General features: G+C 42.8%; 5 protein-coding genes and 1 long non-coding RNA gene across 15 annotated transcripts in view; 2 read left to right on the plus strand and 4 right to left on the minus strand.

Annotated features, from left to right (window-relative positions):
• Positions 1-18030: 18030 nt before the first annotated feature.
• On the minus strand, positions 18031-37789 carry LOC142661443 (galanin peptides-like). Its single transcript, XM_075838835.1, has 6 exons — positions 37637-37789; positions 28183-28263; positions 27810-27864; positions 25323-25412; positions 18332-18406; positions 18031-18184 (listed from the first exon to the last, which is right to left on the minus strand). The coding sequence occupies exons 2-6, from the start codon at positions 28261-28263 to the stop codon at positions 18126-18128; spliced, it is 360 nt and encodes a 119-aa protein (XP_075694950.1). The 5' UTR covers positions 37637-37789; the 3' UTR covers positions 18031-18125.
• Positions 37790-95449: 57660 nt separating this feature from the next.
• On the plus strand, positions 95450-105388 carry LOC142662040 (GTPase KRas-like). The gene is made up of 5 exons (XM_075839862.1): positions 95450-95657; positions 99341-99471; positions 100909-101087; positions 102747-102906; positions 104743-105388. Exons 2-5 carry the CDS (start codon positions 99361-99363, stop codon positions 104851-104853), a joined length of 561 nt encoding a protein of 186 aa, XP_075695977.1. The 5' UTR covers positions 95450-95657; positions 99341-99360; the 3' UTR covers positions 104854-105388.
• Positions 105389-107639: 2251 nt separating this feature from the next.
• On the minus strand, positions 107640-199363 carry KASH5 (KASH domain containing 5). 7 transcript variants are annotated; one of them, XM_075839869.1, is made up of 20 exons: positions 199290-199363; positions 195669-195778; positions 194716-194811; positions 173969-174149; positions 171083-171153; positions 168117-168171; positions 160355-160516; positions 159080-159197; positions 157403-157453; positions 148799-148876; positions 148662-148718; positions 144880-144939; positions 128151-128215; positions 125278-125359; positions 121828-121938; positions 121333-121413; positions 120733-120867; positions 114641-114780; positions 113320-113415; positions 107640-107916 (listed from the first exon to the last, which is right to left on the minus strand). In XM_075839869.1, the coding sequence occupies exons 2-20, from the start codon at positions 195748-195750 to the stop codon at positions 107793-107795; spliced, it is 1845 nt and encodes a 614-aa protein (XP_075695984.1). In that variant the 5' UTR covers positions 195751-195778; positions 199290-199363; the 3' UTR covers positions 107640-107792. The 7 variants fall into 7 exon arrangements, with proteins under 7 accessions (XP_075695984.1, XP_075695983.1, XP_075695979.1 ...); XM_075839868.1 differs by lacking the exon at positions 107640-107916 and adding an exon at positions 107924-108409 and having other exon boundaries at positions 171095-171153; XM_075839864.1 differs by lacking the exon at positions 107640-107916 and adding an exon at positions 107924-108409.
• LOC142662043 (uncharacterized) lies at positions 146591-147409 on the minus strand. The gene is made up of 2 exons (XR_012850864.1): positions 147328-147409; positions 146591-146753 (listed from the first exon to the last, which is right to left on the minus strand). It is a non-coding gene; the product is annotated as an uncharacterized LOC142662043 (long non-coding RNA).
• A 3070-nt stretch (positions 199364-202433) lies between the features above and the next one.
• LOC142662044 (dickkopf-related protein 3-like) lies at positions 202434-229597 on the minus strand. Of its 2 annotated transcripts, XM_075839871.1 has the most exons (6): positions 229298-229597; positions 224845-224913; positions 219618-219722; positions 214869-215016; positions 207966-208122; positions 202434-202926 (listed from the first exon to the last, which is right to left on the minus strand). In XM_075839871.1, the coding sequence occupies exons 1-6, from the start codon at positions 229421-229423 to the stop codon at positions 202554-202556; spliced, it is 978 nt and encodes a 325-aa protein (XP_075695986.1). In that variant the 5' UTR covers positions 229424-229597; the 3' UTR covers positions 202434-202553. The 2 variants fall into 2 exon arrangements, with proteins under 2 accessions (XP_075695986.1, XP_075695987.1); XM_075839872.1 differs by lacking the exon at positions 219618-219722.
• Positions 229598-265450: 35853 nt separating this feature from the next.
• TEAD2 (TEA domain transcription factor 2) overlaps positions 265451-270443 on the plus strand; it is an 84061-nt gene continuing 79068 nt past the window's right edge. For 2 of the 3 annotated variants that reach the window (XM_075839873.1, XM_075839875.1), the window contains exon 1: positions 265451-265794. The gene's annotated coding sequence lies outside the window, so the exon portion shown is untranslated. Of the gene's footprint in view, positions 265795-266042; positions 266249-270443 lie in introns of those variants that run through there. The other variant, XM_075839874.1, reaches the window with a different exon arrangement.

A 270443-nucleotide genomic window follows, 5' to 3' on the forward strand; every position in this document is an offset into this window, starting at 1 on the left:
CGCTGAGAGGCCCCAAGATGGCGCCGTCCTCTCACAGACAGCAAGGAGACACGAGTGCAGACGCCTCTGATGTGGAAGGAGAAAATGCTGATACCTTGCACGCTGAGGAACTACCATTGACGAGACACTTTATCACTCAGGTACTTACCAGAACTCTGGAACCGGCTATAAAAGATATTGCAGAGATAAAGCAAGATATCAAGCAAATTGGCCACAGGGTTGAGACCCTGGAAAATAACCAGGCAGCCATTTTAGAATTTAATGCAGCAACAGTGCAAAGTTTCTCCTCTTGCCAACTTACATTCAATACTATATTTAGATCTCTTGAGGATCAAGAAAATCGTAGCCGCCGAAATAACCTACGTTTTCGTGGTATCCCTGAATCGGTATCACCGACAGAAATTTCGGATGCCATTATGTCCATATCCCGCTCTATCCTGGGGGATACTTTTTCTGACGAGGAAATAATTATTGAAAGAGCACACAGAGCACTACGCCCGAAACCTAAGGTGAACGAGCCGCCTAGAGATATAATTTGCAAATATCTTAACTTCAAAGTGAAAGATAAAATCCTCTTTAAGTCGCGGGAAGCTGCACCACTCTTATTTAAAGGCACAGTGATCTCCATTTACCAAGATTTAGCAGCGGTCACCCTTCAGAAGCGGCGTAAGCTTAAACCACTTACAGATCTCCTACAAGCAAGAAAAATTTTATATCGTTGGAACTTTCCTTTTGGTCTATCCTTCTCGGTGGGGGGCCGCAGGTTTAACATCTCGTCGGTGGGCGATCTTGCTGAAATATACGATCACCTAGAAATTGCTCCTTTGCAAATTGAAGATTGGGACCTTGTTACGGATCTCGCTTCTCTCCCTCCGGTCACTCAGACCACTCCATGGAAGCAGAATCCTGCGTTCAAAGCGCCGAGGCATAGGAAACGAGCAGGTCGTATGACTCCGAGGAGATTGGTGGAAGATAATGACTGATCTATGCGTTTATGCGTCCTTTCGTTCGATTTTCCCTGAGCTAGCTAAATATGCAAAGTTTATTTTCTTCACTTACCATGATGTAATGCATATCTGCTATGACCTAGTCTGTTCATTATTTCTCTACTTATAGTAGTTATCTTATGCAACTGTACTCATATTGCCATTGTAGAATCCGCAAATTGTGGGTTTGGAATCTATTATGGCTATTACCCCACACTATATTTTAATGTTTTACACTCCATTGTTATTTACAGACGCTGCTGATATATATCCTGTCACGTTCATAGACATGGATGCACCTTCTGTAAAACCACTGGTTGAATTAGGGTTTACTCTAATGCTACTGTTTCTGTTGTTAACTGTCAGGTTGCCTAGACAGGGTTATCTCTCACTGCTGGTACATGTATATTTCTACTACATTCGAATCTATAGTAATGCTGTATCATGGCGTCCTTAAAGATAGTTTCATATAATGTCAGAGGTTTTAACTCCCCCTCTAAGAGATGTCAGATTTTTTCATCTCTCAAAAAGGCATCTTGTGATGTCATAATGCTACAGGAAACTCACTATAAGAACAACCATTTCCCTAATTTCTCCTTCTCGCATTTTCCTGTCTGGCATCATTGCGGAATTCCACACTCAGCCTCTAGAGGAGTGAGTATAGGCTTCCGACGTAATTATCCCTTTAATTATTCGTCTCATCTCCAAGATATAGAGGGAAGATATTTATTTTTGAAAGGTACCGTGGGAGATCAAACGTTCACATTTGCGAATCTTTATGCTCCAAATACGGGTCAAATTGCATGGCTGTTGTCTACGTTTGCTCTCTTAGATTCATTCTCAGAAGGCTTGGTTCTTATTGGTGGAGATTTCAATTTAACTATTGATCCATTGGTTGATTCCTCCTCCAAGAAGTCAGCTTTATCTTTTAATGCACTATGTAAATTTAAATCTTTACTAATGTCGTATGGTTTAATAGATGTTTGGAGATGTCTAAATCCGACTCAGTTGGATTACACCTATTATTCATCTGTACATTCTTCCTACCACAGGTTAGACTATTTTTTTCTCTCCAAATCCTCACTTAAATATTGCTCCCAAGTAGAGATAGGTTCGCAGTTGCACTCCGATCATGCTCCTATTTTTCTAACTCTAAATTTCCCGAACAGGCGCAAACGCTCATCTACCTGGAGGTTAAATGATTCTATACTAAGCTCATTGACTGTTAAAGAGCTTTTCAAATCTAAATTAGATGATTACTTCCAAATTAATGAAACCCCGGAAGTTTCCCCTGAAATAATCTGGGACGCTCATAAGGCGTTTATCCGTGGCCATTTTATTAGCTACTGTTCCCACCTACAAAAAGAACGAACTAAGTGTGTTGACGAACTTTTAATTAAAATTCAGAAGGTGGAGAGATTGAATAAGGCATCTGTCGCGATACAGCATACACAGGAGTTGACTTCCTTGAGAACTCAGCTATTAAATAAACTGAACTTGTCCTCAGCCAAGTCCTTTATGCATTCTAGACATAAATTTTATGCACATGGAAATAAAGCTTCTAAGTTTATGTCTAAAAAGTTTAAACAAAGACATACTCTTAACTATGTACATATGCTGAAAGACGCGACAGGCGCTTATATCTACTCTTCAAGCTCTATAGCTGAACAATTTCGTTCTTACTACAACAATCTTTACAATCTAACAACAGCTGACACCTCCTCACTTAAGACAGACAGACTCTCGCTCATTTCTAAATTTTTGGAATCCTTATCTTTACCACAGATTTCTCCCTCCCAAAGTGAGGGGCTGATTCAGCCATTCACTATGACGGAACTAGAAATTGCCCTGAGGCAAACTCCCCCAGGTAAATGTCCTGGTCCAGATGGCCTACCTGTTATATATTACTCCTCATTTCGGGATGTATTACTTCCTAGATTGTTGTCATTGGCGAACCTCTCTTTATTGGGACATCCACTTTCCTCTGATATCACTCATGCACATATTACTCTTATTCCTAAAGAGGGTAAAGATCCATCCTTTTGCTCCAATTATAGGCCCATCTCTCTTCTCAATGCAGACCTAAAACTTATTGCTAAATTATTGTCAAACAGACTTAAACATATTCTTCCTGATATTATTTCTCCCGATCAGGTAGGGTTCGTTAAAAATAGAGAGGGTAAAGATAATTCTCTTAGAGTCCTGCACGTTTTACATTATTCACGCAGACATAAACTTCCTATGGTCCTTCTCAGCACAGACGCCGAGAAGGCATTTGATAGAGTTGACTGGTTATACATGAGGAAGGTTCTGCTGTCCTTTAATTTTCCTATCCCCTTCATAGACGCTATATTTTCAATGTATGCCTCTCCCTCTGCATCTGTCATGGTGAATGGGGTCTTATCTTCCCCCTTTAAGATACGTAATGGTACAAGACAAGGCTGCCCTTTATCTCCGTTATTGTTCTTGACAGTTATGGAGACCCTCATGCAGGCAATAAGATTAGATACTGAAATTCATGGAATACACCTAGGGGGCAGAGTGCATAAGGTAGCGGCATACGCTGACAATATGTTATTGATGATCACAAATCCCGAAACTGCTCTCCGCAGACTCCAATACGTTTTTGATTTATTTAGTAATATGTCCAATTTTAAAATTAACAGAGGGAAATCTCAGGCCTTAGGATTCTCCTTACCAGAGGCTCGGAAGAAACAACTGACAAGGGGTTCTGACTATGACTGGACCTCTCCCTACCTGAAGTTCTTGGGTATTAAGATTGGGCATAATTTGGATAATCTATTTTCCCTAAACTATGCCTCTTTCCTTGCGGCTTTGCCGGACCAACTAAAGAGGTTTGAAGTCCCTTTTATCTCGTGGTTTGGTAGGAAGAATGTTTTAATGTCATTTATTCTCCCTAAGCTTACGTACCTTATGCAAGTTCTGCCGATACCACTTAATAAGACATTCTTTACGGAGGTTAATAGATTATTTGTTAAATTTATATGGCAGAACAAGAAAGCTAGAATTGCTAGAAACATCTTGTCCAGACCCAAATCAAAGGGGGGTATAGGTCTACCTGATCCTGAAAAATATTACCAGGCCATACATCTATCGAGGATCATAGATTGGATCCACGCCCCGTTATATAAGTTATGGGTGTCAATAGAAAATGATCTTTCCTCCATTCCTCTCCGCACACTAGTATTATATATAGGAGACTCTACAAAGGAGGCCAAGATATATAATCCAATTACAATGGCGACGTTTAGGGTCTGGCGCTCCTTTCTACTATGTTCAGACAATTGTTCAGTCCCTTCCCCTCTACTACAAGTTAAAGATATATTGAGCCTTGCTCAAGGTGCCTTGAAGGACAGTGTTCCTAGTGTGATTGCCTCCTCAGAATGCCCGGTGATACGGCTTTTTGATGACCTTGGTGATATAAAAGATGACTCGTCTCTGTCCTCTTTACTAAGTATCCCCATTCATCACTATCCCTTGCTCTCCTTCATTAGACTTAAGGTCAGGGCTCTAGGGCAAACAATTATCGAAACACGCCCTCTATTTTGGTTTGAAAGGCTTTTGTCACAGACATCACCAGTCCTCAAACCAATTTCCTTACTGTATAAAAGACTCATCTCACCCAACTCATCTACAATCCCGTATTTTGTTAAAATATGGGAAAGAGATCTTAACAGGTCCTTCTCCGAAGTTGAACTTCACAAATTGTTGATAGCTCCTCATAAAATGTCCAGATGTGTCCGTATCCAAGAGAATGGATACAAGATTTTATCCAGGTGGTACAAAACGCCGGATATAACCTCAATATACACACCGACACACTCAGACACTTGTTGGAGATGCAATTCAGAAAGAGGCACTTTTTTACATATCTGGTGGACCTGTACCGTCATTCAAAAATGGTGGAAAGATGTCTTTGCCTATTGTAACAATGTATGTGGCACTAAGGTCACAGCTTCCCCAGACCTTGCTCTGTTATCAATCAACCCCCCTTCTACTACGACCCTACCCTCAAAATTATTTCAGATTCTGCTAATTGCTGCGAGACTACTGATCCCCTCTTACTGGTTATCTGTTGAAACCCCATCGGTTGCACATTGGATAGCGAAAGTAGACCAAATTTACAGAATGGAAGAAATTTCTCATTGGGAAAGCTATTCCAGAGATACTTTCTTGATAATATGGGAACCCTGGAGGAGATACAGAAAATTCTCATAACCAAAGATGATACCTCTAAATACTCCAATGTCTGTGTCTTCTCCAGGTTAACTCTGAGGCAGAAGATTTCCTTTTAGTTTGTTTTTATCTCATCTAAACTGATGATATTGTATAATTGTATTTGACTATCTGCTCATATAAATACTTGCACTTTCTTTGAATACTGCAAAATTGCAGGAACATGCATGTACTATGTAATTTGTTTTATGTTTGTTGTTTTCTTTTTGTTTATTTGTTTTTTCCTTTGACATTTTTACGTTTTACTTTGTAATGCGTTATTCTTTCAATAAAAAATTTAAAAAAAAAAAAAAAAAAAAAAGCCTCATTCCTCAGGTTCTGAGAGCCAGCGGGTGGGTATAATTATGTCCCGGCTCCAGGAAGGGCCCCAAGAGTGGGCCTTCTCCTTGGCTCCTGACGCCCCTGAACTTTCCTCCGTTGATTGTTTCTTTTCTGCTCTCTGACTTATTTATGACGAGACTGACAGGACTGCCTTTGCCGAGAGTCAGCTGGTGACCTTACGTCAGGGTAAGAGACCTGTTGAGGAGTATTGCTCTGACTTTCGGAAGTGGTGCGTAGATTCTCGGTGGAATGACCCTGCCTTAAGGTGCCAGTTTAGGTTGGGTCTGTCGAATGCCCTGAAAGACCTGCTAGTTAGCTATCCCTCTTCTGACTCCCTAGACCAGGTTATGGCTTTAGCGGTACGACTTGACCGACGTCTCAGGGAACGACAACGTGAACGTTTATGTGTTTTTTCTTCCGACTCCCCCATGATGCCTCCCGAAGCTCCGTTGCTTCGTTCCTCCCCGAAAGATTCAGAGATACCTATGCAACTCGGGGCCTCCGTGTCCCCCCAACAACGTAGAGAATTCCGCAGGAAGAATGGTCTCTGCTTCTACTGTGGGGACGACAAGCATCAAGTGAACAACTGTCCTAAGCGTAAGATTGCAGCCAGAGAACTTCCGCGTCTAAGTAATCATCGGGGAGGTCACTTGGGCGCACAGGTATTTCCCGTAAATATGAAACGTACTAAGATCTTGCTTCCCTTTCAGATCTCTTTTGGTGGTAGGTCTGCTACCGGGAGTGCCTTCGTGGATTCAGGGTCCTCTACTAATATCATGTCTGTGGAATTTGCTATGTCCCTTGCTATGCCTCTGATTGATTTGCCTAAACCTGTCCCGGTAGTGGGTATCGACTCCACTCCTCTTGCTAATGGTTATTTTACACAGCATACCCCTGTTTTTGAACTCCTTGTTGGCTCCATGCATTTGGAGCAATGCTCTGTACTGTTGATGCAGGGATTATCGTACGATTTGGTTCTAGGTCTTCCCTGGTTGCAGTTGCATAATCCCACGTTTGACTGGAATACTGGGGAGCTAACCAAATGGGGTAATGAATGTTGTACGTCATGTTTTTCTGTTAATTCTATTTCTCCCCCTAAGGAGGCGAATACGCTACCCGAGTTTGTTCAGGACTTCGCTGATGTTTTCTCTAGGGAGGCCTCCGAAGTGTTACCTCCTCATAGGGAATACGATTGCGCTATCGAATTGGTACCAGGAGCTAAGCTTCCTAAGGGTAGGATATTTAATCTTTCTTGTCCCGAACGTGAAGCTATGAGAGTGTATATCCAGGAATCCCTGGCCAAGGGTTACATTCGTCCCTCTTCTTCTCCGGTAGGTGCTGGCTTCTTCTTCGTGGGGAAGAAGGATGGTGGTCTTAGGCCATGCATTGACTACCGTAGCCTGAATAAGGTCACGGTAAGGAACCAGTATCCCCTTCCTTCGATTCCTGATCTCTTTAATCAGGTTCAGGGGGCCCAATGGTTTTCTAAATTGGATCTACGGGGGGCGTACAACCTTATTCGCATCAAAGAGGGGGATGAGTGGAAGACTGCGTTTAACACGCCCGAAGGCCATTTCAAATACCTCGTCATGCCCTTTGGGTTGTGTAATGCCCCTGCGGTCTTCCAGAATTTCATAAATGAGATTTTGAGAAATTACCTGGGGGTTTTTCTGGTAGTGTACCTTGATGACATACTGGTGTTTTCCAAGGACTGGTCCTCCCACATTGAGCATGCCAGGAAGGTGCTCCAGGTCCTTCGGGAAAACAAACTGTTTGCCAAAACCGAAAAATGTGTGTTTGGGGTACAGGAGATTCCATTTTTGGGTCAAATCCTCACTCCTCATGAATTCCGCATGGACCCCGCCAAGGTTCAGGCTGTGGCGGAATGGGTCCAACCTGCCTCCCTGAAGGCGTTACAGTGTTTTTTGGGGTTCGCTAATTATTACAGGAGATTTATTGCTAACTTCTCGGTGATCGCTAAGCCCATTACGGACCTCACTCGCAAAGGTGCTGATCTCCTCCACTGGCCTCCTGAGGCTGTCCAGGCTTTTGAGGTCCTTAAGAAGTGCTTTATCTCGGCCCCGGTGCTGGTTCAGCCCAACCAAATGGAGCCATTTATCGTGGAAGTTGACGCATCTGAGGTGGGAGTGGGGGCTGTCTTGTCCCAGGGTACCAGGTCCCTCACCCATCTCCGCCCCTGTGCCTACTTCTCCAGGAAGTTTTCGCCAACTGAAAGTAACTATGATATTGGCAACCGCGAACTCTTAGCCATTAAATGGGCATTTGAAGAGTGGCGCCACTTCCTGGAGGGGGCTAGGCACCAGGTAACGGTCCTTACCGACCACAAGAATCTGGTTTTCCTAGAATCTGCCCGGAGGCTAAACCCGAGACAAGCTCGATGGGCGTTATTTTTTACCAGATTCAATTTTTTGGTTACCTATAGGGCTGGGTCTAAAAATATTAAGGCTGATGCACTGTCGCGTAGCTTCATGGCCAGCCCTCCTTCGGAGGAAGATCCTGCTTGTATTTTGCCTCCAGGTATAATCATTTCCTCGATCGATTCTGATTTAGTCTCTGATATTGCTGCTGATCAAGGTGCAGCTCCCGGGAACCTTCCTGAGAACAAGCTGTTTGTTCCCCTGCAATTCCGGCTAAGGGTACTTAGGGAAAATCATGACTCCGCACTATCTGGCCATCCAGGCATCCTGGGTACCAAACACCTCATTACCAGAAATTATTGGTGGCCTGGGTTGCCTAAAGACGTTAAGGCCTACGTCGCCGCTTGTGAGGTTTGTGCTAGGTCCAAGACTCCCAGGTCCCGACCAGCGGGCTTACTGCGTTCGTTGCCCATTCCACAGAGACCTTGGACACATATCTCCATGGATTTTATCACCGATTTGCCTCCATCCCAAGGCAAGTCGGTGGTGTGGGTGGTGGTGGACCGCTTCAGTAAGATGTGCCACTTTGTGCCCCTCAAGAAACTACCCAACGCCAAAACGTTGGCTACGTTGTTTGTCAAACACATCCTGCGTCTCCATGGGGTCCCTGTCAATATTGTTTCGGACAGAGGGGTACAATTTGTTTAATTGTTTTGGAGAGCCTTCTGTATGAAGTTGGGGATTGATCTGTCCTTCTCCTCTGCCTTCCATCCTGAAACCAATGGCCAAACGGAGAGGACTAATCAATCTCTAGAACAATACTTAAGGTGTTTTGTCTCTGACTGTCAATTTGATTGGGTCTCTTTCATTCCCCTCGCCGAATTTTCCCTTAATAACCGGGTCAGTAACTCGTCAGGGGTCTCTCCTTTTTTTTGTAATTTTGGGTTTAATCCACGGTTCTCCTCCGTTTCACCTGGTAGTTCCAACAATCCCGAGGTAGAGGTCGTTCATCGGGAACTGTGCACAGTCTGGGCCCAGGTTCAGAAAAACCTAGAGGTGTCCCAGAGCGTACAAAAAACTCAGGCTGATAAAAAACGTTCTGCTAACCCCCTGTTTATGGTCGGGGATCTGGTGTGGTTGTCGTCTAGGAACTTGCGTCTCAAGGTTCCGTCCAAGAAGTTTGCTCCCCGGTTTATTGGGCCGTATAAGGTCATTGAGGTCCTCAATCCTGTCTCCTTCCGGCTGGAGTTACCCCCGTCTTTTCGGATACACGAAGTGTTTCATGCCTCCCTCCTCAAACGCTGCTCCCCGTCCTTGGCTCCCTCGAGGAGACCTCCTGTTCCTATCCTCGCCCCTGAGGGGGTGGAATTCGAGGTGGCCAGGATTGTGGACAGCAAGATGGTCCAAGGCTCCCTCCAGTACCTGGTCCATTGGAGAGGATACGGGCCCGAGGAGAGGACTTGGGTACCCGCCCGGGATGTTCACGCTGGGGTATTGGTCAGGAGGTTCCACCTGCGTTTCCCCAGTAAGCCAGGTCCACTTAGAAAGGGTCCGGTGGCCCCTCATAAAAGGGGGGGTACTGTAAAGGATCTGCCAGGCACAGCTTCGGGGTTAACTCCCAGAACTAATCAGTCAGCACCTGAGAATACATCCCTGAGACTGACTCCTGCTTTTACCATTCAGGCTGGCAGGCTTAGGAGTGGGAGAACCTATCGTAACCTGGCCAGACTCAGCTAGCTCCCGCCCTCGGTCTATTTAAGCCTGCACTTCCTGTCCCTCGGTGCTTGTGATTCTTTCCTTGTGGTTTCCTGGCCCAGCTACAGCTCCTGCTATTTTTGATCCTGCTCCATACAGACCCTGGCTTACCGACTACTCTTCTGCTTTTCGTTTTGTACCTCGCACACTCCTGGCTTGACTCGGCTCGTTCACCACTCTGGTTGCTCACGGTGCTGCCGTGGGCAACGGCCCCTTTTTCTTGCTTGTGTTCCTTTGTATGTTTGTCGTGTTTGTCGTGCACTTACTGAGCGCAGGGACCGCCGCCCAGTTGTACCCCGTCGCCTAGGGCGGGTCGTTGCAAGTAGGCAGGGACAGAGTGGCGGGTAGATTAGGGCTACCTTGTCCGTCTCCCTACCCCCTGCCACTACATTTATAGTTAGAGCTGAGCTGTTAGGTCACATGTTTGACAGCGGAATGGAGCTAAATCTAAATGTCTGTCTGTTTCCAAGGACACTCAACACAATTTATCTAAAAAATATATAAAATAATATCCACAGAAAAAAAATAAAACAATTTATTTGCAAAGTTTCTGAATTTTATGTGTAGATTAAAACGGTTAGGGGGGGCGTGTCCGGATGCCGAGGAGAGCAGTCACATAAGTCTGAGCTCCTCTCCTAGCCTCAGATAAAGCGGCTCATAACCACCCTTAAAGGTCGGATACCGACACAAAAATATACCTGGAGACTCCTGAAGTAGCCACAAAGCAGCAGGGATGGTGAGAGGAAGATCTAAACCGGCTGCCCCGGTTAAACTCACGTCCTTCTATCCCCCGGCGGGAAACTCACAAAATGGCGCCGGCCACACTCTGCAGGAAAACGCTCCGGTCCTAGGAGCTCCTATCCTCTCCCAGGCAGCACATTGCACAGCAGGCAGTCCAAGTGTGGAAGGAACTTCAAGCACACCAGACAAGCTGTATGCACTGGATTTCAGGTCAGTCTCTCTCCCTCCTAGTCTGCCCAATCTGGGGAAATCTAGGGAAAGCAGCCCGTCTGAGGAATCAGCCATCACCTTATCTAATATGAGGAGTCTATTGTCAGAATTAAGGACATCCATGCAAAACGATTTCCAAACTGCCTTTACCACACTGTCTAAGGACATTAGAGATATTGGTGATCGCACAGCTCATCTTGAAACAAAAATGGATGAATTTTCCTCTGCTTTTAATACTTTAGTGGACGCTCAAAATGAGACAGATGAAGACATGCTAGCAGTAAAATTAAAATTGGCTGACTTGGAAGACCGCTCCAGAAGGAACAACATTCGTTTCCGCGGTATACCGGAATCCATCATGCCAGCGCAACTCAGAGAGTTCCTGATTGATTATTTTTCTGCTTTAATCCCAGAGGCGGATCAAAGAGATTTGATGATTGATAGAGTACACAGATTGCCAAAACCCAAACATCTACCGCAAACAACGCCGAGAGATGTTCTGGCAAGAATCCATTTCTATCAAACAAAAGAGGCCATCTTGAAGTCGGCGTTTAAAAATAACGACATCCCTGAGCGGTTTGTGGGCATCTCGTTGTACGCAGATTTATCACCAACCACGATGAATCGCAGAAGAGAATTTGCGCCTTTCACAAAGCATCTACGTGACCAAGAAATTCCCTATAAATGGGGTTACCCGGTCAAGCTCCTCATCACGAAAAATGGAGCCACCCATGTCCTTCACACACCCAAAGAAGCAGCGTCTCTTCTAGCAAAATGGTTTCCCGACTTTCAGCCTCGAGATCATCAAAGGATGGCGAAAAAGAAACCACCGGTATTATCCCAGGAATGGACACAGGTTGGATCTCCTAAGAATCCCTGAATTCAATCTGATTGAATATAGAGGAGAATGACCCAGCAAGAATTTTGGACTCCCTGTTGAATCCAGAATAAGGAACTCACGGTGTTGTCTGATATCCTTTTTTTTTTTCTTTTTGATAATCTTATTGCTGCAGGTTGTACTGTGCCTTTAAATAACCATGTGGGCTAGGAAGGCACTTATGTTACACGTGTTGTGTCTCTTCCCCCCCCCCATGAGGCCAACTTCCTTTACAAGGAGTTGGCTAGATATATTTGAACATATTTTCATATGTGTTCTCAGGTTTTTATGTTACAAGGTATCACTACTGATTGATAAGAAAAATGCGTTATGTACATATAGTCTTTCTTGTTGGGGAATAACGGAGATGAGTGGTCCTCACTCACATAATATTACTCACGTAGGGGAGATATTTAGAGATCAGGTATGCTACAAGAGTACACAGTATCGATCTTTCTTAGGGTATAATGGTCTTTAAAATATCATCTTTGAATGTGAAGGGCCTTAATAGTCCATTCAAACGCTCTCTCATGTGGAAAGAGTGTAAAATGCTGAAATGTGATGTGTTATGTGCACAAGAGACACACCTCTTGGAGAAAGACATCCACAGGCTTAAAAATGCACAGTTCCCCCATATTTTTTGTACCCCAAACTCAGGCAAGAAAAAGGGGACGTTGATTGCTATCAAAAATTCTGTGGCCTTTCAACTTATACAAGTAACTTATGATAAATGTGATAGGTTTGTAATCATACAGTGCCTCATTAACAATGAGAAATACACCTTGGTCTCATTATACGCTCCTAATAAGCATCAAGGCAGATTTCTCAAACGTCTACTTAAACGAATTGAGAATAATAAATTTGGTTCCCTAATACTATGTGGGGACTTCAATAAAGTACTGATTCCTCAATTAGACAAGAGTAGGAGCAAACCAAAAGAAAAAAACACAGATATCTATAACATTTTATTCAGGGGAAATCTCTATGACACATGGAGAACTTGTAATGCCTCAGAAAGAGATTATACTTTTTTCTCTCACCCCCACAAATGCTATTCTAGAATTGACTTTATTATTGCTGACCAATGGTTACTCCAGCGTGTGATCAACCCTAACATCGGGACAATCACTTGGTCGGACCACGCCCCAGTCTCTATCTCTATTAATGAGCAATATAATCGAGTTCCCACCTCCCCCTGGCGCATAAACAACTCCTTACTAAACAAAGAGGAATACAATGCACAGATAAACAAAGCGTTGACTGACTTTTTCGAAACTAATAAACCGGATGACACGTCCACCTTTAACAACAGGTGTGCACACAAAGCAGTAATCAGAGGTCACCTTATCAAAATTGCGGCAACAGCAAAGAAAATAAGATTAGCTAAAACAGAAGAATTGTTGCTTAAAATTAAGAAATTAGAAGATCTTAATAAAAAGAGAACCACGAGAGGTCTAACAATCGAATTAAAACAATTAAGAACACAACTTCACCAATTGTTATATCACAAGTGTGAATACGCCCTGAGAAGGAGCAGAATGATCTATTACTGGCAGGGTAATAAGGCTGGGAAGATGTTAGCTAACAAATTTAAAAACAAAACATTGAAGGCTAAAATACCCTATATTTTTAAACCATCTGGGGATAAAATCTTAAACCCACAGGGGATAGCTGAAGCCTTTGCTGAATACTATGGTCATTTATACAATTTAAACAAAGATCCTCTCACCAAACAACCTACGCAGCAACTTATAGATGGCTTTCTAGATTCGGTCAATTTACCGTCGATCCCGAGTGATCAAATGACACTCCTTAATGCACAATTCACAGTATCAGAGGTACAAAATGTCATTAAACAACTCAAGATTAATAAATCTCCCGGACCAGACGGTCTAACAAACGAATATTATAAACAGTTCTCTCAGATTATAGCCCCTCACCTAGTATCAATGTTCAATCAGGCCACTATTTCAGGTCGTTTTCCTAAAGAAATGCTACAAGCACTAATAATTACCCTCCCGAAACCAGGTAAATCTCCTGACAGACTCGAAAATTTTAGACCAATTTCTTTGCTAAATTGCGATTTGAAAATATATTCAAAAGTGTTGGCCAACAGGCTGGTCGATATCCTTCCTTCTCTAATCAATATTGATCAAGTAGGATTTATTAAAAATAGACAAACGGTAGATGGAACTAGAAGACTAATCAACATCCTTCACTATGCAGAAACGCATAACACCCCTTCTCTGCTCCTATCATTAGATGCAGAGAAGGCCTTTGATAGGATCCATTGGGGTTATCTAGAGTCGGTTCTGGATAAAATAGGAATAGTGGGCCCGTTTGGGAAAGCCATTTTAGCTCTATACTCCGGTCCTTCCGCCTCCGTATACTCAGCCGGATTTTTATCCTCACGCTTTGACATTACAAATGGAACTAGACAGGGATGTCCCATGTCCCCTTTAATTTTTGCGCTTTTAATGGAACCTCTGGCTGAGAAAATAAGGTCTTCTAGTTCAATTTCTGGAATCACAATAGGGAAAAAGGAACACCGTATAGGTCTGTTCGCGGATGATGTAATAATAATATGCTCTTCCCCAACCACGTCCCTTCCAGAAATAAGTAAAGTTTTATCAGAATTTAGTAATGCGTCTTACTACAAAATAAACACTTCTAAGTCACAAATTCTGAATATGGGGCTTTCCCAGAAAATGGTAGCACAACTTAAAGCATCATTCCCCTTCAAATGGGTGGAAGACGCCCTGCCTTATCTAGGGGTTAATCTAACATTTCCAGTCTCAAAATTGTTTGACCAAAATTATATTCCTCTCCACAAGAAAATCATTGAGGACCTACATAACTATAAACACCACGGTGTTTCTTGGTTAGGTAGAATAGCTGCCATCAAAATGTTAACTCTTCCTAAGATTCTCTACACTTTTAGGAATGTTCCCATATTTGTGACAAACGCTTTCATAAATAAACTGCAATCCATCTTAATGAGATTCGTATGGGGGAAAACCAAATCAAGAGTTAAAGCAGATATTCTTTACAGACCCATGCGTGAGGGGGGATTGGGATGCCCCACTCTATTACAATACTATAGAGCCGCTATATTCGACCAATTAAAATCGTTATGGTCACAGGATGCTTCTAAACATTGGGTTTCCATTGAATCATCTGTATTGGGAAGGCACTCATTAGCAATATCCCTATCTGCATCCTCTTTATTTGGGAACCATATGAGGTCCACACATCCTACAATAAGGGCAATCACGGAGTTATGGCACCACCTAGTTATTAAACATAGCCTGTATTCTACGGATTATGAGAAATCTAGTATTGCACTACTGATGGCTCTCATTCCAGATCTTGACATCTCTACTTGGATGGCTAATGGATTACTCCACATGTCCGATTTATGGGAAAATGACATCCTGATACCCTTCCAAACTCTGGCCCAAATGTACAATATTCAGAAACATGACTTTTATAAATATCTACAAATTAGGCATGCACTGACATCCATACCCAAACCTCTCCCAACATCAGAATCCAAATTAAGCAAATGGTTAGCAAATAACTCATCCTCCAGAGGTAATATCTCCCAATGTTATAACTTTTTACTAAACTCCTTCCCAAATGACTTGCATATATACAAACAAAAGTGGGAACATGATCTTGAGGTCACTATATCTGAAGATCAATGGAACTCGGCCTTCTATGCTGTCTCATCGATCTCCAGATGTACTAATCATATTGAAACAGCCAGAAAACTCTTGTATAGATGGTACCTCACCCCGGAGAAACTTCATAAATTTTACGAAGAATCAAAAGAGTGTTGGAGATGTAGTAATACAGGCACTATGTTGCACATCTGGTGGAAGTGTCCACATATCCTGGAAGTGTGGAGAAAAATGGGTCGTTTTCTGTCAAATATATGTGGTTACCCAATTATCCTAGATGCCCCATTATGCTTGTTGGCAATTGGTGCCGACAAGTATGATCGCACTCACAGAGCAGTTATCCTACACACTATTATAGTGACTAGATTCAAAATAGCAAAATACTGGAAAACCAATAAAATCCCATCCTTGTCAGAAATTATTCAGGGAATAAACAACAACTGCTGGTTTGAATCTATGATCGCCTCTTCCTTAAATAAAAAAAGCTCATTTGACAACATGTGGGATGTTTGGACCTCCAGCCAGTATTGTAATGCGATACACTAGATTTATGGATATTCACACATACAAACCATATATTATTGTGCAAAAATACCATTGAGACTCCCTGATGTATTCCCTTACATATTGTTTTATTGTTCATAATGATTTATTGTACACAAAGCTATGATATTGTACTGATACCTTTGTTATGTTAAGTTATGTAAATTTATTTCTATTTTTACTATGTTAAGTTTTGTAAGTAAGCTTAGTTCCTGCTTACTTGTATGTTCGATTTGAAAAACTCAATAAAAACAAATGTGATAAAAAAAAAAAAAAAAACGGTTAGATCTTGTTAAGAGGAATTGCAATTTAATATGTGACAAGAATGATAGATTTTACATTAGTTCACTATAACAAAATATGTGTACTGATGAATTTTATATTGTTATATTGGTTGGAGTCCAAAACTAAAGACAGATTCATTATTGAGTTCAATGGGAGCTGTATACATCCTTCTTCATCAAACTCCCTCTAGTGGTAGCTCCAGGCAGACCGAATTGTGTCTGTTAAGGATCTGCCAGGCACAGCTTCTGTATCTACGCCCATAGGTAATCAGTCTGCACCTGCTTCTATGTCTGTGAGACTGACTCCATCTTCCACCACTCAGGATGGCATGCTTAGGAGTGGGAGAGCCTATCACAGCCTGGCCAGACGGAGCTAGCTCCCGCTCTCTGTCTATTTATACCTGCCTTTCCTGTTCCTCCTTGCTTGTGATTCTTCTCGCTTGGTTTCCTGGCCCTGCTGCAGCTTCTTGATCTATTTGACCCTGCTTCATATTGACCCTGGCTTACTGTCTACTCTCCTGCTCTGTGTTTGGCACCTCGTACACTCCTGGTTTGACTCGGCTTGTTCACTACTCTCCTGCTCTGCGTTTGGTACCTCGTACACTCCTGGTTTGACTCGGCTCGTTCACCACTCTTGTTGCTCACGGTGTTGCCGTGGGCAACTGCCCCTTTTCCCTTGCTTCTGTGTACCCTTGTCTGTTTGTCTGTCGTGCATTTATTGAGCGTAGGGACCGTCGCCCAGTTGTACTCCGTCGCCTAGGGCGGGTCGTTGCAAGTAGGCAGGGACTGAGTGGCGGGTAGATTAGGGCTCACTTGTCTGTTTCCTTACCCCCTTCATTTGTGTCATTTAGAACTATGGCTTTATGAAGAAAAACAGTTCTCACCCCTATAAAGATATATTATGAAATTAATCAACACCTAAGAATGAAATAGTCTTCATAGCTGAAGTTACACTTGAAATGTAATATCTTAAACCACTATATTGTATGGACTACCAGTGATATTGGTTACATAAATGGTGTAAATGCTAGAACTGTGCCAGCTCTAAAGTTAAAGGAGTTCATCAGGATCAGAAAAACATGGCTAATTTTTCTAAAAACGACACCGCACCTGTCCACAGGTTGTGTGTGGTATTATCACTCAGCCCCATTCACTTCAATGAAGCTGAGCTGCAATAACAGACACAGCCCATGGACAGGTCCGGCTACTTCAGGAAGAAAGCAGACATATTTTTCTAATCCTGAAACCCTTTAATAGCTTTTTTATAGCACATTTGTTCCTGGGCTGCTATATGACACAATGAATTAAACAAATTTAACCCCTTTGTTTTTGGTGTGAGCCTATAAAATTATAAAATAAAGAGAAGGTAGTGTGTACATCTGCACCCACTAAAAAGCCCCTTTAATCCTCGGATCCAGACCTGGATAGTATATCAGCAAAATCTTACATTTTAGCTTTCATGGCCTTTATAATAAGCACTTCCAAAGTGCAATGTAAGCATTCTAAAGGGGAACATTACAGCATATAGAAGTGAAACATAACAATGTGATAAAAATATTCCAGGAGGTTCCCATAGACTGCATTAACAGACGTATCAAAGCTTACTGAATATAATAATTTTTCACCTTTTTTTAATTTACTCATCTTATTTTAATTCACTTTATTCTGTGTCATTCTACAATTCCATGCATTTTACTACTCCCCTATCTTAGCATAAGTTATATTCCTGTCATTCCTGAGCTTCCTGGGTAATAAATATAATGAAAGAACTGCAAAATATGGAGATATACACACATAGATAGATAGAGAGAGAGAGAGAGAGAGAGAGATAGATAGATAGATAGATAGATAGATAGATAGATAGATAGATAGATGTAATAGCTGCTATTATTCTAAAATAACTGAATTGAGTATGAACAGTTGTATATGAGAAATATACAGTTATTACACTTTAAAAACAGCAACAAACTAGGATCAATTTTAAATTTTCTTTATTTTCATTCTTTTCTGATCTAAATTTAAATTACAATCGAAATGTTGTAACAATGATATCTATATGAACATTGAGAGAACAGGAATGTTGTCCGGCATTAAGTCTGCGTAGACTCATCTGAGATGGACAAAGACAAATGGTCCAGTGCTCCGATTTCTGCAACCAAAAGAAAAAGAAGTAATACAATAATATTGAATAATAGGTTATAGACCAGGATTGTACTAAAGCAAAACAATCACTTCATTCAATAAAGATGCAGCAAATGCACGTAATCCAGGGATGACACTTTTATCATTACTGTACCTTTGAGACGTAGATATGCAAGAAACTCAAGGACAGTTTGTTCTGTGCTATCATCAAATGAATGCTGCTGCGTACCTATAGAAATAATACAACATATACTTCAATTCAAGACACAAGGGCTGCTCACATATTATATCTAGGCTCAAATACCAATTCTAGTCAAAATAAAACATATACTAACTAGGAAAAAAAAAAAAAGATAGATAAATAAATAGATATAGGAGATAGATAGAGATAGATAGACATACAGACAGATTAGATAGATAGATAGATAGATAGATAGATAGATAGATAGATAGATAGATAGATAGATAGATAGATAGATAGATAGATAGATAGATAGATAGATAGATAGATAGATAGATAGGAGAAGCAGTATCTAAGAGGACTCTATGAGGAACACTATCTATAGGGGGCTCTATGAGGGGCACTATCTAGAGGGGGCACTATGAGGAGCACTATCTACAAGGGGAACTGTGTGTGTGTGTGTGTGTGTGTGTGTGTGTGTGTGTGTGTGTGTGTGTGTGTGTGTGTGTGTGTGTGTGTGTGTGTGTGTGTGTGTGTGTGTGTGTGGTGCATTACTTTACAGCATTTACCACAATTTTATTCATGGCACAGTGTTTGGTACTATTATACTCAGGAGCAGTGTGTAGCACTATTAAATTCAGGGGCACAGTGTATGATACTATTATATTTAGGAGCACAGTGTATGGTACTATTATATTCAGGGGCACAGTGTAAGGTACTATTATATTCAGGACCACAGCATGTAGCTCTATTATATTCAGGAGCACAGTGTATGATAATATTATGGTTAGGAGCACAGTGTATGGTACTATTAAATTCGGGGGCACAGTGTATGGTACTATTATATTCAGGGGCACAGTGTATGGTACTATTATATTCAGGAGCACAGCATGTAGCACCATTATATTCAGGGGCAAATTATATGATACTATTATCTTTAAGAGCATAAAGTGTGGCAACATGAGAATTTTCTCTTCATTTATAGGTGCGGAAATTTTATAAAAGTGAGGAGCCAAAGACATCTGAGCAGCAAACTCTGCAGAAATGGGTTGTGGCCAGGAGAAGTCATCGTAGAGGTCTGGACCAGATGGAAAAGAAAAGAGAAAAACAAAAACTCCAATCTAAAAAGTCTTCACCAGTGAGTTACTAAATGTAAACGTTTATTCTCTATGTGACTGATCAGTACTGTAGTCACTGTATGATCTGCAGCGAGATGATGGGTGTATTGTTCTTTTTTTGTGAAACAGCAACTCCCAGGATATCCTTATCATTGTTCTGTCTATACTGGGAGCTGTAGTTTTTTGCAGTACAAACTTATATGGCAGGGGTTAAACTGAATTTGCAAATGGTCTCTGTACTGAGCTGTATTTGTGCTTGTACTGTATCTATGTACTGAGCTTGGTTCTGGTGCTGTATATATGTACTGAGGAAGAAACAAGAAATTGGATCCAGCGAGGAGACTGTATGATTCTGTTAAAATGTAGGAATCTTCTTCCAAGTTTTAATGAGATAAAGGATAAAACAAGTGCAGTGAATGTGAAGAAATTTCCCAAGTAAGCAATGACTAAGGACGCAGTCAGCGTCAGAAACGCGTAGGCACCACTACATTTGCTGTTTATCCCTCCATTGCTTACTTGGGAAATTTCTTCACATTCACTGCACTTGTTTTATCCTTTATCTCATTAAAACTTGGAAGAAGATTCCTACATTTTAACAGAATCATACAGTCTCCTCGCTGGATCCAATTTCTTGTTTCTTCCTATGTCTACACGTGTGCCGACATGGGGATCCGTGCTAGAGTGACTCAGCATATCTGCAAGATAGGTGAGCTGGAGGAACCCTCCTACATTTTTTTCTATATGTACTGAGCTTGGTTCTGGAGTTATATACATCACAACAACCAAGCTCAATACATATATACACCAAAGAAAATCTCAGAACATATATACAACGCCAGAACCAAGCTCAGAATATAAATACAGCACCAGAACAGAGCTCGGTACATATATACAGCACCACAACAAAGCTTAGTACATATATAGAGCACCACAACAAAGCTCAGTACATAAATACAATACCAAAACCAAGCTCAGTACATATATACAGCACCAGAACCAAGCTCAGTACATATATACAGCACGATAAGCAAGCTCAGTACATATATACAGCACCACAACAAAGCTCAGTACATAAATACAATACCAAAATAAAGCTCAGTACATATATATAGCATCAGAACTAAGATCAGTAAATAAATACAGCACCAGAACAAAGCTCAGTACATATATACAGCATCAGAACAATCTCACTACATATATACAGCACTAGAACAAAGCTCAATACATAAATACATTATACCAACCAAGCTCAGTAAATAAATACATAATACCAACCGAGCTCAGTACATAAACACAGCACCAGAAGCAAGCTCAGTACATATATACAGCAGCAGAACTAAGCTCAGTACATAAATACAGCACCAGAACCAAGCTGGTGCTGTATTTATGTACTGAGCTTGTTCTGGTGCAGTATTTATGTACTGAGCTTGCTTCTGGTGTTGTATTTATGTACTTAGCTTGGTCCTGGTACCATATCTGTCCATTAGCCGTGAGATTTGTCGTGGCTTACTGCACACGCAGCATTGTCTTCCACCCTTCTGACAGTGTACAGTGTAACTAAATGGGCTGAGCACGCTAAGGATATTGAATGTGCGCACATAGGTCTGTACATAATGGGTGAGTGAAATATAATGTGTGGGTAGGTAGGTATGCACGCTTATGTAATTATATACATAGTGTCGAAATTCACACTAAAACATTCTGGACAGGGAATTTCCTTATTTAGAGTCCACTTTAACCCCTTCGCGCTCAGGTCAGTAATAGTACGTCCTGCTAAGTAGAACGTTCGTGCTCAGGTCAGTACTATTACTGACCTGAGTAAACACGGCGCCATTTAATCCCGGCGCGTGTTTGAGCTGTGATACCTGCTGTTTCCGACAGCAGGCTATCACAGCTTAGTGTGCAGGGACCGATCGCGGTGGTCCCCGCCGATTAACCCCTTAGAAGCCGCGTTCAATAGCGATCGCGGCTTCTTAGGGGTTAAGCTGCCATCGCCGGCCTGCTACACGATAGCGGGCCGCGATGGCTACTATGGCAACCAGAATCCCAACAATGGACTCTGGCTATGCCATAGACGGAAGCCTAGTGGGTCCCGACAAAGTCAGGACCCACTATGCTTGCTGTCAGCGAACAGCTGACAGCTCTAATACACTGCACTACGCATGTAGTGCAGTGTATTAGAATAGCGATCAGAGCCTCCTGCCCTCATGTCCCCTAGTGGGACAAAGTAAAAAAAGTGTGAAAAAGTAAAAAAAAGTTGTGTAAAAATAAGAAAATAAAAGATTTAAAAGTAATAAAAGTAAAAGTCCCCCTTTTTCCCTTATCAGTTCTTTATAATTAATAAAAATATATAAATAAACAAATGAACTATACATAATTGGTATCGCCACGTCCGTAACGTCCTGAACTACAAAACGATGTCGTTATTTATCCCGCGCGGTGAACGCCGTAAGAGAAAATAATAATAAACTGTACCACAATCACAATTGTTTGGTCACTTCACCTCCCAAAAAATGGAATAAAAAGAGATCAAAAAGTCGCATGTACCTAAAAATGGTACTGATCGAAACTACAGTTCGTTACGCAAAAAATAAGTCCTCGCACGACTTTCCTGATGGAAAAATAAAACAGTTATGGCTCTTAGAATAAGGTAACACAAAAAATAAATTATATTTTACAAAATGTATTTTATTGTGCAAACGCCATAAGACATAAAAAAAAACTATAAACATCTGGTATCGCCGTAATCGTATCGCCCCGCAGAATAAAGTGAATATGTCATTTATAGCGCACGGTGAACGCTGTAAAAATTTTTTGATAAAAAACATTAGTAAAATTGCTGTTTTTTTAGTCACCACGCCACCTAAAATTAGAATAAAAACTGATCAAAAAGTCGCATGCACCCCAAGAAAACTACAATGGATTCCTCAAGGTCTCTAGTTTCCAAAAAGGGGTCACTTTTGGGGGGTTTCCACTGTTTTAGCACCACAAGACCTCTTCAAACCGGACATGGTGCCTAATAAATTAAATTTACTCTACTTTGCTCTAAATTCCTGTGAAACGCCAAAGGTACCTTTGGGGCTCTGCAAATGCGACATGGCACCCGAAAACCAATCCAGCAAAATCTGTGCTCCAAAGAACACATAGCGCTCCTTTCCTTCTAATACCTCCCATGGGCCCAAACGGCAGTTTATGGCCACAAATAGGGTATTGCCGCACTCAGGACAAATTTGGCAACAAAATGGGGTATTTTATTCGTTGTGAAAATAAGACATTTTGAGCCAAAACTACATCTTATTGGAAAAAAGTTTTTTTTTTTAAATTCACAGCCCAATTCAAATAAGTTCTGTGAAAAAACTGTGGGGTCTAAATGGTCACAACACCCATAAATAAATTCCTTGAGGGGTTTTGTTTCCAAAATGGGGTCACTTTTGGTGGGTTTCCATTGCTTTGATACCTCTGAGGCTCTGCAAATGCGACATGGCACCCGAAAACCAATCCAGCAAAATCTGGACTCCAACAAACGCATTGCGCTCCTTTCCTTCTGAGGCCTCCCATGGGCCCAAACAGCAGTTTATCACCACAAATGGGGTATTGCCGCACTCAGGACAAATTGGGCAACAAAATGGGGCATTTTGTTCCCTGTGAAAATAAGAAATTCTGATCAAAAATGACATCTTATTGGAAAAATTGTCATTCTTTTAATTTCACAGCCCAATTCAAATACGCGCTGTGAAAAAACTACGGGGTCAAAATGGTAACAATAACCATAAATTAATTCCTTGAGGGGTGCAGTTTCCAAAATGGGGTCAGTTTTGGGGGATTCCTACTGTTTTGGCACCTCAACACCTCTCCAAACCTGGCATGCTGCCTAAAATATATGCTAATAAAAAAGCACCACCAAAATGCACTAGGTGCTTCTTTGCTTCTGGGGCTTGTGTTTTAGTCCACGAGCGCACTAGAGCCACATGTGGGACATTTCTAAAAACTGAAGAATCTGGACAATGCATATTTAGTTGTGTTTCTCTGGTAAAACCTTCTTTGTTACAGAAAAAAAATAGAATAAAATTGAAATTCAGAAATAAAAACGAAATTTGCAAATTTCACCTCCACTTTGCTTTAATTCCTGTGAAATGCCTGAAGGGTTAAAAAAACTTTCTAAATGCTGTTTTGAATACTTTGAGGGGTCTAGTTTTTAAAATGGGGTGCTTTATGGGGGTTTCTAATACATAGGCCCCTCAAAGCCACTTCAGAACTGAACAGGTACCTTAAAAAAAAGGCTTTTGAAATTTTCTTAAAAATATGAGAAATTGCTGTTTATGTTCTAAGCCTTGTAACGTCCAAGAAAAATAAAAGAATGTTCAAAAAATGATGCCAATCTAAAGTAGACATATGGGAAATGTGAACTAGTGACTATTGTGGGTGGTATAACCGTCTGTTTTTCAAGCAGATGCATTTAAATTCTGAAAAATGCAATTTTTTCTAAATTTTCTCTAAATTTTGCAATTTTTCTCAAATAAAGACTGAATATATCGACCAAATTTTACCACGAACATGAAGCCCAAAGTGTCACGAGAAAACAATCTCGGAATCGCTTGGATAGGTTTAAGCATTCCGACGTTATTACCACATAAAGTGAAATATGTCAGATTTGAAAAATGGGCTCTGAGCCTTAAGGCCCAAACTAGGCTGCGTCCTTAAGGGGTTAATATAGGGTGTATTTGGAATACCGTAATTGAATTATTTTATTATTAGAATAATTTTCCATGGCGCGATACAACGCGAAACACCGCAACCCCCCCACCCCCCCCGGCACGTATGTTTTTGACCACAAAACAGGGCACCTGTTGTTAAAAATTTTAATCTCACCCCTTGATAGACAGAAAGATAGATAGATAGATAGATAGATAGATAGATAGATAGATAGATAGATAGATAGATAGATAGATAGATAGATAGATAGATAAACAAATGGATCCAGCAGCACCGGTATAGTGTGGGTGCAAGTCCAAGGGAGCAGACCAAGATCCCAATTGTATACAATGCAAAAAATAGGCAGCTCTCCGTTGTTTTAGGTGAAAAAAAGTGGGTAGCTTGAGAAAGGCTCCAGGAGAAGGAGCTGAACCGTTGCACATGGGACAATAAAGTACCCACTTTTTTTCACCTAAAACAACGAAGTGCTGCCTATTTTTTGCATTAGATAGATAGATAGATAGATAGATAGATAGATAGATAGATAGATAGATAGATAGATAGATAGATAGATAGATAGATAGATAGATAGATAGATAGAGATAGATAGATAGATAGATAGATAGATAGATAGATAGATAGATAGATAGATAGATAGATAGATAGATAGATAGATAGATAGATAGATAGATAGATAGATATTATAAACAGTCATAAAACTTTACTTATAAATCATTGGGAAAATTTTATTTATGATAAATGAATATTATCGTCACAAAGCAGAATACCAATACTTGTTCTGTGTGTGGATTATCCAGTCTACGGCACATAGAGGTGTTTATTCTAGTCCTGGTATAAATTTGCATTAAGGAAGAGGCCACATGCAGCGACTGCGGTACAGCCAGAAACCGGAACAGTGTGCGGTAAAAGTGCATACCATAGAGGTTTTAGTTCGCCACGGTACTGCACTTTGGCCGAACCTAAGCTGTAAAAAAGAGTTTTCATTCCAATACAGAAGGATCTCAAAAGAGTCAGTGTTACTGGGCATGGATGAAAAGCCTGATGACTACTCCTAGGTTACTACCTACAAAGAACCAAATGCCGCTGGTACCTATATCCCTGTCACAGCTCATTCAGTCAGACATGGTTCTTACCAAATATATCTCTTCCAGATTTGAACAATTCATCCACTATCTCCCTTTTTCCGGCCATTTCTCCTTTATCGTTCAGTGTTCGATGAGCATCTGGCCACACAAAAGACGTTTAGTAATTGGAAATGCTTACAATATGGACATCCCTTTCTGTACTGTCTCAGAAGCTTGTACACAGATTCCTAACTAACCATATATTATATACATTTCTTTAGTTTATTATCGGGCAGTATATGGAAATACATAATAATAATAATAATAATAATAATAATAATAATAATAATAATAATAATAATAATAAAGGTGGCAATAGACATTACAACAATTTCAGATCTGCCAAGAATCAAATTTTTTGGGGGCCCATAGACATTGAACCTCATTTATGCAGACAAGAACTGCCGGTGTTTCCTTTAGCAGCCAGTCACTGCTTTTATATTTATATTTCGGTTGTCAGGGATAACACCTATTCTGACGATTTAGATCGATGGCCACCTTAAAGAGAATGTATGAGATTAGAAGAAAGGGTCTGCTTTTTTTCCGAAAGAGCACATTTCTGGTCCAGGATTGTCTGGTATATCAGATAGAATGGGACTAAGCTGGTCATAGCCCAAGGACAAGAAATGTGCTGTTTTGGAAAAAAATCTGAAGCTTTTTTTTAATTTCGATACAAACTTTTAAATCTGCTTAGAGCTTGTGTGCAACCCACCAACTTGGTATTGACAGGAGAAGAGACTGCCCTGCCGCTTACACATTACAAGCGTTCTCTTTTCCAGCTGACAGTGTAATAGCATGCTATTGCGCACACTCAGCTTCCTCTTTGATACAGTAAAGGTATCAATGCGCCTTTCCCTGTAGACCTGACCAAAAACTTCTATATAAATGTGCATGCGTGTCCACCAGCAGAAGCATCCCTCGATGGACATGCATATTGACATACCTAATAAACACCCGGGGATGAGGAAATGCTACATCACAAGAACAAATACAATACATTTTTAATAAGTTCAATTTAAAATTATGAGTTTCATTTTTTACTTCTTCAATGATGGGATAACCCCTTTAAGCGTGCATATTGTTGTTTTTTTTTAGTAAGAAGAGGGAGATATGCAACTGCCAGACACCTCTACCTCTAAATTAAAGGGGTATTGCAATCTAAGGCCTCGTGCACACTTCAGTGTTTTTTTTCAGTGTGCTAGCCGTTTTTCTTACGGCTAGCACACTGACCCATTAATTTCAATGGGGCCATGCACACTTCAGTTTTTTTGACGGCCCCGTTGCTCCGTTCCGATCCAAAGTAGAGCATGTCCTACTTTGGTCAGAGAATCCGTTAACGTGAGGCCCATGCAAGTCAATGGGGCCGTCAAAAAAACTGAAGGCACACGGAAGGCATCCGTGTGCCGTCCGTGTGCCGTCCGTGTGTGACGGAGCCGTTGCCTAGCAACCGCCGGGCGGGCAGAAAAACATTATAAAAATATTACACTAATCGGCAGCCACTTGTCTCTATCAATAACTGATAGAGAAAAGTGGCTGCTGATTAAAAATAAAATAAAAAGGATTTCATACGTACCCGGTCGTTGTCTTGGTGACGAGTCCCTCTTCTTCCTCCAGTCCGACCTTCTTTTGTGACGCGGCAGCCTGTGATTGGCTGCAGAGGCCGCTGCAGCCTGTGATTGGCTGCAGAGGCGGTCACGTGGGATGAAGCGTCATCCCTGGAGGCCGGCCTTCTGACGTCATCCTGACGTGCGTGACCGCCCCTACAGCTTGTGATTGGCTGCAGCGGCGACATGGATTGAACGTCATCGCTGGAGGCCGGACAGGAGGAATGTAAGTATGAACTTTTTTTTATTACATTAAAATTTTATTTTCCGCGCACCGAGCATGGTACTGTCTAGGTTGCTGAAAGAGTTACCGCCGATCAGTGCAGCCCATTAACTCTTTCAGCACCCTGGACAGTACCATGCTCGGCGCACGGAAACGGAAACACGGAGTGCACACGGAAACCACACGGCCGCTAAAACGGGTTCACGGACCCGTCAAAAGCGGCCGTGAAATCGGTGATGTAAGTGTGCACGAGGCCTTAGACTGTTATGACATATCACTAGGATATGCCACAACATTTTGATCAGTAGGGTGCCAATCAATAAGTAATGGCATATGCTAGCCCTATCCCATCGCTTACTATGATAGGAGTACTACTTTAACTCAATATCTGTAAACGATGACATCACTTGATCTAATCTGAGTGCCCAGGAGAGTCTCAGCCCCTGCTGCACATCCTCAATTTATACAAAATGTCTAATATTTTTATCTAAATCCAGAGTATTTCCACATTCATTTATCAGCTCCGATATCCCCTTCAATTACTGAATTGTACTTGTTTTATTTAAGTCCAGTCCCCACATAACTGCTCCTGTTTTTCATAGTATAATTGCTGTGTTATTTTTAGAGTAAAACTAGACAGATCCCAATACATGGCATGATAATACTTACGAGGTCCAAGAAGGTAACCTGCACTGTTCAGAGTCCATCCTCTCTTATCTTTTGGCTAAAACATATTAATTAAATAAAGAAGAAAAAAATAAAAAGGAATATAATAAACAACGAAAAAACGATATATAACAAACAATTTATAGATACCATTAAAACTCGAAACAATACTGAAAGAGGATCTGTCAGGTCTCCTGACATGTCTGTTTTAGTAAATACTTGATTTCTCCATTAAATAACTATTTTGAAGCATCTTTACTTCGAACTCTGCATTGTACCGTTCCTCTATTATTCCTCTTGGAAATTTAGGAATACATTTCCTAAATTTAGAAAGTACTTACTGCTAAGAATTACAACGTAGTTATTGTTTTCTTACCATTATAGCATAGCCGAAACATTCAGCTGCCAGGCCGCAGAGGAGAAAAGAAACACACAGCAGAGCCTGAGAAACACGCATCTAGAAAGTGAAAAGATCATGAGAGATAGGCACTTTCTGATGATTTAGATACATTATTAGCAAGTGTAAACAGTTTACGTCCAATAACTCTAATGTTCACGGCCAACATTTGTTGGACTATCTTTACAGTCAATTACACCATCTAACTGTATGCAACTGTTCACATTATTATCTATAATACTCCCTCACCTTTTGTGGGATACGAGCCACTTTCAAAAATGACATGTTGTACTGAACCACACAGAATATTAATGGAGAAAGAACCTACTAAAATAAGGACCTATTAATCCTGCCTTCCCATCAGGCTCAGCATGAGTCTCTACTACACTTCACTACATTTTCCCATGTCCTCTCTAACTCCTCCTTACTCCCGCTCACCTCAATCATCCCAGTTTGCATCCCATTTTCTCGCCTCCTCTTCAAATACAACCTACTACAACATTTTTACACCACGACCAGGCGACACACAGGCTCCTCCACCGCACACTAATAGATTTTGAACACATGTCTCTCTTCCTCACTCCCATCACATGCTGTATCTGCACTTTACAAACTACTCCTCTCACAATGTTCTTAGCAGCTCCCACCATATTGTAATCTTGTAAGGCTTGGCAGAAAGTTAACGGAGGCAAAGTGGACCTTATATTGAGAAACGTTTGTAATGTTTTATTTCATGAAAATTTCAACTAAACCTTGAATTTTCATATAAAATTAGGACCTAGTGGTATGGCCCTTACTTTAGTGTTCACCGCCAGTTATAAGGTTTTGACCGTGGTACCAGGTTCCAATAATGTTATGACCTCCCTGGTGTCACTTGTGGACGATAGCTAAAATCCAGACAGTCAGTATCAGTTTGATCGGACTTCTAGTCACACACCAAGTCTCTCATGACCATCTGGCATGAATGCGGTCTGCAGGATGTGTGGTTATGGCACCAAGCTTAGGCAGCCCAATACTGGGGATCTGACTTGACTGGGGTCATGACTTTCTAGCATATCTATTGATTTAAAGTGACTGTCCACCTTTTAATAAAATATTCTTTTAGTACAACATTCTGTGCTGATTAATTTCTTAATATATTTTATAGCGGTCAACGTTTCAAATCCCCTGCATAGACATAGATTTTGATTGACAAAATTCAAACTGACCTCAGCCACCACTAGACGGAGCTTACTGCACACTGTTTAACCCCTTTAAGGCACACTTTTTGGGCCTTAAAGACACTTTTAGAGATTTTTTTCTTTATTTTTGCATCGACACATTCTGAGATTCATAACAATTTTATTTTTCCCATTGGCATAGCTATATGGGGACTTGTTTTTTGAAGGATGAGCTTTTATTTTTTTAGTGGCACCATTTTGAATTACTTTTAAGTTATTGATATTGATTAATTGCCACTAAGGAACTTCAGCCTAACATTGTTTGATCCCTAATATAATACATTGCAGAGCCTAATTGTTATATAACCATTTCAGGCTTGGGGGCGTTGTTAGGGATCTTTACCATGGCAATCCATTCTTCACCGGGAGCCCCCTCCCTCAGTCTAAGCACTGAAGATGCTTTGGTCGCGATTAAGGGTTGCATCTAACGGGTTAAACAACCAAAATCAGATTAATCCCTAAGCCATTAGGCACTGTGCCCTGTAAGTGTCTGTCACAAGGGGTTAAGCATTAAACTTAACAATAAAAGGGTATGCAGTAAGCTCATAGGCTCCCCCTAGAGGCAGCTGAAGGCAGTCAGAATTATGTAATTTAATGCAATGGCTGTCCTGGAGATTTTAGATGAAAACCTATTTGAACCTATTTAGATGAAAAATAAAACAAAATGTTTCTTAAAGTTGACATTTTTAAATAAGTCTTGTATATATAACCTTATTCCAAAACACAGAGTTTGCCTACTCTACTTACTGTTCTTCCCTCTACCAATACAGGTGATAATTGTACAGGAGATAAATGTATCTGTGCTCATTCATTACACAATAAGGCTGCAAATAACGTGTCACTGTGACTGTCATATACATTTGTTATTTAGTATCTTCAAGTAAATTGCTTCTATTGAGTAACCAGTCACTTAGAGGTAATATGCTTCATTAAAGCACACTTATATTCTAGTTCACTGTATCTTCTTCAACCCTTGTAATAGATCACTGTAATATGTTACTGCAATGTTATATGTAGAGAAATTAAACATAGGAGATATCCACTTCAGCTCTTCATTATATTTATGATGAGTTCAACATATTTAGAGACATGTTGAATTTAATAAAACGTGAACAACCAGGCATCTAAGGTCAAAACAATCCAAAAAATATAAATATATATCTCCATTGTTTACAATGTAGAGCAGCTCAATGTGGGTGGGATTCCAATGTGATTGACAGCTCTGCTCTGAAACTAAGGGTCATGCTACACAACTACATCATTGCACCTTCGTCCTAATTCTGTAATAGTGTTATTCTACTTTTCATTGATCCAGATTGATGTTTAGCTTTAGTTCTTATTTTCTCTCTCCCTGCCTGTTATTCTTATGCGGATACTATGCGAACTATATGTTTTTGCTGTAAGTGTGTGACGTAGGGTATTTATACCTTTACACTTGCCTACTCTTCACTTTATGGGTTTGAGGGGAGGAAGGGGATGTGTTTTGAACAACGTTTTGTACTGTATTATTACTGATAAAAACTTCAATAAAAACGATTTGATCAAAGGTCATGTTACAGTAACACATGTTCCTGTACATCACAGTCATCTTAATTGTAAAACATTAATGTATGTAGACATCTGTATTTGTCCAGTGGTGTAAGTTACACCTTTAGTTAAACAACCTTAATATTAGTTGAATATATTGGATTTCTCCTAATTTTAGTAATTTAATAATGTAGTAACTTTATACAACAGTCTATTTTGCTATTATAAGAATCTTGAACAGCACATGGATCTTGGTTTGTGACCTGCTTTGCTATATGATTCAGCATATAGCAGGGGAGGTCTTATAGACAATTGTTGACAATATTCAGTACTTAAAGTGGATCTGTCGATAGTTTAGTAATGCCCAATCTCCTAGCTAATCTAATAGGTGCTGTCACACTGATAATGCTAGTGACAATTGTGTCTCAAAAGGTTTATTATTTTAAAAGTTATGAGCTTTTTTTCTAAATATGCAAATGAGCCTATACTTGACAAATGGGCGTCAACAGCAGCGATTCTCCTGGGGTGGAGCTACCTCCAGCCTCTGACACTGTCCTATCAGCATGAAGCTGCTTCAAGCAGTATGGGAGAATCTGACTGGAGGGAAGGGGATCACTTAAAACAGCCATATCTAGGGTTCTGGTGTCATATGAAAAAGGAGATTCTAATCCTTCATATGACACCAGGATTGCAGTTCTAGCTGTAAAACAACCGGAGATATCACCAGTTGAAAACCCAGTAGGGAATAGAAGCTGTATACTATATAATAACACTGTGTTGCTGGGCAGGGAAGGGGGAGAAGCGGAATGCTGATTGGACAGCATCATACAGAAAACATTACACCACCCAGAGTGAAAAGAAAGAGTAACCTCCCATTTGGCAAGAATATAAATTAGTATATTAAGAAAAATGCTCATAACTTTGCAAATAATAAAAGTTTTTGAAAAAAAAAATCACACTGTAGTTATCAGCATCATAGCGCTTATTAGATTAGTTAGGAGATAGGTCCTTAACCCCTACCTGCACGAGAGAAGGGGGGTGGTAGAATCCAGCGCTTGATGGAGTAAAATGGAAACGATTTCCAAGTTTAATAGTCCAATTTGATAAAATCCAATGGTGTGAAGTCCTGGTGTGAAGAAAGCGAGAGGGGGGTATCCTCAGAACCCTACCTGCACGACTCTGTAACTATACGTCATCGCGGGAGGTTACTTCCTGCAGGGAGGTTACTTCTAGTTACTGAGTCGTTCCCGGTGCACACTGTCGGCGACAGTGTGCACCGGGAACCGGGAGATCAGCTGTCAGCGACAGCTGACACTCGACTCTTGCCGGCCAGTGATCCTTTGCCGCTGACTTAGGCAATTAACCCCTTATATGCGGCGATCGGTTTAGATCGCCGCATTTTAGGGGTTTCTAGCACATCGGCGACCCCACAATGAGTTTCCAAAATGGGGTCAATTTTGGGGCGTGTCCACTGTTTTGGTCCCTCCGGGGCATTGCAAACCCGACATGGCGCCGAAAACTATTCCAGAAAAATCTGTGTTCCAGAATCCAAAAGGCGCTCCTTCCGTCCTGAGCCCTGCCGTGGGTCCAAACATCAGTTTATGACCACATATGGGGTATTGCCGTAATCGGGAGAAATTGCTTTACAAATGTTGGGGGGCTTTTTCCTCCTTTATTCCTTGTAAAAATTAAAAAATTCTGTTTTAGCAGAAAAAAAGTAGATATTCATCTTCACAGACTAATTCCACTATATTCTGCAATAAAACTGTGGGGTCAAAATGCTAACTATACCACTAGTAAAATTCCTTGAGGGGTATAGATTCCAAAATGGGGACACTTTTGGGGGGTTATGAATGTTTAGGCACCACAAGACCTCTTCAAACTGGACATAGTGCCTTAAATATATTCCTAAAAAAAGGAAAATCCACTAGGTGCTGCTTTGCTTCTCAGATCGGTGCTTCATTCCATGACCACACTATGGCCACATATGGGATATTTCTAAAAACTGTAGAATCTGGGCATTAAATATTGAGTTGCGTTTCTCTGGTAAAACCTTCTGGGTTACAGAAAAAAATGTGTTACAAATGAATTTCGGCAAAAGAAATGTAATTTGTAAATTTCACCTCTACTTTGCTTTAATTCCTTTGAAACGCCTAAAGGGTTCAAATACTTTCCGTATTCTGCTTTGAGGGTTGCAGTTTTCAAAATCGGGTGATTTATGCGGACTTTCTAATATATAAGGCGCTCAAAGCCACTTCACAACTGAACTGGTCCCTGAAAAAATAGCCTTTTGAAATGTTCTGATAAATGTGAGAAATTGCTGCTAAAGTTCTAAGGCTTGTAACGTCCTAGAAAAATAAAAGAACGTTCAAAAAAACGATGCAAACATAATGTAGACATATGGGAAATGTTAAATAGTAACTATTATGTTTGGTATTACTATCTGTTTTACAAGTAGATACATTAAAATGTAGAAAAATGCTAATTTTTGCAAATTTTCTCTAAAATTTGGAAATTTTCACAAAATAATATTGAATTTATCGTCCAAATGTTTTCACTAACATAAAGTACAATATGCCATGAGAAAACAATCTCAGAATCGCTTGGATAGGTAAAAACATTCTAAAGTTATTACCACATAAAGCAATACATGTCAGATTTGAAAAAATCGTCTGTGTCCACAAGGCCAAAGCAGGCTCAGTTCTAAAGGGGTTAATAAACTAGTGACAGATCCTCTTTAACATGCTAAACGATTTTGTTAAAATGTGTCTCTTGGCTCTTGAAGTTACTGTGCAGAAAGTCTTCCAAGCTTATAGTACCAAAAGCAAGTGGTGCCTAGTGAAAGTGGACAGGCTAGAGGGAGGAAGGGTCAGATAAAAAAAATACTGCAGATAGGTGGCATAGGGCAAAGAACTCTTGCGGGCCAAACAGTCCATATATAACACGGCTGACCATTTATTTGAATAGCTGGCATTTATTACTAGGATCTATTGTACTCTGATTGGCCAAGAAGGACCACATCTCCACATCCACTTTTTTTTTTTTACGAAAGTGCCATTGATGCAGCCACATGGTCTTGTGCATTTTCATATACACCAACTTGTCATGCCCCTAGCAGATACCCGAATTTAAAGGACTTTGTTGCTGTGATTCCCATTTCCTATGGGTTGTATGAGTATGCATAGGGCTTCCCCTCTCCATAAACATAGTAATATTATCACATAGGGTAAGGGGATGAGGAACAATTTAAAAAAAACACACAACAAGATGGCACCAATGACCCAGCTAAAATCTGCTGAGAAGATCTTGTTGTGGTGCTCAACGCCCAACCAACCATTACTATACAAAAACACAAGAACACATATTGGGCTATATAGTCAAGCACTGGAGCTGAAAATTCCATGTGATAATAATGTCATACATTTTTATAAATTACTGTAACTTTCCAGGTTGAGTGCTTGACTATGGGGCCCAATATATGTTCTTGTGTATTAGGATGGACAATACTGATATTTACTTTGGAGCCTCAACTCTAAAGCTTTTTTTTAGGACAGTTAAGATAGATGTAAGTATATATAGACAGTTATCGATACAGAGGCTAGCCAAATTCAGGATAGGCCATACACTTTTACTGGCTGGGAACCCCCTTTAAAAGAACACTCCAGGCAAAACTGATCCACTGTGTTATTCCTAGTGCAGGGTTCTGAGAAGGGGCGGAGCATGACACAGAAATTCTCTCTTTGGCATTCTTTGAATTATGCATCACCCTCTCAGACTCTGCACTAGGAATAATACAGTCATATTATTCAGATACCAAAAAAGGTTGTCACTGCCAGGGACTAGTTCACATACTGTATCTACTTTTGTCCTGCAAAAAGTATGTAATTCTTACGAAGGACCGATAAAGAGGAATATGTTATTAATAAAAGGGTGCCTTGGGATTCAGTGCAATAATAGGACTGTAATGTGCATGAAATGAGGTCTCATTGCACTGAACAGGAGACTGTCTACAAACTCGAAGATCTGAAAATCGAGTCTGACTGAAGGGGTACAGCACACCCTAAAATAGCAAAAAAAAGAAAATTGAATATGCTTACAGTATAAAAACTTTCTGCACCAGTAAAGTGTTCCCCCATCATGTTTTGTTTACCTCAGCCCGGGAATGGGGCAGAATTTAAACAGTAAGTATATTACATTGTGTTATTTTCTTTACATTGACATTGCTAAGAATATTGTATAGTATATTGGGAATGTAGTCCTACAACGTAGCATCTACAGAATCAGGAGGAACTATAACTTTAGGGGATTAAAAAGTGTTAACACAAAAGTGAACACCCTTGATCTTGATAGGGATTGTGACCAAATTGTGCAAATATTTGGGATACATTTTTGCTTCAAATTACAAAGGTCACTATACAAGTAACAACATATTCAACCAGCAAGGCACATATATAGCCACTATCTGGTTTGTGGAGAGGGTAGACCACAACTCAGATGGCTCTGCGCTCCTTCCTCATGGGCGAGTGTAAACCTCTGAAGGTTTTATGTCTTCACAAGCAACTGCAAATTCGGCAAGCAAGGAAGTATTACAGGCCCAACAGCCATGATGCCCTTTAATCCTACAAGTGATGGGAGAGCAGAAAATAACAAGTATTGCCGTGGCAGCATGAACTAGTACCTGAAGGACATCCCATTTTGATTTATGCTCTGGAGGACCCTCTGCTCTGTGTTCATTTTATACCAGTAAAAAAATGTGTGTAAATCTGATCTGATTGACAACAAGTGCCTGTGCTCCTAAGAAAGGCTTTTTAGAAGCCCACACAGGCCCAAATATCTAGCCAGATAATGTGACCCTGCGCGACTGTTCAATCTCTTTATTTAACTGGTGTTTACTTAAAGTGTCAGCGGCCATTACAAGTCCAATAGGAGTTGTCATCCAGCTTTCCCAGATTTCAGAACTACTAATTTACATTGTTATACATAGGAATAGCTGTAGGGGTATATTCCAATACAACCAGGCACATTTGCTATTCAATGTTTTAGACATGCTGGTTGACAACTACAATGGTAGTGGTAATGGAGGCCATGTTGGTTGTCACCCAGATTTACCAGAAAGAAGAAAGAAATGGCTGCACAGAATTCTAATAACATGACAGAAGAGAACAACTAAATTATATTTACCTATGATTGTTTTGTATCTATATTTTGGGTGGAAATGTTTTATCAAGCAGCATAATCAGCTATACAAAACCGTCAATGGAAATGTGTTCATTGACAGGTCTGAAAATAATACTTATAATCATTTCATTCTAATGTCAGAACTTAAAGAGTTATTCCTAGAATGGACATTTAGTGTCTGATCAATGGAGGACCCCACCGTTCTGACCCCTACTGTGTGCTAGAATTGGGTTTCCAACCCGCCCTTTTAGTCCTCACTGTACCCCGAGCAGTGAGGCGGAGCTTTAATGGATCGGTGGTCAAGTTTGCACCTGCCACTCCATTCAATGTCTGAAGGACTGATGGAAACAGCCGAGCGCTGCACTCAGCTGTCTCCGTCAGTCCCATAGACTTTGAATAGAACAGCATCTCGCATGCTCGATTGCCAATCCAATCAAATTCTCCTCACTGCAGTTGTGCGATGAGGAGAAACAGGAATTCAGGACCCCAATTCTAGAGATTGATGGGGGTCCCAGTGAATAGGTGATAATAGACCATTCTGGGAATACCCCTTCAACAATTGTACAGCGATGTCACATACAATAGGCGCTGCTTCTCTCTTCCTGCAGAAGCTGTTTGCCGCATATCCCTTTGGAGGAAGTTCCTTCTCTTGTGCTAACCACTGATTGACTGACATATAGTGCTCCCTCTGTTGAAAAAAGAGGTTCTGCAGCAGTTGCATTGTGTATTATAAAATCCTGTGTCCAAGCTGCTGCACACAATTATAATACAGAACTGAAATACTGCAGACTTTCTTTAAAAAAAAAAGGATAAGGGCATTTATATCAATTAATCAATGGGTACAGGAAACTCACCCTTACTCTTCAAAAAGAGGTTGTGCAGCAGTTGAGGTGTGTATTTTACAGTTCTGTGTCCCGGTTGCTTCAGGACCTCATAACGCACACCTCAGCTGCCGACCTTATTTTTGAGAATGATGAGGGCATTTCATATCAATGAATTAATAGTGGACACATACCTCGTGTATTGCTCTAAAAGAGGCTGTGCAGCAGCTGCAGTGATTATTATAGGGAATAAAGTACCCCTACTATAAATTATAAAGAGCAGCTGAAGTCATCTGAGAGTTCTGCGACCTGTACATCTGTATATATGGACTCATCCCGTAATATTTGTATAATTTACAGTAGGGGGGATATTATCCCATATATACATTGACTTGTCGACAACAGGTGAAAAGATACTACACAAAATATACTGTGAATAAACCTGTGCCGTCCCTCCAGTGGCCCCAAACCTTTGGCTCTCCAGCTGTTGTAAAGCTACAACTCCCAGCATGCCTTGACATCCGGAGGATGGGAGTTGCAGTTCCGCAAAAGCTGGAGAACTGTAGGTTGGAGACCCTTTCTATAATGTAGTTCATTGCTAGTAAAGATGATCAAACAATAGAAAATGTATACATTTCTGATTATGCCGCATATGATATGACATGCAAGAAATGCTGCAAATCTTACCTTTCTCTATAAAATTGTTTTAAGTCGAAATCAAAGGAGAAGAATATTTTCTTTTTGTCTTGTTTTCAAATTTTCGTTATTTATCTTATTTGCCGATGCGGTGGCAAGAATATTGCAAGCTTGATGTTACTCAGCCACCCGTTGACTGTTGGAAAATCCTGGCTACTTAGTGGCTATTTATATACTGAAGGATCATTTTTTATTATTATTGAGGAGGGAGAAAAGGAGGAGATAAAAAGGCAAATACGCAAAAAGGTTTGTGATTAGGTGAATGCTATTATTTTTCAACAGGAAAATTAGTTTGATAGCCGTAATTGCCTATAATTGACTTCCGGCTTATGTCGATAAATTTCATTCAAAGGTGCATTCTCCATAGTTTTGCTTTTCTCCCGCTTGCCCCCAAGGACCCTTGTTTTTATCTGTTTACTCTTTACAACTTAACAGGATTTTTTTTTAGCTAATATCTCGGTCTTATTAAAGTTTGACAGATGTGCTGCCCCTAGTAGGCAGAGTGCTCTTGACTCTTTATGGGTACCCACAAGGAGTAAAATGAATTTTATGTTGGATACCTTTTAGCACAGGTAACATAAAGAAAATAAAGTACAAAAAAAGAAAAATATTTGACTATCTTTTTTAGATAAAATTTACATTATGGAAACTATTACCCCTTTGGCGGTGGCATTCTTGGTCTTCAGTGGTAACCAGTAACCTGCCAGAGCAAGTCAAAGATAGATACATGGATAATAGATAGATAGATAGATAGATAGATAGATAGATAGATAGATAGATAGATAGATAGATAGATAGATAGATAGATAGATAGATAGATAGATAGATAGATAGATAGAAAAAATTACAAAAAAGTTTTGCTTTTTAAATTTTTGGTGATTTGTCTGCTCATAATAAAAATGAAAAACACTGAATTAATTAAGCTAATCTTGAAAATGAAAGCCTTTAAAGTCTAAAGTAAAAATAGTTGTGATATTCAAAGCGGTTTCAAAGATATTATCGTTTAAACAAGTGCATGTCAGAAATGGAAAATTTGACCTGGCACAGGGGCATCAATGACCCTTGGTCATAAAAGGGTTAATACCAAATGTTAATGGCTGCACGTGGGCACATGTGGGCGAGGTTTTCAGCTGCATGCGGCCATTGCTATGTGTGTCCTCACCTTAATATGCAAAACGATACCCATAGGACCCACAGGCAGGGGCGTAGCTAAAGGCTCATGGGCCCCGATGCAAAAATTCTTACTGGGCCCCCTCCCCCTGCAAACTTCTCATGGCCGACGGTCCGCAGCTTTCAGCTGCATCGCTGGGTCTCCTAAGTGACCCAACAATGCAGCACTAGCAGCCGGGGGCATCACTAAGGCTGGGTTCACACACCCTATTTACGGACGTAATTCGGGCGTTTTAGCATTGAATTACGTCCGAAAATGCGGCTCAAAAGCGTTGGCAAACATCTGCCCATTCATTTGAATGGGTCTTACGATGTTCTGTGCTGACGGTCATTTTTTTTTACGCGCCGCTGTCAAAAGGCGGCGCGTAAAAAAGACGCCCACGTCAAAGAAGTGCCTGTCACTTCTTCAGACGTAAATGGAGCCAATTTCCATGGACTCCATAGAAAAACAGCTCCAATTACGTCCGTAATGGACGCAGCGAAAGACGCCTCAACATGCCATTACGGCTGAAATTACGGTGCTGTTTTCTCCTGAAAACAGCCCCGTAATTTCAGCCGTTACGGACGCTGCCGTGTGAACATACCCTCAGGGCTTAAAATGTCAGGGTAAATAGCCCCAATACATATGTGTGTATAGGAGATAGCATATCTATAGCACTACGACCCTATAAACTATGGATAGGATTAGATACATTGGCTCAGCAGACAGTATCACACATGATTGGATTAGATACAGTTGCTCAGAAGGCAGTATCACACATGATAGGATTAGATACAGTGGCCCAGCAGACAGTATCACACATGATAGGATTAGATACAGTGGCTCAGCAGACAGTACCACACATGATAGGATTAGATACAGTGGCTCAGCAGACAGTACCACACATGATAGGATTAGATACAGGGCCCAGCAGACAGTATCACACATGATTGGATTAGATACACAGCTCAGCAGACAGTATCACACATGATAGGATTAGATACAGGACTCCGCTCGCTGACATTGCGTCTTCAGCGCTGGACCCAGGATAGGTAAGATAATAATTTTGCTTCTTTATGTGTTACTGATTATTTTTGTGTGTGTGTTTTTTTACAGGTTCGGTTGTTGGACTTCGGATTCGAGGACTTCAATGACGGCGTTTTTTTTTATTCTCAATAAAATGGTTAATGAGGGTTGTGTTTTTTTATTTCAATAAAATATTTTTTCTATGTGCTTGTATCTTTTTAAACTTTATTATCACCACCTTAGTAATGGCCGCTGGCTCATTGACAACCTCCATTACTAAGGCGAGGCTTAATGTTAGCCGGTGCAGAGGCTACACTAACCCCCATTATTACCCCGGTACCCACCGCCACCAGGAGTACTGGGAAGAGCCGGGTACGAACCAGTACCCGACCATCTGTAGTGACGGGCAGGCACCGGGGTGGCCGTAGGCTGGTAGTATTAGGCTGGGGAAGGCCAAAAACAGTGGCCCTTCCCACCCTTGTAATGCTGCCTGCCGCTGCTGTGTTGTATCGGGCTGGTTATGAAAATTGGGGGGGACCCCACATCGTTCTTTCCAATTATTTTTTATTTTTTTAAATGACGTGGGGTTCCCCCCATTTTTCATAACCAGCCAGATACAATAAAGCAGCAGCAGCCTAGCATCACCAGGGTAGGAAGGGCCACAGTTTTTGGCCTTTCCCCTCCTGATAATACCAGCCTGCGGCCACCCCAGTGGCCGACCATCACTACAGATGGTCAGGTACTGGATCGTACCCGGCTCTTCCCAGCACCCCTGGTGGCGGTGGGTACCGGGGTAATAAAGGGGGTTAGTGTTAGTAAGCCCTGCCTTAGCAATGGATGCTGCCAATCAGCCGGCGGCCATTACTAAGGCGGTAGTAATATAGTTTAAAAAAAAACACAAAGAAATAGAAAAAATATTTTATTGAAATAAAAAAAAAACCCACACAACCCTCATTAACCATTTTATTGATAATAAAAAAAAAAGCTGTCATCGAAGTAGTCCTGGAATCCGACGTAGTCCAACGACCGAACCTGTAAGAAAACACAAAAAACGATTAGTAACACGTGTGTTAGGCTTAGATACAGGGCCCATGTGTGATACTGTCTGTGGGACACGTATGAGAGCTGCTTCCCCTTCATTTCACTACTCGCTCACACTGTGAATTGCCGACACTGATTCACAGTGTGACCGGAATGAAGTGACAGGAATGAAGGGGAGCAGCTCTCGTACGAGTGCTGCGGCCCCTTCAAAACAGCTGATTGGCGGGTCCCGGGAGTCGGACGCCGCCAGTCAGGGCTAAGCTTACCTTCCTCTTCGGCCGCGGCGGGAGTTCTGTCATCTCGATGCTGTGCGCGGCGCATAGCGCTGTGACGTCATGCGCTGCGCACAGCGCTTGACGTCAGGACCTCCGCTGCGATCCGGAACCAGGAAGGTAAGTAAAGTATGTTACTATAGTAACAGGGGCCCGCGGCCCGAGTTACTATAGTAACTTTTTATTGATGTGGTGCGGGGGGCCGTGGGCCCCCCTGGCTTCGGGGCCCGGTCGCAATTGCGACCGCTGCGAACCCTATAGCTACGCCAGTGCCCACAGGTAACTCAGACCTCTTCTCCCAATAACTGTAGGTTCAGGCCTAAAGCCTATAGAATCTGGCATTTAATTGTTCAATCAGATTGACTCAAAAATGTTGTCCTAATTAAATTCCAGTAGCAGGATGTATAGTTTAAATAAATAGAAAGACAATTGAAATTCTAGAAAAGAGGGAGACATCTGTTGTGGAGCTTGTGAGGTGGCCATACTGCTAGAGGAGTCTGAAGAAGATTCAGATAAGTTAAGGCTCATCCTGCCGACTTTGCCAAAATGTAAAATATAATACGAGAATAATATTGCTGTCACAGTATGTGGACCTACTAGGCCGTACCGCCGTAGCGAGGAGGAAGCTGGCCAAGCAACAGAGCACCCAAGAAATACAAAGTCTAACACAAGGGTACCTGAATAGTCCAGTCAGTGGCCGAGGCTCGGATGGAGGTGGGTGCAGCAGGTTACGCCAGACATGGCGGATGACAGCAGGTTGCACCAGATGTGGCAAATAACACTGGACGTGGCAGATGACTCTGGACATGGCAGATGACACTGGACGTGGCAGATGACAGCAGGTGCAGTAGGACACGACTCCAACACTAGCACTACTCGACTCTAACACTAACAGGCTCAGGAACAAGAACACAGCACGGGATACAGAATACAGGTAGCAGAGCACGGAATAAAACAGGAACAGGATAACACTAAGGGACCATTTGCAAGACTGACATGGGAATACTAACAATGCTCAGGCAATGAGCAAAGGGGCAGGGCCCTTCTTATGGTCCAGGGAATCATGGGCTAGTTGATGATGATGATGATTCCCATGCGCGCGTGCCGGCCCTTTAACGCCGGGCACGAGCGTGTGCGCACACCCTGCGGGACACAGGGGACCGGAGCGGAAGTGAGCGCTGGCGTCTCCTGCGAAGGAGATGCGAGCCAGCGCTCACAGATCCATGGCTGCGGCCGCCGGGGGTGAGTAAACCCGACGACCCGCGGCCATGAACGCTACAATTGCTTTAACCAACTTTTTCTTTATTTGTCCAGATGAAATTTTCTTTTTACAGTTCAATAAAACAACTTCTTCTTTTATGGAAAACAAAATAATATTCAAACAAAATATTATGTGCAGATAATAGAAATGAAGATATTAAAATTTATCTTAAATATAGGTTTTATAGAACAGAGCCACTAATATCCTATATCATTTACTTGTACAATAAAGTATTTTTGTTATTTGTATATTTGTTGTTGTTGTATAGTTGAAGATTTTATGGTTATATTTTTTTAATCCTTTACTATCGTTTCAATTCTTTTACATTAAAATATCCACTGTATTTTGTTTTTTCTAATGTCTATAACTATTCTTTAATATGGAGAGTATAATTATATATAGATTGTATATAGATATGTATCTTCTTTCTTCAACCTGGCACTATTTTATGGTAATGTATGTATAAATACAGGGTGGGCTATTTATATGGATACACCTAAATAAAATGGGAATGGTTGGTGATATTAACTTCCTGTTTGTGGCACATTAGTATATGGGAGGGGGGAAACTTTTCAAGCTGGGTGTTGACCATGGTGGCCATTTTGAAGTCGGCCATTTTGTATCCAACTTTAGTTTTTTCAATGGGAAGAGGGTCATGTGACACATCAAACTTATCGAGAATTTCACAAGAAAAACAATGGTGTGCTTGGTTTTAACGTTACTTTATTCTTTCATGAGTTATTTACAAGTTTCTGACCACTTATAAAATGTGTTCAAAGTGCTGCCCATTGTGTTGGATTGTCAATGCAACCCTCTTCTCCCACTCTTCACACACTGATAGCAACACCGTAAAAGAAATGCCTCCCGATCAGACACCCTTAGACTTTTATCTTTGGGGTCATCTGAAGGCAATTGTCTATGCTGTGAAGATACGAGATGTGCAGCAACTGAAACTACGGATACTGGAAGCCTGTGCTAGCATTTCTTCTGCGGTGTTGCTATCAGTGTGTGAAGAGTGGGAGAAGAGGGTTGCATTGACAATCCAAACTTGTAAATAACTCATGAAAGAATAAAGTAACGTTAAAACCAAGCACACCATTGTTTTTCTTGTGAAATTTTCAATAAGTTTGATGTGTCACATGACCCTCTTCCCATTGAAAAAACTAAAATTGGATACAAAATGTCCGACTTCAAAATGGCCGCCATGGTCAACACCCAGCTTGAAAAGTTTCCCCCCTCCCATATACTAATGTGCCACAAACAGGAAGTTAATATCACCAACCATTCCCATTTTATTTAGGTGTATCCATATAAATCACCCACCCTGTAGTTTACTTTCCTGGTATATTTGATCCAATACTGCTATTTGTACTTATCCCTCTCTCCTATTTAGTATATTCACTCTTCGTCGTCTCTCTCTTTCTTCTCCTCTCAACTGTCGTCGTCTCCCGTCCCTCAACTACGCACTACAATTAAATTCTCCCTCGCTCTCCTTACCACTGACGTCAAGACGTACTCACGTTCTTGCGTCAGTCCCCAAACCTCACCACCTCACATCTTTCCTCCGGCTACACACCACTGCACACCATGCAGTATACACTACTATCCTGTCTCTGCACTCGTCACGATCTGAGGCATACTCCACTACTACTTAGGATACAAATATCCTATCTCTACATCCTATTCCCACAGCGGCTCCATTCTCACCCATGTCCCTGATACACAAACCACAAAGGTACATTTGATCAATGTTTCTTGTAATTCTTTACAAGCTGCACTATGTATTATTGGGATAGTCTTAATTAATTGAGTATGCAACTAATTGCGGTAGATGCTTCATCCAAAGATGAGTGTTGTCTGAAATAGACTTTTAAGAGGCTCTGTCACCACATTATAAGTGCCCTATCTCCTAAATAATGAGATCGGAGCTGTGATGCAGGTAACAGCAGGGTTTTTTACTTAGAAAAACTATCTATTTTCACCAAGTTATGACCTATTTTAGCTGTATGCTAATGACTTTCTTAAAGCCCAACTGGGCGTGTTTTTACTTTTGACCAAGTGGGCGTTGTGGAGAGAAGTGTATGACGCTGATCAATCAGTGACCAATCAGCATCATACACTTCTCTCCATTCAATTATTCAGCACATAATGATCCTGCGTTTTTCACTATGTGCAGTCACATAGACACACATTAACGTTATACACAAACGTTACCGAAGTGTCGGGATTGTGAATAGACATCACGACCTGACTGGTAATGATGTCTATGCACTGTCATGACACTTCAGTAACGTTAATGTGTGTGTATGTGACTGCATATAGTGAACAATGCAGGATCACTATGTGCAGTGTAAATGAATGGGGAGAAGTGTATGACACTGATTGGTCAGCGTCATACACTTCTCTCCACAACGCCCACTTGGTCAAAAGTAAAAACACGCCCAGTTGGGCATTAAGAAAGTCATTAGCATAAAGCTAAAATCGCTCAAAACTTTTTTTGCGTGACGATGAAGTGCATTAGGGTGCAAGAAATGTGGGGGATACTGCTGAATGAAGGCATCAGGTTTTGAGGAATAATAGTGAGAAAAGGACAGGAGTCAATTTATGGAATGGAGGATGCTTGCATAATTTTTTTTTTTTTTAGGGCAGGCTTAAACTGTGGATGTTGGGAATTAATCTGAATGTCCAGAGTATTGCATTCCAGAGAACTGTTGCAGCACGAGAAAAGTCTTGGAGACGGGAGTGGGAGGTTTGAATTATGAAGAATGTTAATCTTACACTGTGTTCCAAATTATTATGCACATTGGATTTAAGTGTCATAAATATTAAATTATTAGTTTTTCAATTAAACTCATGGATGGTAGTGTGTCTCAGGGCTCTTTGGATCATTGTAATCAATCTCAGACACATGTGATAATTAGTTTGCCAGGTGTACCCAATCAAAGGAAAACTACTTAAGAAGGACGTTCCACATTATTAAGCAGGCCACAGGTTTCAAGCAATATGGGAAAGAAAAAGGATCTCTCTGCTGCCGAAATGCGTGAAATAGTGCAATACCTTGGACAAGGTATGAAAACATTGGATATTTCAAGAAAACTTAAGCGTTATCATCGTACTGTGAAAAGATTTGTGGCTGATTCAGAGCACAGACGGGTTCGTTCAGATAAAGGCATAATGAGGAAGGTTTCTGCCAGACAAATTAATAGGATTAGGAGAGCAGCTGCTAAAATGCCATTGCAAAGCAGCAAACAGGTATTTGAAGCCACTGGGGCCTCGAACCTCAAGGTGTAGGATCCTCCAGAGGTTTGCAAGTGTGCATAAAGCTATTATTCGGCCACCCCTAAACAATGCTCACAAGCAGAAACGGTTGCAGTGGGCTCAGAAATACATGAAGACTAATTTTCAAACCGTGTTGTTTACTGATGAGTGCTGTGCAACCCTGGATGGTCCAGATGGATGGAGTAGTGGATGGTTGGTGAATGGCCACCATGCCCCAACAAGGCTGCAACGTCAGCAAGGAGTCATGCTTTGGGCTGGAATCATGGGGAGAGAGCTGGTAGACCCCTTTAGGGTCCCTGACGGTGTGAAAATGACCTCTGCAAAGTACGTAGTGTTTATGACTAACCACTTTCTTCCGTGGTACAAAAAGAAGAACCGTGCCTTCCGTAGCAAAATTATCTTCATACATGACAATGCACCATCTCATGCTGCAAAGAATACCTCTGTGTCATTGGCTGCTATGGGCATAAAAGGAGAGAAACTCATGGTGTGGCCCCCATGTTCCCCTGACCTCAACCCTATTGAGAAACTTTGGAGCATCCTAAAGCAAAATATCTATGAGGGTGGGAGGCAGTTCACATCAAAACAGAAGCTCTGGGAGGCTATTCTGACATCCTGCAAAGATATTCAAGCAGAAACTGTCCAAATACTCACAAATTCAATGGATGCAAGAATTGTGAAGGTGATATCAAAGAAGAGGTCCTATGTTCAAATGTAACTTGGCCTGCTAAGTTTTTTTTTTATTGAAAGAGCTTTTGATTTTTGTAAATATGACCTCCTGATGCTGCAAATTCAACAAATTACCATTTTAGTTCCCTTTACAACCTTTAGGGTATGTTCACACGATGAGAGGCATTTACGTGTGAAAAGACAGACTGTTAACAGCTGCCTCGTTTCACACGTAAATGCTCCTCCTCGCATTTTGCGAGCCGTCTGAGACGCTCGTAAATCTTGAGCTGTGCTTCATTGAGTTCAATGAAGAACAGCTCAAATTACATGGCAAATAAGTGCCCTGCACTTCTTTGCCGAGGCAGTCCATTTACGCGTCGTCGTTTGACAGCTGTCAAACGACGCCGCGTAAATTACAGGTCGTCGGCACAATACGTCGGCAAACCCATTCAAAGGAATGGGCAGATGTTTGCCGACGTATTGTAGCCCTATTTTCAGACGTAAAACGAGGCATAATACGCCTCGTTTACGTCTGAAAATAGGTCGTGTGAACCCAGCCTTAAAATGTTTTGATCTCTGTTGTGCATAATAATTTGAAATAGTGCTGTAATGGCAGGAAGGAGGTGAAGGGAACAAGTGAGCCCTAATCTACCCACCGCCCTGTCCCTGCCTACTTGCAACGACCCGCCCTAGGCGACGGGGTACAACTTGGCGGCGGTCCCTACGCTGTCTAAGTGCAAGGGAGTACAAACAGGGAACACGCAAGGGAATACAGTAGCCCACGGAACGCCGCGAGGAAACGGAGCGGTGAATGAGCCAGTCAGGATCAGGAAGTAGTGGAGTATACAAACGGGAGCACGGAGCAGAAGCAAGCCAGGGGCAGAGCAACGCAGGATAAACGGAACTGAAGCAAGGCAGAAGCACGGCAGAAGCAGGCTGGAGCAAGGCAGCAGTGGGGCCAGGAATCCAAGAAGAATAACAAGCAAGGAGGAAGAGAAAACAGCAGGTATAAATGGACAGGGGGCGGAGCTAACTCTGACTGACCAGGCCGCGATAGGCTCTCCCACTCCTGAGCCTGCCACCCTGATTGGTGGGAGCAGGTGTCAGTCTCAGAGGTCTGGCCTCAGGTGTCGACTGATTAATCCTGGGAGTATACCCAGACGTAGTGCCTGGCAGATCCTTTACAAGTGCATTTTGAGTTTTTTACTTCTAAAAAAAAATCTTTTATCATTAGGAGATTTGTTCAATAAAATTTGCATTATACTCCAATGGTTGATGGCTTGAAGATTATACTGACTGTCATTTGCATCGACTATTTAGGAAAATCAGCAAAAAATAACATTTGCATAATCATTTGGAATGCGGTGTATGTTGTTGGCAGAACGTAGAGCGCGAGTAGGCTGGTAGACAGAGATGAGGGATGAGATATAAGGAGGTGCAGCACTGTGGATAGCTTTGTGGGTGAGAATAATAAGTTTAAATTATATTCTAAAGTGAATGGGCAAATAGTACAGTGACTGGCACAGGGTAGAGGCGTTGGTGTAGCGGTTGGTCAGAAAGATGAGCCCGGCTGCTGCATTCAGGATAGATTGGAGAGGGGAGAGTTTAGTCAGGGGAAGACCGATTAGTAATGAGTTACAGCAGTCAAAACTCGAATGAATCAGGGCAACAATAGGAGTTTTGGCTGTTTCCACACTAAGAAAAAGGTGGATTCTTGAGATATTTGCAGGTGACATGAGTTATTCTCAATGGGTGGAGCTAGCAGAGAGCCTCTGATGCTAACCTATCAGTGTGGGGCTGTTTCCTCCAGACATTTCTAAGCCAGCGTCATCCCTTGAGACCTTAGTAGTGTCTGGAGGAAACAGCCTCACGCTGATAGGTCAGCGTCAGAGGCTCTCTGCTAGCTTCGCCTATTCAGAATCGCTGGTGGCCAAACCCACTTGGCTAGTCAGCGGTTCATTTACATATTGTTTAATAAATAAAGAGGGGGCAATATCTCAGCAATGGGGGGACGCAGAAGTAAGGAACAAACACTACTGGACTCACAGACACAGCGGCAATTACGTGAGTCTAATAACTCACTTTGTAGGAGCTAGTGACAGGTCCACTTTAAGTCTAGAGTGTAAAAAAAAGAATAAACTACCCTCTGAGACACAGCTGAGAACTGAGAATATAGAGCTAGAATGTTCTCGGACTTAAGATCCCCATAGACACTTGATTTTAGTTGTTAAAAATCTCAGGTTCAAGCAACTGCCAAGTAAAATTTTGACATGTGGTCCCAAATCCGATTGCTAATGGCTGTAAATAAGGAGACTGGTGGACAAATGTTTGCAAAAAAAAAACGCGAGAACGCTATACAGCAACGCTGTCTAATGGACTAGTCAAAATGGAGAACTTGGAACATTCAGCAAAGGAGTATAATGCAATCCCACTATTAACAGGACTAAGGAAAGCCATCAGAAGATAGAGAAGTAAATGACGGAACATTTAAAGATAATGGACGTGATTTCGTGATAACTAAGAGGGTTAAAGAGTTGAAAATAAAGTGATGTCATCCAAGCATGCTTCCTGTTTTCATTTTTACAAATTTAAGGGTGAAAAAAGGGTGAAAAAAGATTGGTCTATGACGGTCTTTGAGTAAACTGCTGATTTTTGGCAAGCATCTTTGTACCTTCTCTGTCATTGGCCTTTCATAGGAACCCACAGAAGAAACCTAAGTAGAGCCATAGAATGTATTAATTGGGTCTATTCTCCATTAAGAACTTTTATCTTAATGATGCTCCTTCAGTAAGTGGCCATTCCGTTCAATTAAAAGCCTCTTTCAAGCCTGGAAAAAGCAACAAACAGAGATTAAGAACATAATTATCCAGGTAATTTTCCCATAGCTACTAATGATGATTAGCAGAGTAGAGACATCTGTTGAAAAACATGTAAGAACAGCACATCCTACATTATCTCTTATGGAAGATCCTTCGTTACAAGGTACAAAATATAAGTGTACCAGACACAACATACAGCATAGAAGAAGGCACATTCCAGGTACCCAAGTGTACATGTATATTACTAGATCCAGGCTAATATAAACATGACGGAGGATGAAACTTCCCATGGATAGAACTTGGCAACCCCACATTATAACTTAGAAGAAATCATTACTTTAGATCTGACAGTATGTGTATATACATTATCGGTATATCTCTTCTCTCCTCACATGATTGCTATAGAATGGATTGTAGCTTTGCAGTGCAGAAGAGGATGTATTGCTATGTAGCTATATAGACCCTTTATTTACATATATAAAATGACTTTTGTTGGGTGACATTTTATAGTAGACATGGTGGTTGTCACTTCTCTTTCTCTCACATACAAGAAAAGCTACCCAATATAGAAGGGATGTTTGAATATGGCTCTCTGCAACATTGATCCAGGATCATGGAAATACAATGCAGTAAAAAAAAGTATTTGCCCCCATTCAGACATTTCTTATTATTGCATATTTGTCATATTGAATATATTTTGGTTTTTAAGGGGGTTGCCTAGTTTATAAAAACTTTTTAAATACCCTAAAAGTAAGAGGGGGTCCTTTGTTCACAGCCTCCATGAATAAGCCGCAACAGAGTGGCTACAAAGTACATCTTTCTCTCTGGAGGACTGAACACGTCCGTGAATTACAGATGGCCCATTGTGGCGACCATGTAATATAAATTTCCCCTGTGGTGGTGCTGTAGAGGAATTTAACACTTGCTGCCGGGTTTCATTGCAGATTACAGCTGATCACTTGTGGTTTGTATGATAACCTGTGATCAGCTTATTTTCAGCGAACCGTTCTAACAATAAAGGATTGCAGAAAGCAGATAACCCATTAAGAAGAAATTAGTATTGGACAAAGAGTGTTCTTGTACTTGATCATTGACCTATTTTGACCCAGTAGTCCTTGTCTTCTTCTTTACCTCAGTCCTTGTGCCATGTATGACCATCTGTTGTTACATTTTTGTCTGGATTCTGTTATGTTTGTCCTGTCAAACTTGTACCTTATGTCACCACCTGTTGACCACCCACCTGGTGCTATGAAACATCTCCATCTCTATCAACCTCTTGGTCAACAGGGTATTAGGATTTACAACAGAAGTCTAATGAGAAAGAATTACCAATAGATAAAAAGTGTGATCCACAAAGCTTTTTTTTCACCTAAATATTCGTTAGAAGTAAAAACATTACAACAATTGGCTGACATAGCCACATATTGACAGTAGTGGGTATCATACAAATCTGGAAGCTTTTTAAGTCCTAAAACAGTAAGTTTCTCATATCAAGTGAAGTTTATGTCCCCCTTATTGAACTAGTGAAGTTTATGTCCCCTCCTTTCTCAGTGACATTAGGGAGATTTGACAAGCTGTCTTATAGTAAGAATGTCCTTTGTTGCCCATAGCAACCGCACAGCTTTCCTATATTAATGAGCTCAGGTAAAATGAAAGCTGAGCTCTGATTGGTTGCTATGGGCAACAAAGGACATTCTTCCTATAAGACAGCTTGATAAATCTCCCACAGTAATTGCAATTTTCTGTTGCCCTTAACCCCTTAATGACCAGGCCTTTTTGCGCATTAATGACCAAGGATTATTTTTTGCTCTTTCACATTCTAAGAGTCGTAGCTTTTTTTTTTATTCCGTCGACATGGCCGTATAAGGGCTTGTTTTTTGCGGAACGAGTTGTATTTTTCAATTGCACCATTTTTGGGTGCTTATAATGTATTGATTAACTTTTATTCACTTTATTTTAGAAATGAATTGAAAATAAGCAGCTATTCCAACATTGATTTTTGCGTTATAAATTTACGTCGTTCACTATGCGGCATGTTACCTTTATGCTATGGGTCGGTACGATTACGGGGATACCAAATATGTAAAGGTTTTATGTTTTCCTAAGTTTGCAAAATAAAAACTCTTTTAAATCAAAATTACTTGTTTTTGCATTGCTGCCTTCCAAGTGCCGTAAGTTTTTATTTTTCTGTCGATGTAGCCATATGTGGGCTTGTTTTTTGCAGGAAAAAGTGTAATTTTAATCGGTAGTATTTTGGGGTACATGGGACTTAATGATTAACTTTTATTTTATTTTTTATGGGAGAAAAAAGGAATTCTGCTGTTGTTTTTTTGCTGGTTTTTTTGGATGTCGTTCACCCGGCGGTTTAATCACTGTGTTAACTTTTTTTTACACTTTTACTAAATAAAACAACTTTTTGTGCAAAAAAAAGTGGTTTTATTTTATTTTTACTGTAATCTTTTTATTTTTTTCATAAACTTTATTTAACTTTTTTTTTGTCCCTCTAGGAGACTTCACTTTGCTATCTTCTGACTGCAGATATAATGCTTTGGTATATATAGTATACTAAAGCATTATTGCCTGTCAGTGTAAAACTGACAGGCAATCGATTAGGCCATTTCATGGTCTAATAGGCAGTTGCTGAAGGCAGACCTGGGCCTTTCTTAGGCCCCCGGTTGCCATGGAAACCGATCGGCGCCCCGCAATATCATTGCAGGGCTGCCGATGGGGTGACAAAGGGAGCTCCCTCCCTCTGTCAAACACATTAGATGCTGCTGTCGCTATTGACAGTTGCATCTAATGGGTTAAACTGTCCGAATCGGAGAGCGCATCGATTCCAGCAGTTGGGGCAGGCGTCTGTATGTATATAATAGCCGCGCTCCTGCCACCGATCTCGTGGGTACACTGGCAGCACCCACAACATCAGAGCGACGGATATATCCGTCGCTATGCAGGAACTAACACCTGCTTGTGACGCATATATCCGTTGCTCGTTGTTAAGGGGTTAAATTAAAATGGATCGACATTTCTTTGAGATGACACTCCAGTTTATTATAGCTGGTACGAATAAAACCGATGTCATCGAATTCATGAAACAGCACTATTTACTTGCAAACAATCTGGACTGCGTAAACTGCCATCAACCTCTGCGTTGGATCACTTGTTGCCAAGGTTCAGATGGATATTCTTGGAAGTGCATTTACAAGAACTGAGCGTCATCATCGGCATCCATCAGAAAGGGCACTTTCATTGAAAAGTCGCACATCTCTCTGAAAAAGTGGCTACACATTACTTACTTCTGGTGTTTGGAAACCTCTGAAAAACAAGCTACAGAACTGACTGGAATATCCGAACGCACCACATAGAGTCGTAGGCCGCATGGGGCGGATGTGCTGCATGAAAGCACGCAGCGTATACACCCTGTGCGGCGTAGGAAATTCCGGGCAAAAAAACGGACCCAGGAAAACTGCTGCATTAACCAGCCTTGTAGTAGGCCGGCCTCCTGGGATGACCTTTCATCCCAGGAGACCACTGAAGCCTGTGATTGGCTGCAGCGGCGGTCACATAGCATGAAGCGTCATCCCAGGAGGCCGGCCTGGAGAAAGGAACACAGACTTCTAGGTAAGTATAGAAGTTTTTGCTTTTTTAGAGTTGTGTTTTTTGCGGCGGATTCACTGCGAACCTGCCTCAAAAACGCAACAACTGCTATTTGTTGCGGGATTTACCTCCCATTGAATTAAATGGGGAAAACCTGCAGCAAATATGCAGAGATTACGTGAATACAATTGACATGCTGCAGGAATAAAATTCCGCAACGCAGATCCATTTCTGAGGGTTTTTCCGCTTAGTATTTTCGCAGTATGTGGATGACACTTGTTCAATGTCATCCACTTTGCTGCTACTGTATTATGATGCGTTTTTTCCGTCCGCAATTCCGGACGGAAAAAACACAGCAATTCCATTACATGTGGACAAGCCCTTACTGGAATACATGTGAGACTCGTATCAAGAAGAAAAGGGGTGTTCTTCATGATTTGCTTCCTACATATCTTGCAGAATTCATGTGCAGAGATCGGTTCGGCAAAGACGCATTTAACACTCTGATTCTGCATATTGCAGTTTCCTGTTTAGAGATTAAATTAATTATTATCACTAAAATATTGACAGGAGACATAAACTTCACTTGATCCAAGTGTCACGTGAAGTTTATGTCCTAGGGGGATATAATCTGCGCTTGATCCCGTTTCTCTACATGTACATTACAAAAGCTTTTACAGTATGGTTTCTACATAATAGCAGTTCATGGCTGTTATCCCCATGACTATTTTTTTTCCCTACACCAGGACATGTGTCAGCAATTTGTTAACTAAGCTGTCCCTACACAGATATCATTTGTCAGGTGTATACAAGCTCCGGCTAAACTTTGCCCAGGGAAGGAAAAAAAAGTAAAAAACAAAAATGGCAGCTGGTAATGATGAATCATGGGACATAACTAAAATAATAAATAAGAGATTCATACATTTAGGCCTCATGCACACGACCGTAGTGTTTTTCTGGTCCGCAAATTCCAGGACCGTGTTCCGTGAAATGTCATCCGCAGTTCATCCGTATGTAATCCGCAAAATGCGGATGAAAAAAAAAAAGCCTAGGTAAAACAGGATGACGACAGAACTCATTCCCGGTCGTCGCCTAGCAACATTTCCGCAAATCCGCAAACTGCGGATGACACACGGAGGTGTATCCGCAATTTCCACGAGCCCATTGACTTCTATTGGCATGTCCGCATCAAATTTGCGGCCCGTAATAAGACATGTCCTGAGTTTCTGCGGCACGGATTTGCGGACATGCGGAGACCAGTGAAAACACGGATAGTGTGTATGGGCCCATAGAAATGAATGGGTCCGCAATTCTCCCGTGGATTTGCGGGGGAATTGCGGACGCAAAAACACGGTCGTGTGCATGGGGCCTTACACTCCAGAAATTTTAAGCCTACGGCTAATGGGGAAATAAATTTATATATCGACTAAATTTTTTCTTTAACATATGGCATTGGGGTTTAGATTTGTGCACATCTTCCCGGCATATCATGTGTCTAATGGTTGTGGGGCCTCTCAGATTTGCTGATTCACTGGTGATAAGTGTTTTCTTACGTCAGGGTTTTTATAATAACTAATTCAAATTTTCAAAGCCAAGTGATACGATTTTATGTCACATCCGTACCTTTCGTAGGTTTTGCCATTTATTCTAAGGGACATTAGATGCACTTGAAAAATGGAAAGACACAAAGGAAGGCTGCAGCTGTGGTGTCTCAGGTGGAGGAGTACCATTTTTAGTTAATCAGTTTTTGTTTGCTCTAACCATACAATTTTAATATCCAGAATGGCGAGCCAGTTAAAATCTAACTTTTAATATAGACAGACATCAAGTTGCACCTAAATGCCACCAGAACCGAAAATATAAACAAATACTAGGAAAAGACACTGCTCTGTCACAATGGACTGTACAAGCAAAAAACAAGGGTAAAAGTATCTAACCCTCTGGTGTGATAATTGCATTACACAATGCATGCAGGTATATATCGAGCAGAAAAACATTTTCACCCAAAAGTATAAGGTTTGTGAGCCAGAACACTCTCACACATGACCATGGGATTACAGAGCTCGCCCCCTTCGAACCCTTTTACTTAACCTCCCCTTCAATACTGTCCACCCACTTTTCTGCTTCATGGCCCTTCCTCTCTTCCATGCCACTCTCCCATCCCTAGTAAAACACACGAGACAGTGGGTTAGAAAATTTCGGCCACAGCAGCCATTTTACTAACAAATTTACATGAACATAAAACATAGCTTTATAAATAACATTACTAGGAAAGGGAAGTCCTTGGAGCTCCAAAATTTTGGCGCCTAACTGCCCCCTGTATAGCTACTTACCCCCAGCCGTCTCCCTACAGGCTCAGGGGCACCTTTCTACTCCGCAGTTGGCTTGCCAAGTATGTAAAACCACTCCCCGGGACACCACCCAGCAGGAGGCCAAAATACGCCCATATCCATGAGCAATTATGTACTTGTTAGGGACCATACCTCTGATGAATCCCCCACTTAACTTTACCAACTCCAAGGACCCCCCAATCCGCCACATGAGCATACTTAAACCACCTTTAAGTATGCGAGCCCCCACCATCCATCATTGCGCGTTCAATCCCTTCCTGAATACGCAAAGCCCAAAGGTCAATGCCCACCGCATTCAGATGCACTCCGTCACCTAGCCAATATTTTCCTTGGCCATCCTCAAAATCATAGTGCCGGACAAAAAAAAAAACATTTTTCACCACAAAGCTGGAAACCGCCCGGTTAACTTTTACCCGGGCCTTGTTTATACGCTCTACCGAACTCGCATTTCACCATACACTCCGCGGTACAATTTTAGACCAAATCACCTTCACCTTCGGAAAACAGGACCACAGCCGGAGAAGATCATACTTGACATCCCGAATTAGCTCTCTAAACGGACGAGTACCTAAATCGTTACCCCCCACATGAAGGACCAACAAATCAGGAACCCCATCCAACTGAGCATACCGATGAAAATCCGGCAAAACTCGACTCCACACCATGCCGCGCGTGCCCAGCCACCGTATCACCACTGATGACCTTTGGAACCCCAGTTGCCGCCCATCCGGCTGAACATGAGCCCTTAAAGCCCCCCTGTGCACATACAAGTGTCCAAGTATCCACACCAGTGCACGTGAGCCACCTGTAATAGAAGAATAACAAAGATGACACAAGCTGGAAATAGAATTAAGAGACGAGGAATGAGGTAAGACAAGAAAAAATAGAGGGGAAAGGAGAGGGAGGGGGGTGGGGGGAGAGTGAAGGAGGGGGTGGGGGGAGAGGGAAGGGGGGGGGAGAGGGTATGAAGAAGAGAAAAGAGCAAACAACCCCCATCCCGCCACAGCCGTGATCGCAAATCACCTAAACTGGAGACGCACGTAGGACTTATACCTCACAGAATCCCAACGACCTATGCGTTTCACCACCTCAGGCCCCAGACCCCATGACGCAGTTTCCGTAGCTGCCCCAATACGAAAAGAGTGTGGTGAGTAAATAGCCTTGTCCAAACCCAACACCTCCAAACACCTACGGAAAACAACTGTGAACTGGCATTGTGACAAGTAGGAACCATCCTTATGACATAACAGCCCCCCCCCACCACTCCTTTTTAGTGCGGCGTACCGCGCAAAGCATCTCACCGGGCACATCCCTGCCCCCGCCACTGCCCCCAGCACCACCCGTTTACCCTTACCCCCTGATCCGTTTTCGACCGCCTCACCCAAAATTCCACTCTCTCCCAACCTCCTAGTACATCTTCCGATTGCAAACCCCCCGCTCTCTTCTTGCTGGGGGCAACTAGCTCACCCACCCGTAAGGCCCCAAAAAACGCCCACGAAAAAGCCAACTGAAACAATGCTACTTCAAAAACCGAAAAACACACCCTCCCCAATACGTCACCTAACTGCTCCAAAAGCGCGAAAGAAACCGGGCGACGGCCGTCCGGCCGCCCCCCTTTTTTCAAAACCCCTTTAAAGCCTGGACAATCAAGAAATCCTTCGTCAAGTCCGCCAACCCCCTTAGTTTAAAACCAAAGGCCAAAGCTGAAATAAAACGATTCACCTTAGACACCGACCAGCCTTCTACCGATACCTGACCCAAGAAGCCCAATAAAGCTACCACCTGTTCCTCCATAGACCCGACTTCGGGCAAACCTGCTAACCACGACACCCAGTCCTTCCACGCCGCGTCGTACGCCAACAATGTACCAGGCGCTAGAGAGGACTTGATCAAACCTCCTGCTGCTCGTAAACCAAGTCGCAAAGCCGCTCCGGGAAAGCGACCCCTTCCAGATCCGCCTCCGGTGCCAACAGACGAAACCGCTCCCACTGTAGGCGAGAGAGAGAGAATCCGCAATGTCATTATGCACCCCCTGGAACATGAACCGCAACAATCCAAGCATTGAGTGACAAACATCGCAACACCAGACGCCGCAACAACCTAACCACCGGGGGGGAAGACGCCGATACATTAATGATTGCCACCACCACCCCCATGTTATCACAGTGGAACCGCACCTTACTATTTTGAAAACACTCCCCCCAAATTTCCACCGCCACCACTATCGGTAAGAGTTCCAGAAGGACAAGATTACGAACCAGTCCCAAAGATACCCATTCACACGGCCACTGCCCCACGCACCATTGTCCTTTACAATATATACCGAACCCCACGCTACCTGAAGCATCTGTAAACAATTCCCATTGAACATTATCCACCACCGGCGAGATAAGTATTGACTTCCCATTATACAAGTGTAAAAACTCCCTCCACACTGCCAAATCATCCCGATGCTCCCGCGTCAACCGCACAAAATGGTGTGGGGCTCTAACCCCCGCCGTCGCTGACGCCAACCTCCTGCAAAAAACTCTGCCCATGGGCATTATCCGGCAAGCGAAATTAAGTTTCCCTAATAACGACTGCAAATCCCGCAGCTGAATCTTACGAAGCCGGCCAGTCCTGCTCACCTCACCTCACCTCACCTCAGCGCATCCAGCTTATCACTAGGAAGTCGGCATTCCATTGCCACCGAATCCAGGGTAATGCCAAGAAAAACTATACCAGTGCTGGGCCCTACAGTCTTCTCCGGGGATAAAGGAACCCCAAAATGATGAGCGACCCACTGGATTGCCCCCAGCAAATTAGCGCACACCCCCGAACCTGATGGGCCCACACACAGAAAGTCATCCAAATAATGGATGACCGACTCTAACCCCGCCACCTCGCGGATTACCCATTCTAGGTACTAACTGAACGCCTCAAAGTAAGCGCAAGATACAGGGCAACGCATTGGGAGACACCGATCCATATAGTAAGCCTCCTCCCAGTAACACCCTAACAGCCGCTGGCTGTCCGGGTGAACAGGGAGAAGCCGGAAAGCCGCCTCAATGTCGGTCTTAGCCATAAGGGCCCCAGCACCGTACCGTCGCACCCACTCGACCGCTGCGTCAAACGACGTGTATACCACCGAGCACAGCTCAGGGGCAATGCCATCATTGACGGACAACCCTCGCGGATGCGACAAGTGATGGATAAGCCGGAATTTATTTGGCTCTTTCTTTGGAACAACCCCTAGTGGCGATACCACCATGTCCTGTACGGGAAGAGACAAGAATGGACCCGCCATACGCCCTAACCCCACTTCTTTACGCAACTTGTCCGACACCACCTCCGGATAATCCATCGCCGACTTCAAATTCCGTAAAGAAAAGGGGACCGCGTGAGCCGGGGAAGGGATCACAAAACCAAACTGAAAACCACGCAACAACAACTCCCCTTTTTCCCTATCCGGGAACCTATTTAGGTACGGCTCCATCTCTTCCCACCTCACCGGAGTCAGCCCCATGGCCACCACCATTCCCCACTTTGCCTTTACCTTTTTTGAAACATTTTGCGGACCCGTGCGAAGTCCCGCCGCAGGAGGAGCAAGAATGTTTAAACTTACATCCCGCCCCGAACTTGCATTGGCCGTCATTAAATTGCCAGCACAAGCGAAACCGCCCTCCTGTCCCTCCCCCCGATTGTACCGATTGTCCTGAGGGGCCGGCCACCCCCCCCCCTTGAAAGGACTGCCCGAACTTAGCCGGGGCCATCACCTTCAACCAGAGCCCAATGTCTTTATTGTCCCACCGAATGTTGGGACGAACCGCTTTCCTCTGACAAAACTGTTCGTCATACCGCAACCAAGTCTGACCACCATACGACCGATGCGCCTCACCTATAGCATCCATGTACCCGAAAAGGGCGGAACAATTTTCCGGCGCCTTTTCCCCTATAACACTCACCAGAATGGCAAACGCCTGTAACCAGTTCACGATGGGTGTAAGTGGGCTCCTGGCACATCACTACTCTATACCCCATTGTATATCTGCATGGTCTGTCAACTTCTATTCTATTATTTTTTGGGCTACCTTGCCAGTTCTGTCTATCGATTCTGATGGTCTAAAACACAGTTGTTTATTTTTGTTATGTGACTCACCATGGCTGTTTATTTACAATGTACTTCTGTATGGTATAGATGTTATAGTCAGAAGCCCACTAAGTACTTTCTTTACTGTGAGGACTTATATTGTAATCCATTTTTGATGCTATTAACTGTATTTTGTATTTTTATCATGTTTCAATAAAAACTATTTTATTTTGAAAAAGTTTGGGTCATTTAACACTGATTTTCTGCATATGTGTTTAAACTATGACTTTGGTGTTTGACCAAATTATTCTATTGAGGCACTTTTTTGGTGTTACTGATTTTATTTGAATCACTAATGCTTTTATTCTTCTATTTTCTGAGTCATAGGATTTATCCTGCCTGGAGCTTGAACATTGGGATACACTGCAGAGCTCCATGGTACTACAAGGACCAGAACAACTGCACACACCTTCTCTGGATTGTAGATTGTCTATTGCTTGTGGACTGAGCAGACTTTATATACTTTTGTTTTATTTCAAGGTGTTTGGATTTCACCTGATTTTTGCCTGCTCCGGCCTGAAAGATATTCATTGTGGTCATTAGAGCCAGGATTTACCCATATAATGACTGCCTGAAGTCTGGAACCCATGGACATCACCAAACACTGGGTTTTCTCCTTTGTGATGCTTTACCCGACCTTTACTGCAGCGTCTTCAGTTGTTGCTTGTTTGTGGGTCTTTCTGCCTTTACGTTTTGTGTTAAGCAAGTGAAATGCAGCTCGATCGGGTTGAGATCTGGTGATCAACTTGGCCATTGCAGAATATTCCACTTCTTTGCCGCAAGGGCAAAACCCAGGGTTGGGTGAGATTTTTTGGCGTGCCGCATACGTTTTATTCTAATGTTATGAGCTTGTATATTTGTCGTATTTTGTAAGTATGGAATAAACTTGCGTGACAAAAAAAAGTGTTAAAGGGTATTGCACTATTGTCCCCCTTTTATCACACTCGAGATATAGGTTCTTTCTAGACTGGAAGATGTAATTTTATCGGCTGCATACACAGGGAACTACTAGTACAATCGGGAACATCTATACCTACACTAATTCGTGGATTGTCTATCGCTACCCACTGGAACTCTTGTTCACACAAACCACACTTTGGACTTCCTTTGCAGCACTGTTGAGCGGTAAAACTTTCCTTTTTGCTGCAGGTTGATCTTAGTTTCATCTGTCCAAAGAATGCTTTCCAGAACTGGACGGCTTCTTTAGATGTTGTTTGGCAAAGTCTAATCTGGCCTTTCTATTTTTGAGGCTGATTAATGGTTTGCACCTTGTGGTGAACCCTCTGTATTTGCTCTCATGAAGTCTTTTCTTTATGGTAACCCCAGATAATGATACACCTACTTCCAGGAGAGTGTTCTTCACTTGGGTAGATGTTGTGAAGGGGTTTTTCTTTACCATGGAAAGGATTCTGCGATCATCCACCACTGTTGTCTTTCGTGGACGTCCAGGCCTTTTGGGGTTCACGAGATCACCAGTGCGCTCTTTTTTTTCAAGAATGTACCAAACTCTTTATTTGGCCACTCCTAACATTTGTGCTATCTCTCTGATGGATTTGTTAATTTTTTCAGCCTAAGGATGGTCTGTTTCACCCATATTGAATATATAACTGTATATTCAATGTTTTGATAAACAGTTAAAATGCCAAAACTTGCGTCACTGTCCAAATAATTCTGGACCTAACTGTATCTTCCCCCAGTCCCTGTGTCTGTAGCTTCAGAACAAGATATTGTGTGGAACAGTATCAAATGCTTTTGCAAAACCAAATAAATCACATCTGTCGCATGACCAACATCCAGATTTGCACTTACCTCTTCATAGAAACCGAGCATGTTGGTTAGGCACCACCTGTTTTTCATGAATCCATGCTGGTTATCAGTTATTAGACTTTTCTTCGCTATATACACTACCGTTCAAAAGTTTGGGGTCACCCAGACAATTTTGTGTTTTCCATGAAAACTCACACTTATATTTATCAAATGAGTTGCAAAATGACTAGGAAATATAGTCAAGACATTAACAAGGTTAGAAATAATGATTTTTATTTGAAATAATAATTTTCTCCTTCAAACTTTGCTTTCGTCAAAGAATACTCCATTTGCAGCAATTACAGCATTGCAGACCTTTGGCATTCTAGCTGTTAATTTGCTGAGGTAATCGGGAGAAATTTCACCCCATGCTTCCAGAAGCCCCTCCCACAAGTTGGATTGGCTTGATGGGCACTTCTTGCGTACCATACGGTCAAGCTGCTCCCACAACAGCTCTATGGGGTTGAGATCTGGTGACTGCGCTGGCCACTCCATTACAGATAGAATACCAGCTGCCAGCTTCTTCCCTAAATAGTTCTTGCATAATTTGGAGGTGTGCTTTGGGTCATTGTCCTGTTGTAGGATGAAATTGGCTCCAATCAAGCACTGTCCACAGGGTATGGCATGGCGTTGCAAAATGGAGTGATAGCCTTCCTTATTCAAAATCCCTTTTACCTTGTACAAATCTCCCACTTTACCAGCACCAAAGCAACCCCAGACCATCACATTACCTCCACCATGCTTGACAGATGGCGTCAGGCACTCTTCCAGCATCTTTTCAGTTGTTCTGCGTCTCACAAATGTTCTTCTGTGTGATCCAAACACCTCAAACTTCGATTTGTTTGTCCATAACACTTTTCTCCAATCTTCCTCTGTCCAATGTCTGTGTGCTTTTGCCCATATTAATCTTTTCCTTTTATTAGCCAGTCTCAGATATGGCTTTTTCTTTGCCACTCTGCCCTGAAGGCCAGCATCTCGGAGTCGCCTCTTCACTGTAGACGTTGACACTGGCGTTTTGCGGGTACTATTTAATGAAGCTGCCAGTTGAGGAACTGTGAGGCGTCTATTTCACAAACTAGAGACATACATGTCTTGTTGCTCAGTTGTGCAGCGGGGCCTCCCACTTCTCTTTCTACTCTGGTTAGAGCCTGTTTGTGCTGTCCTCTGAAGGGAGTAGTACACACCGTTGTAGGAAATCTTCAGTTTCATGGCAATTTCTCGCATGGAATAGCCTTCATTTCTAAGAACAAGAATAGACTGTCGAGTTTCACATGAAAGCTCTCTTTTTCTAGCCATTTGGAGAGTTTAATCTAACCCACAAATGTAATGCTCCAGATTCTCAACTAGCTCAAAGGAAGGTCAGTTTTATAGCTCCTCTAAACAGCAAAACTGTTTACAGCGGTGCTAACATAATTGCACAAGGGTTTTCAAGTGTTTTCTAATCATCCATTAGCCTTCTAACACAGTTAGCAAACACAATGTACCATTAGAACACTGGAGTGATGGTTGCTGGAAATGGGCCTCTATACACCTATGTAGATATTGCATTAAAAACCAGACGTTTGCAGCTAGAATACTCATTTACCACATTAACAATGCATAGAGTGTATTTCTGATTAATTTAATGTTATCTTCATTGAAAAAAACTGTGCTTTTCTTTCAAAAAATAAGGAAATTTCTAAGTGACACTAAACTTTTGAACGGTAGTGTATATATACATATATATATATATATATATATATATATATATATATATATATGTATATATATATATATATATAAAAACAAAGCAAAAGCAGCACCGTTCTTCCAGTATCGGGTGCACAGGTTCTTGTTCAGACACACGACCAGTGTCCCAAATAGCCAGCAAAATCCAAAACACAAGACAGCACTCCAAGTTCAGTGAAAAATAGGATCACTCTAATCACCACTTGCGACGTTTCAGCCCTACTCCATGGGGCCTTTGCTTGAGAAAGGCCCCATGGAGTAGGGCTGAAACGTCACAAGTGGTGATTAAAGTGATCCTATTTTTCACTGAACTTGGAGTGCTGTCTTGTGTTTTGGATTTTGCTATATATATATACAGTGAAGGAAATAAGTATTTGATCCCTTGCTGATTTTGTAAGTTTGCCCACTGTCAAAGACATGAACAGTCTAGAATTTTTAGGCTAGGTTAATTTTACCAGTGAGAGATAGATTATATATATATATAAAAAAAAAAAGAAAATCACATTGTCAAAATTATATATATTTATTTGCATTGTGCACAGAGAAATAAGTATTTGATCCCCTACCAACCATCAAGAGTTCAGCCTCCTCCAGACCAGTTACACGCTCCAAATCAACTTGCTGCCTGCATTAAAGACAGCTGTCTTAAATGGTCACCTGTATAAAAGACTCCTGTCCACAGACTCAATGAATCAGTCTGACTCTAACCTCTACAACATGGGCAAGACCAAAGAGCTTTCTAAGGATGTCAGGGACAAGATCATAGACCTGCACAAGGCTGGAATGGGCTACAAAACCATAAGTAAGACGCTGGGTGAGAAGGAGACAACTGTTGGTGCAATAGTAAGAAAATGGAAGACATACAAAATGACTGTCAATCGACATCGATCTGGGGCTCCATGCAAAATCTCACCTCGTGGGGTATCCTTGATCCTGAGGAAAGTGAGAGCTCAGCCGAAAACTACACGGGGGAACTTGTTAATGATCTCAAGGCAGCTGGGACCACAGTCACCAAGAAAACCATTGGTAACACATTACGCCGTAATGGATTAAAATCCTGCAGTGCCCGCAAGATCCCCCTGCTCAAGAAGGCACATGTACAGGCCCGTCTGAAGCTTGCAAATGAACATCTGGATGATTCTGAGACTGATTGGGAGGAGGTGCTGTGGTCAGATGAGACTAAAATTGAGCTCGTTGGCATTAACTCAACTCGCCATGTTTGGAGGAAGAGAAATGCTGCCTATGACCCAAAGAACACCGTCCCCACTTTCAAGCATGGAGGTGGAAACATTATGTTTTGGGGGTGTTTCTCTGCTAAGGGCACAGGACTACTTCACCGCATCAATGGATGGAGCCATGTACCGTCAAATCCTGAGTGACAACCTCCTTCCCTCCACAGGACATTAAAAATGGCTCGTGGCTGGGTCTTCCAGCATGAAAATGACCCGAAACATACAGCCTAGGCAACAAAGGAGTGGCCTAGCCAGTCTCCAGACCTTAATCCCATTGAAAACTTATGGAGGGAGCTGAAGATCCGAGTTGCCAAGCGACAGCCTCGAAATCTTAATGATTTACAGATGATCTGCAAAGAGGAGTGGGCCAAAATTCCATCTAACATGTGTGCAAACCTCATCATCAACTACAAAAAAAGTCTGACTGCTGTGCTTGCCAACAAGGGTTTTGCCACCAAGTATTAAGTCTTGTTTGCCAAAGGGATCAAATACTTATTTCTCTGTGCACAATGCAAATAAATATATATAATTTTGACAATGTGATTTTCTTTTTTTTTTTTTATATATAATCTATCTCTCACTGGTAAAATTAACCTAGCCTAAAAATTCTAGACTGTTCATGTCTTTGTAAGTGGGCAAACTTACAAAATCAGCAAGGGATCAAATACTTATTTCCTTCACTGTATATATATATAAAATCTAATTATGTCCTTTGGGTTATCCCATAGTAAAAACATAAGATTACTTTTGCCTATGTTTGATGGAAAACTCAGTTTCACACTTAACTTAGAAATAAAACACTCTTCTCCATAATTTGCAAAACATTGGTGTAGTGCGCATGCGCATGATGGAAGGGACCCGGTGTTATGCCGGAAGTTTGTCAATGTATGGGCAGAAGTGAGTGCGTGGAAGGACTATGCCCTTGCCAGTACTTTCATCCATGACGTGGAATGCGTGCGCCAGTTCTGGATACAGTTAGTCTCTCCTGACGAAGGGTGCGAAACACGCTTCGAGGTGTCTCACTTTAGAGTTTTTCATCATCCATCATGCCAGTAACAGGTAATCTGCCTCTTTCATTTTGCTATTGAGCATTGTGTAGATATGTGTACCCTCCAGTTATTTACTTGGGACGGCTGATTAGTGGAAACATTGTGTTCTAGACATTCTTTCCACTCTTTTCTGCATGCTACCATAGCTTGTAATTTAAGAAGAGTATACATAGCTGTTGCTGGAAATTTTGATAGTCTCTGTAAGGCTGGGTTCACACGACCTATTTTCAGACGTAAACGAGGCGTATTATGCCTCGATTTACGCCTGAAAATACGGCTCCAATACGTCGGCAAACATCTGCCCATGGGGGGGCGGAGCTTGACCGCGAGCAGAGAAGGTGGATTGAGACAGAGCTCCGGCGGCAACCCGGCTAACCTAAGCTTTTAGCAAGGCAAGACACAGCAGAATGGTGCGGACCGGGAAAGACAAGAACAGGGAACACTCAGGCACCCCAAAACCGGGGAAAAATCAAGCAGCCAAATTTGGAGACACGATATGGAAGGAAACACCATGTGAATAGAAGTTCACTCATTTACCGGCATATGCTCTTGCCCTCCTGGACTGTGTATCTCCTCACGCACGTTGTGGACTGAGTGGATGTTGAAAGGAAAAAGTCGCCGGCTATCCAATTTTACAGTGGAGTTTGAAAGTGGTCTGATATACGGATGATTATACAGCTTGGGACTTCTCTTTGGAAGGTCTCTCCGTCCCACTTATGAATAGACTGCTCCTGCATATGGATCACAGAGGCTGACCTGAACATCAGAGGTAAAAACATAAGCCTCCAGATAAAATCTGGGAAAATCATTCGCCCTCAAACAAAGAGGATGGAGTGGGATCTATTACGATCTTGTGTCTAATGAATAGACTGCCTATATCTATCTATCTTCCTTAAAATATAAGGCTGCATGAAATAGGAGGGAAGAGCTTAATAACATACATATCTGCCGTTAAAACAGCTTATGTACCATAGGATTATTCATTCCCTAGGTCTAAATCTCCTACGCATAGGAGTTTACTACACAAAAAAAGAATGCTACCTATTACAAATAGGGATGGTGGCCACCCTGAAATGATAAAATTTATTTTGTCAAAAAACGCAAGTGTGAACACAAGCCAGTGATTGTTCAGATTATTCTTTCTTCTTTTTTGTCCCTATGCCTAGTGAGAACAAATGTAGCATATGAGTTAATTTATCTACATTTTAGGTGTCTTAGATCACTTGTAATCTATCTCTTATGGTCAGGAGATTTTTTTATATAATATTTGTATGTATATATTGATATATCTGAAATTATTCGGAGGTTTAAATAAATTGGATTTTTATATGAATTGTGTATACCTGAGAGTGCCTGCATATATTTCTGGATCTTTTTTCTTTTTCTTTTGGTTTAAAAAATCAAGCAGACCTGGATAGGTTTTTAAAGAAAACGATGGAGCGCTCTCCGGCGCGAAAATCAAAGATGGCGCCGGATGCAGCATGCAGCCATGAGACTACAGAAGATTCTGATGTCGGCAGCACAGGAGAGCAATCGGAGGCTGGGGGTGAGTCCACATATGTCCCTGTGTCGAGGGGATTTATAAAGCGGGTTCTCTTTAAAGCCCTGGGCCCCATAGCACAAGACCTGGCAGAAATAAAAGCCGATCTGAGAAATATTGGAGACAGGGTGGACACGCTAGAAACCGCTCAGGCTGAAGTGACCCGGTTTGGAGCAGCAGTACAAGAGACTTTACATGTTCAGCATGATCACATAAATATGGCTTTATTGCATGCGGAAGACCAGGAGAACCGCAGTCGCCGCAAAAATATCAGGATACGGGGCCTTCCTGAGTCTATTCCACATGAAGCGCTTCCTAAAGTAGCACGGGAGATTTTTGCATCCATTTTGGGAGGAGAGAAAGCAGGGCCTATCCAAATTGAGCGTATTCACAGGGCACTGAGAGCCAAGCCACGCGCTCAGGATCCACCTAGAGATGTAATTTGTGGCCTGCTTAGCTATGTGGACACTGCTGCACTATTAAAACAAGCAAGATCTTCAGACGGAGTTAATTATGAGGGAACCCCTGTCCTTCTTTTTCAAGATTTGGCTGCTTCAACACTCACGAAACGCCGGATACTAAAACCGCTACTGGATAAGCTAAGATCTAACAACATCCCCTTTCGCTGGTTATACCCTTTTGGAATAGCGATACACAAACAGGATAAACATATCGTGATACGGAATCCTGAAGATCTACATGCGGCCTGGGACTTGCTTGGATTCCAGCCTATGGATATTCCTTCATGGCTCCCGTTGGCATATCCGCCGAAGATACCGTCCCTGTTGGAAGCAGACCCCTGGACAAAGGTTTCTGGCTTTCGATCAACGCCAGGGAAGAAAAATATCCATACAACCCAAGGACGAGACCCTATCTGAAGTTGCTGGGATGTAACTATGTTTATGTATTTGCATAATTCTTTGCACTAACATATGGCGTTATGTTAAGGGTTCCTGAGATATATATTTCAGATTTAAATGGTGACAAAGCTATGTTTGCACAGTTAGCAACTAATCACAACCAGTGAACAGGTCCCCACTTTAATGGAGATTAAGCCTTAAAATAAGCACTTGAAGTGTCTTGCCGGTTTTATACCAAAATTTGGAAAAAGCTGCTTAGGTAGGCCTGGGTTGGATGTCTTGAGGTCATTCTCATTTGTTCTAATATGACCCCCCTAGTTTGTACTTATAGGGAGACCCCTCCTTATACTAAGGTGAAGCTACAGGTTGTTGTAGCTGATAATGTTTCACTCTTACCTCGTGTCAGAAGTTTACTCCAATACAGAGTATGGTTAAAAAAGGCTATACTATTTTTATGTTCTTTTGGTTATATCATGTGGTATGCGCAGAGAAGGGAATGGTCACATGTCACATATGGCAGAAATTAAGATTGTATCTCACAACGTGAGGGGTCTGAATGTCCCACAGAAGCGCAGTCAAGTTATTAGAATGTGGAAAAAACAGGCGGCACAGGTAGTCCTAATACAGGAGATGCACTTTAAAAGGTTAAAAATCCCTAACGTCCCCTCAAGAGATTTTAATTTATGGTTCCACTGCCCATATGAGTCTGCGGCTAGGGGAGTTAGCATAGCTATACATAATAGTATCCCATTTTCATTCCTAATGAAAAAAGAAGATGCAGAGGGCAGATATCTGTTTATAAAAGGGAAAATTGGTAACACTGTATATACCTTTGCTAACCTATACGCACCCAATGCTGGGCAGTCTTCCTGGCTCATTCGGGTCTTGAACGTTGTGAGAGATTTTTCTGAGGGGATTTTAGTAATGGGGGGAGATTTGAATATACCGCTCAACCCGATATTAGACACCACAGGGTCACAACATACCTCATACAAAAGGCTGGCACAACTGAATAAGGTTCTTCATTCCCTACACCTAACAGATATCTGGAGATTATTACACCCTCTAGATAAGGATTACTCATATTTTTCACCTACCCACAATACGTATCACAGACTGGACTATATTTTCTTGTCACAGAAATACACATCACTGGTCAGAGCAGCGGACATAGGACATATTTTACTATCAGATCATGCGCCAATTTCAGTGACTCTCAGTTTGACGGGAATCCCTAAGGGGAACTGGTGTTGGAAATTAAACGACACTCTTATTGCAGACAAGAGTAATATTCAGATAGTAGAAAACCATCTATCTCAATACTTTCAACATAACGCATCAGATTCTATCTCTGACCCAATTATATGGGAAGCTCACAAAGCAGTGTTGAGAGGGGAATTAATTTCATTGGGAACACATGTCAAGAAAAAGACAAATGCAATATTAAATGACCTATTCTCCCAGATTGCACTTTTAGAAAGAGTTCATAAGAAAACTGTAGCTATTTCCTCCCTAGAAGAATTAACCAGTCTCAGAGAAAAAGTAAAAGATGTACTTAATGTTAAATCTGCGCATCTCCTTCAAATATCAAAATATAAGCAATATGCCCATGGGGACAGGGGAAACAAGATGATGACGGCATTAATCCGTAAACAACAAGCCAGAACTTTTATACCAGAGATTAAACAGGAGACGGGGGGAGTGGCTACAGACACTGCTCAAATAGCAGAGGCTTTTCATGCCTTTTATCATAACCTATATAATTTACAGCATACATTGGGGACATCAACAACAGACCTTGACAGGACTTCCCTGATTACTAAGTTTCTAGACACTATTGACCTTCCCATAATAGAGGGGGAAGACCTAGATATTCTGACAGATCCATTTACGGAAATGGAATTAGAAAAGATATTGATGTCTATCCCGTCGGGAAAAAGCCCAGGCCCAGATGGGTTCACAGTGGGATACTATAAAAAGTTTAAAGCTACATTATTGCCCCACTTCACCAAATTATGCAATTCCTTACTCAGGGGTGAACACTTTCCAAAACAAGCTCTTGAAGCTCACATCACAATCCTACCTAAAGAGGGGAAAGATCCCACATGTTGCGGCAATTATAGACCCATATCCCTCTTGAATACGGACATAAAGTGGTGGGCCAAGGCGTTAGCAGCTAGATTGGGTGAACTACTACCTAAACTCATAGGACAAGAACAAACTGGCTTTGTTAGAGAACGACAAGGTAAAGACAACACATGTAGAGTATTAAGACTGATTGAATACGCCAAGTCACATGGAGTTCCCCTTGTCCTCATGGGTACAGATGCCGAAAAGGCTTTTGATAGTATTTAGAAGCGACCCTACGGAAATTTGGGATCCCTCAATTGTTTATTCAGGCAATATTTTCCTTATATAAAGAACCTAGTGCTAGAATTAGGGTAAATGGGACTCTTTCCAAGCCTTTTAATATTAATAATGGCACACGTCAGGGTTGTCCATTATCGCCGTCTCTGTTCATTATGGTCATGGAGACCTTGATTCAAAAAATAAGGCAGGACCCACAAATACAAGGCCTTAAGGTCGGAACTTACACACATACTACAGCAGCATTTGCTGACGATTTGTTAATAATGACTTCCAATCCTGAGACTTCGATTCCTCACCTTACGAACCTGTTCACAGAGTTTGGGGAAGTTTCCAATTTTAAAATAAATTTCGGGAAGTCTGAAATATTAAATATTTCTATACCAAATCCGGTCATAGATCTAATTAAAATTAATTCTCTATTTAAATGGCCTGACAGTACTCTGACATACCTGGGCATTCAGATCGCGAAAGACCCAACACGTCTGTATCAGTATAACTACATACCTATGCTCGAGGCTATACAAAAGCAATTAAAAGAACTCAAAGTACCCTTTCTGTCATGGATGGGACGCAATAATTTATTAAAAACCTATATTGTACCTAAACTGTTATATTTGATACAAGCACTACCGATATGGCTACCTAGAAAGTTCTTTGATAGGGTTCGGAAGATGTTCTCTTCATTTTTATGGAATAATGCTAGGCCACGCCTTAAATACAGGCTACTGATACAGAAACCGCGATTTGGGGGCTTAGTTGTACCAGACGTATTCACGTACTACAAAGCTAACCAGTTGAATAGATGGCATTCTTTGATGAATACAACACAGTCCAATATATATGTGGAACTAGAGCGAGAGCTACTAGAGTTATCAGACAGACTTTCGCTATGGGGCCTGAGGCCCTTCTCACCAAATTCCACATGCTCTAGCACCTTAGTGAAGGGCACTATAAGGGTGTGGCAGGAGGTAAATGGGAGGGACCCGCTTTTGTCGGAAAGCATTCCGCTACTACCTATGAGCCTCCTTCCTTACCTGGTAGATAAGAAGAGAATCCCAGTAAGCTCCTTTTGGAAACATATGGATAATATCACAGTGTCCCAATTTTTTGAGTCGGAGTCTCGGGATTGGACAGCTCTATTACTTAGACATACAGGTCTACTTCTTTCTGATTTCATTAAGAGGCAAGATTTTCAGACAGTATGTGATAAATACACAGCTTGTTTTGTTAATTCTCTACATCTGTCCCCACTTGAAAAAGCATTACAGCAACCTACAATTCAAAAAGGTGCTTTAGCTAGATCGTATGATAGGCTATTGTTGGGAGAAAAAGAGGATAAGCTGGAATTAATCACTAAGTGGGAACAGGACCTCCAGGCTAACTTTTCAGTGGAGGAACAACGAATTATACTGAAGCGCTCACAGGGGTTCTCGCAATGCATTAGAATCAGAGAAAATTCTTACAAATTTATCACCAGGTGGTACAAAACCCCAGTATGGTTACACAAAATAAATCCAGATATTCCGGAGGCATGTTGGAGGTGCTCACTGAATAAGGGTTCTTTAGTGCATATATGGTGGGACTGTACCTTGATACAGGGATTTTGGAAAGCGGTTATCTCAGAAATTAACTCGATTTGTTTAACATCAATTCCTGTGTCCCCACAAGTGATACTTCTATGGTTATCGTCTGATTCATTTACGCCCAAGAAACAAGATCTGGCGACTAACTTACTTACTGCAGCTAAATTGTTGATTCCGTTATTGTGGAAATCCACCAAGTCACCCACTATAGAAGATTGGATTAGGAAGGTACAAGAGATACGTAGGTTCGAAGAACTCTTACATTGGGAAAGACAAACGAGGGTGGGTTTTCTACATACCTGGTCACCATGGATGACCTATCTGGATAAACCCAGATCCGTCTAGAGAAGGTACTAAAGAGAGTCATCCCAGGAGAGACATTGACTTCTCCAAGGGCAGGTAGACTGTGATTGTTACTCTTTTCACGTGATCCATAAGAAGCTCCATGATATACCACATGAATGTTTAAAATTATGGTTAATTTATCTTGTTAAGTTTATGTATTAAAGAATTGATTTCATAGTACATTCCTCATGGTTAAAGTCGATTAACATAAACAGTTGAATGATTGTACTATGTTTTTTTATGTAAAACCAAGAATGTGAAAAGCATAATACTTGAATTGTTATATGACTCTGTGACATTCTTAATAAAAACAGTTTGAAAACAAACATCTGCCCATTCATTTGAATGGGTTTGCCGACGTACTGTGCCGACGACCTGTAATTTACGCGTCGTCGTTTGACAGCTGTCAAAAGACGACGCGTAAAATTTCAGCCTCGTCAAAAGAAGTGCAGGACACTTCTTAGGACGTTTTTGGAGCCGTTTTCTCATAGACTCTATTGAAAACAGCTCCAAAAATGGCCGAAAAAACGGCGCGAAAACGCTGTGAAAACGGCGCGAAAAACGTGAGTTGCTCAAAAAACGTCTGAAAATCAGGTGCTGTTTTCCCTTGAAAACAGCTCCGTATTTTCAGACGTTTTTGGCTCAGCGTGTGAACATACCCTTAGGGTATGTGCACACGCTAGCTGTCATTTACGTGTGAAAAGGCAGACTGTTTTCAGGAGAAAACAGCTGCCTCGTTTCACACGTAAATGCTCCTCCTCGCATTTTGCGTGCTGTCTGAGACGCTCGTAAATCTTGAGCTGTGCTTCATTGAGTTCAATGAAGAACAGCTCAAATTACGCGGCAAAGAAGTGTCCTGCACTTCTTTGCCGAGGCAGTCCATTTACGCGTCGTCGTTTGCCAGCTGTCAAACGACAACGCGTAAATGACAGGTCGTCGGCACAATACGTTGGCAAACCCATTCAAATGAATGGGCAGATGTTTGCCGACGTATTGTAGCCCTATTTTCAGACGTAAAACGAGGCATAATACGCCACGTTTACGTCTGAAAATAGGTTGTGTGAACCCAGCCTAAGAGTTCATGGTTTTTAATTGTGTTTTATATTTTTGTATGTAATTGTGGGAAGGGGGTGTCCATATTTATGGAGGAATAAAATTAAGTATTATATTTTGGACTATACAGGACTAAATTGTTTATTTAATTTGAGATATATTTTGGTTTAGCTATCATTTAATTCTGTCTTGTATATGTATTTATGAAGGTATTATAGGTTCTAATTAACGCCCGTAACACTGGTAGCTTTTCTGAAAACATAAAGCATTTCTGAAGACTACCTTGGAGGTCCTGGACTTCAGCTTTTCTCTTAGTTCTCTAAAATAATTTTTAATGACCTTCCATCTCCCACTGACTTTGTCATTGGTACCGACGTGTACCATGATCGCCGGGTCTTCCCCAGCCCCACCCAGCAATCTGTCTATTCGATACACAATATGCCGAACCTGAGCACTCGGCAGACAACACACTGTTTGGCATTCACAGTCGTGGCGACAGATGACCCTACCTGTCTAATAACAGAATCCCCTACCACCAGTATCTGTCTGACCTTTGCTGCACTCCTACTTCCACCCTTCCTACAGCAGTCCTTGTCCTGGTTGCTAGGAGCAACGCTCTGCTGTAGTGACGATGGCCCTGGATTTGCATCCCTAATATCAGCCAAACAGGCATATTTCTAGCTTGTGCCAGTTCAGGACTAGCCTCCCTGGCACATTTTCCCCTACCCCTTCCTCTAAGGCTGGGTTCACACGTGGCGGAATTTCACTTAAATTCCGCTGCGGACACTCCGCAGCGTTAATCCGCAGCGGTGCCGTTTGTCCATTGACTTACACTTTAATTTAGCAGTGTTCGTTTAGACGAGGCGTAAAATTCCGCTGCGGAGCATAGGCTGCGGAGCGGAATTTGGTGTCCGCAGCATGCTCTGTCTGTTGCGGAGCAGTGGCGGACTCATGGCGGAATTTCTCCATTGACTTCAATGGAGAGTCAAAATTCCGCAATGAAGTCCGCAGATCTTATGTGTGCTGCGGAGCGTATTGGTTTTACTACCATGACATTTCTTCATTCTGGCTGGACCTATGTATTTCTAGGTCTACAGCCAGACTGAGGAAGTCAATGGGGCTCCCGTAATGACGGGAGCGTTGCTAGGAGACGTCTGTAAATAGTCACTGTCCAGGGTGCTGAAAGAGTTAAGCGATCGGCAGTAACTGTTTCTGCACCCGGGACAGTGACTACCGATCTCAATATACATGTATCTGTTAAAAAATATATAAGTTCATACTTACCGAGAACTCCCTGCGTCTGTCTCCAGTCCGGCCTCCCAGGATGACGTTTCAGTCTAAGTGACGGCTGCAGCCAATCACAGGCCAAGCACAGGCTGCAGCGGTCACATGGACTGGCGCGTCATCCAGGGAGGTCGGGCTGGATGCCGAAAGAGGGACGCGTCACCAAGACAACGGCCGGTAAGTATGAAAATCGTTTTCTTTCACTAGGGAAAGTGCTGTCCCTTCTCTCTATCCTGCACTGATAGGGAGAAGGGAAGCACTTTTCCCGCAGTACGCAGCAGCTAGTCCGCATCAATGTACTGCACATTTTGTGCAGATCCGCAGCAGAATCTGCAACGCAGATTCTGTGCGGCATTGATGCGGACAGTTGCGGAGGAAATCCGCCACGTGTGGTCATGCCCTAACTCTTACCCAGCTACTAATCTGAGGATCCTGAGCTTGCCCACTTCCACCCACCTCCATCTCACTGGCCCCAGCCAGTGCTTTTCTCAGTGAGCTCTAAACTCCTCTCACGGTTTGCAATGCTTCTAAGGGTATGTTCACACAGAGATTTTTGCAGGCTGAAAATTATGCCTCAAAATTCCATCTGGAATTTTGGGGCAGATTTTGATCTGCCTGCATTCCATTTGCAGCGTTTCTCTACCTCCCATTGATGTCAGAGATGTAAATGCCCGAAGATAGGGTATGTCGCTCCTTGTTTCCGTGAGCTGGTTTTACTGCTCACGGGAAAAAAACACCTCGACCTCCCATTGAGGTTTGGGAGGCAAAAACCGTGTAAAAAAAACTCAGTGTGAACAGGGCCTAAGTGTTACAAGCTGCTTATTTAGATCCAATACCTGGGATTCCAAATACACAACATGCGTGCATCTAGTGCAAAGATATTAACCCTCAAATGACTGTTCAAGGCATGCATACATTGCACAAGCCGCACACCTGGTAGCACTGTCCATGCAGCACATTTTTAAATGGGGATAACAGTATAGCAAAACAAAAACTTTTGTAGAACAGAATACGCAACAATGCTCAAAGAAAATGTATCAAACATTATTTTCCTATGTCCTTTAGTTAAACTATGTTCCCTTGTTTTACTATGCACTTATTTTCAAACTCGCACTTTGCTGCACACTCGCTCCACTCAGGAAAAACCTTTACTCAAAAGATGTGCCAGAAGCTTTCGACTGAAGTCGAATGGTTCCTGCGACCCCCAATCCTTAAAATATTGCAATTGAGCTGCTATAAAATGGCCTGGGGGCATGGGACAGATATAAAAACCTTTAAAAACTGTCTTTGTTCTTTTACTAATTAAAGCAATGTTTGATTTTATTTTTAACAAGTTTTGCATTGGGTTTTATTTAAAAAATAGTTTACTTTTTCGAGATACAGCTTCTGACCTGACGGATTCAGCTTTGATCGCAAGATACAGCTTCTATGTATCCAGGATACATAAAGGCTGTATTTTAAAAAGTAAACTTTTTTTTAATAAAACCCAACGCAAAACTTGTTCAAAATAAAAAAAAAACATAGTTTTTAAAAAACAAAAAAACAAAACCCCCCATTGCATTCAAAGGTTTACATAGCTTTAAAGGGCTGTCCATATGCCTGTACAAATGCCTTACTATGACATATGGATGTCAAAGATTGGGGTCTCTCTTGAATCAGAATGAAAAGCGGATCCCACTCTGGTGGACCTGGAGCATCCACACATTACATCGGCTTCCCCAGCCATAAGAGTCCTTTAAAGGGGTTATTTGGGGACCAAAAAATATAATTAGTAGTGTATTCACTGCAGTATGTGAGTACACTCACTAATATACATTCCGGTCCCCCATCGCACAGATACTGAGATTTTCATAGATTTTATAGCACTGCCGGAGGACCGGAAGTCTGTTTGCACAGTCTTGTTTGATAACGATACGGCTCTCCGTCATGTGACCGGCCCCACTGTACTCTATGCAATCGATGTACTACTTCTTGTACATAGAGTACAGCGGGCCGGTAACATGACCGCTATGCAGCAAAATAAAAAAATAAGTATGATGACGCATACTGGCATGGAATCAAGTGCTGATGAAAAGCCAAGTAATAAGTCAGAGACCTAATATATAAGTATAAAGTCAAGTGCAGAAAACAAATTGTCGGTCTGAGACCTAAGTAAACCACTCATCCGCCCACTCCTAGGAAAACGTACCCAAGTGTAGATGTGAGTAGGAGAGTCTAGCTGGTGTGAAGCGAACCCCAACGCGCGTCGGGGATCCTCGGCGTGCGCTCCAGCGCTGGAAGTGGGGCATGCCTCACTTCCGGTCTCGGCAGGAGACGTGCGCTGTGATCTTTTTGAATTAACAAACACTCAACTCACCTGTGGCTCGTCCTATTTATATCTGTCACCACTCTAGACACTATACACCCCTTGAGGAAGCACATCGCGAAACGCGCATTGTGGTTCGCTTCACACCAGCTAGACTCTCCCACTCACATCTACACATGGGTAAGTTTTCCTAGGAGTGGGCGGATGAGTGGTTTACTCAGGTCTCAGACCGACAATTTGTTTTCTGCACTTGACTTTATACTTATATATTAGGTCTCTGACTTATTACTTGGCTTTTCATCAGCACTTGATTCCATGCCAGTATACTTATATGTACTGTTTGTACACACACCATGGTATGGTCTCTGGTGCATTTTACTATGTTTACCACTTAGACTGTCCATCCATTTCCTTGATCGACCCTATATCATCCCTTATATACTATAGGGAGTCTTTCAGCTGTGCTACTTTGGAACTATATAGAGTCCTCCTTTCCTGTTTTGTACCTTTTTAATATCCCTTGTGTATGTTTCTATATATTTAATAAAGATATTTATTTTTACTCTTTTTACTTATGAAGACCTGCAGCACTTCTGACACGTCTGTTTTAGTAAATAATATGAAATAACAATGCTGGAGCATCTTTTCTTAGAGATGTACACTGTGCCGTTCCTCTGTTATTCCTCCTAGAAAATGTATGAATAAATTGACAACTCTGTGTTACCTTTCCCTTTGTTAAAGGGGCATGTCCCTATACAGTTTAAGGGCGGATTTACACGAGCGTGTGCATTCTGCGCGCGCAAAAAATGCTGCGTTTTGCGCGTGTGGCAGCAGCGTGACAGCTCCGTGTCTCATGTTCATATGGATGCGCGGCTGTGTGCTTTTCGCGCCGCCGCCATCATCATGACACTCCGTTTGGATGTTTGTAAACAGAAAAGCACGTGGTGCTTTTCTGTTTACATTCATTCTTTTACTGCTGTTGCGCGAATAACGCGCGTCCCACGGAAGTGCTTCCGTTGGGCGTGCGTGATTTTCACGCACCCATTGACTTCAATGGGTGCGTGATGCGCGAAAAACGCCTAGATATAGAACATGTCGCAAGTTTTACGCAGCGGCCTAACGCTGCGCAAAACTCACGGACTGTCTGTACTGCCCCATAGACTTGCATAGGTCCGTGCGACCCGCGTAAAAACCACGCGGGCTGTACGGACGCAAATCACGTTCGTGTAAATCCGCCCTAACTCTGTCAACACTGATTGCACAATATCAGACTGTGCAGGGACACACCCTCAACTGGTTACACCCATTGGTCAATTTATTCATACATTTCTAGGAGGAATTACAAAGGAAAAGCACAACGCAGTTCTGAAAAAAGATGTTCTAAAACTGTGATATTATGGGAAATACAAGTATTTACTAAAACGGACATGTCAGGAGAGGGGACGTGTCCTCTTTTTAGCTAGACTCCTGAACAGAAAATCTGCCTAATTACACGTTGATATCCCCCTCACCCATATCCTTGCATAACTGCAGATTTCCGCTAGGAGGACACTAGTTGTGGCCATATTGATTCTCAGGACATTATCCCAGAAACAGAATTTCTCTACAGAGGAGGCTGACTAACAGACAATTATTGTTCATTTTTTTTAAAGTATAAATATTATAAATGGTAGAGCCTAAAGTGATATATGTTAAAAGTTCGATATGAGAGGAAAACATATACAGTTCTACAATAACCTCTTGTAAGCAGTTGGAGTTCAGCGCTTTTTTATTCAAGTTTCCAGGTTATTTAAAAGGTTTACCCATCTTGGACATTTATGGCATATCCACAGGATAGTCCGGTCGATGTGGGTCCCACCTCTGGGACCCGCACCTATCTCTAGAACGGGGCCCCCTAAACCCCGTTCTAGAATACTCAGCTCCGCTGCCTCCCAGACACTTCCTAGTTAGGTAGTTGGGAGTTACAGAAACGACCGAGTGCTCACTGAGCTACGCTATTTCCATAACTCCCATGGAAGAGAACTCGGTAGCAACAGAAACAGCATTGCTCGCCGTGCTAAGCTGTTTCCGTAACTACCATTTACTTCTATGGGAGTTACGGAAACAGTGTAGCTCAGTGAGCTCGGCTGTTTTTGTAACTCCCCACCACCTAACCAAGACCAAGATGTGGCCGGGAGGCAGCGGGAGACGAGTAAGCTGGAACGTTCTAGTGGATATGCCATAAATGTCCAAGATGGAAAAAAAAACTTAACCCCTTAACGCTATGTGATGTAATAGTCCATCACAGGCGTTGTTCTGTTAACGCAAACTATTACGTCAGTGCATTAACGGGGTACTGTGTCGGCAGACGCGTCTGCAGACACAGTTTTAAAGCAGTGATAGCTTAACGCTATCACTGCTTCAAGGCCAGGACTAGAGCTAGTCTCCGTGCGGCTGATTAACCCCTTAGTTGCAGCGCTAAAAACCGAGCGCTGCATCTATGGCGTTTACAAGCAGATCGCAACCCTGCAATGAAATCGCGGGGTACCAATGACTGCTCCGGCAGACCGGAAGCCTAAAAATGGCCTACCGTCTACCAAGGCGTCCGGCCGCAGTAATAAGATGGTGCAGGCTCAGGAGCTGAGTCTGTGACATCAGCCGCCGGTGTCAGCTGTATGTTACAGCTGACACCGTGATGTAACGGAAGGGAACGGAGCTAGCTCCGATCCCTGCTATTAACTTCTTAGATTCCGTGATCAAAAGCGATCGTGGCATCTTAGAAGTTTGTAGCGATCGACATCGACACGATGTTATCGTGACGATGCCGATCTTTGCTATGGCAACCGGATGCCTAATAATGGCCTCCTGGTCTGCCATGTACGATAGCCTATTAGGCTCCGCCCACAGATGGGACCTAATAGGCTTGCTGTCAGTGAAGGACTGACAGCTCTAATGCATTGCACTACGTGCGTAGTGCAATGCATTCAAGTAAAGATCCGAGGTGCAGGCCCTCAAGTCCCCAAGTGGGCCAAAAAAAAATGTTGAATAAAAGTGTAAAAAGAAAAGTTTCAGGTTAATAAAAACAAACACGGCCTTTTTTCCTATAAGCCTTTTATTATTGAAAAAAAAATGAAAACCTTAAAAAAGTACACATATTTGGTATCGTCGCGTCCGTAACGACCCAATCGATAAAACTATAATATTATTTTTCCGGGAAAAAGCAAGGGAGACTTTGATCCAGCGCTGAAGGTTTGTAAAAGGAATCGGAGTTCCAATTTTATTTGAATTAAAAAATGTCAAAATGTCAAAGTGCAAGAAAGGGGTGAATCGAATTGATTATTCGCCTACGCGTTTCAGACACGTCCTGTGTCCTTAATCATGGCATGTGTGAAGGTCAATGTCAACTCCCAGCGTTTATATCCGATATATCCGTTCAAGGCAAATGTCAAAAACACCTGTGATTACCGGAAGTAAAAAACACAAGGTTCAACAAAATATTGTATAGCAAACATTTAGCATAATTATTTCATTATATATTTTTCACCATATTGGCAAATATTCGCTTATCTGGAAAAGCACTACAATATTATATTGAAGTGCATATGCAATTACTGATATTTTGTAAAGCCAATGAATTCAGAGACTGGATGTAAACGAGTCGGGAGACAAATGATAGACTGTGAACATGAAAATGAAAAGAGAAATAGGAAACAAAAAACTTTCAAAATGATTGTAATATGCTTGATAGAAAGCAATGATATTGTCTCTCTATACAAACAGTTTAAAACTAAATGTTCAACTATGTGAGACAACAATATGTGGCAGATTTTTTACGTATTATACTAGGCAGCTCTTCATCATATATACATCATTCGGTGGCGACCAGTTAACACAGTAAGGTATATAATATTTCTCGGACAAACCCAAAAGATGTTTTAAATTTATTAGTTATAATAGTGAAAAAGAGGGTTGCTGAATTATAGTAGAGCCCAACTTCGAATATGAAACAGACACTATTGGATAAATGAGATGTACCGTCTAAATTACACCGCAAAAAAACGAAAAAAAAAAAAACTGCCAGAATCACAATTTTTTTTATCACCACCCCTCACAAAACATGGAATAAAAAGTGATCATAAAGTCGCACGTACCCCCAAAATAGTACCAATAAAAACTACAACCCGTCCCGCAATAAACAAGCCCTCACACAGCTTTTTTGACTGAAAAATAAAAATGTTCTGGCTCTCAGAATATAGCGACACAAAATGTGCAGAGTGTCCAAAAGCAAATAAGATCGGGCACCATTTATCAGTGCGACAATGGCCACATATCTGCGGATTATTATTTATTTACCCCATTATTATACCCTCTTATTATGCCCTGATGTACTCCGCACAGATTACATATGCCCCCACATTATAAACTCAAACACCAGTAAAACACTAAACAACACTATTCCCAAGAAAAATCTGCGTTCCAAAAGCCAAATGGCGATCCTTCTGGGCCTGGCAGTGTGCCCAAACAGCAGTTTATGATCACATATGGGGTATTACTGTACTCTGGAGAACCGCTTAACAATTTATGGGTTCTGTGTCTCCAATGGTACAAGCTGGGCACAACACATTGGGCACTGAAATAGCATATCTGTGGAAAATGGCAATTTTCAAACTCCAATGTCTACTGTGTACTCTTTTTTTGCAAAACCTTTGGGGTCAAAATGCTCACTATCCTTCTGGATGAATTCCTTGAGGGGTGTAGTTTCTTAAATGGGGTCACTTCTCGGGGGTTTTCACTGTACTGGTACCTTAGCGCAATGCAACATGGCGCCAAAAAACTATTTTGTAAAATCTCCACTCCAAAAACTAAATTGCGCTTTTTCCCTTTAGACCCTTGCCGTGTGTTCAAATAGCAGTTTACAACCACATATGGGGTATTTCCCTGCTCAGGAGAAATTGAGTAACAAATTTTGGGGTGTCTTTTCTCCTGTATTTCTTGTGTAAATGAAAAATTATGAGCTAAAACTACATGTTATTGGAAAAAATATATTTTTTCATTTTCCCGGCCCAATTCTAATAAAATCTATAAACACCTGAGGGATCAAAATGCTCACTACACCTCTAATTTAATTATTTGAGGGGTATAGTCTCCAAAATAGGATCACACCTGGGGAATTTCTACTGTACTGGTACTTCAGGGGCTCTGCAAATGTGACATGGCCCACCGGAAACCAATTCAGCAAAATCAGAGCTGCAAATTCCAAATGGCACTCCTTCCCTTCTGAGCCCTGCTGTAGGTCCAAACAGAAGTTTATTACCACATATGGGGTATTGCTCTAATCAGGAGTAATTGCTTTACAAATGTTGGGGTGCTTTTTCTCCTTTATTCGTTATAAAAATGTGAAAATTCTATGTTTTTTCAGAAAAAAAAGTCGATTTTCATCTTCACAGACTAATTCCAATAAATTCAGCAAAAAACCTGTGGGGTCAAAATTCTAACTATACCACTAGCAAATTCCTTGAGGGGTGTAGTTTCCACTGTTTAAGTCCCTCCAGTGCATTGCAAACGCGAAAATGGCACGAAAACCATTCCAGTAAAATCTGCGCTCCAAAATCCAAATGGTGCTCCTTCTCTTCTGAGCCCTGCTGTGGGTCCATACAGCAGTTTATTACCACATATGGGGTATTGCCTTAATCAGGAGATATTGCTTTACAAATGTTGAGGTGCTTTTCATTTTCACAGACTAATCCAAATAAATTTAGCAAACAACCTGTTGGGTCAAAATGCTAACTATACAACCAGATAAATTCCCTGAGGGGTGTAGCTTCCAAAACGGGGTAATTTTTGGGGGGTTTCCACTGTTTTGACCTCTTCAAACCTGACATGGTGCCTAAAATATATTCTAATAAAAAGGAGGCCCCAAAATCCACTAGGTGCTCCTTTGCTTCTGAGGCCTGTGCTTCAGTCCAGTAGCACACTAGGGCCACATGTGGGATATTTCTAAAAACTGTAGAATCTGGGCAATAAATATTGAGATGCATTTCTCTGGTAAAACCTTCTGTGTTACAGAAAAAATGTATTACAATTGAAATTTGGCAAAAAAAAATTAATTTGTAAATTTCACCTCTATTTTGCTTAAATTCCTGTGAAACACCTAAAGGGATAAAACACTTTCTGAATGCTGTTTTGAATACTTTGAGGGGAGTAGTTTTTAAATGGGGTGTTTTATGGGGGTTTATAATACATGGGCCCCTCAAAGCCACTTCAGAACTGAACTCGTCCCTGAAAATATAGCCTTTTGAAATTTCCTTAAAAATGTGAGAAATTGCTGCTAAAGTTCTAAACCTTGTATCGTCCTAGAAAAATAAAAGGACATTCAAAAAACGATGCAAACATAAAGTAGACATATGGGAAATGTTAATTAGTAACTATTTTGTGTTTTATTACTATCTGTTTTACAAGCATATACATTTAAAATTAGAAAAATCATAATTTGTTCACAATTTCTCTACATTTTGGTGTTTTTCACAAATAAGCAATGAATTTATCGACCAATTTTCCTTTAACATAAAGTAGAATGTGTCACGAGAAAACAATCTCCGAATCGCTTGGATAGGTAAAAGCATTCCTAAGTTATTACCACATAAAGCGACACATGTCAGATTTGAAAAAATAGGGCTGGTACTGAAGGCCAAAATAAGCTTGGCCTGAAGGGGTTAAAGGGGTTGTCCAGTCCCTAAATATTGATGGCCTATCCTCAGTATAGGCCATCGATTTTTAGGGACTGAACAACCCCTTTAATTTACCCATTAGACGTCTATGACGGACAGTGTCAAATGCCTTTACAAAGTTAAAAAAAACACTATATCCACAGCGGCCCGTCTGTCTAGGCTTCTGCTCAACTCTTCATAAAAATTAATCAGGTTGGTTTGACAACTTCTGTCCTTAGTAAAACCGTGCTGGCTGTCAATTATGATACTATTTTTTGCCATATAATGCTGTATATAGTCCCTCAATAGCCCCTCAAACATTTTTCCCATGATGGATGTTAAAGGGTAACTTAACCCCTTCAGGACACAAATTTTTCTAAATTTATATGTATCTGCTTGTAAGACAGATGGTAATACCACACAAAATTGTTGCTAATTAACATCACCCATATGTCTACTTTAGATTGGCATTGTTTTTTGAACATCCTTTTATTTTTCTATGACATCACAAGTCTTAGAACTTTAGCAGCAATTTCTCACATTTTCAAGAAAATTTCAAATGGCTATTTTTACAGGGACCACTTCAGTTGTGAAGTGGATTTTAGGGCCTTATATATTAGAAACCCTCGATAAGTCACCCCATTTTAAAAACTTCACCCCTCAAAGTATTCAAAACAGCATTTAGAAAGTTTCTTAACCCTTTAGATGTTTCACAGGAATTAAGGCAAAGTAAATGTGAAATTTTCAAATTTCTTTTTTGTTTTGCAGAAATTCATTTTTAATCTATTTTTTTTGTAACACAGAAAGTTTTACCAGAGAAACGCAACTCAATATCTATTGCCCAGATTCTGCAGTTTTTAGAAATACCCCACATGTGGCCCTAGTGCACTTATTGACTGTAGCACAATCCTCAGAAACAAAGGAACACCTAGAGGATTTTGGGGCCTCCTTTTTTATTAGAAAATATTTTAGGCACCATGTCGGGTCTGAAAGGCTCTTGCGGCGCCAACACAGTGGAAATCCCCCAAAAGTGACCCCATTTCGGAAACTATACCCCTTGAGGAAATTATCTAGGGGTATAGTGAGCATTTTGACCCCGCAGGTTTTTTGGAGAAATTATTGGAAGTAGGCCGTGAAAATGAAAATCTACATTCTTTCAAAGAAAATGTAGGTTTAGCTAATTTTTTCTAATTTCCACAAGGACTAAAAGGAGAAAATGCACCACTACATTTGTAAAGCAATTTCTCCCGAGTAAAACAATACCCCACATGTGGTAATAAACGGCTGTTTGGACACACGGCAGGGCTTAGAAGGGAAAGAGCGCCATTTGGCTTTTGCAGCTCAAATTTAGCAGGAATGGTTTGCGGAGACCACGTCGCATTTGCAAAGCCCCTAAAGGACCAAAACAGTGAAAACACCAAAAAAGTGACTCCATTTAGGAAACTACACCCCTTGAAGAATCCATCTAGGGGTGTAGTGAGCATTTTGAAACCACAGGGGTTTCATAGATTTTATGAGTGAAGATAAAAAAAATCATTTTTTTCCAATAAGACGTAGCTTTAGCTCAAAATTTTTCATTTTCTCAACAAATAAAAAAACATTTGTAAAGCAACTTCTCTGGAGTACGGCAATACCCCATTTGTGGTCATAAACTGGTGTTTGGGCACACGGCAAGGATCAGAAGAGAAGGAGCGCAATTTGGCTTTTGGAGCACAGATTTTGCTGGATTGGTTTCTTGACACCATGTCACTTTTGCAAAGCTCCTAAGGTGTCAGTACAGTGGAAACTCCCCAAAAGTGATTCCATTCACAAAACTACACCCCTTGAGGAATTCATCTAGGGGTGTAGTGAGCATTTTGACCCCACAGGTGTTTCATAGATTTTATTAGAATTGGGCAGTGAAAATAAAAAAAAATCCTTTTTCTTCAATAAGACGTAGTTTTAGCTGAAAATGTTTCATTTTCTCAACAAATAAATGAAAAAAAGCACCACAACACTTGTAAAGCAACTTCTCCTGTGTACGGCAATACCACATATGTGGACATAAACGGCTGTTTGGGCACAGAGTAGGGCTCAGAAGGGAAGGAGCGCCATTTGGCTTTTGGAGTACAGATTTTGCTGGATTGGTTTCTGGGCGCTATGTCGCATTTGTAAAGTCCCTGTGGGACCAAAACAGTGGATCCCCCCCAGAAGTGACCCCATTTTGGAAACTACACCCCTCAAGGTATTCACTTAGGGGTGTAGTGAGCATATTAACACCACATGTGATTGGCAGAAATTGGTGTGCACTCGATGTTGCAAAGTGAAAATGGGATTTTTTCTATAGATATGCCAATATGTGGCGCCCAGCTTGTGCCACTGGAGACACACACCCCAAAAATTGTTAAAAGGGTTCTCCCGGGTAAGGCGATGCCATATATGTGGAAGTAAACTGCTGTTTGGGCACACTGTAGGGTTCAGAAGGGAGGTAGCGCCATTTGACTTTTGGAGCGTGGATTTTGCTTGTAGTAGTTTTGTATTGAGTCTTACTGGTGTTTCCGTTTATAATGTGTGGGTACATGTAAGCCGGGCGGAGTATATAAGGGGCATAGTCAGGTGGTATAATAATGGGGTAAACAAAAACAATAAAATAATCCATAGATGTGTGTTACGCTGTGACACAATCCTTTCTGCACAGGCCGGTGTTGCACTGATAAACTGTGTCCTTTCTTATCCCCCTTTTGGTCCACACTCCGCACCTTTGCAGTTTGAGGAATATGAGATATGTTTGGGCTCTCCCCTTCCTGGTTCCCTAATTTTAGGGGCCTTGATAATTCGCCACTTGAAACAGAAGAAATGTTCCCCTCGGGCCGGCACAACTGCATATTTTTATTTCCTGGCTTATTGGAGCCTTAACTAATTTTATTTTTTCATAGACGCAGTGGTATGAGGGCTGTTTTTTTTGCGGGACGAGCTGTAGTTTTTATTGGTACCATTTTGGGGTACATGCAACTTTTTGATCACATGTTAACCTTTTTTTTTGGGAGGCAAGGTGACCAAAAAACAGCAATTCTGACATTATTTTTTTAATTCTTTTTATACAGCGTTCACCACGCGTTATAAATTACATGTTAGCTTTATTCTACGGGTCAGTCCGATTCCGGTGATACCTAATTTATAGAACTTTTTTATGTTTTACAACTTTTTGCACAATAAAATAACTTTTGTAAAGAGAAGTGAGAGCCATAACGGTTTTAATTTTTTCGTTGACGGAGCTGTATGAGGGCTTATTTTTAGCGAGACGAGTTATAGTTTTTATAGGTACCATTTTTGGGTACATGCGACTTTTTGATCACTTTTTATTTCAATTTTTGGAAGACAAAGTGACCAAAAAATAGCAATTATGTCAGTATTTTTTAGTTTTTTTTTTTACGGCGTTCACTGTGCGGAATAAATAACATAATATTTTTATAGTTAAGGTCGTTACGGTCGCAGCGATACCAAATATGTATGGCTTTATTATTTTTTTCAATAATAAATGACTTGATAAAGGAAAAAGGGCGATTGTGTTTTGTGTTATTATTTGAAACTTTTATTGTATTTTTACAACTTTTATTTTTACTTTTTTTACACTTTTTTTTTTTACACTTTTCTTTAGTCCCACTAGGGTACTCGAAGGTCCAACTGTTTGTTTGATGTTCTAATACATTGCACTACCCATGTAGTGCAATGTATTAGAACTGTCAGTTGTTCACTGACAGCAAGCCGATCAGGCTCCGCCTCCGGGCGGGGCCTAATCGGCTAACGTAATGGCAGATAGGAAGCCTTTGTTAGGCTTCCGGTTGCCATAGCAATCGCCCCCCCCCCCACAACAATCGGCCCCCGCAATCACGTAGCGGGGTGCCGATGTTGCTATAACAACTTAAATGCGGCGATCACTATTGACTGCCGCAATTAAGGGGTTCATCGGTTCGGATCACCGCTGTGATCCGACCCAATGTTTTCCCCCAGTACTAAGGCTGCTAGTAGCAGCCTGTACTAGGGAGATGCCGGGCTGCGGGGAGCGTCTGTGTGCTCTGTTAGGAGCACACGTGAATTAACGGGCTGCAGGCACAACGACCAGCTTTGCAGCCCGTTAATCTACGTGGGGTGGTCGTGAAGGGGTTAAACGCACCCCCACCGATCAAAACTTCTGACTGATGTCACTATGACATGTCAGAAGTTTGTTGAAGGTTTAGTTACACTTTAAGCTTAATGGTCTATAATTACCTGGGGAAGACCTAGAGCCCTTTTTGAAAATAGGCACCACATTTGCCCTGCGGCAGTCCCTTTGCACTATACCAGTCACTAGAGAATCTCTGAATATTATGAAGAGGGGGACAGAAATAACTGAACTAAGTTGTTTAAGAACTTTAGGGTGTAACTCATCTGGTCCCGGGGCCTTGAGTCTTAAGCTTCACCTATTTTCTCCAAACATTCATATGTGCCACACAGGAGCCTCATAAATATGGCATTAGACCAAGCACTGTATTTATAAGTGTTTACACTAGAAAGCTGTCTGCAGATAGGTATCAGCCCCAAAGTCATTATAAGCATGCATGATCAGCTCCGCCAAAAGCTTATTATTTCAGTAGAGGGTGAGAGATAAGTGCCTGCCAAACAGCTCTGATGCCACTTTTTCAAGGAAAAACAATAGGATGGAACATACTGATTGTTGGGGGACAATGAGGTACCCCTACAATTGCCTCAGCCACAGGTTTTCCTCATAGGTGCCCACTAGGGCGAGCCCCAGGACTATGTGCGTGCCACAGATATGTCCCCATAATAGCTCCAGCTCAGCAACAGCATAAAAATAATCATTTATTGGAAGCACACCTAGAGGAATGTGCTGGCAACAATAATTAAAGAGGTATTCCAGCTGCCAGCATTTTTCACCTATCCACTAGATAGGTGAATAAAGCTGGAATGCCTCTTTAAGTGTATAGATGAGAGTCTAAGGAGGGATGCGTGACGCGTGAAAAAAATAGAATATGTCCTATTTTCTCACGGACCCTTCACACGGTCCGTTGAAACAACGGCTGTGTGAATGGCCACATTGAATTACAAAGGTCCGAGAGACGGCCGTTTGTCACGAAGGGTTCGTGAAACCACTGGGCCGTACCGTCTTGGCGGTATGGCAGCTGGCCAACAGGACGCAGGTCAAAGTCTATAGTTTGTATAGGGTACCTGTAGCAGCTCGGACAGTAGCGAGGCAGGTTAGGCAGGAACTTGGCAGCAGGTGGACGTCAGGTGTGGAGAGGCAGGTCAGGCATAGAATACAGCACAGCACGGCTACAGCAAGCACGACACTACATTCAGGATACAGGAACAGGAAAATACTGGGAGCAGGAAACACTAGGGGGCCATTTGTAAGACAGACTAGGGATACAACAACAAAGCTCAGGCATAGAACAAGGGGGCTGGACACCTCTTATAGTCCAGAGTACTCACAGGTCAAAGGTCAGGAACGAGGTCCGTGCGCACCCTATGGGATCCGGCATTGGTGAGTAGACGCGAGTGCTGGCTTCTCCTGAGGAAGAGGCTGGGGCCAGCGCTTGCCGACTCGTGGCTGCGGCTGTCAGGGGAGGAACGGAGCTGACAGCCCGAAGTCACGTACATGACAGTATCCCCACTCTTACGCCCCCTCTTCTTGGGACCAGAGCGACAGAGACATTTTTTCAGAAGAGCAGGAGCATTGAGGTTCTCTTCTAGCTCCCAAGACCTCTCTTCAGGACCAAATCCCTTCCAATCCACCAAATAAAAGGTCTTTCCTCTCACTCTTTTGGTGTTCAGGATCTCTTGAACCTCAAAGGTGTCTAAAGGGCCGCTGGCGACAACCACAGGGCTAGGAGTCTTGGTGTAGCGGTTTAGGACCACTGGCTTCAGGAGGGATACATGGAAGGAGTTGGGGATCTTGAGGGTAGGAGGCAGCCGAAGTTTATAGGCGACAGGGTTGATTTGTTTTAGGATCTCGAATGGTCCGAGGAACCTGGGAGCAAACTTGCATGACGGTACTCTTAGTCGAATGCTCCTGGAGGACAGCCAGACCTTTGTGCCAGGAAGAAACTGAGGTGGTTCTCTTCTCCTGGTGTCCGCCCTCCGTTTCATACGATCAACTGCCAGCAGGATGGAGGATCGAGTTTGCCGCCAAATTTGTAGAAAGTCCTTGAAGGCCGCGTCAGCAGCTGGTACCTTGGATGAATCAGGAACAGGGAGAGGTATTTGTGGGTGTTGGCCAAGGACTATGAAGAACGGAGTGTTCCTTGTGGACTCGCTGGTATGATTGTTGTAGGAGAATTCAGCCCACGGGAGCAACTGTACCCAGTAATCATGTTGCCTAGAGACGAAGTGACGCAGGTAGTTCTCCAAGATTTGATTGATCCTCTCGACATGTCCATTGGACTGAGGATGGTAGGCCGAGGAAAAGTCCAACTTCACACCTAGAAGTCCGCAGAGGGCTCTCCAGAACCTTGAGGTGAACTGAACCCCCGATCAGACACAATATGCTGCGGCAAGCTGTGCAGGCGGAAGATGTGTTGGATAAACATTTTGGCCAGTTGAGGAGCAGACGGAAGACCGGTCAGAAGAACGAAGTGGGCCATTTTTGAAAATCGATCCACAACCACCCAAACAATGCTGCATCCGGCAGAGATAGGCAGATCCGTAACAAAGTCCATGGCTATATGATGCCAGTGAGCATCGGGCACAGGCAATGGCTGGAGCAGACCAGCGGGTCTGGAGTGAGCGACCTTGTTAGTTGCACACACAGAGCAGAAGGAAACAAAGTCCATAACATCTTTGGGCAGCGTGGGCCACCAGAAATGACGGGCAATCAAATCCCGGGTCTTACGGATCCCCGCGTGACCTGCCAGTCTTGAGGCATGTCCCCAGCGGAGGACTCTCCTTCGGTCAGCCATGCGCACAAAAGTTCTCCCTGGAGGAATGTCCCCAACTTGCAGTGGATTGACTGAAACAATACAGGACGAGTCGATAATGTTTTGGGGCATCTCCATAGTGTCCTCTGTCTCGAAAGACCTGGATAAGGCATCAGCCCTCACATTCTTGTCAGCCGGGCAATAATGGAGCTCAAACTGGAACCTGGCAAAGAACAGTTACCACCTGGCCTGACGAGGATTCAGCCGTTGGGCTGTCTGGAGGTAGGTGAGGTTCTTGTGGTCCGTAAAAATCAGGATGGGGTGAGCTGCACCCTCTAGTAGATGTCTCCACTCCTCCAGGGCCAAATTGATGGCCAGTAACTCTCGATCCCCAATCGAGTAGTTGCGTTCTGCAGAAGAGAAGAGCTTAGAGAAATATTCACATACCCTAGACTTGCCCTTGGAACCCCTCTGGAACAGGAGTACACCAGCACCGACAAAGGTCGCGTCCACCTCCAACGAGAACTGTAGGGAAACGTCTGGATGATGGAGGATAGAGGCTGACATGAAGGCACTCTTCAGGGCATCGAATGCGGACTCTGCCTCAGGAGTCCACACCTTGGCGTTCATGCCAATCTTGGTGAGGTTAGAGATAGGAGATGTTAGTGAGGAGAAGTTTGGGATGAACTGTCTGTAAAAATTGGCGAATCCCAGACAGTCTCCCTTAATCGCAGCAAGACTTGACAGACATGTTTCCGATGCGTCATAGGATCTGGAGAAAAAATTAAGATGTCATCAAGATAGACTACCACACAAACATAAAGGAGATCACGGAAAATGTCATTCACAAACTCCTGGAAGAACGTGGGAGCATTACACAGGCCGAAGGGCATTACTAGATATTCATAGTGTCCATCCCGGGTGTTAAATGCCGTCTTCCATTTGTCACCCTGGCGAATCCGGATTAGGTTGTAAGCCCCCCGCAGGTCTAACTTGGAAAAGATCTTGGCACCACGTATACGGTCAAATAATTCTGAGATCAATGGCAATGGATACTTATTTTTCACCGTGATCTGGTTGAGACCCCGGTAGTCTATACAGGGACGAAGAGAACCATCCTTCTTTTTGACGAAGAAGAACCCGGCTTCTGCCGGGGAGGAAGACTTGCGTATGAAGCCCCGCTCCAAGTTCTCTTTCACATAGGCGGACATAGACAGAGTCTCTGGCAGAGAGAGAGGATATACCCTGCCACGGGGAAGGGAAGCACCCGGAACCAGCTCGATAGGACATTCATACGCCCGATGTGGGGGCAGTGTCTCCGCCTCTTTCTTGCTGAAGACGTCCGCAAATGAAGCAAATGACTAGGCAATCCTGCCAGTGACTGAGGCAGAGGAGACTGAGCCAAACGAATCTGTCCCAGGCAACGATTGTGACACTCGGGGCCCCACTGGAGAACCTCTCCAGAGTTCCAGTCCAGGACTGGTGCATGCAATCAGAGCCAAGGCAGGCCCAACAACACAGGATCAACGGCTCTGGGTAGGACATAGAACGACAGCAGCTCGTATTGGAGGGCCCCTACTTGGAACCTCAGCGGTTTGGTCACAGCAATAACTGGGTTAGGCAGGTGTAGACCATCTACAGAAGCAATTGTCAACGGGCTCTCCATAGGAGTGGTAGGTAACTGAAGAAGGTCCACCAGGAATCTGTCCCAGGCAACGATTGTGACACTCGGGGCCCCACTGGAGAACCTCTCCAGAGTTCCAGTCCAGGACTGGGGCATGCAATCAGAGCCAAGGCAGGCCCAACAACACAGGATCAACGGCTCTGGGTAGGACATAGAACGACAGCAGCTCGTATTGGAGGGCCCCTACTTGGAACCTCAGCGGTTTGGTCACAGCAATAACTGGGTTAGGCAGGGGTAGACCATCTACAGAAGCAATTGTCAACGGGCTCTCCATAGGAGTGGTAGGTAACTGAAGAAGGTCCACCAGGTCTCTACGGATGAAATTAGCAACGGATCCCGAGTCCAGATACGCAGAGACCTGATGCATTCTCTCGCCGGACATTATGGTCGCTCGTATGGACAATTTGGATGAAAGTCCTTTTTTACCCAGGGTTGTCACTCCTAGCAACCTTAGGCTTTGGGGGACACAGGCGCACAAGATGGCCACCGAGGCCACAATAGAGACAAGGTCCCGAAGTGCGTCTGCATTGTCTCTCCTGGGTGGATAGCTTACCCCGGTCCATCATCACAGACTCCTTAGGAGGATCGACATCTGAGGACAGCAGGGGTTGCTGCAAAGTAGGTCCCAGACTAGGAGGGTCTCCCTCCCGACGAACCTCTTGGAGGCGTTCCCGGATCTGTATGTCAACCCGGGAGGACAGAAGGATGAGGTCATCCAGGGTAGATGGCAGGTCTCGAGCGGCAAGTTTGTCCTTAATCTTAGGGGACAGTCCATTCCAGAATGCCGCCACCAGAGCCTCATTGTTCCACAACAGTTCTCCCGCCAGGGTGCGGAAGTGGATGGCGTACTCACTCACGGAGGTGTCTCCTTGGCGTAGTTTAATCAAGGCAGCCGCTGCAGATGAGGCCCATCCAGGCTCCACAAATACCATGCGAAAGGTCCGGAGAAAGGCTTGGAAGTCACAGGTCTCAGGTCCTTGTCTCTCCCAGATAGGGTTCGCCCATGCAAGAGACTTGCCAGTGAGGAGAGAGATGACCAATGCGACCCTTGCGCCGTCAGATGAAAATGACCTAGAACACAGGCTGAAATGGATCTGGCACTGGTTCAAAAATCTACGACAGGAACCATCATAGCGGTCCGGAAGTGGCAAAGAAAAACGTGGGTCAACACTGCCAGGAGGTGTAGTCTGAGGATCAATACTGCTAGGAGGTATAGTAGGAGGAACGGCAGCTCTTGCTTCCTGTTGACGAACTAGAGCGTTCAAAACTTGGAGGAGTTGGTCCTGTCGAGACTGGAGAGCCAGCAAATCCACCCGCATCACTTGTGACGTCGTCATGGTCTTGGATTTACCAGCGGGGTCCATGGCCTGAGCTTACTGTCACGAAGAGTTTGTGGACCCACTGGGCCATACCATCTTGGCGATATGGCAGCTGGCCAACAGGACGCAGGTCAAAGTCTATAGTTCGCATAGGGTACCTGTGGCAGCTCGGACAGTAGCGAGGCAGGCTAGGCAGGAACTTGGCAGCAGGTGGACGTCAGGTGTGGAGAGGCAGGTCAGGCGTAGAATACAGCACAGCACGGCTACAGCAAGCACGACACTACATTCAGGATACAGGAACAGGAAAACACTGGGAACAGGAAACACTAGGGGGCCATTTGCAAGACAGACTAGGGATACAACAACAAAGCTTAGGCATAGAACAAGGGGGTTGGACCCATCTTATAGTCTAGAGTACTCACAGGTCAAAGGTCAGGAACGAGGTGCGGTGCGTGCGCTGCCCCTTTAAGAGCGTGCGCGCGCACCCTACGGGATCCGGCATTGGTGAGTAGTTGCGGCTGTCAGGGGGGGAATGGAGCTGACAGCCCGCAGCCATGGACATGATAGTATCCCCCCTCTTACGCCCCCTCTTCTTGGGACCAGAGCGAGAGAGAAATTTTTTCAGAAGAGCAGGAGAATGGAGGTTCTCTTCTGGCTCCCAAGATCTCTCTTCAGGACCAAATCCCTTCCAATCCACCAAATAAAAGGTCTATCCTCTCACTCTTTTGGTGTTCAGGATCTCTTGAACCTCAAAGGTGTCTGAAGGGCCGCTGGCGACAACCACAGGGCTAGGAGTCTTGGTGTAGCGGTTTAGGGTCACTGGCTTCAGGAGGGATACATGGAAGGAGTTGGGGATCTTGAGGGTAGGAGGCAGCCGAAGTTTATAGGTGACAGGGTTGATTTGTTTTAGGATCTCGAATGGTCCGAGGAACCTGGGAGCAAACTTGCATGACGGTACTCTTAGTCGAATGTTCCTGGAGGACAGCCAGACCTTTGTGCCAGGAAGAAACTGAGGTGGTTCTCTTCTCCTGGTGTCCGCCCTCCGTTTCATACGATCAACTGCCAGCAGGATGGAGGATCGAGTTTGCCGCCAAATTTGTAGAAAGTCCTTGAAGGCCGCGTCAGCAGCTGGTACCTTGGATGAATCAGGAACCGGGAGAGGTATTCGTGGGTGTTGGCCAAGGACTATGAAGAACGGAGTGTTCCTTGTGGACTCGCTGATATGATTGTTGTAGGAGAATTCAGCCCACGGGAGCAACTGTACCCAGTAATCATGTTGCCTAGAGACGAAGTGACGCAGGTAGTTCTCCAAGATTTGATTGATCCTCTCGACATGTCCATTGGACTGAGGATGGTAGGAAGAGGAAAAGTCCAACTTCACACCTAGAAGTCCGCAGAGGGCTCTCCAGAACCTCGAGGTGAACTGAACCCCCTGATCAGACACAATGCAGGCGGAAGATGTGTTGGATAAAAGGTTTGGCCAGTTGAGGAGCAGACAGGTCAAAGGTCAGGAACGAGGTCCGATTCGCGCGCTGCCCCTTTCAGATCCTACGGGATCCGGCATTGGTGAGTAGACGTGAGCGCTGGCTTCTCCTGAGGAGGAGGCTGGGGCCAGCGCTTGCCGACTCGTGGCTGCGGCTGTCAGGGGAGGAACTGAGCTGACAGCCCGCAGCCACGGACATGACACCGTTGTTGCATAAGATTGTTGTATAAGATTGTTGCATAGAATTGCTGTATAAGCTTGTTGTATAGGATTGTTGTATAAGATTGTTGTATAAGATTGTTGTATAGGATTGCTGTATAAGATTGTTGTATAGGATTGCTGTATAAGATTGTTGTATAGGATTGCTGTATAAGATTGCTGTATAGGATTGTTGTATAGGATTGCTGTATAGGATTGTTGTGTAGGATCTTTGTATAGGATTGTTGTGTAGGATCTTTGTATAGGATTGTTGTGTAGGATCTTTGTATAGGATTGTTGTGTAGGATCGTTGTATAGGATTGTTGGGTAGGATCGTTGTATAGGATTGTTGTATAAGATTGTTGTATAGGAATATTGTGTAGGATCGTTGTGTAGGATTGTTGTGTAGGATTGTTGTATAGGATTGTTGTGTAGGATTGATGTGTAGGATCGTTGTATAAAAGTTCTCAGAACTGGAGATAAGTGGAGATCATGGGCGCAGGGATTTTCCTGGACTTCCTATCACTAATCCCAGAGGGACATTAGTCACCCTGAATGATCTGATAACAGGAAACAATAGAGTGTATTCAGCTTCATTCATACTGATAGACCATAGGTTGCTGCAGGGATCTGGATCTGCCACATCACTATTGTCCACCGTACACATTACACTGCCCACCGGTGTGCACGCCAGAAACCGTGACAGGGGCGGGGCTACGGAACGTCGATCAACAGACTACAGCCGATGATTGGTTGTTGCAGCTAACAGGAAGTGACCTGTAACGTCAGCGTGTGATTGGGCGCGTCCATGCATTCGGGGCTGTGGGCGCTTCCGGATCACTGGTGTCTGCTCTGCGGGAGGAGAAATACAATGTTGCAGGATGGGAGTTCCTGAGACGCTGTGACCCGGGGGACAAGAGCTGGGAGTGTGAGTGAGCGGGTGAGCGGAGTACAAGAGGAGGCAGCAGGCGACAGAGGCCCCCGGGACGTCAGCAGTCCGGTAAGAGCCGTCCTCTGTGTGCAGGGAATACCCCTCCCCTGACCATCAGCTGTTCTCTGGATCATCGTCCTCAGGGACTGGCCATGGAGGGGAGTGGCTGCACTACCTTATCAGCTGGGCACAGTACACCATGCAATCCGTGCAGGTGACCCCATACACCCTGTATTGTACAGGGCACACAGCTTTATGTGCAGAATAATGAAGTCCTGCGCCACCTGGAGGCCACTTATACATCGTGCAGGGAATTGCATTGTTAGCCATTGCCTCATTCACATCTGTGACCCTAATCCATTTGAGTGGAGCAGGAACTATGTGGGGAATGTGGTCCCTCCCTTCTGTATTGTATCAGTCTGGGTACATTATAATGATTGCTGGTAACGCAGTCCTTTATATGGTTTATGGTGAATCCAATAAGGAGCTTTACTTTAAAGGGTTGTCCACCTGGGATCTGGCGGCTGGGATCTACCAGGGGGAATATATCGGCTTCTCCTGCAGAGACACCAGGGAGATGTGGTAATGAATTGCCTGGGTGACTATATAATACATGATCACACGAGTCCTCCAGAGCGGGAACCTCTCCACATTGTATACTCCTCCGTGATGAGCCCCGCGGTCTGGGTATAATCGGAGTATGGATCCAGCTCCGTGCAGAAGTTGTATGTTAGCAGCTTTGTGTCCAGTAGTGTCGACGTCATCCGCACTGACCCATCGGAGGGTGGAGGAGGCGCGTGTCACATTTTCTTATAAATTTGTTTTTATGTAAGATATAGAACTCAATCACAAATATGTACAGTGTTGTATCAACATATAAACATAAAAAAGGAGGAAAGAAAAGCTACATTATACATAAAGTAACTAAGACACCCATATGGCAGCGTCATGCGTTAAAAGATCTCCATAGAAAAGGCATTTTTGATACCAGAAATAAATACTTTTGCAATGTATAATACCATTTTTTATTTTGCTAAAGGGTGGTCTTAGGCCTCGTGCCCACTTCAGGTTTATTTTTTGGTCGGGGTTCTATCCGTTGTTTTAACTGATAGCACCCTAACACATTCGTTTCAATGGGGCCATGCACACTAGCGTTGTTTTAACGGAACCGTCCGGCTGTACCGTCACAAATAGAACAGGTCCTACTCCTGTCCGTTTTTGACGGAACAGTCTCTACCTTTTCATTGATTTTGTCCGTGAAGCAACGGACTTCACACTGAAGCCATCCAGGTGTGGCCTGTGTTTCACGGAACCGCAATTAGCGTCCGTACAACGGCAGACGGAAGTGTGCATGCTGCCTTCATAGATGCGATTAAAAAAATAAATACAACTTTTCTGTGGAGAGAAGTGTATGACGGTGACCAATCGGCGTCATACACTTCTCTCCATTCATGTACTCAGCACATAGTGATCTTGCTAGATCACTATGTGCAGTCACTTACTCACACATTAACGTTAGTGAAGTGTCTTGAGCGTTAATAGACAACACCTCCAGCCAGGACGCAATGTCTATTCACAGTCCCGACACTTCGCTAACATTTGTGTGGGACATACAGCACAGCAAGCGTAATCTCGCGAGATCACACTGTGCTGTCATTAAGTCCCACACAAACGTTAGCGAAGTGTCGGGATTGTGAATAGACATTGCGTCCTGGCTAGAGGTGATGTCTATTAACTCTCAAGACACTTCACTAACGTTAGTGTTTGTGACTGCACATAGTGATCTAGTAAGATCACTATGTGCTGAGTACATGAATGGAGAGAAGTGTATGACGCCGATTGGTCAGCGTCATATACTTCTCTTTACAATGCCCAATTGGTCAAAAAGTAAAACACGCCCAGTTGTCTAAGTCATTAGCATAAAAACACTGCTGTAATCTACATTACAGCGCCGATCACAAGATGTACCAGATAGGGCACTTATAATGTGGTGACAGAGCCTCTTTAAGTACATCCAAAGGTCCATAACTGCCACAAGATCATCAAAAAGAGTTTTCCATTGTGGTTATTCTGCAGGTATGAACTAGTTACTTTAGACTCCAGGAGTCAATGTTTTAGGGCTCATTCACAGGAGCGTGAATCTCGTCCGTGTGCTTTGATACAACGCACAGCATACGGCTCCATTGATTTCAATGGGGCTATTCACATGCGAGTTTTTACGCAGCGAGTTTTTGTTGCGTAAAACTCACTGCACGTCCTATATTGGTGCGCTTTCACGCACTCAGCCGCCCATTGAAGTCAATGGGTTTGTGAAAACCAGACCGCACACGGATGCACATCCGTGTTTTGCACATTCATTGCATTGAAGAAAAAAAAGTGCTTGGGAGTGCATGAAAAACACATGCCACACTCAAAACGCACACGGACAGATTTGCGTTTTTTTCGCGTGTAGATCTGTCACGCTTGTAAATCTGTCACGCTCTTGTGAATGTAGCCTTAGTAGGCAGGTAATAAGTGCATAGATCTCAATGACCACAAACCAAAATCTAAGGCCACTTGCACACGGCAGTATTTTGCACCAATATTTGAAATCTAAAACCATAAGTGGATCTTGCACAAAGAAAAAGTCTAATGGAAAGATTTGCAGCTCTTTTGTGTTTTTGGAACCACTTTTGGTTTTGACAAATACTAATGCAAAAGACAGGCGTTTTCCCACAGAATAGGTGACAAATGTGGGGTTCCTCCGCACGTTCCTCCTCACTGCACGGTCACAGTGAGGCTTTTGAATAGCGCTATGGTCGCACGTATGCGCTGCCGCTCCATTTAATGTCTATGGGGCCACAGACACCGCCAAGTGCAGCGCTCAGGTGTTTCTCTTGGCCCCATAGACATTGAATAATGGGATAGTGCATATGTGCGATCACCGCACCCATTCAAAATCCACACTGCGACTGTTCAGTGAGGAGGAACAGGGGACGGAGCCCCAGTTCTAGTGATCGGTGGGGCCCCCAGCAGTCACACACTTATCACTTATCCTGTGGATCGGTGATAAATGTGTTTAGTTGGAAAACCCTTTAAGGCTCTGTTGTTCCGTTCCATCATTGTTAAACAAAATGTGTAGGGAAATAGTACCGTTAACTTCCTCGATAATTCCTATGGGATTTTCCTGATGGTAATGACTTGGCTTGAGTTGGCCTAGGCTTCCATTATTTTTGGCAGACAGAATAGCAGAGGATGTTACACAATTCAACCCAGTACAAATAACCCTGACTGATCCCATAAAAGTTAATGGGACAAGTCTGATTTCATTATGTTTTCACTTAGTAAATTAAGAGATCGTGCTGAAGCCTAGACGCTGGTTTGAACAGAGCCTAAGAGAGTGCGACTGGCGGAGTTTAGTCCTTGCCAAGCATCCTTGCCCCCTTAGCGAAGTGCCAACTCTGCCTTAAACTGAAGATCTGGGTATTCTAAGACAGACTGGTTGCTAGGGACGTGCTGCCTGACAACTACGTATATTAGGTTAGGTAGTTATTCCTAACAGCCAGTCTGTCCCCAGGTCTCTGCTCTTCAATTCAATGCTGACCGCAGATAACAGGGACATCCGCGTGGCAGCAGTCAATTCGTGCCATTCCCATCGCCATTATCAATCCCTTCTCTTGACGACCTATAGGATACACGTAAAAGAACTGGGAATGATCGTCTTCTGTTGATCTAGCAAGTGTATAACCTCAAACCTGTTCATCTTTCTCCAGGCAAGAATTGCGCAAGTGCGATGACTGAATATAAGCTAGTCGTGGTCGGGGCTGGAGGCGTGGGCAAGAGTGCTCTGACCATCCAACTCATCCAGAACCACTTTGTTGATGAGTATGATCCCACTATTGAGGTATGCATTGTGTTGAATGGACGTTGCTCCAAATTAAAGGAAGTTTCAGTAGTTCTGATATCAGTGCCTTGTGTCATTGTACGTAGTTGACACCCTTTAGCATTTAGTTGTCAGACACCACTAAATAACGATATTCCGTAAGTGGAGCAGTCAGTCACTGTCCGTCAGGGTGGAGGATAAATAAGTCTGCCTGGCAACCGCCTATATGTCTCCTGCCTCCATAGGGATAGTCTCATAAAGACAGCCCCTGTCCATATGCCCTATTAGGGGATATGGATGTCTGAGAGAGGGTCACCTGGCAAGAACCGCTGATCAGCTGGAGTTACAGAAGCCGCTGATCCTTCTATTCAAAAATGGTTTGTCTCCATGGAAGAACCCATTTTTAGTATTCACATTCAATTTAGCTAATGTGCATGTTAAAGGGGTTATCCCACGATCAATATTTATCACCCATCAATAGTGTAGGTGAACGATGTCTGATCAGTAGGGGTCCCAGTTATTAGACATTTACCACTTATCCTGCGGTCCTCTTTAATAAAGGGGTTGGTGGTGTTTGAGGCGGAGTATTATATACTATGTCTGTACTGGGCTATTTTATACTTTAGTTTTATTCCACTTGAATATTATGAGAATTGACCATTGCTGTTGGCCAAACGATGTTTGTCTCTTTCTCTATAAATTTGCATGTTTAGCCAAGCATATGTTATTTCAGAAGGGAGATGAGCGACTGCCATACAGCTGTAGCCGCTTATGTTGGGAGGAAACAATGGCTGCGTTTATACTCATTACGTTCTAATGGAAGTCTGTATCCACTGAGCAGAATCTAATGTCTAAGATCAGTTTTATTTTAAGCCAGACCTATTCTACTCTGTCAAACTACAATAACATACTATAAATTGTCTAAGGTCTCGTGCACATGGCCCTGCCCATAATCACAGCCCACGATTGTGGGCACGGACGGCCACGGGCCGCATCCCACATTTTCTGGCCGTTCTCACATACAAAGTATGTGAGCACGGCCCGTAAAATACAAAAAATAGGACATGCTCCATAATTCCCGGCACAGTTCTACGGCACGGACACCTATCCGTAGCGATACGGAAAGGTGTCTGTGGCGAATAGAACTGAATGGGTCTGTAATTGTGGACTGTACCGCAATTACGGACATTGTTTCATTCGTGTGCATGAGGCCTTAGTATGATATTGGCCTTAACAGGGAAATCTAGTCTCTGATTTTCTGAAATGTATATTGTAGATGTGAGGCCACATAGGGGAAGTCTGTCATCTTGAACCACTACTGTGGTCTGGTGTCCATGTTTCCTCTGTTTGGTTTCTTATCTGACCTATGGTCATTTTGGCCAAGGTATCTCTAAGTATCGAAGTGTTCACATGAATGAATATCACAGTACATTGTGTTGCTTTCTCCCACTGTTACAGGACTCGTACAGGAAGCAGGTTGTCATAGATGGTGAAACGTGTCTCTTGGACATTCTCGACACTGCAGGTCAAGAGGAGTATAGTGCCATGAGGGATCAGTACATGCGAACTGGAGAAGGATTTCTTTGTGTCTTTGCTATTAATAATACTAAATCCTTTGAGGATGTCCACCATTACAGGTTAGAGGCATATTAACTGTAGCGCTTGGCTTCATGGCTGCCATAGTTAGTTGTCACCAGATTAGAAGTGTCCTATCTCCTACATAATCTGATCAGTGCTGGAATGTAGATAACAGCAGTGGTTTTTTTATTTTGAAAAACAATATTTTTGAGCAAGTTATGAGCAACTTTAGATTTTATGCTAATTAGTTTCTTAATAGACAACTGGACGTGTTTTTACTTTTTACCAAATGGGCGTTGTACAGAGGAGTGTCTGACGCTGACCAATCAGTGACCAATCAGTGTCATACACTTGTCATTGTTCCAGCCCAGCTTCTTTCACTGCACAATCACACTGCAACAATGAGAAGTGTAGGACACTGATTGGTCACTGATTGGTCACTGATTGGTCAGCCTCATACACTCTTCTGTACACCGCCCAGTTGGTAAAAAGTAAAAACACGCCCAGTTGTCTATTAAGAAACTCATTAGCATAAATCTAAAATTGCTCAAAAATGATTGTTTTTCAAAATAAAAACCACTGTTCTCTACGTTACCGCGCCAATCAGATTATGTTGTCCGCAGCTGATTGGACAGTGTCAGAGCGCTGAGATGTAAGGAGGTGCAGCACTGTGGAGAGCTTTGTGGGTGAGAGTGAGAAGCTTAAATTGTATTCTAAAGTGAATGGGCAAACAGTGCAGTGACTGGCAGAGGGTAGAGGCGCTGGTGTAGCGGTTGGAAAGAAAGATGAGCCCGGCTGCTGCATTCAGGGAAGAATGGTGAGTTTGAGGGGACATTCACCAATGCGTCACACTGGAGCAATTACTGTATTTGTATAAGAAACCGTAATGAGATTTGTGAAATTAATATTTAGATACAGATTAGGATGTAGAAAAGTTCAGATTTCTTGGGGAACATTAAAGAGGTTTACCACTCTACGAAAATTGTCAGCAGTGCATTCTAAGCCATATATTTGGTAAATGTACTATTTGACTTTATTTGCAGTTCAGCGCCGTTTTTCCATGGTCATGAGCCACGCCTACTTATTATAATAGCTGTATCCTCCTTATTCCTGCGGCTCTCTCCTGTATATGACCGAGGATGGAGAAGCATGTGACCAGACACATCCCTCTGCAACCGCCATGGTAACGGTGTGCCTGCGTTAGTTTCGGGGACGCACTGTTACAATAGAGGATGCAGAGAGGTGTCTAGTCACAAGCTTCACCACCCTCGGTCATATTATAGACAAGAAGCATAACAAGGGGGCGTGGCTTATGGCCGCAGGTAAACTGCGCTGAACTGCATATAAAGTCAAATGGTAAGATTACCAAATATACTGTTTAGAATACACGGCTGGTAGTTTTCGTAAAGTGGTCAACCCCATTAAATATTCATACAGGTAGCCACGAATAGTCTGCCTATTGGGGGATGTGCGTTCATACCTGATTGGATAATAACAGTAAAACTGTTAATCCAGACGCTGATGGTTCGGATATTCTTTGTAATCCGACATTGGTGACCAAATGGCTATAGTGGTTGAATGTTAGTAATATGAAATTTTTGATCTTTATCTTTTTTATTCCATTTAGAATCTCTTAATATCTATTGAAAATGATCTCCGAATGGTTTTTGTCTCTTGTTGATATTCATTAGTAATTGTGGCTGTTCTTATTTCACCAGAGAACAGATCAACAGGGTAAAAGATTCAGATGATGTCCCCATGGTATTAGTTGGTAACAAATGTGACCTACCTTCACGGACGGTGGACACAAAGCAAGCACAGGATCTAGCAAAGAGTTATGGGATTCCGTTCATTGAAACTTCTGCCAAAACAAGACAGGTAAACAAACATCTGTACTGCGTTTATAGAGTCACCATCTTGGACTTAGGATAGGGCATAAATGTATGGTCTGGAGGCTCCAACCTCTGGGACCCCCAGCAATCAGTAAAATGAAGGCTGTGGCCCCTTTATGGTTTATCCATATAAATGTGTCCGGTACTCCTCCGCTGCCCATTCAACGATCAGGAACGTCCACGCTTGTATAGACCTCCCTGTGCCTTGATAAACATTATCTCCAGCGAGCGCTGTGATCGTTGTTCTTTTGCTGCTGCTCTTCGGACCCCCACAAATCATTGAACACCACTTTACCTGGTTTTTCTTTGGATGGGCTAAAGATAAAGCTTCCTGGAAGGTTGTATAGTCTTCAGTAATCTGCCAGTGTGACACTTCTCCAACGATTGAGTGTTCACTGTATTTCTACATTTTACTATGTTGTCATTTCTACATTTTTACATTAGTCCCGACCTGCTGATCTGCAGGAGGATGTGCTGTGCACAAACTACAAAAACATGCAACAAATAGTTACCAGCTTTTTTTCAAAGGTTTTATATTAAAATAGAGTGAATTATAGTAGGAGCTCTTTATTTCAAGGGGGTTTCCCATAATCGCTACTTATCACCTATCCACAGGTAATAAATATCTGATTGGTGGGGATCCAACCGTTGGGACCTGTCCTGTAGATAGGTGATAAATAATGATTATGGGTAAACCCCTTTAAGCTGCTGCTGACTATAAATGCAATATTCTGGTACAGGAAAATAAAGATAAAATATAAAACTATTCATTTCTCATAGGTTTAAACATTTCTACTTGCTATCAGTGAACGGGAACTTCTAATGCTTTCAGAGTATGCAGATCTGTCCTGGTCATGTGGTGATCACACAAGTGCAGCGCTCTTTACAGTACAGTTATCACAGCTCTGTCTTGTAACACGTGACAAGGACAAATTTGTATCCTCTGAAAGTAAACAATGAAGGCTCCCAATCATGGACTACGATCAGATGTATAAAAACACAAAGCGCACGTAGTGCATCAAACAATACAAAGGTGAAGGTGTTCAAGGGTGGTCAAATCTGCTGACCTGGTTGGGTTGTGCTTGGAGTATTTTATGTACAAATACCCAATACATTATCTTCACTATTACGAAGCCTTTTCATCTGTTTCTACGGATATCAGAATTTCTCAAAGTTGGTTGCGCCAGGGCGATCATCCGGATTTTCTGCCTCTTCTCCATACAATCCGAGATGAATATGTTAGAACAATTCACAATTTTGCGTAAAAAAAAAAAAAAAGTGGCATTTACACTTTATTAAAGGGTTTTCTCACAATAGCGCTCGCTCATTTGTCAGTTTTATAACTTTCATTGTAGTGGGCAGCGACAGTACATTCCCAGCTCACTACCCACTGACGGGGACTGGTTCAATCATTGGAAGTCCATTCTATTGACGTGACATATAACACACTTTAGTGCGGGAAAACATGTTACACCTACGTTGTCAGGTTATAAACCGTTCAGCCACGTTTCTTAATGATTTTTGTACATACAGTGCGGTGAAAGAATGTATTCTTTAAACTGGGTTGTATTGCCTCGCAGGGTCATCGCCTCGCTGATGTGTATCATACCGGCCTTACATTCGTATTGTACAAGAAAGTTAGCAACAACTGACAAATGACTGTCCATTGTTTGGCTTTAAGTGTTTATAGAAAGGGAAAGGAATGTGTAAGCAGACGTGACTTTCCCATCCTGTTGCACAATAAGGGACCTAATCTGGGGGAAATTTCTATCCATGGTTAACCTGCTTTTTTCTTTCTTTTTTTTTTTCTTTTGACACCAAGGGAGTTGAAGACGCGTTCTACACCCTTGTCCGTGAAATCCGCAAGCACAAAGAGAAGATCAACAATGGGAAAAAGAAGAAATCCTCCAAAAGGAAGTGTGTAATTCTTTAAAACAAGTGCCATCCTTGCCAAAAGAACGCCAATGAAGCCACAGCCTGTGTGCCAACCCAAACCAAGCAGATTGTGTGGACCTTAGTAATGCAGTGGAAGAGAAATTATTGCCATGAAATTCCAGATTCCATTTTGTTTTTATTATAGGAAATTCATAAACCCAAATTTTTGGAGTGGGGAAGAAATCTTCGGAAATACTCCCTTTTTGAAGCCCATTCTCTTGTATAGAATTGAGACAGAAACCATAACACGTGTACAAACTTTTAATGAACAGACTATTGAAGAACCTACAGGACTTCTCCCTGAGTAAGGACCCCTACCACCATTTTTTTTTTACACCCTGGGGAGAAGCCAGTGGGTCAGATCTGCCTTGTTTTTTGCCTATGAAATTATTTGAATAAACAGAATATCGGTCAGCAGTATTTAAACCTAGGAACTTTATATGAATGAGTGATGAAGCCTTAGCTGGGAACATAGTCTGAAAATAGGGGAAACATGCTAGAAAGAAATAAAGGAAAAACATCTTTAAAAACTGTTTGTGTTTTTACTTTGCCTTTTTATTGTAGTAAAGATAAGATGACTGGGCTGAATCTGCTGAGCACGCTACACCCTCTAACTCGTATTCCTGTAGCCTTTTACATAGTCTTAAAGGGGTTGTTGGAGTATCCACTTGTAAGAAATATTAAGATAAAAAAAATGTAACATTTTTCTCTGGTCTGGTGTATACCTTAGGCCTCAGTGACCTAATATCACGTGGCTACATCATCTAACTGCGGCCACAGGATGTCCTGCCACCATGTACACAACGTCACTGAAGCCTAATGTATACACGATACCGGAACAGCATTTTAATGTTAGAGTTGTCTCATCAAGCCAACGCCTTTATAAATAGAAGCCGGCGATGAGCTGATCACTGCAAGTCCAGCTTGTCTAACCCCCAGTAACCACTGGGGGATGCTGTGTCTTGCTTTACATTTGTAGTATTTCATTCCAACCATGCAAATTATTGGCTGACCTCCCCTATTGGTCATCTTGTCATGACACAAACCCTTTAAGAATGTGACTGCTGCTTGATGCTATTCCTGTCAATCAAATCAACACAGCTTTCCTGGGGCGTAGCTGCATGCTATTTAGTTTTAAGGTGATGACTGTTATCCATGGGGTAAAGAGTCCTCAAGATATTTGAACATGCGTTGTTGTCCGTTTTAAATACTTCGGCTTGAGAGCGATTAGTATAGTGACAAACAGATGAACCAAGAGACTCTTATCTGAGCCTAAAAGCTATGAAGAGGAGGGATGCCTCCATGTAGGTCTTGTAGACAAAAATGCTCAAATCTGTGTAATTTTGCACAGCGCCTCGTGATACTGCAATGTTTGGGAAATCACTGGTACAATTTCTGACCCTTAAATTGCCAATGTAATTTGTGTGGTGCTTACTCGGTAGACCATGTCCTTTATGCATAAGTACACCTTCCTGCCGTTACTTTAGACTTGGGGTATGTGCACACAGAAACTCAAACGTCTGAAAATCAGGAGTGGTTTTCCCTTGAGTCCACGGAAAAACGGCTCCAAAAAACGGCTGAAGTGTCATGCACTTTTTCGCCATTTTGAAAAACGCCCATTGGAACAGAGTAACGTTTTTCCCATTGAAATCAATGGACAGTAGTTTGGAGGCATTCTGCTCCTGATTTTTCAGCCATATTTCGGGGCATTTACGGGCTGAAAAACGTCTGAAAACACTCCGTGTGAACATACCCTAAGCCCGGATTCACACGAGCGTTGCGCATCTCGGACGTGAAAAACTGCAGTTTTTCACGTCTGAGGTGCATCCGTGCTCTGCGGGACGCGATGTCATGCATCCCCCCCATAGACTAGAGTCTATGGAGGGAAGCGTGAAAAAATAGGATGTCCTATTTCTCACGGACCCTTCGCAATGTCCGTCGAAACAACGGTCACGTTGAATTACAAAGGTCCATGGGCCGCCATTGTTTCAACGGCCGTCTCACGGACTTTTAACACGCTCGTGTAAATAAGGCCTAAGGGTGAAATGCAGGTTACTATATAGCGGAGAGTAATGCGATGATCACAAGAATTTTAACCATGGGTTTCTTGCAAGTGTTGTATGACTTCCCCCGTAGCTAAGCTTTCCAGTTTCATGACCGTTGCAGTTATTGGCTATATTACCGCTACGGAAAGTCACTGTGGAGTCATAGCCTTCATTGTAGGGATAATGTCTCTTTGTAGGGAATCTGCAATAGTTATGTAAAAGGGGTTATCCGTATTCAAGTCCTCCCCAATAAAAGAATACTTCTTTACATCCAGTGAGTGAACCTGTCCTGACTTGCATCTAGTTTGTCACCGTGTGGTTTGTTAGTGTTTCTGAACTCTTACAATAAACCACCTCTGCTTTCTCCATGGTGAGGTCTGGCTATATGTGACAGCCAGCTCTTACCCTCTGTTATAGAAAGCACTGCAGTTCTATTGGGGCCAAGAGATTGGCCGGCCCTCAAAGTGTTCCAAGGATCTTCTGTTTTTATCTTTGCTATATGTTTGCTCTAAAAATGTGGTTGCTGAGCTGGGATCTCTGCAACTGCTACAGTATGGCTTTACACAGCACATGCTGGATGCGTGGAGTTTGGGGTACACAGTGGGTGCTTGAGTAAACAAACACAGCACATCCATGAACAGCAGTGGTTCCCAAGGTCTCCGTGTCAAAGGCTAGACAGCGACTTGGTTGCGCGACAAAGATTGCAATATCGTGTGAAATGGCAAGTAATGATTTTATTGTAATGCAACCACATTTACAAATGACTGACACAACAGTTGTAAAAGTTCAAACCTGCTGGATCGTTGGTCGCAGATCACTAGTCGCATGTGACTTTGCCTTCATAGAATTGAATGGAACGTGTCACCAATTTTATTTTAGGATGTAGCAAAGCCTAAATCACGTTTGACTTGCAACCAAACCACGTTCTAAAATAGCAAGTCGCAGCCTTATTTTTTTGTTGCGCGACTTGTTTGCGTCTTGATGTCACGTGACCATAGTCGCGGTATAGACCTAGCCTGAAAAAAATGACAGCTCGTGGTTGGTATGGTCACTGTAATCATGTAGAGAAGGGCTTCTCAGCCAACCAGTGATGACCCTTGCCGTGATTAACAAGTTTATTTATAGAGCAGTCAGTTTGAAATTAAGAGTAAATTCACACAACAGAAGACATGCAAGGTGAAGATCAGGCAATGGAATATATTTAAACTTTCTCTTATCCAACATTTTTAGTTCCAGCTAAGCTGTGATATCTAACAGTTCTCCTAGTATATAATAGGGTTACTTTTACTACAATCCAGAGCAGGACTCTAAATTGGTGGAAGCTTCAGATGTTGCAGTTTGAGGTAAGGCTGTATGGTTGCTGCTACGACTGTCCAGATGTTTTCTCCAGACCATATGGAGAAGATCAAGGTGTAGAGAAGAATCAATAGTAGAAGTCTCCGAGTGGAAAAGTGAGATCTTAATTTTGTCATCAATGGAGCCAAAAAGCAGCCTCCCTCTGTAAATAACCTAAATACAATGGTATCAGGGGAGTAAGTGATGTGAAGCAGGGAAAAGCCTTCCACAACTACTAAGACATGGCATAGGTAAGCATAAGGAAGTAATTGGTGTGTAGGAGATCCACAGTCTATCACAGTCTATAACATGTTCCATATGAAATAGAAAAAAATCTTGTTGCGCGCACTTCTGCACTATAATCGAATTTCTATGTAATTAAAGGCATGGGAAAAAGTTTTTGTCTCCTTCTCAATGTCTTCTTCGAGGCAGTGACACCTAGCATCATAGATAACTATGATACTATGAGCCCGGCTCCCTGCAGTGTGTTCTGTACGGGAAATGTGGCAGACATACGGACCGTATATCACGGACCAAACATTCTCGTGTGTGAGGCTCCTAACCGTGGTAAACCTTCCGAGGAGAGGCCAAAAGCGCATTGACTAGTCATCCACGAGGTCACAAAAGAATCCACTGGGGCTGCTTTACTTCTGCAGGGCCTGGACAACTTGTCATAATTGATAAAACCATGAATTCTGCTCTCTATCAAAAAACAAAACCTCTCTGTACATACAGGCAGAGTGATGCCTCTAAAATACGTAACAAGACTAAATCAAACATAATGAGAAGTAGTTCTCATGCATCTAATGTTTCTAGGGCATTGAAACGTGTATACCAAGCATTAGTTGGTGCATTGACCAAAAAGAACATAGAGAAAACCTACAAGGGATGGGGTTAATTGTTGCCCAATAGTCATGAGATAATGGAAAAGATGACTTTATTAGGGGATAAATACAAAAGGCATTAAAAATGAGTCATACAATGCAAAAGATGGCGTCAGCCTATGCAAGGAGTATAGAATGAAGTCAAGAGAGATGTGTATAATCATATAGTAATCCAGCATGTAGATGCAAAAATTTTAATAATGCATACAATAAGACCTCACTAAAAAAATATATATATATATATGGATTCTACATCCGATAAGGCTTATTTAGGAAAAGATAATGAAGTGACAAATGTAGTCAAGTTAAGATGGAGCCGTATCGGAGAAAAAATATGCCAAGAAGGTACAGGTCATAAGTTAACATAGCAACATACACAAACATGAACAAAGCTGGGATGAAACAGTAACAACCAGGAGTGAAAACATACCTATAGTAAGACTCCTGCACTGGGAATGACGCCAGACCCGTCACGCGTTTCGGCAGATGCCTTAGTCCGGGAGTGGTGTCATCCCAGTGGAGACCTCCCTTTTAAGGTCACGATGACCAATCAGGAAAAGAGCATAGATTCGCAGGTGAAGAGGACGATGTCGGCAACATGCGGTGGGTGGGTACAAAGATGGCCGCTGCCACACTTCCAGGTCCGCGTCATCAGAGAGTATGTGACGCAGCGATGTCTGACATCACCGCCTCCATCCACATCCGATTGGAAACAGCGAACAGCAAGGTGCGTAGGCCACTCCCCCCTCACACACGAGTGCACAGTCACTCACAAGGAGCCTCTGATTGAAGGTTATATAAAATGATCATGGAAATAGCTACATAGGAGGCATATATGGGGGCAATTAGAAGTATTGAAAGTAATCAAATAGTACCTAGTTACATGAAAAACTGTCTGCTAATGATGAAGTAAGAGTGATAAGTAAAATACTTACATAGACGGACATACATATAAGGTGCATATGTGTGAAATGAAGGAAAAAATTATGCCGCTATTGATTCCTTCAAAAACGACGGAAGCCTGTTACAATGGTGACAAATGGAAACCATTATCTAGGTTTCCGTCACCATTGAGTTCAATGGTGAGGAAAACAGAAGCTTATGTTTCCTTTTGCCTTTCTGTTGAGGGGTTAACCCAACGGATACCTCAGATGGAACCCCTCAGAGGAAAGGAACTGTGATGTGAACACAGCCTTAACTTAACTACATTTATCACTTTGTTATCTATTCCTAAATAAGCCTTATCGGATGTAAAATCCGTATATACTAGTCCTTCTCAATTAATTAGAATATCATCAAAAAGTTAAGTTATTTCAGTAATTCAATTTAAAAAGTGAAACTCCTATATTATATAGATTCATTACACACAGAGTGATTTATTTCCAGCATTTTTTTCTTTTAATGTTGATAATTATGGTAACAGTTAATGAAAACCCAAAATGTAGTCTCTCAGACTATTTTAATATTGGGTAAAAGTTGACGATGGTAGATTCATGGTGTGACACTCTATTCAGCTAAACAACACAAAACACCTGCAAAGGTTTCCTGAGGCTGGGTTCACACGACCTATTTTCAGGCGTAAACGAGGCGTATTATGCCTCGTTTTACGTCTGAAAATAGGGCTACAATACGTCGGCAAACATCTGCCCATTCATTTGAATGGGTTTGCCGACGTATTGTGCAAACGACCTGTAATTTACGCGTCGTCGTTTGACAGCTGTCAAACGACGACGCGTAAATGGACTGCCTCGGCAAAGAAGTGCAGGGCACTTCTTTGCCACGTAATTTGAGCTGTTCTTCATTGAACTCAATGAAGCACAGCTCAAGATTTACGAGCGTCTCAGACGGCTCGCAAAATGCGAGGAGAAGCATTTACGTGTGAAACGAGGCAGCTGTTAACAGTCTGTCTTTTCACACGTAAATGCCTCTCATCGTGTGAACATACCCTAAGCCTTTAAAAGGACTGGTCTGCTGCTCAGTGTCCAAAATCCTGTTTTCAGATGAAAGTAAATTTTGCATTTCATTTGGAAATCAAGGTCCCAGAGTCTGGAGGAAGAGTGGAGAGACATCAATCCAAGTTGCTCGCAGTCCAGTGTGAAGTTTCCACAGTCAGTGATGGTTTGGGGGGCATGTGATCTGCTGGTGTTGGTCCACTGTGTTATATCAAGTCCAGAGTCATCGCAGTCGTCTACCAGGACATTTTAGAGCACTTCATGTTTCCCTCTGCTGACAACCTTTATGGAGATGCTGATTTTATTTATCGGCAGGACTTGGCACCTGCCCACACTGCCAAAAGTACCAATACCTGGTGTAATAACCGCAATACCACTGCGCTTGATTGGCCAGCAAACTCTCCTGACCTAAACCCCATAGAGAATCTATAGGGTATTGTCAAGAGGAAAATGAGAGACACCAGACCCAACAATGCAGACGAGCTGAAGACCGCTATCAATGCAACCTGGGCTTCCATAACACCTCAGCAGTGCCACAGGCTGATCGCCTCCATGCCACGCTGCATTGATAACACCTGAGCAGTGCCGCAGGCTGATCGCCTCCATGCCACGCCGCATTGATGCAGTAATTCATGTAAAAGGAGCCCCGACCAAGTATTGAGGGCATATACTGGACATACTTTTCAGTAGGCCAACATTTCGGTATTAAAAATTTTGTTTTTAAATTGGGCTTATATAATCTAATTTTCTGAGATACAAAATTTTGGGTTTTCATTAACTGTTAGCCATAATCTTCAACATTAAAAAATAAATAAATCTGGAAACTGTAATAAATCTATATAATATATGAGTTTCACTTTTTAAATTGAATTACGGAAATAACTTTACTTTTTGATGATATTCTAATTCGTTGAGAAGGACTAGTATATATTTTAGTCAGGTCTTATTGTATGTATTATTAAAATGTTTGCATCCACATGCTGGATTACTATATGATTATACACATCTCTCTTGACTTCATTCTATCATCCTTGCATAGGCTGACGCCATCTTTTGCATTGTATGACTAATTTTTAATGTCTTTTGTATTTATCCCCTAATAAAGTCATCTTTTCCATTATCTCATGACTATTATGCAACAATTAACTCCATCCCTTGTATGTTTTCTCTATCAGAAAATTCTGAAGGAGAATGTCCGCCCGTCAGTTTTGTAAATTAAGGATCTAGGGCATTTGGGTTATGCAGCAGGACAATCATCCAAAGCACAAAATCAAGTCCACTTTTGAATGGCTCAAGAGAAATAAAGTTAAGGTTTTGGATTGACTTGAGTACTATTGAAGTGCTGTGGCAAGACCTTAAACGGGCAGTTCATGCTCGAAAACCCTCCATTGTAGCCGAATTAAAACAATTCTGCAAAGTGAGCCAGAATTCCTCCACAGCGATGTAAAAGACTTATCGCAAGTTATTGCCAACGTTTTATTGCAGTTGTTACTGCGAAGGGTGGTACAACCAGTTATTCGTTTTAGGCGGCAATTACTTTTTCACATGGATGATATAGGTTTTGAATAAATCTTTATCCTTAGTAATTGAAGTGATCATTTAAAAACGTCATTTTCTGTTTACTCATGTTGTCTTTATCTTATATACATTTTTTGGGATGATCTGAAACATTTAGGCAAATACTTTTTCACAGAACTGTACACTTTAACCATATGGAACCAAAAAAGAGAAATGTAAAGCTTTCAGTTATACTTCTACATTTAGGAACCACTCCTGGTGTTGACTAAAGGCCCCATTACACGGGCCAATAATCTGCCGAATGTGAACGTTTGTTCCCAATTATTGGCTTGTGTATACAGGGCAGTGTCAGTCGACAAATGAGCAATTGCTCATTTCTTGGAATATCACATAGTTTATGCAACCTGTAAAATGATCGTTGTCGGCATTACATCTCCACGTGTAAACAGGGAATGTGCTGTCGACAATGCTGCAAACTGATGGGGACTGAATGATCATATTAATGATATTTGTAGCATCGGCCAGTGTAAAAGGGCCTGCTAATGAGTGCCGATCGATATTGTTGATCGGCGCACCTTATGGGCAGAAATCTGTACATGTAAACTCACCCTAAGAAACTGCACCAAGAGTGCAAAGTGTTTTCCAAAAATGAAAAAGATGCACATTTGAACTAATTTTATTTCAAGCTGTGGTATTGTCATCACATCTTTGATTGTAAGCTTCCACTTACCAGGTTATACAATCTCCAGCTGATATGGTGTCTTGTACTCTCTGGTGCACAATGAGTTGGTTATTCACAGGCAACAATGACCAATCAGTAGGAAACCTGTTTGTTAATAGAATAGTTTATGTCATATACGTTTTTTTATAGTAATACATGAGGATTATTCCAATCTACAGTAATTGTCAACTCTTAACACTGATATACACAAGGAATTATATAAAAGAAAACATTATATGGAAGGTAAACAAACCTCACAAAATTAATTTCGGGATCATGGCTATATAGATGCTGGCACCAGGTATATTAGATGGCAGTGTACCCTCTAGGTTACAGATCTCCAAGGCAACTTGTAAAAGTCTTAACAATTTACAGCAGAGGTCGCTGTGTGTTTTATAATAACCAACCTTGCGGTGGCAGGGCATTATATCCAAGAAAGGGGTGGTAGAGCAGATAAAGCTTCTACATAGCCAGGAGTCTGTCTAGAAGCTCAGATGAATTATGCCTCATGCACACGACCTTGTGTGCTGGCTAGGTCCCGTCAGTGATCCGTGGAAAGATAGGACATGTTCTATCTTACCACAGATCGGATAATCGGGTCAGTTTTCACTGACCCAATTCACCCGCTAAAGTGAATGGGTCCATGAAAACTATCGGGTCAGATGCCACTCGGATGCTGTAAAAAAAACAGCCCATGTGGCACTGCGCTTACACTCCTGGTACTAATCTCTGCTGGGAAAGTGACGTGCAAGCGTCTGCTCATTTGCCAATGACATCACATCCAGGCAAAGAGTGACAGTGTATGAGCAAAGAGGAGATGAGTGTGGGTATGTGTCATGTAGGTGTGGGACTCTGCCATAATGGGAGCTGTCTTGCTGTAATTATGGGGGCACTTTGACTGTTGCTGACTGTGGGGCACAATGGTTAGTCCCTCTCTGCGGGTACTCTGACTGTCATGTTATGTACTTGTGACGTATGCACATTTCTTATAATGTTACATGGCTGAGAAAAACCATACATAAGACATGCTCAAACATTTTCAAGTATAGAATTTCAGAATACAGCATATTATTAGCTGTCTTAAGTTATTTCATATTCCTTTCCCCTTTTGAGACACTTTTCTACATAGCTGAATCTAGTCTGTTCTATTTTTTAGATTAAGATTTGAAACTCTTTAAATATGTCCTCCACTGTATTGAATGCTTTTCTTTCTGCTTTGAATTAAAACATCCTGAAATACAACTTGCTCTTAAGGGACCTAATGGAGAACTACAGTAAATCCATGTGGGAAATGATCCTCCATCTGAATGAAGAACCTTGGAGATGATACCTTGTCCTCGGTGAGAGGGCCAGCTTGTTAGTGTTAATCTGCTTTGCTCCATTTAGCATGCTTGCATATGTTTCCCACGCACACTTAAGATGGGTCAAGTAGCTAAGGCTTTGTAGCAAGAAGGTGCTCTGCTCTTTCAGCTGCAGTTTTAGAAAAGGAAGCAGAAAAATGAATAATTATGTGAGCAACTGACAGCTGTATATTATACTGATATCTTCTGCAAAAATATTCAGCGAACTACTCACTTATTGTACGCACACTCACATTTTTCCACAGATAATTAATCTTACACCTACCATACGGATGTGTATTTTGCCTATGGACATTTCTGACTTATGAACAAGATCTCATTGGTCGTGATTTCACATTTATCGTACAATACAAAATGAAGTTGTTGAAATCTTCCACTGACAGAATCATTAGTGCTCCTTGGGCACAGATATTGGATTTCCAATGGTGTCTACCACCAGTCTTTACAGTGGTGTTAAATAGTCCCCCAAACAAATTGTTGTTACATCATCACCATAGAACACGTTTGAAAAACATTAGGGCAGTTTACCAGCAGAAGACCACAATCGCTCAAGGTGTCAAATGTATTAGTTCAGTTCCTGTACCCCAAAATAAACTTCATTGAATGAAAGTAAATAAATACCGGATTTCCAGCACCATAGGTGTAGGATTTTTCTAAATAATATGTTTAGATCATACACCTTCTAAACAAGCTCTATTATTTAGAAAAATCCCTCACCTATAGTGTCTGGAGAGCCACTTTTTATTTACTTTTTACAATAGATCACCAATTCTAAATGAAGACACAGTCTCTTGTGATACCCTCAAAAAAGAACATAACTTATAAATCATGACAAACACTATAGAAAACAGTCAATAAATAAATATAAGCATTACTGTAACACTAGAACACAGCCTAGATATAAATATAAGCACTACTGTGACAATAGAACATAGCCTAGAAATAAACATAAGCACTACCATGACATCACATAATACACAGCCTGGTAATAAAGACAAACACTATTGTGAGATTATCACAATAGAAAACAGCATAGGAATAAAGGACAAATAAGAGTGTGACATCATCACAACAGAAAGCAGGTTATAAAAAAAGACATCAATTAAAATAGAACATAGCTTATAAATGAAGACAAGTGCCTTTGTGACATCATCACACTTTAGAAACAGAGATACCTGACTATTGTTAAATCATTAAAATAGAACATAGCCTATAAATAAAGACACTGGGGAGATTTACTAAACAAAATGCACCAGAATTCTGGTACAATGTAAAGTATGCAGTTGAAATTAAAAAAGTGGATCCGTTGAAATTAAAAAAAACGGACAGACTGACCGATGCCAGACTGAATGCAATGGAAGGTAAAATAAGATCAGTTTACCGGATCCATCAAAAAAACTGACTCTTTTCTTTCCATTTGTGTCAGTTTGTCATCAGTTATACTCTGTTTTTAACAGATCCGTTTTTATCTTTGCATCTTTCTTGCTTTCATTTTTAGTCTACACATGTACAGAAAAAAACCAAATCCGTTAAACGTAATACATAACTGATAGAAACGAATGGCATATCAGTTTGTATCCGTCATCCATTGACTTCAATGTTAAAAAAAACCGGAAATTACCTTTCCGTCAGGTTTCCGTATTTTTTAACGGAAACAATAGCACAGCAGACTACGCTATTGTTTTAGTAAAAGAAACAGAAACCTGATGGAATGGAGCCTAACTGTGCACAACTGATGCAAAACCAAACCCATTGAAATTAATAGGGTTTTTGATTGAAACGTTTACTTCTGTTTTTGTGGTCCTCTGGCGGAACAGCTAGAACGGAAGGCACAACGCAGATGTGAACGAAGCCTTAAGGCTGTGTTTCTTTAGTGGAAACAATAGTGTATTCGACTGCGCTATTGTTTCCGCTAAAAAACCGGAAACCTTACGGAATGGAAGCAAACGGAAACCATTTGCAACGGAAGCATTACTATTGAAATCAACGGTAATGCAAATGGAAGCTATGGTTTCCATTTGGCTTTCCGTTCATGGGTTCCTCCGACGGAAATATGCAACGGAACCCATGAACGGAAACCAATGCTGATGTGAACAGGCCCTTAGAACACAGTCTAAAAATAAAGACAAACACAATGGTGACATGATCATAATAGAGCACAGCATAGGGAAAAAAACAGACTATCATAACATAACAATAGAACACCTAGAAATGGAGACACAGTCTATTGTTCCATAATTAAAATCAAATACAGCTGATAAAGAAGACAGTTCATTTTGTAATCATTACAATAGAGCATAGTTTATAATTTAAGAAAAAAGCCTTGAGATAAAGAGAAACACTACTGTGATCTCAGATAAAGCGGCTGCTTCTTCCGCCTTTTGGTTCTGCTGGCCTTCTGTATTACATAGTTACATACATACATACCGTATTTTTCGGACTATAAGACACACCTGACTATAAGACACACCCAGGTTTTAGACAACAGAAAATAGGAAAAAATTCATATTTTACTTCTTTTACAAGGAAAAAAGTATTGTTTTAAAAAAAAAAAAAATGGTTCCGTTAAACCACATTCTGAGAGCCATAACTTATATTTTTCCATCGTCTGAACGGTGTGAGGGCTTATTTTTTGCGGGACAAACTGTAGTTTTTATTAACACCACTTTTTGGGGGTTTTAAATTATTTTTTTTACGCCATTCACTGTGTGAGTCAAATAATGCTATATTGTAATAGTTTTGGACTTTTACAGATGCAGCGATACCAATTTTTCTATTATTTTTTTATTTTTACATTGTGCTTGGGGAAAAATGGGAAAAGGTTTAGAGATAGATGCGGGTCCCAGAGGTGGGATCCGCATCTATCTGAGATTTATGACACATCCTGTGGATATGTCATAAATGTCCTTCATGGGAAAACCACTATAAATGCCGCGGTCGCTAATGACTGTGGAATTTAACTAGTTAAACGGCTAGGAACAGCGCCATCGCTGTTCCTGGCCATTAGAGCAGCATGTCAGCTGTAAAACACAGCTGACATCTGCAGTGTATGGAGCGGGCTCAGTGCGTGAGCCCGCTCCATACATCATCCCCTCCCCGCTCCATGATATGCCAGCACATCACGGGTCGGGAAGTGGTTAAGTAAGGAGCGGTCAGGGTCCCTTGACTGCCAACTATAAGACGCAGGGACTTTTTAGCAAGATTTATCCTTGCTAAAAACTGCGTCTTATAGTCCAAAAAATATGGTAGGTAGTACGGTTGAAAAAATACATATGTCCATCAATTTCAACCAATGGATGAGAGAAAGGGGAAGGGATATGGGTAAACTTTAGAACTTTGTTTTATCCCTATTGATCCACGGGAAGGTTAAAAAAAAAAAAACATTAGACATGAATCAATCTGCTCTAAAAAGGAAAAATTTCCCCCCTGATCCAAACTAGCGATCAGACTGAATCAACATTCAAACAAGAATTCTGTACATTGACATAGATGCTAATATCTTTCTGTTCTAAGAAATTATCTAAGTGTTTTTTCCAGCCATCTACTATTCCTGCTGTGCTCAGCTCCTGCGGTAGGCCGAAACTCAGGCTCTCAATGCAATCCTATGGTAGCCTCGTTCTGCACACAGTACCCCACTGAAACACCAATGTACAAATGGAGGGGTAAAAAAAATAAAAGTTGGAGTGCTTCTTTAATAAATAAGTTAATTAATAGTGGTCCAAGCTCTGAAACCTGCGGTACACCACTTATTACCGGTGACCATTCAGAGTCGGAATCATTGGCCACAACTCACTGGATACGGTCCTTTAGCCAATTTTCAATCGAATTACAAACTATACTTTCTAAACCTATAGTCCTTAATTTACCCATTAGGTGTCTATAAGGGACAGTGTCAAATGCCTTCTAAAAGTCCAAAAACACTATATCTCACAGAAAAGATTCAGAAGTGTCAGGATTCTGAACACACATGACGTCCAGGCTGGAGGTCATGTATATTCATTATCAGGACACTGGATTAACGTTAATGTGTGTGTATGTGGCTGCACATCGTGTTCTAGTAAGAACGCGATTCTGCTGTGTAAATGAATGGAGAGGAGTGTATGACGCTGACTGGTCACTGATTGGTCAGCGTCATACACTCCTCTGTACAACGCCCACTTGGTCGAAAGTAAAAACACGCCCACTTGGGCATTAAGAAACTCATTAGCATAAAGCTAAAAATCGCTAATAAAGTGGTTTAAAATAGATCATTTTTCTAAATAAAAAGCATCACTGTCACCTACATTATAGCACCGATTTCCTTATGTAGGAGAAAGGGCACTTATAATGTGGTGACAGAGCCCCTTTAATGCGTTAAAAGTCAAGTTAAAATCTGTAGTCCCTTAAGAGCCCCCCATACATTTTTCCCACAATGAATGTTGAGCTTACTGGTCTGTAATTACTTAGGAAAGAACTAGTCTTGTTATAAAATAGGCACCACATTTTCCCTGTACCAGTCCCTTGGCCCTATACCTGTCACTAGAGAATCTCTGAATGTTATGAAGAGGGGGACAGAAATAACTGAACTAAGTTCTTTAACAACTCTTAGGTGTAACCCATCTGATCACTAAACCTTGTGAACATTAATTTTCTTCAATTTAGCTTGGACCATATCTACATTCAGCCAATTCAGTATATTAATTGATGTATTAACAGCACTGGCATCGGCTACATCAGCTGCTCTTTCTTCTGTTGTATATACAGAGCTAAAGAACCCATTTAGTAACTCTGCCTTCTCTGGATTCCTAGCGACCAACTCCCCATTACCACTATTTAGGGGTCCTACATGTTCTGACCTTGTTTTTTTGGCATTTACATACCTAAAAAAATGTGGATTAGTTTTGCTTTCTTTGGCTTTATTACCCTTTTATAGATTTTATTTCTTGGTTGTCTTCAAAGTCTAAAGCTGAACTCTCAGATTTGAATTTTTTAAATGCCCTTTTTTTTTGTCATTTATCATTCTTTTTACAGAAGGTGTAAGCCATGTGGGGTTTAATTTAAGTTGTTTATACTTGCTACCTGTATGTCATGGTGCGTGGAGGGGAGTATGGGGCGGGTTCACCACTACGGGTGTCAGCTGTGTATTACAGCTGACACCTCACACTAAGGGCCAGGATCAGAGATAACTCTGATCCTGGTCATTTAACACAATATACATTGTTATTGCAGTGTATTGTACTAGCAATCTAATGATCGGTGGTTCAAGTCCCCTAGGGGGACTAATAAAAAATGTTAAAGATAAAGTTTTTAGTAATGTCAAAAAAATAAAAACAACATTAAAGGTTCAATAAATCCTCCTTTTCCTTTTTCCTCTAAAGTAATGTAAACAATAAAATGAAACATAATTATTATTGCCACGTCCGTAGAAGTCTGAACTGTTACAATATAATATTATTTAACCTGCAAGATGACACCGCAAAAAAAAATAAAAAATATTGCTTCCGGCAAAACGACGGATCCGGTGCACAACAGAGACAAACGGAAACCATGGGCACCAGATCCGTCACCATTGAAATCAATGGTGATGGAAACGGAAACCTCTGGTTTCCGTTCGTGTCAGTTTGTGTCTGTTCAGGCGCCCGTTCTGAGGGAAAGCTCAGACGGAACGTCAGAACAGGACCCCAACGCAGATGTGAACAGAGCCTTACTCGGGCCTAACAGAGGAAATTATTCAGAGGTTCCAATTTATACACCAGATGTGAACACGTAATTTAATTGCATTATATACTTTGGTATCATTGAACAAATGGGACATATCATCAATAAGATCTAATAGGTTATTTGTGACTCAACCACAAACAATAGACTCTACTGACAAGTGATTGAATCCAAAGTCACCTCTAAATGAGGTTGTCTTTTGCTGGATCTTTGGGGTCTATAACTGAGTCTGGGCCCACGGGAGGATCATCTAATATTGTTGTGAGTCAGTCTGACAATGATGGCACATTAATCTGAAATTGTATGTATAATTAAACTCCCCCTTGCTCTGTTTTTTTTCCTGCCCTGTATGTGTAATTGTTACCGTATTTTTGGTATAGTGAAGCTGAGGATGACCGGTGCTTCTGATCTCTCTATAAATCTGGACAACTCCTTTCATTTGTTGCTCAAAAACATTGCATATAGCCATGATGCATGAAAGTGGTGTGAAAGATGTTTCCTGTAGAAGATTAAGTTACAGAATCATATGGACCGACAAGTACTAAGAGTGATTTTCACAAAATGTATTAAAAAACGCACGTCTCTTAATATATAAGGCACTTTTTTTTAGTTGTTGACAGCCAGAAAGTAAAATTTGTGTTAAAATTTGCACCATTTTCACTTATTGTTCTTAATAAATATAGCCTAAACCACGTCTCCTAGGAAACTATTCTCACTTTTCTAATCACGTTTAAATTTGACGTGAAAACTTGTCACAGAGTACAATGGTAAACTGGTAAGAATCGCTGGACCACTTGCATGCTGCTCTGTTCTTTCCTGCTAAAGTCCCAGAAGCTGGCTGTCATTGGCTAGCATTTCCAGGATTTTTCTATTCTCTTCTATAGAACAAAGTGCATGAGTTATCCCATAACCTTACACAGGATAACCAAACAGAAGAAAATCTCAACAAAATAACATCACTTACGTATGCGACTTGCTGCCAGGACAAAGTGATTTGATGTAAGTTGATCATTAATATATCGACTCCTTGCTTTAGTTGAATTAGCTATAGGAAATGAAAGAATTCAAATCTGTTTTATAATTACCTATACCAAAGGGAAATATTCACCGAATTCTTACAGGACGACATTTAAGACTAAACCATGGTTTGAGGGTGGTGTAAACTTCTGAATTGGGCAGTGGGATGGTGAAGCAAGAAGTCAGGTTGGTTCTTAAATTTAGGTTGCACAAAACATTTTAATATTTAAAGCCAACACAATTATTGTTTTTTTGCCAGTAAGAGAAAGTTTGTAAATTCTGATCATTATTATTGTAAAATTGTTTCACTTAGAATACTGAAACAAAGGATGATAGATAGATAGATCAGATAGAGAGGAAGAGAGGAAGGGAGGAAGAGAGAGGGAGAGAGAGAGAGAGAGAGAGAGAGAGAGAGAGAAGGCAGGGAAAACAATAACTTTACCTCTGTTTCTGTGTCTATCCAGATATCCTCTACTGCCTTCTCAACCTCCAGAGAACATTCAGATATATGATACAATGGATCAAGTAGCTCTAATTGGTGATTCAAGTTAGACTGGAAACACATGATAACCAAAGAAATATTAGTATCTTCTGTTTTTTTTTTTATCACAAGTATTGGTTCTAAAAGATGGTTTGATGTCTGTCCTATAATACAAGTTTACAACTATAACATTGTTTATACCAATACATTATATGGCAGCGCAGCCACAATAATGTAGAAAATAATTTGTGACATACACTGAAGAGGGTATAAATGTTGAATGAGTTACTCTTCTTTTATTTTCCTAATTTGCCTTAGAAAAATAGCATCTGTACTTTGAATGGTCACTACATGCAATAGATCTATTTTTATATATTTCCCCTATTGTGTTTTCTTGTTTATACATTATTGGTCTGTATACCGTCATATAAAGAACAGCTAATTTAATTTTATGACATGATTTCTAATAACGATACCTCTTCTAAATTCCTCATATCATGATATACATTAGAAAGTAATGCGAGTACTAAAAGCCCTAGTGTGTGTTCTATTAGAACACAGTACAAATACTAGACAAGCGCTTGTGCTTTTGCTTGAGCTACCAGAAGTATAACATCAAATACAACACCAAATGTGTATATAACAAGATGGCGGTCCCATACATATACTGTGGCGTTCGATCATGTGAAACAGTCCTTATTGCTATCAATTCCAATATTTATTATTATGATCCCTACCAATATTTAATAACAATATTTGATTTTTATTTCTAGTTTGCAACTGCTGAAAACTAATAGAAGTTTGTTAAAGCCTCCAGTGTCATTAGCATAACGTATTCCAAGAAAACCTTATTATGTGAAGGATGGATAAAAACATAAACACCTTACTATCTAAACATTCACTTTCCAGGAAAATAATAAAGGTATGTTCACACTAAGGCCTCATTCACACGACAGGTTTTCCCAGCCGGGTGCCGGCCGTTCATAAATCGGCCGGCACCCGGCTGCATTAGGAATAATACCGGCCGTCAAAAGATAGGACATGCTCTATTTTCGCCCGGGTACCCGGCCGCCCGGCTCCCATAGAAGTCTATGGGGCCGGGTAATACCCGGCCATCACCGGAATGTGTCCCGAGTGATGGCCGGGTTTTCCGTGGCTTGCGCTCTGTCTCCTCCTCCTCACAGCGCAGAGTGCATGTGAGGAGGAGGAGTTGATGCCATTCGGACGAATGGCTGCGCTGTACACTGTGTGGCAGGGCTGGGGTGTACAGCAGGTGGAGGGAGCGTTGCGCTGGCTCCCTTCCCCTGCTTGTTTTAAAAGCGCCCTGGCCCGGCGACACCTTCGATGGCGCCACTAGCAGCTGCTGCGGCTGCTACTACTGTAGCGACGCCACTATAGCAGAGCGGGGAGGTATCTCCCCGCTCTGCTATGTGCTAGCCGCACTTTAGCTCCTTGAAGGAGCGGAATCCCCGTGTTTTCGGGGATTCCGCTCCTGGACAGAGCGCTTGATGTCTCTGTCCATATCTGGGCAGTGACATCAGGGGAAACTCCTGAAGCGGAATCCCCGAACACATGGGGATTCCCCTTCAGGAGTTGCCGCTGATGTCACTGTCCAGATCTGCCCGGCCCAGAACGGATGCATAACTTTATGCAAACCGGCCGGGCAAAATGGCAGATTTTACCGGCCGGCACTCGGGCGGGACCCGGTCGTGTGAATCCCGCCTAAGTTTTTTGGGTAGCAGAAAAAAATCTGCCTCAGAATTTCCTTCAGGATTTTGGAGACAGTTTTTAAAATGCAATGGGTTTTTTAAAACGTCTTTTGAGTAGAATCTGCCCCAAGATAGAGCAGGACTTTTTTTTCAGTGATCAGAAAAAAATCTATCCTGAAAAATAAAAAAAAGCCTCTGATTCCCTTTGAAATCAATGGAAGGCAGATTTGGGGAGTTTTTTTGACTGTGATTTAGATGCAGAAAACATGTCAAAATTTGTGTAAAAACAAACTCAGTGTGAACATACTCTAACATTATTTCTCAGATCGTACCTCAGATGCATGATATATTATCTTCTAACATAGTCACATAACAGATGTTATCGGCTCATACTACTACTATGTGCCAAATAGAAGTAGCTGCAATGCTGTATAGAGCACAATTCACATTTTTTTCCTGCACGAAATCCCGGGCAGGTCATGACAGCATCTGCTCAGGGCCTGAACATGGTAGCAGGCTGCAGGAGTGGCCCGGCTGCAAGAAGACCATGGTGGATCTCTAAGTCAGAGTGTATTAGGTAAGCCTAAATATAGGAGGGACGTACGAGCTTCCATTTCAGGCAAAAGTTTGATTTTGAGCTTTTTGCCCAGAGTCTCACTTTAGGTGCTCATGCACACAATATTGTATGGAGCCGTAATAGAGCTGCTATAGAGGTGCATGAGCTCTCTACTACCTTCGTATGTTGTTGAATTTCTATAGAGGTTTTTATCTGTCAGATTCCATACGAATATGACAGGAAAAATAAACCTGTTACTCTCCATCGAATGCAATATGTAGGGAGGTATTTGCCTCTATAAGCACTGCTTCTAGGAGAGAATATCTCCTGTGTTCATACAACCCCATGGAGCCTGTCATACAGCACAGCTCCAATCTAGGGAATGACTACCTACTAGGGAGCTGTATGTCCCCTGCGCACTGCTGTACAGGCTCCTTGCACAGGGTTCTACTGTGTGCATGATCTCTCATACATTATCTTACATGATAAGTTCTACTGTGTGCATGATCCCTCATACATTATCTTACATGATAAGTTCTACTGTGTGCATGATCCCTCATACATTATCTTACATGATAAGTTCTACTGTGTGCATGATCCCTCATACATTATCTTACATGATAAGTTCTACTGTGTGCATGATCCCTCATACATTATCTTACATGATAAGTTCTACTGTGTGCATGATCCCTCATACATTATCTTACATGATAAGTTCTACTGTGTGCATGATCCCTCATACATTATCTTACATGATAAGTTCTACTGTGTGCATGATCCCTAATACATTATCTTACATGATAAGTTCTACTGTGTACATGATCCCTCATACATTATCTTACATGATAAAAAACAGTAAAATCATGCTAAATCTTACTAAACGTATAACATTATCCAATAATATTTTGATTTTTTTTAATATCCATATCGAGCATCTATATTTTACTTTACTGCCTTTGAAATTGCCATGGAGACCACGTCATTGAATTCTCTTTTTATATGAATTCCTTACTAAATAGGATTTTCTTTTTAAAGTTAACTTTCAAGGTAAAAGTATAGAATTTAGATTCTCATTGCAATAGACAACAATAGCATGCACATATTTTCTGAAGCAAGCCTCGGCTATAATAAACGATGTAGCATTACCTCTTGAGTCTCTTGTATTTCATTACGCACAGACCATACGGATAGAGAGCTGGAACATTGCTTGTGGGAAAGGCTTGAATGTCTATAAAGACACAGTAAAGGACACTTTTACATGTGTTTTGTTCACTATACTGAACTGTCCACTATATACAATTGTAATTCGCCTTTTGTATTGAATATATAAAGACATGACCTTCATGCTCAGTCACATACTATGAAAGGTATTATTATGTGGTGAGGCCATTTATTTCATTTATAGCAGCTCAAACCAATGGTAAGACTGCAGAATATAACTGGACACTGTTAAGTTCTATCTAAGCAAAGCAATCAGGGAAATTTAGAAAAAAGTTCTTCTCTTTAGAAAAAAAATCCGGAGTCATTATCTCTATTTTCCTGCCTCTCCCATTCAACTGCTGTGGGAAGACGCCAATAAAGTTAATGGGGCTGTGTTGTACTTCTCTACACAGCGGGTGGCTGGGAGCGCCAAGAAGTAGGGAAATGCTGTGAAGGAGCTGCAGCACTTAAAGGGGTTGTCCAGATGCTAAAAATTGATGGCCTATCCTGAGGATAGGCCATCAATATCTGATCGGTCGGTGTCCGAAACCCTGCAACCCAGCCAATCAGCTGTTTTGAAAAGGCCGCAGTGCTTGGACGAGCGCTGCTTCCCCTTCATTCCTTATCTGCTCATACTGTGAATCGCCGACACACTTTTAGTGGCAGTTCACAGTATTACACCCTTCTCCCATTCACTTCAATGGGAGAAGGCTGTAATACTGTGAACCGCCACTACAAGTGTGTCGGCGATTCACAATACGAGCAGATAAGGAATGAAGGGGAAGCCCCTTCAAAACAGCTGATCGGCAGGGGTCCTGGGAGTCAAATCCCGACTGATCAGATATTGATGGCCTATTCTGAGGATATGCCATAAATTTTTAGGGACTAGACAACCCCTTTAAAGGGGTTATCCCACAGTTAACATTTATCACCTATCCACAGGATAGGTGATAAATGTATGATCACTGGGGGCCCCACCACTAGGATCCCCACCAATCGGATCCCCACCAATCTCTAGAACGTGGGCCCTGAATGCCGTTCCTCCTCACTGCACGATAACAATGAGAATTTAGAATGGAGTAGTGGTCACGCATATGCGCTGCCACTCCTGTGCAATGTTTATGGGGTAGATTTTAGATATCAGTGGAGGTCTCAGTGGTTGGGCCCCCAGCAATCATACATTTATCACTTATTCTGTGGATAGGTGATAAATGTTAATTGGGGGAAAACCCTTTTAACTAAAGCTGTGGCACCTTCATAAGGATCAGCCTTCATTCTGAGATGGCAGCCTAGATTATTGTTGAGTGGAAGCCCCAGAACTTTGTCATACCCTATATTAACCCCTTAATGACCGCCGATACGCCTCTTCACGGCGGTCATTAGTGGGCTTTATTCTAATGCAAGAGCCCTTTCACGGCGCTGCATCAGAATAAATAAACAGAGCAGGGAGCTGTTAAATCTCCCTGCTCTCAGCTACCAGAGGTAGCTGAGGGCTGGGGGCATCCCTGCTCGAACGGGTGAGATCGATATTAGTATCGATCTCACCCATTTAACCCCTCAGATGCGGCGCTCAATAGCGAGCGCCACATCTGAGTGGTTTTGAAGAGAGGGAGGGAGATCCCTCTCATCCCATTGACACCCAGCGATAAGATCGCCCAGTGTCTGTGTCTCCGATGGCAGCTGGGGCTTAATAAAGGCCCCAAGGTCTGCCTGTAGTGAATGCCTGCTAGGCTATGCCAGAGGCATGGCCTAGCAGATGCCTGTACGTTTATAATACAGTGTATTATAAAAGCGATCGGATGATCGCATATTAAAGTCCCCTAGTGGGACTAGTAAAAAAGTTTAAAAAAAGTTGAATAAAGTTAATTAAAAAAATGTGAAAAAATATGAAAAACCCACTTATAAAATAAATTAAATTAAATTAAATTAAAGCAAAAAAGTTACACATATTTGGTAACGACCCCGACTATAAAACTGTTACATTATTCAACATACACGGTGAACGCCGTAAAAAATGCTGTTTTCTGTGAATCCTGACTTAAAAAAAATGTGATAAAAAGTGATCAAAAAGTCGCATCTACTCCAAAATGGTACCAATAAAAACAACAAGTCGTCCCGCAGAAAAATAGCCCTCATAATACTGCATCGGCGGAACAATAAAAAAGTTATGGTTCTTCAAATATGGAAACACGAAAACAAATAATTTTGTAAAAAAAGTGTTTTTACTGTGTAAAAGAAAACATACAAAATCCATACAAATTTGGTATCGTTGCAATCGTAACAACCCGCTGAATACAGTTATTGTGTTATTTATATCACACAATAAACGGCATAGATTTAGGATGCAAAAAAGTGTGGCGAAATTGAAGTTTTTTTTCTATTCCCCCCCCCCAAGAAAGGTAATAAAAGTTAATCAATAAATAATAGGTACCCCAAAATGGTGCTATTAAAAAATACAACTTGTCCCGCAAAAAATAAGACCTTATACAGCAATGTCAACACAAAAATAAAAAGTTATAGCTCTTCAAATGTGACGATGGAAAAACTATAAAAATTGCTTGGTCATTAGGGCCCAGAATTCAAGCAGGGGGAAGGGGTTAAAAAAATGGTAACAATGCACAGTTTTGCTACTATGATGACCACAGCAATAGTTGGGGCTACGTAGTGACATAATATTGTGGTAAAATCATTATTCCATATGGAGAAAAAAGTTGCAAGTTACCTTGTGACTATCATTGGGGGCATTTTTGTAAGTCAACCTATCTTTCATATTTTTTACTCTATTACAGCTTTCTATCATTTCCATACTGGCAACTTACATGGCTATGGCCTCATGGGTCTGTAAAAGTTCTTCTTGTAAATTATTCTTTTCATTTTTAAGCTCCTTGCAAGAAAAAAAAATTAACAGAAACTGAAGAATGATTTGTAAGAACGTTCCCAAACATATTCAGTTCATGATTTGTATATTTCTTTCATGTGCATGTAATATACTACAGAGTAATTATTTAGTAACATATATATTGCTGTGCACTGATTGGTTTCTTACATTTAAAGAAATAGATATTAGAACCTACAGGAACTTGAGTAAACATATAAGGCTGTTTTTGTATTATTGCTTCATTTATTTAAATCCCAATTCCACATGCACCTCCAGATGTAAATTATTTTCTGTATTGGTGGCCACATGGAATAGGCACAATATCCGTGGTCACTGGTAGTGGCAGTCAGAGTATTTCCTATACAAACTTTCTATACAAACCACTTCGTTCTAGCAATTGGTGGGGGTCACAACGGTCACGAGCCACACTGGAGTATGCATAGGAAATACTCAATCTCCCATTACCAGTGGCCACAAATATTATGCCTATAGATTATTTCCTATGCAAACTTCTGTGTGGTTCATGAATTCTGTGACCCCCTGTGGCTGTAAAATAAAGTGGCAACACTCTAGAAAAGCACTGTGCCACTTCGTCTCATGTCGGCTCTGCTTGGCATGGTCAGACATTGACTTAATGAGTGGAGAGTTTTTGTTGAGCTTTTAGAAAAACTCCAGCAAAATTGTCAAAACCATTATTACTATTTATGATACTTCTTGCGTGTTTAATATGTGGCCATGTATAAGAGGGAGAGATAAATGATAGTAGAGCTGCTTTAATGATTATCTCAGACTTAGGGCGGATTTACACGAGCGTGTGCGTTTTGCGTGCGCAAAAAATGCGGTGTTTTGCGAGCGCAAAAGGCACTTAACAGCTCCGTGTGCCATCACCATATGATGCGCGGCTGCGTGATGTTCGTGCAGCCGCCATCATTATCACACTCTGTATGTTTGTAAACAGAAAAGCACGTCTTGACTTCAATGGGTGCGTGATGCGCGAAAACCGCACAAATATAGGACATGTCGTGCGTTTCACGCAGCGGACACACGCTGCATTAAAATCACTGACTGTCTGCACAGCCCCATAGACTAACATAGGTCCGTGCGATGCGCGTGGTTGCACAGACGTATTGCACGCTCGTGTAAGTCCGCCCTTAGGAGCAGCAATTTCTCTTTCATTGCCATTCATGGGCAGCCATTTCTTTGAGAACAGTAAACCCTAATTCTCGGATCAGTGGAGGTTCCAGATTTGGGCCCCTCAACAGTCTGACATGACATATGTAGTTACAAAAGTAGTGGGTGGAAAAAAGACCTAAGGCCATCAAGTTTAACATTTTATACTTCAAAACCTGAGTTGATCCATTCCAGAGAAAGGCATAGACAACCTTTAGGTTAGATGGCACCCTGGGGAGAATTTTTTTGGTGACCCCCATAGGGGAAAAAAGGTTTTAAAATCGGGAAGCAAAGTGTTTACATATTAGACAAAGCAAAACACACCATTTAGTTTACATTGCCACAAAATTCACTAAATTATCTGCATCAAATAGCAAGATATATACATTTTAACCATCAGTTGTGCATTCTGAGCCCCATAAGGACTGTTAAATGACAATACCAGAGGAGGCAACATGTGATATTTTACCAGGATAAAAATGCTGTGCTATTCTGACCTGTTAAAAAATAAGTGTAATGGCGGGGGGTAGGGAGACGGACAAGTGAGCCCTAATCTACCCGCCACTCTGTCCCTGCCTACCTGCAACGACCCGTCCTAGGCGACGGGGTACAACTGGGCGGCGGTCCCTGCGCTCAGTAAGTGCACGACAAACACGACAAACATACAAAGGAACACAAGCAAGGAAAAGGGGCAGTTGCCCACGGCAACACCGTGAGCAACCAGAGTGGTGAACGAGCCGAGTCAAGCCAGGAATGTGCGAGGTACAAAACGAAGAGCAGAAGAGTAGTCGGTAAGCCAGGGTCTGTATGGAGCAGGATCAAAAATAGCAGGAGCTGTAGCTGGGCCAGGAAACCACAAGAAAAGAATCACAAGCACAGAGGGACAGGAAGGGCAGGCTTAAATAGACCGAGGGCGGGAGCTAGCTGAGTCTGGCCAGGTTACGATAGGCTCTCCCACTCCTAAGCCTGCCAGCCACAGTGGTGGAAGCAGGAGTCAGTCCCAGGGACGTAGCCTCAGGTGCCGACTGATTAATTCTGGGAGTTAACCCCGAAACTGTGCCTGGCAGATCCTTTACAGTACCCCCCCTTTTATGAGGGGCCACCAGACCCTTTCTAAGTGGACCTGGCTTACTGGGGAAACGCAGGTGGAACCTCCTGACCAATACCCCAGTGTGAACATCCCGGGCGGGTACCCAAGTCCTCTCCTCGGGCCCGTATCCTCTCCAATGGACCAGGTACTGGAGGGAGCCTTGGACCATCTTGCTGTCCACAATCCTGGCCACCTCGAATTCCACCCCCTCAGGGGTGAGGACGGGAACAGGAGGTCTCCTCGAGGGAGCCAAGGACGGGGAACAGCGTTTGAGGAGGGAGGCATGAAACACGTCGTGTATACGAAAAGACGGGGGTAACTCCAGCCGGAAGGAGACAGGATTGAGGACCTCAATGACCTTATACGGCCCAATAAACCAGGGAGCAAACTTCTTGGACGGAACCTTGAGACGCAAGTTCCTAGACGACAACCACACCAGATCCCCGACCATAAACAGGGGATTAGCAGAACGTTTTTTATCAGCCTGAGTTTTTTGTACGCTCTGGGACACCTCTAGGTTTTTCTGAACCTGGGCCCAGACTGTGCACAGTTTCCGATGAACGACCTCTACCTCGGGATTGTTGGAACTACCAGGTGAAACGGAGGAGAACCGTGGATTAAACCCAAAATTACAAAAAAAGGGAGAGACCCCTGACAAGTTACTGACCCGGTTATTAAGGGAAAATTCGGCGAGGGGAATGAAAGAGACCCAATCAAATTGACAGTCAGAGACAAAACACCTTAAGTATTGTTCTAGAGATTGATTAGTCCTCTCCGTTTGGCCATTGGTTTCAGGATGGAAGGCAAAGGAGAAGGACAGATCAATCCCCAACTTCATACAGAAGGCTCTCCAAAACAATGAAACAAATTGTACCCCTCTGTCCGAAACAATATTGACAGGGACCCCATGGAGACGCAGAATGTGTTTGACAAACAAGGTAGCCAACGTCTTGGATTTGGGTAGTTTCTTGAGGGGCACAAAGTGGCACATCTTACTGAAGCGGTCCACCACCACCCACACCACCGACTTGCCTTGGGATGGAGGCAAATCGGTGATAAAATCCATGGAGATATGTGTCCAAGGTCTCTGGGGAATGGGCAACGAACGCAGTAAGCCCGCTGGTCGGGACCTGGGAGTCTTGGACCTAGCACAAACCTCACAAGCGGCGACGTAGGCCTTAACGTCTTTAGGCAACCCAGGCCACTAATAATTTGTGGTAATGAGGTGTTTGGTACCCAGGATGCCTGGATGGCCAGATAGTGCGGAGTCATGATTTTCCCTAAGTACCCTTAGCCGGAATTGCAGGGGACTAAATCAGAATCGATCGAGGAAATGATTATACCTGGAGGCAAAATACAAGCAGGATCTTCCTCCGAAGCAGGGCTGGCCATGAAGCTACGCGACAGTGCATCAGCCTTAATATTTTTAGACCCAGCCCTATAGGTAACCAAAAAATGGAATCTGGTAAAAAATAACGCCCATCGAGCTTGTCTCGGGTTTAGCCTCCGGGCAGATTCTAGGAAAACCAGATTCTTGTGGTCGGTAAGGACCGTTACCTGGTGCCTAGCCCCCTCCAGGAAGTGGCGCCACTCTTCAAATGCCCATTTAATGGCTAAGAGTTCGCGGTTGCCAATATCATAGTTACTTTCAGTTGGCGAAAACTTCCTGGAGAAGTAGGCACAGGGGCGGAGATGGGTGAGGGACCCGGTACCCTGGGACAAGACAGCCCCCACTCCCACCTCAGATGCGTCAACTTCCACGATAAATGGCTCCATTTGGTTGGGCTGAACCAGCACCGGGGCCGAGATAAAGCACTTCTTAAGGACCTCAAAAGCCTGGACAGCCTCAGGAGGCCAGTGGAGGAGATCAGCACCTTTGCGAGTGAGGTCCGTAAGGGGCTTAGCGATGACCGAGAAGTTAGCAATAAATCTCCTGTAATAATTAGCGAACCCCAAAAAACACTGTAACGCCTTCAGGGAGGCAGGTTGGACCCATTCCGCCACAGCCTGAAACTTGGCGGGGTCCATGCGGAATTCATGAGGAGTGAGGATTTGACCCAAAAATGGAATCTCCTGTACCCCAAACACACATTTTTTGGTTTTGGCAAACAGTTTGTTTTCCCGAAGGACCTGGAGCACCTTCCTGACATGCTCAATGTGGGAGGACCAGTCCTTGGAAAACACCAGTATGTCATCAAGGTACACTACCAGAAATATCCCCAGGTAATTTCTCAAAATCTCATTTATGAAATTCTGGAAGACCGCAGGGGCATTACACAACCCAAAGGGCATGACGAGGTATTCGAAATGGCCTTCGGGCGTGTTAAACGCAGTCTTCCACTCATCCCCCTCTTTGATGCGAATAAGGTTATACGCCCCCCGTAGATCCAATTTAGAAAACCATTGGGCCCCCTGAACCTGATTAAAGAGATCAGGAATCAAAGGAAGGGGATACTGGTTCCTTACCGTGACCTTATTCAGGCTACGGTAGTCAATGCATGGCCTAAGACCACCATCCTTCTTCCCTACGAAGAAGAAGCCAGCACCTACCGGAGAAGAAGAGGGACGAATGTAACCCTTGGCCAGGGATTCCTGGATATACACTCTCATGGCTTCACGTTCGGGACAAGAAAGATTAAATATCCTGCCCTTAGGAAGCTTAGCTCCTGGTACCAATTCGATAGCGCAATCGTATTCTCTATGAGGAGGTAACACTTCGGAGGCCTCCTTAGAGAAAACATCAGCGAAGTCCTGAACAAACTCGGGTAGCGTATTCGGGGGAGAAATAGAATTAACAGAAAAACATGACGTACAACATTCATTACCCCATTTGGTTATCTCCTCAGTATTCCAGTCAAACGTGGGATTATGCAACTGCAACTAGGGAAGACCTAGAACCAAATCGTACGATAATCCCTGCATCAACAGTACAGAGCATTGCTCCAAATGCATGGAGCCAACAAGGAGTTCAAAAACAGGGGTATGCTGTGTAAAATAACCATTAGCAAGAGGAGTGGAGTCGATACCCACTACCGGGACAGGTTTAGGCAAATCAATCAGAGGCATAGCAAGAGACATAGCAAATTCCACAGACATGATATTAGTAGAGGACCCTGAATACACGAAGGCACTGCCGGTAGCAGACCTACCACCAAAAGAGACCTGAAAGGGAAGCAAGATCTTAGTACGTTTCCTATTTACGGGAAATACCTGTGCGCCCAAGTGACCTCCCCGATGATCACTTAGACGCGGAAGTTCTCTGGCTGCAATCTTACGCTTAGGACAGTTGTTCACTTGATGCTTGTCGTCCCCACAGTAGAAGCAGAGACCATTCTTCCTGCAGAATTCTCTACGTTGTTGGGGGGACACGGAGGCCCCGAGTTGCATAGGTATCTCTGAATCTTTCGGGGAAGAACGAAGCAACGGAGCTTCGGGAGGCATCATGGGGGAGTCGGAGGAGAAAACACATAAACGTTCACGTTGTCGTTCCCTGAGACGTCGGTCAAGTCGTACCGCTAAAGCCATAACCTGGTCTAGGGAGTCAGAAGAGGGACAGCTAACTAGCAGGTCTTTCAGGGCATTCGACAGACCCAACCTAAACTGGCACCTTAAGGCAGGGTCATTCCACCGAGAAGCTACGCACCACTTCCGAAAGTCAGAGCAATACTCCTCAACAGGTCTCTTACCCTGACTTAAGGTCACCAGCTGACTCTCGGCAAAGGCAGTCCTGTCAGTCTCGTCATAAATAAGTCAGAGAGCAGAAAAAAAACAATCAACGGAGGAAAGTTCAGGGGCGTCAGGAGCCAAGGAGAAGGCCCACTCTTGGGGCCCTTCCTGGAGCCGGGACATAATTATACCCACCCGCTGGCTCTCAGAACCTGAGGAATGAGGCTTTAAACGAAAGTAAAGCCTACAACTCTCCCGAAAGGAGAGAAAAGCCCTCCGGTCCCCTGAGAACCGGTCGGGCAACTTGAGGTGGGGTTCAAGAGGTGCGGTGAGGGGAATTACCAAGGTAGCATCAGGCTGGTTGACCCTCTGAGCCAGGGTCTGGACTTGTAGGGAGAGACCCTGCATTTGCTGAGCCAGGGTCTCACGGGGATCCATAGTGGTGTCAGGGACCAGGGTAGACTAGGTATGGGCTTGTGATTATGTAATGGCGGGGGGTAGGGAGACGGACAAGTGAGCCCTAATCTACCCGCCACTCTGTCCCTGCCTACCTGCAACGACCCGTCCTAGGCGAAGGGGTACAACTGGGCGGCGGTCCCTGCGCTCAGTAAGTGCACGACAAACACGACAAACATACAAAGGAACACAAGCAAGGAAAAGGGGCAGTTGCCCACGGCAACACCGTGAGCAACCAGAGTGGTGAACGAGCCGAGTCAAGCCAGGAGTGTGCGAGGTACAAAACGAAGAGCAGAAGAGTAGTCGGTAAGCCAGGGTCTGTATGGAGCAGGATCAAAAATTGCTGGAGCTGTAGCTGGGCCAGGAAACCACAAGAAAAGAATCACAAGCACAGAGGGACAGGAAGGGCAGGCTTAAATAGACCGAGGGCGGGAGCTAGCTGAGTCTGGCCAGGTTACGATAGGCTCTCCCACTCCTAAGCCTGCCAGCCACAGTGGTGGAAGCAGGAGTCAGTCCCAGGGACGTAGCCTCAGGTGCCGACTGATTAATTCTGGGAGTTAATCCCGAAGCTGTGCCTGGCAGATCCTTTACAATAAGACAATAAGGCCATGTTCACACATGGCATATTTGTGTGGATTCAACCAGAGCTGTAGCAAGGCCTTCCTTCAGTGTGCCAACCCCTCCTGCAAACTTAAACGCACACCAAGAACTTTAAGGGGTTTTCCCATGAGAGACATTTATGACTTATCAACAGGATATGTGGAATGGCAGTTACGGAAGCAATGTAGCTTGCGAGCTACGCTGTATCCGTAACTAATATTCAGTTCTATGGGAGTTACAGGAACAGTGTAGCTCAGGGAGTTATGCTGTTTCCTTAACTCCTGACCATGTAATCAGTAAGTGGCCGGGAGGCAGCGTGAACACAAAAAAGCTAGTATGGGGTTTAGGGGGCCCCGTCCTAGAGATAGGTGCAGGTCCCAGAGGTGGGACCCGCATCTATCTGACATTTATGACATATCATGTGGAAATGTCTCTGATGGGAAAACCCTTGCGTGATTGGTGCAACTTTATAAATAGTTTTTATTAAAAATTATTTTTACTTTTTGAGATACAGCTGCTCTGTATTCTCTATACAGAGCAGCTGTATACAGAGCAGCTGCATCGTTTGCTAAATCCTGCTCCCGTTAGGTCTGCAGGCCTGACGGGTTAAGTGAAAGTAGGTCCTGTGTGTCTCTGACACGTAGGATCCACGTGTAATCTATTACATCTAAGTTCATAACTTAGAGGTGATAGATTATAGGTTGATCATGTGTGTCAGAGACACGCAGGATCCGTTGACACTAACTGAACCCGTCAAGTCCGCAGGACTGACAGATTCAGGTCATAGCGAGAGATACAGCAACTCTGTATAGAGAATACAGAGCAACTGTATCTAAAAAAGAAATATAATTTTTAATAAAAACTATTTATAAAGTTGCACTAATCACACTGACTGACCTTTTTATATAAAAAAAATATGGCATTCAAAGATTTACATAGCATTTAAATAAATTTGTCCCTCCACACAAAATATAAATATAAAAACGTAAAAATAAATTGGTTCAGGCCCTCATAATTAAACTCCTACTTTATTTTATGTTACTTAGAAACTTATGTTGTACAAAAATTCTTAAACTAAGTCACAAAGGTTGGCACTCTTCGATAGCAGAGAAGCATACAACCAGCTAAACATACACTGATCTGCCATAACGTTAAAACCACCTGCCTAATATTGTGCAGTTCCCCCTCGTACCGCCAAAGCATTCATTTCACAAGGTGTCCTGTATGTTGTGAGGTAGGGCCTCCATGGATCAGATTTGACTTTTCAACACATCCCACAGATGCTCGATCAGAGTGAGATTTAGGGAATTTGGAGGTCAAGTCAACACATTGAACTCTTTTTTGTTATGTTCCCCAAACTATTCCTGAACAGTTTTTGCTGTGTGGCAGGGGCATTATCCTGCTAAAAGAGGGCACTTCCGATAGTAATTATCAATATCACGAAGGGATGTGCTTGGTCTGCAACAATGTTTAGGTAGGTGCAGGGGCGTAGCTAGGGGGGGGCAAGCGGGGCATGTGCCCCGGGCGCAGTTCAGAGGGGGGCGCCAGCGCCACCTCCTCCTGCACTATAATTGTACCTGTGTCGCAAGGACACAGGTACAATTAGAAGCAATGAATGACCGGGCACGTTCCATGCCCGGCGATTCAGCGCCTCTCCACGAATGAAGCGACTGGTACCTTTTCTACCAGTGACGCTTCCGTCGATGAAAGGCGCTGACTGACTGGCAGCGAAAGTCATCCTGCCCAGCCAATCAGCGCCTTTCATAGACGCCGCGTTCAACCCCCTGGAAACCTGCGCAGAAGAGAGCAGGTCTCCATGGCTGCCGGACGGCGTGGGAGCGGGAATAAGGTGAGTTTGATTTTTCTTTATTTTTTATTTTTTTTTAAATTGTAATAGACGTGTGGCTGTATCTGCGGGGGGGGGGGGACTTTGTCTACACGGGGGACTTTATCTACGGTGGGTGTCTATCTACAGGGGGAGTCTATCTACAGGGCTGGGCTATATACAGGGGGACTATATCTACAGGGGGGCTATATACAGGGGGACTATATCTACAGGGCTGGGCTATATACAGGGGGACTATATCTACAGGGCTGGGCTATATACAGGGGGACTATATCTGCTGGGCTATATACAGTGGGACTATATCTACAGGGGGGCTATATACAGGGGGACTATTTATACAGGGGGACTATATCTGCTGGGCTATATACAGGGGCACTATATCTACAGGGAAGCTATATACAGGGGGACTATATCTGCTGGACTATATACAGGGGGACTATATCTACAGGGGGGCTATATACAGGGGGACTATATCTGCTGAGCTATATACAGGGGGACTATATCTGCTGGGCTATATACAGGGGGACTATATCTACAGGGGGACTATATCTACAGGGCTGGGCTATATACAGGGGGACTATATCTGCTGGGCTATATACAGGGGGACTATATCTACAGGGGGGCTATATACAGGGGGACTATATCTACAGGGGGGCTATATACAGGGGGACTATATATACAGGGGGACTATATATACAGGGGGGCTATATACTGGAGTGGGCTGTCTATAGAGCACCATATACAGGGGTGGGCTATATAGTATATAGCCCCCTGTAGATATAGCACACCCCTGTATATGGTGCTCCATAGATAGCCCACCCCAGTATATAGTCGCCCTGTAGATATAGCCCCCTGTATATAGCCCCCCTATGTATAGCCCACCCCTGTAGATATAGCCCCCCTGTGTATAGCCCACCCCTGTAGATATAGCCCCCCTGTGTATAGCCCAGCCCTGTAGATATGGTCCCCCTGTAGATATGGTCCCCCTGTAGATATGGTCCCCCTGTAGATATAGCCCACCCCTGTAGATATAACCCACCCCTGTATATAGTATCCCACAAATAGCTCCCCCTATAGTGCTCCACAGAAAGCCCACCCCTGTATATAGCCCCCTTGTACATATAGTCCACCCCTGTATATAGTGCTCCACAGATAGCCCACCTTTGTATATAGTATATACAGGGGTGGGCTATCTGTGGAGCACTATATACAGGGGTGGACTATCTAGTGGAGCACTATATACAGGGTTGGACTATATGTACAAGGGGGGGCTATATACAGGGGTGGGCTATCTGTGAAACACTATATGTGGAGCACTATATACAGGGGTGGGCTATATCTACAGGGGGGCTACATACATGGTTGGGCTATCTGTAGAGCTCTATATACAGGGGTGGGCTATATCTACAGGGGGCTATATACAGGGGTGGGCTATCTGTAGAGCACTATAGTGGGAGTTATTTGTGGGACACTATATACAGGGGTGGTCTATATGGGGGCACTATCTACAGGGGCACAGTGTGTGTGTGTGTGTGTGTGTGTGTGTATGTGTGGGACATGGTGTATGGTGCTATTATAATTAGAGGTGCAGTGTATGGTGCTATTATATTTAGGGGTGTAGTGTGTGGTATAATGATAACTTTATATTTATTTATAGGTGCAGAAATGTTGGAAAAGTGAGAAGCTGAAGACATGTGAGCGGCAAACTGCAGAAATGGACCAGGAGAAGTCATCATAGAGGTCTGGACCAAATGGAGAAAAAGAAATAGAATCTGAGACGTCACCGGTGAGTCACTTAATGTAAATGTTTATTCTGCCTCTAATCAGTAATGTAGTCACTGTATGATCTGCAGCGAGATGATGGGTGGAATGATTATGATAAGATTTATTTTTTGTGAAACGGCATCTCCCAGCATATCCTTATCATTGTTCGGGCCATGCTGGGAGCTGTAGTTTTACGCCGTACACATCTATATGGCAGGGGTTGCACTAAATTGAGCTGTATTTGTGCTGGGGCTGTATATATGTACCGAGCTTGGTTCTGGTGTTGTGTATAGAACCATATTGCTTGTGAAATGTACAAATAATTTTATGCTCGCGTTACATAAAAAGAAATGACACGTCGATTGGTAGAAAAAACAAACATGGCGAGGGGGAAGGAGATGTCGGGAAAGAGGTTGGGGGGGGGGCGCCAAACTGAATCTTTCCCCCTGGGTGCTGGAGAACCTAGCTACGCCTCTGGGTAGGTGGTGTGTGTCAAAGTAACATCCACATGAATGCCAGGACCCAAGGTTTCCTAGCAGAACGTTGCCCAGAGCATCGCACTGGCCCCGCCATAGTAGATCCTGGTGCCATCTCTTCCCCAGGTAAGCGATGCATACAAACCTGGACGTCCACATAATGTTAACCCCTTAAGGACGCAGCCTTGTTTTGGCCTTAAGGCTCAGAGCCTATTTTTCAAATCTGACATATTTCACTTTATGTGGTAATAACGTCGGAATGCTTAAACCTATCCAAGCAATTCTGAGACTGTTTTCTCATGACACATTGGGCTTTAGGTTAGTGGTAAAATTTGGACGATATATTCAGTGTTTATTGGTGAAAAATTGCAAAATTTATAAAAAATAGAATTTTTTCTGAATTTTAATGCATCTGCTTGTAAAACAGACGGTTATACCACCCAAAATAGTTACTAGTTCACATTTCCCATATGTCTACTTTAGATTGGCATCGTTTTTTGAACATTCTTTTATTTTTCTTGGACGTTACAAGGCTTAGAACATAAACAGCAATCTCTCATATTTTTAAGAAAATTTAAAAAGCCTTTTTTTTAAGGTACCTGTTCAGTTCCGAAGTGGCTTTGAGGGGCCTATATATTAGAAACCCCCATAAAACACCCCATTTTGAAAACTTGACCCCTCAAAGTATTCAAAACAGCATTTAGAAAGTTTATTTAACCCTTCAGGCATTTCACAGAAATTAAAGCAAAGTAGAGGTGAAATTTGCAAATTTAATTTTTCTTGTTGAATTTCAATTGTATTCATTTTTTTTCTGTAACACAGAAGGTTTTACCAGAGAAACATTACCAAATATGTATTGTCCAGATTCTGCAGTTTTTAGAAATGTCCCACATGTGGCTCTAGTGCGCTCGTGGAATAAAACACAAGCCCCAGAAGCAAAGAAGGACCTAGTGCATTTTGAGGCCTCTTTTTTTATTAGAATAGATTTTAGGCAGCATGCCAGGTTTGAAGAGGTGTTGAGGTGCCAAAACAGTAGGAATCCCCCAATAGTGACCCCATTTCGGAAACTACACACCTCAAGGAATTAATTTATGGTTGTTGTTACCATTTTGACCCCACAGTTTTTACACAGCATGTATTTGAATTGGGCTGTGAAATTAAAAAAATGAAATTTTTTCCAATAAGATGTCATTTTTTTATATAAATTTCTTATTTTCACAGGGAACAAAATACCCCATTTTGTTGCCCAATTTCTTCTGAGTGCAGCAATATCCCACTTGTGGCCCTAAACTGCCGTTTGGGGCCATGGGTGGCCTCAGAAGGGAAGGAGCGCTGTGTGTTCTTCGGAGTGCAGATTTTGCTGGATTGGTTTTCGGGTGCGATGCCGCATTTGCAGAGCCCCAGAGGTATCAAAGCAATGGAAACCCACCAGAAGTGACCCCATTTTGGAAACTACACCCCTCAAGGAATTCATTTATTGGTGTTGTGACCCTTTTGACCCCATAGTTTTTTCACATAACTTATTTGAATTGGGCTGGGAATTCAAACAAAATTATTTTTTTCCAATAATATGTAGTTTTGGCTGAAAATTTCTTATTTTCACAAGAAATAAAATACCCCATTTTGTTGCCCAATTTGTCCTGAGCGCGGCAATGCCCAATTTGTGGTGATAAACTGACGTTTGGGCCCATGGGAGGGCTCAGAGGGAAAGGACCACCATTTAGCCTACTGGGTATTTTCTGGTGCGAAGTCATGTATGCAGAAGCCCCTGAGGTACCAGTACAGTTGAAAACCCGAAGAAGTGACCCCATTTTAAAAACGACACCCCTTAAGGCATTCATCTAGAGGTGTAGTGAGCATTTTGACCGGAGACATACACCCCATAAACTGTAATGTGGGTTCTCACGGGTATGGCAATACCCTCAATGTGGCTGTTATCAGCTGCCTGAGCACACAGCAGGGCTCAGAAGGAAAAGATGAGGGGGATAAGCTGTGCGGAGTGCATCAGGGTAAGTAAAACTGGGGTAGATTAAAAATCAAGGGATGTATGATAAATTTTGAAGCACTCTTTCATACGGAGCCTTAGTTTTTCGGGACATGTGTCACATTGATATATTGTGTCCTCCCTTATCCCCCTCTTATAGCAGACTTTGTACCTCTTTTGACTTTTTCCTTTCTTGCCAGTTTGGGGAACTTCTCCTGGAAACTGTTGCCCTAGTACGATGCGTGTGGCCCCCGCTTCCAGAAGTACTGGGTGCCCACCCTTCTTGGTCCCTAAAAATTAGTTTCTTGATAACCACCTCTTGAAATTGCAGGAAAGTTCCCGTCTGGCCTGCACATCGACGTAGCACGTACGCATTGTACAATGCCACCTGTATGATGTGCACGGCCAGCTTCTTATACCACACCGCATGGCGCTGTAGGGCTTCAGGACTTGATCTGACAAGTCCACCCCTCCCATGTACCTATTGTAGTCCAGGATGCAGTCTGGTTTGGGGGCCTCTGTACCGGTACAATATGTTGCTGCTAGATTGTGCCCTGCTCTCACCCCTTCTGAGTGTATGCCCAAGCAGAGTCTTAGGGAGGCCTCTCAGATTTCTTCTAGCAGTGCCGCATGCCGCAGGACTTCTGGAAGCGAGGCAGTTGAAGAGTGGGACGCTGGTATAAAAATTATCCAGGTAGAGTTGGTAAACCTGGTCCAGCAGTGGGTGAACCAAATCCCACACAAATTTTGCATTAACTCCCAGTAAGGGGGGGGGGGCATTCTGGGGGCTGAGAACTGGTGTCCTTCCCTTCATAATTGAAGCCTCCCTTTAAAATGTACCAAGGACTCATCAATAGAAATACACGTCTCGGTGGTGTATGCTTGGGAAAACCGGGCACTGACACGGTCTAATAGGGGGCTCCGTTTATACAAACGGTCAAAACTGGGGTCATCTTGGAGTAGGCAATGCTCATTAGGAGAAGCGAATTATTGCCTCATTTTTATTTTTTTTAGGTTCCAGTTCAGAAGTTGCTTTGAGAGGCCTATATATTAGACACCCCCATCAAACACCCCATTTTAGAAACTAGACCCCTCAAAGTATTCACAACAGCTTATAGAACGTTTATTAACCCTTTAGGTGTTGCACAGGAATTTAGAGCAAAGTAAAGGTGAAAAATCCTTTTTATACCATTTTTTTCTATAACACAAAAGGTTTTAACAGAGAAACGCAACTCAATACTTATTGCCCAGATTCTGCAGTTTTGAGAAATATCCCACATGTGGCCCTAGTGTGATAATGGACTGAAGCACCAGCCTCCGAAGCAAAGGAGCACCTAGCGGATTTTGAGGCCTCCTTTTTATTAGGCACCATGTCCGGTTTGAAGAGGTCTTGTGGTGCCAAAACAGTGGAAACCCCCCAAAAGTGACCCAATTTTGGAAACTAGACCCCTTGAGGAATTCATTGTAGTTTTCTTGGGGTGCATGCAGCTTTTTGATCAGTTCTTATTCTATTTTTAGTTGGTGTGGTGACTAAAAAACAGCAATTCTACTATTGTTTTTTTATTCCATTTTTTTCACAGCAATCACCGTGCGCTATAAATGACATATTCACTTTATTCTGCGTGGCGATACGATTACGGTGATACCATATGTTTATAGTTTTTTTTATGTCTTATGGCGTTTGCACAATAAAATAAGTTTTGTAAAAAATCATTCACTTTTTGTGTTACCATATTCTAAGAACCAGAACTTTTTTATTTTTCCATCAATAAAGCCGTGCGAGGACTTATTTTTTGCGTAACGAACTGTAGTCCGATCTGTACCATTTTTAGGTACATGCGACTTTTTGATCTCTTTTTATTCCGTTTTTTGAGAGGTGAAGTGACCAAACAATTGTGATTGTGGTACGGTTTATTATTATTTTCTTTTACGGCGTTCACCACGCGGGATAAATTAACGAAATAATTTTGGCGTTCAGGCCGTTACGGACGCGGCAATAGCAATTATGTATAGTTTGTTTGTTTATTTATATATTTTTATTAATAATAAAGGACTGATAAGGGAAAAGGGGGGATTTTTACTTTTATTACTTTTAAAACTTTTATTTTCTTATTTTTACACATCTGTTTTTTACTTTTTTTTTGTTACTTTATTACTTCGTCCCACTAGGGGACTTGAGGGCAGGAGGCACTGATCGCTATTCTAATACACTGCACTATGGTGTCCGTTTGCCATAGTCACCATCGCCGGCCGCTATCGTGTAGCAGGCCAGCGATTGTAGCTTAACCCCTAAAAAGCCGCGATCCCTATTGAACGCAGCTTTTAAGGGGTTAATCAGTGGGGACACAGTGATCGGTCCCCGCTGTAGGAGCTGCGGCTGTCACAGCTCCTGCATGTGTCGGGAGGACGGCCGAAATGGCCGTTACTCCCGTGACGTACTATTAGGTAATGGAGCGCGAATGATACAGCTACCATGACCTAATAGTACGTCCGGGAGCGGGAAGGGGTTAAAAAAATGTGATTCATCAGACCAGGCCACCTTCTATTGCTCAATGGTTCTATTCTGCTGCTCACGTGCTCATTGCAGGTGCTTTTGGTGGTGGACAGGGGTCAGCATGAGTGTTGTGACCAGTCTGCAGCTATGCAGCACCAAATTCAGCAAACTGCGATGTACTGTGTGTTCTGAAACCTTTCTATCATAACCACCATTAATTTTATCGGTAATTTGTGCTACATGGATCAGCCAGATAGGCTAGCTTTTGCTCCCCATGCTCATCAATGAGCGTTGGGCGCCCATGACCCTGTTGCCAGGTCACCAGTTGTCCTTCCTTGCACCACTTTTGGAAATTACTAACCCCTGCAAGATCTGCCGTTTTGGAGATGCTCTGACCTAGTCGTCTGGTCATCACACTTTAGCCCTTTTCAAAGTCGTTCAGGTCCTTACTCTTGCATATTTTCCTGCTTCCAACACATCAACTTCAAGAACTGACTGTTTACTTGATGCCTAATAACATGTGACCTTGACATGTGCCATGGTGCATAGGTGCCATTGTAACAAATTTGCATAGTTTTTGTGTGGAAGGCTCTGTACACACTTTCTATCGGCGTTTCTATGAAGTGTTCTTGATTTGCAGCGGTATTATTGCTGTCAAAAACACCAGAACTCAGAGGGACCCCATTAAAGTAAATGAGGGTTTGTTAGGATCCATTTGGGGCAGTCACAGCCATCATAGCTTCATTTTAAACTGAGGCCATGATGCTAGTGCGAACAGAGCCTGAAAGGAAAGCAAAACGCTCCATTTTCAAAAATTCAATATAACAAAGTTCTTCTTTCTTTATCAATTTTTCAGAAAAATATTACAAACTGGCAACAGATCATATTATCATGCATATCAGGAATACAAACCCACTCCCCTAATCCCACTCCTTTGCAATTCTGCTATTTGCAAAATCTGAGATTTCAAGCAGCATTTCAAGAAGAAGACTGAGCCTTTACAATGCTATTATTATTATTTAAAAAATAATATTATATATATTAATAATATATGTATTTAATAATTTATAATACATATACTTTTAAATAAATATATAACAAATTTACAAAATCACCTGACCTACCTGTAACAATGTTTTTTGTTCTTCCGCTATTTCCATTACTTCTCCCAATTGTATTGTTTTCTATGGATATGCACATAGGTGAAAGTTATATACACATGCACACAAACCATAAATGTTTTATACAGTGTTGATCTGGAAATATAATTACATAATTGAAATACACTTAGAAATACACTAGAAAGCATCTCCTTGTTCTTATGAGTAACTTTAATAATGATTAAAGTGGTTGTCCCATCTTATCGTATCTTAATTACATATTAAAACCCACATAACTACAATAACAGTAAATTTGTGACAAGGAAGGATAGATGATAAAGCATTTACTATTCTGAAGCTTCAGTGACATCTGCTGGCTACATCCTAGCACATTTTTCTGTTTCCTCTCTATCTTGAGATTATGACTATTCCCTTGTCCAAAGGTGATTGTTTCCGGCACAAACACAATAGGGCAGTTGATGAGCATAGACTAATCTTTGATGAGCCTACATATACATTGTTATATAATTGGGATTCACATTCCTATAACTTAATATCATTTTATTATGGGGATTGCTCCCTTTATTAGTGCAGAGATCTGATAATAGAGCACCAACAGGGAAATCCTATTTTTAATTGTTGCCTTTTTGACTGTAAAAAGGTTCATTGCTATGATTCTAGAGGTGGTCAGTGTGGAACAGGTAAACATTTATTATGATGTGGAAATAAAACTTATGGAATGGGAAGTTTGTTTCTCTTCACTTCAGGACTGAAAGATGAGTGAGACGGTATGCATGACAATTAAACCCGACGATATCTGGGCTAGGGATAATTAAACCTATAAATAAATTGACACAGGACACCATAGCTATTCTCCTTTTAACGTGGGTTGACTCTGGGTCGGCCACAGCTTTATTATTAATTTAAATATTGAACTGTAAACATACAGTAACATAACCATTAAAATCAGCAAGTAATCAGAACATGAATTATAAAGGTCAGACATAGGGAAAATACTTCCAGATCACACTCGTCAAAAGATCAGTCAATACCATATGCTTTTCGATTGGCTCTTTTTTTTTTTTTTAATACATAAACACCTACCAAAACTGCACTCACAAAAAACAGGCGGGAGGGAGGGAGAGAGATTGTGGCCAAAAGAGGAGGAAGACTGAGAAATCGATAGTTTTATGAAATGGGGGGGGGGCACCACTGACCCACCCCTAAATGTTATCAACCAATACCCTGTACATCCTAGCATTAACCCGCAAATGACTGGGTTTGACTAAAGCCACATTCCCTGCCTTAACCCCTTCGGGTTGCTACAGTTTCAGACCCGTTGGCTATACGCCTGTGGGCCTAAAATATTATTCCTTTGATTTAAAGGGGTTTTCTACTACTTTCTTTTGTTGTTTTTTTTTTTTTTTACAAATCATTGCAATGCTGCTGCTTTGTAATTTTGTCCCCTGACTATAGTTTAAACAATTTTATTTATTTAAATCAGCTTTACGCTGTATTGTTTATGTTGTGGTTTCTTCACAATATTTTGCGCATGCGCAATGAAAGCATGAGCGTTATTCCTCAGTGTCATTATCACTGTAGATGCTATCTTTGTGGGGCGCACTGGCACTGAGTGAAAATAAAATAGTGCTCGCATTGAGACGTAATCTAAGAAAGAACGAGGCAGGTATTGAGGAGGCTTAGGATGCCTCGAACACAGGCGCAATGAACTTACTGTTACTGCGCATGCAAGGGGAAGAAGACGTCATTCAGAAGAGAAGAAGCAAGAAGACCGGAAGAGGAGCTCATCCGGAAGTCAGGATTGAAGAAGACCGAACGAGACGTCAGCGGAAGAGAAAAGTTTAGACGGTGGCGGAGTCACGTGACACTAGACGGAACTAGAAGACATCTGCAACTTTGAGTTGGTAAGTATATTTTAAAAATACTTGAATAAATATTTAATAGCTATTGCTGGATTGTTTTTCAAAAGTGGACAACCCCTTTAAGAGTACATTTTGGAAATAGATTGTTCTGAAATAATCTAACAAATATTTAGCAATCTGACACGAGTAGTGACTATAATCCGCAGGATATGCCATAAATGCCTAATGGGTGGGAGTCCTACCTCTCGAACCCCAACCAAATGAGAAAACAGGGGTCCTCTGACGTTTGCTGATGAAAGTAACTACCAGCTCCATCGGCTTCAATAAAGAGGTGGCTGTGCTCTTTACATTGATACGAATGGAGGCAAGTACAGCTTCAATGGGATCCAGTGCATCAAGTGGCCACTTTGTATCAGCAAGCAGAGATCAGGGGCCTGTTCTCCCAATAGGTGGGGGTTTCACAGGTGGTTATGTCATAAATACTGTAGCTCGAAATTGACGTTTAAAGAAGCACTCCCACAAAATTTGTTATTCTCTGGCCCATAAGAGAGGCACATTATATAAGTTGTGGTGAAGATAATCGTCTTACCGGTGAGTTATCCCCTCCCTTCTGCTCCTCAGCTGTGTCATGTGACCAGCAATACGACTCTCCAACCGCCACAGCGTCTCCTGTGGACAGGAAGTCAGTTTCTCCGTTCATTCCTACGATGTGGCAGTTGGAGAGTCCTATTGCTGGTCACATGTCACAGTTGAGGACCAGAAGGGAGGGGATAACTGACTAATACTTCCTGGTAAAGGGGGTTTAGAGAATTTGGCCTCACTACTGCTGACCTATTCCTTTTGGACATTGCTTATTCTAAGAGCATCAGAAAAATTGGGCATGGACAGCCGTCCCACTAAGCACTTGAGATGATTTTAGCTGGGGACCATACTTACATAGTTACCTGACAAAATTGATTACTTTAAATAAATAGCAAGAAAACTATGATGGTTAATATCGAGTTGTATGAAATATGTCTATCTTTGCAGCATACTTCTTTATTGCTTTTAGTATGATAAAAAAAAATTATTTATTGTGTGTTCTAATTTTTACTTTTTTTTAATTTTTACTTCTCTATGGGGGCTGAATTTTTTTTTTCATCTCTGTATGTGTCGATTAACGACACATACAGAGATGGAATACGCCACATACAACCCCATGGAGAATGCAAACGGGAGCCGTTCCATTCACTGCAGCGTACGCCGTCTGTGTGGGAACGGCGCATGCGCCGCTCCCACACAGACCAAAAGGAAGGTCTTTGGCAGAGCGAAATCCGGCGCCATTTTCATGTGGACCGGAAGCCGCGGCCGGACAGTAAGATGAAGACTTCCGGCCGCGGCTTCCGGCCATATGTTCAAGGAAGCGAAGGCGCAAGGAATAGGAGCGGAGGTGGCAGCGGCGGCAGGAGCAGGTAATTTATGTTTGTGTATGTGATGTGTGTTTTACGTTCGTGTATGTTTGTGTTATACTGTCTGCTTAGCACTGTATCTAATCCTCCTACACTGTGCAGTCCCTCAGAAAATGGCGGCACACAGGAGATTCAACCCCCTCCTTCTCCTGGCACTAGCCAGGATAAGGGAGGGGGGATTGTGTGAGGACACTAGAGTGTGTGTCTACCCCAAATTTGCAGCATAAAGCAATGAGGTTGCTTTACCACATTGACCATGCTGCAATTTTGGGAAGTGCTCCCCCTAGAGCCCAGCACATGGAAATGTTATAAATTAGAATCTAATTTATAATATTTTTAAAACAATTAAAACAATGTGTAATCACTCAAATAATAATTGTTTAACTGAAAAAAAAATAATAATTCTAGCGACACATTCCCTTTAAGTCTTTATCTTCTGCAGTGGTTTTCTTTTACTGACACATAAAACCCTCACCTGTGTCAGGAGCTCATCTTTCTGCACTAGTAAGTTTTCATATTCATACAGTTGGTTCTGTTGATATAAATGTATGTCAGTGAGGAGCATGTCACAGTATGCACGACTCCCATTTATGAATCATACCATCCACTTACTAGTAACTTGGAGTTTTCCGCTCTAAGACCATCCAGCTTCTCTTTAATATTCTCATTCTCGGAGAGCAGCTTATCATTCTGCAGGATATATCTCCAGTTATTGATAATAGTTATTGTTTATAGGTGCATCATGTTCAACAGAAACACAGGCAAGGGCATATGCAGAAATCATTGGGCCCGATAGCAAAATTTTTAATTGGCTGCACCCCACACTGAAAGATCCAACAAATATCTGTCAGAACGGGCAGTCATCTAATAAGAAAAGTGGCTGGCAGAGACTGTTAACAAATTTGTTGCACATGTTGTAAAATGTGGCGCAGGGGCTTCATAAATATACTGTTCATATGAATTTTTTAATGCATTTATGCCAGAAAACTGCCATCAATACATTGATAAATCTCCCCCAGTGAGCTCCAAATCACCTACTACCCTTTACACTGTAATCAAAACTCTGACTGCCTGCAGCCACCACTAGAGGGAGCTCAGTGCTTTTAGAAGTGGTAATGCAAAATGACACTAACAGTAATGCACACATACATACACATATACATTTCATATACATACACACTTATTACACACATACATACACATAACACACACATACATAAACATTACACACTAATACATACACATCACACACACACACCCATACCCACACGCACACGCACACAAACACACAAACAAACACACACACACTGATATATAGTTGCACACACATATGCTAGCTGTCACATCCCAGAAGTGGAGAGGGAGCTGTGGTGAGCAGACTTAGGGTACGGCCACACGGAGCAGCCCTGACACGGTCGCAATGCGGCCAACAACCGCGCTGGCATTATGTAGGAGCGGCTGTCAAATACTTTGTTAAGGAGTATTCCAGCTGCATGCGCACTTCCGCTCCATTCATTCTCTATGTGAGTGCAGGAGATAGCCGAGTGCAGTCTTCTGCTTTTTCCGGTGCTGCCATAGAGAAAGACGAGGCTGGACGGCAGCGCGGAGGGCTTGAGGAAAGCCTCCATGACTGCCATAGGAGGAGAAGGGCCAATAGGAAAGGAGATGGGAGTAGAGGGAAAGGAGGAGACGGAGATTGGAGGGGACATGGGGGAGGTACCTGTTCTTCCCACTGTTTTCGGCATTGAGCCGGAAGCAGCGGGAGGAAGAGCAGGTACAGAACGGAGCTGAGCACTTACCTCTCTCTGACTTAGCAAGATGTCTTCCCCGGCAGCGTTACTCGAGCAGCTGCAGGCTGCAGCTGTGTTCCACGATCCGGGCTGGCTTGAGGAGACAGTTGCAGCGCTAGCCCGGATTCCTCAGGCAGGCCAGTCGCGCTCTGTGTTTGCAGTCGGCACAGAGGCGCTCCCTTCTCCCTCCCTCCTCACAGGCATTAGTAATATTGCAGCAGAGGGAGAGATAATCCCTGCGGCCCCTGCTCCGATAAAGCAGAGGGCGTCGTCGGGAGCGGTGGCTCAGGCCCGGTCACCCCGCCGCTCCCGGCGGTCCCGTCCACCAGAGTATCTGAGCCCAGACATGGCCCCGCGCCGGCGTCGCAGGGGGAGCCCTTCTAAGGACGCTGCAGGCCAGGTTGCTGGGACGGGCGCCTCCTCCCAGGGCCTGCGTCCTGGCAGGAATCCCCAGCCGCGACGGGGTTCGGCTGCTAACAGGGAGTCGCAGGCCGGGCTCCCTATCACACCCCCGCCTTCAGCCGCAGTATGCCGGGTGCAGTCCACGGCCGCCCCGCATGGTGATGTGCCGGCCAGGGGGCTGGCTTCCTCGAGTTCATCGGGGAGGACGACAAGATCAACGACGACGTCGAGGCAACAAGTCCGGTCGGAGGTTTGGATCCCTACGGTCGGGCGGCAGGTGGCCTGCCCCTCGGTCAGCATATCGGGGTCCCCATGTCGGAGATGTCGGTGTGAGCACCAGTTGGCAGCGAGAGAGGATCTAGAAGATGGAGAGCTGGATGAGACGCAGCGCGGTCAGGATTTTCCGGCTGACGGGGATACAGCACCTGGGCAGCCCGGTGAGTGTGTAACTCCTACGTTACCGTATCCAGCAATTTTCATGTCGGGTTTTGAGGGTGGGACAGCGAGCGCGGAAGTTGCGGCTGTCGATAGTGGTGTTGTCAGGCGCGATGGCTTATCGGATTTGGTGGGTTGTTTGTGCGAGTTAGTCGGGCGCTTAGATAGGGCAGCGGCCCCTGTAGTTCCGGCGGTGTCCCCAGCGGTGGTATGGGAAGGTCAGCGTGATGTATTGCTGCAGTCCGGGGGTAGTAATGTTGCGGGGGGGTCGAGAGAAGCGGTAGCAGTGTCGGTGCAAACTGAGGCGCAGAAGGATGGGGATAGAATTAGGTTGGATGATCGTGCTCGGGGCGAGGTTTATGTTTGTTTTGAGGGTCCGTTAGGGGCTCACCTGAAGCAGGAGGTGAGGGATCGGATTTGGAAGGATGAATACGTGGAAATATTTTCTCTTCTGCCGCTTGCAAAGTTCAACTTGGATAAAGGCAAGCGGGATGAGAGTAAAAAAGAAGAAGAAGAACGCCGGCGGTATAGGCTTATTCCGCAGACGTTCGTTAACTGGTCGCAAGCTTTTGCTATTTTGGCGAGCGTGATCGGAGAAAAGGCTCCGGAAAATTGCTCGGCGTTGTTCTGTTATTTCGATGCCATCGGGGAGGCCTATAGGGCGTATGGGGGCAGGCATGGTTGCGGTATGATGAGCAATTTCGCCAGCGGAAAGCGGTAAGGCCGGTGTTGTGTTTTACGGGTTACGGCCCCGGTTAAGCAGTCCTTTCCCGGGAGCGTTGGCTAAGGAGGTCAGTCGGGTCAGTCCGGACAGGGTTCCGGTTCAAAACTTGGGTTCTGCTGGCAGTTCAATGATGGCCAGTGTAAGTTTGGGGCCTCATGCAAATTTAAACATGTATGTTCGGAGTGTAACGGCTCCTCTCATGGGGCTGCAAAATGTATGCGGAAAGGGAAGCGGTCAGGTCCTCAGTCCTCCTCCGGTGGCCAAGGGGCGGTCGCCGGTGAGGGTGGAAAGAATGGCACCGTATCTAATTGAATATCCGGATAGGGTTGCAGCCAAGTTAATTTTTGAGGGGTTTTCGTTTGGTTTTGTTATTCCCCCTCCTCCTTATGAGGTTCCGGTTACACGGCGTAACCTTAAGTCGGCTTATTTGCACTCGGCGGTTGTTTCGGAAAAGCTGTTGAAAGAAGTTTCGCTGGGGCGCATGGCCGGTCCTTTTGTCGAGCCGCCTATTGTAAATTTAGTTGTATCCCCCTTGGGAATTGTGCCGAAGCGGGAGCCCCATAAATTCCGTTTGATTCACCATTTGTCCTTTCCAAGGGGATTGTCGGTAAATGATGGGATAGATCACGATTTATGCTCGGTGGTTTACACGTCATTTGATAAAGCGGTGGCGGTTGTGCGGGGGGCTGGACCCGGGGCGTTGTTGGCGAAGACAGACATCGAGGCGGCTTTTCGGTTGCTGCCGGTACATCCGGAGAGCCAATGGCTGTTCGGTTGCTTTTGGAACGGTTGGTTTTATGTCGATAGGTGTCTTCCAATGGGGTGTTCTCTTTCATGCGCATACTTTCAGGCGTTTAGTAGGTTTGTGGAATGGGTGACGAAAGATGTAGCGGGGGTGGACTCCTTGATACATTATCTGGATGACTTTTTGTGTGTCGGCCCTAGCGGGTCCCCTGTTTGTGGTAACCTATTGTATTGCTTGCAGAAGGTTGCGTCGGATTTTGGAATTCCTCTGGCGCCGGAAAAAAGAGGGCCCGGTCTCTACCATCTGTTTTTTAGGGATTGCAATTGATTCGGTCGCTATGGAGTGCAGGTTGCCTGAGGATAAATTACTACCCTTGCGGCATGAAGTGAGGCGGGCCTGCCGACTGAAGAAGATCACTTTGCGCGAACTCCAGTCGCTGCTGGGGAAGTTGAATTTTGCCTGTAGGATTATGCCAATGGGCAGAATTTTTAGTAGGCGTTTGGCGGCAGCGACGGCGGGTATCAGGGCATCCCATCATTTTGTGAGGCTCGGGCTGGAACACAGGGCAGATCTGCAGGTATGGGATAAGTTCCTCTGGAAATATAATGGTAAATCGTTGTGGATGTCCCCGATGCAAGAAATGAGCGAGTTGGAGTTGTTTACTGACGCGGCGGGGTCCGGTGGTTTTGGCACGTATGCGGGGGGTCAATGGTGCACGGGGAACTGGCCGGACAGCTGGGTGGTCAGTGGGCTTACGCGGAATCTGGCCACTGTGATAACATGGGGGTGGTGCTAGCGATTAACAACTTATCAGCATCGTCTCCACCTGTGGTTCAGTTGTTGCGTCACCTAGTGTTGGTGTGCTTGTCGCTAAACGCGTGGGTAGTGGCGGTGCATATGCCAGGGGTGTCCAACTGTATTGCTGATGCTCTTTCTCGCTCACAGTGGGATCGCTTTCGTCAATTGGCACCGGGAGCGGATGTGTTCGGCTTGGCTTGCCCGGAGCATCTCTGGGAGCTGGTTTCGGTCCCGTGGACAGGTTAATTGAGCGGTCGCTGGCTAGGGCGACTTGGAACGCTTATTCGGCTTGTTGGCAGCAATGGGAGGATTGGGTAAGAGTATTGGGCAACATCTGTACGGAACAAGACAGGTTGGTAGCATTGTTGTACTGGTTGGGTGATGCATGGGAGGCGGGGTTTTCTCTGGCTAAGGTGAATCGTTTCGTTGCTGGTTTGGCGTTCGGTTTCAAATTACGGGGTTTCCAGGATGTATCCAAGCATTTTCTAGTGAGGCAGGCGTTGAAAGGTTTGCGTAGAGGCAGGGCTGAAGCAGATCAGAGGCGACCCGTGTCTTTTGCCCTCCTTGGTTCGCTGGGCGCATCGCTGGGGGCGGTTTGTAATTCACCTTATGAGGTAGATTTGTTTCGGTTGGCGTTTTCCCTCGCGTTTTTTGGAGCACTCCGAATTGGGGAGTTGGTCTCTCCTAGTAAGGTGAGGGCTGGGGGTTTGCGACAGGCGGACGTGGGTCTTTACGGGGATAGACTCGAGTTGTTGGTGCGGCGGTCCAAGACTGATCAGTTGGGCCGTGGTAAGCGGTTAGTGCTGTTTTCTCTCCCTGGGTCGTCGATGTGTCCGGTCGCTTGCATGGTTGCGTTCAAGCCACGTGGCGAGATGCCTGAGGCGCCGTTGCTGCGCCATGAGAATGGCGCGTTTCTGTCTAGGTATCAATTTGATGCAGTATTCAGAAAGTGTTTGGCTTTGGTTGGTGTTGGGGACGGGTGTTACTCGTCCCACTCGTTCAGGATTGGCGCGGCTACAGAAGCTGGGCGTTGGGGGTTGGATGACGAAGGTGTGCGTCGCATTGGCTGCTGGGAGTCCAATAGGTTTAGGACTTACGTTCTCCCTCATTTGTTGTGAGTTGTACGCTGTTTCTGATGGCATTTCTTTGAGTTTGTTGTCCTTTCATTTCAGATCATCGCCCATGTTTAGTCTGGCTGTTAGGACATTCTTATGTGCATTGGGGGGCACTGCGGGCGGACGTGCGCCCGGATGGCCGCCAGCTTCGCATTCCGCGGCGAGATGCGGTTTTACATTGGTTGGGATTTCGAGGTATGCTATGGAGCCGGGTACTGGCCGAGTTTCAAACATATGCTCGTTTGGATAGAGTCCCGGAGGTTTTGGTGTTGCATGTTGGGGGGAACGATTTAGGGGTACGCCCCTTTCGTGAGCTAGTGCGGGATATAAAGCACGATTTGTTGTGTCTGTGGGTGTCTTATCCGTCCTTGGTGATTGTTTGGTCGGACATAGTTCCGAGGAAGTCTTGGCGCTTGGCAAGGTCGGTGGAGAGGGTTAATAAGGCCCGGATTAAGGTGAACCGGGCGGTGTCACAATTCGTTGCCAAGAACGGGGGCATTTGTGTTCGACACAAGGATCTGGAGTCTGGGGTTGGAAATTATTGGCGGAGTGATGGGGCACATTTGACCGAGGTTGGAATTGATCTGTGGAGCTTGGCCTTAGCAGAAGGAATTGAGTGGGCGGTTGTGGTATGGAGGAACTCACAGGCTTAGGCCTCATGCACACGACCATATTTTTTCCCACCCGTAAATACTGGCGTAAATACGGGTCCGGTGTCACACGTATTCGACCCGTTTTGCACCAGTATTTACGGACCCGTGCCCGTAAATATGGGTCCGTTGTCACCCGTATTCCACCCGTATTTACGGGCACGTTTTTGGCGGCAAAATAGCACTGCACTAATCGGCAGCCCCTTCTCTCTATCAGTGCAGGATAGAGAGAAGGGACAGCCCTTTCTGTAATAAAGGTAAAGAAATTCATACTTACCCGGCCGTTGTCTTGGTGACGCGTCCCTCTCTTCACATCCCTGGATGACGCGGCAGTCCATGTGACCGCTGCAGCCTGTGATTGACCTGTGATTGGCTGCAGCGGTCACATGGGTTGAAACGTCATCCAGGGACGGCCAGGACGTCGGGCCGGATGTCGAGAGGGACGCGTCACCAAGGCAACGGCCGGGAGACCTGACTGGAGGAAGCAGGAAGTTCTCGGTAAGTATGAACGTCTTTTGTTTTTATTTTTTACAGGTTGCTCTTTATTTTGATCGGTAGTCACTGTCCAGGGTGCTGAAACAGTTACTGCCGATCAGTTAACTCTTTCAGCTCCCTGGACAGTGACTATTTACTGACGTCGCTTAGCAACGCTGCCGTAATGACGGGTGCACACATGTAGCCACCCGTCATTACGGGAGCTCCATAGACTTCTATGGACTGTCCGTGCCGTTATTACGGCCTGAAATAGGACATGTTCTATCTTTTTCAACGGCACGGGCACCTTCCCGTAAGAAAACGTGAAGATACCTGTGGCCAATAGAAGTCTATGAGCCCGTTATTACGGGTCGTAATTACGACCCGTAATAACGGGAGTTTTACGGTCGTGTGCATGAGGCCTTAAGGTAGTCAAGGCCTGTTTCGCTGTGGCGGGGGGAGTCCTTGAGGTTGGTCAGTACAAAATGGTGGGGGGGTCGCATCGGGGGTATGCGTCCCCCAAAAAGGTATATCATTTGAAGACTTCATAGGGTGTTATCCCTTTGAAGTGGTCTTCTGGCGGTTGGAGCCATCTGCAGAGGTGAGCGGTGCCTCCGAGCTGGTTTACGGCTGGAGGTAAAGAGTTGGTGGTGGTTTGCAGATGGCTAACGTAAAGGAAATCCGGTTTAAAATGGCTTCAAGGACTTCCCCTGCTCTGTTAAAGTATTAAAATGTTGTTTATTATTTCTGATTCTGACCCATGTTGGGTCATGTGAATTAGAGGAGGAATTCTCCGGTCGAATTCCTAAAGGAGTTATCCGAATGTTTCGGATTAAATTGCATTTAATAATGTAAATAAATAAACGGCTGCTGTGGCCATTTCATATCCAACCTCGGTTGTCAAGTGTCGTTATTGGGGGCCAGGAAAAGGGGGAAATAAAACTTAAAAGGTTTAATAACACATGACTCTACTTAGGCCAGTCATGAATTGGGGTTAAGTTGTTGTAATTTGCAAATTCGTGTGGCCATAAAGGGTGTATTAATTCATGGCCGCACGAATTTGCAGATAAAGGGACGGTTTACCCGCATCAATGTGCGGCCACTAACAGGCTGTTTGACAGCCGCACCGAACATGGTGCCGGCGCGGTTGTTAGCCGCATTGTGACCGTGTCAGGGCTGCTCCGTGTGGCCTTACCCTTAGGGTAAGGCCACACAGTGCGGTCACGGTGCGTTTATGTTGCATTTTTAAAACGCAGCAAGTCCTTTTTCAATAGAAGTCAATGGTGAAATGTTTGTTATGGACAAACTGCTGCTATTATATTACAATGTGTTTTTTGTAAAGTTAACTGCATCTTCATAATGTCCGACCGCATGCAGTTAATGACTTGTTGCTGAACTACTTGCGTTTTTGCTAACAGTTCTGCAATGCCTTGTAATGAACTTTTTAAAGGAAGCACCTAACAAACTTTAATACGGGTGAAAACTATATCCATCAATTATTTCCTTTAAAAACGCAACAGAACCGCATCATTACAGAGACAAAAAACGAATGCAGCTGACTGCATGCGGTTTTCAAACGCAACAAAACCGCGTCAACAACGGACTGTGTGGCCTTACCTTAAAGAGTGTGCCTCCTGCATGAGCTGCTCTCCTCACTCCCTCCCCCTCCCTCCCATGTCCGTCTCAACATAGCTGCTGCCTGTATCAAGTTACAATAGGTGGCAAGAAGCTCTGGCTGTTGTAACTTAAAGCAGCACAGGCAGGAGAGGGAGCGGAAAGGTAGAACCTCCAGAAACATACGTCCTGCGCTCCTCTCTACATCTCTATCTAGCTGCACTCGGGGACAAGTGCCCCGCCAATCCCATCTTAATTACGCCCCTGGCCCATATTGTACCGTCATCATGTGCCTCCGAGTTAATCATGGCATCACATGTATTGCGGAAGTATTCTCCTCTACAAGATTTGCTCACTGAAGAACCATAAGAAGTGCCTATAACTCCATAATAAAGACCGTAGGTGCACATGGCTTTGCCATCTTTATGAGCCCTAAGGTTTTAGAACTTTCCATCCCCTTTTACGTTACCTCCTCATGTAAACTTTGCTTCTGGCTACTTAACAAACGTTCATCCTTTTCCTGTAGTAAAAAATAAAAGATGATTGCTCCTTATAACCAAACAAGATAATCAAGAATAAACACAAATCTTATTCATCCATGATTAAATGTTCATACATAAATTCAGGAGTAAGGCTCCTCTATGACACTTGACATCCATGTCTCTTTACCTTCAGTCTATCTAAAACACCTGGGCCAGCGTCATTGGAAAAATTTACTTGCTGGATTGTTCATGATGCAGAGGTAGTATTTCCCAGACAGACTCCATAGGAGCACTTAAGTACATCGATATAGGGACTCATGAACTAGCTCTGACCTAGGCAGGGAGTAGTATGGATCTCAAAAATGGCAAACAGGCTGTGGTCTGTGACATGTGATTTTGCTTGTATACTATGCTGAATTGAAAGGGAAGACAGGCAGAAGCTTTGTCTCTGAAAACCAACCAAATACTATACATGTTCTTAAAGAGAACCTTTCACCTGCCCATACATGTGCGGCTGAATGCACCATGTAATAGGCGCTGCTGCACAAACCCTGTCTCACTTTAAATATTTTTCCTATCCTCCTCCGTTGTTTAGGTATCGGTGACGTTATATTTGGTGCCCAATATGTAAATAACTCCCTGAACTGTCAATGGGGCGTGTAAATGGCATGGAGGCGTGTTACTTATCGCTGTGACACTGTCCAATCAGGTACGGACAGTGTCAGAGCTGCTTGTGATGCGAGATCACACAGACTCTCCACTGTCCACTCCAAAGCCGCCGCTACGAAGCAGAAGAGGAGAAGAAGAATGTGAATTCCTCTTCCCTTGTTCCGTGGCGGCGGGGGTATCATCGGCAGTGGCATTGGAGCTGCGTGCGCAAGTGGACGCGCGCACGCTCTCTTCAGCTCTCAGCAGTCAAGGATGACAAGATTGTGTGATCTCTCCAGCTCTTGTCAGACTGTGAAGGAAAGACTGTGATCTCGCGAGAGAGATCACACAGCACAAACAGCTTTGACACTCCGTAGCTGATTAGACAGTGAAACAGCGATAAGTAACACGCCCCCATGCCATTTGCACGCCCCATTGACAATTCAGGGAGTTATTTACATATCGAGCGCCAAATATAATGGAACTGATATCTAAATAACGGAGGATAGAAAAAATGTTTAAAGTGAGACAGGGTTTGTGCAGCAGTGCCTATTGAACATGTGCAGGGCAGGTGAAAGATTCTCTTTAAAAAGTCTTGATCTTGCACTTTTTATGAAGTCTGCTAAAATTATTCCTTTGTGTACTGTATATAGAATGCTTACTTTTTTCTTAGGTAAAAATAAAAGCATCCATCATGGGTGGTCAGGCTATGGCTCTATGGTGACCCTGATCAAATTATGCAATTACTGCGATCGAGCCATTACTTCAGTGTTTCCTTATGAAAAAGTCCCCAGTGACCTTGAGACCATCACTAAAAATTCAACATGTTCAGATATTTTTGGGGCGATCATGTGGTCACTTGCAACTTTTTTCCCATAAGGAAACATTGTATTTGTGTAGCGGTCACAGAAGCTTTGCAGTTTTACTGTCATTTACGAGTGGCACCATGTCGTCACCATGATGAGAAATACAACCTAAGTGGATGTATTAGTTATGTTTTACTGAACTGTACTAACCAGCTGCTTTTTTTCAGTAATCACCACACTAATTTTGTCTTCAAGGTTTTTGACAAATATCTTCGTATCTTCAAGCTCATTGCAGATAGACCGGGCATCCTGCCTGGCCTGCTGGGAACTAAATGTGCAACATATCATTAAGCCTTTGAGTAATGCATCAGTAAAAAATTTCAGGTGTGGGTTCTATGGGCTAATATCCTAAATATTTGAAATCACCACGGCTAACATCCAATAAACGTACTTAAGGCCGGGTTCCCACATAGCGTAAATGCTGCGAAATTTCCGAAACAGATTTCTGCGTGGAAGTTCCGCAGCATTTACAGTAGCAGCAAAGTGTATGAGAATTACAAAATGTCATGGCCACGCTGCGGAATAAACTGCAGCGTAAACTTTAATAAATTGACCTGAGGTGCGGACTTTAAATTGCGTGTTTTCCCCATTGAATTCAATGGGGATGCAAAACCCGCAACAGAAAGCCAAGTGCTGCGAGTTTTTCGGTGGATTCTGCCGAAAAAAGACGCAACTCAGCAAAAAATAAATAAATCATACTAACCCAGAACACTCTCCTCCTTCCTGCAATCCGGCCTCCTGGGATAACGTTTCATCCCATGTGACCACTGCAGCCAATCACAGGCTGCAGCATCACATGGCCTGCAACGTCATCTTGGGAGGCTAGACTACGCGCAGAAAAGCGGGAGGAGGTACAGCGCTGCATTCCGCAGCAGAAACTCCGTTCTGGTGCGGTTTTTCGGATAGAAGGTGCTGCTGGTTCCAGGTCGGATACGCTGCCCAGGTACTCATGATAATGGTAGGAAGTAAAAGCTGATTACAAGAAATGAATGTTTTACTTACCTGATTGCAGAATCTATACCTCAACCTATTGAATAATTGTATATTAAGATTTGCAGCTTTCCACTGTAAATGTATTAGTTGTATTCTTGTGTATTGCCCATTTTTTATATAGTGCCAAAAAATTCTGCTGTGCTGTACAGAAATTGTAATCACTCACATCAGTCCCTGCCCCCATTAACTTTCTAAGACTAGGCACATACTTACATTTTATACTAGATGTATTGAGGGTAAAGTCTGAGGCTCACATTATAAAATGAGAGCCCCACCCCCACCTCCGAGTTCATTCCCTTAGCAATCCAGATGCTTTTCTCAATCAACTCCAATTATATACCCTAGGCAGCCAAAATTACTGAAATGCCTGTTTGCCCAAGGCCTGCCACTATGGTGTGTATGCCACTGGATGAGGTTACTGTTCACACTCACCTTTTTAACTTGATTTTTAAGTCAGATATCTCTTCTGTCAGAAGAGTGTTGGTTTCCTCTGCTAAATCAAGACTCCTCTGTAGTTTTATTTTCTGGTCAATCAACTTTTTGTTGGCACAGTTAAGCTCAGCAATTTTGATACTTTGATTTGTATGCTCCCCCCTTCAGAAAAAAATAAGGTATTTAAATAGAAGAGAATAAGAAGATCATAAGACAGAGGAATTTCACCGCAAAACTGCCATTTTAACAGCATTTTTATACAAAGGCAATATACTAAGAAGCTAATTCAAAGAGAAAACGTTTGGTGCTGCGTTAGCTAGTTAAAAAAAAGTTTTATTGCTCCATATTGCTGTCAATAAGAGAAACTAACTAAAAGTATAGAAGTTATGATGCCTGTCAGTGACTAGCTGTGCTATTAAAAGGTATGATAACTGCAATACTTTTATTTTGTTTCTTTTATTGAGAGCAATAAATCTAATTCAAAGGTGACAACCAATATGACTGCGACTCCTGGTGTCATTTTTGCAAAAATGGCCGCCACAACAAAACAGAAAAATGTATTTTTTATTTACTAATATATGGGCATATTTATATTTTGAGTGAAAAAGGCTTTAAAGGAACAGTGTCATCACAAATAATTTGTTTATATGTTAAAGATGTTAGTGCCTTAATATAAACGTTTATTTTCATTTGTGTGTTTGTGTTTTACTGTTTCTTATTTTCACACTTTTTCTTCCCTATGGGGGCTGCCATTTTTTGTTCCATTTCTGTGTGTGTCGATTAACGACACACACAGACATGGAATACGGCAGCCACAGTCCCATAGGGACTGCGAACGGCTCCCGTCCCATTGACTGCCGTGTACGGCGTCTGTGTGGGAACTGCGCATGCGCCGCTCCCACACAGTCCTATTCGAAATTGGCGCCGTCCGGCGCCATTTTCCCGTGGACCGGAAGTCGCGGCTGGACAGTAATATTACTACTTCCGGTCGCGGCTTCCGGACAAGTGCACATGGAACAGCGGCAGCAAAGGGAGCGGACGGGCCGCGGCGGCAGGAGCAGGTAAGCGATTTCAATGTATGTTAGTGTTTGTGTGTGTTTACTACTGCATGTAAACCTACTACACTGTGGGTTACCTCAAAAAATGGCGACACACAGTGTAGGAGGTTAAACCTTTCAAACCCCTCGTTTATCCCGGCACTAGCCAGGATAAAGGAGGGGGGATTGCTGAGAGCTCACTAGAGCGATAGCTTTTAACCCAATGTTGCAATGCTGCAATTTTGGGAACTAGCTCCAAACAGCTCCATCTAGTGACCAAAAATGGGTAGTATTATAAATTTGAAAAAATTTATAATATTTCCTGACTCGCGAAAAAAATAAAAAAAATTTGAACAATGTTTAATCACCCACACACTAAATGTTTAAATTTTAAAAAAAAAACATGTTTTTGGGGCGACACCATGCCTTTAAAGAGGCTCTGTCACCAGTTTATAAGTGCCCTATCTCCTACATAATCTGATCGGCGCTGTAATGTAGATAACAACAGTGGTTTTTATTTTGAAAAACGATTATTTTTTAGCAAGATCATACTGTGCTGTCACATACACCCAACATTAATTTTACTGAAGTGTCTTGAGAGTGAATAGACAACACATCCAGCCAGGACGCGATGTCTATTCACATCCCGACACTTCGGTAAAGTTTCTGTGGGACTTAATTGCTGCACAGTGTGATCTCGCGAGATCACGCTACTGCTGTGTGAGTAAGTCCCACGGAAACTTTACCGAAGTGCCGGGAGTGTGAATAGACATCGGATCCTGGCTGGAGGCAATGTCTATTCATCCTCAAGACACTTCAGTAAAGTTAAAGTGGGTGTATGTGACAGCACAGCGCGATCTCGTGAGATCACGCTGTGCTGTGTGTACAAATGGACATGAATGGAGAGAAGTGTATGATTCTGATTGGTCAGTGTCATACACTTCTCTTTATAACGCCCACTTGGTCAAAAGTAAAAAAACGCCCAGTTGGGCATTAAGAAACGAATTAGCATAAATCTAAGATTGTTCATAACTTGCTAAAAAATGATCGTACTTCAAAATAAAAAGCACTGTTGTTATCTACATTACAGCGCCTATCAGATTAGGTAGGGGATAGGACATTTACAAAACTGGTGACAGAGCCTCTTTAAGACAAGTATATTAATGATGATTTCGTATGTTATGAAAGTTAGTTATCTTTGAGCTTAGTTCTCATGCAAAACTCAAAGGGAAGAAATATTGCTTAGTGATTGTTGATGCATATACCAAATGGGTAGAAGTATTGCCCACAGCAAGCCAAGATGCTATCACAGTCGCTAAAGCATTTGTAAAGGAGATAATACCTAGGTTTGGGATACCTAAGAAAATATACAGTGACAATGGATCTCACTTTGTGAATAATGTCATATCCTTACTAGCACAGAACTTACAAATAGAATTAAAATCAGTGGGATTGGTAGAAAGACACAATGGGATACTAAAAAACAAATTCAAGAAAACAATGGAAGAGACTGCGAAGAATTGGGTATATTTGTTTACCATTAGTAGTCCTAAATATGCATCAGGTTTGATACCTTTTGAAATGATGTATGGTAGACCATTTGTAATACCACAGTTAAATCCATTCTCTAAGGCCTCATGCACACGACCGTAAAAACTCCCGTTATTACGGGTCGTAATTACGACCCGTAATAACGGGCTCATAAACTTCTATTGGCCATGGGTACCTTCCCGTTTTCTTACAGGAAGGTGCCCGTGCCGTTGAAAAAGATAGAACATGTTCTATTTTTTTATTTTCCGGGCCATGCTACTATACATTTTGTAATGGGAGCACGGCCCGGAAAAACGTCCGGTTGCCCGTGGCCGGCCGTGCCCAGCCATGCCCGTAATTATGAGTCGTAATTACGGGCACGGTCGTGTGCATGGGGCCTAAGGCCTCATGCACACGACCGTATTTTTGTCCACCCGTAAATACTGGCGTAAATACGGGTCCTTGGTCAAGCGTATTCGACCCTTATTGCACCAGTATTTACGGACCCGTGCCCGTAAATACGGGTCCGGTGTCACCTGTATTCCACCCGTATTTACGGGCACGTTTTTGGCTGCAAAATTGCACTGCACTAATCGGCAGCCCTTCTCTCTATCAGTGCAGGATAGAGAGAAGGGACAGCCCTTTCTGTAATAAAAGTAAAAGAAATTCATACTTACCCGGCCGTTGTCTTGGTGACGCGTCCCTCTCCTGACATCCAGTCTGACCTCCCTGGATGACGCGGCAGTCCATGTGACCGCTGCAACCAGTGATTTGCCTGTGATTGGCTGCAGCGGTCACATGGGCTGTAACGTCATCCCAGGAGGCCGGACTGGAGGAAGAAGCAGGGAGTTCTGGGTAAGTATGAACGTCTTTTTTTTTTTTTTTTTACAGATTTATCTACATTCTGATTGGTAGCCACTGTCCAGGGTGCTGAAACAGTTACTGCCGATTGTTTGACTCTTTCAGCACCCTGGACAGTGACTATTTACTGACGTCGCCTAGCAACGCTCCCGTAATTACGGGTGCACACACGTAGTCACCCGTAATTACGGGAGCCCCATAGACTTCTATGGGCTGCCCGTGCCGTTATTATGGCCTGAAATAGGACATGTTCTATCTTTTTCAACGGCACGGGCACCTTCCCGTAAGCAGGGGAGGTACCCGTGGCCAATAGATGTCTATGGGCCCGTAATTACGGGCCGTAATTACGGGAGTTTTTACGGTCATGTGCATTGGGCCTAAGATGGATGAAGAGTCTGATTTTACACTTGCTGAATATATGGCAAAAATGCTAACCAACAAGGATTTTCCTATCTCTAAATGTATTCCAGGTGACCCTGTACCTGAACCTGTGAAGCCAGGAAATTGGATCCTGATCAAAGTTATAAAAATAAAACACTGGTGTTATTTTCATTGAGAATGACCATATCAGGTTCTGCTTACCACACCTACGGCCGTAAAAATAGCCGAACGTAGCTCTTGGATACACTTATCACACTCTAAGGTAGATAGCGAACTGCCACTATCCTCCTATGCTATGAAAGACTGATTACAAGGCGTGGTAATTTGTTAGAAGTCACTGGTCTCAAACTTCAGCGAAGAAAACATCCTGAGCCTGGGAGGAGACAGGGCAAAATTTTATTAGTTATTCTAGGTATCCTATGGGGGTCCAAGGTGTGTCAAGCTAAGGTATGGGATCCCTGGGAAACAGACTTCGTTTTTAGGGTTAAATATTTAAATTTCACTGACGATGAGATTGCAACATAGGAAATAGATTTCTGCACTGTGGCTAGAGACCAATGCACAGATAGAAACACAGCTCACAAACTAGTATATTCAGATAAGTACAGTTGTACTATCTCTGTAAATACCCTAATAAAAAGGATAAGGGACTACATGCTATAGGAACTGATTTCTTTATTGAGGTTAAGAAAAGGATACAACTGAAAGTTCTTTAGCCCCGAAGATAGACCTACCCTCTATAGTCTATCTGGCCAACTTTACTTATGAAGATAAATTGGCATTAGAAACAGGTTAGGCTGGATTCACACGAGCATGTTCGGTCCATAAAGGACGGAACGTATTTCGGTCGCAAGTCCAGGACCGAACACACTGCAGGGAGCCGGGCTCCTAGCATCATAGTTATGTACGACGCTAGGAGTCCCTGCCTCTCCGTGGAACTACTGTCCCGCACTGAAGACATGATTACAGTACAGGACAGTTGTCTCGCAGCGAGGCAGGGACTCCTAGCGTCGTACATAACTATGATGCTAGGAGCCCGGCTCCCTACAGTGTGTTCGGTCCGGGACTTGCGGCCGAAATACGTTCCGTCCTTTACGGACCGAACATGCTCGTGTGAATCCAGCCTTACAGTGATAAACATGAATGGTTAGCCTGCATGAGATACACTGCAATCCAAAATAATAGAACTAACTGTATCGCTTACGCAAAAGCTATGCCACATCTGTGTACTAAACCTTTCAGGCTATCAGATAAGGAGAACGCACAAGGTCTGCAATGCATGTTATCTTTATATAAGGCATCATATAATCCATGTGATCAATTATGTAAGACACTCTCTTTATTGTACCCACCCGTAGGGAGAGATCAATTCCCTCGCTTAGTAGTTGCTTACCCAGGCAACTACACCTGCTTTCTGAGTAATGGGCAAGGTAAGAAAGTAGGGAACCTCACTGAAGAGTTTTGTGAAACCACCATAGATATTGGTACCAATAATGGTAATTACTCATCTAATTGGTTTACCAACCAGACAAGGGCAAGGACTGATCTCTGGTGGCTATGTGGAGACAGGAAGGCCAACTGGCAGGGAGGCTGTACTCTGGTTCAGCGTCTGATGCCATTCCACTTGTTTTCAGCCCCTGAGTTTCAGAGAATGAGAAAAAGCCCTGAAGACTATCTAAATCGCCATAAGCGGTCTATCCCTGGAGGTTCCTTTGACCATAGAAAATAGGAGTACCCCGAGCGGTGCCAATTGAGTTTAAGGACCAAAATCAGATTGCATCATGCTGGTGGTCTACGATAAATAAGAATGTTGACTGGATTAATTACATTTATCACAATCAACAGAGATTTGTTAATTATACCAGAGATGCAATAAAGGGCATTGCAGATCAGTTGGGACCTACAGCTTTAATGACATGGCGAAATAGAATGGCACTCGATATGTTAATAGCAGAAAAAGGGGGTGTTTTCAAAATGTTTGGTACCTTCTGTTGTACTTTTATTCCCAATAATACAGCTCCTGATGGTAGTATTACCAAAGCATTGGAAGGACTCAATTCCCTGTCCGAAGAGCTTGCGGAAAACTCTGGAATAAATTACATCTTCACCTCATGGATTGAGGAGTGGTTTGGAAAATGGACTGGCCTGGTAACCTCTGTACTCATGACCATTGCTGTTGTTGCCAGTATATTGACTGTTTGTGGATGTTGTGCAATACCCTGCATAAGCGGGTTGATCCAAAGGTTAATTGTGACCTCAGTGACAAAGACTATGTACTAAGAGATTCCAAGTAAGGACATATACCATAACTTGGAAACACCCCATGACGACTACCAAGATTCTGAAGTATGTAAGGATTGGTGAAAACTTAAGAAGAGAACCTGTCCTGGATGTCTCACAGAACATTTCTTGATAAATTTACAACAGGGGGGAATGTTAGGAAAGTTTTATTCTAAATTTATTCTTACTTCATGTAATGGAAATTAAATGTGCATTAAGCTATGCAAGCTTCTCAGAAAATGCTTTAGCTGACAAAGTGTTAAATATGCTGTACTTGTAAGAGTGTGAGGCGGATGAACTTCTGAATAAAGATTGCAATCTCCAGAGGAAGTTCAAATGTGGCCTAATTTCATTCTGAGGTGTAAAACATTTCATATGACAAGAAAACCACAAACGGTTTTCAGTTAGTCTGAATCGCAATACGCCTTGATATGTGTATATAAACCTGTGCTTATGTGATGAAGCTCAGACAACTGCTGATCTGCCATTTGTCACGTTGCCGCAAGAATAAAAGAAGCGCCTTCTCAACTTAGTCAGATGAATCCCTGAATTTATATTGATAAGAATGGAAAATTCTCATAACACCCGCTGTGTATGGAGCAAGCTCAGCCCGTGAGCCTGCTCCATACGTCCCCTTAATGGCTGCCGCGTACCAGTACGTGACATGTCGTTAAAGGGTTAATGAGTTGAGATATTTGCTGCGTAATTAGTCAAAAAACTGGACTTTCTGTTGCGGGATTTGCATCCCCATTGAATTCAATCGGGAGAACCCGCAACAGAAAAACACAGAAAATGCAGCATAAATTAACCTGCTGCGGATTTAAATTCCGCAATGCAGGTCAATTTATTAACGCTTTTGCTGTGTTTTTTCTCTCGCAGCGTGGGCATGAGATGATCTAAATCTCATTAACTTTGCTGCTACTGTAAATGCTGCACAATTTCCGCCCAGAATTCTGTTGCGGAAATTCTGAAGCATTTACGCTACGTGGGAACCCTGCCTTAGGGTCTTCCTTGTTTCCAAACACAGGTGTGGTTCACCTGAATACCAACCCTGTTCCATCAGTAATAATGTATTCACTAACTGCAGTAGGCATGGCAACAACAGCCAGTTTAGCCAGTGCTGTGCAATAATACAGGGATGGCTACATCCCCTGCATCCCCTCCTCCATGTCAGAAACAGGGGATCCCTCAGTAAAAAAAAAACATGAGAGAATGTGTAAAATAAACCAGGCTATAAACACTTGTACAGCTGTTCTGCTCTGGCCACAATGAAATGCTTCAACTTCAGACCTGAGTGAGTTTTTATCATGCTCAGAGCCAAGTCTGAGTTTTCAGTTTCTCTCTGGGAATTAACTTGTAACTTATAACACTGATACATTATATAAAGTTTATCAAAAATTAAATTACACGTTTTCATTGCGTTGAAGTAGCTGGATAAGTAAAGCTGTAGAATATAAAATATTCATATTCTTTTGGCAAGGGAACTATATACACAAAGTTTTACGAGCTGGTGATTTACAGAAATAAAATGTTAATGTTTCTACAGATGGAGAAATCTTTATTATCATAAAAATAGAACGCAAACATCTCTAAAACTATGTCCCGGGGTCTCATAACCTGTCTAGGTGCACTGGCTAAAACATTACAACATTCATTATTTGTAGTGAACTTACATGTGTCTATTAAAATAACCTCCATATTCCTCTAGCTGCGCTGTGCTCTTGCTCTCTGTAGAAGAAAACATACAGTACTTGGAAAATAAATGTCCTCAACTATCAGGAATACCAGTCATTGCTATGTAAGTCCATGTTTACACAATAAACCGAAAAATATGCAAAACAAAATGAAACATACATACAGTGTTTTTCAATATAGCTCTGAAAATAACCTAACATAAAAAAAACAACTAATAATATATATATATATATATATATATATATATATATGAGAGGAGGAGCAATGCAAGGGGACAAGCACTCATTCTCAACTCGTTCTCAAAAAATTCCATCATGTCGACTTACACAAGAAGATGTGCTGCCGACAACGATAATATTTATTGCTGCGTAAACGGCACGATCAGCCTATACAGGGCAACGATCAGGAACAAACATCCATATGAACGCTCGTTTGCCCGATAATTGACCCGTGTAAAAGGGCCTTCAAAGTTAAGGAAAAAAAAAGAGATACAAAAGTACCAGGACTAGGGCACACTGTAGTTTAACCCTTACAGGACCAGGCAGGGGCATAGCTGTGGGGGGGGGGGCAGGCGGGGCATGGGCCCCGGGTGCAACTAGGATGTAAGGAAGGGGGGGCGCCAATGGTATAGCTGCCCCTTAACACTACAGCTGATTGCTTCTGCAGCCTCCCGGCATACACGGCACCTATGAGCAGCGATGAGCTGTTTTGATACGACTGCTCTGCAGCTGTCCCATCCTCTCAGGGCCCCTGCTGCTACGGGGCCAGCGCTGCCCGGCACATTACATTTATGGGCCAGGCAGCACGGGCCCCCTCACGCCCGGTGAAGTCGCTAGCGCAGGCCGGTGTGATGACATCACTGGATCATGCCAGCCTACGCAAGCGTCCCGCCTCGGCGTGGTGCAGGGAACGGGTCTAGGTAAGTACATTTTAATTTTTTGTTTCTACAAAGGGGGGCTGTGTGGCACCATCTACATGGGGGGTGGCACCATCTATGCAAGGAAGGGCTGTGTGGCACCATCTACAGGGGGGTTGTGTGGCACCATATACAAGGGGGGCTGTGGCACTATCTACAAGGGGGGGCTGTGTGACACTATCTACAAAGGGAGCTGTGTGACACTATCTACAAGGGAGGCTGTGTGGCACCATCTACATGGGATGTGTGGTACCATCTACAAGGGGGACTGTGTGGCACCATCTACAAAGAGGGCTGTGTGGCAACATCTACAAGGGCTGTGTGGCACCATCTGCAAGTGGGTCTGTGTGGCATCATCTATAAGGTGGGTTGTGTGGCAACATCTACAAGGGGGACTGTGTGACACCATCTACAAGTGGGGCTGAGTGGCACTATCTACAAGGGGGGCTGTGTGGCACCATCTACATGGGGGTGTGGTACCATTTACCAGCAGGACTGTGTGGCACCCTCTACAAGGGGGGGCTGTGTGTCACTATCTACAAGAGGGCTGTGTGGCACCACCTGCAAGGGGGGGCTGTGTGGCACCATCTAGAAGGGGGGCTGTGTGGCACCATCTACAAGGGGGGGCTGTGTGGCACCATGTACAAGGGGGGGGGGCTTTCTGCACCATCTACAAGGGAGGCTGTGTGGCACTATCTGCAAGGGGTCTGTGCAGCCCCATTTACAAGGGGGGCTGTGTTGCACCTTCTAAAAGGGGGGCTTTCTGGCACCATCTACAAGGGAGGCTGTGTGGCACAATCTACAAGGGAGGCTCTATGGCACCATCTACAAGGGGGGGCTGTGTGGCACCATCTAGAAGGGGGGCTGTGCGGCATCATTTACAAGGGGGAGCTGTGTGGCACCATCTAAATGGGAGGTGTGGTACCATCTACAAGCGGGACTGTGTCACACCATCTACAAGGGAGGCTGTATGGCACTATCTACAAGGGGAGCTGTGTGGAAGTATCTACAAGGGGGGACTGTGTGGCACTATCTACAAGGGAGTCTGTGTGGCACCATCTACAAGGTAGGACTGTGTGGCATCATCTGCAAGGAGGGGCAGTGTGGCACCATCTACAAGGGGGGCTGTGTGACACCATCTACATGGGGGTGTGTGGTACATTTACAAATGAGACTGTGTGGCCACATATACGAAGGGGGGGACTATGTGGCACCATCTACAAGGAGGGGCTGTGTGGCACCATCTGTAAGGGGGGTCTGTGTGGCACCTTCTACAAGGGGGGCTGTGTGGCACCATCTACAAGAGGGGGCTGCGTGGCACCATCTAGAAGGGTGGGCTGTGTGGCACTGGATACAAGACGCAGCAATGTCAAAGGAAATAACTTTTTTGTTTAATTCTTATTTTTTTAAATATTATTCAAAACTTTATTACATTTATTCTAATATTTTATTTTAGTCCGACTGTTAGGCTATGTTCACACGGAGTATTTTGGGGGAGGAATATCTGCCTCAAAGCTCCAAACGGAATTTTGAGGCAGATATTCCTCCCCCAAAATACTCCGTGTGAATAGCAATGATCGCGCCGTTTTTCGCCCGCGGCCATTGAGCGCCGCGGGCAGAAAACACGCTTTCTCCTGCCTCCCATTGAAGTCAATGGGAGGTCGGAGGCGGAAGCGCCCGAAGATAGGGCATGTCGCTTCTTTTTCCCGCGAGGCAGTTTTACTGCTCGCGGGAAAAAGACGCCGACGCCTCCCATTGAAATCAATGGGAGGCGTTCTCGGGCCGTTTCTGCCGAGTTTTGCGACGCGGTTTCCGCGTCAAAAAACTCGGCAAAAGACCCCGTGTGAACATAGCCTTAGATTACTGGTAACCTTTTACTCCAATACTTATGTATTACAGTGTATGGTACTTTTAACACTCTACTGTTAAGCCCTGCCCATTTTTATTTTTGGGGGGTGTGGATATCAATGTGTGTATATATTTTAAAAAAAATTAGGAGTGAAATGATTAGGAGTGAAATAAATTTACCTGCAATCTTACCAGTAGATGGCTGTAGATCTTTCAAACGTATCTCATCTTCAGTTGTACCACTTACATCCCTGATTACCAAGAGATAGTCAGTTACCAAACAAGCTGCTAGAAGAACAGGGTTTTTCATCCAAAAAACGAAAAAATCTACTCTTGGTGCATGCAGAATATTGCACTTTTTTAATGCAGGGGATCCACAGAAATATTAGGCCAGGTTCACACTGCCGTTTTAGAGCAGTTTTTAAGAATTTATTCTAGATAAAACCAAGAGTTGATCCTAGGGCCAGGATCACACATACAGTATTGATGCCGTTTTTGTGGCAGTTTTTGGCTACATTTTTTCAGCCAAAGCCAGAAGTGGATCCAAAAGGAAAGGAAAGGTATAAAAAAAAGACTGATGTACCTTCTTTCTTTTGTGTCCACTCCTGTGTTTGGCTCAAAAAATGTAGCCAAGAACTGCATCAAAAACTGCATCAAAACTGTGTGTGATCCTGGCCTAAGTGTATATTCATACATGTGGATGAGGTGCACACATTTATTTTTATTTTTTTGCAGTTTTGAAACTTTGAAACTATCTGCGATTGATTTCTCAGATAAATGAATTGTTATTTATTATTTTGGAGTCTAATGTAGCAGTTAAGAAACGCCTATTAAGCTAGACTTGCAAAATCAATGCAATCAACTTGCGTTGGTAACTGCAGCAGTCCTCTTATTATTTTCATGGGGTATATCGTAACTACTGGTGTTGGAATTTTATGATGTGGAACTGCTTGGAAAAACTGTGGGTCGTCCCACGAGCATATTGCACGGAAGTGGGTCAGAAAGGTCTTGAAAAGTCCATTATAACTGCATTAAAAACAGCATGACAACCGCAAAACAAGTGCACTAAATTAGCGCTATAAAAACCGCATTGAAAAAACGCAAGTCCTTTAGATACATTTATATACATACAGTTCTCAGAAACATTTATAACTGCAACTCAAGCGCACCCTGTGCAATGAATAGGGTGAAACCCGTGGCAAATCCACTACAAAATCTACTTGTAATTTATGTGGATTTTCCAGCAGACTAATAGCGAATTTGATGCAAATTTGTGTTGTTTCTGCAGCATGCACATAGATTTCTGCAAACCACATTTAGGTGAATAAAACAGTAACAGAAACACTGCATGTGAATGTACACTTATAATTGTCCTCTTTTTAGGATACTGATTTTGGATAAAAGAAAAATAAAGCACTTTAAAAACAGCCGTGTGTGCACCTAGCCTACTTCAATCTTTGTTTTGGTTTAAAAAGCGTATGAAAAAACTGAAACAAAACTTCTCAGTCCGAACTAGACCTTATCTTTTATCTTTTACATGGGAAAACGAAATATGTACTAGGGAAGCACAGGATTGATCGCTATGTCTGCTATTCCTGGCACTATTATCAGAATGCTACGGGGAATATATGACAAGATTTACGCCGGTTTTCTTGCATGCCATAGTTGCAGTAAAACGTGTGACTTTTTACTTTTCTCACCATTTTCGGAAAGTGGTGATAATAGGTGACTGAGTTTAGAGGAAGGGGCAAGGGGTCCACCGAAATGAAAGATTTATAAAAAATTCATGCCAGAAACTTCTGTAAATTATTATGCAAATTTACACCTGCTCATACCAGTCGTAGATGTGCATTTGTGTTGCACGGACAGATAAAGATACGCCAATTATATTAGGAGATGTGCACTTCTTAATATATATAGTAAAATTTCCGATAAATTAAAATAGTTAAAGGCTTTAAATCTTATTCCCCCCACTGTGTGCTGTCTACAGTATCTGTATTCTTGGAATGTAGATAGAAAGGGGGCTGTTGTGTTGTGCTGACGACCATTACAAAGCCTCTCTCCTCTCTCTAATAACAGAATACGCATGTTGTAGAAGGTATCTCTGTTGTGGTAAAAGTACTGATGTAGTGAACCTTTATCATTGTATTGTAATGTTGTCCACTCTCCGTGGGGTAAATGCAATGTAATAAAGGTTGGCAGTAGTGAGAAGAAACATATAGAAAGATGTCCCTAGCCGAACAGTCACTCTTGGCCCGCTGCACACGGCCGTGCCCATAAACACGGCCGGACGTGGACGGCTGCGGACAGTCCTTCTGCATTTGTGGGCCGTGCTACCATTATTAAGTATGGAAGCATGGTCCGTAAAATAAAAAAATAGGACGTCCTATTTTTTGCGGGTCATTAGAAATTAATGGGTCCTTACTTTGATCCGCAATTACGGTCCGTAATTGCGGATCAAAATTATGGCTGTGTGCACGGGGCCTTATAGTTAAGTAAGCATTGAGTCCTTTATTTGTTATCATTATAGTTACAAAGTATGTAAGGCTAAAAAAGCTATAAGTCCATCCAGTTCAGTCTATTAGGGTATGTGCACACACAAACTCAAAAACGTCTGAAAATACGGAGCTGTTTTCAAGGGAAAACAGCTCCTGATTTTCAGACGGTTTTTAAGTCGCGTTTTTCGCTGCGTTTTTAACGGCCGGTTTTGGAGCAGTTTTTCTATAGAGTCTATGAAGAGGAAGAAGAAGTAAATTTTCCTTATTTTGGGAAAACATTTTCACAACTCCAAACCTGCCAATAAGAATAAATCCTTGGATCAACGACCCATATCCAGTAATCTAGCACATGTAACTTGTAATATTATGACTTTCAGCAACGCCATCCAGACCCCTTATAAACTTTTTCAACTAATTAACTATGACAACTTCCACTGGCAGAGAGTTCCATACTCACACTGCTCTTACAATAAAGAATCCCCTTTTATTTTAGTAAAGAAACTGTCTTTCTTATAGATGTAGTACATGCCCATTTGTTATAGTTATCTAATATATAATAATTTCAAACCTGTCCATCCAGCAACTTTCAATCCACTTTGACATGGCCTTACGAAATGTCAGTAGATCTATCAGAATACTTTGACCGTCTGGGTCCAGCATGTTACTCAGACATTGAAGACGTTTTCCATCACGACTGGGGTCTGTCACACTTTTCAAGTAATCAAGGATCTGGAAAGCTGGCACCACCCCTTCAGATAAATACACACATTACATAAGTATATGGTATGTTCAACTATATATTCATTAATTCTGTATACCAGGCTCAATGACAAGAAAGGAGACCTACCAGAAGCAATAACTATCAGTTGCAGGTCTACATGCTGAGGCTGTACTTCAGCCTTTTGTCTGTCCTTGTTTCGGTGCAAATTAATGTTTATAGACTAAATCCACCTACGAATGCAGACAAAACCTCCAAGAGATGCTAATTTTGCAGTACATTTAAATAAGTCCTGCCCCCTCCTGGATCTGTCTGTTGGACAATCCCGCAAAATATGGGATGGGAGGCGTGATGTATTTATATTTCTTCTGGCAGTTCGCTACTAACAAACAAGCTGTTCGACAATAGCATGTACATTTCATTATATCACTACTGTAGAAGTATTTGATGAAATAAAAGTTACCATATTAAAGCATGTTGCAATTCTTGGCAAATGAAGGGAAGTTTAGAGGGACTGATTTATTACAGAATAAAAACAGAATTTTAAAATAAACTTGTTAATAAGCCATCAGATCATTAAGAAAGTCTTCTATATATGTTTCTTTCCACCAGAATTTTAATCGTAATTGCCGAATAGCATATTAGTGTGCTGTTTGGGCATTTACCATGTGGCAAAGCTGCTTTTTACGGCGAATTACCACAGTTTCTCAGTGTGGTTTTTGGTCATGCAGCTTTTAAAGGTGAAACAAGCTGAGAGCACTACCGGTGATATTTGGCTTGTGAGAATATACCCTAATCGACCACAGACAGTAAAACTGTTTTAACATTTCTTTATTTAGCTAGAAAGGTAAAAATAATTGCGCTTGAGGCAGCAATAAACAAAATATCCTTGCATATATATATATATATATATATATATATATATATATATATATATAGATAATGTTTATTTAGAATGATCCTTCAGATGTTGAGGGAATGTCAAATTGTAGTTGATACAGGGAAATTAGCTAGTGGCTATGGCCAGCATTAGTGTTAGTGACATACATAAATGATGGTGGGCCACATAGGTGATAAATATTGGGCCCCTTTCAGTTGCTGCTTGGCACGACTACACTCCTAACCATCCCTAACAGTAGGTATTGGTGCCCCCATGACTTGAATACATTTTCCACTTTGTTTACTAACATTGCAGCACCTGTGGACACAACATCCCTGTGCAGGTTCTAACTACCTAATAAAATGGGGTCCCATAGCAGCCGCATAGCCTGCCTCGATAGTATTTACATAGTTCGTATGGTTGAAAAAAGACACATGTCAATCAAGTTCAACCAAGGGATGGGAAAAGGGAAGTAAAAAATTTCTACACATAGGAGCTAATACTTTTTTGTTCTAGGAAATTATCTAAGCCTTTTGTAAAGCCATCTACTGTCCCTGCTGTGACCAGCTCCTGCGGTGACTATTCCATAGACTCACAGTTCTCACAGTAAAGAAGGCTTGTCGCCTCTGCAGGTTGAACCTTTTTTTTTCCAGACGGAGGGAGTGCCCCCTTGTTTTTTGATTGGGTTTTACATGGAACAGGATTTCATTATATTTTTTTGTATGTGCCATTCATATATTTATATACACTACTGTTCAAAAGTTTAGGGTCACTTAGAAATTTCCTTATTTTTGAAAGAAAAGCACAGTTTTTTTCAATGAAGATAACATTAAATTAATCAGAAATACACTCTATACATTGTTAATGTGCTAAATGACTATTCTAGCTGCAAACGTCTGGTTTTGAATGCAATATCTACATAGGTGTATAGAGGCCCATTTCCAGCTGTCACAAAGCGGGTTAGTGGACCCACTAGGCCGTACCGCCGTAGCGGGAAGGCAGTTGGCCAAACCACAGGAAACCCCAAAAATACAATGTCCCGCACAAGGGTACCTGAACAGTCCAGACGGTGGCCGCAGCTCTGGCACAGATGAGATGGGTGCAGCAGATGGCGCCAAACGTGGCGGATGACACAGGAGCCGCAAGTTGCGCCAGACGTGGCGGATTCCTCCGGACGTGGCAGATGACACAGGACGTGGCAGATTCCTCTGGACGTGGCAGATGACACAGGACGTGGCAGATTCCTCTGGACGTGGCAGATGACACAGGACGTGGCACGACTTGATACTAAGGCAAAGCACGGGAAATAGGAACGGGGAACAAGGCACGGGTAACAACAGGAACGGGAAACACTAAGGGACCATTTGTGTAAAGGATCTGCCAGACACAACTTCTGTGTCGACGCCCATAGTTAATCAATCTGCACCTGCTTCTATGTCTGTGAGACTGACTCCATCTTCCACCACCCAGGATGGCAGGCTTAGGAGTGGGAGAGCCTATCACAGCCTGGCCAGAAGGAGCTAGCTCCCGCCCTCTGTCTATTTATATCTGCCTTTCCTGTTCCTCCTTTGCTTGTGATTCTTCTCTGCTGGTTTCCTGGCCCTTCTGCAGCTTCTTGAACTACTGATCCTCTGCTTGTGATTGACCTTGGCTTTACTGACCACTCTTCTGCTCTGAGTTTTTGTACCTCGCTCATCTCCTGGTTTGACTCGGCTCGTTCACTTCGCTTGTTGCTCACCTTGTCCCCGTGGGCAGCTTCCCAATTTCCCTGGCTTCTTTGTACCCTTGTCTGTTTGTCTGTCGTGCACCTATTGAGTGTAGGGACCGTCGCCCAGTTGTACCCCGTCGCCTAGGGCGGGTCGTTGCAAGTAGGCAGGGACTGAGTGGCGGGTAGATTAGGGCTCACCTGTCTGTCTCCCTACCCCGACATTACAATTTGCAAGACAGACTGGGAAAACTAACAACGCTCAGGCAAGGATTAGAAGGCCAGGGTCCTTCTTATAGAAAAGGAAATCGTGGCAGTTGATGATAATGACGATTTCCTATTGCGCGCGCTGGTCCTTTAAGGCCGGGCGCGAGCGTGCGCGCGCACCCTACGGGACACAGCCGGACGGAGCGGAAATGAGCGCTGGCGTCTCCTAGGAGGGAGACGGGGACCAGCGCTCACAGATCCATGGCTGCGGGCTTCGGGAGGTGAGTGAACCCGATGGCCCGCGGCCATGGACGCTACAGTATCCCCCCTCTTACGCCCCCTCTTCTTGGGGCCAGAGTGAGAGAGGAACTTTTTAATAAGAGCAGGGGCACTGAGGTTCTCTTCTGGCTCCCAGGACCTCTCCTCAAGACCAAACCCTCTCCAGTCCACCAAATAGAAAGTCCTTCCTCCTACCCTTTTGCAGTCCAGGATCTCCTTTACCTCGAATACATTAGAGGGACCGCAGGAAGCAACAGTGGAACTAGAAGTCTTGCTGTAGCTGTTCAGGACCACTGGTTTCAGGAGGGACACATGGAAGGAGTTGGGGATTCTGAGGGTAGGAGGCAAACGCAGCTTATAGGAGACAGGGTTGATTTGTTGCAGGATCTCGAAAGGACCAAGGAACCTGGGAGCAAACTTGTATGAAGGCACCCTCAAGCGAATGTTCCGAGAGGACAGCCAGACTTTAGTCCCAGGAAGATACTGAGGCGGCTCTCTTCTCTTAGTATCTGCCTTTCGCTTCATGCGATCTACCGCCAACAAAATAGAGGATCGGGTCTGTTGCCAGATTTGCAGGAAGTCCCCATATGCAGAGTCAGCAGCGGGTACCTGAGATGAAGTTGATACAGGAAGAGGGACTCTGGGATGTTGACTGTACACGATGTGAAACGGAGTGGAAGTGGTGGACTCGCTTGTGTGGTTGTTGTAAGAAAACTCGGCCCATGGAAGAAGCTGTACCCAGTTATCGTGCTGTGAAGATATGAAGTGGCGGAGATAATTTTCCATGATCTGATTGATCCTCTCAACTTGCCCATTGGACTGGGGGTGATAGGCAGAGGAAAAGTCCAAACTCACATCCAGGAGTTTACCGAGGGCTCTCCAGAACTTGGAGGTAAACTGAACACCCCGATCTGACACGATGTGAAGAGGCAAACCATGCAAGCGGAAGATGTGCTGAATGAAGAGACTCGCCAGACGAGGAGCAGAAGGTAGGCCGGTCAGCTGGATAAAATGAGCCATCTTAGAGAACCGATCCACCACCACCCAGACAGTGTTACATCCTGCTGAGGGGGGAAGGTCTGTGACGAAGTCCATCGCAATGTGCTGCCAGGGGGCATTGGGTACAGGCAGTGGTTGAAGCAGGCCGGCAGGCTTGGAGTGAGTCACTTTGTTAGAGGCACACACCGTGCAAGCAGAGACAAAGTCCAGAACATCTTTAGGTAGCGTGGGCCACCAGAAGTCACGAGCAATCAGGTCTTGGGTTTTACGGACACCGGCGTGGCCAGCCAGTTTAGAACTGTGTCCCCAGCGGAGAATTCTTTTTCTGTCTGCCAACCGAACAAAAGTCCTCCCAGGAGGGATGTCTCTAACCTGCAGAGGATTAGCAGTGACAATGCAGGACGGGTCTATGATGGTCTGAAGGGACTCCACCGAGTCTTCCGTCTCAAACGATCTGGACAGGGCATCGGCCCTCACATTCTTGTCCGCGGGACGGTAGTGGAGCAGAAACTGACAACGGGTGAAGAACAGCGACCACCTGGCTTGACGAGGATTCAGTCTTTGAGCGGACTGAAGGTAAGTAAGATTCTTGTGGTCGGTGAAGATCAGGATGGGGTGAGCAGCGCCCTCCAGAAGATGTCTCCACTCCTCCAGAGCCAATTTGATGGCCAGCAGCTCCCGATCTCCAATGGAGTAATTGCGCTCAGCAGAAGAAAACAGTCTTGAGTAGTAGCCACATACTACTGCCTTCCCTTTGGAGCTCCTCTGGAACAGAAGTGCGCCTGCACCAACAGAGGAAGCGTCCACTTCCAGTGAGAACTGCCGAGATACGTCAGGATGATGGAGGATCGAGGCTGAAGTGAAGGCTCTCTTGAGGCTAATAAATGCGGACTCTGCCTCTGGAGTCCACACCTTGGCGTTCACACCCTTCTTGGTAAGGGTCGAGATGGGAGACGTCAGAGAAGAGAAGTTAGGAATAAACTGCCGGTAGAAATTGGCGAATCCCAGGAACCGCTGTATGGCCCTTAAGCCTTGGGGACGTGGCCACTCCAGGACAGCCTTCACTTTGTCAGGATCCATTTTGAGGCCTTGATCCGAGATGATGTAGCCCAGGAAGGGCAGAGAGCTCTTCTCAAAGACGCACTTCTCCAACTTGGCGTATAAATGATTCTCCCTCAATCGTAGTAGAACCTGACGGACATGCCTCCAATGAGTCGTCGGATCTGGGGAGAAAATCAAAATATCATCGAGATAAACAACAACACAGACATAGAGTAGATCCCAGAAGATATCGTTAACGAACTCCTGAAACACTTCGGGAGCGTTACACAGTCCGAAGGGCATCACTAGGTATTCGTAGTGCTCGTCCCGGGTGTTAAATGCCGTCTTTCATTCATCACCCCGGCGAATCCGGACTAGATTGTAAGCCCCACGCAGGTCTAGCTTAGAAAAAATTTTGGCCCCTCGTATGCGATCAAACAGCTCAGAGATGAGTGGCAACGGGTATTTTTTCTTGACTGTGATCAGGTTGAGGCCCCGGTAGTCAATGCAGGGATGAAGGGATCCATCCTTCTTTTTAACAAAGAAGAATCCAGCCCCGGCCGGGGAGGAAGATTTTCGTATAAATCCCCTCTCCAGATTCTCCTTGATATAGGCCGACATGGATAGAGACTCAGGCAAGGAGAGAGGATATACCCGTCCACGGGGTAGAGAGGCATTAGGCACCAGTTCAATGGGGCAGTCATAGGTCCGATGTGGAGGCAGAGTCCCAGCCTCCCTTTTGCTGAAAACATCGGCATACTGAGCAAATTGGGAAGGCAATCCCGCCAACGACTGTAGCAGAGGAGGCTTGACAGGATGGATCTGCAACAGACAACGACCATGGCACTTGGAGCCCCATTGGAGAACCTCTCCAGAATTCCAGTCCAGGACTGGGGCATGTAGTCGAAGCCAAGGCAGGCCCAGCAGAACAGGATTGATGGCCTTGGGCAAAACAAGGAAAGAAATAAATTCAGAATGAAGTACTCCAACCTGGAGCTTCAACGGCTTGGTTTTAGAGATGATGTGATCAGGCAGAGGCAGTCCATTAACTGAGGCAACAGCCAAATATGTCTCCAGGGGAACTGTGGGCAACTGAAGATGATCCACCAGCTCTTTCTGGATGAAGTTTGCAGCAGAGCCAGAGTCAAGATAGGCAGAAACTTGATGCGTCCTCTCGCCGGATACCAGGGTCACAGGAATAGTCAATTTGGAAGTGAATGCTCTGTTAGACTCCGTTCCACCTAGGGTTGTCTCTCCAACCAATCCTAGGCAATGGGGTCTCTCCGGCCTCTGGGGACACAGACGCACAATATGGCCTCCACAGCCGCAATACAGACAAAGTCCAGAAGTGCGTCTGGGTTGTTTCTCCTGGGTGGACAATTTGACAAAATTACCCTGCATCGGATCCACTGGTGGGACGACTGAGGAGGAATGCGGGACAGCAGAATCAAGCCTGGGAAGTTCTCTCCCCCGGAGAACCTCTTGGGAACGTTCCCGGATCCTCATGTCGACACGGGAGGCGAGTAGGATAAGATCGTCCAGGGTAGATGGCAGATCACGAGCAGCCAGCTCGTCCTTGATCCCTGAAGACAGTCCCTGCCAGAATGTAGCCACCAAAGCCGCGTTGTTCCAGGTCAATTCAGCAGCCAGGATACGGAACTGGATGGCATACTCGCCCATGGAGAGGTCTCCCTGGTGTAGGGTTAGCAAAGATGCAGCAGCCGAAGAAACTCTTCCAGGTTCCTCAAAGATCGAGCGGTCTCTGGTCCCTGATGTTCCCACAGAGGATTGGCCCATGCCAGGGCTTTGCCAGTAAGGAGAGAGATGATGAAGGCGATCCTGACGTCATCTGAACAGAAGGACCTGGCATGTAGTCTGAAGTGGATCAGGCACTGATTAAAAAATCCCCTGCAGGACCTCGGATCTCCGTCATAGCGTGGAGGTAGCGGCAAGAAACACATGGGGTTGGTACCGGTACAGACAGGAAGTGTAGCAGGCGGAACCGCAGGAACGGGTGCGGTGACGACTGTGGTTGGAGCGAGCAACCGATGGGCTATGGCGTTCACCGACATCTCGGCCAGCATGGCTTGTGTCGTCAAAGTCTCAGGTTGACCAGCGGGGTCCATGGCCTGAGCGTACTGTCACGAAGCGGGTTAGTGGACCCACTAGGCCGTACCGCCATAGCGGGAAGGCAGCTGGCCAAACCACAGGAAACCCCAGAAATACAATGTCCCGCATAAGGGTACCTAAACAGTCCAGATGGCGGCCGCAGCTCTGGCACAGATGAGATGGGTGCAGCAGATGGCGCCAAACGTGGCGGATGACACAGGAGCCGCAAGTTGCGCCAGACATGGCGGATTCCTCCGGACGTGGCAGATGACACAGGACGTGGCAGATTCCTCTGGACGTGGCAGATGACACAGGACATGGCAGATTCCTCTGGACGTGGCAGATGACACAGGACGTGGCACGACTTGATACTAAGGCAAAGCACGGGAAATAGGAACGGGGAACAAGGCACGGGTAACAACAGGAACGGGAAACACTAAGGGACCATTAGCAAGACAGACTGGGAAAACTAACAACGCTCAGGCAAAGATTAGAAGGCCAGGGGCCCTCTTATAGACCAGGAAATCGGGGCAGTTGATGATGATGACGATTTCCTATTGCGCGCACTGGCCCTTTAAGGCCGGGCGCTAGCGTGCGCGCGCACCCTACGGGACACAGCCGGACGGAGCGTAAGTGAGCGCTGGCGTCTCCTAGGAGGGAGACGGGGACCAGCGCTCACAGATCCATGGCTGCGGGCGTCGGGAGGTGAGTGAACACGACGGCCCGCGGCCATGGACGCTACACCGGCAACCATCACTCCAGTGTTCTAATGGTACATTGTGTTTGCTAACTGTGTTAGAAGGCTAATGGATGATTAGAAAACACATGAAAACCCTTGTGCAATTATGTTAGCACCGCTGTAAACAGTTTTGCTGTTTAGAGGAGCTATAAAACTGACCATCCTTTGAGCTTGTTGAGAATCTGGAGCATTACATTTGTGGGTTCGATTAAACTCTCAAAATGGCTAGAAAAAGAGAGCTTTCATGTGAAACTCGACAATCTATTCTTGTTCTTAGAAATGAAGGCTATTCCATGTGAGAAATTGCCAAGAAACTGAAGATTTCCTACAACGGTGTGTACTACTCCCTTCAGAGGACAGCACAAACAGGCTCTAACCAGAGTAGAAAGAGAAGTGGGAGGCCCCGCTGCACAACTGAGCAACAAGACAAGTACATTAGAGTCTCTAGTTTGAGAAATAGACGCCTCACAGGTCCTCATCTGGCAGCTTCATTAAATAGTACCCGCAAAACGCCAGTGTCAACGTCTACAGTGAAGAGGCGACTCCGGGATGCTGGCCTTCAGGGCAGAGTGGCAAAGAAAAAGCCATATCTGAGACTGGCTAATAAAAGGAAAAGATTAATATGGGCAAAAGCACACAAACATTGGACAGAGAAAGATTGTAAAAAAGTGTTATGGACAGACGAATCGAAGTTTGAGGTATTTGGATCACACAGAAGAACATTTGTGAGACGCAGAACAACTGAAAAGATGCTGGAAGAGTGCCTGACGCCATCTGTCAAGCAAGGTGGAGGTAATGTGATGGTCTGGGGTTGCTTTGGTGCTGGTAAAGTGGGAGATTTGTACAAGGTAAAAGGGATTTTGAAAAAGGAAGGCTATCACTCCATTTTGCAACGCCATGCCATACCCTGTGAACAGTGCTTGATTGGAGCCAATTTCATCCTACAACAGGACAATGACCCAAAGCACACCTCCAAATTATGCAAGAACTATTTAGGGAAGAAGCAGGCAGCTGGAATTCTATCTGTAATGGAGTGGCCAGTGCAGTCACCAGATCTCAACCCTATAGAGCTGTTGTGGGAGCAGCTTGACCGTATGGTATGCAAGAAGTGCCCATCAAGCCAATCCAACTTGTGGGAGGGGCTTCTGGAAGCATGGGGTGAAATTTCTCCCGATTTCCTCAGCAAATTAACAGCTAGAATGCCAAAGGTCTGCAATGCTGTAATTGCTGCAAATGGAGCCTTCTTTGACTAAAGCAATGTTTGAAGGAGAAAATTATTATTTCAAATAAAAATTATTATTTCTAACCTTGTCAATGTCTTGACTATATTTTCTAGTCATTTTGCAACTCATTTGATAAATATAAGTGTGAGTTTTCATGGAAAACACAAAATTGTCTGGATGACCCCAAACTTTTGAACGGTAGTGTAAGTTAATCATGTCCCCCCTTAGTCGTCTTTGTTCAAGGCTAAATAGGTTTAATTATTTTAATTTTTCCTCATAACTTAGATTCTCCATGCCCCATATTATCTTCGTTGCTCTTCTTTGTATTTTTTCTAACTCCAGGGCATCCTTTCTATGAACTGGAGCCCAGAACTGAACTGCATATTCTAGATGAGGCCTCACTAATGCTTTGTAAAGTGGTAATATTATGTCCCTGTCCCGCGAGTCCATGCCTCTTTTAATACACAACAATATCTTGCTGGCCTTTGAAGCAGCTGATAGACACTGCATGCTGTTATTTAGTTTATGATCTACAAGTACACCCAGATCCTTCTCAACAAGTGACTCCCCCAGTGTAGGACATATGATGCATGGAGGTTGTTGGTACGCAGATGCATAACTTTACATTTATTTACATTAAACCTCATTTGCCAAGTGGATGCCCAAACACTCAGTTTTTTTAAATCTGCTTGCAATTCACGAACATCTTCCATAGACTGAACTATATTACATAGCTTGGTGTTATCTGCAAAAATAGAAATAGTGCTATTAATCCCATCCTCTATATCATTAATAAATAAGTTGAATAATAGTGGTCCCAGCACTGAACCCTGGGGTACACCACTTATAACCGGGGACCGTTCAGAGTAGGAATCATTGACCACAACTCTCTGGATACAGTCCTTGAACCAATTCTCAATCCAATAACAAACTATACTTTCTAAACCTATAGTCCTTAATTTACCCATTAGACGTCTATGAGGGACAGTGTCAGGGCTTATTCAGATGAACGTGATATACGTCCGTGCAACGCGCGTGATTTTCACGCGCGTCGCACGGACCTATATTAGTCTATGGGGCCGTGCAGACAGTTCCGTGATTTTTATTCAGCGTGAGTCCGCTGCGTAAAACTCACGACATGTCCGTTCTTTGTGCGTATTTCGCGCATCACGCACCCATTGAAGTCAATGGGTGCGTGAAAATCACGCGCACCACACGGAAGCACTTCCGTGGGACGCGCTTGATTCGCGCAACAGCAGTCAAAAGTATGAATGAAAACAGAAAAGCACCATATGGTGATGACACACGGAGCTGTCAAGTGCCTTTTGCGCGCGCTATATCTACAGCGGCCCCTCTGTCTAGGCTTCTGCTCACCTCTTCATAAAAACAAATCAAGTTGGGTTGACAGCTTCTTAGTAGTACTAATACAGAATCAAAATTTTAACAGTTCTCTAAAGTGATAGACAATATCCCATGTGCTTGTTTAGCCAACCAGCTGTAGTGACAAACATCATGTGATACAAGTGGGGTTTATTGCACCAACTAGTATACCTTTATTTCATTATCATACAATAAATAGGACTGTAATAGAGACAGGATCACTTTAAATCAAATGGACACATAATGCACAAGGTGTATCAGGTTTTTCACTCCACTGTATTACAATTTATAAATTCTATTTTATTACATGTATGAATAAAAGTCTCAAGCAATTAGAATATATTCAGCATATGTTGTACTGTTTTATTGCACCTGCAATACAGTAGATTAAGTAGGAAGCAAAACTTGTAGACAGGTTTACGTCAGATCAGATGCAGCACAGCCAGGCTGATCATTTCCAGATGACCAGCATTTACCAAAGTTTATAAAACAGTGGAGTACGTCAGATGTACTTTTCAGCCATGGAAAGGATGAGTGAGTTATCTGTGTAAACACCTACACATTACCTAATATAGGAACTGCACAGCTGCTGGGATTTACAGAGCTTTAAGGGCATGACCAGACGTGGCGGAATTGCTATGGAATTCCGCTGTGGACAGTCCGCAGTGGAAATCTGCAGCGTACACGTTTCTCCATTGCCTTCCACAGCTTTTTAGTAGGGTTCGTTTACACATTGCAGACAATTCCGCTGCGGAGCATAGGCTGCGGTGCGGAATTTGGTGTCCGCAGCATACAATGGTTGTTGCGGACGTGTCGCGGACTTGTTGCGGACTCATTGCGGAATTTCTCCATTGACTTAATTGGAGAGTCAAAATTCCGCAATGAAGTCCGCACATGTTATGTGTGCTGCGGAGCGTATTGGTTTTACTAACATGACATTTCTTCATTCTGGCTGGACCTATGTATTTCTAGTATAAACAGAAGGAGATCAAGGAGCTGGATAGCCAAGTATAGTAAAATTAAATACCTTTATTAACACATAAATACACATAAAATGTTAAAAAAATTACAAAAGGACAAAAGGACTCTGTAGTTCCAAAACAGCACAACAGTGGAGACTCCCAGAAGTAATTCAGGGCAAGGTAAACAAACAGTCTAGGTACAAAGTATGAGACAAGGGCACAGTGTCTAATGGTACGGATGAATAATTATATCCTAATACAAGTGCAACCTTCACATACAAAGAACAGGGTGAAGAATGGAGATGAGTCACCTGAAAAAGCAGGTCCACAGACTGAAAAATCAGCCCCCACTATTCAAAAAGTCGTCTTACCCATAGTGAGTGGACCGGGAGAGTCGATCAAGTGTGCTGTTGAACCCCAACGCGCGTTTCGCGGTCTGCTTCCTCAAGGGGTGTCTATGTATTTCTAGGTCTACAGCCAGAGTGAGGAAGTCAATGGGGCTCCCGTAATTATGGGAGCGTTGCTAGGCGACGTCAGTAAATAGTCACTGTCCAGGGTGCTAAAAGAGTTAAGCGATAGGCAGTAACTGTTTCTGCACCCTGGACAGTGACTTCCGATCACAATATACATCAACCTGTAAAAAAAATAGAAGTTCATACTTACCGAGAACTCCCTGTTTCTTCCTCCAGTCCGGCTTCCCAGGATGACGTTTCAGTCTAAGTGACGGCTGCAGCCAATCACAGGCTGCAGCAGTCACATGGACTGCCGCGTCATCCAGGGAGGTCGGGCTGGATGCCGAAAGAGGGACGCGTCACCAAGACAACGGCCGGTAAGTATGAATTTCTTTTTACTTTTACTAGGGAAAGTGCTGTCCCTTCTCTCTATCCTGCACTGATAGAGAGAAGGGAAGTACTTTTACCTCAATACGCAACGGCCAGTCCGCATCAATTTAATGCCCATTTTGGGCAGAGCCGCAACAGAATCTGCAACGCAGATTCTGTGCGGCATTGATGCGGACAGTGGCGGAAGAATTCCGCCACGTCTGGGCATGCCCTAAGGGTCAGTTCACACGTTGCCTAAATACTGCAGATTTTCCGCAACAAAATTCAGGCCAGCTAAGTGCTGAATTTTCTGCAGCGGACATTCTAGGCAAAAAACTGCACCACAGTTTGGTGCGGTTTTTCACCTGGAATTCCCTGCGACGCACAGGGCGGATACACAGCGTGCTCTTACGCAGTGTATTCGCACCGTGTGAACTCAGCCTAACTCGGAACTGGCTATTTCTGTGCAGGACATTTCTGCGCCTCTAAATGCTTTGCTCCCATCTCGTTTGAGCCATCTATCGTAGTTATACACTGGAAGTATTCCCAGATGTGTACCTTAAATGTAAGGCTTCAAGGTATTCCACCATATAGCCATACATTGGCATTCGTCACCCATTGGATCCAATGTTAAAAAACTTATACCAAACTTATACCAAGCACATTTTTTTTCTGGTGGCCCACTTTATAGGAAAGTGCAGTCTTCTGCTCATTCCTATATAGTCAAAAGGCCCACAGAGTTCAAAAGGACACTGTTTTGGACTCCGTAGGATGAATGGGGGCCTACGGATACATTTGACCAAGCTATTTTAGACTCATAATCTAAGAAGCGCTGTGGGGAACGGACGACAGAGCAAGAGGGCGCGGAACAAGATCTAGGGCAGGTATGTATAAATAATTTTTTGTCTAATGCAGTGGTTCCCACCCGTGTTGCCACGGAACCCTGGGGTGCCGTGAGAACCCTCCAGGTGTGCCGTGATACTCTTCTGAACCTCTACCTCCTCAAAGCGCGAAGTGCATGTGAGGAGATTTTTTGCAGCCCCATTGTAGATAGCACCCCCCCCTTCTGTATATAGCTTCCCTTCCTGTATATAGTGCCACTGTAGCGCCCTGAAGTAGCGGAATCCCCCTATGGCCGGGGATTTCGCTCCTGGTCGTAGCGCATGATGTCTCTGTCCATATATGAACAGTGACATCAGAGGCAACTCCTGAAGTGGAATCCCCGTCCACAGCATTGCTGGTGCGGTGGCCGGTGATTCGGCTCCAGGAAAAGCCCCTGGCACCACTGTCCATAAATGAACCGAGACGTCAGGGGCTTCTCCTGGAGTGGAATCCCTCGTAACAGCGGACTGATGGTCATTTTACTGTGAGTGGGGGGCTGAGGTTCTTCAAGTAGTTTCCACCCCTGACCTCCAATTGAAATTAATAATCAGAAAATACCTGTGGCGCTCGTTTGGAGTACATTTGCTAGCGGGAAAAAGAAGTGTCATGCCCTTTCTTCAGGTGTTTCCTTCTCTGAACACTTTTGGCAGAGAAAGTGGTTTTCTCTGCGCTTTTTTCCTGCGGCAAAGAGAGTGCAGGCTGGTCAAAATCTGTCTCAAAATTCCTAAAGGAATTTTGAGGCAGATTTTTCTGCCTGCATAAAACTCCTTGTAAACATACCCTTATAATGGTTTTGCTTTTTTAGTTATTAGTGTTACAAATTTTTTTTTTTTTTTGCGTGTGTGAGTTTTTAGATGTTCGGTCATTGGACTACGTCGGATTCGAGGACTACTTCGATGATAGAGTTTTTATTTGAAATAAATTGGTTAACGAGGATCGTGTGGGGGGGGGGGGTGTTTATTTCAATAAAATATTTTTTCTGTGTGTCTGTGTTTTTTTTAACTTTATTACTACTGCCTTATTAATGGCAGCTGTCTGATAGATAGTGTCCATTACTAAGCCGGGGCTTTGTGTAAGCCGATGAAGAGGCTAACACTAACCCCCATTATTACACGGTACCCACTGCCACCCGTGGTGCCGGGAAGAGCCAGGTACTATCCAGTACCCTACCATCTAAAGTGATGGTCAGGCACTGGGGCGGCCGCAGTCTGGTATCATTAGGCTGGGAACGCCCTAAAACAGTGGGCTTTCCCACCAAGGTAATGCTAGGCTGTGGCTGCTTTATTGTATCTGGTTGGTTATGAAAAGTTGGGGGGACCCTACGTCGTTTTTAAAAAGAAAATAAAAAAATTGAAAAGAACAACATGGGGTCCCCCCATTTTTCATAACCAACTAGATACAATAAATCAGCCACAGCCTAGCATTACCAGTGTGGAAAGGCCCATTGTTTTTGGGCATTCCCAGCCTGGTAATGCCAGCCTGCGGCCGTCCCAGTGCCCGACCGTCACTTCAGATGGTTGGGTACTGGATTGTACCCGGCTTTTCCCTGCACCCCTGCTTGCGGTGGGTACCGGAGTAATAATAGAGGGGGTTAGTGTTAGCCTCGTCTCCGGCTAATACTAAGCCCCGCCTTAGTAAATGGACGCTGTCTATCAGACAGCCACCATTACTAAGGCAGTAGAAATTAAGTTAAAAAAGACACCAACACAGAAAAAATATTTTATTGAAATAAAACCCCCCACACAACCCTCGTTAACCATTTATTGAAAATAAAAATGCTGTCATCGAAGTAGTCCTCGAATCCGAAGTAGTTCAATGACCAAACCTGTAAAAAAAACACACTAAAATAAAACCATTAAGAAAACGAATAACTAAGAAAGCAAAACCATTATCATACTTACTTTCCTGGGTTTGTGACAGTAAACTAAGCAGTGACAGCTCTAAAGAACTCTTTCCTACATTAATGTCTGAAACGTCTTTCTTCTACACACAATGAATGTCCCCTGGTCCTTTGTACAGTCCTTGGAAAAAACAGATCACGTGCCAGTTCTTTGCATTCACCACACATATATTTATACATGTTAATAAGATCACCCCTAAGGCGCCTTTTTTGCAGGCTGAACAAGCCCAATTTTTCTAGCCTTTCATTGTAAGCGACACCTCCCATCCCATTTAATAATCTTTTCGCCCACCTTTAAACCCTCTCCATCTCCTCAATATCATTTTTATAATGTGGAGCCCAAAACTGAATTCCATATTCTAGATGAGGCATTTATAGAGGGGTAATATTACATTTGAATCACAGGTTTTTATCTCTCTTTTTATACACCCTAAACTCGTATTTGCTTTTGAAGCTGCTGCTTGACATTGAGTGCTGCTTAGCTTAACCCTTCCCGCTCCTGGACGTACTATTAGGTCATGGTAGCTGAATCGTTCACGCTCCATGACCTAATAGTACGTCTCGGGAGTAACGGCTGTTTCGGCCGTCCTCCCGACACATACAGGAGCTATGACAGCTGCTGTCTCGTACAGCAGCTGCCGCAGCTCCTACAGCGGGGACCGATCGCTGTGTCCCCGCTGATTAACCCCTTAAAATCTGCGTTCAATAGAGATCGCGGCTTTTTAGGGGTTAAGCTGCCATCGCCAGCCTGCTACACGATAGCGGCCGGTGATGGCGTCCGGCTATGCCATCGACGGAAGCCTAGTGGGTCCTGCTGTCAGTGAGTAGCTGACAGTTCTAATACACTGCACTACGCATGTAGTGCAGTGTATTAGAATAGTGATCACGGCCTCCTGCCCTCAAGTCCCCTAGTGGGAAAAAATAATAAAGTGAAGAAAAAGTAAAAAAAACATGTGTAAAAATAAGAAAATAAAAGTTTTAAAAGTAATAAAATTAAAAATCCCCCTTTTTCCCTTATCAGTCCTTTATTATTAATAAAAATAGATAAATAAACAAATAAACTATACATAATTGGTATCGCCGTGTCCGTCACGGCCTGAACTACAAAATTATTTTGTTATTTATCCCGCACGGTGAACGCAGTAAAAGAAAATAATAATAAACCGTACCACAATCACAATTGTTTGGTCACTTCACTTCCCAAAAAACGGAATAAAGAGATCAAAAAGTCGCATGTACCTAAAAATGATACTGATCGAAACTACAGTTCGTTACGCAAAAAATAAGTCCTCGCACGGCTTTATTGATGGAAAAATAAAAAAGTTCTGGCTCTTAGAATATGGTAACACAAAAAGTGAATGATTTTTTTTACAAAACGTATTTTATTGTGCAAACGCCATAAGACATAAAAAAACTATAAACATCTGGTATCGCCGTAATCGTATCGCCACGCAGAATTAAGTGAATCTGTCATTTATAGCGCACGGTGAACGCTGTAAAAAAAACAATAGTAGAATTGCTGTTTTTTTAGTCACCACGCCACCTAAAAATAGAATAAAAACTGATCAAAAAGCCGCATGCACCCCAAGAAAACTACAATGAGTCTGCTTCAGTCCATTACCGCACTAGGGCTACATGTGGGATATTGCGTTTCTCTGGTAAAACCTTTTGTGTTATAGAAAAAAATGGTATAAAAAGGATTTTCTGACAAAAATAAATATGTAAATTTCACCTCTACTTTGCTCTGTGAAACACCTAAAGAGTTCATAAACTTTCTAAATGCTGTTGTGAATACTTTGAGGGGTCTAGTTTCTAAAATGGGGTGTTTCATAGGGGTTTCTAATATATGGGCCCCTCAAAGCAACTTCAGAACTGAACTGGAACCTAAAAAAAAAAAAAGATTAGGCAATACTTCGCTTCTCCTAATGAGCATTGCCTACTCCAAGACGACCCCAGTTTTGACAGTTTGTATAAACGGAGACCCCTATTAGACCGTTTCAGTGCCCGGTTTTCCAAAGCATACACCACCGAGACGTGTATTTCTATTGATGAGTCCTTGGTACATTTTAAAGGGAGGCTTCAATTCCACCAGTACCTGCCGGGTAGGAGGGCAAGGTATGGTGTGAAGATGTATAAGCTGTGCGAGAGTGCATCAGGGTATACCTACAAATTTATGATATATGAAGAGACGGACACCAGTGCTCAGTCCCCAGAATGCCCCCCCTTACTGGGAGTTAATGCAAAAATTGTGTGGGATTCCCACTACTGGACCAGGGTTACCACCTCTACCAGGATAATTTTTATACCAGCGTCCCACTCTTCAACTGCCTCGCCTCCATAAGTCCTGCGGCATGCGGCACTGCTAGAAGAAATCTGAGAGGCCTCCCTAAGACTCTGCTTGGGCAAACACTCAGAAGGGGTGAGAGCAGGGCACAATCCAGCAGCAACATATTGTGTGTCAAGTACAAGAGAAGAGAGATGCCACACCAGTACCCATGTACCTGTACGAGGTACCAGTACAGAGACCCCCAAACCAGACTGCATCCTGGACTACAATAGGTACATGGGAGGGGTGCACATCATACAGAGGGCATTGTACAATGTGTACGTGCTACGTCGATGTGCAGGCCAGAGCGGAACTTTCCTGGAATTTCAAGAGGTAGTTATCAAGAAACTAATTTTTAGGGACCAAGAAGGGGGGGCACCCAGTACTTCTGGAAGCGGGGCCACACGCATCGTACCCGGGCAACAGTTTCCAGGAGAAGTTCCCCAAACTGGCAAGAAAGGAAATAGTCAAAAGAGGTACAAAGTCTGCTATAAGAGGGGGATAAGGGAGGACACAATATATCAATGTGACACGTGTCCCGAAAAACTAAGGCTCCGTATGAAAGAGTGCTTCAAAATGTATCATACATCCCTTGATTTTTAATCTACGCCAGTTTTACTTACCCTGATGCACTCCGCACAGCTTATCCCCCCTTGTCTTTCCCTTCTGAGCCCTGCTGCGTGCCCAGGCAGCTATAGCAGCCACATTGAGGGTATTGCGATACCCGTGAGAACCCACATTACAGTTTATGGGGTGTATGTCTCCGGTAAAAATGCTCACTACACCTCTAGATAAATGCCTTAAGGGGTGTAGTTTTTAAAACGGGGTCACTTCTTGGGGGTTTCAACTGTACTGGTACCTCAGGGGCTTCTGCATACATGACTTCGCACCAGAAAATCCCCAGTAGGCCAAATGGTGGTCCTTTCCTTCTGAGACCTCCCATGGGCCCAAACGTCAGTTTATCACCACAAATTGGGCATTGCCGCACTCAGGACAAATTGGGCAACAAAATGGTGTGTTTTATTTCTTGTGAAAATAAGACATAATTTTATTTGAATTCCCAGCCCAATTCAAATAAGTTATGTGAAAAAACTATGGGGTCAAAATGGTCACAACAACAATAAATGAATTCCTTGAGGGGTGTAGTTTCCAAAATGGGGTCACTTCAGGTGGGTTTCCATTGCTTTGATACCTCTGGGGCTCTGCAAATGCGACATGGCACCCAAAAACCAATCCAGAAAAATCTGGACTCCAATGAACAAATAGCGCTCCTTTTCTTCTGAGCCCTCCCAGGGGCCCAAACGGCAGTTTATCACCACAAATGGGGTATTGCTGCACTCAGGACAAATTGGGCAACAAAATTTAGTATTTTATTTCTTGTGAAAATAAGAAATTTTGAGCTAAAACGACATATTATTGGAAAAAATAATTTTTTTTAAAATTCCCAGCCCAATTCAAATAAGTTCTGTGAAGAAACTATGGGGTCTAAATGGTTACATTACCCATGTAGTTTCCAAAATGGGGTCACTTCTGGTGGGTTTCCATTGCTTTGAAACCTCTGAGGCTCTGCTAATGTGACATGGCACCCGAAAACCAAACCAACAAAATCTGCACTCCAAAGAACACACAGCGCTCCTTCCCTTCTGAGGCCACCCATGGGCCCAAATGGCAGTTTATCGCCACAAATGGGGTATTGCTGCACTCAGTAGAAATTGGGCAACAAAATGGGTTATTTTGTTCCCTGTGAAAATAAGAAATTTTTATCAAAAATGACATCTTATTGGAAAAAATTTCATTTTTTTAATTTCACAGCCCAATTCAAATACCGTGCTGAGTAAAAACTGTGAGGTCAAAATGGTAACAACAACCATAAATTAATTCCTTGAGGTGTGTAGTTTCCAAAATGCGGTCACTTTTGTGGGATTCCTACTGTTTTGGCACCTCAACACCTCTTCAAACCTGGCATGCTGCCTAAAATATATTCTAATAAAAAAAGAGGCCTCAAAATGCACTAGGTGCTTCATTGCTTCTGGGGCTTGTGTTTTAGTCCACGAGCGCACTAGAGCCACATGTGGGACATTTCTAAAAACTGCAGAATCTGGACAATACATATTTGGTAGTGTTTCTCTGGTAAAACCTTCTGTGTTACAGAAAAAAATTGAATACAATTGAAATTCAGCAAGAAAAATTAAATTTGCAAATTTCATCTCCACTTTGCTTTAATTTCTGTGAAATGCCTGAAGGGTTAAAAAACTTTCTAAATGCAGTTTTGAATACTTTGAGGGGTCTAGTTTTCAAAATGGGGTGTTTTATTGGGGTTTCTAATACATAGGCCCCTCAAAGCCACTTCGGAACTGAACAGGTACCTTCAAAAAAAGGCTTTTGAAATTTTCTTAAAAATATGAGAAATTGCTGTTTATGTTCTAAGCCTTGTAACGTCCAAGAAAAATAAAAGAATGTTCAAAAAACGATGCCAATCTAAAGTAGACATATGGGAAATGTGAACTAGTAATAATTTTGGGTGGTATAACTGTCTGTTTTACAAGCAGATGCATTTAAATTCTGAAGAATGATATTTTTTATACATTTTCTCTAAATTTTGCAATTTTTCACCAAGAAACACTGAATATATCGACCAAATTTTACCACGAACATAAAGCCCAATGTGTTACGAGAAAACAATCTCAGAATCGCTTGGATAGGTTTAAGCATTCCGACGTTATTACCACATAAAGTGAAATACGTCAGATTTGAAAAATGGGCTCTGAGCCTTAAGGCCAAAACAAGGCTGTGTCCTTAAGGGGTTAAGGTCCTTCTCCTGTTCTTTTATCCCCAGTTTTATGCCATTTAATGTATATGCATTAATACTATTATTGCGTCTTAGGTGCATTACTTTACATTTATCAACATTACATTTCATCTTCCATGTTTTTGCCTATGCTGCCAGCTTATCCAAGTCTTTCTGTAATATTTTATAGTCGAGCTGAGTTTTAAGTATCTTATAAATAGTCTCATAAGACATATAGAGTCTTATAAGACATATCACGTTATTCCAGTTTACCATTTCTACAAACAGTATACTGCAGTTTATTAATGATATGTGGCTCATCCACTTCCTCAATTACATCAGCTTACAACTCTTACCTCTTTCCTCTACATCACACACTCGAAAAACACTATCAAGTATTTGCTCTTCAGATGATAAATTGGCTGTTTGTTCAAGGTATTTCTGGGAAGCATCTAAAAGGAAAATTGAAGAAGATCCTTCATTATTGAACCTTTACAATAAGATAACAGGAATGGTTTCTTTGTAAAAAGGCCTTAGACTGTACAGATGCCGCATGGGCTACGTATTTGAATGGAAACAATTCAACCAGTACTTAGGAGAACAGCATCTATCTGATGTAAATACCTGAAGATATAGAGACGTGTTTCATCATTAAGGGCCGGCAGTGCTGATACTTGGAGACCAGTAACATCCTTTAAATATTCTAACATTCAATAATTCGATTAGCAACATTTAATAAATTAAAGGGAACCTGGTACCCTGATTGACATGAACTAGATTTTACTCTGAAGCACTGCAGCGTTTTAAAATGTACTCGGGGAGAAGTGTATTTACTTGGCGGCTTCCCTACGGCTGCTTCCTGCTCGGTTCAGCTTGATTGACAGCTCTCCCTATTTGTGTATAGGGAGAGACCTGACAAATCAAGCTGATGTGAACAGGCCCTAACAGAGTGGATTTTACTCTCTGGATCAACAAGACAAAACTGGGGTACCCTATTTTTCATCCCATTACCAACCTCCCTTTAATTGGATAAACTTGATGGACATTTTTTAAACCATTCTATAGTATGAAACGTAGAATGTATTCTTTAATTTAAAAAATATCTGCCCCCGAAGAACAACAGAGCAAATTAAAATTTTCTGCCAAATTCATTGGTCCCTAGATCAGAGCTCAAAGACCAATTGTTGAAAGTGATTATATTATAAGGCGGCTACATGTGTAGTGCTCAGTGCATACAAACAAGTTTTTTTTACATAAATTAAGACCTGTTGATAATGATTATAAATATGTGTAATGTGTTATATTATACCTTCATTGATGGGCTCCAGATCCTGCTCTGATGACTCATCTGTACTCCAGTATTGATACTCGTCTAAGATTCCTATAGACATCTCTATAGTATTTTAAACCTGAAAAAAACTAAAACATTTCTATTTATGTACTTAGTTTAGTTTTAGTTCAAATAGGCAACATGTACAATAGTCTACAGGACATCAGTAATGCAGCCTCAGGCTTTGGGCCTGTAATTTTAATCGATCATATCTCAGCATGAAAGTAAGATAATAAAAAATATTATCAGATTCCTAATGTATACTACAGGGTCTTACATCATTTAATTTCAGTAGGTCGCCAGAGAATACACAGTAATAAGGAGAAATGTGATAACCAACGGCTGAGAGGCGGGTGGAGCATAAATATATGACTATTATTGCACTCATTGGCTGCATCGCGTCCGGCACCCCGCAAGTTTGAGATTCATATTCTTCGAAATGACTGTGTAATATTAACTAAGTGACTGACTTCTGAAATCAACGTGTCTGTCATTTCGTTATGCTGCCCTCAGACATGCCAGTATAAATATATAAAAGATCCATGTAAAAGAGTGTCGCTTTCTCCAAATAGGGGAAAGCTGAAAGAAATGTTAAAATTAAAAATATTCTTATTTACCTATTGTTACAAGTTTTCTCCTCTTAGGTGGAAGAAACGTCACTGATGCCTAGTGTATGTACCGGCTCGGCAGAAACTGGTGGCAAGCAGTAGTATAGGGTAGGAGGTGAATTTTAACAAAAAGTATAATAAAATTCAGCACGGAGCTGCAATAGATTGTGAAAGAAAGGACCAAATCACAATGCAATATTTTATGTTAATATTTTGAATCGGGCTTTCTTTTCTCTATTCTTAAAAGTGTGTTTTATATACTTTTCTATGAACGTCCGATAATCCAGAATATTTGATCACTTGGTACCTGGAAGGTTTCATTGATCCTCAATTAAAGAATCTTTTTACTGTATATTCCTATTTAATACGAGATTCTTTCCTTTGAGAGAAATGTCTGAATGTCAATATGGACTTACATATATAGTGATACGTTGTATCCGTATTTATCTGTTTTTTTAATAGATATTTTTAATCATTTTCTTTGCCCATGTTGCAAATACAAATACGCTGAGGTAATATTCTCTCATTTTATATTAGAGGTTATATCATTCCCTACATTACAAAGCTCAGATGCTGCAGAACCTCTTTTTTTACATATATAATTGTAGCTTTCTGTCCACCATTGATTGATTGATTGATTGATATAAAACACACTCATCATTTTGAAAAAGAAGCTCTGCAGCTGCTCATATACGTATTATGATGTTCTAGAGCAGTTGGGACACAGAACTGTTAATCATACCTCCCAACTTTTAAGTATCACAAAGAGGGACAACCGCTGCGGTGCACGTAGCGCGTCGCAGCATTTTTTTCCTTTTAAGCCATGCCTCCAATACCGCCCAATCCCCGCCCATACACACCCGTTTCAGCCCACACTGTATCATGCTCCCATAGTGCCTCCCACACAGTATAATGGCCTCTAGCTGCCACCATACAGTATAATGCCCCTATAGATGCCCTATACAGTATAATGCCCACACAGCTGCGCCCATACAGTATAATGCCCACACAGATGCTCCTATGCAATATAATGCCCACGCAGATGCCCCTATACAGTATAATGCCCATACAGATGCCCCCTTGCGGTATAATGCCAAAACAAATTCCCCAATACAGCATCATAATGCCCCATAGCTCCCACCATTCAGCATAAAGCCCCCATAGCTGCCACATACAGTATAACGCCCCAATACAGTATGATGCCCCCATACAGCATAATGCTTGCATAAAGTATACAGTATAAAGCCCCCACAGCTGTTCTTATACAGTATAGTGCCCCATAGCTACCCCATACAGTATAATGCCCCCACAGCTGCCCCATACATTATAGTGCCCCTGTAGCTACCCCATACAGTGTAATGCCCCCTTAGCTGCCCCTATACAGTATAATGCCCCCACAGCTTCCACCATACGCTATAATGCCCCCACAGCTTCCCCATATAGTATAATGCCCCTATAGCTTGCCCCATACAGTATAATGCTCCCTTAGGTGCCCCATACAGTATAATGCCCCCTTATCTGCCACCATACAGTATAATGCCCCTTTAGCTGCCACCATACAGTATAATGCCCCCTTAGCTGCCCCAAGTGCCAGTGCCCACATATAAAGTGCCACAGTGCCCACATATAGTGCCCATGTACATAGTGCCACAGTGCCTATGTAGATAGTACTATACCCCCTTGAAGATAGCGCTACCCCCCTGTAGATAGCACCAGAGCATAGGCCGGGGATTCCGCTCCTAGAGGCAACCCCTGACGTCAGTGTTCATATATGAACAGTGACGTCAGGGGTTACTCCTGGAGCGTAATCCCCTGCCAGAGCATTGCCGGCGCTCTGGCCGGGCTTTTCGCTCCAGGTGGAGCACCTGACGTCACTGTCCATATAGTATAATGTATGAACAGTAGCGCTGTGCCCAGGGAGTCCTCGGTGAGCGGAGGGGATCAACTGCCAACGCTCTGTCAGGGGATTCCGCTCCTGGAGGAGCCACTGACGTCACTGTCCATATATGAGCAAGGGCTATGAATTAAGGGCTTCCCCGGGCACCGTGCTCAAAGTCGCGCTGCAGCTTGGGGAGTCCTTTGCGAGCAAAGTAGCTCCCTCTGCTCCTCCGCTCTGAACTAATGCTAAAGCAGGGAGCTGACGGTTCCCTGCTTCAGCATTGGGTTTAACTGTACCTGCGTCCTGAGGATGCAGATAGATACAGTTGACAAGGGGAGGCACAACTGGCCACCCGGATCAGCGGGACGGTTGGGAGGTATGGTTTGATATACACTGCAGCTACTGAAGAACTTATTTTTTAAAGAGAGAGGGAGCACTCTAGTAGACACAGCAGAAGGAACCTCCTGCAGAAGCGATCTGCAAGAGACAACTTCTGCATGAAGAGATAAGAAGTGCCAATATAGCGACGCTTTTCTCTGTAAAATCATCTGGTTCTGACATCTAAATGTGATGTGTATGCAAATATTATTTACAGTAATGTCATTGATGTGTAATATGTCATAATAATAAAAAGAATAATGTGGTCTTGCGACTAGCTTCATTGACTACCATTACCGCCATTTTCAGCACTTTCCAGATACAAACATGAAACACGGTTGTGTGAATGAGGTCTTACAAGTAGCTTACATGAAAGATGTGCCCTTTAGGCAGGAGCACATACAGTTGGTGCATTGCCTAGCAACAAACTATGTGGCAGCAGGTGGCACCGCTCAATCTCCAAATTCATTATACAAAGTAGTGTCCCTATACAAAGTAGTGTCCCTATACAAAGTAGTGTCCCTATACAAAGTAGATGTTTGTTGATTTCCCCTTTCCCCGCATTTCACTGTGAAAGATGGCCGCCTGCCCTGGAGCAGCCATTACCAGGTAAGTGTATATGTGTCTTTCTTTTTTTTTTGCTGCTGTTGGTCTGAGGGGAAAGATGTTTCCTTCTGGAGAGATATAAAATATAATGGTATTATTAATTATGACTCATTATCTGAAGGTAATTACCTCAGGGGATCAGGGACACCGAGCGGTACAGTGCTTACCTCACACAACAACCTCTGACCTCAACTATTTTTTTTGTAACAACTTTATTTGTTTCCGAGCATTATTGTACAACTCCAGAGATGAGGCCCAGAGAAGGTTTATATGACTATAAAATGCCCTCAATTAATTTATCAAACAATAATTCCCCCTTTTATTGCATACTTAACACAATGCGGGCTAGACAGACTGTAGTCTGGCCCCCAAGCAATAATGGTCAGGGACCCCTTACCAACCACAATAGTTATAGAGCTGGGATTCGACAATGCCTTTGAGAGGCATTTGTATCATCCGGTTCTGTTCACACTAGCGTTTTTGGGTTTTGGTTATCTTTGACAGGAATAATTGTATAGTCTGAGGGGCTGTAAGACAATGGGATTCATCAGTATTTGTCACAATACGTTTAAAAATGGGTCCGCTATAGGTATCATGGTACTGTTATGAACAAAAGTCATGATGCTTATGTAAAAGGAGCACAATCTTTAGCTTTTTTTTTTTGCAGACCCATCACTTATGCATCTGTCTTTGGGCACTGCTCTGATGCCCAAATGATCAGTCTACCCCTGCCACAATGAATGGTTCCTAAACTTTAGCCCCTGGCGGTTAGTTCCCGCACAGAACCGTTAATGTCCGTTGCAAGGATGAGCGTGCTCACGAGCTGAGCCCAAACCATCAGCAGCGGGTGTTGTAACACACTGCTGCAACGGGCGGGATCGGTGCTAACTCAGATGCCGGCAGTTCAACTACTGAGGGCATATTCACACTACTTATTTTCAGCCGTTTTTCGGGCCGTAAACGCCCCGAAAAATGGCTAAAAATGCGGGGGCTAAACGCCTCCAAACATCTGAATGGGAAAAATGGCAGTTTGTTCCCACAGGGCGTTTCTTACGTGGCCGTTTTGAAAAACGGCGCGTAAAAAAACGCCCCATAAAAAAGAAGTGCATGTCACTTCTTGAGAGGTGTTTGGAGCCGTTTTTCATTGTCTCAATAGAAAAACAATTCCAAAAACGGCCGTAAAAAAACGCCTAACGAAAGTGGCAGGGCCACCTGTGACCTGAAAAATTTTATCATAATTTACGCCAAATCTGGCATAAATTATGGTGCAAATCTACATCAGCCAGACATGGATGGTGTAGAGTTCACTTTATGGCGCATGGACAGCCAGAGAGCGTCTAAGTTATGCGCCTCTTAATAAATTAGGTGCATTTTACTCCAACTTTCTTTGTATGAGATGCCAGTCTTAATGAATTTCATGCCATACTGCTTGTGCCCTGCGCTGTGCCCTGCAGAGCCATTCATATTCACTGTCCTCTTGCAGACTAAACCCTTTAACAAAAAATTTTTCCAATAGATATGAAAAGCTTCTGCCCCCTTAAGCTTAGTAAATAGTATCTTGCGCCACCTTTAGCAACAGTAATTTCAACCAAACAATCCCTATAATTTAATGTCCGTTTTTCACATTATTGTTGAGGAATTTCACTCTACTTTCTGCTGTATTTCAATAACATAGGTAGGTTGTGTTTATTTTTTTAAAGGAACTGTTCAGGTTATTCAGGTTCCAAGGCAGCTAAGCCTCCCCACACCCTCACACTAACACCAGTATATTTGATGGTACGTCTGATGTTTTTATTGTGGAACACAGTACAGGGTGGGCCATTTATATGGATACACCTAAATAAAATGGGAATGGTTGGTGATATTAACTTCCTGTTTGTGGCACATTAGTATATGGGAGGGGGGAAACTTTTCAAGCTGGGTGTTGACCCTGGCGGCCATTTTGAAGTCGGCCATTTTGTATCCAACTTTAGTTTTTTCAATGGGAAGAGGGTCATGTGACACATCAAACTTATCGAGAATTTCACAAGAAAAACAATGGTGTGCTTGGTTTTAACGTTACTTTATTCTTTCATGAGTTATTTACAAGTTTCTGACCACTTATAAAATGTGTTCAAATTGCTGCCCATTGTGTTGGATTGTCAATGCAACCCTCTTCTCCCACTCTTCACACACTGATAGCAACACCGCAGAAGAAATGCTAGCACAGGCTTCCAGTATCCGTAGTTTCAGTTGCTGCACATCTCGTATCTTCACAGCATAGACAATTGCCTTCAGATGACCCCAAAGATAAAAGTCTAAGGGGGTCAGATCGGGAGGCATTTCTTCTGCGGTGTTGCTATCAGTGTGTGAAGAGTGGGAGAAGAGGGTTGCATTGACAATCCAACACAATGGGCAGCACTTTGAACACATTTTATAAGTGGTCAGAAACTTGTAAATAGTGCAACCTGTTCTACTTTGACTCATCAATTGGTGAGATAATGGTGAGATTCCCGAAAGTAATAGGCCTCATTCACACAGTGCAGTTTTCATGCAGTTTTTTTAATGCATTTTCTGTAGCCAAACCCAGGAGTGTATCTTAAAGGAAGGCCATAAAGAAAGTACTTATTACTCTCATTAGTTTAAGATCCAGTCACAGTTTTGGCAAAAGAAAACACATTAAAAAATGCACTGTGTGAATAAGGACTGACTATCTTTTAATATTCTATTCTACCATTTATCAGTTAGCTTGGTCAGGTGTTTCAAGAGGGACAACAATATATTGGCATTAGATTTCCAATAGAAGTTGACTCTCTATTTTTGCCAGTTGCCTAATGCTAGATTCACATGAACAAGTGCAAACTCGGACATGAAAAATGGCAGTTTTTCACGTTCGAGATGCACCCGTGCGGGACCTGTTTTCACGGATCCCTCATAGACTTCAGTCTATCGAGGTAGCCGTAAAAACAGAGCAAAATAGGACATGTTCTATTTTTAAATGGACCCTTCACAGCCTTGTGAACGGCCTCATTGAAATACATGCGTCCATGTGACGGCCGTTAAAACAAGGGCTGTCACACGGACGTGTATTACAGTCATCCAAATTCGGCCTTAATGCCAGTTACCACCCCTCTCCCATCACTCACTCAATTTACTCATGTGTCAGGAAGCTCAGGTTGGACAGTGCTATATGTGCCCCCCACATGAGGGAGTTCTGTGGTGTATTGAACTATGTGAAAATACAAAAAAAGACATTATAATACAACTGTTGTATTTCTCCATATAATGGAACCATTTTATTCTGTCTATATGACATAGAACACATTATTGTAAATGTATCAGTTTTATCAAATTAAAAGAAAAAAATTAACATAATAGCAGCTAAATAACACCAGAAAATGAATAAAGGTCTAATTAGTAGAATCCAGGACCGAAGTATTGTCCCATTTCACTAGCAAGTTGTTTAAGCTCTTGGAAATCCGCTTCACTTGGATCATCCGGTTCATCTTCATGGTCATCGAAATGGAGAATTTCTTCCTTCAACTCATCACCCATATCAGTATTGAATATTTGAAAGTCATTCCTTACATCACTCTCGCTCACTTCTCCTCTCCTTGGAAAGTCTACAAAGGGTAGCTGGTCATCCTGGGAGGGCCATGGGACGAGATCTGCATCATAGTAGGACAACTCTTCATCTCTTCGGACCAGTGGTTGGAAAAAAGAGTCTTCTCTGTAGTTTGTGAAGTCTATAATTTCATCTGGCTTCTCACAAGTCGATATTAGATTTCTAGAGAAGGAAGTAAGAAGAACACTGACGTGACACGGCATGAAACAGAATAGAAGTACACCCAACAGCCTTAAAGTGAAGTAACTGATAATGGTAGTATTTTGGTGCAGTTATGGCCTCCACTGTTCCTCCGTATGCATCTGAATTCATGTGTTTTTTTCCGTCGGATTCTGTATTAATCCGCCCCAAAAAATAATTGAGGCATTCTTCATTAGATGCCTTATGTGTGGAGGTATTCTCCCCTAGAAACATTGCTTCTAGAGCAGAATAGAGCCCGTACAGCAGCACATGCTGTGTGCATGAGCCCTAGGGTTTACAAAAAATAAAATAAAAAATGGCCAAAGTAAAAAACAAACCCCATTTATATATATATATAAATATATATATATATATATATATATATATATATATATATATATATATATATATATATATATATATATATACATATACAGTGAAGGAAATAAGTATTTGATCCCTTGCTGATTTTGTAAGTTTGCCCACTGTCAAAGACATAAACAGTCTAGAATTTTTAGGCTAGGTTAATTTTACCAGTGAGAAATAGATTATAGAAAAAAAAAAGAAGAAAATCACATAGTCAAAATTATATATATTTATTTGCATTGTGCACAGAGAAATAAGTATTTGATCCCTTTGGCAAACAAGACTTAATACTTGGTGGAAAACCCTTGTTGGCAAGCACAGCAGTCAGACGTTTTTTGTAGTTGATGATGAGGTTTGCACACATGTTAGATGGAATTTTGGCCCACTCCTCTTTGCAGATCATCTGTAAATCATTAAGATTTCGAGGCTGTCGCTTGGCAACTCGGATCTTCAGCTCCCTCCATACGTTTTCGATGGGATTAAGGTCTGGAGACTGGCTAGGCCACTCCATGACCTTAATGTGCTTCTTTTTGAGCCACTCCTTTGTTGCCTTGGCTGTATGTTTCGGGTCATTGTTGTGCTGGAAGACCCAGCCACGAGCCATTTTTAATGTCCTGGTGGAGGGAAGGAGGTTGTCACTCAGGATTTGACGGTACATGGCTCCATCCATTCTCCCATTGATGCGGTGAAGTAGTCCAGTACCCTTAGCAGAGAAATACCCCCAAAACATAATGTTTCCACCTCCATGCTTGACAGTGGGGACGGTGTTCTTTGGGTCATAGGCAGCATTTCTCTTCCTCCAAACACGGCGAGTTGAGTTACTGCCAAAGAGCTCAATTTTAGTCTCATCTGACCGCACCTTCTCCCAATCACTCTCAGAATCATCCAGATGTTCATTTGCAAACTTCAGACGGGCCTGTACATGTGCCTTCTTGAGCAGGGGGACCTTGCGGGCACTGCAGGATTTTAATCCATTTGGCGTAATGTGTTACCAATGGTTTTCTTGGTGACTGTGGTCCCAGCTGCCTTGAGATCATTAACAAGATCCCCCCGTGTAGTTTTCGGCTGAGCTCTCACCTTCCTCAGGATCAAGGATACCCCACGAGGTGAGATTTAGCATGGAGCCCCAGATCGATGTCGATTGACAGTCATTTTGTATGTCTTCCATTTTCTTACTATTGCACCAACAGTTGTCTCCTTCTCACCCAGCGTCTTACTTATGGTTTTGTAGCCCATTCCAGCCTTGTGCAGGTCTATGATCTTGTCCCTGACATCCTTAGAAAGCTCTTTGGTCTTGCCCATGTTGTAGAGGTTAGAGTCAGACTGATTAATTGAGTCTGTGGACAGGAGTCTTTTATACAGGTGACCATGTAAGACAGCTGTCTTTAATGCAGGCACCAAGTTGATTTGGAGCGTGTAACTGGTCTGGAGGAGGCTGAACTCTTAATGGTTGGTAGGGGATCAAATACTTATTTCTCTGTGCACAATGCAAATAAATATATATAATTTTGACTATGGGATTTTATTTTATTTTTTTATATATAATCTATCTCTCACTGGTAAAATTAACCTAGCCTAAAAATTCTAGACTGTTCATGACTTTGACAGTGGGCAAACTTACAAAATCAGCAAGGGATCAAATACTTATTTCCTTCACTGTGTATATATATATATATATATATTTGTTATCATCACAATCGTAAAAACCTCTTCCAGACGTAGAGGATAAAAAGTAGCAGAGCCTAATATGGGTACAATAAGTACATTGATCTCTATGTATGAATTGTATTAATATGGACTGCTTTCATGACATGCCAGAGCAGCGGTGGGACAGGTTGTGTGGTGCCCAAAGCATAGGTTTCAGACTGCGCCTTCACCCCCTCTCAGCCTCTAAAATTCAGCATAATAGCTGTCGGATGGACATTCATTTAATTTGCTCATGTTGCCCCCTGTTCATCACCAATTCTTAGTGTTCTAATTTCCATACTTACTACCCATTTCTTTCCACCCTTATCCCTGACACATATGTGTAGGGGTTGTCCAGGATGTATGCTATCTTTCAGGAACAGCACCACAACTGTCCACAAGTTTTACGTGGTATTACAGCTCATGCCTATTAACTTCATATACCAGACACAACCCATATAAAGATGTGGTGCTGTTTCTGGATGAAATCAACCATGTTTTTCTAATCCTGGACAATAGCATGTTCACAGTGACACATTTTTCATACTTTAGCCTTTTTACATCACCACAATGGATCTGAAACAAAGCAATGAAGATGTGATTGAAGTGTAGACTTTAACCTTTAATTCAAGGGGTTTGACAAAAATATTGCATTAACCGTTTAGGAAATACAGCCATTTTTTACATAGTCCATCCATTTTTGCAATGCTTAGGCTGAAATCTACCGCAAGCCCGCTGAGAAAACGCAACGTCTGAAGACGCACACTCAAATATGCTAATTTAGATTAATTGCGTATTTGCAGCGAATTTGTGGCAAAATCTGCAGCGGATAATTTCTGACTCGTTTGAACGTGCCCTAAGTGTTCCAAACAGATTTGTTTGTTTATTCACCACATGTGCAAAGACATTGTTTCCGTTTAACCAATAACCTTTCTCCATTGTGTAAATAATTCTGGTTGCGACTGTATATACTGTCACCGAACACTTGCACTCTCAGTCTCTTTCTCTTCCTCTACAAGGAAGCATTTATTGATACAGTTAGCACCTGTCACACGGGAAAAGTCTATTCTGTTGACTCCCCATACCGCTATTGGTTGTACAAGGAAATTTTAACACAAAGAATTGTTTTTTAAAGTTTTTTTTATCAATAAATTGCCCCCCCCCCCCCCCCCAATGGTGCCCAAGGCGATTTACCTTCTCCTATCCCTCCTCCTGGCCTTGTGCTAAAGTATTTAAAGGGAACCTGTCACCAGCATTTCACCTATTGAACTTTACGTATCCCTCACTGGCCGCTGCTATCAAAAGTTAATTACCGTTATCCCCTCTCCAAAACTCCTCCTCCGACTGTAAATAACGGTCTGCAAACATTTTGCGCTTTTTATCGTAATATTCCCGTGTCCCTTTGTGCGCCCACACCAGAAGAGGACATCAAAGCACAAGCGCGTGATTTTGTGTGCTGGGGGAAGGCGAGGAGCTGTCAATCAAAAGTAAGGAGGCGGGGTAAACTCAGAAAAACTTGAGGAATGAAGTTATGACTCTTTTCAAACGAAGATATGACTCTTTTATGCTCACTAGCATACGGTGGGGGAACACTAAAAACCTGAATACTAAAGCCACAGAGTAGTCTAAGAAGACAATTATAGGTTATATAGAAATGATTTTTCACCCACTACCATCAGGTATTGCTGGTTTAATAGGTGACATGCTGGTAACAGGTTCCCTTTAAACACGGCCCATCTGCAGCTGCCTTCCCTAACTGACGATTTTCAACATGACCCACCTAATGGCCAATCAAACACTGGCTTCGTATGGAAATTGTAATCTTATAGTAGACGCAAAAAATGAAATTGCCAATTTAGATATTTCAGTATTTACAACCCTTTTCTCCTTGTTCGCCATAACTAATTTTTCAAACATTTCTTTGTTAAGGGAAAGTTTTATGTGTGTGAACACCACCTTTCAAAATGACATAGATATAGGAACTGTAATTAATCGTGCAACCAAACTTTCCTGCATAATTGTGAAATAATAACATTTATATGTGTTTGTCTGTATCCTCAGTAGCGCGCTTCTATTTATCAGTCAATGCGCAAAACAAAGAAAATCATTTCCATACATTGATGTGCTGATAATATTGGAGCGCTGCTTCCCCTTCATTTCATTCTGCTCATACTGTGAATCGCCGACACAAGTATGTTGGCAATTCACAGTACAAGCAGTACAGGGAATGAAGTGTAAGCAGCGTCCGTGGGAGTGCCGCATCTCCTTCAAAACAGCTAATTGGTGGGGTGCAGGAGTCAGACCCCCACAGATATTGATGACCCATCCTGAGCATAGGCCATCAATTTCCTAGGACTGGAAAACTCCTTTAACTTGAAGCTCCTCAGCCCCAATGCAAAATCTGTAACAGGCTCCCCAGCCACCATGTGCCATTTATTACTGGTGTCTTCTTACGTGGCAGAGGGGCCTGTGAGTCCTGCTTCCCCCACCCACACACAGTAATCGACAGCTCTATCTATACAAACTCATACAATATAAGTTGTCAGTCACTCTGCGTGGGCGGAGAGAAGCCGGACTCACAGGCTTTCTCTATCACACAGCTTTATACATGAAGATACTGAATAAAATCATAGAAATACTATACTGTATATCCCTGAGCTCAGGGTCTCCACCTCTATCCTGTACTGTCCTTAGGGTGGCACAAGTAAATTGCCATGATCATGAATGTAACTATAGTGGAGCAGAGGTTGCAGCTGCACCTCGATCCTGGTGCATGAGACCTACTAGAAATGTCATACCATTGTCGGGGAGCCCTGCTACAGGTTTTGCATTGGGGTCCAGGAGATTCATGTTACGCCCCTGATGAAGATGATGATTATTCATTTTGTTGTGTCATGTTAGAAGATCAATCACTACAGTATATCATTTCACAAATGCCTTTGTTATAGAAACCTCTGGAGCAATCTTACCCTTTACTGGTGCAAACCAGATCTTCAGCACATGGACAAGGCAGTAAACCCAAATCATAATCTGCCCCAAAAGTTAGCAATTTCAAGAGGTTACTGGTCTGAGCACGACACTGTTCCCCTTCTGAGGGAAGCGGCAAGCATACTGAGACTGGAAGTGCTGTAAAGATAAGAAATTCTAGAGTTGATACATAGAGAACAGCAGAATGTTCCTTATTTCTTATTAGTAGATGTAGCATGTGCAGCACTCGGTATGACTGAATGATTAAAATATTGAACTATAGCTTTTCATGTATTGGAATTTATATTTTTAACTAGACATTCATTCCACCAAATATATATAATATTTCTGTTAAATTGCTTAATTTGTCCCAAATTCTGATACACTTTGTAATGTCTAGTACAGAGCCTGAGGGGCGGTGCATGACACAGAGATTCTTTTTTTATGTTATTTGAATCCTTGTGTCATGCTCCGCCCCCTCAGACCCTCTACTAGATATAACAGTGTATCAGTTTTTCCAATAGTGTTCCATTAAATTCCTTATGCTGGAGAGCCCTGTCATTAGATGTCCTCTAATGTAAAATTGTTCTTAGCTGTTTCTTAGTAAGATAGGCATCAGCCAATATGGTGGACACTACAGCTCCAACATATACTATATAGACAAAAGTTTTGGGGCACACCTCTTAATCACTGAATTTAGGCGTTTTATTCAGTCCCATTGCCACAGGAGTATAAAATCCAGCACCTAGCCATGCAGTCACCTTTGCAAGCATCTGTAAAAAGAATGGGTCGTTCCAAAGATCTCACTGAGTTCCAGCGTGGTACTGTAATAGGAAGCCACCGTTACAACAACTTAGTTCGTGAAATGTCTTCCTTTCTAGATATTCCATGATCAGCTGTGAGTTGTATTATTGAAAAGTGGAAGCGTCTAGAAACCACAGTAACTCAGCCAAGTAGCAACAGACCACATATAGTTACAGAGTGTGGTCGCTGAGTGCATAGAGCATAAAAGTCACCAATTCTCTGCTGACTGAATAACTGGAGAGCTCCAAACGTCGTTTGGTATTAACATCCACACAAAAACTGTGTCGCCGGAGCTTCATGGCATGGGTTTCCATGCAAGACTTACAAGTCTTAAATCACCAAGCACAATACCAAGCCTCAGATGGAGTGGTGTAAAGCATGCCGCCACTGGACTCTGGAGCAGTGGAAACGTGTTCTGTGGAAAGATGAATCACACTTCTCTATCTGGCAGTCTGATGGACAAATCTGCGTTTGGCAAAGGCCAAGAGAACGTTACCTGCCTGACTGCATTGTGCCAACTGTAAAGTTTGACATGAAGTATATAGAAAAACGTAGAACCATGGACTAGCGCTGCCACCATCAAGAATAATCCAGGCAAGTAAATGAAACAGCTTTATTTGGAAAAGCAAGAGGCTACGCGTTTCAACGCTGGACAAGCGTCTTCGTCAGGTCAGATAAGCAGAGTGAAAAAATAACCAACTTATATAATCATTGTGATAAAGTTTGAAGCACTCGAAGATTTAAAAAAAAAACGCCAAACAGAGGTCAAAGTATCCCTATGACATCATGTAGGGTCAAATTAATGTAAGCAAAGCTAAGGTTAGGATTGCAATAAAAACAGTGTAAAAAATAACATTATTACAGAATGCATGCAATGATCAATAGAAATCTAGCACAATGTTGATGAATAGATACATACAAAATTAGTACATACAAGTTAGATGTACAACGGGAGTCAAAAGAACAACCAACTGACGGTAAACCACTTTCCATTGGTAATGTAAAATATAGTTAAAACAATAATAATAATAATACAATAAGTAGGATTTAAGACATATAACATTTGTAAGTATAGTAAAACTTGTTATAATTATTGTAAAAAATGTAAAAGCTCACCGCTGGTTGCAGACGTTATCTGCACGAGTCTACGGAGAACACAGGCTAACGCTCCCATGGGCATCCCTGGCGTCATAGGAACCCCAGCCCCCAGCTAGTGGGGCGGCCGATGAGGGGAAAAAATACAGATGTACACTGTGTAGGAAATATAACGGGGATGGTAGCGTCCCTGTAGTTAAGGGAACGTTTAAGTGGAAACAAAACTACGGTAAGCACCAGGGGACATAAGGAGCGGAAAGATATGCTAGTTGCGCTGAAGGCAAAGTGCATGCAGCAGGCATGCTGGAGTTGTATGTCTAGAAAGGGGAAATAGTCGTAAGGAGTATGTAGTGCAGTAATATGATGAAAAAAGTGAATGAATTGATGTACTACTGCTCTTTGTAGGTTAAGAGTATACAATGCAAGGTTAATAACATATAGATACATAAAGCATGAAAATACAAAAATACAATATTTAACAAAAACTATTAATATTATAAAATAGTCAAAAAGAAGGATATTGTATGGAGATCATGGCGAACAAAAACGCCTATAATAAACAGTAAATCAGATCTCATAAAAAATAAGGTACTAATGAAGTGCGGTTTCCGAGAGGTCATTGAGTCCCCCTGGGCTTAAACACGCCATTTTATAAATCCAGTAATTCTCTCTTTGTTTCAGTGTAACAAATGTGTCTGGTGTGTCAGCAGCGACTTGTTCTATCGGGGTGATACAAATAACATCAAAGTTGCGGTTGTGTACTGCTGTAAGGTGTCTCGAGACACTGTGTTTTTGGAAGCCAATACGGGTGTTGAAATGGTGCTTATTTATTCTGCATCTAAGGGTCTGAACAGCCCTCCCAACATATTGCAAGTTGCAAGGACATTCAAGCAAATAAATTATAAAATCACTACTGCAGTTTAAAAAAGTTTTAATGGGAAAAGTCCCACCGGTCACTGTGGAGGTATACTTTTTGATTTGGTGATTAATATTACAGGGTGGGCCATTTATATGGATACACCTAAATAAAATGGGAATGGTTGGTGATATTAACTTACTGTTTGTGGCACATTAGTATATGGGAGGGGGGAAACTTTTCAAGCTGGGTGTTGACCATGACGGCCATTTTGAAGTTGGCCATTTTGTATCCAACTTTAGTTTTTTCAATGGGAAGAGGGTCATGTGACACATCAAACTTATCGAGAATTTCACAAGAAAAACAATGGTGTGCTTGGTTTTAACGTTACTTTATTCTTTCATGAGTTATTTACAAGCTTCTCTTGGTTTACAGCCATTGACATTTCGCAGAGGTTAACACGTGAGGAGTGGATAGAAATTGTGTGGATGCCTGGTGAACGCAGTACCCGGGTCATTGCAGCAGATTTCAATGCAAGACACCCTACGAGACCACCCATCTCCCATGCTACAGTTTGCAAACTGCTTGCCAAGTTTCGTGAAACTGGTTCAGTGTTGGATTTGCCCAAATGTGGACGCATGAAAACTGTCACTAATGAAGAAACATCAGTGGCTGTCCTAGCTTCATTCAGCAAGAGCCTGTCTTTTTATAAAAAAAAAACAATTGAAAAACAATAGTAGAATTGCCTACTTGACACCTTAACACCACGCCTCTTAAAAAATAGAATAAAAACTGATTAAAAAGTCGCATGCACCCCATGATAACTACAATGAATTCCTCAAGGGGTCTAGTTTCCACTTTTAAGGGGTTTCCCCTGTACCGGTACCTCAGAAGCTCTGCAAATGTGACATGGCGCCCATAAACCAATCCAGCAAAATGTACATGCCAAATAGCGCTCCTGCCTTTCTGAGCCCCCACGTTTCTCCAACTAGCAGTTTATGACCACATATGGGGTATTGCCGTAACAGTGCCCCCTTAAAAAATATTGATACACAATCCTACAGATGTATTCTGAAGACTATTATTATTTTATTCAGACATATATGGGTAACCTTGAGAGAACACATGATGGATTACCAGTAATAACCCAGTAATGGCCATTATTATACACTCATAGAGATTGTCAGATATCATCTTGTCATCCAGCTTTCCACAGAACTGGTGCTTGCATTGTAACAACCCCCTTACTTGTCTTTCTGATACTCGTCTGCCTGTATGTACTCACATTATATTCATGAACCATGAAGCTCTGGATGAACAGAGGTATAGGCTCTACCGAAGTAGGGGAGTGACCAAGTTGGATGTTTTGGTTGATCCTCTTCTAGTTCTCACCATAGACATAACATGCTTGGTCAGCTGAGTAGAACATATATTATACAAGGGGCACTGGAGCTGATATCTGTCAGCCCCTACCTAGCTAGTTCACTTGTCTGAATAAGGACAATTTCCTATAAGAATCTGATTCTCCAATTTCTGAAAGAAGTCTTTTAAGTGTGTCAGTAAATAATGGAGAACAAGCAAGTAATGAAACTGAATACTCCTGCTATTCTGCGCCGACAATAGACAGATCCTAATCTCAGTTTATACTTCGGGTTTTGTAGCGTTTGACTTGCAAGCTAAACCAAAAGAACAAAATGAGAATTTAAAATATCAAATTTCTCTGTTTACAGACCTCACATCTATCAAATGTGGTTTTATTTCACGTCAAACAGGTGAATACAATGAGCATTATCATGTCGTATGAAGGTGATAAACGCTTGTGCCGTACTGAAACACAGACTGGAATTTCTTAAAGTGGAACAACACCTTTAAATTAAATACTGGTGACTGTCATGAATAAGATTAATTCACACTTGAGGTTTTTTTGTAGAACCTTTTTACACTGTACGGATTAACAAACTAATGACAAAATAAAAATGTTATTGATGTCAATGGTAAAATGAAAAGTCCTATTGAAATAAAAAATATCCAGTCTTTATGGTTTTTTTTAAATCGCAATCATATTACGGCTCCAGGTCCTGTTCTAAGCTGTACAGCCATACTATGGCCGTAATGTTATCCCATGGGAGTTTTCGGTGTGTATCACGTCGTACTCCATTGAATAGCATGGTTGCCAGAAGTGGACATTGAAAAAATCTCAACCATGTACACAGATCCAGGTAAAAATGTTGATAAAGTTACCATTTAAATGGGTTGTCCACTATTACAAAACCATGTCAGCTTTCTTCTGGAAACAGTGCCACACCTGTTGATGGTTTGTTTCTAGTATTGCAACGGAGATCCTTTGAAGTGAATAGGGCTGAGGTGCAATACAACACACAACCTTTTTGCCTGGTGTGGCACTGTTTTTGGAAGAAAACTGCCATGTTTTCCTTATCTTGTACAACTCCTTTTAGTACTGTTACTCATATGTTACCCATAGGGTATGTGCACACGATAACTGCATTTATGTCTGAAATTACGAAGCTGTTTTCAGGAGAAAATAGCTCCGTAATTTCAGACGTAATTGCATGTACTCGCGTTTTGCGAGGCGTCAATTACGGCCGTAATTTGGAGCTGTTCTTCATTAGAATCAATGAAAAACGGCTCGAATTACGTCTCAAGAAGTGTCCTGCACTTCTTTTGACGAGCCGTCTTTTTTACGCGTCGTCGTTTGACAGCGACGCGTAAATGACAGGTCGTCGGCACAGTACGTCGGCAAACCCATTCAAATGAATGGGCAGATGTTTGCCGACGTATTGGAGCCGTATTTTCAGACGTAAATCGAGGCTTAAAACGCCTCGTTTACGTCTGAAAATAGGTCGTCTGAACCCAGCCATACAGAACACCATACAGAAACATATGGTAAAAAATATGTTACCGTACAGAACTTCACAAGTGCCTGGAGTGTCATTTGGTAGAGATTTTTCATACAGTTATGTGCATGAGCTATTATAAGAAAGATACAATATCTGCAAGTGTGAATTTAGCTTTACCATCCTCTAATGTAACTTCATTGTTAGGCTGGGTTCACACGACCATGTTACGTCCGTAATGTACGGAACGTATTTCGGCCGGAAGACCCGGACCGAACACACTGCAGTACGGGACAGTAGTTCCACGCAGAGGCAGGGACTCCTAGCGTCGTACATCACTATGATGCTAGGAGCCCGGCCCCCTGCAGTGTGTTCGGTCCGGGTCTTCCGGCCGAAATACGTTCCGTACATTACGGACGTAACATGGTCGTGTGAACCCAGCCTTATAACCAGAGTAGCAATACTTTTCTTCTCCCAGGTTACAGATTCAGTTTGCTGCTTTAGTATTGTATCTAAATACCCTGGCCAAGGAACCTGTTGGCGCCCCCTGGTATATAAGTCTGCTGCCCATCCTCCACTAGCCACACCCTGGTTGTAATATCCCCTTAACAATGGAAATGTTCTAATGATAACATAAGCAATCCTATAATTCAACAGTCCTTCAGATCATTCTGGTAGAAAAAAAATTGCCACAATCGGCTACAAACCAATACATTTATTAAAGAGACGGTGAGTAAAATGTGGAATCGTCATTCACTAAAGTTGCAATTTTAGCAGGTTGCAAACAGGCGATTGCTGACCCGTAGATTGGTAAGAAAATACCTCCAGCAGAAAGACAATGGGGCACATGTATAATAACTGTTGCAGAGTGGTGGAGTACGGTAGATGTGGGGTTGTAAATGTCACATGTGCCATAGTTATAAAATATCTGGCAGACATTGGCATGACCTGTCTCGTTGATCGGCCAGTGTAATAGGGGCTTTAGACCTGATTGGGGATATGTCCTGTGTATGCAATGATAACGACAAAGATTGCAATGCAATTAAAAGATAATGTGCACGTTTTCTATGCAGACCCAAGGAACCCCAGTTCAATACTGGTGGAGGAGGTGTGAAATATTAGATTTTTGTGCTTAGCAGTTATTAATGATCAGAAGTCAAGGGTCCGATTTAAAATTTATAGGAGGCCCCCAGGGAGCTTGATAACACCTCCTTCACTTTCTTTAGAATAACTCCTGATATGCCTGAGTATGACTGCATTGATATTGCTTTACGTGCAGAATTTAATGAACATACTCTCAGTTCTGGAACAGCAGAATCCAGGAGCGCACTGATCGCCTGTCAGATCACACCTTGCTCCACCACTTCCAGCGCTCAGACGTTCAGTACATTTGCTCAGGGCGCAGACCCACCCTGGACAACACTCTTCATTCTGCTGACAAAGCTGATGCAGAGATAAAAGAACAATGATATATGGTTTATACATTATATGAAATACCCAGAGGCAAAATATTTACCTGTGGGGTGACATTCCAACATAGCAAAACAGGTGACATGTCACCGTAACAAATTATAAATATTTAAATTTAACATACAGCTCTTGTAGTCTTGTGTCTAATGTAGGATATGGTATATGTCACCTCCAGGAAAAGTAGAAGGCAAAAGATAGATGTCGCCCCCTTGTGGTAAAACATGGGGTTTACAATAAGGGTATGTTCACACGGCCTATTTACGGACGTAATTCGGGCGTTTTTGCCCCAAATTACGTCCGAAAATAGCGCCTCAATAGCGCTGACAAACATCTGCCCATTGAAAGCAATGGGCAGACGTTTGTCTGTTCACACGAGGCGTAATTTACGCGCCGCTGTCAAATGACGGCGCGTAAATAGACGCCCGCGTCAAAGAAGTGACCTGACACTTCTTTGGCCGTAATTGGAGCCGTTATTCATTGACTTCAATGAATAGCAGCGCCAATTACGTCCGTAATGGACGCGGCGTTCAAGCGCCTGCACATGCCGTTATGGCTGAAATTACGGGGATGTTTTCAGGCTGAGACATCCCCGTAATTTCAGCCGTTACGGACGCCTTCGTGTGAACATACCCTTAGACTGGATTCACACGAGCGTGTTCGGTCCGTGATATACGGTCCGCATGTCGGCCGCATTTTTCGGACCGAGCACACTGCAGGGAGCCGGGCTCCTAGCATCATAGTTATCTATAACGCTAGGTATCCCTGCCTCACTGCGGGAAATCTGTCCCGTACTGTAATCATCTTTTCAGTATGGGACAATAGTTCCGCGGGGAGGCAGGGACACCTAGTGTCATAGATAACTATGATGCTAGGAGCCCGGCTCCCTGCCGTGTGTTTGGTCCGGGAAATGCAACAGACATGCGGACCGTATATATCACGGACCGAACACGCTCGTGTGAATCCAGCCTTATTTGTGTGCAGCCATTTTATGTTATAGAAAATTGCTAATGCTGTAGATACTAGATAGATAGATAGATTAGATTAGATAGATAGATAGATAGATAGATAGATAGATAGATAGATAGATAGATAGATAGATAGATAGATAGATAGATAGATAGATAGATAGATAGATAGATAGATTAGATTAGATAGATAGATAGATAGATAGATAGATAGATAGATAGATAGATAGATAGATAGATAGATAGATAGATAGATAGATAGATGCATTGCAAACGGAGAAATCCATAGTGAAAATCTGCGGCATTTTCGCAACAGAATTGACATGCTGCAGATTTTGTTCTGTGTATTTTGCACTGTACAGACATGCGGAGTCCTCCAGAGAAAGACACTCTTTGTAGCAGCTCTCCACTCTGGATAATAATCTTTTCTTAGTACTCTGCGCTGTGGCGTCCCTCTGTTAGGGGTAGTTCACATAGAGGTTTTTGTAGGCAGAAAAAAAAACTGCCTTAAAATTTGGAACTGCCAGCGTTGTTTTAACACTTTTCTTTCTGCGTTTTTTGCTGATTTTTTGCCCACGGCTGTTGAAGCTAGCGCAAGGATCATTGCCAAGGAATGCCACAGAAAACAATCGGAAAAGAGCACCCCAGGTTTTTTTGCCTCCCATTGATTAAAAAATTAACAAAATTGGTATCTCCGTGTTTCTAAAAGTCCAAACGATTACAATATAACAATATTTAACTCGCATGGTGAACGCCGTTTTTTGGTCACCTTAGTTCTCAAATAAATTTAATAAAAAGTGATCAAGAAGTTGTAAGTAACCAATAAAAACTACAGGTCGTCCCGCAAAAAATTAGCCCTCAACACCGCTTAACCCCTTAATGACCAGCCTATTTTAAACCTTAATGACCAAGCTATTTTTTACGTTTTTCCATCGTCGCATTCCAAGAGCTATAACCTTTTTATTTTTGCGTTGACATAGCTGTATAAGGTCTTGTTTTTTTGCGGGACAAGTTGTATTTTTTAATAGCACCATTTTGGGGGACATATTATTTATTGATTAACTTTTATTAACTTTTTTTTGGGGGGGAATAGAAAAAAAATCTGAAATTTCGCCACGCTTTTTTGCATCCTAAATCTACGCCGTTTACCGTGTAGTATAAATAACACAATAACTTTATTCAGCGGGTTGTTACGATTGCAACGATATCAAATTTGTATAGTTTTTGTATGTTTTACTACTTTTACACAGTAAAAACGCTTTTTTTTCAAAATTATTTGTTTTTGTGTCTCCAGATTTGAGGAGCCGTAACGTTTCTATTTTTCGCCGATGCGGTTCTATGAGCCCTTTTTTTTTGCAGGACGACTTGTAGTTTTTATTGGTACCATTTTGGAGTAGATGCGACTTTTTGATCACTTTTTAATCACATTTTTTTAAAGTCAGGATTCACAGAAAACAGCAATTTTTCTGTCGTTTTTTATTTAATTTTTTACAGCGTTCACCGTGCGGGTTAAATAATGTAATTGCTTTATAGTCGGGGTCGTTACGGACGCGGCGATACCAAATATGTGTAACTTTTTTACTTTATTTTGTTTTTTTAATACTAAAGCAGTTTGTAAGGGGAAAAAGTGGGTTTTTCATTTTTTTTTCAAATTTTTTTTTATTAACTTTATTAAACTTTTTTTTAAACTTTTTTACTAGTCCCACTAGGGGACTATAATATGCGATTCTGCGATCGCTATTATAATACACTGCAATACTTCTGTATTGCAGTGTATTATGCCTGTCCGTTTAAAACGGACAGGCATCTGCTAGGTCATGCCTCCGGCATGATCTAGCAGGCATTCGCTCCAGGCAGACCTGGGGGCCTTTATTAGACCCCCGGCTGCCATTAGAGACACAGACACTCGGCGATCGTATCGCCGGGTGTCGGTGGGAGAGAGAGGGAGCTCCCTCCCTCTCTCCAAAACCACTCAGATGCGGTGCTCGCTATTGAGCACCGCATCTGAGGGGTTAAACGGGTGAGATCGATACTAATATCGATCTCACCCGGCAGAGCAGGGACGCTCCTAGCCCTCAGCTGCCTCTAGCAGCTGAGAGCAGGGAGATCTAACAGCTCCCTGCTCTGTTTACTTATTCCGATGCCGCGACGTAAAAAGTCTATCGCATCGGAATAAGGCCCGTTAGTGACCGACGTAGAAACACGATGGGCCGGTCACTAACGGGTTAATCAACGAAAAAATTAAAAAGTTATGGCTCCCAGAATATGGTGAAACAAAACAATAGTTTTTTCTTTGTAAAAGTAGTAAAATATTAAAAATATATATATAAATGTGGTATCAGAGTAATCGTATTACGGTGCCGCAGAATAAAGTTACGTTGTCGTTTTTACCGCATCCAAAAACTATGGAGGAATCCCATTTTTCCCCAATTCCACCCCACAAAGAAATTTTTTTCAATTCCCCAGTACATTATATGGTACTTTAAATGGTGCCCATAGAAAGTACAACTCCTCCTGCAAAAAATAAGCCCTCACACCACTCTATTGATGGAAAAATAGAAAAGTTATGGCTCTTGGAAGGCGGGGAGTGAAAAACTAAAATGAAAAAGCAAAAAATGTCTTTGTCCTGAAGGGACCGCTGAAGCCTGTGATTGGCTGCAGCGGTCACAGGGGATGAAACCCAGGAGGCCACGCTGGAGGGAGGAACACAGACTTCTGGGTAAGTATGAGATTTAGCTTTTTTTCTGAGTTGCGTTATTTACGGCGGAATTGCTGCGAACCTGCTGCAAAAAACGCAACACCGCAGGTCAATTTCTAGGCGTTTTTTCGGCTCAGTATTTACGCAGCATGTGGATGTGATTTGTTTTATCTCATCCACTTTGCTGCTACTGTATTTGCTGCAGATTTTCCACAACAAATTCTGTTGCGGAAAAACCGCAGTATTTACGCAACCTGTGAACTGACCCTTACGATGACCCTTTGTTTTCTGGCTCTAAACCAATTCTTGACCCATCTACATACATGTTCCCTCAGGCCCTGCATCTGTAGCTCCAGTACAAGGTTGATGTGTGGGACAGTAAACAAAATGCTTTTGCAGATTCATCCGCATGATCAACATCCAGATTTGCACTCACCTCCTCCTAGAAACCGAGAATGTTAGTTAAAAGTTTATAGTAAAATATGAGACTGTCTTCAGACACAGCATTTTGGTTTTAATGGTGTTCTTGAGGTCAGTGGTGTTTTTATCAAAATGCAGCATGCTGCAGGTATGGCGCTTTCTCGGTTATTTTTCTCCATAGACTTCTTAAAACAACTTCAAAAGCACCAGTAAAAATGCAAGCAAAAAGCGCCCAAAAAATGCTTCAAACTGCAAAATATTAGTGAAGGAGGCCTAAAAGGGGTTAGAAAAACATGGCTTTTTTTTCCGAAAACAGTGTCACACCTGCCAACGAGTTGTGTGTGTGTGTGGTATTGCAGCTCAGTTCTATTAATTTCAAAAAGCTGAGCTGCAATACCAGACACAACCATTGGACAGTTGTGGCGCTATTTCTGGAAGAAAGCAGCCACGTTTACCAAATCCTAAACAACCTACAAAATATTTTTCCTCACCATTTCCTTGGTTTTGCAATCTTGGCATTCAGCAATATGAGATAATAGATGGCAATACTGGTTCTCTGGGCACTTATGTGAATCATTACAAACCTGTGGCACATACTACAAAAAAGAAAGGGAAAGAAATACTGTAATATATTACAGAAATATTTGGTCCATAATGCATTGCACACATCTATGCTCCAATGTTTACACGCTCAGTTAAGTGGGTGCCATAGAAAGAAATGACATTTTGTAACAAACATTATGTTGAAAACTCCCTATTATGCTTCAATAATAAGGGGACTAAGTAGAAAATAAAACATTCCAGACAACCCCTTTAAGATCAGCCATCAGTGTTTGATCAGTGGGGGGTTTGATCTTTGGGTCACACACTAATTAGCAGAAGAGGCAATGATGCAGTACCAGGCACAGCCACATCTGTAGGTATGGTGCTAAGCCTGGATAATAAATCATGTTCTACTGATCGGTGAGGGGCCCCAGGGTCAGACCCCAACCAATCATACATTGATGGCCTATTCCAAAATAACCCTTGTTCCAAACTTAGACATTTATGGCATATCTCCATTCTGTTTCATGGGAGTTAAAGAAACAAATGAGCAACGATGGCCCGTCTGTTTCCATAACTCCTATTGAACAGGATAGAGAGAGCCGTGTGAATGCACGGCCACCTCTCCACTAGCCCCCGTCTGGAATCAACGGCCACCTCAACAGGCGAAACGGGGGTTGGGTGACCCCCATTCTCTATATAGGTACGGGTCCCAGACCTGGGACTTGTATCTATCAGACATTTATGGCATATCCTGTGGTTATGCCATAAATGTCTAAATTGGGATTACCTCTTTAAGCTCCTGTAATACAGGTGGCTGTTATATTTTTCTACATTACATTATTGTACAATGACTGGTCTATAAAAAGCAAATCCTCAAAATCGGCTTAGGGCATGGCCAGACGTGGCGGAATTGCTCTGGAATTCCGCTGTGGACATTTTCTCCGTTGGTTTCCACACCTTTTTAGTTAGGTTCGAAAAACACGTTGCGAAAAACTCAGCTGCGGACCATAGGCTGCGGTGCGGAATTTGGTGTCCGCAGTATACACTGGCTGTTGAGGACGTGTAGCGGACTTGTTGCGGACTTATTGCGGAATTTCTCCATTGACTTCAATGGAGATTCAAAATTCCGCAATGAAATCCGCAGATGTTATGTGTGTTGCGTTGCGTATTGGTTTTACGAACAGGATATTTCTTCATTCTGACTGGACCTATGTATTTCTAGGTCTATAGCCAGACTGAGGCCCCATGCACACGAATGTAAAAACGCCCGTAATCACGGGCCGTAATTACGGCACGGGCAGGCCCATAGAAGTCTATGGGGCTCCCGTAATTACGGGTGACTATGTGTGTGCACCCGTAATTACGGGAGCGTTGCTAGGCAACGTCAGGAGATAGTCACTGTCCAGGGTGCTGAAAGAGTTAAACGATCGGCAGTAACTGTTTCAGCACCCTGGACAGTGACTACCGATCACAATATAGATCAACGTGTAAAAAAAGTAGAAGTTCATACTTACCGAGAACTCCCTGCTTCATCCTCCAGTCCGGCCTCCCGGGATGACGTTTCAGTCCATGTGACGGCTGCAGCCAATCACAGGCCAATCACAGGCTGCAGCGGTCACATGGACTGCCGCGCCATCCAGGGAGGTCGGGCTGGATGTCGAAAGAGGGACGCGTCACCAAGACAACGGCCGGGTAAGTATGAATTTCTTTTACTTTTACTAGGGAAAGGGCTGCCCCTTCTCTTTATCCTGCACTGATAGAGAGAAGGGGCAGTATTTACGGGAGGAAAAAAATATGTTCGTGTGCATGACGCCTGAGATGTTTTAAAAGACAGCAGGAAGCCCTCTTCACCTGAATACGCAACGGCTAATCCGCATCAATTTACTGCACATTTTAGGCAAAGCCGCAACAGAATCTGCAACGCAGATTATGTGCGCCATTGATGCGGACAGTGTCGGCAGAAATACGCCACGTCTGGCCATGCCCTAAGTCATCAATTAAAAGTCCAGGAAAACCACTTTAATTCAGATGTTACGAATGTGTATGACGACAAGCTTATCAACTGTTTCCGATAACAACCATCAGAATTGTGAATGCAGCTCCGGAGTATAGTACAAACTGTAAGTCAGGATAAGTAATACATTGTATTTCTAAACTTTACATAGATTCCACCTATGTATAAACTGTAAAATGGTGATTAAAGGTGGACATACCCGTTCTTAAACAATGTAAATCTTCCAAGAACTATCTAGTAATACAATAATATATTGGCATAGCACAATCAACCAACTTGTTCTTGCAATACATCTCTGTTACCTACCTGTCCAGACCATACTGTACCTCCCATTAGGTGGCATATTCTTAGTTGCAAAAAATACCAACTGCGGTACAGTATATTCTATAGAGCAGGTCTAAAGGTGGAGCTATTCGTTACACCATTGACATGATTTCTCAAATTAATGAGAATATGAACTCATTGCCAAGGTAAATGTGTGTTAGGTGAGAAGAATGTGAACTACATAGTGACAGGAACCGACTCGCCGTTGCACTTGTTAAACAAGCTCCGCGGGTTCTTCTCAGGATTCCGCTGGAGATGTCACATGACCACTATAATTTCTGCCACCTGACAACTGTTTTATAAAACATGAATAAACCCTATTTACATAATGACATGCACCACACACAAATTATGACTCATGGATGACTCAGTGACAATCACACTTTGTAACAATAATATCAAAATATTTACCTCCTTGGTAATCATTATAATTACAGGTCAGGAAATCTGTATGTATATAATTTGCATGACTATTAAAAAGCACCTGCTTCTCTTGGGTTATTATTTTTATATACGCAGAAGGTGGCCGCAATGTGCCTTGGAAAGCTACATGTGGCTTGCGGGCTTCCTTTGTGTGGCTTCTGACTTCCCAACACTATAGAAAATAACTGAGTGGGATTCTAAAGGGGGTTTTACACTGGGCAATTATTGGGCAGACAATCGTTCATATAACGCTCATTGCCGATAATTGTCTTGTGTAAAGAGGGCAGCGATCAGCAGATGAAAGATCATATCTTTTTGAAAAACAAATATTATCGTTGTCGGCAGCACATCTCGCTGTGTAAACAAGGAGACGCGCTGCCGACATGATAATAATGTATGGGGACGAGCAATCTGAGTAATGAGTGCTCGTCCCCATCCATAGCTCCGTGTGAAAGGTGCAAACGAGTGCCAATCAACGATCTGAGTCCTTGATCGGTGCTCGCTGCATCGGCCAAAATTGGCCGGTGTAATAGGGCCTTAAGACTGTCCTGGACTAACACAGTCCTGGAATGCCATACACAGATCTATTCTGTCCAATGGATTGCTTTAGTTCTAATCTTTGTCTATAGCGATTAGTACAGGAAGAGATAGCTACATTTAGAGTGGCTGAAATTGACGTTCCTGTTTGTGGATAAGGCTTCGTTCACATCTGTGCTAGGCCTCAATTCTGACGTTCCACTGGAGCTTTCCGTCAGAATGGATCCCTGACAGACACAAACAAAAACTATAGGTTTCCGTTTCCATCACCATTGATTTCAATGGTGACGGATCCGGTGCCAATGGTTTCCGTTTGTCTCTGTTGTGCAAGGGTTCACTCGTTTTAACGGAATCAATACCGTAGTCGACTACGCTATTGACTCCGTCAAAACGGCGGAACCCTTGCACAACGGAGACAAATGGAAATCATTGGCACCGGATCCGTCACCATTGAAATCAATGGTCATGGAAACGGAAACCTATGGTTTTTGTTTGTGTCTGTCAGGGCTCCGTTCCAACGGAAAGCTCCAACGGAACGTCAGAACAGGCACATGTGCTGTAGCAGTAAATACCTGGAGGTTTGCTATGGGGGGTGCAGAGGTAGCAGTCACCCCAAGGTCCCTCTGATATATAAGAAGACACCAGTATTATAAATGTTATATAGTAGTTGGGGGACCTGTTATAGATTTTGCACAGGATTAGGCCCAGGAGCTACAATTAATGGCTAACTACTCCATGGGCACTGCCTTGTGATTATTTTACGGTAATTTCTCTGCGGCTGGAGCAAATCAAAAAATAATTCTGAATGCTGGGCAAAATTATGGAATATTCTATGTGGATTATTGAGCTGGCACTACTGTGTGGCCTACACTACTGTATGGGTACTGCAGTGTGGAACTCTTGCAAGGTGGTACCACTGCATATGTGCAGCAAGTGTTTCTATTCTTCTTTAGTTGTTAGGATTCGTTCACACAAGGGAATAACGGAAGGAACGATTCCGTTGCACAACGGACACTGTCGGCGGCCGACGAAACCTATTGACTTCAATGGGTTCTGACGACTTCCTGTCGGGGTGTTACCGTGATTTTACAGGACACAACAGCGCAGCATCTGTCTCCGGTAATCCCCAGTAATCTGGGCCGGATCTTCGAATGAGACCCCTAACGGAGCCTCCAACGCAGATGTGAACAAGGCCTTACTCTGATTGTTTCTGCTGAATGTCAGCTAGCTATTATTGTGACTTCGGACTGAGGCATTTGGCTATTTACTCCAATTACATTCAGTAGAGTCTAATGCACCATGTGAAAGTAAATAAGGATGGGTCTTGTCATGCCCCCCCCTCTCTGTGACCTTGTCTTTGTGAGTGGGTGTTTTACTTACATTCATAAAGACCCTTAAAGCAATAGATATGGGTATAGAATGGTCTTGTATTACTTTCAGTGGCAGATCACATAAATGATTTGGCGGCTGTCAGGTGAGTAGCTCAGTATCAAATCCTACCTTGCCCAACATCTACAGTAATTTGTTTTGGTTGCCTTGTTCTTTTGGCATCTAACATTAGACAACTGCAAATATTCTACTCATCTGCGGTGATAGTGAAGGTTATGGATGGGGAAATTGTTTTGCCAATCCTTGCTACATATGGGTGATGGTGGTGGGGGCATGAGTGGGGGTGTTGTTTAGCCAATCCAGGCTGTGCATGGGCAGTGGGGAATAAGGATAATTGAATGATACAGGATGTCCATGGAAGGGCTTGGTGGGTGTGGGTGGCACATATTTATGAGAGATAATATTTAGTTATGGATGATTAATTTTCACTAACAATATACAATAATTTGTATTTAAAAGTCCAAACTGACTGGCTGGGCACATACCTTTTCTCGTTGATCATTAGTTCTTTTTTCCTGTGCAGTATCCATCACTGGGACGCTCCTATTATTCACCTGTGGAGTATAAAAAGTAGCAATCCGAACTATTGTTTATTAGTACATAGCTCATAGATTGACTAGGCAGTAAACACGGCATATCCGACAGTCAATAAGTACCTTACTGTGTACTGACGAGGAGCAACAACTCCAAAACAGTGCTATCTACAGATGGGGGTCTATGGTTTGGCTGATAACCTGAATCATGTTACAAGGCTCTTTGAATGTGTTGTGCCCGCAGTCGCTGACCGCCGGCGCATCCTACTTACCGGCAGCCTCAACCACAGGACATTCTCTTCATGCCAGCATCTCCCTCCCAGAGAAGCCGACACACTGAATCCCGTAGTATGCGCACGCGCTCATTCCCTGCCATAAAGGGCCAGCTCGCGCACCAGTGCAAAGTTCCCTGGCCAATCCCTAATACATCCTGGACTTTAAAAAGGGCTCTGCCCTTCCTCTCCTTGCCTGATTGTTGTTGTGTCTGCCCATGTTAGTCTTTGCAAATGGTCCCTTAGTTGTACCCTGTATCCAGTGTTCCCTTTTCCTGTATCCCGTATCCAATACTTGTGTTTGTGCTAGTGCGTAATCTAGTGTCGGAGTCAAGAGTGTCATCTGTGTCATCTATGCCAAGTGTCATTTGTGCCAACTATCATCTGTGCCATGTGTCATCAGTGCCAAGTGTCATCTGTGCCAAGTATCATCTGTGCCAAGTGTCTGCTGTGCCACGTGTTGCTACACCACATGTCTGCTTCGCCTAGTGTCTGCCACACTGATTGTTTGCCATATCATCCATCTAGGTACTCTTGTTTAAGAGACTGTTATTGACTATCGTTTGGCCAGCTGCTACTCCACTACGGCGGAGCGGCCTAGTGGGTCCACATACTCCATAGCCGTGACAGAATAAAATGACATTGACTCAAAGGGTAGCCACCTGTAGGTGGCACTAGAGACAGTTTTCTGCCTTTTGGAGGAGATATATTATGCATCCCCCCTTTCCCAGGAGCATTTCCCTAAAGACTTCCTATTAGCTGGATCTATGCAGGGAAAATCAATACCTCTTGATAGTTTGACTGGGAACTTCGCCTATGATAATCATAAAAGAGAAGCTCCTATACGTTACCTCTAAAAGGATCTATGGCCAGGTGAAATAGTCATGTCACATTAGAAGGCGTCTAGGAGGATCAGGGCTACCCCCTTACATTCCCCACCGATGTCTAGAACTAATGGGTCTCGGCACTGGAGAAATTATTGTGCTCACCTGTTCATTGAAATTGCCAAGAATTACAGGTGATTGTGCAAGAACTCATAGGTTTCTGTACTCCTATTGATTTCAATGGAGAAGTGGCTGGCGCCGCATGTACAGTATGGTCATCTCTCTGTTTGTTCTAGACAGGAATGAGGGTTCTAACTTATAAATCCCCGCCAATGTGGCCCTTATTATACTCAGGGGAGGCTGAATGCTGGGCAGTGAGTGATATGCATGAGGTTCTTTGTCCCTCAGTCTTTTTGAAGCCATGATTTTTACCATATCTGGTTTCGCTTCACATTTCAGGTGATATATTTTATTTGTAATTGTCACATTACTGTGGTTCTTGTATAGGGATCATTATCTGTTTAATACTGCACTTGGCACTTTAAGTGTAGATCTTTGCAACACTTTTTACAGAATATTTCATTAAACTTTGTTGTGTTTTTCAGCATGATTTATTTTGTTACATTTTGAATAATAATCACAGAACTGCTCGGCTAAAATGTTTTATTATTTTTTTATATTGTATTCTGTCTCTGGAGGATTTGCTTTTTTCCCCCCTGTATTTTTGTGAATGCACTGAGTGGCTAAACCACCTTGTTTGGGCAGGTCTTTAGAGCTGGTCATTATTTTGAGTGTTTTTTTAACACGTGTTGGTTTTTTGTGCATGAGTTTTATGTTCCTTTTGTGGTTTACCTTTTCACATACCCACCTACAGTAACAAGCTTATGTACTGGCATAAAGAGATATGCCCAGGACTAGATTATAGTAAGGGCAAAAGGGGCAAATTGCCCAGAGGAGTCCGTCGCTCAGCTCCCTCTAGCCCTTCCCACACACTTCTAAAAGCCAGAGGAGTATGAAAATATTTAACACGTACCTTAAACTATATAAGTTTTAAGACATGGCAAAACGAATATTTAATATTACGGGACGGAGCTCTTATGGGGCTCTGAAGACCCATCTGTCTGCACTACTCATTATAAGAAACCTGTCAAGCATGCAAGTTTATTGCCATAAGGAGATGGGGATCAGTAGCTGCCAGACACCTCTGACCACGCTTATCTTCAGATTGAATAAGTACATGACCAGGACAGATTTTTATCGCCTGTAGGTAAACAAAGAAGGTACCTATTAAAGGACTGCAAGCAGAGATCTTAAACATGGTGAGGAATCGATACAGAAAGTGTATTGGAGATTGTATAACTTTTTATTATACAAACAATAACATTTATTTCCTGAAACCAGAATACCCCTTTTATTTATTCTTTCATTATATGACACTGCCACTGGGGCCGGAGCCTCCGCCAAGTCTTTAGCCTGGGACCTCCACCAACCTTAACCCGTTGCTGAATACATTAATAGTGATAAATATTGATGAGAAGTTTGAAATCATTGTATTAAATAAAGTTAAATTATAATTGTTATTTTGTTATATATAATGTTACATTTTGTTAACATTGTATTTTTGATACTGTATATTTATTATACTTTTATATATATATTTCTAGGATTGTCCAATAATCCAGAACATTTGATAATCTGGCACTTGTCATGTCCTGTTATTATAAGATTAAAGGGATTTGATTCTATTATCAACATATCATAGTGTTAGTTTATGTTCACATTTGCGTTGCTCTACCTGTTTTAATATCATCCGTTATTTTTGAAGGGGTGGTATAAATATAACGGATGCAAACTAATTATAACCCGTTTGTATCCGTTTTACATTGACACCAATGATAAAAATAACCCATCCGTCAGACATCCGTTTTTTTGAACGGAGAAAGAAGTCCTGTACTCTGCACTTTTAGGCTGGATTCACACGAGCGTTGCGTTTGTGCGCGCGCAAACAACGCAGCGTTTTGCACGCGCAAACACCATTTGACAGCTGCGTGTGTCATCCGTGTCTGATGCGCGGATGCGTGATTTTCGCGCAGCCGCCATCATAGAGATGAGGCTAGTCGACGCCCGTCACTGTCCAAGGTGCTGAAAGAGCTAACTCTTTCAACACCCTCGACAGTGAATTCCGTGAAAAAAAGAAAAAGTTTGTACTTACCGAGAACTTCCCGGCCGTTGCCTTGGTGACGCGTCCTTGGTGACGCGCCTCTCGACATCGGGCCCCACCTCCCTGGATGACGCGCCAGTCCATGTGACCGCTGCAGGCTGTGCTTGGCCTGTGATTGGCTGGAGCTGTCACTTGGCCTGAAATGTCAACCCGGGAGGTCAGACTGGATGAAGACGCCGGGAGTTATCGGTAAGTCAGAACTTCGTTTTTTTTTTACAGGTTCATGTTTATTGGGATCGGTAGTCACTGTCCATGGTGCTGAAACAGTTTAACTCTTTCTGCACCATGGACAGTGACTATCTCCTGACGTCGCATACCGATAATTTTTTTGCCGGGTTCGGCCAAATCGTGTTCGGCCGAACCCGGTGAAGTTCGGTTCGCTTGTCCGGCTTCGCTCATCGCAAAGACACTCCGTTTGGATGTTCGGAAACAGAAAAGCACGTGGTGCTTTTCTGTTTACATTCATCCTTTTGACAGCTGGTGCGCAAACACGCAGTTCGCACGGAAGTGCTTCCGTGCGACATGCGTAGTTTTCACGCACCCATTGACTTCAATGGGTGCGTGATGCGTTGAAAACGCTGAATCAACGGACATGTCGTGAGTTTTTGGCAACGGAGCAACGCTGCGCAAAAAACGCTGCCATGTCTGCACGGCCCCATTGACTAATATAGCTACGGGCAACGCACGTGAAAATCACGCGCGTTGCACGCGCGTATTTTACGTTCGTCTGAATAAAGCCTTATCTCATATAAAAAAACGGATGATTAACGTAACGGACGCGAACGGATGCAATAAAAAATACTATTGATTTCAATGGGATTTTTAACGGATCCGTTCTTATTTGAATGGGATTGTTAACGGATCCGTTTTTATCTGTTACTCTGATCTAAAAACGGATCAGCGTAACGGATTATACAACGCAAGTGTATACTTAGCGTATTCTTTTTTTTATAAACAAGAAATCCAATGAAGTTAATGTATAGAATTCATAATTTATCATCAGGGAATTACACACAAAAAAAACAACATATAGTTCAAATCACGCAACCGTCTATGCATCAGGTTTGGGAGTTTTCGATGCAGCTTACCTTTCCCATCTGTTCCATAGCATTTCTGTCCCCATCATACTGGCTGTGGTCTCCAGTAGACGGGGAGGATGTGGTGAATGCAGTGCTAAGAATAATGAAGAACAGGGCAGGCAGCAGGAGCAGCATTTCCTCCGCCAGGCAGCAGGCTCACAACACGATGCTTAATAACAGGCCATATATGTAAAAATATCATGTAAACGCATAGGACAAATAACCTTGCTGCTGAATTCTCAGCCAATCTATGGGGGATGCTGTGTCTATGATGTGTACAGCTGTTCTGCTGCTGCCATTCGCTCCAATGGATGATGCATGAATGTGAAGCTTCCTTGCTAGAGCTCCCCCTGCTGGGTACCAGCAATCAGCACACATGATCATTCATTACACCAAGTGATTTTTAACTAAAATCTGGCCAAAAAATGTGAAAACCTCAATATATAAAAAAAACATTATAGATGGAATAGAAGAGATTTATTTTGTTATGATGGTAACAATGTTTACTGTAACATGTTCCTACATTGCTAAATACAGTAAAATTCCTTTAATCTGGCCTGAATGGGAACTGATAGGTGCCAGATTATCAAATATTCTGGATTATTGGATGGTTATAGACAGGTATGTAGAACACACTTGTATAAGTAACCGAACTTCTGGGAGAAATCCAAAAATAACATTTAGAAATGAAATCTGCTATGAGAAACAAGCGCCAGATTATTGGATAGTGGATTAAAGGAATTATTCTATATTTCTATATTTAAATGTAACTGTTGAGGTCTGGTGATCATGTCAGTAAGGACCAGTTCACACAGAGTTTTTGATGAGTTTTTTGACGCGGAAACCGCAAAACGCGCCGAAAAATGGCCGAAAATGTCTCCCATTGATTTCAATGGGAGGCGGAGGCGTTTTTTTCCCACGAGCGGAAAAACCGGCTCGCGGGAAAAAGAAGGTTCATGCCCTATCTTCGGGCGTTTACGCCTCTGACCTCCCATTGACATCAATGGGAGGCAGAGAAAGCGTATTTCGTGGCGTTTTATGTCCGCGGCGCACAATGGATGCGGGTGAAAAACGCAGCGAAAATCGGCGTGCAGGCAGAGGAAAATCTGACTCAAAATTCCAAACTGAATTTTGAGGCAGATTTTCCTCCTGAAAAAAACTCTGTGTGAACCCAGCCTAAGGCTATGTTCACACGGGGTATTATGCCGAGTTTTTTGACGCGGAAACCGCGTCGCAAAACTCGGCAAAAACGGCCCGAGAACGCCTCCCATTGATTTCAATGGGAGGCGTCGGCGTCTTTTTCCCGCGAGCAGTAAAGCTGCCTCGCGGGAAAAAGAAGCGACATGCCCTATCTTCGGGCGCTTCCGCCTCCGACCTCCCATTGACTTCAATGGGAGGCAGGAGAAAGCGTATTTCTCGCTGTTTTATGCCCGCAGCGCTCAATGGCCGCGGGCAAAAAACGGCGCGATAATCGCCGCGAAAATCGGCGTGCAGGGAGAGGAATATCTGCCTCAAAGTTCCAAACTGAATTTTGAGGCAGATATTCCTCCCCCAAAATACTCCGTGTGAACATAGCCTAATACTGCTTCAGACAATCCATGATAAAATATCATGTTAGGACACTTTGAGGTTCATTCAGGGAAAAACGTAGGGCTTATTCAGACGAACGGGATATACGTCCGTGCAACGCGCGTGATTTTCACGCGCGTTGCACGGACCTATATTGGTCTATGGGCCCGTGCAGACATGTGCGTGATTTTTACGCAGCATTGGTCCGCTGCGTAAAAGTCACGACATGTCCGTTCTTTGAGCGTTTTTCGCGCATCACGCACCCATTGAAGTCAATGGGTGCGTGAAAACCACTATGCTGCGCATCATATGATGCTGCCACACGGAGCTATCAAGTGCCTTTTGCACCTTCAAAACGCTGCGTTTTTTGCGTGCGCAAAAGGCACACGCTCGTGTGAATCCGTGACCCTCCAGCCCAAAAAAAATGTGACTAGGCATTGCAAATGTTCCTGACATTTTGGATACTGGAAAATGGGGGACAGGAATGCCAGAAGGGAGGTTGGATCATTCGGGAGCGAGGCAGCAGGTAAATTTACTATATATGTGCAATGTATAGTTAGTTTTTTTTGGGCTGGTGGTCGCTTTAAGCGATATGATGAATGTGTGATTTTTAGCTCTAAAGATAAGGGGAATGTGTTGCTGGGTTTGTACAGTGCCCTACAGATGTTTCTATTTGTTTGCCTTTCCTTCTTTTCATGTGTTGCTTTTCTGGATTTTGACCCTCCAAATATGTTTCCTGCAAAAGATTTACGTACAACTGGCACCAGCAATCCGAGATTCCCAGCAAGCCGTATAACATTCCCTGTTTTCCCACATATATCCACCACAGAACGCAGATTTTTTTTTTTAATTCGCCATCAATGAGACCTGCTAGGTGCCAGATTATCAAATATTCTGGATTATCAGACAGTAATTTAAAAAGTATTTAACTGATTAATGACATGACACATACATGTTCATGACAGCCGTTAAGGGGAAGTATTGTGCGGGCTCAATGGCTGGGCACGCTCCATACTTAGCGGGTGTCGGCTGTGTAATGAAGCAACGGGCAGAATCAAAGATCACTGCAACGGACAGAATCAAAGATCACTTTGATTCCTCCTGTTTAACTCTTTAGATGCCATGGTCAATCGTGACCGCAGCATCTAAGGTGTGAGAAAGAGGGGACAGCCCCCTCGAACAGCCTACAGCCAACCCCGCGACGCGATCACAGTGTGCTGCCTCCTTTCTGCCCCTGTTAGTCTGGGTTCCCAAGCAGCGTAAATACTGCGGAATTTCCGCAATGGAAATGCATGTGGAAATTCCGCAGCGTTTACAGTAGCAGCAAAGTAAATGAGATTTAGAAAATCTCATGCCCACGCGGCAGAAAAAAACCACAGCGTAAACGTTAATAACTTGACCTGCGGTGCAGAATTTAATTCCGCAGCATTCATTGACAATGTATGCTGCGTTTTTGTACATATTCCGTTATGGGTTTTCTCCATTGAATTCAATTTGCAAAACCCGCAACAGAAAGCCAAGCGTTGTGACTTTTGTGGCGTAATCACAGCATTTACACCGCAAAAATCAAAACGGCGGAAGAAAAAAAAATCATACTTACCCAGAATGCCCTCCTTCTTCCTGCAGTCCGGCCCCCTGGGATGACGTTGCATCCCATGTGACTGCTGCAGCCCATCACAGGCTGCAGCATCACATGGCCTGAAACATCATCCAGGGAGGCCGGAGCGGACGTCAGAGAAGGGGGTAAGTATGAAAGGCTTTCCTCCGCAGCGGAATTTCCGTCTGAAAAATCGTACCACAATGTGGTGCGTTTTTTCGGACGAAATGTCCTACAGGTTCCAAGTTGGACACGCTGCGTGATTTTTACACAGCGTATCCATCCCGTGGAAAACTGGCCTTAAGCACTGCCTCTGGCAGGGCTTTACAGGAGCCTGCTAGAATGACAACACACTGCGGTACATTAGTATTAGTCGATCTTACCTGCAAACGCTGATGCTGCTGCAGAATCAGCTGTAGCCTCTGGTGCCGATGTGGCCGTCACGATGCAGGACCTGTGAGTGACGTCACAGGTCTGCACTGTCAGAAGCTGGGCGTTCTGAAGAGAAGAGGATGTTACTTCTCTTCACAGCGCCCAGCTAGTACAAGTATTAAAAACGCCCCGATGTACGCACATAATACACACCCACTTGGACTTGTACTTTTAAACACACCCACTTGGACTTTTGCAAGCCTCATTTGCATAACTACAAAAATGGTCATAACTTGGCCAAAAATGCTCGTTTTTTTAAAATAAAAACGTTACTGTAATCTACATTGCAGCGCCTATCTGCTGCAATAGCAGATAGGGGTTGCAAAATCTGGTGACAGAGCCTCTTTAAAAAGTCTGGCAAGATCTTATCCCTATTTCTCTGCGAACTAGTCCCTGCGCTCCTATCTTCCCTGGAGGACCTTACAGTGTTAAGGTCTCCTCCTAGAATTAAAAGCCTAGTACGATCCTGCTGGAGTTGGGCTTCCAAATGACCAAAAAAACCTGTGTTAACCGTATTTGGGCCATACACATTATGAATACTGATAGTTTCCCCTGCATGTTCCACCACTAGATGGATCCAACGACCCTCATCATCACGCTCCTGGGACACCAGCGTAAACGCAAAATTTTTATGTACCAAAATTATAACTCCCACCTTACCCTCCCTTGCCGGCAAGCCAAAAACCTCGCCCACCCAGAATTTTTGCGAATACTTAAATTCTGGCTCGGTAAGGTGAGTTTCCTGTAATAGGGCTACATCTAGGTGTAATCGTTTCATGTGTCGCAAAAGTTTGGTCCGTTTCTGTGGGGACCTAAGCCCTTTAACGTTCCATGAGATTATTTTCATGTTATTGGGCAGTGCATAAGATGAGCTAAAATGTCTAAAAGTCGTGATAGGTTCGGGGAGTCAGATCCATCTTTTCCCAAAAGCCATGCGTAAACATTAAGAACGTAGCCAAAACCCGGCTTAGAAACCAAAACTAAACTCCATATCAAGGCCATCAGGCCATTACCTAAAAAAAAATGAAAAATTACCTGCGGCAGGGGTCACCAACCCCTTAATACCCATTGGCGTAAGAGACTTCACTTTTTTCTGTTGTGCCAAAACACTTCCCTCCCTCCCCCTCCCCCCCAGACCTGCATATATATCACCTTCAATGAGTAAGCTACACCTGCCCTTGCCACCTCATTAATGCTTTGCCGCCTGTACACAAAGTTATACATTCTTATACCATCGGTTTAACATCCTAGAGTCCGTTTGGACTATAACATAACATGTCAAAATGAATCCTGCTTCACCTCTAGGTTTCCCTGCCTCCTTTTCCAGGATCCCCTACCGAACTTTCTCCCAACTATGCGATCTGTGGCAGATATAACTAAGCCCTTGCAAAGGGGAGGCATTGTATCATTCCCGGTCGAGCACACCCACAAGGAGAGATCTCAGAGCCTGCCCTAACTCACTCTCTAATCCCCTGTAGTGAAAATGCGGGAAAATACTAAAATGCATACATTTTAACATTATAACGTTATAACATTAGGTCAGCTGCTGACCGGTACAAGGTGCCTTATAAGACCGCCAAATGCCGCCCTCAGAACTTTTAAAATTATCTGCAAACTTGTCTGCAGCCGATCGGAACCTGCGATTGATCTACAGCGTCCACATGACCATCATCACATCAGATAAAATGGTGCTGAGAAAACTTTGCCCGTCAATCAGGAGACGTAGATCGGGTGCGGTCTCGCGTACGCCTCTGCGGCTTCGGAGAGTCCCCTCCATTTCCGGATCGACCCCCCCGGGATCTTCCTGGTGTGGGCATTAAAGCTTCTGCCCAGGTTCGTTCCATATCTAGTCGATTCCGTTTGGCTTCTCTTGACTTGCGATTTGGACTGTGTGTTGGACTGCGATGCTCCTCGTGCTGGGGTCTGTGTCTGCAAAGCTCTGTAAGTGCGTCCTCCGCTTCCTTCGGTGTGGTGAAAATCTTGGTCCGCCCGTTTTCTTGAAACACCCGTAATATGGCTGGGTACTGCAGGTTAAAACGTATTTTCGCTTGGAACAGCGCGGTACAGATCTTGCTGAAAGAACGCCTTCGTTTTGCGACCTCCGTAGAATAGTCCTCGAAAAGTAGCACTTTCATGCCCATTATTTCCAAAGGACGCGATCTGCTGCGGAATGCCTTCATAAGTGCCACCTTATCATTGTAATCCAACAGCTTAAAGATTACTTGTCTGGGACGAAACGAAATGTGGTCATCTGCTGCTGGGAGATGTCTGGGGTCCGGCCCCACCCTGTGTGCCCTCTCCACCCGGCAGGGACGTGGAAGACCTAACGCTGCTGGCAATGTCCTCTCACATAATCGCTGTAAATCAGAAGAGATCACCGCTTCTTTCAGACCCACCAGTCGTAGGTTGCTCCTCCTGGAGCGGTTTTCCAGATCCTCCACCTTGTCCCCCAACTGCGTAGTAGCAGACAGCACCACTTTAAGTTTGGATTGCAGGCGCTCATTTTCATCCTCCAGCAACGTCATACGCTGTTCTAATTCATCAGTCCTGGAAGTGACTTGTGCCAGCTCCGCATGCACGCGGTTCAGGGAATCTTGCACCGTTTTTTCCAGTGCCTTTTGCAGGTCTGGCGCTATCTGCTTGGCCACTTCACGGGCCAGGGCTATATAATCAATAGGTGCAGGATGAGAAGAGAATATGGGCTCTGCAGGGCTTGAAAGCTGGGACTGAGGGTGCTGCAGCTCATCTTCCTGTTTGTATAGCAGGGGAGTAGTGGCGGGAAGCACCGCGATCTTACCTCCCTTTTCCACGGCCGCGGCTGAATCTTCCATGGCTGGCTTATGCGCACTTCTGAGGAGGTACCTGTCCATACAGGCACCACCGGGTATGCTTCTGTGTGCAGGGCTGGTGGCTTCATAGCTGATTGTCGTCGCCGGAGCGACTATTGCGAGCAAGCAGGCTGGACGGGAGCGGGAGCTCAGTCACTCGCGTCCTGCATCGCCAGCGCCGGAACCGGAAGTCCCCCAGTTTTTTGTTTTTTTTAAGTATACTGCATGCTGATAAATAATAAGTGTAATATTGGTGCTTTTCAACATGCAGCATACCAGGGTTTTTTCCATCTGTGACAGATGTATTTTAGGCACTGGCTGTGTGTTTACTTACACCACATGATTTGCAGAGACACTGGCAAACTGAAATGTCATTGTTTTTCTAATCTCTATTAGATGCAAGTTTTTAATAACAAAACTCAGCAATTCTCCTAAATAAATATTTTAATAAATGACATTGCTCCCTATCTGAGATTTAGAATTGTATTCATGTTAATTTTAAGGGTCACTGTGTATGTCTTTACAGCTGATGATATAATGTTGTTAGCACTTACCATATAATCATAGCCCCAAGCCTTTTCCAGAAAGCAATAAAAAAATATTTTTCTGCTCGTCATTTCCTGGTATTAAAAGTATTTTTGGCTTCAAATTTTCTTTGATGAAGTTGTAGAATTTGGAGGCAGCTGCTGTATTGCTACTAACAGCATCAATTGTATTGCAACACAAATATTTTCCATTAATTTGCTGATACTTTGTTTTCCTGATCTTCTGAAAGGAAGGAGATGCAAATATCCGAGAACATGAAAACAATCAGATAATTGGTTTGGAAATAATCTTAGTAGATATATGTGATATACACACAGTTTGTTCTTACTTTTTATCTTAAAGGACTTGACCCATTAGGGCAATCCACGTCCATTTGTTGTAAAAGGACATATTCACATCATAGAAGGGGGTCCGTGGCAGAACCCCCTCTGATAGCTAGAACAGGCAGTCTCGACATTTTTTCCTGTAGATGTGTCACGTCCATTGGCAGTGGTGTAACTATAGGGGTCGCAGCGGTCGCAGTTGCGACCGGGCCCCCGTTACCATACAGCATGCTTCCTAAATAAATCTTCTGTGCCGTGAAGCCGGCACTTCCTGGTTACTACGGTCACATGGTACACTTAGTGTACCATGTGACCGTGTTGTCATGTGACACGTCTTCCAGACAGTGGAGTGGAAGAGTCGGTGCCGAGGACTCCAGGTAAGCTGCAGTCTGTAATGTAATGTATTGTGTGGTGTTGTAATGTAATGTAATGTAATGTATTGTTTGGTGTTGTAATGTAATGTAATGTGTTTTGATGCCTTGTGATGTATTGTGTTGTATTGTGCTGTTTGCGGTGGAGAGGGGGGGGGGGCGTTAAATCACAGCCCCCCCTCCTCTCTCCACCGCAAACTGCACAATCCAACAAAATACAGTATAGTAACACATGACTATAAGAGCGGGGCTGCGGATGTGTAATACAGTCACTGCCCCGCTCCTGAGTCCTGACATGTGCGCGCCGTCAGGATGATGTGATTTGGCCGGCGCTGCACTAATGATTGCCGGCACTAAAGACAGAACATGGCGGGTGCACTACAAAACACCCCCATGTTCTGTCCTCAATGCCTGAACGGCCGCTCATTAGTGCAGCGCCGGCCGCATCCCCTCATGCTGACCGCACGTGCACTTAATGTCAGGAGCGGGGCAATGGCTGTATTACACAGCCGCAGCCCCGCTCTATAACGGCGGAGATCAGAGAAACCTCTCCTCTCCGCCGCTATTCTCCTGAATGCTGCGATCAAAGCGGACTGCAGCATTCAGGGGAAAATGAGAAGGGAGATGCCCCTGGATCGTGTCACAGGGAATTCCTGTGACGCGATCGAGGGCCATACCATATATGGGCAAACAGCCCTGGGTCCATTGAAGGATCCCAGGGCTGTCTGACCATATTTCCTGTTGTTAGGGCATACTTAGGTCTGTCCTAACAACTGCCTGTGTACTATCAGCACACAGGCTAATGTACTGGGATATAGATATATGCCAGTACATTACTATCAGTGTATAGATATATGCCAGTACATTACTATCAGTATATAGATATATGCCGGTACATTACTATCAGTATATAGATATATGCCGGTACATTAAAGTTTAAAAAATAAAGTAAAAACAAAGTAATGTTAAATTTAAAAAAAATACACATACACCTTTTTTACAATAAACTTTAAAATAAGTCTCAATACATAAAATATACATCTAATCGGTATTGGCGCGGCCGTAATAACCTGCACAACAATTTTTTTGCATCATTTATGATGTGTACGCTGTAAAAAATAAAATAAAAACTGCTTTCTATCACTTATTGTGGGGCACGAGGTGCGATGATGAATTTAACCTCCATGTGCCTCACATTAAGGGCTCATTTACATGAGCGTGTGCGTTTTGCGCACGCAAAAACTGCGGTGTTTTGCGTGCGCAAAAGGCACTTAACAGCTCCGTGTGTCAGCCCTGTATGATGCGTGGCTGCGTGCTTTTCGCGCAGCCGCCATCATGATGACACTCCGTTTGGATGTTTGTAACAGAAAAGCACGTGGTGCTTTTCTGTTTGCAAACATACTTTTGACTGCTGTTGCGCGAATCACGCACGTCCCACGGAAGTGCTTCCGTGTGGTGCGCGTGATTTTCACGCAACCATTGACTTCAGTGGGTGCGTGATGCGTGAAATACGCACAAAGATAGGACATGTCGTGAGTTTTTTTCAGCGGACTCATGCTGAGCAAAACTCACGGACTGTCTGCACTGCCCCATAGACTAACATAGGTGTGTACGACACGCGTGAAAAGCACGCGCGTCTCACGCACGTATATCACGCTCGTGTAAACGAGCCCTAACAGTAATTAACCCCATGATGTATGTACCTTACACATTAACCCATTATGACAGAAACATGATGGGGTTAGTTACTATTAATGTGAGGCACATTCAAAATTCATCATCACACCTCGTGCCTCACATCAGAACACGAAATAACTTTTTTTTTTTAATTACTTTTGGCAAAGTAAACGAAGTATCGGTATCGTAGTGCAAATTTTGGTATCGTGACATCCCTACACTGTGGGTCGCGAACCCCTGGGGGTTCGTGTGAAGACCTTCGGGGGGTCGCGAGTCACTCACCGAGGTCCTGGTTCCATTCAATCCTGGAGCAAGGAGCTGACATCTCCTTGATCCAGCATTCACTGTCCCCTAAGCGGCTGAACGCAGGCAGGCGGGATGCAGCGACATCATCGCGCCTGCCTGCGCTGAGTCACACATAGCACACACCGGAGGAGGCGAAGGATCCTCCACCCGACGTGGGAACGGGGATAGGTAAGTAATTATGTTATTTTTCTATTATGCACATATGGGGGCATTATACTGTATGGGGGCTGATAAGATGGGGGGCATTATACTGCATGGGGGCTGATATGGGGGAATCATACTGTATGGGGGGCTGATATGGGGAGCATTATACTGTATGGGGCTGTTATGGGGGTTGGCATTATACATTATGGGGCATTATACTCTGTGGGGGCATTATACTATGGGGGCTGTTGGGCAAGGCGTCTGGGCATAGGCGCGCGCAGGGGTCTGATGATGATGGTGGTGTTGGGGAGTGGTAGGGGGGCCCAAGCTGAATTCTTGAACCCGGGCCCATGAGCCTTTAGCTACGCCCCTGTCCATTGGGAATGTGGACCCACTGGGATACTCCGCAGTAACAGAGTAGCAGCTGGCTAGACAGATAAAGGACAGTCACTGGTGGATGGTACCTTGGTTCGGGCTGAACATGATCAGTTAGCCGGTAGTGGAAGCAGGCAGGTGCCGGATGACTGGAAGCAGGCTGGTGCCGGATTACTGGAAGCAGGCTGGTGCCGGATTACTGGAAGCAGGCTGATGCCGGATTACTGGAAGCAGGCTTGTGCAGGATAGCTGGACACGGACACTTGACTCAGGATATAGGACTGGTCACGGACACTGGACTCAGGATGTCAGATTGCTTCACGGACACTGGACTCGGGATGTAGGACTGGTCACGAACACTGGACTCAGGGAACAGGACAGGACACGAATACAGGACTAGTCACGGACACAGGTTACAGGAACAGACTACGGAACCTTCGTAGACTAACAGAGGGTTAGTCACAACTTTGCTCATTTGCTTGAGAGATGGTGAAGGTGCCTTAATGAGTCCTGGGAAAGAGCAGGGGTGATTGGGTAACTTTAGAATTTTGTGCGCACTAGCCCTTTAAGAGGAGGCTGGGGAGCGTATTAGGGATCCAGCGGCCGTGAGCTGCAGAAGACAGAGAGTGCCGAGGGAGGTACTGATCTTTGGTGCCTTCATCTGGCAGACATGCGCTGACCAGCTGAAAGATATCCTTTGGAAGAAATTGTAATTTTTTAAGGTAATTTTTACAGGCCAATCAGCTGTCAGCATGCGGCTGAATTTGTTAACTATTGTATTCTATTAAGGCAGGACAGGGCAGAGCCCATTAATGAGCAGCTATTTTTGATTCAGTAGGAAGTTAATTAACCCCTTTATGACTGCCATACGGCTATATACGTTCCAACTGCCGATGCCCCGTGCAGTTGCCATGTGTATAAATGTTGACAGCCTTGAACGGGGTTTAATGAGTGCAGTGCTGCTTCAGCGTGAGCAGCGATGCACTCTCATGTCTGCCGGGGCTTTAAGAGCCCCGGACTACACCCCCCACTGTAGATAGCGCCACACACAACCCCCTGTAGATAGCACAAAACCCCGTGCAGATAGCGCTATCTACCTCTCTGGCCGGGGATTCCCCTCCCAGAGAGAGCCCCCAACGTCTCTCCATCCCCGCTGTAAATAGTGCCCCCCCTGTAGATAGCGTCACCTAAACTCCCACAAGGAGTGGAATCCCCGTGTCAGATCGCTCTGTGCCGGGGATTCTGCTTATAGAGAGAGCCCCTAACGTCACAGAATCGTCAGCAGAATCCCCGGCCGACATTCTGACCGGGAATTCCGCCATTGGAGAAGCCCCTGGCGTCACTATCCATATATGGACAGTAACGTTAGCGTCTCTTTCTAGGTGCGGAATCCCCGGTGTCAGATAGCTCTGTCCTGGGAATTCCGCTTCTAGAGATTGCCCCTGATGTCACTGTCCAGTGACGTCAGAGGCTCTCTCTAGGAGCGGAATGCCCGGCTGACACTCTGACCAAGGATTCCGCTACTGGCGAAGCCCCGGGCGTCACTATCCATATATGCACAATGACGTCAGGGGCTACTCCTGAAACGGAATCCCTGGCCACAGTGCAGTTGATGCTGAGGCAGGGATTCTGCTTTTAGAGTTAGCACGTAACGTCACTGTCCATATGAACAGAGACATCAGGGGCTCCTTCTAGGAGCGGAATCCACGGCCAGATGGATTCCGCTCCTACAGGGAGCTACTGTGGTGCTATTTACGGGAAGGAGGTGCCAATTAGGGGGGTTGCTGATACATACAGGGGGAGTGGCACTATCTACAGGGGAAGTGGCACTAACTGAAGGGGGTGGCGCTATCTACATTGGGACACTAGGACTCCATACCTTTGGACCTTTTTAATAGAAGACTAGTAAAACTTGGAAATAGTTTCCGTTTTATTCCAATCAGCGCTGGATCCATTTTTCTGTTACCTTTTGCCGACACGAGGATTCGTGCGATGTCAGCGACACAAAACATACGTGTCAAGTGAGCTGGAGGATTCCTCCCCCCATTTCTCTTTCTACATTGGGGATGTTACTGTCTACATTGGCGGTGGCACTATATACAAGGGGGTGGTGCTAACTACAGGGGTGATGGTGCAATCTGCAGGGGGAGGTGCTATATGCTATCTACAGGGGGTTCTATATACAGGGGGTGTGGCACTATTTACATGGGCACTGTGGCATTATATTGGCACTATATACAGTGTTTACTGTGGCGATATCTACATGGGAACTGTGTGTGTGGCACTATGTGGGCACTGTCTAAAGTGGGAACTGTGGCACTATGTGGGCACTGTGGCACTATTTACAGTTGGCACTATCTATGTGGGCACTGGTACTTTCTACAGTGGGCAATGTGGCACTAACTGCAGTGGTATTGCGTCACTATCTACATGGGCACTGTGGTGTTTTCAGGTGGCTGCGATAAATAAAACCCTAAGGGGCGGATTTACACGAACGTGATATACGTCCGTGCAACGCGCGTGATTTTCACGAGCCTCACACGGACCTATATTAGTGTATAGGGCCGTGCAGACAGTCAGTGATTTTTGCGCAGTGTGTGTCTGCTGCGTAAAACTCACGACATGTCCTATATTTGTGCGCTTTTCGCTTTTCGCGCATCACGCACCCATTGAAGTCAATGGGTGCGTGAAAATCACACGCACCACACGGAAGCACTTCCATGGGACGCGTGTGATTCGAGCAACAGCAGTAAAAAGTATGATTGAAAACAGAAAAGCACCACGTGCTTTTCTGTTTACAAACATACAGAGAGTCATAATGATGGCGGCTGAGTGAAAATCACGCAGCCACGCATCATATGGTGATGACACACGGAGCTGTTAAGTACCTTTTGTGCGCACAAAACGCCCACGCTTGTGTAAATCCGCCCTAACAAATACATTGCATCCAATTTTTTAACGTCCATGAAGAAGGGATGGCAAATGTCTAAGAAAAACGGTCAGACGGTTGGATTCAAATTTTGAGACACAAAAGAGCCATGAAAAACTGACAGTTCATCCATTGTTAACTGCCCCTTTTTTCATGTCCTGTGAATACAGCCTTATAGCCCTCTTATCTGCTCACAGCAATCCAGGGTGACAGTGTGTGTGTATATATATATATATATATATATATATATATATATACATACATATAATATAGAGAAATATACGTATATAAAAAAAATACAAAAAAGTGTTTTTTTCAAATTTTTTGTGATTTGTCTGCTCATAATAAAAATTAAGAACATGAAATTAATTAAACTAATCTAGAAAATGAAAGCCTCAAAAGTCTTGTAAAAACAAAGTAAAAGTAGTTGTGATATTCAAAACGGTTCCAAAGATATTATCGTTTAAAGAAGTGCATGTCAGAAATTTTACCTAGACACAGGAACATCAATGACCCTTGGTCAGGAAAGAGTTAATGAACATGCAAAATATATTTATTATAGTTAAAAAAACATGAAAAACTGTATTTTAAAGACAGACTTTTTAAAAATATCTAAAACAACATTATTTTTTAACAATACAACAGTACAATGTTGTTATTGTTGTTGTTTTTACTTTATTGGCCTGTTCATTTATTTTTCTTATTAATTACTTGCATGAATTCTAGTCAGATTAGTTTTCTGGAATGTCTTTATCCAACAAATTTACAATCTAAATTTACCAACTAATTGCAATCTCTTTGTCCGTCAAACAGTCATTTAAGTAGCCTGGTACATTACATCCGTAAAATGTTTTATAGTCCTTACAAAAACAAGAACCCAAGAGAATTTCCTAACACATTGTTATTTTTTTATTTTTTTGACTCTTTAAATATTTTTTTTAAAAACAATAAGAAATTTACCTTGTATTTTTCCTTCTTTCTTTGGCTGGAAAAAATAAAAATAATAGTTGTGAAATATACAGATTTTGCATGTGGCTGACATTAGACAAAAGCCTCGGGTCAGCTCTCGAAGAAGGAAAGAAAGTGGCAAAGGGGCTAAAGTCGAATGAACCAACCCTACCTTTAGGGCAAGGGTGTGTGAGAACAAAACAATTGATCATTAAAGTTTGCAATAGCTGTGCCTTGGAGGCTTCCTGATGAAGTGTGGTCTTGGGGTCGATTTTTATAATTCACCTGTGTTGGGTCTTATCTGTTCCAAAGCACTGACAGTCTGCTGTGTTAAATATTGAAATCAGGCACCGTCTACTACAAAAAGCCAATCACAACATAAACCCCATTGAAAAGCAAAGAAAAAAAACTAGATTTAAAACCTAAATAGTCTCACTGCACATACTTTCAATGTGACCTCCCAAATGTATCTAAGTATTAAAGATTCCATAGAGAAGATAATCATTCTGTGTGTGACATTAAAGGCCCTTTTACACTGGCCAATTATGGGGCAAACGAGCGCTCGTTCCCGATAATTGCCCTGTGTAAACAGGGCAACGATCAGCCGATAAACGAGCAAACGCTCGTTCATCAGCTGATTGCATAGTTTTAAATGCATAAACTTTAATAGTTGTCGGAAGCACATTTCCGTGTGTAAACAGGGAGACGTGCTGCCGACACGGTAGAACTGTATCGGGACAAGCTATCGGAGTAACGAGGCCTCGCCCATACTAGCTCCGTGTGAAAGAAGCAAACAAGCGCCGATCAATGAGCTGTTCCGTTCATCGGCGCTCATTTACACGACCCACGTCGGGCAATGTAATACTACCTTAAGGCCCTGTACACAGAGTTTTTTTTTGCAGGCCAAAAAAACTGCCTCAAAATTTCTGAAGGAATTTTGGGCAGATTTTGACCTGTCGGCAGCCTGTCATCTTAGCTCTAAAAAATTTTTTATAAAAAGTGATCAAGAAGTTGGATGTACCATAAAATTGTACCAATAAAAGCTACAGCTCGTCCTGTCAAAAATAAGCCCTCACACCGCTCAATCAACCAATACAAAACAATTTAGTTTTAAGAAATTTCTTTGTAAAAGTAGTTAAATATAAAAAAAAAAACTATGTACATTTGGTATCACCGTAATTGTATTGAGACGCAGCATAAAGTTAAGGTGTCGTTTTTACCGCATGGTGAAAGACGAAAAGACAAAATCCAAAAAACAATGGTGGAAGCACACTTTTTTCCAATTTAATTCCGCAAATAATTTTTTTACGTGTTCCCGTACATTATATGGTACCAATAAATGGTGTCAATAGAAACTACATCTCCTCCAGCAAAACATAAACCCTCACACCATTCTATTGATGAAAAAAGAAAAAAGTTATGGCTCTTGGTAGGCGACGAGTGAAAAACGAAAATAAAAAAGCAAAAAAGGATCAGTCCTAAAAGGGTTAATTAATTTCTAATTTAAAAAAATGTATGACCACATATGGGGTATTGTCGTACTCAGGAGAAATTGCTTTACAAATGTTGGGGTGCTTTTTCTCTTTTATTCCTTGTAAAAATGAAAACTTTCAACATTTTAGTGGACAAAACTGTTGATATTCATTTTCACGGCCTAATTCCACTCATTTCTACAAAAAAACCTGTGGATTCAAAATGCTAACTATACTCTTAGGAAAATTCCTTGAGGGGTGTAGTTTCCAAAATGGGGTCACTTTTGGTGGGTTTCCACTGTTTTGGTCCTTTCAGGGCGTTGCAAACGCGACATGGTACCGAAAATCATTCCAGCAAAATCTGCGCTCCAAGATCACTGAAACACTACTTTATCCAAAAATCTGAAAAATATTAAGAAATGTTTAGTCAGTCACATAACAGTTGTAAAATATAAAAAAAAAAAAAATCCACCAATAAAAAAGGAAAGTGTGTGTTTCCCCAGAACTTATGTGTCCCATATATCAAAATCTATCAGTATCCGTATCAGCATTATCTATAGACAAATACCTATTGCTCATATAATCCCCATAGAACAATGTACAAATCATATACAAATTGAAAGCAGGCCCAATGCCCCCGTGGAATATTGACCACTGTGAGACATGTTGCCAGTGTGAATAGGAAGACACTATTCCTGTTGTCCATAGCGAAAGATCTCAACATGTTTAGTCAACTATTGGGTACAATATTGGCCATACACAAGTAAAGCTGGCCATACACATACAATATCTATGGCCAAACACTCTTTTAAACAATACTATTCCTCCCCATTTCCCAATATAAATGCAGGCTCAGGCTGCATGTGGGGAGCGAAGAATAAGCAGTTTCGTCTGGCAGCAATCTCCTCTCCTGGGCATTCTGAATTCCAACTTTCCCCCGATATCTGTTGTTGGGGGGAGAGGTCTGAGATCTCTATGATCATTAGATAGTTAATCGATCCCACTGAAATAGGCAGGTTCGGCTGACTTTTATCTATTGTGTAGGGCACTTTTAACTTGAGTTCAAAATCTCACAGATATTTTTCCAATATATGAATCAGACTAGTTGGATTTTCACTTTTAATAAAGCATTTGCACTTTTTTTTAGTTTTTTATTTTTTTAAAGAGAGGAAAATGTCAATGTTGGTCAATACATTTGGAGGCTAGACATGCATATATGGAGCAGTCAAGAACAGCGGTATTATTTCAACATATGGTCATCCAAATGACTGGTGGTCTTTGAGCAGCCTGCTGAATTTCATGATTCTATGAATTCAAGTCCTTAGATCCGCAGTTGGGCCTGGATTTACTGCCTTGTAATATGCCCCTTTAATTCAGTGTTGTCAAGTATTGATCAGACCCAGTGGCCACATGACAATCACCATTAATGGGTAATAGACTTTCAACAAACTTCTGACATGTCATAGTTTTCCGAGCACTGAGACCCCCACCAATCCCTAAAACGAAGCAGCAGAAGCACTCAGGTGAGCGCTGAGCCGCTTGGTTTCTCATCGGCTTTCCTCGGAAAGCCGATGTAGCAGTGTACGGATCCAATAGAAAGTCTATGAGCCCGTACACCGCCATGTCGGCTTTCCAAAATAGGTCAATCAGAAACTAAGCGGCTCAGCGCTCATCCGAGCGCTTCTGTTGTTTAGTTTTAGTGATGGGGGGTCTCAGTGCTTGGATCCCCAGCGATCAGAACTTCTGACATGTCACTATGACATGTCAATTTTTATTTTTTTTTGCAACCATATAGGGGTGTAATATATAGCAATATTTAGCCGTGCAGATTTGCCTTTTAGGAGTTTGGGAAAATGTATGATAAATCCTAAAGATCTATTAGTATAATTTGATTTTCCTATGAGTTGGTTTCTATATATTATATCCATTTGAACACAAACATTTCACTTTGAAATAAAAATCTCCAAATAACAGAAATGAATTGGGACATTGCACCAGTAGAGGGCAGCTATGATGTGAGACATACATATTCCAGGATATATTAACTAAAGCTTTTGTTTTATTTTGGAGATTTTCAATATTACAGAAATTCTTTGATTAGTAAGGAGCAATTTGGTAGCCTGCGTCTGTCAGAGCATGCTGGGAGTTTTAGTATCACACAGTGGCGTAAGTATAGGGGTCACAGCGATCACAATTGCCCGCGGCTACCCGCACCACTTCTATAAAAAGTTACTATAGTAACTGGGGCCTATGTAATAAACTACACGGGCCCCCTGTTGCTATAGTAACTGACCGTATACTTACCCTCCTCGTTCTGGAGCGCAGCAGAGGTCCTGACGTCTCTTCGCATTATGATGTCAGAACGTTTTTCGCCCCACATGACATCACGACGTTGTGCGCCGCGCACAACATCCCGACCTCGGATGGAGCCATGACCTCCGCAGCGGCCGGAGTCGTAGACGAGTGTAAGTATAATATAACTGTCTGCTGGGGCCCGGGTTGTCCAGTCCCTAAAAATTGATGGCCTATCCTCAGGATAGGCCATCAATAGCTGATGGGTCGCGGTCCGACTGCCTGTACGGGCTTCGTACGAGCACTGCTTTCCCTTCATTTGCTCACACTTGCTCATATTGCTCACACTTGGTCACTTGCTCACACTGTGAATCGCTGACACAGCCGTGTTGACGATTCACATTCTGAGCAAGTAAGGGAAATGAAGAGGAAGCAGCGCGCCTGTACGAAGCGCTTCTCCCCTTCAAAACAGCTGATTGGCGGGGGTCCCGGCAGTCAGTCCCCGACCCAACAGCTATTGATGGCCTATCCTGGGGATAGGCCATCAATTTTTAGGAACTGGACAACCTCTTTAAGCCTACCACATGGTAGGCTTAGATATAGGGCCCCAGCAGACAGTAATCTTATACTGTATAAGATTACTGTCTGCTGGACCCTGTAACTAAGCCTACCTGGTTGTAGGCTTAGATACAGGGTCCAACAGACAGTATCACACATGGGCCTTGTATCTAAGCTTACCACATGTGTTACTAATGTTTTTTTTATGTTGTGTCTTTTTACAGGTTTGGTCGTTCGACTACTTTGGATTCGAGGAATACTTAGATTGCGGCTTGTGTGAAGGTTTTTTATTTAAATAAAATATTTTTTCTATGTCTTTTTTTAAACGTTATTAATAGCGCCTTAGTAATGGCCACTGGCTGATTGACAGCATCAATTACTAAGGTGGGGCTTAATGTTAGCCGGTGCAGAGGCTAACACTAACCCCCATTTTTACCCCGGTACCCACCACTGTTTTTGGGCTTACCCAGCCTAATAATACCAGCGGCGGCCGCCTCAGTACCCAACCATCACTACAGATGGTCGGGTACTGGATGGTACCCGGCTCATCCCAGTATCCCTGGTGGCGGTGGGTACATGGGGGGTACCGGGGGAATAATGGGGGGTTTGGTGTTAGACTTTTCACCTGCTAACATTAAGCCTAGCCTTAGTAATGGACGCTGTGAATCAGCCAGCGGCCATTACTAAAGTGATAGTAATAAAGTTTAAAAAAATACAAGGACATAGAATTTTTTTTTATTGAAATAAAAAACCCACACACAATCCTTGTTTTTTGTTTTTTTTAAATAAATTTTATTCAATTTTCCAACATAAATACATAGAAATAGATCGTACAAACGATTCAAAATATGGGTAGCAGAGAATATCTAAAACCAGCAAACACAGCATAATAATTAGGGAATGGCCAGACGTGCCGGAATTGATGTGGAATTCCGCTGCGGACAGTCCGCAGTGGAATTCTCCAGCGGCCGTTTTTTACAGTTGTTTCAATACATTTTCTGGCAAGTTAGTTCAGACGATGCGGAAAACTCCGCTGCGGACCATAGGTTGCGGTGCAGAATTTTCCCTCCGCAGCATGCACTGACTGTTGTGGAGAAGCAGCGGAATTTCAATGCGGATTTCAGCCTTTGCAATGCAAAAACTGAAATCTGTGGCAAGTCCTCTGTGATTTCTGCAACGTCTGAATTACCTGTCAAATATGCACATGCTGGTGCAGATTCGTTGCGTAAATGCCCCAAATCTGCGCCAACATTTGTAGCGGAAAACCTCTGCCACGTCTGGCCGTGCCCTTAGAGCGCTGTCTTGTTATGGTGGCTCAAGCTGGGCCCCACATATTGGCATATCTATGGAAAAAATACAAATTGCTTTACAAATGTTGGGGTTTTTTCCTTTATTTGTTGAGAAAATGAAAAATTTTGAGCTAAAGTTATGTCTCATTGAAGAAAAAGTTGGTTTTTTTTATTTTCCCTGCCCAATTCTAATAAAATCTATGAAACATATGTTGGGTCAAAATGCTCACTACACCCCTAGATGAATTCCTCAAGGGATGTAGTTTCATGAATGGAGTTACTTTTGGGTAGATTCCACTGTACTGGTACCTTGGAGGCTTTGCAAAAGTGAAATGGTGTCAAAAAACCAATCCAACAAAATCTGTGCTCCAAAAGCTAAATGGCACTCCTCTTATGATCCTTGCCCTGTGCCCAAACAGCCGTTTATGACCACATATGGGGTATTTCCGTACTCCAGAGAAGTTGCTTTACAAATGTTAGGGGGTTTTTTCTTCTTTATTCCTTGTGGACATTGTTTTTTTTGGTAAAAATGAAAATTTTTCATTTTCACGTCCAAATTCTAATAAAATCTATGAAACATCCATGGGGTCAAAATGCTCACTACACCCCTAGATAAATTCCCTGTGGGGTGTAGTTTCCAAAATGGGGTATTTTTTTCCCTTTGTTTTGGCATCAAAAGACCTCTTCAAACCTGACATGGTGCCTAAATTATATTCTAATAAAAAGAAGGCCCCAAAATACTCTAGGTGCTCTTTGCTTCTGAGGCCTGTGCTTCAGTCTATTAGCACACTAGAGCCACATATGGGATATTTCTAAAAACATCAGAATCTGGGCAATAAATATTGAGTTGTGTTTTTCTGGTAAAACCTTCTGTGTTACAGGAAAAAATTAATTACATATGAATTTCTGCAAAAAAAATAATATTTGTAAATTTCACCTCTACTTTGCTATAATTCTTGTGAAACGCCTAAAGCATTAAGACATTTTCTAAATGCTGTTTTGAATTCTTTGAAGGGTGCATTTAAAAAAAAAAAAAAAAAAAAATTGAGTAACTTATGGGGGTTTGTATTGTATAGGCCTCTCAAAGCCACATCACAACTGAACTGGTCCCTGTAAAAAATTTCTTGAAAATGACAGAAATTTCTGCTAAAGTTCTAAGCCTTGTAACGTCCTAGAAAAATAAAAGGATGTTCAAAAAAATTAAACCAATCTAAACTAGACATATGGAAAATGTTAATTAGCAACTATTTTGTGTGGTACAATTGCCTGTCTTACAAGCAGATACATTTAAATTTAGAAACATTTTAATTTTTGCAATTTTTTGTTGCTGTTTTTCCACAATTAAATACTGAATGTATCGACCAAATTTTACCACTAACTTAAAGTCCAAGGTGTCACGAGAAAACATTCTCAGAATCGCTTGGATATGTAAAAGCATTCCAAAGTTATTACCACATAAAGTGACACATGTCAGGCTCTGTCAGGAAGGTCAAAAGTGGCTGCAGCGGGAAGGGATTAATACTAGTGGTTTTATGACCAGGTCAAATAGAAGGGGAAACAGAGGGCAACGCTGTTTGGTGCCTCTTGTTAATTCAAAAGATCCCAGTTTACTGCCTATATTTAGTCCTGCCGTAGAACCTAGGTACATCCCCTGCAAAAAATTAGAAACATTTCCAGATAATCCCACCCTCCGCATTACAAGGAATAGCCAGTCCCAGGACACACACACACAATCCTTGTTAACCATTTTATTGAGAACAAAAAAAACACTGTCATCGAAGTAGTCCTCGAATCCGAAGTAGTGCAACAACCGAACCTGTAAAAAACACAAACACAAAAAAAAAATGAGTATAAAAGCAAAACAATTATTATTCTTACCTTGCCTGGGTCCAGCACTGGAGCCGCAATGTCAGCGAGCTGAGCCCTATATCTAATCCAATCATGTGTGATACAGTCTGCTGAGACACTGTATCTAATCCTATCATGTGTGATACTGTCTGCTGAGCCGCTGTATCTAATCCTATCCATAGCTATAGGGTCGTAGTGCTATAGATTTGCTGTCTCCTATATATATACATATATATATATATATATATATATATACACGCACACACACACACACACACACACACACACATACATACATACACACACATACACGCGCACAATTTTTTTTGGGGGGGACATATGTATCTATCTCTCCTGATGTTTTAAGACCTTAGTGACGCCCCTTGCTGCTAGTGCTGCATCTTTGGTCACTTAGGAGACCCAGCGATGCAACTGAAAGTTGCGGGCCATCGGCCATGAGAAGAAGTTTGGGGGGGCCAAGAAGAACTTTTGCACCTGGGCCCATGAGCCTTCAGCTACGCCCCTGGTCTCACAACACCTGGAGAACCACAGGTTGCAGACTACTAATATAAATGATCTATCTATGGGTATGTGCACACGATAACTGCATTTATGTCTGAAATTACGGAGTTGTTTTCAGGATAAAACAGCTCCGTAATTTTCAGACGTAATTGCATGTACTCGCGTTTTGCGAGGCGTCAATTACGGCCGTAATTTGGAGCTGTTCTTCATTGGAATCAATGAAAAACGGCTCAAATTACGTCTCAAGAAGTGTCCTGCACTTCTTTTGACGAGCCGTCTTTTTTACGCGTCGTCGTTTGACAGCGACGCGTAAATGACAGGTCGTCGGCACAGTACGTCGGCAAACCCATTCAAATGAATGGGCAGATGTTTGCCGACGTATTGGAGCCGTATTTTCAGATGTAAATAGAGGCTTAAAACGCCTAGTTTACGTCTGAAAATAGGTCGTGTGAACCCAGCCTATCTATCTATCTATCTATCTATCTATCTATCTATCTATCTATCTATCTATCTATCTATCTATCTATCTATCTATCTACAGTATCTATCTATTTATAGTTAGAGATTGTATGTGTATAGATTTATATCTATTATTTTTATCTACTTTTCATATAGTTGTAATAACTACATTCAAAAAAAGATGTTCACAGAGTTTTTTGGAGCAGATTTTGATGTGGAAACCGCGTCAGAATCAGGGCCAAAAAGACAACCAAAATCGCCCCCCATTGATTTGAATGGGAGCCAGAGGCGTTTTTTTCCCCGTATGGCTTTAAAGAGGACCTATCACCTGCCTAACAGACTGCAGTTGACATCTCAGTTAGATTGCAGGGGCCTCACAGATTCTGATGCGTTTTATTTTTTTCTTCTAGCCCCCACCGTTCCTGAGATATCGGGGCCGTTAGTTCTTGTGGCCTTGCATTAGCTTCAATCGCCGTGGGCAAAAAAGGGCAGGCAGTTAGTTCATAACTTAGTCCATAACTTAGATGTGAGCGGTAATAGCTCGATCCTGCGTGTCAGAGACATGCAGTACCCGCTGTCACTCAACCCGTCAGTCCTTCTGATCTAACGGATACAGGTCTCAGCATGAGATACAGCTGCTCTATATACAGGATACAAAGCAGCTGTATCTGAAAAAGTAAAAATCATTTTTAATAAAAAAGTATTTAGAAGGTTGCACCAACCACACCAATACACTGTGCATATATTTATGATAAAATAAAATCGTTTTCCAAGGTGTATATAGCCCTTAAGATATGGTGCATGTAGGAGAGAGATAATATATTTGTGTATGTTCTAGTCAAGATCTTTGATGGTCTCATGAGAGCCAGGGGCTCTTCCTCAAACTTGGTGAGCGCATAAAACAGATATGCATCTCTTAACTATAAAGATACACATGCTTCTCTATATATAGCACTCCCATGTGCTTTATTGTTCCCAGAACTGTCCCCCTTCTTCTATCTTCAGGCTTTAACTCATAATTCGTATTATAAGGCTATGTTCACACATATTGATTTGTTGCAGATTTTGATAGAGATTTTGGATTCAAAGCCAGAAGAGGATCCAGGAGGAAAAAGAAGTATAACTTCTTCCTTTCCCTTTGAAACCACATTTGGCTTTGGCTCAAAAATCTGCAACAAAAATCTGCATCAAATCTCAATGTGTGAACATAGCCTTGGGACTACTAAAGCTTGTTAGTCTTTTACTCTGTGTTCTTCTATCCTATGGTGGAGATGTTGGAGGTAATGGTTTGTTGGGCAGAGAGGGGGGAGGACAGGGGGGTTAAGCTGATTTGGGATCCCATTCCCATTGGTTTCCTAGTTTTTCATTTAGTGGTGCAAGTTTGTTCCAGCTATGGGAGTACATACAGTTTGAAGGTATTTTACATACCAATGAATTAAACATTGTTATTAATGGAATATTTTTTCAGCACAAAATACATTCAACAGGTTGTTATTGACACTTTTTTTTTAAACTCATATTTGTATCTGTTGGAAACCTTACTAATCGTTGTGCAACTGCTCAGCCCATTTATATATATATATATATATATATATATATATATATATATATATATATATATATACTGTATATATCTATATCTATATATATATATATATCTATATATAGATATATATCTATATATATATATCTAGCAAAAGAGAAAGCAGCAGCACTCACACAGAAATCATTGTCCAGGTGCCCAGCAAAACGTCCCGATCCTCGGACGGAATGTAAGATATAGCAAAAGAAAATTTGCAGCACTCCAATATCAAAAAAGTGGTGGCTTATTCACTCCAGATACAACAGCTGTTGTATCTGGAGTGAATGAACCACCACTTTTTTCATATTGGAGTGCTGCAAATTTTCTTTTGCTATATATATCTATCTATATATACATATATATATATATATATATATATATATATATATATATATATAGATATATATATAGATACAGATATATATATATATATATATATATATATATATATATATCAGTTGTTTCTGACTTTTAACCAATGCAACTTTGTCCCAAGGACTTGTTCTAATCTTTTTTCATTACCAGCGTATTAATAGTAAAAATATTAAACTCTGGTGGGATTGTGGGCACTTTGCCCCGTCTATGGCCAGCGTGAGGGAAATATTCTTAAATCTCTGTGTGACACAATCCCTGCTTTTCTTGAATAAAAGAGAAAGCTCAAGTTCAATGCTAAGGGTCCAAGGACGGGCAGATGTCTGACTGACCGTTGGTGTGGGCGACACATCTGCCTGTTGCAGCTGCCTTTACCAGCTGTGTCCTTGTGTTATCTCATTCTGCCTGATGAACCCTCATGTAATCTACATAATCACTATTAACCCACAAAATACTGAGCTGCAGTCATCAGGACCCGAGTTTGTGTTGGTAAATATAGTAATGTCACCTAAGGTATGAAGATAAAAGCTGTGGATTTCCTGTGAGTCTTTGTGGTTGTAGGACGTGTAGGATCAGGCTGAGCCAGTTAGACTTGAAGCACCAGTGAGCATTAGCCACGGGGATTGGGAAGGTCACAGCATGAGGCAAGATGATAACATCTATGGGCAGGAGCACATATATAATTATCATTTTAGTATCATCACCACTGACGTATCACAATTATGGTTGCTCATATACCTGAGTTTCAACAGTAGGTGAATGCAGTTTCAGGATAACTTGTCATTGAATCTAATAGTAAATCCTTTAACATTCTGAATGGTATTTCTTCTCTAAGGGCTTGATCAGATGCAGCAGACTTTTCTTTCTTTGTTTTCTATAACTTTTTAGTTTACTTAGTGCAGACGTTGCGGAAAACAAATGTTGCGGAATATAGCTTGGGGTGCAGAATTTACATTCCGTAGCATGCTCACTCTGTTGCGGGGATGAAAGCTACGGCTAATTTGTTGCGTAATTGCTGCAGATTTACGGCGGAAATTGTCTGTCCCGTCCGAACATGCCTAATTGTTTGATCTGTATGTCAGCATTTTCCCTAGAATAAAAAATAAGCCAATAAAAATTGAAAGTCCTTGAGTTGAGTTGAGTTGAGTTGTTAAAAATTCAGTGTCTATTTTTTTGTGGTTATATCTGTTTCTGGGATAGCTGTGTGTCACCCAGCTGGCTAGATATGTCGTCATATTGGGACAGGTGATGTATGACATATCTTTACTTAGCTATATGGCAACATTATACCTTGTGTTAAATTCTAGTACTATATCATAAATAATAGACATTATGGGATTTCCAGTCATTCATTAATACGGTGCCCACCTCCTAGTGCTGGCGAACACCCCCTCACCTTTCCTCATCCTGGAACATGAGGACCGAGAACTTATTTCAGCCCCAGTTTTGCTTGACGTAGACACCAGATATTTTCCACTATTTCCAGTGGAATCTTCCAACAATTTAGGGGCCATTTCACCAGACTCCTGAATGGCAAATGTGGTTACTTATGAAGATTCTCAGAGTAGGGCACGTATCACTTCTATATATTCTTTGTAGGTATCGCTCCCACATCCTTCCTTATTCCGGTACAAGAAGACCCAGAGGATGTTCCCCCCACCCCACCCCCCATTACCTGGCCGTAGACATATATATTTTTTTCAGAATGATCCCATCGTTTTTAATAGAATCTGCAAACAATTTAACGGTGGCTTTACACGCTGCGATACTTTGATTCCACAGAGCGATTGCTTACTCCACGATATCGTACATTGGTGAAGGAGGTGTACGACATGTATTTCCATGCAGTGATTATTAAATGTTGTGAATACTACTATCGTCGTCCCATGGCTCAGAAGGCGTGGGGAAAATCTAAATATAGTCTTTATTGTACTATGGTAATATTGTATTTAGACACTGCGAGCTTCCGATATAAGTTAGTTAATATGCTAGAAGATTTGTGATCACGTTCCTGACCATCCGAACCCGTTGCATGGTATTATTTACACGCTGCGACACTAGAAAGTGATGATCGCAAAGCCACCTAGCATTTGCCATCAGGATAGCAAAAATATCATAGGTTGGATATAATGTGGAATTGAACATTTAAAGACAGTTTCACACTTCTCTTTTAAGGTCCGGGTCACACACACAGTTTTGATTCCTTTTTTGTGGCAGTTTTTTGAGCCAAACACATAAGTGAACACAAAATAAATGATATACATCAGTCTTTTCTTTATACCTTTTCTTCCTTTTGGATTCACTTCTGTTTTTTTTGGCTAAAAAACCCCCAAAAAACGCCAAAAGCTGCCAAAAAAAAAAACATGTAAAAACTAGAAAGGCAAGGATCACACACACACAGTTTTGGTACAGTTTTTGTGTCAGTTTTTGTCTCAGTTTTTTTTTAGCTAAAGCCAGAAGTGGAGCCAAAGGGAAGGAAAGGTATAAAGAAAATACTGATGCATCTCCTTTCTTTTGTGTCCATTCCTGTGTTTGGCTAAAAAAAACCTGCTACAAAAACTGCATCAAAACTGCGTGTATGTGTGATCCTAGCTTTAGGGAGAAGAATGGCATAACCTTTGGACTGGAGCTTTCCCTTGTTTGCTAATACATTTAGGGTAGGAACACACACAACGTATTCAGTGCTGATACACTGCGTTAAACTGCGCAACGTATCAGCCCTGAACACCGCACGGAATGCCATCCGGAAAATGGCACCATATTGTGGTGCGTTTTTACAGCGGAATTTCCGCTGCAAAGCGGCGCTGGACAAATAAAAAAAAAACTTGTTAATACTTACCCCCTCCCTCTTCTTGGCTCGCAGTCTGGCCTCCTGGGATGACGTTGCAGGGCCATGTGATGCTGCAGCCTGTGACTGGCTGCAGCGGTCACGTGGCCCGCAAAGTCATCCAGGAAGGCCGGACTGGAGAAGAAGCAGGGAACTCTGGGTAAGTATATCTTTATTTTTTTTGTTTTTCGTACTTGCTATTTTTGCAGCGCTTCGCTGTGATTCCGCAGCAAATATCGCAACACACACTGCTTTGTTGCGGGTTTAAGCACCCCATTGAATTCAGTGGGTAAACCCGCCACAGAAGGGTTGCATGTCCGCAGAATTAATTGACTTGCTGCGGTTGAAGTAGTCACACCGCAGGTCAATTTGTGTGCGGACATTTTGGCAGATATTTACCGCAGTGTGGGGACGAGATTTGTTGAAATCTCACCCACACTGCTGCTACTGTAATACGCTGCGGATTTTACGCAATTAATCTGTTGCGGAAAATCCGCAGTGTTTACGTTGTGTGTGTTCCTTCCGTGAAAGTCTTTAATCCAGCATCTGATAATACGGAAAATCTGATAATCTGGCACTGAAATGCTATAAAATGTATATAAGTCTGAGCAGAGAGATTTAATTATGAAAAAAAATGCGAACACAGATGATTTAGTGTTAAAAGTTTACTCCCATCCTATGAAGTGATGGCATATCACTTCATTCTCAGGATCAGTCAAATCCCAGAGGTCGGACCCCCACCGATCATAAAGTGAAGGCATTAGTAGCAGCTTGGTTCAGTCATTTCAAGCAAAATCTGTAACAGAGCCCACCCCCTTACCTACCATTTGACATTTATAATACTGGTGTCTTAATATGTGACAGAGGGGCCTTTAAGCCCACTTAGGCCACAGGGTCCGAATGCGACTGCTACCTCTGTACCCGCTATAGCTACCCCCCTGGTACCTGCCATTATAGTATATATTCCCTATTTATGTACCATTCGTTACCTATTGTCCTTTATTTATAGTGTTAATCCATTGCAGTGGAATGGTGCAGAGGATGTATAACTGAGAGGTGTAAATCCTATATAAGGTGTAATTGACCTGCTAATGTTTTGTTTTGGCACCAGAACCTTCGTTCAGTGAAGTTCCTGCCATTGCAGAACAAGAAGGTCATCCATAACAAATACAATGACATAACCGTTGTGTTTACCCATCCAGGCTGCAGTATTCCTCTTGTCACATATATTTATAACCTTGTAAAACATTTCCACTTTTATGGTTCTGACTGTGTTTTCCTTCCAAAGATAAAATTATTATTTTCAGGCATTAGTATCAGTCCAATGGTTTTTAACAACATTTCCAATTTTTTATCTTCATAAAATTTTAGAAACTTTGCAAATATTTAGCTTTTCCGTTTATGTTGGTGTTTGAGTTATTTTATGTTACAAACCTTCCAACATTAGGAAATAAAAAAAAGGTACAAGTCCTTGCATGGCATAATTATATTTCTGTGCCCCTATAGTTTCCCAATAACAGTGCCAGTCACAGTGCCAGTTTACTTACCTCTTTCACGATGACAGAGTGCCCAAAGCTCACTAGGCTTTAAGAGCTTAGACGTATTTTCAACTAAAGAGGGCTTCAGCATCTAAATGCCACGTCTAAACCCTTCCAATGTCCTAGAGCTATGATTGGCTCAAGGGAAGAAAGTAGTACAAGAAGTACCGTATGGGCTCCAGAGCAATAAGGATCAGGGCCCCAATACCATGGCCTTGTTCACAAAGTGCAGATTTGCTGCAGATTTTGCATGAAGTTTTTAAGCCAAATTAAAGTTTTTTTTTACTGTGCAAAAGTAGTGAAACAAAAACTGTATAAATGTGTTATCGCCGTAATTGTAACGACATATAACGCACAGTGAATACCGTAAAAACAAAACCCCAAAACATTTCAAAATTGCTGTCTATTTTTCCATTCTCCCTGCCAAAAAGTTAAAAAAGTTATTCAATATATTATTTGTACCCCAAAATGAAGCCATTAAAATACAACTCATTCCACAAAGAACAAGACCTCATACGTCGACATCGACGGAAAAATACAAAAGTTATGGCTTTTGGGATGCGGAGATAAGAAAACCAAGAAAATCGCTACGTTCTGAAGACCACGTAGATTCACACGAACGTGTCCGTTTTGCGTCCTCAAAAAACGGACATGTTTGTCATGCGTTGTAGTTCCTTGTGGCGTCCGTGTGTGTTCCGTGTGGCATCAGTTGTTAATGTCTGTTTATGTGCTGTCTGTGATTTTCACGCACCCATTGTCTTCAATGGTTGCGTGATGCGCAAAAGGGTTTCTCGCAACGGACACACGCTGCATGAAAAACACTGCATGTCTGAATTGCCCAATTGAATTGCATAGGTCCAAGTAACGACCGTTGTTTTAACGGCCGTCACATGGACATATTCAGCGTTCGTGTGAATAAAGCCTTAGGGCAGATACACACGAACGTTTTGACAGCTGCGTGTGTCATCCGTGTCTGATGCGCGGCTGCGTGATTTTCGCGCAGCCGCCAACATAGAGATGAGGCTAGTCGACGGCCGTCACTGTCCAAGGTGCTGAAAGAGCTAACTCTTTCAGCACCCTCGACAGTGAATGCCGAACACAATATCGCAAAACCTGTAGAAAAAAAAGAAAAAGTTCGTACTTACCAAGAACTTCCCGGCCGTTGCCTTGGTGACGCGTCCTTGGTGACGCGTCCTTGGTGACGCGCCTCTCTTGACATCGGGCCCCACCTCCCTGGATGACGCGCCAGTCCATGTGACCGCTGCAGCCTGTGCTTGGCCTGTGATTGGCTGGAGCTGTCACTTGGACTTAATTGTCATCCCGGGAGGTCAGACTGGAGGAAGACGCCGGGAGTTAGCGGTAAGTCAGAACTTCGTTTTTTTTTCTACAGGTTCATGTATATTGGGATCGGAAGTCACGGTCCATTGTGCTGAAACAGTTGAACTCTTTCAGCACCACGGACAGTGACTATCTCCTGACGTCGCGTACCGATAATTTTTTTGCCGGGTTCGGACAAAACGAGTTCGACCGAACCCGGTGAAGTTCGGTTCGCTTGTCCGGCTTCGCTCATCGCAAAGACACTCCGTTTGGATGTTCGGAAACAGAAAAGCACGTGGTGCTTTTCTGTTTTCATTCATCCTTTTCACTGCTGTTGCGCGAATCACGCTCGTCCCACGGAAGTGCTTCCGTGTGGTGCGCGTGATCTTCACGCACCCATTGACTTCAATGGGTGCGTGATGCGCGAAATACGCAGAGTTATTGAACCTGTCGCGCTTTTTGCGCAGCAGACAAACGCTGCGCAAAAAGCACGGACTGTCTGTACTGCCCCATAGACTTGTATTGGTCCATGCGTGCCGCGTGAAAACCACGCGGCCCGCATGGACCGAATACACGCTCGTGTGAATCCCCCCTTAAGGGGATAAGTTGTGTTATTTTGTGTGTCAATGGGTGGGGCTCATTACCAACCAGGTTGTAGGAAGATGAAGAAAAAAAGAACAGAGACAAAAGCAACTAAACATGGCTGAAACTAGAAGACAAAATGTATATTTAATTATGTTTGTTTAGTGTGTCCTTAAAAAATCCACCCACATAGTTGTGTCGTAGTCATCTAGATGTCAAACCAAACAGGTCCAGCCAGCCTATTAGTTCTGATGGGGAGATGTCCTATTTATGATATGGAGAATCTCTGCCAACTATGACTTCACATATCCTATTCACATCTGTTATTAGACCATATCTGCTTGTCTCGGGCACTTCCATATACTATCGTTACATAGTATGGTTGAAAAAAGACATATGTCCATCAAGTTCTACCAAGGAATGGGAGAAAGGGAAGGAATGGCAGAAGCTATAGGGGTAAAACCGAGAAAGGTTTGATTTAAAAATGTAAAAAAAAAAAGTAAATAAATATAAAAATTACCAATAAGGCATTAACCAATCTTCCTTCAAAAGGAAAAGATCCCTCCTGATCCCAAGTGGCGATCAGACTGGATCAACATTTAAACAAGAATTTAATGCATTGACTTAGGGGATGATATTTTTTGTTCTAAGAAATTATCTAAGTGTTTTTTTAAAGCCATCTACTGTCCCTGCTGTGACCAGCTCCTGCGGTCGGCTATTCCACAGATTCACAGTTCTCACAATAAAGAAGATTTGTCACCTCTGGAAACTTCTATGAGGGATCCATAAACCATTGGTAATGAGTATAGATAACCAATATAATTTTGAGGGACAACAGAATATGCTTCTCCAAAGGGGTTTTACTTTAAGTTTCGGAATTCCTTTTGGGCAGACATAGCCCTTGTACTATCTGTAGGGAAAACAATATATTTCTTGTTTAAGTGACTATACCTGCTTCAGAAATCCAGCATCTTCATGAAGGTCCACACCTACAGAGCCATGTACTTGTGCTGGACCAGTAACATGAAGAATGCAAATACGTGATGTTTATACAGTTATTCTTAACTTCATAAAAGTAGGCTTAAAATTGAATGGGCCTTTTCTTAGAAGGCTGTGTTATGTTTCCATTAACAGAAATCTCTCAGCAGTGCCAAAGGGCTTTAAGCACTCTATAGACCCCTTTCATTCTGGAAATCAGTGGTAATCTGAGATCACAGACTTTACCAATGTCATGTCGTTACATGTATCTAAGTTTATTTTCAGGCAAGCAATGCAAAAGTATTATTTTGTCTAAAATAATGTGCTGAATTCCATGACTTTGGAAGAAGAAGAAAACACAGAAGATGAACTTGGGCGGATGTATTTTGTAACACAGGTGAGCTTCGGAAGGAGTAATCTAACACATAAGAGCGCTTTGAAGGAAATTATTTGGCATATAAAATAGCTGGCATGGTATGGTTTGACATATAGGATAGCTGGGATAGTAGTGATTTGGTACATAGGTAAGCTGGAGAAGGGGTAGTTTGGTACATTAGACAGCAGAATATAGAGTAAGCTGGCACACACGAGGCCAGTCCGACTCACAGAAGAGCTGTGGAAGGAAGGGTCTGCTATATAAAAGAGATGAAGAAGGAGTAGTCCAGGACATAGAACTGTGGAAGGAGTGGTCTGGCACAAAGGACACCTGGGAAAAGGGAAGTGAGGCATATAAGAGATGAAGAAGGAGTGGTCTGGCACATAGGAGAACATAGGAAGGAGTAGTCTGGCATATGAGAGAGACGAAGAAGGAGGAATAAGGCACATAGGAGAATTGGGAAAGGAGTTGTCTGACACATAGTAGAACTGAGGACGGAGTAGTCTTGCAGATAAGGCTTCATTCACATCTGCGCTAGGGTCCCGTTCTAACGTTCCATAGTCGACTACGCTATTGATTCCGTCAAAAGGACAGAACCCTTGCACAACTGAGACAAACGGAAACCATTGGCACTGGATCCGTCACCTTTGGTTTCCGTTTGTGTCAGGACCCAAGCAAAGATGTGAACAAAGCCTAAGAGAGATGAAGAAGGAGTTGTCTGGCACTTAGGAGAATGGGAAGGAGGGTCTGGCACATAAATGAACAGGAAGGAGGGGTCTGACATATATCATATCAGGCAGATACCATTATATGTTGATCATACATGGTGCAACGTTTTGGCAAGAGGCAACCATTGGGCTGAGAATATTAGAATGCCTTGCCAACTATTAAAATCTTCTGGCACAATGAAGGATAAATGAAATGTCTCGCTGATCATAAGTGTTAACAATAATGTTTACATCTCAGGTGCCTATAAAAGAGTTGCCTGGTGTCCCGTTTTTTTAAGTCTTACCAAAAACCTTGACTCTTGTGCAAATAAACAAGTAATCATGATAGAAATGCTCTGTGTATTATTAACCAAGAACCATACAAAGCCAACACTTCCATTCAATATAAAAGTATTGATTGGAGACTACAGCACCTACTCCTCCTGCGTTAACTTTAGAATGACACTGACCCTGGGAGGGGGGGGGGGGGGGGGGTCTGTTTTTTACCACAAGTCCATCCCTAGGCATGAGCATGTGTCTAATTCTAATCTAAATTGTGTCAAAATGTATGGCGTTTATGGGGAGCACCTCTACCACTATTCATAAATCTTCCCTAATGTGCAGCTAAATATCCTCACTATGATGTATATAATATGATGTCTACAATTATGATCTATACTATAAACCTTGACCTGTAAAGACTAAAAATTAGTGCAAATGATGTCACCTCACAGGTTCTATATCTTATAACATAGTTATTCATATTTTTGGTTTATCTATTCAGTAGGAGCAAATTTATTGGTGCACATGTTAGCCCACCATCCCCCATCCCTGAATTTACAATTAAATGTTGGTTCTTGAAAAGCAAAGAGATAACTAGAATTGCCTTAGGTTAGCAGAAGCTGACATGTGAATAGAGACAGACATGTTTAACATAACAACATATGGGTTACATTAGTGAGAAGCTCTGCGTACGTGGACTGTTATACCTTATAGTAGGAAAGTATTAATATGTTCCTTAAGGGAACTGCTAATGTCCACCTGCTTCCAGACTCGGTTACAACTGAGAATGGTGTAAACCTATAACGTGATTTTGGAGGCAAGGGGTCATAACCTTCTGTTTCAACACCAATGTGAACACAGTTGCTACTGTGTAGGGTGGGTGAGGGTCATCATTACTGTGTAGCGTGGGTGAGTGTCATCATTACTGTGTAGGGTGGGTGAGGGTCATCATTACTGTGTAGGAACTGTGGCACTGTGGGCATTGTTTCTATGAGGATACTGTTGCAATTGTATGTTGGGGCACTATTGCTGTTTGGGCATGACTACACGGAGATAACATTCTATGTGGGAAGTAGTATGTGGGCACCATTCCTATCCAAGCGACAACTGTGTGGGGATAAATATGCTACAATATTTGGACACATTTGTGTAAGGTTAAACAGCTATGTAATACTTTATGTCTGGGCATCACCACTGTGAGGGCATCCTTCAAATGTGGTCACTACTCTGCATGTATTATATGTATTAGGCTTAATCTATATGTGCCAATCTCATAAGCAGAAATATGTTCCAAAGTAGATGACCAATCGCTTCCAATTCTCGTGGGATGGTCACGCTTCTTGTAGCTTAGGTCTTAGATTGATTTTAGACGGTCGCAATGTGGCTGTCATTTTTTGTGTCTGTGTTGCTCTTCATGGTTTTCTATAGTGATCTAAAATTGGTTCAGCAGAACTTTGGAAGGGGGGGTCAAGTTCCTGCAGTTGTAATACAGATGATAGAATGTGGCCATTTTTTGGCCTTCTGAAAGTGGCCTTACTGTGAGTGTTTATGATTGGTCAACTCCATCATGCTACAAATATCTCTTAAGCACAACCTGATCGCTTGTTAAGCTGACCATAGAGATCAGATTGGCGGATCCTAATGGTTTAACAGGATCTGCTGACAATCTCATGTCAATAGGGCCTGGCAGGCAAGCCCTCAGCATCTGCCATCAAAGTAAACAAGTATCCCACTGTTTGGATTTCAACCTCTCTGATTCTTTGTCTCGTCCCAGAGATAAGAGTCACAATACTGTATTTTAGCGACTTATCCACCTGCCCAAGCCAAATTTACTTGTTAATGAACAGGACAGTGAAGATATGTTTCAGCTGAATTACCATTTGGCCCATGGACAGCTTTAGAAAACAACTGTATAATGCTGTATTACAGATCTCTCCACCCACCACTTCACTCCACTGCAAGTTTGGGAATGTGCGGAGCCAGGATAGGGATCAATCATCCAATGATCCCCCTTTTCTCACTGTTGGAAGCTTTATCATCTGGATACCAGCAGTTTTCTGCTGACAGTCCCTGTTTGAAAAGTACCGATAGAAACCAATAGGAACCATCCTGGATTACCTGCACTATTCTGCTGACCCAGGATGCCAAATTTCTGTCCTGGCAGAACTGATTTATCACAGTCAAGCAAACTTCATGTGCAGATTGGGGCAGGAACAGAAAGTTACAAGTAACTGGGAGACACTGTGGCTGTCTGGAAGCACAGTGACTCTGTCTCACTGGTATAGTATGGCTGGTATGGGTGGTATGTATCTTGCTTCGGAGATTTTGGCTAGCACAAGAGGCTGACTAGTTGACTGTGTCTCACTCTCAGAGTCCTGTGGCTGGCATGGGGGCCACTGTGGCTAAGTATAGACGTCCTGTGGTTGGCATGGAGACTACAGTGGCCATTGGGGCTGACTTTGGGGTAACTGTACCTGATTTGGGTGTGTTGACATTCACACATTACCCGTGTGGTTCTGCATCAGTTTTAGAGACTGTTGTAGTTTTTTGTTGTATTTTATCCAAACCTCAGCATGGTCTATGTGCACACTTTAATGCTGTTTTACCTCATTAACTTTAGTGGCAGAGACATGTCATTTAAATAGAAACAATTCTAGGAATTATAAGATTAGTTTCTCAAAGACAAAACTCACATGGTCATCGTAGCAAAAAAGCATGTACAAACGTGTGCTATTTGCAGCATTTTGGTCATGTGGCTCCGTGTGAACAGGATTTGAACAAGTTGCTTTTCGAAACCGGATTAACTACTTAAAATACAACTGAGTTTTACAGGAGACGGCACTGTGCTTCCCTTTACTTTAAATTCCGTGATCTATCTAGACGTAATATTTGCAGTATAAAGGTTTCTGAACAGTGAGCTTTACAAGTAAATAACTAACTTGAGCCTTGTAAAGTTGTAACACTAGTTCTCTATGCAGCTGCCTTGCACTGCAGTGTTACATGAGTGTCAGGGAGGAGGAGACCTGGATGACTACCACCCACCCCTGTATACGCCCCTCCTCTGAACTGCAACTGACTCATTGAGCTAATTTCATTCCACTCTTTCATTCCAGAGATTCCTCTGAAAAGCTGTCACCTTTCCAAAATACCAAGCCTGCTTTCCAACCACCAGCACCAGCACCAACAACAACAGCAGCGGCTGGGCTAGCCAGAGAGCCCTCCTCATCCTCACCTGACCTTCATCACACACACAGAGGAGGGGGCAGAGACAATCCCTCTCAGTGCTGCCCAAAAGGGAAAAAAAAAAAATACAAGTCTTTCCCCTACAAAGTGCTGACCAGGATTGCCTTTCTCTGCCCCCTTTCAGTTCTTTCTCCTGGCTTCCAGATACCCCACAATAGATGCCTAGTTGCCACCAAGTTCCACTGTAAAAGCCCCGCACCTTCCCTCTGCTGGCAAGGTAAGCAGAAAAAGTTCCAGATCTGTGTATTTTTCCCTCTCTCTCTTTCCCGGTCTGTCTATCACAGGATTGAGAGCTTGAAATCCTTGTCGTTTTTCGCATGTTTGGCATTTTTTGGGTTCCTTTCTCTCTTCCTGATCACTTTGAGCCTGGATCAGGCTGGAGAGGAGGATAACTGAGAGGCTTTTTCGTTTTGTCCTTTCCAAGAACATTGGCGGGGGGGTCCATTTGCCTTTTTTTTCTACTTTTTAGCGGCTCGTGTGATTTGGCTATTGAAGTTGGATAATGGATCTGGCATTACATAGGTTGTTTTCTGTCCCAGCGCCTGGGATCGGACTACTGGGATATCTATACAACTTACTGGAATTTTTGCAAAGTTTAAAAGTAAAGACTCCCCCCTTCCCATTTCTTGTCGCACAGACCTACTTCCAATATGCCAAGATTTCTTTAATCTGTAAGTACATCTTATTGTTAATTGTAGAATTTTTTTTAAAAACTTTCTTTGTTTTAGTGACTGGTCTGTGGGCCTCTCACACCACTCCCCCCGGACTGTGATCTGCGCCGGTTCCCTAGCCATTTATGTCCTGATCCTTTGTTTTTCCATCTTTCTGCTGATCTAAGCACAAATCCCCAGCGCAGGGCAAAGCGTGCAGATCTTTCCTCCTCAACTGCTTACAAGTTTAATTTTTACTCTTTGTCTTTAACACTATACATAACTTCCCATATTCCCTACTATATACATATATATATATATATATATATATATATATATATATATATATATACACACACCGAACCCCTAACTTTAGAATTATTGTCAATATAACTTCTTTAATTAACCCTTTGTCCGTATTTGAAAAACTTTTAGAACTTTTAAAAACGTATTACATGGAGAAAGCCGCTTTCAGATGAGTGACAGTATAAGTGTCTTCCAACTCTCTTATGGGAATCCTATAGTTAAAGCGTTATTTTCCTGTTTACTGTTCTAACACAAAGCCCAGATCGCAGTCAGTCACTTGTGTGTTAACCCTTTGCGTCCCAATGGATTGAAGGCTCTTTGTCTTGGAGTGAAACTAAGGGAAAGGAAAGGAGGGGGGGGGGGAGAGTGGAGGGGATTTGGATCTTGTATATGCCATATTGCTGGCTGAATATTGCCCAACTGTTGCTGAGCAGCTTGTAGGAAATGGGAGCCGACATGGAAAATGCTGGAGGAAGGAGGGGGAGGTTGAAAAAAAAAAAAAAAGGAGGGAGAGGGACAGATAAGGAGGGAACAGGGCTGCCTTTCAAAGTTTGCTCTCTTTGTTCAGCTGCTTGGGCACTGCAGATCTGCCATGCTGGCCGGAGTCTCTTGTCCTGTATTTGTTTTGTAGTATACTGAGTGTAAATAAAAGCAGGAAACACTTTTCCACTCTCTTTCTACTATGTGGATGGCAGCAAACAAGTCTTTCATGGTTGGGGGGGGGGGGGGGGGGGGCGGGGGGCGTAGATGAAATCACTGCACAAAGAAGGGTGATCACAATCCCTGCTACTAGTTTAACTACATAGTTGCTGAAGCCGAGCGCTAACATTGTGTTTGCCACACACAGTTTGAATCCTAAAAGAAGACAAATTATATATATAATAAAACAAATAATCTTTGGATGTAATGCTTGTTTAAAAAAAAAAATATATATATATTTATTTTACTTAGGAAATGTTTGGCCATGAAATGTTTTATGCTCCTGAACATTGATATAGTGAAATTTAGTCCATATTTTCTATTTTACCATAGTTTTTTTGCTCTAGGTTTTCTCAAGGTTTAAGGCTATGTTCACACGCTTAACAAAAAATGACTGAAAATACCGAGCTGTTTTCAAGGGAAAACCGCCTCTGATTTTCAGCCGTTTTTTAAGCAACTTGCGTTTTTTGTGGCATTTTTTACGGCCATTATTGGAGCTGTTTTTCTATTGAGTCAATGAAAAACAGCTCCAAAAATGGCTCAAGAAGTGACATGCACTTCTTTTTACGAGGCTTTTTTTTATGCGGCTGTTTTTAAAAACGGGCGCGTAAAAAACGCCCCGTGGGAACGGAACAAAATTTTTTCCCATTGTAATCAATGAGCAGATGTTTGGAGGCCTTCAGCCTCCGTATTTATAGCCGATTTTTGGGGCGTTTATGGCCTGAAAAATGGCTGAAAATAGACCGTGTGAACATACCCTAAACGGTATTTTCTCCTAAAAAAGTGCCCCTTATCTTACCTAATTTAAATAGGAATGTTTCGTAATATTTGCATATAAGCAAAAGGTTTAACATTTTCATTTCCCCATGTCACTTTAGAGACTAAGGAGCGGAATTCCAAAAATGTAAGAATATTTTAATCAAAAACATCCCTATCTGTCAAGTTGTTAACAATTCCATTCAGCTTTTTCTTAGGACAGCTTCTCACCAGCGTAATATGGTCCCTATGATGCTTCTAGTTTTGGTAAAGCCTGGATTTGCGATTATAATAGGGGCATAGAAATGCTCCCCTATTAAGCTTGGTCTTAGTTATAGCAATTAAGGAAATGCCCGCTAAGGCCATCACCCAACTTTCTCAGGCTCCTACATGGTAAGTCTATTTAGTTATCCAATGATACGTCCTCAACTCTCTTCATGCTGGATAACTAGGCAGGTTTGCTAGTCAGGACTCTAGAAAAAGCTGGGTGATAACCAATGTGGCAGACATTACTAGAAAAGAGTTGTGTGTAATTATAAGCTTGACAGAAGAGGTAAACTCAAGGATTTTTATTTACTGCTATTTTAAAAACGATTTTTGAGGGATATACTCTAACTCCTAAGGATTAAAGTGGATTCAGGAAATGCAAATGAGTGCCTAAAACTTTTTGTTACTGTTCTGTTTATGTGCAATGAGTCAAGTGCAAATGTTTCTCCCCAAAAATTCTAAATGTGGTAATTGTGGTAATATTACTATAAAAATATATTAAAATATGGACAACCCCTTAAACTAAATGTCATGGCATTAATTTTAGTATACACTAGTCCTCCTAGGCCCCTGACTCCTCCGAGGGGCTGCCTAGTTTAATACGTGCGTATTGTGTATACTGTGGACTTGGATAATATACAAAGCGAATGAACAGCGTTTTAATTGTATTTTTTTACTATGGTGGGTTGAGTTGTTCATTTTAAAACAGTCCTATGCTGAATTCACCAGGACTTGGTATGAGCCTGGCACATAAAAAAATGCCATTACAACCATATTGGATTAAAAGCAGGACCGTGGATGCTATGGGCAACTGCTCAACTTTAATCTGAACTAGCCCAAAAATGAATATGTCCTTTGTTAAGGCCTCCTTATACACTTGGCGGGACTTATGACAACCTAATGTGGCTTTGGATATGTATTCTTGATGGTAAAGTAAGTCAGCCATGTTCAATTATACCAATGGTTTCTCCTGATTTTCGGATGATAACCACTTCCTTGTAGATATTTTTATAGATATTCTAGTCAATGACCAGGATCAGCAATGTCTCAACTGTGTATGGTAAATTTGTGGGGTGAATGTGGTGGTACAACCCACAAAATGGCCTTTACTACGTGTAGATGGCCATAAGTATAAAACCCTAAGGAATTCATAACATGCCTATGTTTTCAGATGGTGGACGCCAAGTGTTTATGTCCCCATGTAAAGTCATTTTCTAGCAGTGGGATTTTGCATATCTTTTTATGGTCTATTGGAGTGAATTGACTTTCTTCTGACAGTTATTTTGCATTATATTATTTGCCTTTGTGATATTTTATTAACAAGACTTGACACATTGTTATTAATCTTGTTGAAGAAATCTAATGTCTGTAGGTTGCAAGAAAGTTCCACAATATCTGGTGTTGTGGCAAACATGGATTGGATAGATCTGATTTTCCTTCCTCAATCGTATTGTTTTTCTTGCAGATGAGAGGCAGCAGAATAGTTTGGTTGCCACTTATCTCTCAGTCGCTCTTCTTGTTCTGCCTTCATAGAGTCAACATATCTTTTGGTTAACTTTTTTTTTGTTTTATTCGTGCCTGTACATTTTGTGTCCAGCTTTATCAGAAATACTTTGAACATGTTATGTCATATTGCACAACTCAAGTACTATATTATATATACTATGAATATATACAGTGGACCATAATATTTTGTGCATTGTGGAGAGGTTCAATTTGTATAAGTTTTGTTTCTTTCTTTTTTAAACTTCAAGATAATTCTGTGTCGGCACTAACCTTTTTTATGTGTGTATAAAAGACTTTATCAATCTATATATGCTACAATAGTATGGCAAGATAGAAGAGGACAATGACCGCTGCTTTTATATGTTGCATTTTACTTTACATTTATGGGTATTACGATACAGTAAAGGTCCATTTACACAGATCAATAATCGAGAGTGAGTATTTGTAAGAACATTGATTCCACCGATTATTGACTTGTTTGTTGGCCGGTAACCTAGTTTATTCAGGCTATAAAAACATTGTCAGCAGCACATCTCCTCGTGTAAATAGGGGATGTGCTGCCGACAATAATGCAAACTGATGGTGACTGAACGATCATATTACAGATAATTCGTTCAAATACAATATAGCATTGGCCCGTGTAAAAGGGCCTGCTAATGAGCGCTAATTGCCTTGTCATATC

Source organism: Rhinoderma darwinii, chromosome 10, assembly GCF_050947455.1.
Source record: "Rhinoderma darwinii isolate aRhiDar2 chromosome 10, aRhiDar2.hap1, whole genome shotgun sequence".
NCBI classification, from domain to species: domain Eukaryota; kingdom Metazoa; phylum Chordata; class Amphibia; order Anura; family Rhinodermatidae; genus Rhinoderma; species Rhinoderma darwinii.

Excerpts from the sequence above, each read along its gene's own strand:
- LOC142662044 (XM_075839871.1), bottom strand. The coding sequence starts at position 229,423 with ATGCTGCTCCTGCTGCCTGCCCTGTTCTTCATTATTCTTAGCACTGCA. Across the intron at positions 219,723-224,844 it reads CTAATGATCAACGAGAAAAG|TATGTGCCACAGGTTTGTAA; the intron begins GTATGTGCCCAG and ends TCTTTTTTGTAG. Across the intron at positions 208,123-214,868 it reads CTGCTGTTCCAGAACTGAGA|CACTTCCAGTCTCAGTATGC; the intron begins GTATGTTCATTA and ends TTATCTTTACAG.
- KASH5 (XM_075839864.1), bottom strand. The coding sequence starts at position 195,750 with ATGTCTATAGGAATCTTAGACGAGTATCAATACTGGAGTACAGATGAG. Across the intron at positions 144,940-148,661 it reads AAGATGAGCTCCTGACACAG|AAAACAATACAATTGGGAGA; the intron begins GTGAGGGTTTTA and ends GCATATCCATAG. Across the intron at positions 120,868-121,332 it reads CCTGGCAGCAAGTCGCATAC|GAAACATCTTTCACACCACT; the intron begins GTAAGTGATGTT and ends AATCTTCTACAG.
- LOC142662040 (XM_075839862.1), top strand. The coding sequence starts at position 99,361 with ATGACTGAATATAAGCTAGTCGTGGTCGGGGCTGGAGGCGTGGGCAAG. Across the intron at positions 99,472-100,908 it reads AGTATGATCCCACTATTGAG|GACTCGTACAGGAAGCAGGT; the intron begins GTATGCATTGTG and ends CCACTGTTACAG. Across the intron at positions 102,907-104,742 it reads CTTCTGCCAAAACAAGACAG|GGAGTTGAAGACGCGTTCTA; the intron begins GTAAACAAACAT and ends TTTGACACCAAG.
- LOC142661443 (XM_075838835.1), bottom strand. The coding sequence starts at position 28,263 with ATGCGTGTTTCTCAGGCTCTGCTGTGTGTTTCTTTTCTCCTCTGCGGC. Across the intron at positions 25,413-27,809 it reads AGGTTACCTTCTTGGACCTC|ATGCTCATCGAACACTGAAC; the intron begins GTAAGTATTATC and ends TTGTGTGGCCAG. Across the intron at positions 18,407-25,322 it reads ATCTGGAAGAGATATATTTG|GTACGCAGCAGCATTCATTT; the intron begins GTAAGAACCATG and ends TTATTTCTATAG.